The sequence below is a fragment of the Vespula vulgaris genome, chromosome 23 (assembly GCF_905475345.1).
Source record: "Vespula vulgaris chromosome 23, iyVesVulg1.1, whole genome shotgun sequence".
NCBI classification, from domain to species: domain Eukaryota; kingdom Metazoa; phylum Arthropoda; class Insecta; order Hymenoptera; family Vespidae; genus Vespula; species Vespula vulgaris.
The window spans coordinates 3,604,228-3,892,585 of NC_066608.1; the positions used below are offsets into that span (position 1 = coordinate 3,604,228).

General features: G+C 30.4%; 5 protein-coding genes and 4 long non-coding RNA genes across 22 annotated transcripts; 4 read left to right on the top strand and 5 right to left on the bottom strand.

Annotated features, from left to right (window-relative positions):
* Positions 1-16,782: 16,782 nt before the first annotated feature.
* LOC127071822 (bestrophin homolog 15) lies at positions 16,783-90,023 on the bottom strand. Of its 2 annotated transcripts, none has more exons than XM_051011543.1 (10): positions 89,379-90,023; positions 59,547-59,653; positions 55,876-56,047; positions 48,535-48,664; positions 26,749-26,987; positions 23,361-23,492; positions 22,184-22,291; positions 21,851-22,111; positions 21,457-21,715; positions 16,783-20,504 (listed from the first exon to the last, which is right to left on the bottom strand). In XM_051011543.1, exons 2-10 carry the CDS (start codon positions 59,651-59,653, stop codon positions 19,447-19,449), a joined length of 2,466 nt encoding a protein of 821 aa, XP_050867500.1. In that variant the 5' UTR covers positions 89,379-90,023; the 3' UTR covers positions 16,783-19,446. The 2 variants fall into 2 exon arrangements, with proteins under 2 accessions (XP_050867500.1, XP_050867499.1); XM_051011542.1 differs by having other exon boundaries at positions 59,543-59,653; positions 89,379-90,021.
* On the top strand, positions 74,106-75,535 carry LOC127071853 (uncharacterized). Of its 2 annotated transcripts, none has more exons than XR_007785256.1 (2): positions 74,106-74,173; positions 74,886-75,535. It is a non-coding gene; the product is annotated as an uncharacterized LOC127071853 (long non-coding RNA). The 2 variants fall into 2 exon arrangements; XR_007785257.1 differs by having other exon boundaries at positions 74,112-74,802.
* A 2,949-nt stretch (positions 90,024-92,972) lies between the features above and the next one.
* On the bottom strand, positions 92,973-96,289 carry LOC127071832 (L-lactate dehydrogenase B chain-like). The gene is made up of 8 exons (XM_051011571.1): positions 95,926-96,289; positions 95,677-95,803; positions 95,286-95,403; positions 94,137-94,310; positions 93,881-94,054; positions 93,554-93,671; positions 93,335-93,458; positions 92,973-93,256 (listed from the first exon to the last, which is right to left on the bottom strand). The coding sequence occupies exons 1-8, from the start codon at positions 96,150-96,152 to the stop codon at positions 93,092-93,094; spliced, it is 1,227 nt and encodes a 408-aa protein (XP_050867528.1). The 5' UTR covers positions 96,153-96,289; the 3' UTR covers positions 92,973-93,091.
* Positions 96,290-96,403: 114 nt separating this feature from the next.
* On the bottom strand, positions 96,404-101,019 carry LOC127071835 (L-lactate dehydrogenase-like). The gene is made up of 5 exons (XM_051011575.1): positions 100,864-101,019; positions 98,498-98,627; positions 97,812-98,277; positions 97,487-97,728; positions 96,404-97,304 (listed from the first exon to the last, which is right to left on the bottom strand). The coding sequence occupies exons 2-5, from the start codon at positions 98,621-98,623 to the stop codon at positions 97,140-97,142; spliced, it is 999 nt and encodes a 332-aa protein (XP_050867532.1). The 5' UTR covers positions 98,624-98,627; positions 100,864-101,019; the 3' UTR covers positions 96,404-97,139.
* A 7,674-nt stretch (positions 101,020-108,693) lies between these two features.
* Positions 108,694-111,725, top strand: LOC127071837 (uncharacterized). The gene is made up of 2 exons (XM_051011577.1): positions 108,694-109,421; positions 110,454-111,725. The coding sequence occupies exons 1-2, from the start codon at positions 109,059-109,061 to the stop codon at positions 110,979-110,981; spliced, it is 891 nt and encodes a 296-aa protein (XP_050867534.1). The 5' UTR covers positions 108,694-109,058; the 3' UTR covers positions 110,982-111,725.
* A 5,277-nt stretch (positions 111,726-117,002) lies between these two features.
* On the bottom strand, positions 117,003-120,116 carry LOC127071842 (pyridoxine/pyridoxamine 5'-phosphate oxidase-like). 2 transcript variants are annotated; one of them, XR_007785242.1, is made up of 7 exons: positions 119,503-120,116; positions 119,194-119,350; positions 119,025-119,124; positions 118,897-118,950; positions 118,621-118,820; positions 117,608-118,545; positions 117,003-117,474 (listed from the first exon to the last, which is right to left on the bottom strand). XR_007785242.1 is itself a non-coding variant. In XM_051011592.1 (6 exons), the coding sequence occupies exons 1-6, from the start codon at positions 119,546-119,548 to the stop codon at positions 118,380-118,382; spliced, it is 723 nt and encodes a 240-aa protein (XP_050867549.1). In that variant the 5' UTR covers positions 119,549-120,116; the 3' UTR covers positions 117,003-118,379. The 2 variants fall into 2 exon arrangements, 1 of the variants encoding a protein (XP_050867549.1); XM_051011592.1 differs by having other exon boundaries at positions 117,003-118,545.
* Positions 120,117-123,957: 3,841 nt separating this feature from the next.
* Positions 123,958-128,299, bottom strand: LOC127071852 (uncharacterized). The gene is made up of 3 exons (XR_007785255.1): positions 127,371-128,299; positions 124,780-124,846; positions 123,958-124,484 (listed from the first exon to the last, which is right to left on the bottom strand). It is a non-coding gene; the product is annotated as an uncharacterized LOC127071852 (long non-coding RNA).
* Positions 128,300-128,906: 607 nt separating this feature from the next.
* Positions 128,907-138,973, top strand: LOC127071850 (uncharacterized). Of its 6 annotated transcripts, none has more exons than XR_007785247.1 (7): positions 128,920-129,582; positions 130,256-130,316; positions 130,410-131,120; positions 135,944-136,036; positions 136,130-136,272; positions 136,616-137,006; positions 137,096-138,973. It is a non-coding gene; the product is annotated as an uncharacterized LOC127071850 (long non-coding RNA). The 6 variants fall into 6 exon arrangements; XR_007785248.1 differs by having other exon boundaries at positions 128,926-129,582; positions 130,410-130,708; positions 137,096-138,971; XR_007785243.1 differs by having other exon boundaries at positions 128,907-129,582; positions 130,410-136,036; positions 137,096-138,971.
* Positions 138,974-151,968: 12,995 nt separating this feature from the next.
* On the top strand, positions 151,969-286,300 carry LOC127071851 (uncharacterized). 6 transcript variants are annotated; one of them, XR_007785251.1, is made up of 9 exons: positions 151,969-152,201; positions 152,966-153,075; positions 153,910-154,038; positions 154,100-154,236; positions 154,577-154,964; positions 155,059-155,240; positions 271,718-273,574; positions 273,655-273,737; positions 273,799-274,232. It is a non-coding gene; the product is annotated as an uncharacterized LOC127071851 (long non-coding RNA). The 6 variants fall into 6 exon arrangements; XR_007785254.1 differs by having other exon boundaries at positions 154,577-154,646; positions 154,724-154,964; positions 271,718-273,737; XR_007785249.1 differs by having other exon boundaries at positions 271,718-273,737.
* Positions 286,301-288,358: the final 2,058 nt, after the last annotated feature.

The window sequence follows — 288,358 nt, forward strand, 5'->3', positions numbered from 1 at the left end:
ATATAAATAATATTAGATATTGCTTATATTTTGCAATGAGACAAAAATTAATAAAATACAATTTACTCGACCGATACATATTTAACAACTCTTCCTTGTTAGTAAATATGTTACATATCACAATATATTTCCTTACTCATGTTATTGGATCAAATACAATTTTACACGTGGCAAAGAGAGAAAGGAATATACAGACAGAGAGAGAGAGAGAGAGAGAGAGAGAGAGAGAGGGATAGAGAAAGAAATCTATAGACGAAATGGTATGCGCTATAAAGATTTCTATCGCCACAAACCGCAACGATCTCTTCGATCGACGTAGAGAGCAACGTTGAGACGATGGAAGGAGAGAACGATTTCAAAGGATTTAAAGACTCGTTACTCGGAGAGTAACGAACGACAAAGGGCCCTTACAACGTGGCAGGCATTCAGCAGGAATGTGATTTCGAAACGACCCGTCGACTTGGGTCACGATCGTTGGAATAACGATCCTCTAGTGGACAGCGACTACGAAGATGCCGTCCTCGTCGTAGTCCTCGTCCTCATCGTCCACATCGTCCTCGTCGTTGTCCTCGTTGCTGTCGTCGTCGTCGTCGTCGTCGTCGTCGTCGTTGTCGTTGTCGTCGACGTCGTCGTCGTCGTCGTCGTCGTCGTCGTCGTCGTCGTCGTCGTCGTCGTCGTCGTCGTCGCTATCCACATCGTCGTCGAGTCGAGTGCACGGCTGCATTCGCGTTCGACAAACTCGATCGGTACATATCTCTGTCTTTCTCCCTCCATCCACCAAGGGAATTTCTCGCGCGACGTGATGGATGGTACGAAGGCACGCACATGCGCTCGCCGTTATGCTAATTAGACGTCTAATCAAAGCCTCGTTTATTCATGCTTCCCAACTCGCACCCGTCTTCGAGAGGACCATGTTACGAGCGTAATTGTTTCGAACGTCGTTCGCTGGACGAAATTGAAATACGATCACGTACGTATTCGTTGCTCCTTGGTAGAAAGAAAAAAAGAAAAGGAAAGAAAAAGGAAGAACAAAGAAAAGAAAAAGAAAAAAGAACGTAAGATTCTAAAAGTATGTTGTACGTATATGGAAGACATATAAATTTACATTCACGTCGCGAAGTCGCTTCTCACCGAGTTGGCTCGGTAGATAAAGCTCGTTTGCAAAATATACGATTTCATTATACATCTTATTCTACATTTAAACGCAGCCAATTAGCTCGATAGTACCTAAGTTACATTATATGATACATCAATTAAATTGCAAGTAATATCTCGATTATTCGAGTCTCGCCACGTTGAGATTGATACATAGTGAGATTTACGTTTTAAAATTCTTACTTTTTATGACTAGCCTAAAATTTATATACGTTAAAATTGTTGCAGCAACTGAGATAAACGAGCGTTTATGAAAAAAAGTCGTTTTTAATAATCAACGTATGTGTAAATATGGTACATCATAGTTATATACGGTTACTTTTTAAAATTGAATAACTTTTTTGTATTCTCTACGAAAAAATTAGAAACTTTTTTAAATTATTGAAAAATTACTTCATATTTAAATTTAAAAGGACAAATTTTTCTATTATGGCAGCGATAAAAAAAATATTAAACTAGTTTTTCAAATGTTTTTCACATTCGTTTTTATAAAAAAAGTTTTTCTCCGAACTAAAATTTTTTAGATTTGGTTGTTAATATCATAAAAATCGACCAATATAAAAAAATTACATTTATTTAAAGATCCTTAAAATTATGATAAAAAAATTGATTTTATAAAATAATGACAATATAATAGATTTTTAAAATAAAGTGCAACTCATGTTGAAATATTGATTGATTTTGATGATATTTACAGGATACACAAAATATAATTATAAAATGTTAGTATATTTCCCTTTGTATAAAAGTACTTTAATCACATAATAACACATTATTCAATTTGGATTAATTATAAAATATTGTGCTAATTTATATGATTAATCAAAATTACTAATAAATTATTACAATTAATAATTTTAATTAATTTACTGTATTAATTTTAATTTTAATCATTAATAAATTAAATGTATATATGTTTGTATATATATATGCATATACATAGATATATATACATATATATATAGATACATGCATATATATACATATACATATTGTATATTGTACATAATCTTTCTTTTTTTTTCACATTCATGTATTTATACTCTCTCTTTTCTCTATAAATATATTTGTGTGTGTGTATTAAATATATAATATATTTTTTCTAAATAATTTCTATGAAAACAATAAATTCGGAGCACTAATAGTAGTCTAAAAATAGCTATTCTATTTAAAGAATTATCCTGTACGTTTCTTGTTACTCGATATTATACCTTGTATACGTATGTACATAAGAACTCAGGTATTCGGCTGAAAATGCAACATAAACGCAGCTTGCACTTAGCGCTCGGCACGCAGTACCGTGAAATGTCCGAGCGCGCTTCGCTACTTTATTTATGTAACCGGATTCGTCCTTTTCATCCTTTTTTCTACTTCTTCTTTTTTTACATCTCTACTCCCTCCACCGTTCTATCCTCCTTCATTGCACCTCTCTCTGGCATACGGGAGCGGTCCGGACAGACGACGATAACATCAGTCATTTATATCGACGATTATAATTTATAAGGAGGTATAACGTAATATAATACGCGGAGCGAGCATTAAAAAGATGGATGCAAGAGCCGGTCCTTCGCAACGGGTCTTCGCTTTGTCCGTACGCTGCGAAAGTCGTCGTTCAAAAGTGCGAGCTTTGCGTACTCTTACATACGTATGTAGGTATGTCGTACGTGTAATCGCAGAAGAAGAGAAAGAGGAGACTACGTCTCGCGAGAAATTCTTCACCCTTTCTCCAATAGGGGAGACTCGTCTTTGCCTTTCTCTCTCTCTCTCTCTCTCTCTCTCTCTCTTTCTTTCTTTCTCTCTGTTTCTGTTTTTCTCTTTCTAGCTCTTTCTCTTTGTTTGTCTCTCTCTCTCTCTCTCTCTCTCTCTCTCTCTCTCTCTCTCTCTCTCTCTCTTTTTCTTTCTATCCTTCTTCCGTCTTATTCGAACATATTCGTATATGCCCACAATTCATCGAGTTTGCCTTAATAAGTGTAATGCGATCCCTGTGTAACTACCCCCGAATGCTGCAACGATGAAAACCACGTATACAGGGTGTCTCGAAAATATTTTGTCTTTTAATATGTTATATAAGAATTTTTTCAAATGAAAATATAAAAAACGTTTAGATTTTTATCGAACAGAATTATATTATACGTGTAAACATTTTACTGATATTCAAATCATATACAAAAATGTTAATGTCTTCATTCTCTTGGAATTTTCTTTTGACGAGAAATAACGGAAAACTTCGATCTATCGTTTTTAAATATATTTATATATTTTATCCATTAAAAATAAAATAAAATAACGAATGAATAGATTTTCGTAAGTCATCAGTTTTCTTCCAATTCTGTTGTATACGTAAATAATTTTTTGTGTCTTCTGTATAATATTAATTTATTGAATTTTTATTGTTGTACTAACTAATTGGAATCTGTCTGCCGAGAGTCGTTGGAAAAAGGGAATACAAAAAATTTAGAGAAAGGGAAATCTGGCGAAGGAAAGGGCGTGGGTGTTAAGAAGTGAGGGACACACCTTTGAGTCCGTAGGAGTTACACAATTATATTTAACGATAACAACAACAACAACAACAACAACAACAACAGGCATAATAACAATAATAACGATATCGATGAAAATCATGAAGATGATAATAATGTTGATGCTGCTAATACAATAATAATGATTATTAAAATGATGATAGTAATAATAATAATAATGATAAAAATGATAAGAATAACAAAAGTGACAATTAAAATGATAACTGTAATAAAAATAATAATGATAATAATAATAATAAAGGTAATAACAGTAATAATTAAAGTAACAATAATAACAGCAATAATAATAATAACATTAACAATAAAAATAGTAAGAATGACAATAATAATAATAACAATAATAACAACAAGCATAATAACAACAATATTAATAATAACAACCATAATAACAAAACAACAACAACAACAAGAATAATAATAATGATAATGATAATAACCATAATTATGATTTTAGTGATAGTAGTAGCATGTATATATGTATGTGAGAGGATATGAAGTGGAACGTAATAATTACGTTAAAGTGATAGATATACGCGAAATTCTGCGAACGTCTTTCTCGATGATCCAATGACCCTTAAATCTCTTGTAAAGTTAAGCGAAACATTCACATTGAAGTCCTTTCGACCGCCCACTGAGCTAAACAGTTGCCAATTTCCTCTCTCTTTCTCTTTCTACTCGTTCTTATGAGAGAAATCGATCTATCGGAAATAATAAAATCCTAATGAAAGCTCAGCTAACGGTACGTCGGCTTAACGAGGAAACTCGGGAGGTGAGGCACGAATGAAAAGAATGATTTACGCACGCGATTCACGCGTAGGCGGACGAACACGCGCGATCGCTCAAACATCGAAAACTGTGCAAAATGCATTCGGTCCTTTTCTCGTCGGTACAATGTCGATGACTACCTACTGTGCATGATCCTGACGTAGGCGAGCTCTTAAAACGATTTCTCGGATTAACTTACGGAATATATATATTTGGCAAGGTGTTATCGACGTAAAAATAGAATCAGGATTTCGAATAAGGATTTTTTATTCATATTAAAAGAACTACCGACAATTATACCGATATTTTTATTTCTTTGATTGTTAGAAATTGTTGGCATTGTATTATCGATGAAAAAGGAAATGAAATACTTAGAATATTGAGTGAAATTCATTCAATTCATATTCATTCGTATTAATATTACAACTATCGACAATTGTTTTGATTCTTTTGAGTGATAGAGATTTTTAGCAAGATTTTATCGATGAAAAAAAAGAAAAGCTGAGAATTTCAAGTGAAGATATTTCATTTGCCTTAATTTTAGAACTATCGATAATTAATCCGATATTTTTATTCCTTTAATTGTTAGATATTTTTTCTGTACATATGCGAAACATTTCAGTGATTTTTATATATTTTTATAGTTGTACGGGAAATACTTTGTATCGAAGTCAATCGTTGTTTTTGTTACAATTTGACATTGTAAGAATTGTTACAATATGACTGTGCTAATGCATGAAATTAGTCCAATTTAGCAAGAATAACTTTGTTTTATATTTTGTTATTGTAATCAGATTATCGTAACTAATTTGAATGCTTTATGTGTATATCTGAGATATAAAAAGAAAGAAATTTCTGAAATTGATCCAACATCTAACTATATGATGTTAATTAGTTATAACAATTATTAAGAACACCAAGAAATTGTTTTTTTTTAATTATATCTAAGTACTTAAAGTATAAATTTGTAGATAATAAAAGAAAAGGAGATAACAATGTAATTTCTAACTCTTACTTTAACTTGACTTGAATATTCTTCCAAGAACGTCACTACATCTCAAATACAAATAATAATTTTGAAATTATTTTGGCCTCCTATTTATTACCATACTTTAGCAGTTCTTTCTTTCATTTCACTTGTAACCAGTATTTCGCCCACAATGAACAAAAATAAAAAATTTCAAGTGTAAAATCTAAAAAATTTTTAATTATGAAATATTAATAACTGATAGATCATCAATAATAATAATGCATTACGTGCATTATGTAATTGATTGATCGATTCGATCGATGATTAGACTGCATTAGTCGATGATCAGACTAACATGATATATCTCACATTCTTTTGGTTATTCTTCTTTTTCTTTTTTCAAGTTAGTCTTAGTGTTAATTTCTATTGTTCCTTTGTCGCATGAGTATCGAAGAGCTAATAGTATTCTGTCTATAAACGGAATATATAAACCATAGTTAACCTTCTTTATCATTATGTTTGTGTTGTAATAAATAAATAATTATTAAACCACTCTCTATTATCTAAATAGTAGATTATCGAAATAGAAAACCTAACAGTAACGAAATATAATTTGTAATATTATTTATAATTTTTATTGAATATATCAATTTATAGATAAATTTAAGCGTGAGATTTAATGCAAAAATCAATGCATTTTTTCAAACATATGCGAAAATATTTATTTCTGTAGCTTGAAAATATAGTTGAATTTAATACTGCGGTACCTTTAAGATTGTTAAGTAATTTTAATAGAATAATAACAAATTTTTGTAATTGTTTACATAGAATTTGAAAATCTTCAAAGTGATTTTCAAGAACAAAGAAATATATAAAAATATAAAAACTTATTTAATACTAGACCAATCAGCATATACTTCTGTAGAAGTCATAAATACAAACACATGTTTTGTATTTGATTCAAACTTAATATAACAATTACATAATATGTAATTAATTATTTAAAAAGAAATAAACAAAAAAGTTTCTATTAATCCTAAAATATATAAGTTATGATTTTTGTCACATTTTAATCGGTATAAATAATTAGAGTTGCGTCTAAGTTACAACAGATTATTATATTAACAAACATTTAAATTAAAATATTCGGCAATTTTTGTAACAACTCAAAATTACTTTTATTATTTTTAATAATTTTTAAAAATATTTTTTTATAAATTTATTCAAAACATTTATTAAAAATGTTTAAAATACTGATCCAAAGAATAACAAATAAAGAAGCAATTCCTTTCGCAATGAAATAGAAACAATTTACAGAACCGCAAAAGGATTTCTGAAAAAATCCTTCGATTTTAAACCGTAATATAATGTGATTACATTACATATTTTGTTAACTTCTATCTTCTTTATTACCACTCATTTGACTCAGTTCATTAAAAACTGTTTTTATAATAGAAGGTTTATTACAACGAAATTATGATATTTTTCATACAGCAAATGCATATGCATCGTATTTCTTTCTTTCTGGTTTTTATAACCTACGTTGGCTCTCAAGAAATGAGTCATCGCGTATGAATATGCGATAAGGTAATATTTGAGATACTTTATATTTACAAAATAAAAACTACCGTTTATTTATTTTACTGATAGTTTCAGTATTCTCTGTACACGTTTATATTATTGTTTTATAAAACAGATTTTTATTAAAATATAAAAAATTATTATTGCAAATAAGCTCCAACATATTTAAAACAATCATTCTAGTATCTGTATGTGGTACTATTATTGAAAATACAGGATGTTCCAAAAGTTCCTAAATTTTGTAGCTTTATAATTTGAAAAAAATTCGTCTAGGAAGTCTCGAGAAAGAATTGATTTTTAAAATCCTCTAAGAACTTTTATCTCTAGGTGATCCCTATTTTATATTTTATCCTATATTACATTGTAAAATGGCATTTTAATTCACCCGATATATATTTTATTAATACTTGATTAATACATTTGATTTATATAACAATTGTAGAATTTTTATTAATTAAATTAATTAAATTATTTTATGTTATTTAGCTTTCAAACATGTATAGATATATTTCAACAATCGAAAAATTTCATATAATAGTTTTCAGACGTAATGTTTCTTTGAAACATATCAATCTTCATTATAGAAACAAAAATATTAAATAACAATGTTTGATTTATAATCTATTATCATCATCAAGATTTGTGAATATGTTTCAGTATATGTTTTATAAAAATAATTATATCAAAGAAAGATCAGATCATGGTTTGATATTCTAGTAAGATCTATATAGTTTCATAAGACTAAACTTTAAACATTTTTATATTAAATCTCACTTATATAAATTTTTAGAAATAATAATAATAACGTTCGTTACAATTGTAAGTATAGTCGGAATTTTCGTAATAATTAATACTATATTTTAAAAATCATAAAAAAATAGATACTATACATGTATATTTGCATTATTAACAATATTATAATTTCGTTGTAGTGACAACGTAATGAACCTCCATTAAAAACAAAAAATTTAATTTAAATACTTAATTTTAAAAAATTAAATTTAAAAATAAAATTAAAAAAAATTTTAATTTGAATACTTTATTTTTAAAAAATTAAAATTAACATTAAAATTTAAATTAAAATTTAAACAAAACATTAAAATTAGGAATAGCTAAAAAATGTTAGTGCAGTTGTATTATTCTATTAATTCTATTTCCTCTTAAAATTAAACACAGTTTCGTATAAATATTTTCTTAATAGATCGAATTGTTTGTATTTCACTGAGAAAAGAGAAATTGAATTTATGAAGTATTAACCATTTATTTTAATCCATTTATTAACAAAAACAAAGAAACGCATATTTCATAATTTTTAACGCTTCACAAATTTATACCGGTTTAAAAGGAAAGAAAAAAAAACTTTTTCTCTGTGGATATACCCTTGTTAGTAATAACTACCTAGAATGATGAGCAAGGAAGGAGAAGAAGTCGAGCGAAAAGATCGAGGAAACGTTTTGCGCGAAACGAGCCGTGATCAAGCTTCGTGGGCGTCGATCACGAATAGAGGAAGAGAGAAAGAGAGAGGGAGGGATAAAGATAGAAAGAGAAAGAGAGAGAGAGAGAGAGAGATAAAGATAGAGAGAGAAAGAGGAAGAGAGAGAAAGAAGGATCGTCGATCTTATGGATCATGGTTTAAACGGGATCGGCTCGATCTATGACGGATACTTTTAGAGGGTGGGGGAGGTGGAAGAGTGTACCGACAGTTTCTATCATTCCCACGCCCACCATCTTGTCTCGGTAGTCACGAGACCACTCGAAGAGATCCCTCGGAAGAGGCTGCTCGTAGTCTCTAACCACCTTACATTACGATGGAAACGTTCCGATCATACATCGATCCTCCCGTTCTCTTCGATCCTCGGTTCTCCGTCCTCGAGAAATCTCGACAAAGGCAGATAAGCAAGCTGACTTGCTGGCAGGCAAGCAGGCAAACAAGCGAACGAACGAGCGAGCGAACGAGCGTTCGACAAACCTCTGACCTTTCGTTAAACAAATTTGAAAAACGACGTCTCCGTACGATAATTCCTTACCATTCCTCGACGACGTATAAAGATAGAGCTCTTAAATGCTCTACGAGTAGGAAATATCGCGGAATTACTTGCGTTATGTAAACGTAATATACGAATCAGAGAAATATATCGCAGACTGTTACAACAAAACAGCAGGACATTGTATCTTGGCTATCTCACGACTTCCATGGTTATAAGAGATCTACTGGAAGGAGGCCGAGCGTAAATGTCCTCCTAATAAAGGTAACGTCTGGATTTTATCTTTCGGTAATCTGCGCAGTAATGCCGAGTGTCCGCTTTGATCTCTTGGCGCTTTGATGAGAGTCCATCGTAGCAGTGAGAAAGAAAGAGAGAGAGGGAGTGTGTGTGTGTGTGTAAAGCTCTTTCTACGTTGCGTTTTTGCCTCTAACCATGCCGCAAAAGAACGCTTAAAATCTACCGATATTTCGCTTGCTATATTCTACGCCTACACTCTCCTTCCTCCAAGTAGTGACATCCGTAAAGTCGTCAACGACGAGCTGTCTTAAAGAGAAACAAGTCCCGAACGGACAACCAAATGCGATTCTACGAGTTTCGTATTCCGTGCTGGAAATCGTTTAGTTTGCCAGGACGATCGAGTAGGAATCCAACCTACGCGTGGATCACGCTCCTCCTCCTCCTACTCCTCCTCCTACTCCTCCTCTTCCTTTTCCTTTTCCTCCTCCTTCTTATTGGACCACCTCTTCGAGATCGACGAGCTTCCTTCTAAACGATATTCTGGTTATCTCCTTAAAACGAGACTCGATGAAATCCTGATTAGTGATTACCGACGTAGATACCTACGTACATACCGCCCTCGGCACGCCGACGTTCATGTTCTAATATTTCAACATTTTATGAGACTCTCCTATCTTTATGCACCATCTTGAGAATATGCTTATATTGTATTTGTATTCTTTTTAAAAACTTGTGGATCAACCGCATGCAATTGGAAAAATCGAAACTTTTCCAAAAAATTAACTTATCTAATTCCTTGAACGAAATATCTTATGTTTCTGTTTATTATTACATATTTATATACATTAATATTTACAATTCAATAGTATTTATGTCGCATCAAGCAAATCGTTGCGAATTATGTAGGTAAACAAGCTTGAACAAAATACTTTTATCGTTTTATTGTAAAGTAACAATACATATATATATATATATATATATATATATATATATATATATATATATATATTATATGAATATTATGTGTATTATGTAATATTATATGAAGTATAATTATTTATTTCGTTAAATTAATATAAAAGATAAGAAGAAAAATTAAATTTAAAGAAATGTTAGTTTATCATAAAAAAAAAACAATCAATAAAGAAAATTTGACGTAATTGACATATCAGATCGATATATAATTCTATTTTTTATTCTATAAGAAAATCTAGCTCGAATGACCCTTTTACGCGATATATTGATATTGGATAAATTTTTACACAAAATTGTTTTGAAGAAATGATCACAAAAAAACACAAAAATTAATAGATAAAATAAATAAAGTTATATGAATGTGAAAGCTTCCTGTAGGGTTATTGACTATAAATCTTAATTTTATTCGGTCGATTACTTAAAAACATCGTATTATCTCGATATAATAGCATTCTTGCAAATATCTCACATAAAAGCAAAATTAAGACAGTAAAAAAGTTAATCTACAAAATGTATACTATTATTCTTTTTTCTTCCATCGATAAAATGCAATTATATTTATTATTGTATCTGCTATCTATCATTATTATCCTACATAATATCCTATGTGTAGCATCGTTAAATAATATAATAAAAATAGTGAAATATTTCGTTAATGAATATCGTTAAATAATATAATAAAAATAGTGAGATATTTCGTTAATGAATATGAACAAAGAATTAATATTCCATTGTATTTAGAAATATAACGAATACAATGTAAGAAGATTATCGAGATGAAGGAGATATCGAGCATTCGCGTTTGATCTCATTGATATTAATATGTATCAGTGTATCTCCATTTTTTTTTCTCAACGGTGGACGCTTAATTGCCTACGTGTAATGTGCGGACGAACGGAATATATTGAACTCTTTTTTCTTTCTTCCTTTCTTTTCTTTTCATTTCTTTTTTTTTCCATTTGCTTCTTATTATTATACACATTTTCTTGCCTCGAAAAGCTTGTAACGTCTACGAAGCGATCGAATGTCCTCTTATGGGCCTGTCAAAAGTCAATCTTCATTAAAATTCCATACAATGTAAGCCTTCGTATATTAAACGATAAGGTTTCGCGTTTCTGCAAGAACCCCTTCCTCTTACCCCTTGCATTAAGTTCGTCGACAAACCGGATTTGGAGAAGAGATCGAAAATAGTCGTTCAGAGAGGAGTATTCTCTGCTCGTGCGAGGAGAAACGCGACTTGACGTATATTCGCATGATCGATCGTACAGGCAGCTAGATCGCGGACGGATCGCGAACGAGAGAAGTAAGATAAAGAAAGAAAGAGAGAGAGAGAGAGAGGATAAGGAAGAAAATAAAAAGAAAAATAATAAAAAAAGAAAAAGAAAAAAAATCCGTCGTGAAGACGAGGGATAGGAAGAAAGATACGAGTGGAACACGAAGGTGTCAAGGATATTCAACGCGAGAAGGGGGTGGAGAGAGGAGGAGGGGTGGTTGTGGGCTGAGGTTGGTCCATAAAGATGGAGAGACTACTCGATATAGCTGAGTGCAAACGCATACTCACTACGATAAGGAAACGTCCGGCGAGCATCGCGTAAGCGGCCACGCTCTGCCCGATAATCCGCGAGGCGCATGATTTATTATTACGCTGCAGCATTCTCAACGCCAAGACTTAGAGATCGTACTGCGATTCCGTTCTCTTTGCAAATACTCAAAAATCCAACGTGACTATTTTACCTCACCTTTCTTCTCTCTCTCCCTCTTTCTCTCTCTCTCTCCCTCTTTCTCTCTCTTTCTCTCTCTCTCTCATTCTATATTTGATCCTCCCTGTCTTTTTCGCTCTGTCTTTCCTCTCTCTCTCTCTTTCTCTTATTCTATATTTGATTCTTTTCACTCTTTCGCTCTGTGTCTCTCTCTCTCTCTCTCTCTCTCTCTCTCTCTCTTATTTCATCTTTTTTGCTAATTCTTTCATTCATCTCTTTCTCTCCCTCTCTTCCATTTTTTCCTCTCTCAAATCCTCTGCCTTTCCTTTTAATTTTCTCTTCTTTTTTCTAAACTGTAACATATTCTCGATAAATAGTAGCATTTTACATTCAAGCCAAGAAAATCCGAATATATTGCATGGAATTTTTAATCACCTAAGTAATTGAAACTATTGAAGAAAGTAAGACAATTCTCACATACGTATATTTTCTCTTTTTTCGTTTACAAAAATATTTTTGAAAATACGCTCATTATTAAAATCTTAAACTGTAATTTATCAAAATTATCCGCATAATAATCAACAATCTAATGAAAATCTACATGAATTCACATTTTGTTCCAATGTCTACATATACATATGCAGGAAATTAATCTTTCTAAATTGTAGAAACTTTAAACAAATTAAATGCCGATATAACTAAGGCATATCTATATAGATCTACTCATTCAGTAAAAAATAAAATTATATCAATTTTGTTTTACTGCAGAAAAGAAAAATGTAATATTGAGTTTATAATCGATTATAATTTATTATTCTCATCACTGTAAACTCTGTAACGCATCAAAATCAAATTTTGCAGTTGTTTAACTATGATTTACAAGATATTTCCAAAATCTACTTAAAATACTGTTATTTACATAAATACTGTTAAAATAATGTAAATACTATTATGTATATAAATACTGTTAAAATTTTGAGTTATTTAACAATAAATTTACATCCGATTTTAGTTTTATTAAAAAAGCATAAGAAAACTATTTTGTAGAAAAACTTTATCTGCAAACAGATTCAATTTGTGAAAAAGTAAATTTAATTTGAAAATACGAATTCTAAGTGTAAAATCTGTGTTACATATATACTGCCATACCAGTAGGAACAGAAAATATGATCACGTAATGAAAACAAAACACGAAACCAAAATAAATAAGAACTAAAAAGATCCTGATCAGCGATGTTTGAAAAACTTCCATAAAAACACGAAACGTCGCTGAATTCTCAAGGCAAAAAAACAATCGTTTAACGCAATAATTGGATTAAACTAAAAATAAAGAATTTTTTGACTCGGTATACTTCTGAATAAAAAAATTAGGAAAACTGGATATGATTTATAGAATCTAGAAGCAAAATTAGATAAAATAGGATGCCAATTTTAGGAAAAATGAAACACAATAATTAACTATTTAGCAAAAAAACTAAATCAATTATGAAGAAAGAAGAGAAACACAAGTATAAGTAATATTAAACAATAAAGTATCCAATAAATAATAATGTTGCATATGTCAGATGTAGCAACTGTATTTTTCTGTCTCTTTCTCTCTCTCTCTCTTTCACACATTCTCTCTTTCTCTCTCTCTCTCTCTCTCTCTCTCTCTCTTTCTCTCCCCCTTTGACACATTCTCTCTCTTTCATATTCTTTCTCTCTCTTTCTGTTCCTCTCTCACATTCTTTCATTCTCTCTCTCCCTCTCTCTCTTTCACATTCTCTCCTCTTTCTCTTTCTCTCTCACATTCTTTCATTCTCTCTCTTTTCCTCTCTCTCTATCTCTCTCTCTCTCTCTCTCTCTCTCTCTCTCACATTCTCTCTCTCTCTCTCTCTCTTTCTTTCTCTCTCTCTCTCTCTCTTTCTTTCTCTCTCACATTCTTTCATTCTCTCTCTCTCTCTTTCTTTCTCTCTCACATTCTTTCATTCTCTCTCTCTCTCTCTCTCTCTCTCTCTTTCTTTCTCTCTCACATTCTTTCATTCTCTCTCTCTTCCTCTCTTTCTCTCACATTCTTTCATTCTCTCTCTCTCTTTCACACTCTCTCTTTATCTCTCTCTCACACATTCTTTCACTTTCTCTCTCCCTCTCTCTCTCTCTTTTATATTCTCTATCTCTTTCACTTTCTCTCTCTCTCATTCTATCACTTTCTCTCTTTCACTCTCTTTCTCACTCTCTAAATTGGAAATAAATTATGTAATCTGGATATTATTTATATCGTTAATTATAAAATACGAAGCCGTAATAAAATCATTTTATTAAGATACTACGAAAAATAACGGAAAGAAATATCTATGGTTTCTTATTTTAATTTTTTTTTTTTGAATTTTTTTTTAATTTTTGTTCGGTAATATTACCCTTAATTTTATCGTCACTCTTAATTTTGTAGATTTTACTGAAAACATTTCTATAAATTGTTTTTTGCGATTTTAAAATAAGCTAAAAATATATATTCTAATAAAAGTATATATTCTATAAAGATATAAAAATAAAAAAAACGACATAAAAATAAAAGCTCTTTAATATTAAAATGATCATAGTAAGAATCATAGTAAGAATTGTACTTTTCCTTCTATCTAAGAAAATTATGAAAAATGTATTTTAAATAAATGTATAGAGTGTCCCATTTAAAACCCCGCATCAAAATATTTCCTTCGGATTGAGTTGAAAAAATATTATAATACACATCATAAAAATTAACATAATTTAATAAAAATACACATGGTATCAATATTTTTTTCTTACAAAGTTATTTTTTTGAAATATCATAGTTGTGGATGTTTTCTTAAATAAATCATTATATTTTTATTATCATGATATGATAGCTCATTAAAAAGAAATTCGTAGACTATTATTTCTTTGATCTTGAAATTACTTTAATGTGATAAAAATCACGTTTAAATAAGAAAAATGTACAAATTTTGAATTTAACTATGTCTATCTAAATGAATAATTTTTTAAATCATGGCTCTCATTATTTGTTCCACAAATATTTATGATTATTTGAAATATAATATCTTATCTATCAAAGATTTTTGAAAAATGGACAATTATATCGTATATTTTATATTTTAATTACAAGACGCTTTGTTTATCAAAATACGAATATAATTGTGGACATTGATGGAAGAAAGAGCATATAGACCAAAACATTATTTTGAGAATATCATCTTCAAAATTTTCGTTAAAGTATTATTTAATGAAAAGTAATGCAATTAAAATAAATATTTTTTGAAGATATATTTAATATTTAATATAACATGACTTTCAAATGTTTCGAATATAGAACTTATGATTCGAATATAATATCTATTTTTTTGTAATAAATTTAAAAACTTGATTCATGTTTTACTTTTCCAAAAATCTGATATAATCTTAAGAAAGTAACTGTTTTTATTGTTTATTTAATTAAATATAATTACTTATTAAGTTTACAAATTTTTGTATATATTGTTCAAATAAAACATATAAAATCAAATAGAAAAATAAACAAATCATTTCATTATTTTTAATAAGTCCTATAAGTTAAAATATATAATTTTATCATTTATAGTTTCTATAAGTTATATTCAATAAAGTATACATAATTTTTTTTACAAAAGAAACACAATATTGTACGAAAGCACAATCAATAAGCGAGTGACTGTCGGGCAAATCACTGCATACTACCGCGCAAATTTTCAAGACCGCAGGGCAATACAATACCGTCTACGTAATGTAAACATTAAAGAAACAGTATGTCCTTTATATGTTATATATGTATATAACACATGCCTGAATCGATTTAGACGATTTATGGAAAAAGAAAAGACACATAAGCCTATATGTGCCCTTTTTCCATCAATGGTCGTCAATTTTCTAAAAATATGACGGTCCGCGTAAATAAACTTTACAACTTGCACAATCTTCAAAGCCAGTTATGACAGTAAAACAGACTCATTGCTCGAATCGATATTACATTACCGTGCAATTTGAGTTGATTGCAACGACGACGAATAGATCGTTAGGGCGACGGGTGCACCTAATAAATATTTATAGTCTGATACATATTAGACAGTTCGGTGTGGATAATGACGATCGTGCGAGCCACTCCTATTTGTTCGAGAGACTTGAGACAACGAAGTCTCGTTGAAGCTGCAGACTTTGCTATCATATGTTCGGTCCTGTTATTTTAAAGTGTCATGTTGTGCCAGTTGAAAATTTCACATCGAGCAATTACCTGCCAGCGATTTGATAAATTGCCCGATCAATAATATCTGTCGCTATGAGGCTTTTCAAGACTTTCAATTAATAAATCCGTCAACTATGATTCTTTCTAATGTGTACAAGTGTCCTCATAAAATCCCTAAGTAGGTCAACAATTTTTAGATAATTTTACAAATCAATTACTCGTTTTCGAAACTTTCTCGACTAATTCTTTTTTCAAATTCTAAAACTACAATTTTAACTCGTTAAATTACCATAAAAAACCTAACTAAAAGGCTAAAAAGTCTTTAAAAAGAGCAATCAATTTTTAAAATCACGTAGAAACTTTTTGACTACTCTATAGTTTTTTTTATATGAAATGCAATTGTTTCGAAGAAAAGAAACGGAAATCCACTCCAAAATTTTGATAACGGAACGTATGATCTTGTAGTCAATCGCATATCCTATCTATTGGAACTACTATCAAGCTGAACGAGTTGTAAGATGTTATCGATTGTTGGTAAAACAGTTAAAATATCATTGTTATTATTATTACTCATTTTTTCTTTACATGATATAGGGAGTAATTTTTAATTAAAAAAAAAACAAAAAACAAAAAACAAAAAACAAAAATAAAAAGAAAACATGAATACTTTAAAAAAATTTATTTTATTCTTGATTACATATAATATAATAAGGAAAATATAATATGAAACATCTCTACTAACTCATTATATCGCACGAACATGATCGCGTACTAGCTGATATTTTCCGAAACAAACAACCGCACTTTCTTTCCTTCCTTGTTCTTTGAGACAATAATTAGGCATGTGCGATAATACAAAAAGGGTTTGTTTATACATATATATATGTGTGTATATATATATATGTGTGTGTATATATATATATATATAGACACACGCACACACACACACAAATATATATATATATATGTATAAATAAACCCTTTTTATATATACATATATATATGTACATATATATACACATATATATACATATATGTATATATATGTATATATACCTATATATAAAGAAATACTGCAAGATAAATATTTACAACGCGAAATATTCAATCTCGCCATCAGAGTCTTCGTACGTGTAAAACATTCGGCTTTGCGACGAATCGTTCGTGAAACACAGTAAAACATTGTCGCGTCGTTAAAAAAAAAACATTTATTTAATCGTCGATCGCATTGTTCGTTCGATATATGTAACGAAAATATCTTTTCTTCCTCTTCTGCTTTTACGGATTATCGAGCCAATCGACGAATTGGACGTAATATTTACAAAATTCTCAACGTTTGATCTTGCATGTATAAAAGCATGATCATGTAATTAATTTACCCCATTCGATTATCTTTAATTATCTAAATGTCTCACAAGTTGTACAGCAACAATAACAGCATCTACCATCGTTACTTGCAACAAATACACACACCCGAGCGCGCACGCACACACACACGCATATACAATAAAGTTTCTTACTTCGCTAATATCGAGAACATCGATCGACACGTAAAACGATATTAACTTAATCAGTTACCTATGTACACGTAAGTACGTTCGTCGTAGGACAAATTTATGCTCGTTTATCCGATTTCGTTATATTTCATTGTATCAGCGATCGAAGATTTTGTCCGTTTAGATTTTGACTCGCCGCTCTTTTCTAATACATTGTGAAACTAAAAGACAACTATTTAAGCTGTAAACAAGTGTGTTGTATATATATATTATGTTGGATCATTTGTCATCTTCTATATCTTATATTTCATTTTTGGAGTACTCGTAAAGATTTTGTAGATTTCGATCTTTCTATCTATCTATTAGTTGAAAAAACAAATTTGCCATTCAACAAACCATATACAGATTTCTAGAATGAATGAATCTAAAAAACATCGACAACTATGTAACAGCTTTATACAATATTTCGATATGGCAAAATCATTCGTGTATAATCATACGCGAAGAAGTGCATAGAAATTCATTGTTCTAGTATCACGTATACGAAACGTTCGAGCCGACCGTCATTGAATAAATATGGCAATTGTCTTCTTATCGTGAAAAAGACGTTTCTTCGGTTGGAAAAACGCATACCTATTTACAATGGCATACATAAAGTTTTGCATATGTTAATAGCCTGTAAACAGTAGAATATCGTTACATACTCTTAGATACAATCCCATCATAAATCGTATAATATAAATATGTATAAAACTTCATATCACACATGACGAAGTACGAAAATTTTATATATATATACACATACATATATATATGTATATATACTTATTTATTTATTTATTTATTTATTTATTTATTTATATACCATAGAAGATGATGACTTCTATACTGTAACGTACTGATATTCACACTTTTACGGTTCATTCCAATCGATGATTTAGCCTATAATTTAACTGATAAAAACTCATTAAAAATTAGAGTAAACACCCTTTCTTATCTATACTTCATTGTCTGCATTAATTATTTTAACAAAAAATTAAAATAATCCATTTCCAAACAACTACTGCGCGTTCGTTTTTTCGGTGATTTATACATCAGACGGCAAAGATAAGAATGCGTTCTATATTAACGCTACTGCAATATTGCACGTGTGATAAAAAAATATACACCATCGTACATTCCATCGAGTCCGAAGACGAAATTTATTTCGCTCTATTTTAAACACGATTATATTCATACGAGAGATTGCACTTTAGTAACGATTCAGCGATATACACATACACGCACGCACACACGTAACAACGTGTTTTTTCATTTTTATTTATATTATAAAAGTTCTCGTTCGATTTTAAACTATGCCGTTGAATGTTTCTAGAGTTTATATGCACAAATAGATAGTATTTACAGGATATCGACTTGATCTTCAAAGTCATTTTCAAAATCAAGGCGTCATCTGCGAGACCACGTGTGAATGAAAGTGAAATTTCTTAAAAAACCATATTTGATGACTAAGAAAAAAAAAAAGATTAAAAAGAAAACAAGAAAAAAAAGAGAAAAAAGTAATGATAATAAAAAAAGAATCCGTAAAAAGCAGTCTCGCGATCGACGCTTTTGTCCATGAAATAGTTTCGATGGTTTGACTCCTGCCACGTCATACTATGTACAAGAAAAAAAGCAAAAAAAAAGGCATCACAATAGTGGACGGATGGGAAAGAAGATCAAGATATAAAATATCTTGCATCTTCTCGTACGATCTCTAATTCGCGAAAGCGGGGTAGTCACGAGGACGCTAAAGAGGAAAGACGAAAGACCCTGATAACAAAAAATTTCGGTCAAACATAGACCTCGCCCCTTTTGCTAGGAGAACCTGTCGTCTGCGTTGGTACAATCGATGCCGTTGAAACCGCAGCGTTGTTACAAGAAGCGCTGCTTATCTTCCTCGAAGTCTCCTGATTACGCGGCTGATTGTTCCTCATGAGTTCATGACCAAAACTATTGGTCCTAGGTCGTAAATCATGATTTGGAGAAATTATAGCAAGTCTGTCTAAGTTAGGATTATCGTGTCTACTTGAAACGGAAGCTGCTCGGGTTTCTCTCGGTTGGAGACCGGGAGAATGAGGCAAGGACATGCTTCTATCTTCCTTTAACTGGATAACGGGTGGTCCAGGTAAAGAAGCTGATCTTCTGCCACGTGGTTCTATCGCGGTTTGCAGATGGCTCTCTTGTGTAGTTGGTAAAGCTACGACATATCCTAATTTCTCTGGGTTCATCAGAATCGGAGAACGATCGTTGTAACTATCGAAGGTAGGTGAACTTCCGTTGCTAATTACGGGACTAGTATTATCGCCGATTAATGGAGTACTTCTTTCTTCTTGACCAGTGATACTTTCGCTTCTACTACTGGAACTTCCGCTTCCTGAACCTTCCTCCTCGCTAGTGTTGACCTCTGTCAAGGTAGCCTGAATCGTGTTGTTGCTCTGTATGTTTGTAGGTCTGTACGAAGAAGCTGACGTAGTCGTGACCAGGCCTAACTGCGTCAGCTGGCTCATAGTTACTGGCGTTAGGGTAACAGGTGCTACCAAACCGGCGCTAGTCAATGTCGGTGACAATACCGCTTGTGCCAAAGCAGCTGCTCCCGATTTCGCGTTTGCTGGCGTTCCTTCGGTCTCCTGAATCGGCGAAAGGACCACCTGGACCACCGGTAAGTCAGTAGTATAATGACCGTTCGCCGGTATCACGCCAACAACGCCCGCACCGATGTTCGCCGTGTTGCTCGCCGACAACGCCAATCTCTGCTCACGATCAACCACCTCCTTTGTCACGTCCGGGGTCGGTATGCGTGGCCTATTCTTCAAGGATACTGGCACCGAGTTCAACTTCGTCATCGTACCTATGATTAGAAATGAGTTAGCTTTCTTCGTGTTCCGTATAGACCGAGGACACTTCCTCGAACAAAATTTCGATTAAACCGAGAATCTTAGGCATTTTCTAGGAAACGAGCAACATTCTATAAGGAAAGTTAATGACCACGAGTTTTATTTCGATGTTTATTGCTTTCGCGCGATGACCAAAGTAAAGAAACTTATAATCTTTCCGTGTTCCGTCTTGTCACGATTCAAGAGTAGAACGAACGAGGATGATTGTTTGATTATACCGGATCGCGCATTCTTATTTCTTCTTTATTTCTTTCTATTTTTTGCTTTTTTTTTTATCAAAGCAAGTGAGTGGAAAGAGAGGAGAAAGAAGCACAAGGCCTCGAGTTTTTTCTTTCGAAGCACGTGGCAAGTAATTGCGGAAATCGATGAGGTTATACAAGGTCGTATGGGTGTACGCATTGCGTAATTCGCGCGTTCACGGAACTAAGGAATCAAACATAAAGAAAATTCGCGAATTTTTGCTTTCCTCGATTATTTTCATGCTGCCTCTGCGATTAATCGTTCGATGTTTCTCTCGACGGTGTTGTTTAAAATGGTCTGGTTACAACAACATAATACTCGTTCCTCGCGTCGGAGCAATGCTAAGATATACACGAGACGAGTCTTAGAGCGATTACGCAAAGACGCGTTATTGTCCTTTGAGTGGTTTGAAAATTAACGCTGCGTTATGGTGAATGATTCGTAAAAACAAGAAGCTGCAATGTCATCAGCTAAGATGCTTCCAACTATGCTCGTTGCTGCGAAGTCAATGATAAAGTTCATCGACGTTATCTTTTTTCTTTTTTCTTTTGCACGTGTATATCCAATAAAGATTAATTAACGACACATTACATCACTCGACGATAAGATACGTAACAACGAAAATTTTGTCGTTACAGTGCGTCGTCTTTTACGTAAAATACACACCTTGCCTGCCCATTCGTTGACTACGGATACTTTTACGACCTACGAGACGGTCGTATAGTGACATTTTCAAATTCGGATTAGCTGTCGTTGGCAAGCCTCCTGTTTCAGGACTACTGTACACGCTGTTATGACGATTTCGTGCAAAGAAACCTCCTCCACTACTATACGTAGTCGATGAACTACGTACAGAACCCATTCGCGTGATTTGTCGTTGAAGCCAATTCTTTCTTCGCTCCACTAATGGTGTGTCTACGCTTTCCTACAAAATATATAATATTTATAATATAATATAAATATAAAATATGTAATCTTTAAGTTTAGTCTATAGGAAATAATGTACATTTAAAAAAAAATTTAGTTAATGAAAACATTTCGAATATTCAATTACACTCACATAATCTGCATACATGTCATCCTGATGGACCTTGCGATGCTGCACGTGACTATGGATTTGTGTTCCCATCATCACGTTAGCGTAGAGAGCATCGCTGCCCTTTACTTTATAATGTTCCGCTGAACCCTTTGGTTCTTCTCGTCGATATTGCTCGCTCGCTACTGTATATGGAAGATCTCGAGGAACCACTTCGTCCCAATATTGATCTTTTAATAGTTCAGGATGCTCTTCGTGCATCTCGTCGACGATCATGTAACCAGCCTAATCAAAGGATTTCTTTAGCTCGCATCGAATTAAATGAAATAAAATATATTCGAAATATTTTACACTTACTTTAATGTGTCTATCTATTAGCCAATTTAACTCGATGTCATCGTCGTCCTCGCCGAAAGGATTGATAAGAACTTCGGCTACTTTCAACCATCCAACATAAAAGCAGAACTAAAAACAAATCGCAAATTTATTTATTACACAAAAGAACATTCGCATATATTACACTGAGTGTCCCAAGTATTCGTATATTTAATATAATTTTTTTATAAACATAAACATACTGATAACTTCCCGAGCTTATAACTTTATGAATTACCAACGAATTTTAATTAGTTTGTCTTGTTATTAATTAATTTCTTTCTTATTAATTAATAACACAAATACAAAATTATATTTTATAACATATTCGAAATGATCACATTTACATTTAATACAAGCAACAAGATAAGTTTGAAAGTTTTTGACGATCTACGCACACTCTTTCACGATTATTTCACGTCAAGTCTTTTCCAAAGTATTTCTACTTTTTTCCCACTGTAATTTATTTTGAATAGATCTTTCGTAGGCGGATATTATGGAAATCGGCATTGGATCCTTCAGCATGATCGAACACCTGCACATGAAGCAAAATTATCGATTACGCTCTCCGAAGAATCGTTTCCAGAGATTTCCAGGCTAAAGATATTTCGCCTTCAAACTCCTCTGATTTAAATTCTATGAATTGTTCTGTGTGGTGCAAATTCTGGATGAACAAATTCCCCTATTCGAAATACATTATAGTGAAACAATTTAAAAAAGCTTTGGAATAATCATACAAGAGCATGCGAGCATCGTCAAAAATTTTAAAAAGTCTCTTAACGCTTCTATTAAACGTAAAAACGGTTATTTTTAAAGTCAAATAGTTTTCTATTTGTATGTTATTAACAAATAAAAGAAAAATAATTAAAATTCATTAATAATTCTTAAAGTTACAACTAGTTAATTTTTATTACCCAGTATATGCTCTATTCAATGTTTTTTGAATGCATTTGTGATAACGTTTATTTTGTTCACGGACATTAAAATTAAATTGTTCAAATTTGTTCCCATATCGTTAAAATAAACGATAATAGTTGTTAAACACAAATTTATATATTACGTATAGGAAATATATGTTTATAAATAATTATACCAGCATTACGGAATACTTTTTACACTCACTGTACACACTCTGATCTAATTATTATGTATTTTATACCTGCAGAGCCGTGAAAAAAGGAAAATACATGTCCGGTTCCTCGTATTTCCCACCACCCCCTTCAGTGCGTTCGATAAACTGTCTACCGAGTAGAGCCGAGAAGAAGTACGCGTAAAGCGACAGCGTAACTACCTGAAAGGCAAACACAGTCACGCATTAATAATCTCGAGACATCGTAAACGCAAACGACTGTACAAAGTTGTATGTTAAGCTACGAATTTTAATAGTCCTTCATTTATTTCTATGCTCGCTTTTGTATACTTATTCGTGGAATCTTTCAACAAATCACTTGCACCTTATTAACGTAAACAGATATTATCATTTGTGGATTACGAATACTTTGGACTTGCAATCAAACTATCTATCTACATTATGATGATTAAAAAGAAAAAAAAAGGGAAAAAAAGAAAAGATAAGGACAAGAAAAAAAAGAAAATATATTAATGCAATAATTTTGTTGACAACTGGAATGTATAAAAAAGGAATCGACCCGATATGAATGAATATCAAGGACAACACGCACGCCTTTCGCGACGAAGGCCATCGGGAAACGGTAGTTTATGCAAAAGCAACATATGCTTTCTACGTACATGAGAGACAAAGAGCGAAAAAAAAGGAAAGAAACGAGCCATTCGTTCGCTACCAATCAAAGTTCTTCGCGGTACACAACAACGGATTCAACCGATTCCTCTCGAATGCGCCGTGAAATGGTCCCCGCAGGCGTGACGTATCGCCGCAAAATTACTGGCCAACTCTCCCGTCGACCTTGACCATGCAACGTGCATCACCTTCATGCACATACTGTGGCAACTGTGCTTACCATCGCTTTTTACACTTTGTCATTTGCACAGCCTCAAAATCGATTTGTAAAATAAATCAACGACATGCAAATTCGTTCGTTTACTTTTATTTTCATCTCTCACATTTTCATTATTTTTCTTGATTATAGATAACGAACCGTACTAAATAATCGGCGCATTTCTTCTTCAATAAATCTATATAAATTAATTATATATTTATATATTTTCTCGATATTGATATCGGCCTTCGCCTCACAAGAAGACACGTAGAATCGTTGGAAAAACGAAAGAATCAAAGACACTTGTTGTGCAAATAGCGTACGGTGAATGGTGAACATGGAAAACAGGCATTAAACTGTTCTGTAAACGTATCATTAGACGGCACGCTGTTGCGGAGCCAAAGCTGTTACCGCGTAACCTTCTTGCAATTTCACCGGGAACGGTGAAAATATACCTATCTCGTCCAAAATGTAACTAAAACGAAACAATCGTAGATAATGATTCCAAAATTTATTGCATTTTCGAACATCGTCGAAAATATTCGATATAACGACGAAAAATATTAATTTAAATCGCAAACAAAATCAAAGTCCTGTAATAAGAAATAAATAAGTAAGAAAAACACGTAGTAGGAATAAGGAAAAAATATGCATATAAGGATATACAGAAGTAGAAACGCCAGTTTAAAAAGTAGATAATTGTAGATGGAATACTCTCAAACGTTGTTTTACAACGAGTTCGAGCTATGCTTGTATAAGTATTAACGACCACCGATGGTCGATTATACAGCGACGTAAATCACGAAATAAATGATTACATCGAAATGCGTCGTCTTGCTTATCTCACGGCAAAGCTTTATCGAGAAGTAAGAACGTTCGTACATCGATACGTAAAACCTTTTCTATCAGCAACAAACAAATGATCGGTTGCTTCGTATCGACCAAACATTAAACACTTGTTATTATCCTGCCACTATTGTATCGCTACTGTATAGTTAGAATCTTTGATTCAAACATGATATATGCGGTCGACATTATAAATGACATATATTATCGAGAATTTTGACGAACGAAAAGAAAAAAAGAAAGAAAAAAGGAAAATATTCTGAAGATTCACAGAAATGATTGTTCTCTGATGTAATAAAAAAATTTATCACACACAATTCTACTTGTATACCTCAAAAATTTGATATCCTGACACGACTCACGTAGCGTCGAAATTACGTAGCAACCTGTCTCTTTAATAGTGCGAAAATAATGACACTTGTGCTCGACAATTAGGAACGTTAGGTGATGAGCAATTATGTTTGCACAATTCGCGTACATCATCTAATTGCGAGTACGAAAGCGGTTTGTCTCTCCAGGAAGGGAATTCATCGTTTAAAGGGTCAGAAATACTCGCGGGATGCAAATACGAGTCTTTTAAAAAGGATAACGAACTTGAGTCAAGTTCGTAAAACGTTCGTTTCGAGATATGCGAGTTCTGAATAAACAAAACGTGCTCGTTTAATTCTGTATAGAGTTAATGAACGGTGAATGATTACAGAATAATTAGAAAGATGCATTTATTTTATTTACGCTACTCGCCGATCTGTTATGTCCGCGGTAAAACGCAAAACACAGGCGATTCGTTCGATGCAACAACGAAGAAGAATTATGTAATATAAATCGTCTGTTGACGACGTTGAAGCTATGGCTGTCGATAATAACGAATGTCAGAACTCGATGAAGATGTTCGCATCGAACATTCGACATCTGTCAATGACGGGAAACAACGACGTAATAAGTACGACAATGCCGCTACTTACACGAATTGTTAATAGTATAGAGAACAAGTACTGTCGCTTTATCTCAGAAAACATACATAAAATAAAAAGATACCAAGATTTTACTATTTTTTATCATTTTAAAGCATCTTAAATAAATCGGATTCATTGATTATATAAGCCGGTAAATCGATAATTACATTTTTGTTCAATAGTCAACGATTAACGATTTAAATCCGAGATTTATTCTCGTATAGAGTTTTTAACATATTCGCTTCCGAGAGACAAGATATTTCTTACTTTCATATTTAATTACAGCTATGCGTAACGCGATACGCCGTGTACATTTGTACCTCTAATCGTTCAAGAATATACAATATTTCTGAGTATTTTCAACGTGTTTTTCTATTACAGGAATTAATGCCGTCAAAATTTCATTATCGTCGAAAAGAAAGACGATAATTTTGTTCTTTCGTGTCATTTAGACACTTTGTAATTTTATTTAGAAACTGATTTTGCTTCCTGCGAACTGTATTATACTATATTTCTTAAAATCAAACAAAAATATATATGTATATAAAGTCTGCAGATCAACTTTTAGATATTTCTACGGCCTACGATCAGTTTTCAAATTCAGACGAAACTGAAATTAATGAGAAAATTGTTGATTTGATTTTTTACATTTACAGTGAAAATTACGGATATATAAAAAGAAACAAACAACGAAATCTGAAAAAGAAAGAATTTACGGAAGAAATCAATTTCTCGCAACATACGTGCCAGGAAGTTGGATCGTAGCTGGATTCAATTCGAGGCTACTCACCTGAGTGTAAACGAGAGGAACGCAAACAGTGTCGTAACCGATCAGTGCGCCAAGCCTCTTCCGGATGTCGCTGAGTTCGACAAGAAGGGTTTGCACTACTTGGTCACTGGTGATCAAAGCTTCTTTCCTTGCCCTATTGATGATGTTAGTTGCCCAGACGAGCGGCATCCAATACTTCGACATAGCCGCTTTTTTATTCATCATTTCAAAGATTTTTTTCTCCGACTCCATCATTAGACCTGAAAAGAAAAATATTTATTTTTTTAAGCACGTATTTAAAGACGACCCAAAGGAGCGTTTTATTTATTCTTTCATATCGCTTTCGAAGAAGTCACACGCATATATTCACTAAACCAATAATTTTATGTAGTCAAACACATAGCCCTTTGAACCGACTTTCGATCAAAGATGTTTCACTTTGTCGGAATATTTGTTTTTTTAACGCAAACGACGTAATTAAAATAGTGTTAATGACTAACACTATTTTAAATATTTCTACATCAACTTTATCACTTTAATTGCATATGCTACTTTTTATGAATTTTTAAAATTTTTCATAATATCACCAATTTCAAAGCGAATGTTGAATCAAACCGAAATAACTTGTAGATACATGTTATAAGTAATCACGTTTTATATATTCGTTTCAAGAAAATTTGTTCAGCCGTTTCAAGGGTAGAATGAATACATTCATACATACCAATATATACACACACGAATTCATTTACAATTATTATAGATTTGAATATAAAACGTAAAGATACGAAAAAGTTTCATAATAAATATCTCTTTTAAAGATAATAATCATTTGTTATGCCTTTCTTTGTATCGAGAACACAAGAAACAACTCCCTGTAACCTTTCGAATACGACGCAGCGCGATTGCGCTTTTCACATTTCATGTCGAAAAGTGCCAGAGCATCGGTCCGCATTGCGTAATCGACGATATGCTCGTTACTATCGACATATGTTGAAAACACGCGCTATCGCGCCATTTTAACGTTTTTCGACATGAAACAAACGTTATCGCGTCGTTTGTCACTTTTCGACAAAATTTTTTCGAAAATGCCTCATACTCAAACACTTAAAAAATTATTATTGAATTATTATAGATGAAAAATTGACGTTTTTTGAAAAGTTTTTTCAGAACGGAAATAAAACAAATTAAAAAAGCAATATTTACACATTGTTACTATATGTTTGATTCGTATAAAAAATTTTTTTCCACCCAATTTGGTTACACACAGGCTCTGTAATCTGCAGACTATTGCTCCATGAACAGAATCCTAATTTTCTGTAGAAACACAAAATTAGTCAAATTCCAGTATTGCCTTATGAAACGATAGTGTAGTTAAGGGGAATCTGTTGAAATTTTGGAATTTGTAAAAAACAAAAGAATTGACCATTTTTAAAAAAATGTTAATTTTTCGTCTAAAATGTAGATTTTTAAACTTATTTGAAAAATATTTTTAATTAAAATTAACAAGAATAAAATAAACCGATGGACTTTAAATACAACGCTATTTTAGAAGACGATACTGGAATTTTTATAATTTTGTGTTTCTACGGGAAATTAGGATGCTGCGCATGGAGTTTGGATTATCGTAAAAAAATTGATGCGAGTGCAGATTACAAAGCCTATATGTAACTACATGTAAATGAAACAAAAATTATATATATAAATATAAAAGTTCAAATAACAACGTAGAATTATTAATTTTTCAATTTATCTAACTCCCTTTCCAGAAAAAAGAATTCCGTTAAAAATATGTTAATCTTTCGGCATCGAAAAATCCCTTAATAAATGCACGTAATCCCTTAATAAACGCGAAAGGCCTAATGAAATATGTCGAAAATGATTTATCGATTGTTTCGTTAATTAATAAAGAATCCGCGTTGTTCGCAAAATCGAGCACAACGTGGAATGTTATCGATATCTAACAGCGACTTTCGCGCACGGTAATTTTAGCTTATGTTAGTACTTACAGATACAGAGACACGCACACCACGTTCTTGGACTTCCACACGCGCGATGCATACGATATACGTGAAAGAGTGAAATATATACGTATAGTATATGTGTCGGCCTAGAAACAATCGGAGCTCGAAAGACGTAAGTACGACTTTTCTGCGTTCGTGAGCAGTCTTAAGAAGCACAAAGACATCCATGACGCAGGAGGATTTTATTATTTCAACACTTGGAGTATCAGCGTCGTAAATTTCGTCATGGTGCTGATTGAACTGGTTCCATTAATATTTCCGTATTATTTTCGTCGTCAACAAATGCAAATTTATTGTAAGATCGTGAGTAATAAATCAAACACGTCCTTCGGGAATACGAGAATGGAGGTTCCACTCCACTTGTCTCATATTGCTACTTTCACCATAATCATAATTATCATTATTTTCTTATTATATATTTTTATTGTTGTTATTATTATAATTATCATTATCAGTGTAACTTCTCACGCATTGCGGTTTTGTGACAATGTGACGGATTTCGAGCAAATTACATATCATTTTATAATCGTTGTATTGTTTTCCTGATTATTGCTACTATTCTTAGTATAGAACAATTTTTTGATGTCTGTATCACTTACATTTTTTTATCGTGTTAATCGTAATGTTCTAAGATGATCCATGAAATTTTTCGTTGTTATACCTTTCATTGTATGAGTAATATTACTTGCAGTGTTTCTTTTGTCTTGATTATTACTGATTTTTTCCTGTTTTTGTTGTTTTCCTATCTCATTTGTGTCGTTTAATACGACAATATCTGTCAAATAGGATTTTTTGTCTTTTTTATTAATTAATGCGATGTCTGGTATAATATTTACGATCGTTCCGTCGGTGTAAATTGTCCTGTTATTCTATAATTTTTATTTTTTGCTCTCAAGTCGATATATTTTCAGGATTGTATTTGTAATATGGTGTGCCATTTTCCCAAGTTAATATTTTATTGCCAATATTTAATATATGATTTTTGCTGCAGTGTTGGGTCTATCAATATAGTTGTTGTTATTATTATTATTATTATTATTATTATTATTATTATTATTATTATTATTGTTGTTGTTGTTGTTGTTGTTGTTTTTGTCATTGCTGTAATTCGAACATACTTATCGAAAATCTACTTTTCAACATTTAGGATTTTTCCCTCGCCACAGTTCCCTTCCTTCGTACTTTTGCTATACGCCTTTTTCCAGTAATCCTAAACGCATCCCAATTATCGAACTTACAAAACATAAAATACAATAAATCAGCACATACAAAAACACAAGGAGCCACATTAAATTCTATTTTATTAAGAAAATTATGAAATTGATAAATAATTAAATTATTAAGCAATTACTTTTACTATTACTATTTAATTATTTAGTAAATAATTAAATCAATAATTAATTATATTATTAAATTGTAAATTTTAATTTATTTTAATTTAAATTGTAAATTTTATTAAGAAAATTATTAAAGAAATTATTAAGAAAATTTCAAGAAAAACTGTTATCTTTAAAGTGTTCAGTTAGGCATTTGTAAAAAGAAATACTTTATCATCCAATGATAATACATTCAATAATTCATCGTGACTCCGTAAATTTTGTTGTATTTTATAAAGACCGAGATCGACTCACAGTGTTTCACATATTTGGGCATTCGTATGTGTCATACAAAGTGTTTTGTTTAATTATTTTTTATAATTAATTATATAGTACGTAGTATATAAAAGTATAGAAGAAATTACATTTACTTATTATATTAAGTTTGAATCGGATTTAGGACATGTGTCTTATAATCCTACATAATGCAATTCCTCTAGTATTAAATAAATTTTTGTCTTTATAAATTTCTTTGTTCGTTACAACAACAATTCAAAGATCCATGGATATTTAAGAAACAATAAAAATTTGGTAGATATCGATACGAAAAAATTGAGTTTTTGTTAAAATATCAGTAAATTCAGTCCATTGTGCAGCGATTGTAGTTGCATCTAGTAAAGACCTGAGGATTGAACGTATTAATAACAAATAACGATTTCGATTATTTTTCTCATTTTGGTCAAATCTGAACAAATAAATTTGACGTTAATGTAAAGTTCAATGTGTCCAGAATTATTATACGAAAAATAATGAAAAATATTTTGTTGATTATGTGAAGATACTTCTTGATACTTTTCTTAAAAGTCCCTTCGAAGTTTATGAAAATTCTATATAAAAAATTAAGAAAATTTATTATTACTCCATTAAAATTATTCTTCAATTTTAAAAAAGTACTACATTATTAAACTAGATTTATAAAAATCAAACTAAAGCAATAATGAAAAAGCAGTGTTTGAAAAAATGGACTAATTTCTGCATAAAAAATTGACGCTTCAATTTTAACAATAAATTGAAGTAATATTTAGCAAACTACGTTTCGTTACTAATATTTCACGATTTAAAATTTAATATATCTTACACACGGAGTCTATGATTTCTGTCCATTGAGCGAAACACTGTGAGTCGTCGTGGAATTTACAAAGCAAGGTAGATTGGATTCTATCGGGAGACACATTAACGACCGTCCTCGGGCCAGCAAAAACGATCTTAAAAGTCATGTCGAGTACGGTAGAGCATCGTAGGTACGGTCGATCGATATCGGATAGGCTAACGGGAACTCGGTAATTTCTCTCGAGGGCATCTTTTTATTGTTAGATCAGAACGGCCGCGTTCTATGTCGGCTTACATAGCCATAACGAAGTCTGGATCGTTCCTCTTTGATACTCTTTCCTCCTGGTATATAAATAAAAAAGTTAGAAGAAACGAGAACTCTTCCTCGGGGCCTGTTATCAAATAACTCGAGGCATAGTTGTGCCATAGACGAGTTCGCTATTCCTTTGAAAAACGATCTGTTATAGGAGAAGAAAAAAAAGTTGAGACGCGTTGATATCGACGCTGACGCCACAGATCTTACTCCTTTCTCGTCAGAGAGGAGACAAGTAGTAACAGGTACAGGTAATGACCTTAATGTAAAAACTGACTCAACGCCGAAGAAACATCCTTGGAAATTCTATGTTCGTTCGATCAAACGATCTTCCACATAGTTCGAGTCGTTACGTGATACCAATTACGATAGAATTTTCATTATCCGAATTTTATATCATCAGAATGTTCTATTATCCCAAGATCCAACAGTATTTTCTTACAAAACTAGTAAGTTCGTAAGGTGCGTAACGTAATATTTTTCTCTATTATAACAGTGTTCATTGTAGAACAGATCATATGTATATGCGAAGGATTTCTATATTTTATTTGATTAGGATTAATCATTCCGTATCTCTGGATCGACTAAATTATTAATAAAATACTATATATACTCAATAATTTTTGACAAAACACTTTATGACAAGTTTCTCTAATATTATCATTAATATATTACTGTTTATTAATAAAGCATTACTTATTCTTACGTCAACGTACGCATCAGTGACTTAATCGGCAAATAACCATTATTTATTGATTTGACATTTTGTTATTTGGTAATTCCAGCATAGTTTTTTTTTTGATATATTTTTTATACCATAAATAATATACTATAGCCCGTTATGAGTATACATATCTGATAAATTTGCTTAATATACGCTATCAACAAGCTAAAAGAGATTAATTGTATGTGAGAATGTTATTTGTATGTTTAAAACATTAAATAATGACTTCAATTATTTACTATTGATAAGTAGTTTTTTAATCTTTACTTACGTACTTTTAATCTTTACCACAGAAGAAGTTGATACAAACAGTACGTCTTACGTAATTTTTCATAAAATTTCTTATTCTTATTGTTCTTTTTTCCTTTTTTTTTTTAAGAATTTCTACATTTTATGCAATAATCGATATAACTCCCTTTATTTCTTTTCTACTCCTTATACTACATTTTGTAAGAATCAAAATAAATTATATCGTACATATGTTTCAGCAATACTTTGAGAACTATCAATACCAATTTTATTTTCTCCTACATTTTACTCTATCATTATTTTAATTTCAATATCATATATTTGTATATTTCTTTATACTTTTTACTCTATCAGTTTTATTTTCTTCTACTTCTTACGCTATTATTATCTTTGAATGACTATCATCATTCAAGCACACTCTATACATATGCAAATATTTTATATTGTATATATGCGTAATGGCTACCGTCGTGAAACAAATAAATGAATATATATGTAAATAGATAAAAATAGTCTATGAAATCGACATTAAAATATTTCAGAAAATATCCAAGAAGCAAATGAATTCAACGGAAACGATTATGAAGACGTTTCCTCCGAGTTTCTAGAAAAATGTTGATTCATATTCTTTCAGATTTTGACAAAAGGAAATACAAATTCACAGAAAGATACATATAATAAATACTTGAAATAATTTAGATAATTATGCGGTCAGAAATAAATATCGTAAAATGACATATAAATTTGAATATAAATTATTCAAGTGTTTTGTTTGGTTCTCTTTAAAATTTATAAAATTCAATAGCAAACAGATAAATTATTGTTCTATTATCCGAAAATATATTCGAACACATAAATTTATCCGTTAGATCGTACATTTGACGGTCTAACGTATACCGATTAGATTGAATATTTTAATAATAAGTCGTTCAAATTTGAATAATAAATATTTAATAATAAAATTAAAATTTGTTAGTAGCAAATATTTCAATGTATAAACTTGACAAATATTATCCTTATTGAATTTATGAGTATAATTTTTAACATTATATCCATCCAATCAACGTAGAAAATACGTGCAACAGATAATTTACATTTACATTACACTTTGAAAGAATGACAAAAGTTTGCAATCATTCCGATCGAAGTAAGCTTCGTTCTCCGTTCGAGGCCGGCGACTTTCAAACGAAAAATCTTTTATTCCTGCTACCGCTCGATTCCGATTACTTCTTGTCTCACGGATTTATACTCTTACTTATTTAAACGAAAAGCGAATTTTAATCGGAACAATCGTTTCCATCCGTTTATATTCGATGGAGCTTTTATTCTCTCTTTTCTTTCTTTATCTTTTTGTTATCTTCTTTTTTTTTAATGAACCAAAGAACGTTTAGAGACGTGGTAGTAGTGATTATCGATAAAAGAATGAAAGAGAAGAGCCATCCCAGGAATCGCTCGCGTCCATCGTACGGGCCAATTACGAGGGAACGATCAGCCAGCGACTGGGATCGACGAAGAAATAAAATTGAAAACGGACGCTTGGCGCCAGCCGTGAAGATATCCAAGTCCCGGAAGTCGTCGAGAGATGTGAGACGCCTCGAAAGAAAGTCCAATGTGAAGAAAATTCTCGAAAGAGGCGTTCCTACGAATGAATTAAACAGGAGGAAACGAATAAAATGAACGTCGACAGATCGTAAACATAAATTCGTTTGTATCGATTATAATAATAACGATAATAATATCTCGAATAGGTATGATACCTATTTTAAAGTTTTGAAGAATTTCACGAAAGTAAATTACCATCGGGGACGAATTTATGTTTATTTTCGCGCCATTTTATGAGGCTACTGGTAACTTAACGAGATATTCCTGATAGGGTTGTTAATTTATGAGACGCCGTGAAAATTCATTTGGAGACGGTGCAATGTATAAAACGACGATGTGCTCTGCGACAAGCTGACGATACATTGACACTGGACTCCCAGTCAAGAGAGATATCGGTTACTTAATCCCACTAACACACGCTAAAGCAAGTAAATCGACGCTAATTGAGAAAGCGTCCGAGCACGTGCGCCCGTCTTACTCGACACTGTGCATAGCGATGGGATTGAACGATTCGAGACTCTCGACAAAACTCTACTCGATAGCTTATAATTCTGACCGCGTCCAACGTATCCTTGAAGAATTCGCGGAAACGAGAAATGTAACGTCGTAAAGCGTGGGGAGAGAAAAAAGAAAAAAAAGAAGGATGGACGGTGAAGGGTTCAAAGAATTTTTTAACGAATTGCCGAAGGAGACGAGGCTTTCCGGAATCGATTATCTCGACTGTTACGTTCTATTTCGCGATTCTAATCTCTATTTTTAATGTCGTCATATATTAATTCCATATAAAACTATGTTATACTGTAAACGATTTACTATTACCATTTTCACTGTAATTCTCATTATAATTATTATTAATAATGTAATTACTGTTATTATTAGTAATTATGTTGTTATTAATTTATATAATATTAAATATAATATTAATTATTAATAAAGTAATAACATTATTATTGTCATTCTTACTATAAATATTAACGTTATCATTGCAAATATTACAATCTCTACTATTATTATTATATCAAAATGTTATATCAAAATATCAACATTGTCAATACAGATATCGTAACCGCTTCTATTTCTGTAAAGTTATATCAAAATATTATATCGTAAAACGAGTTCCTTGCGGAAACATCGAACAACCCCAACCACCAAAAAGAAATAAATACGTGCTTAAGGTTTTTTCTTAAGTCCCTCGAACTTGCCAAGAAAACGAGACACTTCTCTTCTGTCCTGTTTTTCTCTCGTAGAAATTTGTCTTTTCCTTTCTCTCTTTCTCTTTCCTTCTTTTTAAGATTAAAATACTAATTCTACTTGTCCATTTAATCATACGAAGACACGTATACTCTTCGAAGACGAACTTAAGCTCGTGTCCTCATAAAACCAAATCCGACACGCAACATGACTTAGCTTAAGAAGAAAAAAGAAAAAAAAACGAAAAAGAAGGAAAGAGAAGAAGACGAAAGAAACAAGAAGAGAAAGCGAGTCGCGTTGAAGCGAGTCGCTCGCAGAAAAAGAAAAAAGAAAAAGAAGAGAAAAAGAAAGGAGACGTTCGTTTGCCGAGGGTGGTTAGCTCTCCACGAGATTGGTTAGCTCTGTCGTCTTGTGTCAGAACGAAAAGTCAAAGGGAGGATAGAAGAGACGAGGGGTTACGATGCTTGTATACTGATGCGACGTCGAGCCGTAGGATGAGCGATGCTCTTTGGGGTCAAGAAACGCGAAGGTCCTTGCACGGCTGGCAAGGTCGGAACGAAAGTAAAAAAAGAGATAAACGGAGCTCTCCTCCTCGTTTCTACGCACTCTACGTCCAACTTGGAAAGCATCCTTCGAAGAAAACCTGTCCTTCCGGATAGTCCGTAAGGGTCCTTAAGGGTCCTGCACAACGCAATCTCGCCCACCCCACTGGATATTACTAACCGGTGATTACGAAAATGATTTCCGTAAATCATTTGAAATATTAAAAGAACAAAAAGTTTTCAAATTACGTAAAAGAATTATTAATTATTTTTCAAGAATAATTACTTTTGCTACTTTTGTCATTACAGAAAAATAGTTTTTATACAATTCAAAAACAAATTTCAAAATATTTCAAAAAGAGAAATATACGACTTGGAACGTTTAAATCATTTCATTTAAATAACTATGACCTTAATCATTTAAATAACCTATGATCTTTCAATAGAATACTTTCAGGACCGGATATATGAATTTGTGTCTTCTTACAACTAATTTCCGTTCTTCCAGGAAAAGTACAGGAAATCGTATAACAGGAAGTATACATTCTACTTTACATGAATTACAGATTATACATATATGAATTATATATGCATTTGGAAATACATGTTTAGAAAAGAAGTAGAGATTCACCATAAAAAGTGTAAATTTTTTATCATTTCAAAATTTTTCTTTATTGCAGAAGCCATAAACAAACAAATGAATTTCTAAAGATCATTAAAATAATAAACAACTAAATTATCCGTATATTTTGTTAATTCCTTCAAAACATACTTGACTTTAACCTACACGATACAAGCGTTAACTTTAGTCGACAGCTACCGAATACATAACGTACGACTGGTATCACAACAACATGGAGAGAGTGGTCAAGTTATAATAGATGGGACACTAGTATACCGTGTTATACAAGCCATTTTTGTTACCCTACTGTACGAACACAAATTACAATCTTTCGACCATGTTATACGAACCTGCGTTACAATGGAACGTGCTATATTTCTAAATATTCTTTTTTTACAGAACACTACGGTATATCTTATAGAATACTATAGTTTTACAAAATACTAAGAACATTTTGTACAGTCCAGAAAAAATTAGTCTAAAAAATTTCCAAAAACGAATAACCAAAATCATTGGTTATTGGATTCAAAATCATCGAGGAACTTTTTACCGAATTTGTTCTTAACGAATATTAATCTTCGAATATGAACTAATTAAATAATTAATTATACTGTGAATAAAAACGTGAAAATAAAACTTAAAAAATACAAATATATGAGTGTATAAATTCAAATTTATCTAAATATTGTTAGAAAGAATTAATGATTCGGTTCAACCATTCCGATCTATCCTAATATCGATCGTATCGATTTAGTTAATGAACAAAAGAGATTCGATCGAACGATCATTTCCAGAATGTTCGAATGGTTCTAACAATACGCTCTTACTATCGAGAAAAGTTCTTTCGAAGTGGATTCCTCGCACGCTGGAAAATCGGTAAAGCGAATATCGACTGCAGAACGAGGCGTGGTGTGTACGTGTAGTGTACGTGGTTGGCGTGGCCAAAACGATGTCGACCGTGGCGGCCTGGCGCCGGTGAAACTGCACTGATTAGGAAATATTCCCGCGTAATTAGAAGCGAGGAACTTTAAATCGCTCCGCACGGTCTTTGCGTTCGTTCGTTGATGCGCGCACTGGATGTCAATAGACTCGACTATTGCCAAGGTGAAAATCAAAGTGATTATATTTTTACGAACGATCGTTGAATGACCTTCGAAAGGCCTTATATTAGCACGACTACCGAACGAATATTGTACGAATCAATTTCATTGATTAATAATCTTTTTGTAAATAAAAAAAACCAATTGTATTATCATAATATCATAATATTCATAAAATTCACTCAGACAGTTAACTCTTACCGTTGCGATAAATATACTTTTAATATTTTAAATGTGATAACAAAGAAATCTTGTAAAAACATTTTAACTGATAAGACTGTAAAATCGAAGGCCGATCATCGATAATTTCTATGGTATGCATCCGATATATTAAACAACTATGACGATGCTAATGAAATGAAAATCTGAATATCTATTTATCTCTATCTGTCGGCAGTCTTTTGTAGTTTCAATCGCGTAATCATCGGTGTCTTTGAACTATTACGAAGTTCGAAAGGGGAGGAATGAAAAATTTCAATCCAAACACGTACGCTTCCGAAACTCCGCCATTAAATGTGTCATTAAAGTGATTTCGCTATCGTTCGGGAAGACGAGAAAAGTATATGTCGAAGTATAAGTATAGTTATTTTTAAGCTCAACGAGAGACCTTCCAGGCTAACGCGCGCGCGCGCTCCGTAGAGAAACTTACGGGAATTTCCATGAGAACAGATCGGGAATCCAACCACGTGCTCCTGCTTGTGTTCGAAGCACGGAATCGATGTAGCGTTGACATACATATGCACGGGACACGCACACGCATATACACACATACACACACACACACTGTCCATGGAGACAGCCATACTTGCGGGGAGAACAAATTTTTCGGAGAGCGCGCGAGAGCCACGTGCTCAGCGAGAAATGAGTTTCGAGGTCTACGATTACTGACAAGAAAAAAAAAAGAGAAAGGAAGACCCTCTCATGTGCATAAATTAACCATCTCGTGTACATAATTTTTACAAATTTTATTTTTCTCTAAAAAAAATATATATTATCGTTAATAATATCTGCAAAATTAACATTAAGAAATTAAAATTAACATAATAGAAATATTGATTTTAATTTTATTAAAAATATTGACATTTTGTCGAAACGAAAACGTCCACAAATTAGCGTCTGGATTTTCGTTCATATATACGCATGCGTGTGATTTGCGTGCATCATGCGTGCAGCGTGCATATGTGTGTGTGTGTATGTGAACATGAAAGGATTAATTCATTTTTAATAAAATGATTCTTCCTTTCTAATACCTATATCAAATTACAAAGCGAAAGCGAAAATCATTGGACAAACAGGCCGAAACGATAGATCGATTACCTCGGAACTATATTTGAATATCTTTTCGCCGCGCATTTCGCCGAGCGCTTCGATGCGTTCACATTCTGTAAGCTAATCGATGCTATCGTGTCCGTTTCGCATTCGTAATCGTTCTGGTAAATTTCGAGCTGGCAGGCACGGCCTCTCCCGAACGAAATCGCGAACAAAGATCGACAGAATGTTTTGCGCAACGTTCAACATCACCCTATGAAAATTGGGCAACTATCATTGATACGTTCGAAATTAAAAAACAAAAAAAGAAAAGAAAAGAAAAGAAAAAAAGGAAATAATACACGTCTACGCCAGGTCTTGTAAATACCTTTTTATCACGTGATCTGCCATTAAATGTTAATGGACATTTCTTTAAAGAGCCCAGAGCTATTGAAGATAATTAACTATGAATCTATCGCAATCCTACGAGACGATAGTTATTTTTACCCACGACCTTAGATAGTTAGATAGTTTCTTATATTGTCGATATATCAAAAGGTGAAACAAACGATTATCTTCGAAACTGTTTGCAATATTAAAGAAACCTTTGGGATCTTTACATTCAATATTAAAATCTATTTATGTATAACCGTTCTACTGTCAAAACGACAAAACATATAGATCTGTGAAATTAATATAAAGAAATAAAGTTACTTTCAGTAAATAGGCTTCACAAGTAATCTCGATTCGATTTGACTTATGATTTTAAAATAAAGTAACTAACGAAAATTAAGAACATCATGAAAGATGTCATGCTCGAAATGATCAAAAAATGTCTACAAATATTTACAGTAGCGTTAGCCGTTAATATAAATTACATATGATACGTATAAAAACATAGACTGCGGTGGTCCCTGACCATACAGAATGTTAGTTTCTATAATACATCGAGAAATCGAGACTGTCACGATGAGAAAGCGCGCGTTTTTCGAGAGGAACTCTCGTCTCCTCTCGTTTACCTTATTTAGGCGAGCGCGGTCAAGGTCCGACCTTCCCCAAGGCCGATTCTCATCGAACGGTAGTACGAGCCAAAGACCACGAATTCTTCGGTCTTTTCGAGAGAGAGAGAGAGAGAGAGAGAGAGAGAGAGAGAGAGAGAGAGAGAGAGAGAGAGAGAGAGAGAGAGAGAGAGAGAGAGAGAGAGAACAGCACTAGCGCGAAGGCGTGATACCCGAGAACGGAAAAGCATTTCCGTGAGATCCAATTTCCAAGATCGATCGTACGGAATGTATTTCCGTAGATAAGAAAAACGGTTTGTTCTCTCGTAGAAAGGTATAACGGAATGCTTCGGAAGCATAAGACTCGGATTAAACCGAGCGTGTCTGCGAGGAGCGTGTTCGGTTAGGTCGATTTCCTTTAGGATCGATCTTCTTGATCGCTCGTTACGCATAATCACGGAGAAACTTTCCTCGGAACAATAATTTGAGCTAAATATAGACGAACGCATGCGTTCTCGTCTATATTATGCTTGAGATGGAGCTGTACGGAAAATAAAAGAAAACAAAAGAAAAAGAAAGAAAAATAAAAAGTATATTCGAGTTTCTTGCTCTGCTCTCGTCTACGTGCTCGGTGAGGACGCGAACCATAATGATGATGACGAGATCTTGACGATAATGATGATGATCCTGACGGTGGTCGGTTGGCACGGTTCCCGAAGCCTTCGTTCGAGTTCGCTCGAGAAGAAGAGGAATCAAAGACGCGTTTCACGGGAGACGCGTAAGAGCCTGTCGTTGGCCGTGATAGCCAAGAATCTAGTCAATTACCACCTATTGCCAGAGATAGATTATGGTTCTCATTACAGTAGCTATATTTAGAACATAGATTCTTCTTATGGATTCTTTGATAGATACAAACAGGTTAAATCCCGTGTATCCTTTTCCAGAATTATTCTTTTAAATACTTTGCTTTCAGCAATAGAGAAATAGTCAATGAAAACCACTTGTTTGCACGGTTCGTCGCCTAAGTTACACCACCTAGCCTCGAATTATATTGATTCGGTCGTGAGCAAAGATGTGTTTTTTATATATATATAAAAAAAAAAAACAAGAAAAAGAAAAGAAAACATCGAACAATGAATTTATCTAGAAACTTAACATTAAACGTACGATCCATCGAAAAAGATTACACGCCTAGGTAGATAGGTTTATACGTATATTGAAGATGTACGAATGAAGGAAAAAAAATTGTTTTCAATAAAAACATTCAAATTTCCTTAATAAATTTTGGTGATGGTATATAATAAAAAGGAAAAAAATTTTTCAATAAAAATATTCAAATTTTCTTAATCAATTTTGGTGATGGCATATAATAAAACATGCTTCTATCATTTCTTTACATACGAAAAGAGAATAAAAGAGATGAAAAAGATGTTACCGTTGGTACAGACGAGATCGACTTGCGAAGAAGAAGAAGAAGAGAAGAAAAAGAAGAAGAGGAAGAAGAGAAAGAAAAAGAAGAAGAAGGAGAAGAAGAAGGAGAAGAAGAAGAAGAAGAAACGAGTAGAAGAAGCCCGTTGTAAACGTCTACACGGCTGTTGGCTCCGGTAATAGAAGGCAGGTTGCATGCCGTGGCTCTGGTACACGCGGTTATCGAGTCGAGCCATTGCAAAAGGAGGATCGTGCCAAGAAGGAAAAGGAAAACGAAAATGAAGAAGACGAGCGAAGAATTGGCGCCGGCGCTCCGCGTTTCTAAGCGTTCTTGACGCGGCTCGCTTCGTTGAAAATTACCCGGACGCACGTGAAAATTGCTTCTTACCGTGGCATGTCGACACCACTCGTTCCTTTTCTTTCCTTATCGCAGAGATCCTCACCCCTCATCCCTCACCCTCCACCCAACCATACCATACCACACCACACCCCATCCTTTCAACCATCTTGCCGTACTTTCCTTTTTTTTTTTCTTTTCACGACTTTTATCATCAATACTTTCCACGAACCGCGTTGGCTAATCCAAACAGGTATTTTTCCTGTTTTTCTTTTTTTTCTTTCGTCGATTGAAATTTCTTTCGAATTTCTTCTATTTCCTTACTCTCTATGCACATCGACCTGTTTATCTCAACAATATCTTTCTCTTAAGAGTTATATGAATGAATCGTTTTAAGAGAAAAGAAACGACGGGCAGTAAGAGAAATCGTGGCGCATAATTTTCCCTTAACGGTGAATCTCGATGATTGCGTTATTACGGAGCCATCGGTCCGTGAACTTTTGTAACAGCCTCTAACTCAACGGAAACTCGATGAAACTTTATTCAGAAGGCAACGCACGATATACCGTTCCAAATGGTTCTTCTAGAATCCTTCGTTTCCGTACTTTTCGCAATATACATATGTATCTCTTGTTGAGAGCGATGATTATCCACTAAAAAAGAAAAGAAAAGAAAAGAGAAAAAAGAAAACGGAAAAGAAAGGATTACAAGAGTAAATTTTCGAAATCGTTCGTTAACCATCGTACAAGTTATTATTAGAGATTGAGTTTCTCTATCGTTCTATCTTTATTCCTTCATAATATTTTATATTATGCGGGTCGCGCCTAAAAACCGAAAACAATCTGCAATTCAGCGTAACGATAAACCTTTTCGCATAAGGTCGACACGAAATAGTTCCAAAAACATGTTTCCCACTTTATACCGCGTTGTTTGTTAGAAAACTATGCGAATGGTCTCTTACGTCAAAGAGTTCTTGCGTCAAAGATGAATAATAAATTTAACGAAAGCTAAAACGTTGCTCCTTTATTCTATCCTCTTTCGACGATAAACTTACTAAATAAACTACGTAGTATTCCATCCTTCTTACTTCGTTCATAGAAACTACTCGAGAAGTCATTTCGAGTAAGCCAAGATAGCCAAGAGATGGGATTGCAAAGAAAGGAAGGATTAGTTGCGTCGATGCAGGAGTACCTGTGGAGGGAGGAAAGATGCACGTGCTCAGAATATTACGATAGGATTCTCTTCCTGATTTCTCAAGAACCGACGGCGATGATTATGTTTTATGTATAAAACACTCAAACGGAAAGTTTAATTGTCCAACGAGCACCCGATAACCGGCTCGATCGACATAAGACTCGAATCTTTGGTGACGATTCTAAGAAGAGCTTCGCGTAGGTACTTGCATTTCTCTCTCTCTCTCTCTCCCTCTCTCATCGTCATCATTACCATCGTTGTTGTTGGTGCTGTTGTTGTTGCCTCAGTGAAGAGGATGAAAAATGACGTAGAAAAAAAGCACCATGTCTTTTTTACACGGAAGAATGCGCCGCATTTTCTCCGCGTTGCATTGCATTATTGATGGACGGACGCGCATCACGAGGCTCGGTACAATTTTATTCTCGTTTCTCGTTTCTACGAGAGTTACGAAGCCGATTTGGCTCGTCCTCCTTCTCGTTCCTCTCTCTCTCTCTCTCTCTCTCTCATCCTCAACGTGAATCACGCATGTTTCTTTCGCATTTATTGTGCGTGACGCGTTCACGTGCACGTCAAGGGTGGAACGGAAGAGTGGTATCGTACTGACTGAAGGGAGGATGGCTGGTTCTCTGCCACTAAAGAAATATCGTTTTTCTTCTATCGACTCGCTTACGCTTATTTCCCGATCGAGAGATCGCGATCGCGACGGCTCATGTTTCATGGAAGATTCTTAGAATCGAGCAGCGAAAAACACATGCTATTTCTAGTCTACGTGAGTCTTTCGCCATTGCATCCGTCGATCTCGATTATCTCCTTTCTAATAAATAGACGAAAAGAAAATATGTCATTGAACAAACTTATCCTCTCGCAAATTTTTATTTACCAGAAATGCTACTGTTAAGACGCGTCAAATAAATAACAACGTGACACTTGGATAAACCAAACTACAGTGCATCACGAGCTTGTATTTTCAAGATAATGAAGACAAAGCTAATCTCGATATTGATCTTCCTCAATATACTTCACAAAGTTCATTTTATGACGTATTTATCGCATTATTATATATCCTATAAATTATTAAATTCACTCAACAAATTATACGAGAAAATATACTGTTCTATTATTTCGTAATTAACGTTAAGGATATATTTATCTATTAAATTTTCTTTATATAAACTTTATGATATATTTTATAAAATAATATATACCTAGTGTTTTCATTTGTATATTCCTAAAAATCAACAATGTAAACAATTCGTAAAGTGAAATATGGGAAAGCTTCGTATTTTGTATTTCAAATTTCTCCCGATAAAAATAGACACTGGTTTAACGGTTCGTTTTAAAACGCGGAATTAAATAGATTAATGCGAAACAAAGATAGCCAATGCACCGTAAGGAGTCGGCACGGTTTCTTCTTTCACGTCGCTTACAAGAAAATCTTGTTTACGATGACCTACGGGGTTCTATTTTGATCGCGGAAACGTTTCTCTTGTGAAATAGAAGCGTGTTCGCGGCCATTGACGCGAAACGATAGGAAAACATCGGATCGCACGTCGATCGCTCTCGCGGTGTCCAGTGCCAAGGCCTACTTTACTATCTTTTTTCGCTCGTCGAGTTCTAATTCATCGTTGTTGTCGACGTCAAGTGAAATCCGTGATATCTCGAAAACTCGAAAATAAATGCTACTGAAATAAATTTTGTGGTTTAGAAATAAATTTTCCAAAAATCTCCCTTGTTTTTGAATTTTCATCCTTTACGGATACTACGAATATATGTATTGCACAACAACGTATGTACCTATAATACATACATACGGTGAATTCTCATATAACACAATAATAGTATTCTTGTAGTATTCGTATACCACGGTAAGAAGAATTCGTATAAAAGAATTCGTATATACATCAAAATTCACATTTTTCTAATTTTTTTTACAGTTTTCGTAATTAATATTTAATAATTTCTTTGTCGTGTTTATACTCAATTATATTATGTTTTAAATAAATTTAAAAGTATTTTAAATTATTTTTGAAACTGAAAGTACTTTTTAATCAAATTTGAAAAAGTAAATAAATTTAAAAGTCGGATATTTTAGATAAATTTGAAAACATTTGTTTTTCAAACCTAGGTTGGAGAAAAACTTTAAGAAAAAAACATTATTATTCACATAACACGTTTTCATATAACACGTATGTGCTGTCATTACAGATTTATGCGCAATTAGAAAGAAAATTCTAAACAGTAACGTGAATATTTCTCAAATAATCATCGTAAAACGGTGTTCTACATACACTGTAAGTACGTTGAAAGTTAATTGGATTGAAGTTGCGATAATAATTAATTTGTGAGAAAAATGTCAGTAAAAGAGAGAATGCGAGGTGAGCGAGATAAAAGTAGATACATACATATAGGATAAAATATATAATACTACGGGAGTATTTTGATGCTAACGAGTATTCCATGATCGTGAGCATTTTATAATAATATAAACCTTCTTTTATACGATCTAAAATTCCTGATAATCTTACGCTTAATTTGATCATAATGAAAAATTTTGCGATATTTAAAGTATTCTCTAAAAAATTCTCAATAATTCGCCATACGTATAAACACTTATGATAGCATCCGCTATATTTCTTAATTATTTATTTATCGATAAGACACTCCTGATGATCGTGCCAAAAAATGATTAGTATCGGCGAGAGAAAGAGAGAGAGAGAGAGAGAGAGAAAAGAGAAGGAAAAAAAACGCATACTACGTTTAAATCGCAGAGTGCATCGTTTCCAAGAAATTTGCGGCAAGTGGGAACAAAAGCAATGAAGAAAATGCTCCTCAATTGACCTTGAGGAATATCACTTTCTACCAGAGAATCCGTTTTACATGTATGTGTGTACTATTCTTGTTTTCGGATGACACGTTGGATATGTGCTTTCCTGAGGACACGACGAGCGGATGCTTTGTTTGGGTCCGCGATTGGCTGCACGACCGCGACGAAGGAACGGAAGACTCATAAAATAAAGAAAGCAAGCAAGCAAACAAGACAGCGACCTGACTAAACCTGAAAACGACGAATACTTGAAGGCCTCTTCAAGAACCTTATATATTATATATACGTATGTCCGTATAAATATTTATTTGCTTTGTCATTTTTTTTCCTTTTATTATCGTTAATATACGAGCCAATTCATTCCCAAGAGTATCTTTTAATTAATTTCGAAAAAATATTCTTTGAAGAACGATTCGTACGATCATTAATAATATGATCGTGCTAATGAAGATGTTTCAAAGGCCGATTATTGTTAGCAAGATAGAAGAATCCGTCGGGACTAACATATGTAAGAAGAAATGAAAGTATGACGCGAACGCGGACAATGCCATAACGGATTTACGTAATAGCCCATCGCAAACATGTGCGAACGATGTCGAGGCCGTGGATATAACGTGCGAGTTCCTCATTTAATTAATCGCCGAATGAGCTAAATGATGATCGAAAAGATTTGTTAAATGTTTGATACGATAAAATTCCTTGTGTGATTGGACGTCGATGAGATTTTTCGTTTCGTAGATCTATATTATGATCCACAAAAAAAGCATCATTCGTATTTGATATTTGAACTTATCGATTCGGAAGCAGCGCAACGAGTCCATCGTTGTAATGTCCTTGATACCACAAAAGGATGTTAAATTACGTAGGAAATACCAAGGCTATTAATTGCATCTCGGACCTTGAAATCATAATAATTATAGGGGAAGTGAAATTTAGCGATACGTGCTGTTATTTCTCTTTGAAAAAGTTCTCGTAGTTGATATTGTGGTAGCAATTATTGTATACTATTCGTATCTGTAGAAAAATAGAACGGTGAAAGCGATCGTACAAAAATATCACATCGATATATCGCTTCGAAGATAATAAAAAGAAAATATTAATTGGCTTCTGTTTGCAAATCTTCTTACAATAAGTTTCTATTTATTTAAGTTGAAACTACTATACGTTGAAACTATTAATTATCAGTAATTAATATTAAAAAGTCATGATAATTATACATCTCTTTTCTTTTTCGCTAATGGGTATTCTCTAATGAAAATGTTTGTTACCGAATATCGAATACCGAATTCGTAGGTTATATACAAATTTTTAAATAATTTAATTTTAAGATGAAATGAAACAGATTTTGAGTATCATTGGTAAACGAAATATATATGATGAATTTACAATATCTCGGAGAGTCAAATCTGTTCACATATTTTTCAGTATACATAGTTATATTTTAATGGGAATAATTTAATAAAAATATTTTTCAATGTGTATAATCGATTGCAAGATGTTATTAAACAAAACGAATAAGCTAGCAAATATTACAAAAATCTTTTTATTGTTAATAAATAATAAATGTATATTTATAATATTTTGGTAACATACGAATTCTATATTCATACCACTTATAAATATTATCAAAGATAGTATACATTTTTATTAAAAAGAGAAATATTATGGTTTTCTTATCTACACGTAATAAATTATCATAATAAAAAAGTATCTCACAATTTTTGACATTTTCTTTACAATCTGTTAGAATATAAGATAGATACTACTGTGCGGTCCGAATATTAAAGAGTTACTCACCATATATTCAATCACGATCTCAGCGTTTCGCGTCCGAAAGTTTGTTCTTGGGTAGAACGAGGTGCGGAGACGCGGTTGCTTTGACGTGCACTAAAAAAGATCTGTCTCGAATTTTATCTTTATTGATAAATTTTGTTTTTCTTTTTGGTGTGTCGTACTAAAAATGCTATTTGTTGAGTTACTCGGTTCTTACTTGTGGTTTATAAAAGTTTATAAACGTGTTTGAGAGTAACCAAGAATAACTGACGAATAATCCAGAGTAACTTAAAAGTAACTGAGAATAACTGACGAGTATGCCCTCAGCTGTGCAGTAAGTCATCTGGTCCTTACTTTTCTTAGAGACGCGAAGGTGGAACGTAATAAAACAGTGCAATCTAATTGGTTGCTGAATTCAAAAAAAAAACTCTGCCTTTATGATCATAAACAAAGACGTATTCCTGGGTAAACATACAAAGTGCAGATAACGTCATGACTAAACTGCGAATATTTATGCACTTAAAATATGTTGAAATATACAAATAACATAAGTGAAATATGAAAATATAATATATATGAACGTATGCAGTAATATAGAAACATATGCAAAAATATGTGAGATCTGTAATAAGTTTACTTTTTTAATATTGTCTCAGATATGATGCGCTGCTTTGCAAAATACTGCTGCATTCAACACGAAGAGGTGCTTTCACAAATATTATTTTTTTAACCGAAGATATAAAATTATTTACTAACATAAAAAGGAGACGCAACCCAAATGCAAATCCATTTAATCCTTGTGCTGCACATTTTACATGAATCAGATTTACTTTATCAAATAGAATATAATTTTTTATCAATTTTTATCATGAAAGCGATCTGACATTAGCAGTAATGACTCATAACTGCTCGAGTTTAGAACGAATATTTTTCATCCTGTCCTTGTTTGCTGTCCAAATATTTCATGGTGAATATCTCTCATTTCAAAAATTTTCAAAAAAGAAAACAAACTTTACTCGATAGCTCCTTTCCACTGGATATCTCTTAGATATTTTACGAATTTAAATCATTTTATTTCGAAACTACTTCTAGACATACGGTCAGCAAATATATTGTCGTCCTGATAACTCTTATGGCTAAATTAAATTGGTCTTAACTCGATGTTATCGTTAATAATTACACAATACACAATAAGTATAAATTTAACTCACTAACCAACATCGACGATGTGTTGAAGAGTTGGGAAACGTCTCTTAACCCTCAGCGAGATCCTCTGAAGGGTGATAACATAGGCCAAAACGGCATACCTCACGATATTCCGCCTCATCAGTCGTCCTCTCTCGTCCTAAAACACATAAATCGTTGACCTCGATCAAAATGATGATTCATATCTATATGTGCAATCGTTGTTTCGTACGAGCGACCCTCACATACTTATTTATCGGCAATGTATATACCTTGTCCGAAAATTGCACGTTGTTCTCAAGGTATAAATAGTTGATTGAACTATCACGATTCGCAAGAAAATTAATTATTGTGGGATATTGTATAGTAATTACAAGTAAAACAGCTGAGAAGATGTAATACTTGATTTCGAGGGTTTTGATGTTGGGTTGAATGTATCAGATAATTTGATTTCACAAGGTTGTGTTGTAACAAGTATTCAAGATTGAGTGAACTACTCACAGTTCCTAAGTTAGAGGGAAAGCTTGTTTTATTATTGAGAAAAATGAATTCTTTCTAATTGATCTCTGCGAGAATTTATGTTTTGTAATAAGATATGTTTTGACCAATAACATGAAATCGATTGCTTATCTAGATAATATTCGTAATAAACTATTTTATTACATTTATCAGTTAATATATTTAAAGCTACAACAATTATGAATAATAATCATACTTTTATAAAAATTAATCTCTTGTGATTAATTACATAAGATATTTTAAGCTGTTTATTAATTAACTAAATAAGTGTAAAATACAACTGAATATCTTATATACTTATATTCAATAATTTATTAAAACAAACGATAATTTCAATTATATAATTATTTATGAATTTATAATTTATTCACTTTCCAAAGTTTCCAAAAATTCATCTGTTTTTGAATCGATATTGGCTTTAGGATGCAGATTCTTCTAAAAGATACAATATGTTTGATGTGTACAACTCACTATATCTTAGTTACAAGTGACATAAGTGATTAAAGAAAAAAGGTATCAAGTAACGAACGTATCATTCATGCTTTCATGTTCTGTTCTGTAAGAATCAACTAAACGGCGCTCGATACAAATGGAAATATTTTGATTTACGACATCTGTCACTAACTACAATATGACACAATTTATAGGAAATGAATCGCTTGATACAATGCTATAAGAAAAGACACCATTGATCACTAATATCATTTTGTAATTCTACGTAAAAGTGAAATAAATCGGCACAATTCTTAAATTTAATTTAAACTAAATTATAAATTAAAAAACAATTATCTTATAAAATAATGCAATATAACTTTACTGCATCTTGAAGTACATATCTTACGAAAAAATATACAGCAGAAGCCAAAAAAATATGATACTAATTGACTGTGGAACACAAAATTATGTTTTCTTTGTGATTTTAGAATTTTTAAGAAATTAAAATTGTGTTAACCTATAAAACATATCTTACGATAAAACTTTGAATACGTACAAACGATACGTGGAACGATAAACTTTAAATACGTACAACAGTTATTAGACTTTATAAAATTAATCTACAGGTATGTTTTCGTTTTAAATAGATCTGCTACAGTAATTTGCAATAAAAATTAAAAAATTTTATGACGATCATCAAAATGATATTTGCCCAGTTAAATTAGCGATTCGTCAAATTGTCGATTGTATAATGACATATCGACGTGCACGAACTGGAAATTATTTAGGGATATTATCATAGTTTGCTTTTTAAAGAAAAAAAATGTAACGAATGTTTTAGATTAAGAGTCTTACAACCCGATCGTTTCGATAATTAGTCCAAGTCTCGGTATAAATAATCCATACTAAAAAACATAAGTTATACAATATGTTTCATTTAATTCGAACACTTGAAATATCTCTGCTGCATTCAATGACATAAAATGCTATTTCGGAAAGAAATAAATCAATTCAAAAAGAACGAAGTTTTAACAAACATATATTTTTTTCTTTTTAATTAATTTAATATATATTTATGACCACATAGATAATCTTGAAATCTCGACAAAGATAAATCCAAAAGAAATTTTGTGTCTTATCAAAATGTTGATTTATTCTCATTAAGAAATCGTTTTCTGTCGTCGAAAACAAAGGAGATATTTCATATGGCAGAATTACTTATGTGAGTTTTTGAAAATTTCAATGACATCGATGTAAATTTAAGCGCAAATTTGAAAGGAGGGGGAGGAAAAAGTGGTAAGAAAAAGTACCTTCCTTCGGGGCGCATCGAGAAGGCACGGATCTTGTTCGAAAAAAAACTCCGCTTCCTCGGTTGAACAAATGCAAGACACGTTTTCAGGACTCTCACGGCACTTTCCCCTCGTTCTCTCGTCGGGAACGACGCCCACGAATCTTCATCGTCGACGACGTACGATTTTCGATCGCGATTTCGATCGATCGAAGAAAAGTGTCCGATAAAACCGATCCTTTCATTTTTTCCTTTTCGATTTTTCCTTTCATTTTTCAAATAAATATCTTTTCTAACGTCGTTTAGTAATCCTATCTCACGTTTTGTAATAGGTCGATGGCACCGGCACGATGTGGAAGACTCGATCACCCAACGGAATAACAATCCAATCGGAAATCTCGAGGATTCGAGTCTTGAAATTGTTCTTCGTATGTATGAAGGCTCTTCTCGGCGAGTCACGCGCGCGATAGTTCGAATCGATTTCCGTGGAATGTATTGGCTCGATAGATCGCCGATCGATTTATCATCATCGATGAGAAACTTCTTATACGTCGTCTCTTATTTCCTTCCTACCTTCTGTTTGTTGCCTCTCCTTACGATTCAACGTCGCATAGCTATGAGATAAAGCGTTTTATACCTTCGACCACGTATTTTCGGTATAATGTATGTGCTAGACGCAGGAAGAAAGTTGTCGGAAGTCAAATTTTTGAGAGGCTCTCATAACACGTGCGCGGTAAACGTTACGCGAGCCACGTGCTGATCTAGAACGATCTGCTCATACGATGAACGAGGAAGAAAGTTGCTCACTTTCGTACGACGATATCATCGAAAGTTGGTACAGTCTTGGAAATACAGACGATCGATAGATCCTTCGTTCGATATTTTCGTTACAATTATCATTATCGAACAGAAAAGAAAAGAAAAACCTTTCTGGTAGAAATATATATAATTTTTTATAATTACATTTATAGTTCCTTCTAATTACTATTACGTCTTATTTATCTATCATTATCTGTACACCTGTAAAATCATTATCTATCATTATTCTTAAATTCTATTATGTTTGTTGAAATATATCTTTCGAATATATATAGTACATCAAAACTATTAATAAATTATTCTTATTATTGGAATAAAAGACAACTATTCTTAGAAGATATATTATGTATTTCTTGAATTATCATAGTAGCCTTTTGATATTATATATACATACATACACATATATATATATATATATACACAAAAGTAATCGATAGTATTTGTAAGGAAAAAAAAAGATTGAAAAATATTGTCACGTGGTCGATAAGAGAAATTGATTCACACATCGTCGCGCGTCGTCCTACTTTCATATTTAATTTCACTGCACTTATGTCTCCTCTTTTTCACGCATCCTTGAGGTCAATCCTTATATCCTCCTCTTTTTATCTTTCTCTTTCTTTTTGGTTATTCTTGATCTATAAAGAAGTACGTTGCGGAGCGACATATGCCTCCTTATCCTCGGAATTCTGCGACTTATCGTCGTGCGTGTAAAAATGCCCGGCTTGGCAGCTTGGAAACGATCCTCCGACTATGTAAAGGTGGGAGTCGTACCATCCTCCTGGCCTCGGGTCTTGCATTCCAATTAGATTTCAATGAAAGGAACGTTCTAAGCTATGCTCGACCGCTGCTACCCACGAGACGTGGCTCATTCACAAATCGAGTACTTTGTATTACGCGATTACTCGCGAGCGCGCGTTCGTAATCGTGTCGCTAAATCCTCTTTCTTTAGACCAATTGGTAGGACCCGCTCTCCTTTCTCTCGGAATTAATAATGAAATTATTTTATTTTTTATCAGCCTGTATTATATACCTCATATATTTTCCTTTTCTGTATGAATAATGTAAAGAAGTATTATCGAGTTATCAAGATTGTATTACCTTTAAAATAGTTCCTATTACAATTTCTAATTTTTTTATAAATTTTTAAGCAAACTGATATTACCTTTATCTTATATTACTAATATAATGACTTTTTTTTTAATCTATACGTATACTCCATTTTCTTTTCCTTTTCTTTATGAATAATATAAAGAATTAAGTTATCAAGATCGTTTCACTTTTAAAATAGTTTCTATTATAATTTCTTATTTTTTTATCAATTTTTAAACGAACCAATATCGTATACTATAACTTAATGTTTGAAACATTTGCTATTACTTCTTCAATTAATTTGTCATTAACCTTTTTATAACATCGTATAAAAGATTAAAGAAAGTATTTATGTATTATTACATTTTTTGTTAATAAAAAAAACTAAATTATTCAATTTAATTAAATAATGATTTCTGGTAAACTTATTATATATTTCATAAACCTTAAAAATATACAAATATTCAATATACATTAATTGATAAATTAATATGAAACAATTTACGGTAAATCTACTTGTATAAAAATGAAAATATAAAATAAAACACTGTATATTTGAATTATCATCGACTAGGATAAATTTATCAATAAATTACATCAATCGTATAGAATTCTTTCAAATGCTTACAGCACGCACAAAGATGTAATTTTACACGTCTACACACACACATATATATATATGTATGTATGTATGTATGTATGCATGTATATAATCTTCCTTGTTTATTTAATACATTTATTATTAGACATCATTTACAGTAAATAATTAAAAAGAAAAGAACTTGTGATGCGACATAGAATTGAAGCAACACAGTACGTATTTGGCAATGCTCATCTATTCATCAATATTTATTACTCTACCTATTATAGATGTCAGGATCAATCTAAGAAGCAGAATATTTTGTAATTATAATAATTAGAAAATTTATCGTCAACGAAGAAAAATCATCAGACACATCTAGGATAGTCGAATAAAGTGTTTTATTAAATTCCACGGTAATTAACTTCTTCATAACGATCATAAATCACATTTTCTACATCCTCGGCTGGCAAAATACGCTATCGTCGTGGTACGATCGCGAGCAGACGGCGCGGGCTGGTTTCACCGGTGGCGTTCCGCTTGGAAATCGTAGCATTCCAACGTTTTGCGGCAACGAAACGAAAGTAACGCGGCCGAAAGTGGAGAAGCGAAGGTAAGGAAAGAAGAGGAATGAAGAGAAAGAGAGAGAGAGAGAGAGAGAGAGAGAGAGAGAGAGAGTGAGTTAAGAGGGGTAGACGGAGGGGGGTGTTGCATAAGAAAACGTTTAAAAAGTTTAGAGGCGACCGGTCTGCTGTTCTTGCTCCGTTAACACAACATCCGCACTAGCGATGGGATCGAGCACATCGCGACCAGTAGATATCATTTCTTGCCTGTTCAACTTCGATACTTGATAAATATTTACTAAGCGGAATGACTCTTGCTTTTTTTGCATACAAATAGTAATTTAATCATGTAAAATTGCCTATGGCTATATTCACACCGTATCGCAATTCGAAGAAAAATATCTTTCTTATCTCAACTACACGAAGTTATTCAAATCTCTAACATAAATATATATACATTCATGGTTCCTCGTATGATAATTCGATACCCAAACGTCAGTTTAGTTTTTTACTCTTTTTTATTTTCTTTTCTTTTATCCTAAACGTTTATCTCTTTAGTCGGAAACCATCTACAATTCTAATAGAAAATATAGAGTACACATATACATATTTTTCTCTTTTATCTTATAATTCTAACCCCTTAAGTTTTTTAGATAACTGGGACTAGCGAAACTATACGAAATGTGAAAGTTAATGGTTTCATAGAAACACTGAATAAAGTCGATGAGATGAGTATATAAAAACGTTGAAGATATTTCGAATAATCAAGAATTTCTTTGTCGCAAATTTATCTAAGGAGAAATGATCGAAACTGAACGTAGATAAAATTTCAAATGCATTTCGGTCCCATCGCTGGATCCATTGTAAGGCAGCACTCAGCGTGCGTTTACCAGACGTTAGATAGATTATACGCGGAGGTGGTAGCGTCGGTGGTGCAACGGAGACCCGGTTTGGTCCGAAGGTTTGAGGAAGAAAGATGTACATACCTATATCGCAGAGTTGGCGGTTCTCGAACGACGCGTAGGTTCGTCCTTCTTCTTTGATCACGATACATTGCACTTTCTCTCGGCCATTGTGTCATTGACCAGAGCTGAAAGCTCGCTCTCGATCAAGCATAAAGTTCAAAGTAGCGTGCTTCCCCGTTCATCCGATCAGCTGATAAACCCGATAGACTTCCAACTTGTCTATATTTTCTTCTTCTTATTTATATCGTCTGTTAAACTCGTTAACCATGGCAAAGGTTACGTATCAAACGTAGTAGTTTCGTTTCCTATTTTATATCTGATGGAATTCGTTCGATCGCAGTACTCGTTACTGTTGATTATTAGGATTTTCAGTAACTTATAAAGAACATGGATTGTTTTATGTGTGCCAAGGTTCATTCGAGATACGGGTGAATGGAATTCGTCTATTGACTGTTATAAAGAGTTGAACGATAGAAACGATACAAAAGTTACGGAGGAAGACAAACTCTTCTGCCGTTTCGTAGGATGCGTGTTAGTTCGGCGTAACCTTTTTTTTCACTTCTGGGCGTGGCCTGGCACGGCTGTTACCTACTTAGGTTAACGACACCGAAACGTGTCACGGCAATTCATTAGCGTAATGAGACACAAGCGCAACATAGGCTCCCGACAGCTTGACTGCAAGGCTGCATCGATTATCGCGCGAACGACTTTACTCATGGAAAAGGATGCGTTTCTATTTTCAAAGTGTTTTTCATTTTACTTTTTTTTCTTCTTTTTTTTCCTTTTCTCGAGCGTACCAGCATCGACTTCTTAGTTGCTCGAGGGCAACAATCCATTGGATTTAGACGATACGTCCAGCTCGGAGTGGCACTCCGAATACGGTCGGATGGACGTTTCTATTCATCGATTCGATTTATGTCGAAAGAGAGAGAGAGAGAGAGAGAGAGAGAGAGAGAGACAGAGAGAGAAGGGCGGAGTTGTACATCCTTCGGTCCTTCTGAGAATTTAACCTTAACTCTTTGAAAGACCTTTAGATCTTTCTTTTTCGATTCGATTCCTACGAGAGTGAGAACGAAAGATCGAGATATACAATAGCTGGTAGTTTCTACTTACGTTTCCAGGAATGGCGGCGCTGATGAAGAGGGCCAGATTGTCCGGCCACGGTAAAAGCTTGTACTGCTCCCACCATCTCTTCACTACGAGACTCACGTAGAATCCCAGGACGAACGACATCGGAATCGACTCGCTCGAGTTCCCGAAATAATAGCGTATCTTTTCGAAGATTCTGTAAAATTATGAATAAATAATCGTATGTGTTGTTAAAATGTTTCTAGGTTCTTTAAATTTACATAATTAAAATTATCTTCGTTTTTTTATATGCGAGAATTATTATTATTAACTAAATGCATTAACTAAACTACAGGCAAGGGTGAGATCATATAACTTAACGAATAGAGAGGAATATTATAATTTAACGAATTCGAACTACTTAACGATATGGAACTATTATAAATTATAGAAGATCGATAAGGATAAAAATATTTATTTCTTTTCGTTCCACTTGCCAAAAGGCAATAAAGGAAATTCATCAAAATCATACCTTCTCGATCTTATCATTTTTTTTATTATAATTACACGAATAGTTATGAATCATCGTTGATAGTTATGATCAATGTGAGGTCACAATTGACGCTTCGTATTAAAGAAAATTCTCACGTTATCACTAAACGATTCTTACTCGATTCTTCAATATATTTTAACGAACGTAACCAGTTCTTGATGGAATTCCCGACGATAATGAAGTTCAATTCGCGCAGCTGAAGTATTATTGACATAACGCTACCCATATCTCATTAGTCACCGAAAAAACATACGATGCTTCATGGTAGCTTCAAAATGACGAACGTCCAGAAAGTCATTATTCATCGATTATCATTCGAGACATGCATTGAGAAGAAAGAAAAAAAAAGGAAAAAAGAAATGACAAAAAAGGAAACAAAAAGAAAAAGAAAAAAAAAGAAAAAGAGAGTGAACTCGACGTTCCGTGGATGCAACAATACGCGATCTTTTCGATGCATCACACCACGAGTAACCTGTCTTGCTCGTTTCGCTCCTTTTGTGCGCGTCCTTTATCGTTTCTTTTACCTTCTTTTAGTGAGGCCCTAAAAACCAGAACTTAAACCAGCCCTACGCTTTCTAAATTTAGAAGCGACGAATCGAAGCGATTTTAACCGGCCGATCTTTTTGCATCCTCCTCTCCTTCTTCTCTCCTCTCTTCTCCTCGCCACTTTTAGCCCGGCATAAATAACAGGTTACGTTTTATGCGTTTTTTAATGCCAAGCACGTTTAACTCCTCGGCACGTATGAAATATCATACGTTAAGCCTTTCGCGCTCGCGCAAGCGCGCGCGCACGGCTTACGTCTTATATAGGGCGTGCGTGAAGTAAATTGGATTTTTCTCTTTTAAGTAAATAACTTTCTTTCTTTATATTTAAATCCATTCGGTTTGAATTATTTTGAAACTATTTCAAAGATGATTTACGAGTTCACGTCACCACGAAACCTGTCATTTTACCCGTGTTTTCTACATGCACAGATCCGATTTGTAAGGATTAGAAGAAATTATTTTCCAATTTGCACGATAATCAAATGACGAGTCGTTTGATATTCGATCAAATAAAAGAAGCTAATTATTTTTGTCACGATATAAGAAGAAAGATACATTCGATCGTCAACAATATTATAGGCAATCTTACGACATAATTCCGCGAATTGGAAACCAAGTGAACCGTTAGGAAACAGTTTCCTATGTATCAGATTTGCGAGAGACTGCAGAAGCATATACGTAAGCACTTGTTCGTGTCCGTAAAAGCGTGTCACGTTCATAACTACCGTTTAATGTACTTGTATTTGCATAAACTTCGCCCACGAAGGGTAAGTGATCCTAAGTTTGATTATCTATGAGCTATCGTCTTCCGATGGTAATGAACGTGCGTCTAGCCGTCCGTATGTGTATATGTGTGTGTAGATATGTATAAAAATAAGAAATAATAAGTTTCCAAAGAGCTTCCGTTTATCTAATATCCACTTTTGTGAAGTTCGTTCTATGAAAAATCGTGAGTGTTAAAACTACGGAATCGAAAAAAGTAATGATACCAGTAGAAATATGCTAAATCGTCTAGATAGAAAAGATATTGGAATTCAAAGATAAATGAAACGCTTGCACTTCTCCACGCGCGCACGTACTCGATCTAAAGCGTGTCTAACGTGCTTGCAAGGCTACGCTTTCGAACTACGCCGTTCATTTTTATTCGACGCCTCTCGCAAAGAGAGAAATATCTACCTAAGTCTTCTTCCTTTCGCTCTTTGAAAGTTTTATTTGTTTTTTCACTTCATCCTCTTCTTGGCAGACATAACGCGATACTGCGAAATTCTTAGTGAAATTTACTCGCCCGTGTAATTGGCTAGAACTCACGCAAAAGCCACGCTTCACGCCAAAGAGAAGCGGAAACGTGAAGTCAAATAAAACTAAAAGAGAGAAAAGAAAAAAAAGAAAAAGAAACAAGAAAAAAGAGAATCGATGAAAGAACGAGCTCGAGCTCGGTGAAATTGGGAGTTGGAGTGTTGTAACAAAAAAAAAAGAAAAAAGAAAAGAAGAGAAAAGAAAAAAGAAAAAAAGATTGGCTCGTAAATATCAAAACGAGAACCCTGCCGAGAATCAAGCGTGATCCAGGTGCTCGTACAGCCTTCGGATTTTGTTGCCGATACAAGGCTGATCGAGAGTCGCTTTATTTGCGTCCATAAAAAGTACGTTTATGGCGGACACACGTAAAGAAATGCGCACGCGCACGAATCATTGCCGATCCTCGTCGAATCATTCCTTTTCCTTCGTAACGAGCGCCAAAATGATTAACGATTACACTCATGCGTAATGTTTAATCGAACGTTTATGGAAAAATGCCACTACGACGGTTTCAAACGATCCCAACTTGTTTTTGCCTTTTCTTCATACTCAAAATCTCAAAAATAAATAAATAAAATAAATTTATATTATTATATCTAGTTGGCTGGGGTCGTTCACAAGTTTGAAGCATTAAACACTTGCAAACATTTTTTTAATCGCACGCACATATATCACAAAAAATTCTTATCCCATTAAATTAAAATTTTCTTTTTGAGATTGTAAAGATGTTTAAAAGATTTTATATAGAGTTTCTTCAATTAAAATATTAGTTTTTTTCAAGAAGTTGAACAAATTAATCATTTTTTCAATAATTTTCATCGATCTATCTTCAAAACTTTGCCACTTTGTGAACAAAACGAAACTTCTTAACAATTTCTACCTGCAACTAAAATTACATTTATTTATATAACTTAAGATGATATAAAAATTTTTGCTTTAAAAGATTACATTCTATTACAAATTAGCAGTAATGTTATCCAAGCGAAAGTTAATGACAAAGCTCCCTTTAGCTGATAAAATTAATACTTTATCATATGTTTTGAAGTGTTTGAGAAGACATATTGTATATTGATTTGTCACAAAAATATAGATAAAATTATGATTTTTGGACATTATTAATATTTTTCCTGTTAAATAATAACAGACAGAAATAGCGGCTCGTTCTTTCTTTTATATCAAAATTTCGACCACGGCGATTTCAAAAAAAATCATGTATTTATATATACATATATATATATGTATGTATATATATATATATATATATATATATATTCATATATATGTATATTCAATTCGATAAATAACTTGTATACTCACGCACGTTGCTGCTCGTTGAGCGCATATCGATATGTAAAATTGATGAGGTAGTAAACGAAGAGGTAGGCCAGTAATTCCCGCCAGATTAGTTTGTAAACCGAACCCCGCCATCTAGAAACAAAGAAAAAGAAATAAATTTTATCGTTAAAGGAGATTACGTCTAAGAAGAAAATTGTATTTGTACGAGTCGTTTTTTATTTCCGACGATATGAAGTTATGTGAGGTAGTGTGATAGAATAATAGAAACACGATGAGCAAACTCGTCGTCGCTCTTTTCGTCGAAACTTCCTGATTTCGTGTGAACGAACTTCACGGCTGCGACTACGAATGTCCATAGTCATCATCTATCTTTTTTTATCTTATACGAAAAGATTCGCACTTTTACTAGGTCTCTTTTGAAGTGTCATCGTCACTTTTCTATATATGTAAACGCATACACAAAGAGACAGAAATTATATGTATATAACAAACTTCCGCGACTCTCTACTCAACGCAATTATTCTTTCTCCGCCATCTCGAATCTATGTTGTAGTTTGTCTCGACTGTGCGAAACGTCCGTCCGGCTGTTCCGTTATTTCTGAGGTTTGCTTCGTGTCGACTCACGTATCTTTGCTCCGAACTACGCTGAAACTTCGATTATCCGTTACATTTACCGAATTACACCATTTTCTGTGTCACCGAGACGCAGTTTAATCCACTTCGGCGAATATTTCTTGCTAAGCAACAAGATCGGTATCTCTCTCGTTCCACGTTACTAAGCCTTTTTTAAAAAAACGAAACGGTATTTTTTCCTTTTGTTTCAAAGAATTACACAACTGTGCAATATGTTTGTTTATATCAAAAGACGTATCGCAAATTTACTTTTATTTAAATTTCAACGTTGGCCCTGGACTAATTCCAATTTTAAACGTATTCATATATAAATATTCACAGACGAAGAGTGAAGTAAATACATCGCGAATCAAATGTGTGTCAGGGATGGTTAGTTCTCCCGAAAGAAGGAGAATAGATGTCAACGGTATTTTACGACATTTAAACGCGATTCTTTATTATGAATATTTCAAATGGTTGAATACTCAACTTCGTATGCAGCATAGTGGTCAGAATAGAAATGCGAATAAAATTGACATCTTTGTGGTATTTCAGAAAGAGTCATGGTTCAATACCATTATTATGGCTACTTGATTTTCCAACATTTAAGACATTCGCTTCGAGTGATTTTTACTTAAAAAATACTAAAATTTTCTCATATTTCTTTTTTCAAGACTCGTATAATATATCAAAGAATAATTAAAATTAATAGAAAATCTAAAACTCATAATGTTATTGTACTCATATTGTTATTTGAATTTGTTTCCATATGCATAATTGTATAATTCAGACAATGATAATCCGTTTTGAACGTGGAAATTGGTACTTTTATATAATCATTACAAATATTAGAAATCATTCTCAGTTAAGATAACGATTCTTCATTTTTCACTTTTAGTTAAAAAAAAACGTAACACGTTTAATCTCGCAAAGAAATAAAATCAATGTTACATAAAAATAAAATTGTAAATTTTTATTTTTACGTACTATTACCACAAGAAGACGAGAAGAAGGCAATACGGCAATCGAGAGATATGTTAAAAATACTTCGAAATATTTAATATTCTCGTATGATTTGTGATACAAGTACACATGATATATTTCGTTATCCAAAGCGAACGCTGAATGTAAAAGAAAAAAGAAAAGAAAGATATGTCTCATCTTCTGAAGCGAATGTGTTCAACTGATATTACAAATGTAATAACTTAACCCCTTATCACTCTAAGTGTACCTGTCAAGCACAGTTGATATCAAGCGTTCTACTTTAAGTGCACCTGTCAGCCACTAGGCTGACTAGCTTATTCCTTATTATTTTTCAGTCATTGGATTCCATTTTCGAATTTCAAATGCTTATTACTCGCATTTTAAATAACTTTCTACATCATTTTGTTTCACACCCATCCATTTCATAATAATGACGAAAAGAAAAAAAATGTAGCAATACGACGTTCTAATTATTTACTATCAATTTGGAAAATTAAAGGTATTATCGCGGTACTTAGCACATATATTTTAGAAACAAAACATGAATAAATTTTCACGAGATGGTATCATGAAAGAAATTTCAATAGAAAATAAATAAATGATATAATCGATTATTATTGAAATAAATAAAGATTGCTTCTGAAACGAATAAAAATTATTTTTAAACGATTTGAAGATTATTATTTGTATGTTATTGTTGTTTTTAAACTATAACATTTCGAATCTCGCGAGCAAGCAGATCAGGATAAATTGAAATTGTATATCGACAATCGCACTAAACAATTGAAGTGGTAAAATTAATTAAGTATATTTTGATAATTTAACCAACGATTTAATATAACTTGGTTCGATATTTCAACGTAACAAAAATATTATCGACCGATGTAGGGATACATTAAAAGGAAAGAAAGGATAGGATGTCTGGTACAATGAGAACATTCCAAACGATGAGTCCAACTACCGTGACGATATCGCGTGGTGTTTTGTTCTCCATATAAGTATTATAGTGAGCTGTGAATGAACAGAATCACAAATGATCGATCGAGAAAATTTATATCGTATGTACATAAAATTATATTTTTTAAATAAATTTCTTTAGATACATTAAATCAATCAAAAATCATATGTACGTACGTATTATATAATTTAGGTTTTTTTAATAATTCATATGATTCACGAGTAATATCTGTTGTATCGTTGACGTTAACTTTTCTATCACATTTCAGCAATTTCTAGCTATCATCATCAAGTATACGCCTGAAGCGCAATTTTATAGAAGTAATTATAAAATGACATAGGTAATGCTAATTTCTATTAAAGATCAATTAAATTGTTATTTCTTTGGGCTTGATAATCTCCAATGAATTGATTAATTAGTCGAACTATTAGCGCCAACGAGAATTTGTACATTTGTAGAAATTTGTTGTTCGCTTTATCGATTCTAATTCAAATATTATCCTTTCGATTTAGTAACGTTCCGTTAAATACTTCGTAATTTAATCCTAAAGTATATTAATCGATCGATAATTCGCATTATTTTCTTTTGTAATTACGTAGAAACGCTCCGCTTCTGTCGCTTGGTAGCAATGCGATTAGAACTATACGATGACTGGAAGCTTAATTAAAATCGGCTCATATGCATTCCTTTCACTTTTACAGAATTCTTGTGAGAATACCAACAACGTTAGAAATCAAGAACCATTAGAAAGCGACATTGAACGAAACAAAGATAATTTTCCTCGTAAAAGTTCTTCTTATCTGAAACGAGTCATCTGAAAATGGATAGCGGCGAAGTCGTCGAGACATGTGGTGTCGATGGCGCCGTTCATTATTGTTGCTGGTGAATAAAATCACCAATGGCGAAATCGAGAGACGAAATAAAGAAGGTATAAAAACGAGTATCGCGTGAATAAAACGAAATGAGAGTAAAAATAAAGAGGAATATCTTCAACAAGATTCTACGTATATAAATCATCATAATTTATATCCTTACGTGAACAAACAACGACTTCTTCGAAGAAACTTTATTTAACGATGAAATCCTCTCGTGGAAATGATTGTAAATACTTATCTTTATCGAACGAAAAGCTTCTCGAAATCAGTGAAAGTATAGAACGATCCTTCCTCGAACGATGAAGTCGTTGAATTTCGATACTCGTGAAGTACCTTACGAAATAACATCGTTAACAAAACTTGGACATCGATATCCTCGTTTCTTCTCGTTTCTTTTCTCAAAGATATCTCTTTTCTCATTGATATATTTACGATCAATTCGGATCTATCTCATCGTTTAAATGTTTAACATACTTTACGATCATTCTTCCTCCTCTTCTTCTTTTTTTCACATTTCCTCTGAAAGATATTCTCTCGGAAACGCATTTAATTTTGGTGAAATCGTACGGATTGAAAGTATAATGATTATTTTTCGCTTTTAATGGCACGAACATGTCGATTACGACGATTCGAAGTATTGCTCTCACAAGTTACGAGTTATTTTCATTGTTTTTGTGTCAGTGGGTCATGGTAGGAGGCATTGCCCCATTGCTTTCGTGCAGTGACATTCGATGACACGACGCCACCGTGAATTCATCCATGTTACACACAGCCGCAACACCTACCGTACCACGCATAATCGACGTTTATTCTATCCTGCCTCGGCCTTCGTCGACTTTACGATTCTCCGCCGAAATGGCGTGGGAATATTAAAAAAGAACGTAGCTAAACGTTATACAAAATGCGTGTTATAACAACAACTGAAATCGATTAGAATTAAATCATATATATTCTTGGCTGTTATTTATTAGATTACCATTTTCAAACGTTTTTATTCACTATTTCAAACAACCGATCAATATTTATGATAAGATGTCAGATGACGTAATATAAGTGGTCAGTATTACATCGATTAATGCAAAAACTATCAGTATTTTAATCAAAATATTTATAGATATAATAATTTGTCAATGTTTCGAATAAATGTTCAATATTTATAATAAAACCGGACGTAAATAAAATCTGACACTTATTAATTATACTGATAATTATTTAAATTATTAATATTTTTTTACTGATCACTTATATTACTGATGATTTTATTATTTATACTTATCAAAATTTCCATTATTTTACAAAATACTTATCTATTAATTGATGAAAATACTGATGAAATAAATAAAAGTAATATTTAATTCTCATAGATTATTTCGATTAATGATGATTAATAATAATAAATTATTACGGCTTCGTAATAAATCCACTAACGAGCAAGATTATTATTACTATCTATTGCTCTTAGAAGGAAAAACCTCATGTAAAAAAACGTTGATATCAACGGTGTATCAGCGAGAAACAGAAAACTCGTTTTCTGTTTCGAGATCATTTGCATTCGATTGACCCATCGGTCATCTCCGCCCCAACAACGAATGAATATCTCTTCTCGCTTTGATCTAACAATAAGCTTCCGACGATATCTTGATCGACCAATTGATTTATCGATCGTCGGACGATGACGTATGCACAAAGATGATCGCATCCAAGTGCACGACCCGTTGTCGTATCTTTAAACGCGTTATGTAGAAAATTGTACTGCAAAAGAGAATGTCTTTAGAATTACCTCATTGCTTTATCAGCTTCTTACATATCGTAAGAAATTCGAAAAACTGTAACTATCTGTGTATCGATTATCGCATATTTCTTTCTCATAAGACTAACCTACTTCTTGCAAAAAATGCATCGAGATCTTTTATCGAGCAAAATGAGAAAAACGATATAAACTCGACATTTAACTCGATAGATCAATATCTTTGTGTTTTCTTAAGTCTTCTTTAAATCTTATGTGTAATTAAAAATAATCTTGCTTTAATCGTCCTGTAATAATTTCAAATTAATATATCACTATAGAGAATACTTGCCTTTGAAAATTCGTTTGACATTCTCTACGAAAATGTGTAGATAAAAAATACATAACCATCGTTGTCCATGTCATAAGCATTTTTTAGTCAAACACGTACTCTTCTAGAATATGCTGAGCCAGACAATAAATAAACATAAAAAGTAGACTCCTAGACAAAACGAACTATGGATTTATCGTTGATATCAATTTGTCACTCATGAGTCAATAGAATCAATAGACAAAGAAATGCACATGAGGTTGTTTAAACATTCCAAACGAATTATCCTGACACACTCACGACCAATAAGCTTCATTCTTTTTTTTTCATGCACTGTTTTATTTTAACTTCTCCTTTTCCTATTCCTTTTCTTAATTTTCTAATTTGATTGTTGCTAATACTTCAAAAAAAGTCATTGAATAGTCGAACGATACATTTTTAAACTCGAACAGTATGACAGTCAAGATTTATTAACAACACTGATTATCTTAATTGGAGGCAGTCAACACAATTAATAATACATAATTTACAAAACACACTATCGCGAATATCACTCAACAATTGCATCTCGATACGTCAAATATATTGTTATAAGTTTCAAATTCACAAAGTATCTTTTATCGCGTGATTGTCTCACAATACTCTAGGATTCATAACAAAGAAATTGCGTTCTCCCAATAACTCGCGGGAACTTGGCTAACGATATTTTACGAAGAACAAATTACATATTCGAGTTTGTTTTACAGCCTTTTTTCATTACGACCATTAAGTCTAAGCTGCAGCCTATCCTTGAAAAGAGGGAAGTATCCTTCATGAAAATCAACTAGTTACGGTACGACAAGCGCCATGTAACATGTCTCATAATTTGCAATTTTTTTTTAATTTTTGCAAAATATATACAAAACTCTGCGAAATTCAAGGATGACGTTTATGTCTTTAGCTTCGTTTTTTAATCTACGTATATGTTATAGCATGGATTTATAAACGAAGCAAAAAAGTGTATATATACAGTTAAGAGCAAAATTGAACACTCAATCTTTACCACGAATTAGTAGGAATATAGTTAATACGAATAAATTTTGAAAAATCCGACCACATGACTTAATTTTTATTTTTCTTTTTTTGAAAAGTCAGAAAAATTAAAAAGAAGTTTATTGAATGATGAGTAAAAAAAATTTTTTTTTAATTGCAATTGTTTGGAATCACAAAGAAAAAGGCAAAAGTTGCTTTTTACAATCTTTTTATCTCAACCTATTGTGAAAATTTAAATAACATATTTGAATGCTATTTGTATGTATATGTTGAAAATTTTATCGAAATCAATTGTGGAAACGAGCGATATGCGTCGAAAGAAATAAAAATTTGCATATTTTAGATTAAACATCGCGATTTTCATCGTTTTAAATCGTTTATAGCTCGTTAGCAACGTTAATCGATTTGCATGAATTTTTTAACATGTATATAATAGAAATAAATCTTTAAAATGTATTGTTTAAATTTTCATAAATAGATAAAAAAGATTGTAAAAGGCGATCTTTACCTTTTTCTTCGTAATACCAACCCATTAGAATTTTTTAAATAAAAACTTTTTTTACGCACTATCTAATCAACTAATCCTTCTAACTTTTAAAAGAAAAAATCAATTCGTTTAATCAAATCGTAAAATAGTTACTGTTGTAAGAATCGTGTATTTAGTTTTTCTGTTTACTGTAAATCATAGTTGTTGTTTCCGTTAAAAAACTGGATAGAATAAACTGGTATCTATATATAATTCTAGCAAAACATGTATTGAAGACGTCTTCTGACAATACATGATTTATTGAACTAAAAAGGAGACCAATAAATGTCGTTTGGCTCGTAGATCAATATGATTGACCCTTTCGTTCAGACGAGTTCGTAAAATAACATATTTCCCGTGAACGAAACGCATCCCTGACAACTTGACGCTGACGTACGGAATGTTTACGATATTCGATACGTTATTCATATCTGAGCGTCAATTTTTTGATAGAATATGTGTGTGTACATGTGTATGTGTGTGCTCTATCGAAATGTGTATATATATATATATATATATATATATATATATATATGTATATTTGTGTGTATGTATGTGTGTATATATATATAAATCGTATATAAGTGTATATTTATGTACAGATATGTTTATGTATATATATGTGTATGTATTATATGTATATGTACATACTTTTCGTATCAACATTAATTTTTTGATAACATATATACAGGGTGTAATTGAATGATCTGTACAAATTTGGAAAATAAGTTTCAAGGTCCTAAGCAAGCATAAATATCCTATATCCCATGCATATTTTTAATCGCTTAGTTATGCTTTCTTTGAATCTCTCGTGATTTCCTTAATCTTCTTTCAACCTACATTCCTTACGCAAAAAGAACATACAATTTATTAATCTTATATGATTTGATGTAATAATTTCTCCAGATATTGCAGAAAAATTTCGAATCATCGTAAATCCAAAAGCGTTTAAACATTTTAATGTTTATAAGACATGTTCTGCTTGTTTAAATCTCCGGAACTTATTCTCAAAGTTTGTATATACCATTCAGTCACACCTTGTATACATTCTTTGTACATGAGAATTCATTATTCGAGAACATATATATAGAATGTTCCTCTATGAAACTTCACCAATATGTTCATCGAAGAGAAAAAATGTTATATAAACCTAGGTTTGCCGCATACTTTATAAAAAAAGTTAGAACAAAAATATAAAACCAAAGGCCAATAAGTTCATTGTTGATACATTGCAATGTAATAATAAACCGACGGTGTTAAAGATTAATTGAAAGGATTAAAGATTGTATATTCACCGAGCTGAAGCTAAAATTCGAAAAGTAATAAACTCAATCTTCGTACGATGTCAAGTTTTCATTCGAAACAGGGGAGGACATTTTGAAATAAGAACATAAATCAAATCTGTTTTTTCAAGATAACACAACATGATAATAAAATTTTTACGATTTTATGTTTATATAACATTTTTTCTAATTTCTATTCAAAGAACATATTGGTAAAGAGTTTAATCATGTAAACCTGGGACACCTTCTATACGTCGTTCGAAGCAAAACAACTAATTACATAATCGATGTCTTTGCTAAATTCGTTATGACGTTAATGTTTGAAACTTCATTTTCCTATCGATAAGGCGAGTTTAAAGAAGAAATGAAAGAAATATATGTGCGTATAAATTATCCTTTCATTGTTACTTTAATGAACCAGTATTCAATAAACCAGTCCAAGTTTTGCGAGAGATGCATTCTCTTTTCTTATTCACACGATTGTTATCGATAATATCATTTGACTGCTTATCGATAATCAATTAATCGTTGGCAATATCACAAAATTCCATGACCATGAAAACTAACGAGTATCATAAATCGATTTCAATAAATCGATTCGAACGATGTCCTGTACAAGATCGCGGTATTGAACTGACCACTGAACCACAAGAGCGTTGAAAAAAAAATAAAAGAATAAAAAAAGAAACAAAAACAATTTCGTGACTCATATGGATTGTATAATAAACTGCAAATAAATTGTGCACTAGTGATAATTAAAATTCACATTGGCTTCCAAGAAAAATCCTGCATTTATAGCGGGACTCCGAAGCTCTTGTGATTCATGGCTCACGGCGAATAAGTTCGCTGAATGAATCATAACGCGCAAGATTGGTTTCCGTTGCATACGGAGGAGGAGATCCGTGATTATCCTTTGATTTTCATAAACGGCAAACAGGATATCCGTGAAAGCAAACGTCGATCGATCTTTCGAAGGTACTGATAAAAAAAAAAGAAAAAAAATAATTTTCTATCTTGCGAATAAATGTAAATAGGAATAGGAGGAACGAGAATGAAAGAGAATAAAAGAAGAAAGATAAGATAGAAGAAAGAGTGTTAAATTGGTTAGTGTTTAGTATGTTTAAGATTATCTGCTTTATCTGCGTGACGTGTTTAGAAGACGAAATGTGAATTCACGTATAACGATACCTCGTTGTTTGTCACTCTGTCACTAGTTGAATTATAGCATCCAACGTGTATGTATCGTTCTCTTTGTGTTTTTTGTTTTCGTTGTCTATCCTTATGGTATATGCAAATATATTCTTTAACTAATACGAGTCACTATTAATAAAGATAATACTTTGATAAAAATTTCGTGTTCTGTCATCAAAGAAAAAACAAAAAATAGAAAACGTAAAAACGTAAGCCATTGTGTTAACGACGAAAAAGGATATATTTTTTGACAGATCTAATTTTTTTGAAAATCTGTACAGAATGTTACAATTTATAAAACATACTCGAATAATATCTTCGATCCTATTGGTTTTATAAACAATGTTTCAAATAAAAATTGCTACGTTTTAAAAGGTAAATGTAATATATATATTAAAACTTTATAGAGGCCACTGATTGCCAAGATACAGAAATAATAAAAATCTTCTTTATTAGAGATATATAATCTCTTGAATAATTAATTCCTATGCAATTTTAAACTATTATAAAACTATATTAAAGCATAATTTTAGTTGCACGTAGGAATCCTTTCTTGGCATAGTTTTGATAGAAAAATTACAAAAATTAGTTTATTAAAATTTGATAAAAACAGTTTTTTGGCAAAAAGAATTTTTTTCATGGAAAAAATCTGATGTGCAACTAAAAATCATCTTGCTTTAACCATCCTGTAAATATTTCAAATTCATGAGACAAAAGTTCATTGATATATAATGGATAATTCATTGATATTCATTCTAGTGGACGATTAAAAGTGTATAAGTCTAATTTTTATAAAAACAGGATAAATATATACCGTTAATATATCCAACATTAAGATCTTTTGCTTATGGTTCTAATAAAACAAATCAATTTCATTTTTTTCCCGCTCCTTTACCTAACATTTTAATAGCATATATATATATATACATATGTGTGTGTGTGTGTGTACACTCATTAAAAATACAATATAATAGTGGGAAGAACAATATAAATTGAGTTAACTAATAATTCTGACTTATACTTCTTTGCCCGTCTACCAGAAATTTATATGTGTGCTCAGTTAAAAATAAAATATGTAGTTTCAAGAAAAACATTTAAAATTTAACAGAAATTTAGGTACACAAGCGATCGCACTACAATTTCATCGATAATTCGAATTTGAATGTAATAATTTGAGAATCTGAGATATTAAGAAAATGCAAAAAAAGTTAAAATTTTAAAAACCATCACAATAGCTTTCTATTATAAGGCAAAGCCGAAATTGATCGAAAATGTTTAATAAAAAAATCTAATCTAAGAATCTGTCTGTTTAAGTATTACATAACACGAAAACAACTAAATATTAATAAAAACAAAATAATGGTTGACAAATGTTTGACAAACATATAACAAAAAAGATTAACTAAATAAATAACGAAACAGATTTTAGTAGAACAAAAATTTGAACACAAAACGAAACGTCAAAAAGTTTAGAATCCGATCTACGCGTCTACGTTACGAAACATCGCGTGTTATCTCAAAAAAAAAGAAAAAACATTTTTTTAAGAATTAATATAATTATGAGTTTTATGCGATAGACGATACTCGACTGTCTTTCGTCATGTTCGAGCATTAGCTTAGATATCACATTACAAATGTACTTCGATAATAAGAGTAAAGTAATATCTGTAAATCCCAAGAACGAGTAGATTTCGATCATAGTACCTCGCAGACACAATCGCAGATAAACTTACCATCTTCGTTACGTTCTATATAAGAGGATCCTTGCGTCATTGATTACATCGAATTTTACATGTACGTACGTATGTACCTATGTACGTATATTCATCTTCTCGCTCAAATTGTTATGAGAGTTAAGATAAGATCCTAAATTATACTAACGATGAAATAGAGGTAACGTTAAAAACGAGAACATAACGATAACACTACCCGATCTTAAATTTGATCTTGAAATTAAGACATTTTTTTTCTTCTTTTTTTATTTCTTTTTCTTTTTTCTTTCCTTTTTGGCATCGAAAGATGAGTTCGAGTACTTCAGCGAGGCGACAGAGACTTGTGTAACTAAGGAAGAAATGTTGACGCAGGTCGTAAAGGTTGACGTACACATAAGTGAACGTCGATGACGCGTTGAAAGAGAGAAAAGGAAAGATGGAGAGCTTGCACACGCATTCTACGCATTCTCTCTCTCTCTCTCTCTCTCCTCTTTCTTCCTCTCTCATATTCGTTCGCTCACTCGGTCCTCCCAAGTGAATGGACCAAGTGAGGGCCTACGTACATACGCACATATAACATATACGCATACATACATACATTCAACACATACATACATTTATACATACATACATACATACATTCATCATACATACATACAACATACATATAAGCAATCAGATATCAGCCGACGTTTATGCAAGATCGTTATAACATAATACTATAGCGGCAATTTAGCTCGCCTGGAAACGCGTTTCCTTTTTAGTCCTTTCTCTCCTTGCTTCGTGGTTTCAATGCGAACAGTTGCGCACCGGCTGCAAACTTATACGGGACGAATTCTCTTCTTCTGTATAGACCGGTTTTATCCATCGATCGGAATCCAAACTGAATCGCTTTGTAATTTACTAATTTTTCGAGAGCATTCGAATTTATTTAACCGATAAATTCCACCGACGTTTTTATCATTTTATGACTTTTTTTCTTTTTCTACGAGCGATTTCACGTCGGTCAACATCTAATAACTATGGGACAATGATTAAAGGAAAATTTACGAGATTCGATAAAAGTTCGTCATTATTTTATTACGTAAACGTTCGGTTGCGAACATGTTAAGAAAATGCAAAGATAGATTCGTCAATATTTATATATATACATATATATATATATATATATGTTCATGTCAATATTATATTAATAACCCATGACATAATCTCACTTTTAAAGCGTGACACGAGAGCGCAAAGATTTATTTTCAGAGTGGCTTTCTTTCTATTCTCCTCCTCGAAAGAATGATTATATTAGTCGACGACAAACCATTAAGAGAACTATAAACGCGAAGAAGCGTGAGCGTTTATGGACAATGAAAAATTATATAATCCTTTCTTAGGTAGGACACTCTAGTTCAAAGGTTTGATCGTTATCTTCCAACGCCTTTCTTCCTCATTCTTTCATGTATTTCTTATTAACGTCTTCAAAGACCGTACGCGCGTACCTGAAAAACGAGGATCCATGTAAATTATCGAATTTATTCAATAGGAAATCACGAGTTCGATTCGATATGCCGCAAAAAATTACATAGGAAGTGACTAGTACGCCATCGGTACGTTCGTATCAGTACGCGGAATGCTAAATATTACTTAAATATGACTCATCGTCGCAGTGCTTTGCAAACTAGCTACATGTAACAATAACGTATAGTCATATACATTGCTCAAACTTCATTCGCTTTTATCGTCTTACTTTTAAAGCTTAGCTCGTATCGTTCCCAACATTCGATGCAATTTATGTAAAATATTTGTTATATAAATATTTTATATAAATATTTATATAAAATATAAAGTGAAACTTTTTAAAACAAATTTTCCATCGAATATCGTTGAATCCGTTCGAAATTGTAATTGCAGTCGATCAGCGTTGATCGTGAATTCATCAAGGACGTACCGTGACATTGTACGATCCATCAAGCAAAAGATAAAAAAGGGACGAACGAAATGACGTTCGGCTCTTAAATCGATACGATTAATTACGTAATCGATTTTTCTGCAAAATTCGAAAATCAATACGAAGCTTTGATCGCCGATCAACCGTAAAGATTAGAATTTTTAAGAATCGAGGCGATCGAAAGAGAAAAAAACACCACAAAGAAAAGAAGGAGCAAGAAAAGAGATTCGACTGTTTTCTATCAAAGCTGAATAAGCACCTATAGAGACAAGAGTTGGCTCGTCTCGCGTCTAGTAAGAGGAAAATAGGGAGTCTGGCTCCGTGTTAGATGGCGTAAAGTAACGGTCCACCGGTCAAGGCTCGCCAAGGCCTTTTATCGCTCTTGTCGACCAGACGGATGCCGTTCTGCCTGAGCCACGTTGCACAATTTCGTTTCTTCTCCTCTTTTACCCTAGCTGCAGTACCAATCGTGGCATCTCGTCCTTTTTCTTGTTCTTTTTTTCCTTCCTTCCTTTCTTTGCAAAGTACCAATGCCTATATGCCGAGTATATCTTCTTATATTTGCGCATACACATAGAACGTATCCCAACACGATTCATTCATAATGTTTGCGCATTATACGATCCACGCAAAATGCAAACGGAAATGCGATTGCGATCGCTTACGTAGGATAAATGGAAAATTTTGTTCCTAATCTGTAATTTGCCGAGATAAAAGGAAAAAAGAAAGAGAGAAAAAGAAAAATACCGTCGGTGAATAATGTATGAAGCGATAGAGCAGTACCAATCGTATATATCAGTCTCGTCCTAGTATCTCGAAAGTTTGGAAGCAAAGTCTTCGGAACACCCAACGGTGAACTGACATTTGAGAACAATAAGATGACCCGAGTGAAAGGCGACCGCAAAAAATACTTTCGAAAATCTCACGATATAAAATACGCTAGTTGGTGAGAGAGAGAGAGAGAAAGAGAGAGAGAGAGAGACGAGCCAAGGATGTAAGGATGCACGGTGATCGAAAAATGAAACCATATATCGATCAAAATGCTCTAAATTTGTATATCTAAATAAAAAAAAAAGTCGTTTCTGCAGCAAAATTTATATTGTTAAATACATATATGTATACGTTAAAACTACTATACTTTGAAATTCTCGAAAGTTTCTCTCGCATGTTTCTCTCCTTCGAGTCTCCATCACTCATCGAATCCAATCGGTATTTGTCAGAGATCGTAAGTACTTCGTAATTGATAGAATCATTGCCAAGATATTAAATCGCGTATCACGGTCACGGCCACAGAATCCAAACGCATCCGATGCAGCTTCAATGGCCTAGATTAGAATGTTTATCGGTGATTATTCAAAATCGAATTGGTATGATATATAAGCGACTCTCGTCACGATATTACAAATCGCATTATACTTCGTTGAAATTCAATGGGAACGTTACTAGCACTTGTTACTTCGTACATAAGAAAAATCGGATATAAGTAAGACTTTAATACGAATAATGTTTTTATATTAGTATCACGAATCAATTATGTTAATAGCGTAAGATAAAGAATAGAAGTTGTGTAAGACAGTGGAAACAATGTAGTTTAAGTAACTAACAATGCTTGGGTGTTGCTTCTAAAGATATCGAATAGAATGAGTGATAGAATACGTTGTGCGTGAATGAGTTAGGGAGTGTGTATATTTTAAGTACGTTTTTAGGTCATTCAGAGTATTAGTATGTGTGTAAACACGTGTAGGGGTACGCCTCTGTGAGTGACTGATTGTTAAAAAGCGTCGGAGTATCAGAACGGTTTACCTATGTCATAGAATTATATGAACTAACACACTGTTATAGAATTGCATAATGTTAAATAATATTCTGTTGTACAATTTCAATATAGTATTATATAGCAGCATAGCGTTGTACCGAATCGTATATAAAATTGTAGATTGTGTTCTAACGAATACCTATATATACATATTTTTCAATATTACTTGACAATATCGCGCAGCGATCTCTCGTCTTTTATAATTAAGAAAAAAATATTATTATATTGTTGATAAAATGTCTACTCATAATCGAAAATGACAATGTTTTCTTAACTCTATGGCGACACGAAGACATGTATGTCAGGTGCAAATTTGAATAAAAAAGGAAATTTAATTAACATTTCGAATTTCGTTTGAAATATACATTTTCTATTCCAGAGTCGTATCGCTAATGATGAATGTGGATAACATGTGTTTGTAGCAACATGCAAGTAAAAGACGTAGAATGCGAAAACATTTTCAAAGGAAGTTTCATAAGGAAGGTCCAACAGACAAGGTTATTCGTGAATTATTAACAAAATTTCATAGAACCGGATCTGTGCACGATGACAGCAGAAATGATTAATGTGGGTACGTGATTATCTAGATAGACGGTTTCCAGGTCGCTAGATTGGTAGTCGTGAAACACAGTCATGGGCAACACGTTCAACCGATTTAACACCATTAGATATATTTTTGCCTGGAATTTCATTAATTCGAAGGTGTATACTGGTAGAAGAATTATTTATATGACCGAACTTCGAAATCGTATTATCCATGCTACTCAGAAAATAACACTTCGAATGTTAGAAAGTTTGTTCCGGGAAACAATTTATAGCTTTGATTTTTGAAAAGATACTGATCGTCACTATGTGAAAACAAATACATATATGGCATTAATTCTTCGTAGAATTTCGTTTGAAATAAATATATTTTTTATCTCTCAAATCTATTTTTTTAATTTTTATTATTTTATAAAATAGACAGTAACTTTCGAGACAAAAAAATTGTTTTTATCTGAAAATAAAATTAATTTAGAAAAAACCATACTTTATAAACCTTATTTCATATAACCATACCTATGTCTTGGAAATAAATCATTTTTTATCGTATCAAGTCGCACATAAACTTGTAAATAAAATCTATTCCATTAAATGAATAAATAAATATATATATATATATTTATGTATAATATTACAATAGATATTATAAATAATATGTATATATGTGTGTTAAATAGATATATTATTTTTGCATATTATGTAATTATACCATCTACCGATCTTCCGTCTTCGATAATTTAACGTAAAATCGTCTTAAAAAATAGAAAAAAAATTTCTAAAAGAAGAATCTTATGCCAGTCATTATTCTAATTTCAGATCGTCAATACTTTTTCGAACACCTGTTTCAAATCGATTCTTTTGTAACAATGTTTATCGAGATTCGTGGGCTCTCTTTGCATGACCCTATACCTACGTGTCGCGCTCTTCGTGGGCGGACAATGAGAAATGTTCTCTTCCTGGATCGAGATCGCTATGTGAAAAGGAGAGACTCGAAATGTCGGTGATAGGGAAATAATGTAAATCTTTCACGCATATTTCACATCCTCTTCGTATATTAATCATCATTCTGATACATCTCATTTATTTTAGTATCAGATCGAAAAATAAGCGACGTTTGGATGAATAATAAACTAAATTAGAAACTAAAACTGTTATCTCTCGAATGACACTTCTGACGTCACTAGAATGAACGCTACAGAAAAAGAATGGAAAAAGAAAAAAAGAAAGATATGGAGACAAGCGTATAAAACGAAACGCGTAGTAAGATCATGGACCGTAAAATCCTCAATCTGTTTTTGGGCGATCACATTACACGAACGCTTATAGGAATAACTTGACTTAGAATCGACGTATCGTGTCGTTAATTAGCATACGTATTGATCGAGGTCTTTGATAATCTCGAGATACATATACATATACATACGTCCGTACTACGTAAGTGGACGATTATTCGATTACGCAATCCCGATTGTGGATTCGTATTACGAATTTTTTTGCAAAGGTGACCGTCATCCGGTTGATATGAGACACGGTCATAGGTGAGAACGCTTATTCGTGCTCGTTAAAATATATTTTACAATATAATGTCTCAATATTACTCCTTACGTCACGATAGATCATTATTTTTATTGTAAAAAAAAAAGTGTCGGAGTAAGGTATCGGACTCGTTCGCATCGAAGAAGATAAAAAGTAACACTCTTGTCAGTGTTCTTGTCGGATTAGATAAAGAAATAAACGTTTGAAATCTGTGATCTAAATTATAATTGTAATTCAGGATATTATTCAAAGTTAATATTGGATTTGCATCATTATTTTGTTTATACCATCTGTATTATTCCTTAGGTTTCACGAACTGCGACAAAGATTATTGCTATTTGTTAAAAATATTTTTTCTATAGACCAAAAAACGAAAATGCTAATCGATTTACCAAAAATTCTCTGATACGCAATACGATTACGGAAGCGACCGAACGTACAAACGATGTATAAACACACGTGCCGCGTTGGGCTTCCTTTATATACGACTGTTTACATAATTCTCGTACATAAGATTAACCTCGGTAAAGAATTAATAATGGTAAAGTGTTAATAATGGCGTCCGATCGGAGGTAGTAAACTTAAAGGTTGATTCACACTATTTAAGTTCAATCATTTCAAAGGACTTGGGAAATTTGAATTTATTCTACTCGTTTAATTGTTCGCAACAAAGTCCTCGAATGAATATAAAACTTTTTACTTTTTAAGGATATTAATTGTAAAATAAGAAAATCCAACGAGAATCATTTGCAAATTAATAATATCGACGTTACAACGTAATCAAGCAAACTACGTAAAATCTTGTTTTATCACGATTCCAAACGAAGCTTTTGGGAAATCCCAAGGAAATCTCTTTTTCTCAGCTTTTCCTCTATTAATTATATCTGAGAAAATTGAAAATAGAAATAAAATTATGGAAATGATGTCCCGATAACAAAAAAGTTTGAAAAATTCGAATTATTTGTTATTATAAAATTGTAACGATATATTTTTTAATCTGATATCAAATATAATTAACGCACTATAATGTTCTACAACTTCTGTATAAATTTTAGGTTAATATCTCCAGAATGTAATAAAATCATCAAGAAATGTAGTTTCGAGAAAAATTGCATTCAAAGCTTCAATATAATATTCATTTTAGAATAGTTATTTATATGATTCAAAACTTTATTGTTGATTATTATTATTATTATTTACGAAGTTCTTTGCTAAATGTATTTCATTATTCTCTCGTATGATTTACGAGTAAGAAAACATGGCAGATTCATTAAACCGCAATACCTTACAAAACCGATACAAACAAGACCTTATTTATGCCCGTTTAGTTGGCCGCATGTCACACTAAGTTTTACAGTATTCTAACCGCAATTTTGCCAATTTTTCAAAAAGTTAAACAGAAAAATATTTCTAAACGATCACTCTATCGGAAAAAAGCAAACATCGTTATTTTCGAAATTTCAAATCTTAATCCCTTCAGTCGCAATTCAGTTTCAATTATTTATATTCGCACGTATCATTTCAGTGTATTATCAGATATATGTAAGTCTGATTGTATCGTGTATATAAACGAATAATGATTAGTATTCATTTTTATGTAAGAATAACTATCAAAAAATATCGTTTATGTGGACTAATAATCAAACCGGAGACTAGAACTTAGATTGAACTGAAATGTGTGAATCGACTTTAAGTCGGGTGAAAATTGATAATATACTCGTAAGTAGTCATCGTAAAAAAAAAAATCGGTCAACTGTTTGAACTGCTAATGAGTCGATATGAGACAATAATTGTCTGCCAATTTGTCAAAGGGAGATGAATCGACCATATTATAGAGAAAAAATAGAACAAAGAAGTGGATTTGAAGTTATCTTTTCTGAAGAAAAATGAATAAACGTACGAAAAAAGAATAAATTAAAGAAGAAGAAAAAAACAAAAACGATATCTGCATAATAAAATTTATGAAAAATTATGTATCCCTTTAACCTTTAATCTTCGTCAAAAGAATTTTACGTAATCGTGATATATTCATAGAAAAAGAAAAAGAAGAAAAATCTACGTCATTTCTTCGTAAATATTCTTTTTTAATCCGATGATAATCCGACTGGTTATTGATTTTTCTCGGGAGCCATTCCAAGTATTAAGATCCAATAGCCTTCTACGATTCTCTTTCTTTCATTATGTCAAGAGCATAGAAAAACTCCTTTATAGCTCTCTCCTCACCTACCTCACGAACCATGGAAATAATTAAAGTGTCCTGGCATTACGATCGGTGTTTAGGCAAGCATTATACATACCGATGAGCCTGATTGACAGTGACACATTTACAGGCAGCCTTGTATATCTCGAATCGAGATGCGAAGAGTACGTCGATTAAGCGTCGAAGGTATGTATTCACGCGTTTATTGCGTATCACATATGTACATATATCCCACGTTTAATTCGAGACGAAGAGCAATTATTTCCGTGCCAAAACTTATTGTTACTCGAATCGTAAGAATGATGATTAATTTATTTTTCATGTTACGAGAGCGATACGAATTAACCGAGCGATTCGTCGATCGAGCGTATCAGACGAACCAAGGAATAATTTAACGAGTGGTAAATTTCATATGACCTTGGGGGATAACGAGCAATGGCCTCTTGGAGAATTGTCGCTTCGCTTCCTGTTTATATTCGTCACTAAAACTCACGATAAACGCCAGACGCAAGGACGAACATATAGAAGGGGCCTATGTCTCGCGAATTTGAATCGAATTCGTTCGTTCGTCCTTCGTCTGATCTTACGATCGATCTTGATCGAATTAAATCGCAAAACTTTTTATTCTGATTTTTTGTCATACTCGTATATTTGTTTCGATAACGTTCTTCGTAATCCCATTACGTAATTAATGTATTAGAATTCGCGGTAATCGCTTTTAACCGAATATCGCGTTTATTCGAGCGATTCTATGTCTAATCTATGTATTTCTTCGTGCGAAATAAAACATAAAGATTTCGAAAAGAGCAAAAAAGAGAAAAAGGAAAAAAGAAATTATAATAGCCGCTATTGCATATCTTCATCTTTATCTCAATTAAGACAAAAGTTTGCTGAAATAATTACTCGTTAATTGAACGTGACTATTTCGCAAGGATGAAGATAATTTTTCGAAAGAAAATACTCGAGAGTTATCCGACGATTTCTTCTCTCCTTTAAAAATTTTCCAAACGATCTCTCTCGTCCTCCGTTTGTCAATCAAATCGAAAACTAATACCCCTCGTTACGAAAAGCATCGATGGCATATTGATATGGGCGTGTGCGCAAAGAGACGCAAAGAGGTCTCCTTCACCTTTCATCGAAGATACGATCATCAAGGCAACAAATTGTAATTGATTCCTCGCTCTAAGCAAGATAATACCAATGCGGGAAACAAGGCCACGAAGCAACAAAACGTTGCATAACTAACGCCGGTCACGCTTCGCGGAGTGATGCTCAGCGTTTGCCCTTACCAATTCTCTCGGATGTTTCTGCACTTCCGTGGATCTTCGATCGATCTTCTAAGATATTCAAAGATATTTACATTTTTTTCCCGCCCAAAACGATTACGTAATTATTCAAACTGAAGCTAAAATCCGGAAGTGATTCAAGTATTCGACATTTTATGATACTCGACCAACGTTTACTCGTCATAGACGAGTTCTTTCGAAACTTTATTCTTTGAAATGAGTTGAAGAAAAAACAAAAAAAGAAAAAAGAAAAATAAAAATCCACCGAACAAGTATTTGCCTTTGCGATCCGTCGAAATACTACGGTTAATGCTCGACCATAAAATAGTGTGTATGTATGCGGGTCAACGTGCCGCACACATCGATACGAATGACCGAGAAACGGGTGAATATTTCACAAAGCACGATACAAGATTTCTTACGTGCATTAGGTACCTGTAATCTCCGATGGAATACTAACCAACGCATTTTATCTCGAAATTTATTAGATCTCATTGGAGAAGATTTTTCTTAAGAGTCGAAAAGATTGAAACAGTTGTAAGCGAAACAACATTTAATGTTCTCGTCATCAGTTTTTTTTATTCTTTTTCTTAGAAAAAAGAAAAAAAAACAACTATCATAGCTCTTCATTTCGGAAATATCATTTGTTGTCACAGAGAAACAAAGTAAACGATGCATGACTTTTATTCATCTTCTCATTCGATTTTTTTATGATAGTAACGAGTTTCCCATGAATTATCAAATATTTGAAACAAAAAATATGACTTTTTATCCTCTTTTTTATATTCTTTTAACGTTTTGAACTCGATAATTGTGATGCATCTGTCAAAAGTTTCTTGCAATAAGGTGACAAAAAAATTTGAAAGAAGGAAATAGACATGACTCTTGAAGAGCGAGATTGAGTTCTTGGGCAAATAATAATGATGATGATGATGGTGATGATGATAATGATAATAATAATAATAATAATAATATAGTAATGATGATTATGATAATGATAGTGACGGTAATAGTAGTAGTCTATATGCAGGGAGAGATGGAGTGAAACGCTAGATTCATTCACGCGTTTGCTCCATTTACTATACAGCGTGAATTACAGCAAAACATAACTGTGCAATCATTTAAAATATACATATATCTGTCAATACAATAAATTAGAATATCAAAAATGTAGGCTTCTCGGTTTAAAACATTTATTTTAATTCGAAAGAATTCGAAACGTTTAAATTTTCGATTCTTTTATTTCTTTTTAATCGCACTTTTGTATCTTATTCAAGAGTATGCAAAAGTCAACAAAGTCGCCTAATTAAAAAACATCAAATTTAATTTATTCTAAATTTAATGGTTATTCACGTGTCGTAATGAAAAAATGCCAATCCATTTAAAAATAAATCGATAACTTCGAAAAAGATGATTTAAAAAAAAATATTGTCGATCATCAATCTGAAAAAAACGATTTAAAAAAAAAATGTTATTGATCAAAATATTGCCTACTTTGGATCAAAGAATTTCTTTCTTTAAGATTTTTTCGTATCATCAGAAACAACGAAGATAGTTCAAATGTTCGAGTTAAGTGAAACACCCTGTATATCGGAACAAAAAATAATCTTATGGAAACGCACATAGAGTATCCAATGATACTGACGATCTCTTTAAACAAGTTTTACTTGGAATTAAGATCGCTCGAAAAACTAGATCGTTTTTCGTCTCGGATTAAGAACGAAGAGGAAACGTAGATCGGTACAGGAGGCGAGGAAAAAAAAGCGTTCTCGGCTTCGCGGATTACGAAGACGGATGCTGAGATTTTCTCAATGTCGAAAGGCAAAAAGGTGTGCACGATCGATTTCACATTTTACTCGGCGAATTATCGGAACTCGAATGTCCGTCACACATCACGCGATCATTTAATAAAACTTTGCCGTCTTTCGCGAATATATAGTACTTCCATGAGAATTCACGACCCTGTGATTGTGTCCTTTAATCCGACTACGTGATATTTTTTCAATTTCGATCAAGGATCAAAGGAAAGTTCCGAATCCATATCACGAAGGTAAGACGATCACGCACTTTTTCTTCGTCTCGATCGTTTCGATATTTGTGAAATTTTTGAATGAAGGACGAATTATAAGAACGTATTCATATTATTGACGTTTTTAGAAAGCGAACTCATTTTCAGCCTAATAAATTTCTAGGACTTTATATATTCACCAGATTTCTATTTAATATAAAAATGATATCTATTATACCACATATATGTACAAGGCAAAACATATAAAAAAAGAGCTCCAGTTATTTCAGTATTGTACAAATTCATAATTACATTAAATATGTGTTCGGAAAAAGAAAAAGAAAAAAAATATATCTACAATCCATCAGCAGAGAAAATTTCGAAGCAACGTATTTTCATTGTTACACGGTTAACTCTGTTATACTCGTACTTAAACTTAACTATTTATAATAATACGTAGAAAAAGATCGTCGTATCTTGGAAACTTCCGATCTAAAGTCTATTTAGTAGCGTCTGATATCTAAGAGCCTGTTTTCAAGCTGGAACTCGATCCTAAGCTCAATGTCTGAACTATGATCAATATGGACTGTGATTCAATATGAAATAAAAAGTAAATATATGAAAAGAGAGAAAGAGAGACAAAACCAGAAAGAGAGAGAGAGAGATAAACGGATAGACAAACGAACAGATGGAGTATGCGAATTGACAAGAGTCACGAGAGCCCCTGAGATCGCACAGAGACACTGGCCGGGTCAGTTGAGAGTTTCTAGGCGATTCGATAGGAACGTAGCGGCACTTGTTAAAAAAATGCATTCGCACGCACGCACATGCGCTCAGAAGACGAGCGCGAGCTAAACGACGAAATGTATGCCACGCTATCGAAGCGCATCGCGGTGCAACCAGTATCCATTGAGTCTCATTGTAATTCGTTGTGCCGCGAAAACGACACTGGCCGGCTACGTTTCGTGGACACGAGTGGAGCTCATAAAAGAGGCGAGGCTACTGGCAAACTAAATTCGCTATACTGATCGTTCCTTCGTTTTTTCGTGGTAAAAAAGGTAATGGGATCGAATTCTTCGTGATCGATCGATACCATGTGACCCTCTTCGAATAATTTAAATAACGATAAGATATCATGTGTGCATGCACTTTAAATAAACTTCGCGATAATGCTACGTACTATTCAACCTCCCCACCCGCACATGCACACGCGCACACCCACACTACTATCGCTAAAATAATAATTATTATTTTTATCGCTATGTTGGTACTATTATTAGCGTTTCTATTATTGTTGTTATTATTTGTATTCCTTTTTTTTATATTTACTAAGTTTTTCCACGTGTCTACCGGTTATACAATCCGGGACAAAAAGGTAGGTCATCCATCATTTCTATTCAATTCTGCATATACAAAGAAAATAATTTATGTTTTGTACACTAATTATATATTACACATTTAATTATACGTAAACGCACGAAAAATCAGTTTGATGGAATTTACTATATCATACACCTAAGTTAAATATCATGTTATATAACTATTTTCGCCACATATACTGTTTTCTATAATACAATTTTTCGCATTGATCACTATATTATTTTCTTCGAGTATTTATTGAATATTATATGTTGTACTCTTAAGTATTAAATCAATTGCCACAATTATCTTATTATTATCATTATTACTATTATTTTATTATTATTATTGTTATTAACGCGTACCAATTTAACATAAATTGCCTTTAACGATGATACCGGAATGAATTATTTCGTTACGGAATATATATTATGATAAAATATTATATAAAACGGTTAAGTTAAACTGTATCATAATGCTTTATGCATTTATCTTAATGGCAATCACTGGTAACCCCTACGGCATTCATTCAACATACTCGTACTTTGACTCAATGACCACGCCCTTTTTCTCTCCAAATCTCTCCTTGTTCAAACTTTTCCTATATCCCTTTTTCTTTAAAATCTTTGCAGACGCATATCAACCACTGGAGCTTATAACATCAAAAATATAAAATAAATCATATGCAACAAGTATAGAAAATCCAACTAATCATATTTATTTCTTCAACAGTATTAAAAAAAAGTTTTTGTTTTCTAAAATTAATCTGCCCGTTTATAATAATAGTTTGTACATTAAATAAAAGCGTCAGGATTAAAATGAAAATTAATAATACATTATATATACATAAATTAATATAATATAATATATATATAAAATAAATTATATATTATTATCAAATTAATAATACCTAGGGTTAAAATGAATAAATTAAAAGTAATTAAAATAAAAAAGAAAAAGAAAAAAGAAATTCATCCAAAAGAAAAATGAATGTACATGAAACGAAGACAACATTCCAGACGTTTGATCAACTACAAATTTTTAACTAGATAGTATAAATTTCCTCAAACGATTTTCCGTTGGTACAACTTGAAATCATATTAGCTTTCACGCGTGCTTCTCCGCCTATATCTACTACGGTTCTTCCGTACACGTGCCAAGAGTACTTTGCGCACGTGATCGCGCCAACTTTTACACAACTAGGCTTCGTATTGTTATAATGATCACTCTAAAGTATTGGAAGCAATAAACGCAAATGCGACGCTCTTACTTATAGATCATGCGAAAGTAATGTCGGATTGAAAGTAAAAAATAATAATTCCATCGACGATTGAAAAATATATTCTAAAGATCGACAGACATAAGTAACAGCAATATTATAAAGCGCAGAGGTAACTGGACGACTTCTAGTTCTTACGTAAAATCATCCACGTTAAAGTTGCTTCCTTTCCAAGAAAATTACGAATCGTTTTCTCTCATTAAATCATAACAGTGCGTTATACAGATTGGTTAATCCCTATTTCTCACGCATTATTAAAAATAGTATGAGATATCCGGTTTAAATATCGAGTGGATAGAAAGAAATGAAAAAAGTAATTGATTGAAATCCTTTGATCTCTTATCGTAAATATTCCCCGAGTCTAATTTTTCGCGACTTATTTCCGATAAATAAATAAGTAAATTATTTATCCGTAAATCGTATCGGCGAATCTGAAAATTATCTCGATCGTTAGCAGTATTAGAACCATAATGAATCTAACAGCGATGTGCCGCTTGAGAATCTGCTTTCCTCCATTACCATGGCACAACGTGAAACTTTAAGCAAGATTATTTTCTATTTCTGGATGGACGTATCGTATTTATAGATCGTTCTGGATTCTCTCTATGTATTTATAGAAGCGTTTATCGTAATCCTTCCTTTTTTCAAGCAGTCTCTCCCGACTAGAAGCGGATAGGAAAGCTGTTCGTTCCAGCTGGTATGCTTCGATATTACTGAAGAACTACAAAAGAAGAAAATGGATAAGCTTGCGTGCCGGCTTCATCTTCTGTGTCGTTAGAAAAGAGCAAAAAGATTTTCCTCTGGCATTAATGAGAACTATCGGAGGCAAACACGTACATTCTACACTTTTTGATATTACCGATAACGTTTACGTATTATCTTCGATTTCTTTCCTTCGATCTGAAGATGTGACGAACGAGCACGAACATACGTACAGTATAAATAATCGCTAATAGGAGGCAAGATACGATAAGAGAACACGTCAAAGTTTCTTTTCGATAATACTTGGATATTTCATCGGCGCTCCCGGCTAAATGGGCAAATAAACAAGGATCGTGGAACGCATATTTCCAACGTTTCCGTATTCGAACAACCGTATAGATTTCGTATCTCGTATCGTGCGTAGGTCGAAACATACCGTGAAGCAATTGAGGAAAATCGAGCCACGGAAAAACCTAGATATGTCACCGTGTTAAAAAAAAAAAGGAAAAAAAAAATCGTCTTTAAAATCTTTAATACAGTATTCGATAGCGGTACCGATCTTTAGAACTATGATCGTTCGTTAAATTATACTGTGACTTAGATTTTAACAAATATTTATTGCAACTTAAAACAATTTTTTATTTGTTTCTTTTTTTTCGTAAATCGATGTGAACGGATAAAATGTGATCAGATAAAAAAGAAATTGAGAACTACCTACTTCGATTTTGAGTAGATATTGCAAGCCATCAAGATCTTCATCTTGTAGGAATTTGTGATTCGATACAAGAGATATTTTCTATTTCTGGACATTCTGTGGTATATTTATAGAGCAAGTCGATAGTGGTCACAGGCTCTCGTTTTGCCAGAGTACATTGCCTGTGGTATAACGCACATAGGAAAGCGAGATCTTACGTGAAAGCAGTTAAGGCCGTTTCGAAGGAGCAGTTTCTAGACTCGCCAGAGAGAAACCGAGAATCGGAGAGGATCTCGGCGCTGCCACTACCGCGACAACCGTCGACGCCGTTTAAAGGTCGTGGAAATGTCAACAAACGAGCTCCGACAAGGACGTTTGAATCGGTTGCAATCGGTCATGCAAGAGCAAGATGCGTTTTTCACGCTTTTCTCGGCATCTTAATAAAGAAAAAAATATTAAATGCTGATTTTAATAAGCTCTCCTCTCTCAGATATCTTTATGGATTCCCTTTACATTACGTTTATTGATCATATTAACAAGGTTATCATATATGTCCAATATTAACTACTATTGACAGATATTGGAAAACGTCTTTGAAGTAACTTAACACTTAAGGAAAATGCTTTTTAAATGATGTCATAAATATTACAAAATACGTCTTTTTCTTAACATCCAATGTCAACGAGTGTTATATATAAATGTCATATTTATTTTAATTTTATGTTTATGTTTCATATAGAAATTTGTTCGACGTTTTCTGATAGGAACACGGAATAAGATTCGACGGACTAATTCGAAATTGTCTATCTACGCTAACGAATAGCATTTTAACGAGCAATAAAAGTACGTTTTTCGAAAGGAAGGAGCAAATATTATGGCGTGATTTGACTTTTTTTCGAATAATATTATGCTATAATCCTTTTTTTCTCTATACAAAGATCTTATTCAGACGTTGTCCGATGACGTTCGACGATGATGTCAACTGAAATCGATAATGTTAAAGAAGAGTTACCATCGTTCTTCTCTCTTTGTCTTTCTCTTTCTCTCCTCTCCCTCTCTCTCTTTTTCTCTCTGCCTTTCCCTCTCTTTATTTCCTCATAATTCGCGCGATATTTTTCAAAGAAATGAGTGTACCATAATCATCATGAAATCATTTATCTATATTTGAATTTTGTTTAATCAAATACTTTCGAATAAAAGATCGTTGTCGTTTCTTAGAATACCTGAATAGGGAACAAATCGATCTTTACGTCGTAGTCGTAGTATGTGTTTCTTTCGACGTTACAAATTTAATCTCGACGTCATTATACCGATGCGAAACGTCTTCCCAGAAACTATTGTATAATATTTTATTTTTCACATAATTTCAAAAGTCGTGTTCGGTGGATGTTCTCGAGACGAGCATCGATGTCTCCGATTCTTGAAAACGATTATGTAATAAGAGGACAGTACCTTTTTGCAGTAGTAGAACGATATTGTACGAGCAATTGATATATATATATATATATATATATATATATATATATATATATATATATCGACTCGCGAATGTATACTTTGAGTTTTTTTTTAATTTCTCATCATTAACAAAATCTTGTAAGATGTAAATCTTGTAAATTTGCATACGTGTTCTATATCGTAACGTCGTCGTTTAAATAACGCTAATGTTATTGTCGAAACATTTTCGGTAAAGGCTAGACGCTTAAATTACGGTTGGGAAATACTCGAGACGTAATTTTGCGGAACGGCAATACGACGAACGAAGCGTGTGTGCTCGGTTACAGTTAAAATCGATTTATCCACGACCTTATTTCCTCAAAAACGTTCCTCTGTACGACGAACATGCGTTGGCCAAGCACCATTTTTGTGCTGACGGATTTTACATGTCCCTCATTTGCCGTAGCTTGCGTACAACTTTACATTCGAATAGGTAGACGAAATTGATATTCGTAAAAGTCTTCAATTTTTCATGAAATCGAATGATTCGAATAATCCATTCGCTTTAACGCAATTCCTCTCCAGCATTCTTTATTATTTTTATTATATTTTTTTTTCCATAAGAGCAAACTCTTGAACGATTTTACAAAGTCGTAGATCGAGTCGAAAGTCAAACGTTGCACAATGATCCGCAGCTCGGAATATCGCAATGTCTTCGTCTTATATAGCACGTCGACTATGCGTACCGTCTGTTGGGAGTTGGTGCTCCAATTTCCTGGACCAGCTCCGTACCAAACTTCTCGATAATCCGGTTACGAAGCACCCTTTTCTAGTATCGCATAGATACAGAGAAAAAAAGAGCATGTGGTAACGATTCGAAGCGTAGTTCATTGAAATACATGTATCGTTCGATTTTTATCATCACAATTTTAATCTTTAGAGCGGATTAGAAAATAATATAACAGAATCGTCCGAACTTACGTATGATCTGGTTCGATCTGATTTCGATCAATTTTAACAAGAAATATCGCAATTTTAACAATGAATCGCGCGAACGAAAGATCCTCACGCGTTATCGAAGCTTTCTTTCTGTCACATATTCGTGTTTTATCTCTTTTTTTTCCAATTCGTAACAGACTGATGTAAACTCGATTAAACATATTCCACGAAAGGAAGCTCGTCATTCGTAATTTTTTTCATTCTAATGATTTACATACAATATTACGCGAATAAAATTTTCGACTTTGATCTGATTATAAGAATAACTCCGAACATTAACAAAGGGAATTCGACGAACGACGATCTCGTCGGATATATAAGCAATCCCAACGTTTTCTAAACAGGCGGTGTCGACGTTCGTCGGAAACTAACATTACATTTCTAGATCAAGGACTACGATTGCTGCGCCTCGCCGATATGGAAGAATCGCGAAACTCGCTAACAAAAAAAAAATAACTTGGAAGGTGACTTAGGCTTATCACATTATCATGTTGTTTTTTCTTCTTTTCTTTCTTCTTTTTTCTTGTTCTCTTCTTTTTTTTATATATATATAAACGAAATGAAAATAGAATTGACGAAGAGAGGAAAGAAGGAATGAAAAAAAAAAATAAGAAGCAAGGAAGAAAGGAAGGAAGGAAGGAAGGAAGGAAGGAAGGAAAAATCAAAGATGCGCTCAGCTCGTCCAACTGTTGCTAAGGCGCCGAACTTAAGTTATTTCTTCTGCATATAACAGAAATCGACGAGGGAATATAGCGAGACGAAGGAATATTGTAGAAAGCTTAAGGGGAGCAAAAAAAATCGTCGAAGAAAATAAATGAAAGTGACTCACTTGACCAGGATCCTCCAGAAACAGCCAAAGCTGGAGCCGTTTGGCACTTCGCTCGCGTACGATATAGTCATTTCCTGCCTGACCGGTCGAACTCTTCTCTTCCTTCCTTCCTTCCTTCCTTCTTTCTTTCCTTTCTTTCTTTCTTCCTTCCTTTCTTCCTTCCTTCCTTCCTTCCTTGTTTCTTTTCTTCCTTCCTTCCTTCCTTCCTTCCTTCCGTCCTTTCTTTCGCTTCTCTTATTTTTTTCTCCCTTTTATTTCTTATTTCTATTTACGAAAGCGAGACTCTTTTTCTTTTTCGTTCACTTCCTTCTCCTCCTCCTCCTCCTTCTGCCTCTCCTTCGTTTTCGTTTTCCTCGCGTACACCGATCCCTCGCACCGTGTCGTTGGTGTTTCCGGTGGAGAAGCTGCACACTCGCGCACATGCGGCGCGCGGGCCGCCTTACTAACTTTGCCCTTTCTCTTTTTTTATACCTACTCGATCCCTTATAAACTACGATCGAGGGCTCTCCGATTGACCGACTGTTTATGGTGTCTGCCGCGCTCGGTTTACCATCCGGCAGCTACGTTAACGCGCGATTGGACAAGACCAGCTGACAGGGCGGACCGACTGTCTACTGACTGAGCTCCACTGACGGACGACAGGAGTCATCGGGAGAACGGGGCCCGATTCTGCCACCTCTACCTGGCCCGAACAGTAACGGCTCTTTTTAACCGCGGGACCCCTACCTTTTATTCCTTTTTATAGACATATATATATATATATCTATCTATTTTTTTTTCTTTATATAATCAAATTCATCTCTTTATTTTCTAATCTTTTACCATTTTCTTTATTCTCTTTTCTTTTCTTTTTTCTTTTTTCTTTTTTTTTCTTTTCTTTCTTCTTAACGAAAGCTCCAACTTCTCTTCGAAGAAATTTCTATTTCGATTAATCGAAATCGAGTGAAAATCGTTAACGGGCTGGTTTTTAAAAATCGAACGATAGAGAAACCAAGATATTTTATTAAAAATCTACGATAATTGTTTATTCGAAACGATGACCATGCATTTTCCATCGTCGAGAGAGAAAGCCAGAGTCGTTGTCCGCCGAGAGAGATTCCTCCGATTGAAGAAAGATATGATGGAAAAATATCTCGTAGACACGCTTGTCCTTTCGCATAGTCTCGCAGCAAAAAAGTGTTTTGCGTTACGTCATGCTTACCGTGCGTAAATACATACATACAAACACGCTCGTTTGCAAAAACGTATAAGTTTTAAGTGTAACACTTTAATCAGTACAAATTTAATGAACCATCGGAAATTCTTTTTCGTATCGTTTCTTTATATTATCATTACGGATTAAACAAAGATTTTCGATGATTTCGCTTGCACGTCGCGACGGTTACTTGAATTATTATTCATGAGAAAATAAAAAGAATTTAAAAAACAATCGAGACCGATCGAGTCGCATGAATTATTTGTCGCGATCGAATGGGCTTATCTTTCGGTAAAAAGAAATATTATCGAGGAGAATCTTAGTTTGCGAAAGTATTAACCGCGGAACATGAGGACGTGTGTCGTGTAATATAGAATATAGAAATACACACACATACGATACACTTATTTAAATACATATACATAATATATATATACACACACACACACACAATACAATATATACAATATAAGTATAAGCGCCATTGAGGCAGATGCGAATTGATGTGCTCTGACGCGAAAGTGCTTTTGACGTATGATTTACGAGCTAAATACTTTTCGGATCGCTAACGCACGTCTGGCGTTCCAAGTGGACCTTCTTTAGGTAAAAGTAGAACACTCGACACTCGCATCATACCCAAGGAAAATACATCGCACGTCTATCTAAAGTATTATTATTGTTTATAAGCACGTTCGTCATCATCCATATGATGATAAAAGGATAAGATTTATAAAATGGATGTATTTGAGGGAAAAAAAAAGACATTTAAAATTCTTATCGATTCCGTAGTTTTAATTTTCTGTCACATACATATTGACCGACTGTCGACTACGGCCCTGTTTTTCGCCTTCGAGCAACTTATGTACGTATATACGCGACGTTGCTTGCTACCGCGGTGGTAAAATTTTCGAAGCGACATCTGACGAACAGTCTCCATAGCTTCCTCTCACCTTGCAGTGGCCTAGCCTGCGGCACACGGTCCTTAGTGTCGCGGTACGACCTTCCAATACCATCCAACGGTCACCTTTCACCTTCTTCCATGTATTCTCTTCTTTACTTTATAGAATTTAAGGGAGAAGAAGCTTATACGTGATTGTTGCTTAAGGTTGACGTAATTTCCTTTCGATGAAAAAGAATGACTATCATCGATCTTTTACTTAACACTCTCATAATACTTCGAATATAATAATATAATAATGCCTTCAGAACATATTGATTAGAAATATATAAATAGAAATTTTGAAAAGACATACCGATGATGACGTCAGCTAATTCGTTAATAATTAAGATAAGTTTCCGATAACGCGAGAACGTCTATCATGTTTTTTAGGTACGATCCTATAAAACCGTTAACAAAAATTAAGATGTAATTTCAAAAATAATTTTTTATTTAAATTAGTTTCGTGGAAGAATACTTCTTTATAAATCTTGCTTTATACGTAAGTACGTATTCAGAAATAAGAAAGTATCATGCTTTGAGTTCCACGAATTACGAGAAATGAATAAATAATTTAAATATCTTTATTAAATACATAATTAATAATACTGTATAAAGTATGCCGTAATTGTATAAAAATATATACGTACACCTCATCGATTTTAATGATTTCTGAATATGTTATCGGAACCATGATTCTGAACAACTTTTTTTCTATAAATATAACCATTGCTCAGTCTTAGTTTTCGAGATATTCGTGAAAATAATTTAAACACTTACTTTGATGTACGTTCGATGCACAATCAGACGCAACTCAAAATCTAAAGAAAACCTAACTCAAACCTAATATCACAATTAGATAAGTTCTGATTTCAGTATCAATTTGTTTATATTAATTTTGAGATTGATTTCAATTAATTTGAATTACGTCAGAATTGCGTCAGAGTTGCGTCAGACTAGTAATTGACTGCGGTAATAAATATTAATTAAAAGCCAAACCAAAAGCAATTTTTTAATGACGATATGTGTATTTGTTACATTTTTAACCATTCGGAGATGATTAAGTTGCTCTCCTTTCTCATCTCTTTGTGTTTACTAATTGAAACGTGAGACAAACACATCGCAGCACGAGCATATAATATAATCATCCCCGTAGATAAACCTAATCCGAATTTAAGTAATATCCAACACATCATATCAAATTAAAAATGTCAAATACATTTTCATCTCAGAATTAAGGGCCAACTGCGGTTATATCTATAGGAATAAATTGTTTAAAATGTTAATTTTTACAACGTATTTAAAAAATCATCGAAATCGGTAATATGGACGAAATTCTATAATAATTACGGGGAATGTTAAAAGTGAATATTATATGGGACGAAAACCGAACGTTTCTCAGATATATCTGAAAGAATAAAATGTTTTGAATTTCATTTCATTATGGAGATAAGTCACGCGCTAAAAGGATCAAAAGACGACACATGATTTATTGAAAGCGACAGTAATACTTTTTACACGTTAAGTTAAACGTGGCACAAAATATGGAATGTAGTTCTTATACGATCAATATGGAGTCAACTAAATCTTCATATCCTTTTGAACATTGTACACAATACTCGCAGATGTTTGAAATGACTTCTTCTCGAATTCAGTCATACGTAGTCTCACTATCTTTGTGATGCCGTTTTCACCAATCGCGCAAGGTAATGATAGAAATAATTCGTTACATACATCGAAATGTCCCTAGGATATAAAACAAAAGTCACAAAATATATAAAATTCATTGAAATTATAATACTAGAGTTTGATATATGTATCTACTTGTATCATAGTCGATACGTTCAATACGCGTTGTGTATTCCCCAATATTGCATTTACGATGTCAGCCACGCAAAGTCCTATCGCGACATTCGTATATCCTTTCAAACATCTGACCACGGAACCTCTAAAATAAGAAAAAAAATTGTTGCAATTAATTAACTTCTCTCTTTTCTTCTTTTTTTACAACAAAATTTTTTCATAAAATAAGATGTAACTTACAATCTAACTACCTCCCTGGAAATTTCGTACCATTTTTCTTCGTCAGTTTCCAAACCAATATTCGGTATGATATCGCGAAATTGCACTCCTGCGACGTTCACTCCAGACCAAAGTGGAACTACAGTATAAAATAATCCATAGAACATATAATAAAAATCGTTGGAAAATGTAAAGGAAATTAGATAATATAAAGTTAATAAATAAAAATTTTAATTAACTATTACATAAAAATAAAAATACAAAAGTATATATAAGTAATATATATATTATAATATATATATATATATATATATATATATATGTGTGTGTAATATTATATATATTTACCTTGAGAATCTCCGTGCTCGCCTATTATTATACCATTAACAGAACTTGGAGCGATACCTAAACGATCTGAGATTAAGTATCGAAATCTGCAGGTATCTATATAAGTTCCACTACCGATAATACGATAGTAGGGCAAACCGCTTACTTTCCATGTTACATATGAAAGAATATCAACTGTAACGCAAGAAAGAAAATTTTGTCTTTTCCTTTTCTTTTGCTTACATTTGAATTCACGATCAATCAAATTCGTAATAACCTGGATTACTAGCGATAACGAAAACCGCATTAGGGCTAAAACTTAATAAAGGAGGTATTATAGTTTTGAAGATGTCAGCATTGCGTTTTGTTAAATCCAAACGGGATTCGTGTTCTTGCTGTCTTACTCCTGCACAAAGGACCACCACTCTGGAATTGCTCGTGATGCAAAAATCTACAAAGAAGTATTCACAAATTAGTATAGATGTAATATCTACTTCAATATATGTGTGTGTATGTACATACTTTTATATAACTTTTATATAAAGGTAAATTATAAATTTAAAAGGCAATTGATTTCATGTATCAAATATTTTAAGAATACGAAATAAAATACCCAACTTTCGATTAAATTGGAAATATAATGATATTTAGTTTTTCTTATGAAACACATAGTATTTTTTAATTAAGTAGATATTCTAATCAATTATCTTTAAACAATTATTAAGTGTATAGTTATATAACCAAGAATAAATACTTTCAAAAATGAACAATCTTAAGATGTAATGAAAAAATGAAATCATACAAAACAATTTAAAATTAAGTTTATTTATTACCATGTTAAGGCTGTTAATTAAACATAAAAGTTATATAATTAATTTATAATAATAAAAAAAATAATAGTTTACTTAATTCAATAAATATTCAATATCCATTACTTTCTTATACACACAATCGACATCTTGTAATTATTTTCCAGATGTTATTCGATTAATTACGTTTACAATTTTCACGGCGTTTATATTTTTGTAGGTCTTCTAAACTTCAGTTTCACTAAAATTTATTTCTATCTAGATAGCATAGTTCACGCGTTAAAATCTCGTTAATCATTAACTCTGTCTGTACTTGTTTAATAATTTTTTAACGATAATACATTAAAATATGCAATTAGTTGATAAAATACAAAAAAAAAACTAGAAATCAAATTTTCGATCCAACCAAAAGTTAAATGTTATCTTAAAGTATTTCATACATGAAATCATGAAATTTTTCTTAATATATTTCTTATCTATTATTTGTAACAAAAAAAGTATTCAACTGACCCTTAATTTATAATCAAACTGTATATTTATGTTTTTAATTTATTAAAATTAATAAATAAATCAAACGATATTATTTATTAAAAATTCATAAAAAAAGATCGTACTACCTGTATCATACTCGATATGTGGATCTCCTATAAGAAGTGAAGCATGAGAAAAGTCCATCCCCTCTCCTTCCAACTTTTTCGGAAATGCATCAACGATGGCAACATGCGAGGCGATTTTCTAATATTGGAATAATTAATAAATAAGTTTCTGTGGTACGATGAATTTCTAGCACATTCCAAGATTATTGATTATAAGATCTCATATATATAACCATACGATTTCCTCATACGGCATACAAACTTTCACTTTGCTTCAAAGTAGATTGTGAATGGAGAAGAAAGGAGGAAAAGAGAGAGAGGAAGAAAGAGAGAGAGAGAGAGAGAGAGAGAGAGAGAGAGAGAGAAACAGAAAAACAGAGAAAGAAAGAGAGAGAAAGGTTCCACTATATACCTGATATAGAAGCGCGCTAGCAACGCCAATACCGACCATGCCAGCACCGATGACGGATACTTTATGACAACAATCTCTTACGGGATCAGACACCTTGCACAAGAGTTCTTCACGTAGACATACCGGTCTGAACAGTGAGAACAAAGAACGTCAAACGAAAAATCTCGATATATTAGATAACGGAGAATCACATTGAAACATTTGATTTTGAAAAATATATTTTAACGCGAAATGTATAACGATGCTTACTGTAAATCTGTTCGTTGCTTCTCAGATCCACAAGAAGCATCTCCCGTAAATGATGCCGATTCGATTATCTTTCCGTCATTTTTACCGTTTAGGATGTCCTTCAATATAGTCGGTGGTAAATCTCGAATACGTCGATTCATACCAATACTCCTTCTCGATGTGACATATTCCCAGTTTTTTAAACAGATACGTAAAAAGGGAGACGACAAATGGAGGGTTAGTACCATTGTTTTAATCACACGGTTCCCGTCGATTTTTCATGTGTTTCGCGACAGTCCTTTCCCCTCGCTCGATTCATTTAGGATCAGACATTTTCGAGCGACATTCGCGGAAACTTCGATATACTGTCACTGCCGCAGTTTGTCAATTATTATACGAATCCATGGTTACACCGCGCTTGTAACTAATTTAATACTAATTTAACAGTGACGGACAAATGGAAAAGATTGATAGGTTATCATTGATTATCATATAGATATTTGAAGTAAAATATTTGTTTAATTCTTATATATTAAATAATTAGGAAACATTTATTACAATTATGTTATATTAGATTTATAAAAAAAAGATCCATGAAAGCGCAAGGAGCGGAAGTATCATGATAATTCATAGTTTAGTTGTAAAATACGTGATACGTTTACGTTCCCAGGTCAATATACTTCGCATCATTTCATGTGCGCAATTATTTTTATGTCATGATTTATGTCATAATAATAAATTTAGGTTTAGCTATATTTCACTGAGAAAAGTAATATGATAATACTCATATCACGACATCAATGCTAATTAAACTACAATATTAATACTGAAACTCGTATTCGAATTTTCTAACATCTTCAAAAAAATAAGTAAATTGCCACGTCTGTATATGCTTGTCATGAAATTAAAAAAATTTTCTTGAACACAATTTTAAGTAGATATAAAATAAATAATACAATTAGTATCCTTAGCATTCATCGAAAATAAAATCCACTAAGTAATTAATTATTGTAAAATAACTATAATTTCCGTCCGAATTAAGTTAATAATAATAATAATAATAATTTCGTCGAAATAAATGCAACTATATGATATAAGTAAAAAACTGGAAGCAATCACCGATATCACTGTTGCTTAAGAATAATTAAAGTTTAAACAAAATAAATATACATTGAACACACACACGACATATAAGAGGCAAACAAAAATGCAAAGTAGAACGCATTACTGTCATTTTAAAGCTTCAGATTTTTTTGGATGTCATGTATTGTATTGGCTGATTTTTGAAGTAGCTCCCGTTCTTCATTCGTCAATATTTGATTAACAATTGACGTGACACCGTTTTCACCCAATATAGATGGTAGAGATAAGAAAACGTCCTCGGTAATACCATGATGACCCTGGAATATTATAAATTTAATATTAATTGTTAATAATAATTATTAATAAGTAAATACGTAAATATTCGATACCAACGTGGATGCTCGAAAATATATTTAAATATATAAATAATGAATTTCATTAACACGATATTAATGAAATCATCTTATGTGATACAAATTTTTCTACTTTATCGACTTACGGTAAGTTTGACGGTAACGGCATGAACTTGATAAGTGTTTCGCAGTATCGTTGCTGCGAGACTCGATACGTTAAGTCCAATTGCCCAGGAAGTATAACCTTTGAGCTTGATAACCTCATATGCACTTTCGACGACTTGTTTATGCAATTCACCCCAATGTTCTTCGTCTTTGCTTGTACCGATGTCAGGTTTAAGATCGCGAAAACGTACACCCGCGACGTTCACGCTAGACCAAAGCGGTACTAAAAAAAAATCGAAATTATAACAATTGCTTGGAATAAAATAAAGTTTTCAAAATTATTAAAGTTCCAATCATTCGACTTACCGCTACTGTCGCCATGTTCTCCTATTACCCAAGCATGACAAGAGGTCGGCGCTACATTGAGTTTTTGAGAAAGTAGGAAGCGAAAACGCGTGGAATCCAAATTGGTGCCGCTACCAATAACGCGATTCTGCGGCAAACCGGATAGTTTCCATGCAACGTAAGTCAATATGTCAACGGGATTAGATACAATCAATAAGATCGTATTTGGACTATATTTGACCAGCTGAGGAATGATCCCTTTAAAGATATCGGTATTCCTTTGAACCAGATCGAGCCTGCTCTCGCCTTCGCGTTGACGAGCACCTGCAGTCACGATACATAGAGTTGAATTCGCTGTAGCCGCGTAATCCGTACTGGCGTTGATCCTTGCGTTCTTCAAAAACGCACTACCGTGTTGCAGATCCATCATTTCTCCTTTTAGCTTGTCCGCCATCACATCGACGAGTACAAGATCGTTTGACACGTTCTATAAACGAAAAAACAGTAGTATCGTGCTTTCTTTCTCAACGAATATTTTTACAAAGCATAAACCGACTTCTCATGCAAAACGTTAAATATTTATTTATCCAACATATAAAGTACAAATTTATACATATATCTTTCTCCGTCTCTCTTTGTGATTTCATGTCCAATTTGCAAGTAATTTTATCATATATTAAAAAGGAAACAATAAATAATTCACTTACATTTGTCAAAATACTGAAGGCACATGCCATTCCGACCTGGCCAACACCCACAACAGTAACTTTGTTTTTTCCATTCGAAGTGGGCTCCACGACAGTGCTTAATAATTTTTCATTTAACGAAGTCATTTTCCTGAAAAAAGTTCAATGCTGCATCAGAGCAAGATTTCGCTTTGGAATATTTTCTGCTATCTAACGATCATTATTTCGATACGTCATTTTTTTATTGAATTTCCAGTATTCTTTATTAAAAATTATTTATACATAAATATATACTAAATATATAAATATTTTAATTATGCACATGTTTAATATATATATATATATATATATATATATATATATACACACACACACAAAATGTTCTACTGTAAATTAACATCTATCAAAAAGTCGAATATTACGCAAATCCAAATATTAGAAGGGGAAGACAACTAACAGGAAAGATCCATGTTTCCTACCACACAGATTGTACCTTTATATTCTTCTCTTCCGAAAATAACTTTCCTCACGAAGGGGAAGCAATTTTTAAACGAGAAAGGATAAAGATTTCAGATGGTTGTCAAGCCTGCTACGGTAGCCGGGAGCGGTTTCCCCTTCCATTATTCCGAAAAGGACCGCATTTGGTTCGTTCATTTTCAAACAGAATAAATAAATTGAAACTTTAACGTATTATACATACGAGGTTCTTTCAGATATATGAATAAAAATATTAATTAAGAAATTAATTAAGAAATTAAAAAAAAATATAATTTTGAAAGACTACAAATTGTTTTATATTTACGTAATTATTAATATCACGAACGTTAATATATTGTCTAGTTGTAAATAGATTCTGCCAATAAAAATAAGTAGGAAAAATAAATTTCAATAAAGGCCTATAAACCTCTCGCAATCAATATTTCAAGTTTAAATACAATTTACGAAGTTTATTTTGGCGCCCTCCCATTAACAATAAATTATTAATAATCCCATTGATAATCGTTGAACGTCTAATGAATGTCATCTTCGAATCAGTCGATTAATATTTTTGATTATTACTATACGCGTTATTATTAATTATAATTCTATTTGGAAATATAACAAAGATCTTCTTAAATCAAAATATGATTTACGATGCATAAAAAGTACGAGAAAATATTTCGGGATAATACCCTTCCCGCATAAATTTTTGCTGAAGGTCATCGTACCCGGAAGGTCAAAGAGGTCAGATAACATCACGTCTACACGTTTATATTTCCTGCGTTCAAAATGACTGGCTATTTTTATCAAATTTTTTGATGCTTCCATATTTCAGAAGCGAACGAGACAAAAATAGCGATTGTTCGATGAGTAGCGAATATTTGAGAAGAAATATTCAGAAAAGCAATAAAACGAGAACTTATTTGTTGAAACGAGAAATGATATTCTAAAAAAGCATCGATTAACAATGTGAAGTAAAAGACGATTAATTAAAGCGAACCATGCAATATGTGAACCATAAATACATTCACATACATAAAGAGATATATACCCAACTCGTAAACAGTATCTTACTTTATTTTATTAGAAAAATAATCGTTCGTCTCGAAATCTATATGAAGGAATTTTTTTTACAAGATAAATGCATACATAAAATTTTTACGATATACACGTATTTCGAATTACATGTATCAGTACTAATTCTCAGTAATTGATATCAAAACCACAATTGGAGAGTTATCACTGTTTCTTTTTTGAATCGAATCGTACACAGTTAAATTTAAAATTCCAAATGGGGAAAGAATTCCTGTTAACAGAATTCACTTTATCCACTATAGATATTTCGTAAGAGAGCAAATGATATTGTTAGAGAACGTAGCCGTAAGATGGCACCACGATAGTTATTAAAGTTTCTAAAAGAAGAACAAGCTTGCCCGGCGTTTTTGCCGGTATTCTATATCGTAATGTATAAAACCGACATGTGTATGATGCATCTCTGGAATTTAATTACAAATTCAATATGTTCTATTAGAATCGATTATAAATTTAATCGAACGAATGTCGCGATAAAAAAAAGATTACTAAAGTATCCATCCGTCGATAATCATGGCATTCCATTGTATTACATTTCTTAGAAAAGAAACGGAGATCCATAGCGATAAATAAATTCCGCACGTGCGCCTCTCGAAAAATTTCTTTTTCTTTCCTTTTTTTTTTCTTTGCGAAGAAATATCAATGATATCGTATAAGCGGTAAAAAAAAAAAAAACGAAAATTACACGTTTATATTACGTACAATCGTCTCTCTTATTACTATTTCCCATCGTTCATATTAAATAAATCGATAAAAAATAATAATATACAATTTTTCTACGTTAATTCGTTAGGAGAAAAACATGTTTCACCAACCTTCTAAATATATATTTCTCGTAATCTCAACGAAGATAGACCCTCAAAGCTGTTGCAGAAATTCAAGCTGTTGCAGTTCGATAACAAACTTGCAGCCGGCACGTCGGTTTACTACTGACTGAACTGACAGAACTCAGTCGCGTTTCTTAAGGTGACCTTCATTCCCCCACTTTTTATACTTACACACCGACTCGTACAGATGGGTGCGTGCGATTGACGAAAAAAACCATGGTAATATTGATCGCTTCGAAAAATCGTACCAAAATCGTATTATTGATTTTTTTAAATGAATTCCAATTTTTTACGATTATCTCATTTCAATCATTAACATATTTTTTCGTTTTGTTATCTCATAAGAGACACTTCGACTCCCGTAGTAATCCGGCGCGTATGCTTGAAAGCACGTAACACCCAAAGAAATTTCTTGGAAGTATGCGCCGTCGATGATAGGCGCCGCCGTTTCTGCCTGATGCAACTTTCTTTTTCTTTAGAAACACGAGCACGCATTCGTTAATAATTTATTAATGAATTCATCCGTTATTTTCAATTCTACCGTAGAACGTTCCTTCAAAATCATATTTCATAAGATATCATGATTATTATAAATATGCTATTTATTCGTTTTTAATTAATTCTCACGTTCAAACTCTGAAATAATTATTTCAATTACATGGATTTATTAATGATGAAAACAATTTAAATAACGTGGATAATGTGTATGTAGGAGTGTATTATTGAACATAAAAATCGCATATACTTTTCAGAAATTAATATTCATTCAAAAAAAAACGTTAGAAAAACGAAAAAAAAAACAATATTACAACATTAATTCAGACGCTTTAGAAAATGACACAAAGTCTATATATTGGAAAAGAACTGTAAATAAAAAATATGATAACGAGAGAAATCATCGAGTGTGTGACTTAATTTTATCTGATATAATCCGTGTAATATTCGAGATATCCCAGATTGCCATATATATATATATACATAGATGTTTCGAACACGTTTCCCATATCAATAGAATTATGCACGTGGACAATGTCTAACGCATGCTCGAATGAAAAGGATGAATCATATTAGGCAACCGTCTGTTCCTCAAACTGAAATGATGCAACAACCGCGTGTGAACGGTGAAACTCCAATAATCGCAATAAAACGCAACAGATTATGTTATACGTGAAAGCATACGGAGCAGTGTTTCCTTAAACATAATCTTTATAAATTTTTACGATATTAAGAATCAGATTATATATCGATTTATAGATTGAAGAATCGAAAAAAGTTACACGCAAATCAGTTATGAAGTATATCAATTTGAAAATAGATCTACAAATTTATGTAAATGTAATAAAACATTTTATGATTCGCTCGACGCGCCAATACTATTAAAATTTATATGTATTAGTCAACATTACCAAATAATAATGTACAGAGGATAAATATATATTAGTTACTTAAATATTTTACATATATTTTTTTTCATTGTCGTGGATTATTTCCAAAATTAATAAAAGTTAGATATAAATAATATATCATTTATTTATAACTATATATACATTTTTATTTCATATATATAAATGTATTATATATATATATATATATATATATATATATATATATGTATATATGTATATATGTATATATATATATATATATATATATATGTATATATATCAGATTCTCAGATTATAACATACATACGATAAATACAAGTAAGCATAATGTTTATAATTCTATTACATATACTTCGACGTCGTTAAACTTTCTTTTAACTAACATATTATTTTACTTATATAAATAAATGAAATTTGTACTTAGCTATTTTATATATTATATTTATGACGTGTAGTACCTGCATATAGCGTGATTACGTGAAACTTAAATTCTCCGAAGCGAAGATTAGATATATATATACACAAGAATGGTCATTGATCGATTTTCTTAAGATGAGACGTTCCGGTCCAATATTTACTTTCCTCAGCAAATAACTCTCTACTTCTCCTAACCTTTCGTACGTCATTTCGTCCATCAAGCGAAGTGATACGTGAGCATGAGCACGTGTATATCGTTTCAGAAGGAAAGGAGTAATGTCGATTACGTGAATCATATTTTAAACATTTTCCGCAAGTAGACACATTCTCGAGAGACTAAGTATTATTATTCACCATATTTTTTCTCTCCAAAAATACAATATTATTTTTTTCATATAAACATATAATTTTTATATTATTTTTTAAACCTTTCAATGTAATTCTTATTTGAAAAATATCGTAATAAATTATCGAATTATACTATATAATGTTTACATAGGAATTTGAGAGTTCAATTGTTCTGTCCAATGTTCTTAAACTCGCATTTATTCAATTAACTATTTAAAGATCAGACGCAATTCAGAACAAAGCATCATAATATTATAAATAGTGGCAATAGGTCAAACGTTTTATTACCGTCGTTTTCGACGTTCATTAAAATAATAAAACAATCAAAAAACGTGATATTATATGGATCTTTTTACGTTCGTACATTATCGTTATGATGACATTACAATTGTAATGATTCACAGGATCCTCTACTGTGAAATTTATTACGTTTTCGAAACAATCAAATAGTTAGAAGAAACAAATTAGAAAAGGCAAGAATATAGTATCATATATCTAAATTAGCTCAAATAAAACTTAACAAATACTTATCGAGTTATAAATGTTGACCACCACGATAGTTAACTATGGGTCACAACTACAAAATTTATGTATCGAAATATGACAATTTTGAAATCACACGCTTGTATACCTCATCTCATTTTACATATATTATCTATTACATATTGTACATATTATGTATTTTATGCATATAAGTATAAAATGTATGTACATATGTATATATACATATTTGTATTCTTTAAGTTTTATTTTATTTTGACGCTACAAAATTATTTCTTATTTCATATAGAAAGTTTGTAATAATTTTTATAAATTGTATAAATATAAATTATATTTACTATTAGTATAGTACATCTATACTAGTAAAAATAATACTATAACTTTCACATTATATATCTATATATATCATTTTTCTTCTTTAATACATGAAAAATGCCAAAGAGCGTCATTTTATTGTAGTCTTATATGATTTTACCATTAATTTTAATCAATTAATTTTTATCATTAGTTTATCTTATATTTTAGTTTACTGTTAGGTTTCATTCCATCTACTTAACATATTATCACCATAATAACACGTATCATTATCATTAGATCAATACGATCTAATGTTATTATTGTTGTATTATGAAGTATCATTTTTTGAAGCTTAAACAGATCTACGGGTCTATTTTTATTTTAATACGGCCACGTTCTTTCAAATTTCCATTCCATAAACGTTTCTAATTCACTTTTTCGTAAAACTCTTCGTAGATATAAACTATTCAATCTCTTAATTATTCAACCACTCAAAAAATACAATAAATTAAGACGTACAAGAAACATCGTGAGTTATAGTTAATTATTTAAGGGGTTACATACACGTAGACGGTGAAAGAAAAAGATAATTTTTATGATTCTTTTTCTGCATAAAATGTATTTTATATAATAAAAAATTATTCAATATATCTGGTAGCATCTACTTCAGGAAATATTTTCCAACAAAAAAATTAAAACAATCCGTTATCTTTTTGAAGTTATCTCACTTGGAAGTATATCGAACCAAGCAGAGTCGTTTTATACGCCGATATTGCGGTGCTAATAACATCTTCTCAGGATATTATACAGAATGAAAAAAAAAAAAACAAGAAGTTAAAGTACATTGAAAAATTTGATTTTAAATAATTTCATTTAATAAAAACTTAACACGTTATTTCCAATAAAAATTTTAATAATTTTTCAAGGATTAAAAAGAATATTGCTCTTAAAAATATTTCCGTATGATAAAAACAAAATAAAGATATGAGAAATAATCTTGTCAAATTTCATTCAAATTGGCTCAATTGCTTTCAAAATGTCATTGGCACCGATTTGAAAAATATAATTTTGGGGAAACAGTTTAAAATTCAAAATATATATAACGTCAAATGTGGCAAATAATATTATAAATTTTTATAATTTTTGAAATGTAATTTTATTAATTTTTGAAATTTTCCGATGAAATTTTTGGAAAATATTTTTAAAGAATAATATTATAATAGAGAATAAATATTCTTAAAAGATCGATTTTTCTTAACTTCTCAGATTTATGTAATTTTTAAATCTAAGAAACTTATTACTTTCAGAAATGAACTTGTTCGTTCGTAACATAAATTGTTGGCAACAATATTAGAAACTCTTATAAAGAAAAAAATATATATAGGTAATATCGAGTATCACTTGAACATTGAACTGAAGGATCCAGATATTTTATAGCCAAGTGAATCAACGAGTATGATTGTTATCCAAGCACGTAATGCATATCATCATTACATATATTCTACAAGTGAAAACATTCACTATAACAATATATCCGAAAATGTACTTTGTATTGACGTAAAAAAAAAAGAACAGAAAAATAAATTCGAATGATGCATAATGTCACAATCAGACCTAATTAACCAGAAAAACTCATAACTTAATTTTTTAAATAAATAAATAAGATAATGCCCAGACCAACATTTCCCAAATTTTTTTAAAAAATGTGTTAGTTGTGCTGTGAAGCAATAAAATGTGTTCCAATTAAAACAATGTATTATATTTATATCTATGCATGTGAATTAGTCGTGCGGTGATTAGTCATTCCAAATACCATAATTTTCTTAAGTCACGTTATATAATCAAAAAATCTAAGCACTATACTCAATAAGCACTATATCAACTTAAATAAAAGTATTAAAGAAATTAAGCATATCTACGTACCAAAAACAATACTTGTATAGGCTAATTCGAGGAACAATGATCCATTTTTTTTAAAAGCTTCAGTACATTGTAAATCTAATACATATCTAAAAAAAAAAAGTATTTGTAAATGTAGATATATGTAAATATATAAATGGAGATATATGAGATATTATAATATTAAAATAAAACTAAAGAATAATCCTAGATTCTTATAAAAAAAAAAGATGAAAGTATTTCCTATAAAAAAGGCTATTTCACTAGAATTGACTGATTAAGACGACTCATGATTTCAAGTCATGTTCCAAATAAAAATAAAAAGTTTTTAACATGACAGGAAGAAAAATTTATTCTTTTTGCTCGAATAAAACATCTCTAAAAAGATCACGTAAATCCAAATATGTTGAACATCCTTCGTGAAATCACTTATCACATCTCTTACATCGAATATAGTCGTCTTATTTCGATGTACAGCTGCTACGTCATTTCTGCGCAACTACGAGAGCGTTTCGTTAGGTTACGTTATGCTTTTCGCACCGGACCAGAGATGATAGACAGTTTTCACGAAGGATCTACCTACCTAAGGATCATCGCTACCTAACTGTCAGAGTTATATACCATTGTCGCGATGAAAAAGTATTGCCACACAATACTCGGAATATGTCGATTATGTTCTGCAAAATATTTCAGATTCGAAAAAACGTGATTTTAGCTTGTAACAATATATTTGACGATATACAACGATATATTTAGATACAAATTGTGATGTTTGTGTTTAGTTATTATGTGTCTTAATGCTGGCTACTTCTGATTTAAAAATGACCAGTAATGCTAATAAGACTCGGTTGTCTTACTGTTTTTAGCTCGAAATGTATCGGTCAAATGTATAATGGTTTTTCTTGAACTATCTGCGAAGATGTTATTAAAATCAGGCAAGGGAAAGGGAAAAAAAGTCTAAATAAAAACGTGTGTGAAAAGAGAAGTAATAATGCCTTTTGATTTGCGAGCATATCAGGATAATTCATTTGAAATTTATATATATACGTTATTTTTTTCCGATCATTATCAATTATCTGTAATGTCTTAGATTCTCTTGTTAATCAATTTCTCACCTTTGATTTCTTTTTCTTTTGTTATTTCTAAGAAAAATTTGTTACTCCCATTTCTTACCAAAACCAATCATTTGACCAGTGTACAAATTTTTTATCATTTTCTAAATTTTTCTAATTGGGATCTTATCTTTGAACTTAAGTACCACAATTATAGATAGTTGCATACATCTTAACATGATTTTGCTCTAATTTTACACGTAATGAACAGATTTATTGAGAATAATCAAAATAGTTACAAGCCCGATATGAATCTGACTGTTGATGAGCTATTATTCCCTACAAAAGTAAAATGTAAATTTACACACTACATAATATATTTAAGCCTGATAAATTTGGCATCAAGTTTTGATTAGTATCGGATACCAATAGTAAATACATTATAAAGAATTTTCCATATTTGAGAAAAGAAAAATCCCGATCGTCGTCAATACCACCCGGTGAATTCGTTGTCCTCAAAATAGTTGAACTATTTACTGGATGTTGGAGAAATATTACGACGGACAATTTTTTCACGAGCGCATCACTGGCGACAAAATTATTGGCAAAACGAACAATATTATTTGGGACTATTCGGAATAATAAAAGAGAATTGTTCGGAATAATAAAGAGCAAAATCAGCAAAAGATGAACGTTTCTCAACAGTACTTTATAAACCAAATAATTGTATTCTAACAATTTATAAATCTAAACTAGTAAAAAAAACCTGTTGGTCAAAAAGGTGTATTGAGAAATGTAATGTTAGTAATTACCTATTCAAAAAACTATTATATTTTTAGCAAAAATTTACTTCATAATCAACACAGACAAAGAGATTCCAACAATTCCGTTATAATCACAAAAATGAAAAAAAAAACAAATTCGAATTTTTCATTGACTCTCAGCAGATATTAACACTAAACCTATCGACAATTTATGTAGGTAAGTATATTTATTTATTTATATCGTAACCGGTCAAATGACCGATCTTAAACAAAAGTAATATTTGTTTACGATTGAATGCAGATAATAGCCAATTTGATACTAGCTCAAATAATAACTAAAACAATTTTTAGATATTAATAAAACAAATTTATTTTGTTCATTTTATTTATAAACATCATCAAAAAATGAAAAATGAGAACTGTTATACAACTTCTTACAATTAAAAATAAAGATGCATTGTAGTTTACTGCATTTTTTATAAATTATAGATTTCTCGAACATATATTTTCCAAATTTCCCGTACTTATAAGAGTGTACTTATATTTGTTAATGTTTCCTATATATTTTATTTTTATAGCTTCTGCAATTCTTGATATTTAGCGGCAAGTTCTTCTTTGACTAAAATAATGTTTCCTACTTTAATATTTTCTCTCTATTCTATTTTTTTTTTTTTTAACCCATGCATTTATTCTTGCTAAATAAAGAATGTTGAAGACAAGATATTTTACTTTATATTTTCTTCTCATTTAATCAGTCATTAATGCTATTATAAAATCTAATTGCGTCATATGTACGCTTATTGCTTTGTTTAAATTGTTATAAATGTATGTATTAAACTTAGCACAACTTTTCATTGAATTTACTTTTTGTTAAAATTGTTAAAGTACGATTATCCGATTTATAGAATTTCGTTGAAGAACATATCACATTACCTTTCGTTTTACAATTTTTGATAATTTCTGTGAAATCGCATAAGTTTCATATTCATAAATGAAACAATATCATAAACTGATCCAAAAAAATCTTCAAAACGATCCGATCCGTCCAACGGAACGTTTATTTTGTCCCCACCATGCCGACAAACAATGACAGACAGTCAGCAGAGGGAACCCGCGTGCATAAATTCACTTGCTCCATTTACAGAGAGTAGTAGTGCACGGGGACCCAAGAGTAGACAATGACATATGTATACGGTACTGAGTAGCGCGGTCGACTCCACCCATTTAATCCCCACTTTATCAAAATCTTGACGAAAGCGCGATCATTTTCTCTATGGATGTAATATAGGTTAGAATGTTTAAAACGTTAAATGCCGTGTGGGCTATCGGTGGTCCATGACTATACTTTATGCCGCGTTCCCACGAGACGTGAACCACGAACGTGAATTACGCTTTCGTGAACTACGATTCGTGTAAACATGCTATTGTGAAGATTGTCTGTGACGTAAAGACTTCCACGACTCAGTCGTGACGGGAACCGGTTTGATTTTCAGTCGTGGCAGTAGCACGCGTGAAACAAGATGTCCACGCAGCGTGTATTAAAATTAAACGATAATGATACTCTTCAGTTTTTAGATTTATATCAGACGGAACCTATACTTTATAATCCGACATTGGATGAGTATAGGGATCGTGATATGCGGGCAGCAGCGGCCCAACGAATTTCGGAAGCTTTAAATATAGATGGTTTTGGACCAAAAGAAGTAATCTTAAAATTTAAAAACTTGAGAAGTTCGTATTGTCAAGAATTAAAAAAGATCGCGGATAGTCAAAGATCGGGAAAATCTACAGATGAGATCTATAAACCAAAAGTAGTGTGGTTTACAAAGATGAACTCCTTTATTCGTCCTTTTGTACAACAAAGAGAAACTCAATCAAATGTCGTAAGTAAATTGAAATAATTATTATTAGAACGCAATATTTAATAATAGCGAGTACTTTTTTTTAAGAAAAAGTAAGTACGCATATATTAATATTAATAATCATTCTTTAGTAAAATAAATAATCTTTAATATTGGATTAATATTTGATATTTGCATGGTGTACTCCGCTATTGAAAATTTTGCTTATCATTATTTCTAAATTGACGACATAAATGACAATGGTTTTTGTAATCGAGATCATTAATTTCTCAGCTAAGAACATAACAAGCACAAACCATTTTGTCTATTGTCTCTAATTTTAAGAAAATTAAAAATCTTTACATTTACTATCAAGGATTCCAAAAATGTTCTCCATAACTTTGTGTTCTGAATTGTAAATCCTCTCTTTTCCTAATAAATTACTCCAGCTAAAAGGTTTCATAAAATATTTTTTTTTGGCAGAAATGTGTCCTCTTCAACAATGGTAACATTAGAAAGTATAGTAAGAGCATCGATTTTTAAAACAATATATAAACCGTTCACAAGCAAAAGCGATTAATTCCATTTTTAGAATTTAAAAAAATGTTAATAACGGCACTTTAGTGTTTAATTTTTTATATCAAAATAAATTTTCTTAATAATCAAGCTTAATATCACTAAATGACAAAAATTTTATGACCGTTGAATAATAAATAATATACACTGTACATAACTTTATTAATTTTCTCTATTTCTCGTTTTATGGAGTTAATCGATTTGGCAAATGAGCGGCTCGTTTTTTTAATAAAATAATGAACTATTTTGAAATGTCTCCATTTGATCTCCTTTCATTAACTCCAAAATCAATAGAATGAAAACAATAATTACTATCAATTAAAGTGAATTAGAACTATTCTTAAAATTATAATAACTTGTATCATTTCTTAGAGGAAATTTTTATCGAAAGCTCCTATCCATTTTGGAAAATTACAGAAAATGCTTTCTGTATACATATTCAAAATTTTTTCAATTTTCTTGTATCATTGATACTTAAAATAAATCGTTTGTTTTCAGATGTTCCAAAGAAATAATATTGAAACTGAAATTAATCAAGAAATAAATGCAGAACAAGTAATAACGGAGGATATTGCTAACGATAAAATTTTTTTTCACACATCGCAACTTTCGAAAACATTACCTGTATGTAACAAACCTGTAGAAAAAAGAAAAATGTTTTTCAACAAAACAGAATCAGAAAATAAACTTCCGAAAAAGAAAAAAAATATGAATGTGTGCGAAGATTCAGCCTTTATATCTCATGTTTTAAATAAACTCCAAGATATATCAACACGAGCGGAACAAATTGCAGAGAAAAAAGATAGCTACGATCATTTCGGAAAATATATAGGGTCGTTATTGCGAACTATTGGATTTCCAGATGCTATGAAATTGCAACAACAGATTATAACTCTGATTATGAATAGAATGTGTGCACCAACTATTCAAAATCAATATAGTAACACAGTACCAAGTACATCTTGCAGTGAGGAAGGAGCTTCCGAACATATATATTCACCTTCTAATGAAGATATTCCTGGTTAACTAATCTATAAATTCTAAAAAAAATAAATTTATTTCTTTATTCGTAATTTTAATATTATTGATACATATATAATATTATTTAATATATAACACAATATAATTTTCTTAATTACATAATTTATAAGTTAAATTATAATAAAAATAATAACAATAATAATAATTACTAATAGAAGAATATACAGATATACATGACATAACTCCAAAAATTATCAATGCGATTATCAATGAATACAACATGGGGCCAAAAAATACACCATACTACGAATACATGTCGACAAATATCTTTGAAAATGAAAAATTCAAACTTTATTGGGATATATCAAGACATATACAAAAACACAGTAAATTTAATACACCAGACATCATAAATAAAAAAAATAAAACTATATACCTAATCGATATCGCGATAAATACAACGATGCAAATGTATAATAAAAATATAATGATAAACTTAAAAAATTGCACGAAAAATAATAATGATTAATTGAAATCATTATAATAATAATTATTAATTTAATCATTATGATAATGAAAATCATTTACTTCGATAAACTTTTTTAAGCAAGTATAAACGATATCCTAAGTATATGAGATAAATTTACTTAATTATTGTTTTTTGAAACACGGAAAAAATTCTAAACTTCTAAAAGAATCTGCCATTATAATGAATCTAATATTTGTTAAAGAACGCAAGATTATAATTAATTTTGCCACTAACACATTTTGTTTTGACATATCTGATGTTAGTATCACATTTTCTTATAAGAAGTTCAATACGTTTTAACAAATATGCAAATTGTATTTCTATCGTTCGTAATAAATTTTGAAAATCATGGAAATAATGATTTTTAAGTTCTTTTTATATAAATGTAAAACATCCCAAAATTGGACGTTATAATATCCATTTTGTAACCCATTGTCGCTTTTTCCTACTTGTCTTCTATTCAATTCCAAATAAGCGAATAATTTGATGAGCTAAAATAGAACACATAACGTAACAATACACAATAACTATTCTGTTCGTCGCTGCAATTCGATTTAAAAATTCCATGTCAACAGTTCATGCTTTCTACTCAGAGTGAAAAAATATTAAAGTAAGCACGACAGCGTGATTCACGTTCGTGGTTCACGCCTCGTGAGAACATGGCATAACACTCGGGTGTTGGTTATTTCGTAAAAAAAAACAAAAAAGAACAAAAACATTATGAAATATTTCATAATCAGCTGAGATACGTAATAATCATCTATAATGCAATTATCATACCGTAATCCATCAATGACCCATGCGACGTATCGATATGTTTCCAATTCAGAAAATAAATGTATACTATTATTGTACGTATACGTAATTTGAATATATGAAATATTCAAATTGTGTTCTGCACCAAGATATAATATTTTTTGAATATATTGTGGCAAAAGATCAAATGCATAAAAGAGAAATCCTACGAATATTGCCATTCCATTTTATAAAAATATATGCGTACCATGCAGAAAAAATTTGAGCACACTATTAGAATAAAATAGGATAACTTGTATATCATACAAATGCAAGAAGGAAAAGAAAAGTAGGCAAAGCATTATCTGTAACGCAACGTTGTTGTTTATGTTACATGAAAAATGTTCTAAAATTGGATAGCCAACAAACACGAAGTCGTACTCTAAAAGTTCAGAGTGGCCTAGAAATTTCTAAATGATTTCAAAAATCAATTACTCTTTTCGAAACTTTTTAGACTAACTTGTCTTTTTCGGATGTTAAAACTACAAATCTAAAAAGAGTTTTATAATCGGACAAAAATTAATCTAAAAATCTCGAAGAAGAGTAATTAATTTTTATAATCACTTTGTAGTAACGTTTTTTGTGATAATTGTATAGATATAAACCACATTTTTGTTTACATTGTTTTATTATTAAATATCGTTTAATGCTTCTTTAATAATTACTCCAAGAAATCACTATTCCCATATAACACGAAATTCCTATGATAAAATTTCGCTCTGGTTCGTGAAACGTGGTTCGAGAATTGAAAAATCTTTGGACAACACGGTTTCGCTCTATCACAGTTCGAGAATTAGGGGAAATATTTTCTAAATGCATATCCTTCCATTAAAAGAAAATTTACAAGAGAAACATAAAAATTTACACAAATGCAACAAAATTTATAAAGATCTCTTAAGTAAAAATAAACTGTGAATAATAGATTTTTTTACTGAAAGTTGAACACAGAAATCAAGATGCTATCTCAGAAAATGAGGATATTTTGCCGGTAAAAAAACGCCCTAATTTAATGATATTTAGCAATAACGAAAAAGAAAACATTATATAATATTAATATGTTGATCAAGTATTGATTGTTTTAATAAACATTTTTTTAATTATAAATGAAATTAATAAAAATTTTGTTGATTATAAAAAGAAAATAATACATGTAGTCTTGTTAATTTTTTGAATCAAACTCTATTTTTTGTACTAGTTTTTTTTCGTGTAACATGAATTCGCATAACACGGCATTTTTTAGATTTGTAACGACCATGTTACAAGGGAGTTATTTATATATATTTCGTCTTTATAGCAAATACACATATTACCCCTTCCTCTTTCTACTAATTATTTTTGTATATAATTACTTATAAAATATATAATACCATAACTATAAATCTTATAAACCTTTACAACAAATACAATAACGTGAGCCAACCGTGATCCACGCGGTAAAAAGTCGTATGAAAATGTCGTAATTTTCAACGTGTTAGATAAAAAATAACATCACGTCTTTGAAACAACTATCTTTTCTATTTATCGAAAAACAAACTTCGAGTGCTTCAGTTATTATTAGGTCCAATGTACAACATCAGGTAACATAAGATCCAATACACACTCATGAACGCACAAAAACACGCACGTTACGCACGTTACGCACGCAATCGCACAATTCCGGCGTATACAGAAGACATTTTTACAAAATTTTAATGACACAAGAAAATAAATTTAACTAAATTTAAATTTAGCTAAATTTAGATATTAAACCTAACATAAACACTGGAGAACGATTTTATGACAAGCAACTCCAAAAACGCAGTACATTAAAACATATTATTACCACTGATGTTTATAGAATAGATGCGTTATAGAACCAGCTCTCTTGCACTCAAAGAGTTAAATCTTATACAAAGTATTAATATAAATGACAAGGAATCAAAGCATAATCTGACAAAGAAAATAATAATATAGATTAATAAAACCTGACATAATCCTGATGTAACACATTAAAATATTATCATTAGTCTGGTTATACAGTGTATCTTATGCAAGCATACACTTTTAAATAATTACTTGTATTATATCATTTAATTCTATTATATATATATATATATATATATATATATATATATATATATATATAATATAAATTAATTATTTGTTCATCTTCAAAATATAGAGTATATATAAAGTCTAGTAACACTTTAAATACCATTTAAATTCTTTAGGCCCATTGCACAAAGATTGCATACTATTTCACTCTCACATGCATATCCTTTTGAAGAGAAACTTCCAAAATTTATTGCATATCACATGAGATTTGATCTAAGAACCATATATGACTGAGTAATGTACACACCCTAATCCAACTCTTGCTATGTTCTTCCCAATATATCTTCTGTGATCATAGCAATTGCTTTAATTCTGTACCTAAATTCTTCTACAACACTTGATAAAAACAATAAATACGCACGATCTTTTATATATGCTCATAGGAAGAAGTCATACAATCAAATTGGATGACTATAGTAATCATATCAAAAAACAATTTTAATCGGAAAATCTGTCCCTTCTTCAATGCATCAAATTCAGTGCTTAATTATCTCTGTCTTCAAAATTACACAAACTATGGAAATAAAATGGTAAATATGGCAAAAACTTTCAATTTCCCTTTAAAGTGATATATTTTTGGGATAATGTTATGTCCAGTTTTGGTGCAACGAGCCATTTGGAGTGTTACTAGATTTTGTATAAATCCTGTATTAAAAAAATTTCCAGTCAATAACAATCATACTTTATTATTAATTATTAGAAAATAATATGACATTCTCTACAGCAATGAATATAAAGAAAATAGCAAAGAGATTTCTTAATAATAAAAACCAATAATATGCTGCTAATTATCCATATACTGTGAATAATTATTGTTACATTATATATACAATTTTCAAATAGAGGATTATTATAATCATTTCAAAGATTTATTTTAAATTTAATAATAAATATTTTGTAAAATTGAATATATAACATTCAGAATTTTTCAAATATATATAAGAATACGTTTTTTTCAAGATTTATGAATAAATCATAATAATAAAAATAAGATGTACAAATTTGTTTTTGTTTGATGTTATACTATCATAAATGTCATGATGAATAATGTTTTAATTATCATTGCCATTTTTATTGGTACTATAATTAAAATTTGTAAGACATATTATATTTTGTAAAAAACAAAATGTAAATGCTAATCAAGATAAATCTGTTTTTAATTAGATGAACAGAAGTAAAATAAAAATAGTATTTATTATGGAATTTAATCGGAATTATAAATCCAAAGAACATTTAGTCTTCGATGAAATTAAATTTAAATTAACCTGTTCTGATAAAGTACTATGCAACTTAATAAGAAATAATTCTGTAAATACAATTGAGACAAAATCACAATATTCTGATCTTATACATGCAAAAATGTATATAATAAAAGCATATAATATAATTATGATTTTAAAAAATTATATAATTCTTATAACAAATAATTATTGCAAATTATCATTTGAAGATATAGGAACGTACTTACGATTTGGCTGAATATATAATCCAAAAGAATATAGAATTTGAAACTAATCTGGTACTTGATTTAGAATACTTGATTTAGCAGCACAGGAATTACTGAATTAATAGCACTCTTAAAAGATTTCACTACACTTCTTCTTTTATTATGATATGAGATATTTAAAATGATGTATGTAATATAAAAAGATTTTTATAGAACGTAGAAGTAATTACACTGTTTTTTTAAATTTCAAAAACAAGTAAAAGATGTTGTCAAAGTATGAACTTTATTGTAGAAATTGAGCATCATTTATGATGTTTTTTGAAAAAAATATAAAAGATAGAGATCAATTTCATTTTTACTAGTGAGATCATACAAAACTATAAAAATCATAGAAAATTATACAAAGTATTTAAGAAAAAATTGAAACTAAATAACATTATGTAAAAATATCTCATAATTTTCATAAATTTTGGATAATCAATTTCAATGAAATGATTCTTTTAAATTCACAATTAAAAGACATATTACTTTGTCAATTTGTGATAATTGAAAAAACATATTACTTATGATAAGATGTTCCACATTGAACTTGAGTCTGGAAACATTCAAAAGGTTTATGATAATCACTAAAAATTTATTTTCTACTAATGGTTATAAATACTCTTTCTTCTTTTATAAATAATATAATTGCTTTAGGTCTACAAAAAGAAATATTGAAGTAATCTTACCAATAAAAGAAAGGTTAACACAAGCTAATTAGAATACAAAGCATTGGAAGAAAATTTAAGAACAAATTACATATATGTTCTAATTATTAAAACTATTCATTGCCTTTCTATTGAAGCGTGTGCGACTTCAGCGACAAGTATGGACAAAATATGAATTACAAGTGCAAATGAGAACAATCCTTACCATACCTCTCTCGTATTGTTGTATAAGCTTGATAGGTTGTATTCTTCCACTCAACATAATAATAAGATTCGTACGGATTACAGCGGGAAATTAGTAAGCTGTTAATTCTGATTTTTTATTCTTTCATATTTATATCTTTTTTTTAATGAGGACATACATTTAGTAGTAATTCATACTAGATACGACATCGATACGCAATTTATGATAAATACATAAAAAATAATAATTATAATTTGCATATATAATAATTAGTATATAAATTTGTAACAAAAAACAAGATTTCATTAAATATTTCATCGAAAATGATTAATGAAGACATATATTATATTATTTTAATATAAATTAAAACATAAGACGTATCAAACAATGAGTGGTATGTATCGAAATTATTAAGAAGACAATTTGTTGAGAGTCGCATAAAAAACAATCACATGAGATGACACATTCTTTCTTCTTTTGTTATAAATTAGCGTCATCATATACATACATGATATATACAAGTATATTCTTATCATTATTATATTATTATTATTATAGTAATAGTAGTAGTATAATATAATAGTAATCATGTAGAGTGAACTGAGAGAATTATAAAAAAAATAGCGCTAGAAGAAAAACCTTATAGACAATATGGAAACAAACTCATAATTTGATTTTTATAAAAATAATATATAATATATAATTCATTATTATTTTTGATAAAATAATCAATAAATGTATTGATATCCATTTGTCAAAATTGTGCTGCTGCTGTATCCCATCTGGCACAGATCATTGTGAAAAGAATGTCAATTATTCATAGAAATAAATATAAGAGATTGGATAGTAGGAAGAGTGGATAGCTTACTAAACTATCAAATAAAGAAAAAAGAATAAATTATTGAATGTACTTACATCTGTATAATAAAGAACTGACATCATTCAGTCTTGAACTTACAATTCCTGAACTACAAATCTAATTCTGCTAAATTTTCCTTTTAAAATTTCTGTATCTCTAGAATATAAAATATAAAATATAAAAAATAAAATATACATTTTTTTAAAACTTAATATTCTATAAACTTATACCCACTAACATAAATGACAAAATATATACTTCCTTAGTTTTATCACAAAATTATCTATCCAAAACTCATTGAAATATCTGAATGAGTTAACATAGTTTCTCCTTGTAAGCATCATGAAACTCATTTCTTTGTATTTGAAATGGATAAAAATCTAAGTTTACGCACATAATAAGTAGACAATCATCTACTTCATGAAAACAAACTATACATATTCAAATATGATTTGAAAATCAGTACTATGAATATGAGTTTCTTCTCTTTTAATAAAGATTTTGAAGGTCGCAACTGTACGCAATATGTCGAAAACACCACTCAGGCCAACAATGAGGCAATCCTTGACTAATTTTGATGAACAAGGTCTCATCTTGAAGATAAAGGTTTATCTTAGGACTTCGCTTTTTCGAATTTTTAAGTTTTTTTTATATATAAATTATTCTTGAAAAAAGATTAATTTTTGATAGAATTTTTTTCAAAGAAAATAAAGCTTTTTCAAAAATTCGAGAAAACGAGTTTTTAACTTAAACCTTCATTTTTAAAATGAGACCCTGGGAATAATACCAAGATTAGAAATACATAACATGTTCTTCCAGCGCAAGTGGTTAAGGTGATAATCTTTCATATACCCATCCATTTTCTCCTGTATGGACAAAAATATTATCAATGCTTTCACCAGGCATTGGTCGCCTGAAAAGAATTCTATCGTGCAAACGATTGCTTTGTCCTTGCCAAAATTCAACTGATTTTGGTTTAATTATATAACCACCCCTACAAAAAATTGATCAATTAATTATATATCGAATATACAAGAGAATTAATTGAGGAAATTTGTTAATACATTACCACCAATCTGGTCTTTTAATGTTTTCTTCTGTATATTGATCAAGTAACTCCTTTTCTTTTGCTAGAAGAATTTCCCTATTAGCAATAGTAGTACTTTGGTTACTGATCATAGATCCTATTTGATTTTTGAATGGTCGACTATTAAAATATTCATCAGAATCTTCAGCTGAAGTTTTCTCAACAGTTCCCTCTATTCGTATCTGTAATATTCAACATATAGATTAATAATGTTGAATTAAAATTTTTGCTGAAAAATGAATAGGCTATATATCATACAACTCGGTGTAATGGTCCCCAGTAGAACGTCATTCCAGCATTTGGATTTTCTTCCTAAAAATCAATCCAACAACATTTTTATTTTCTATTTTCTAATAATAAAAATTGATTGTAGCATCTAAACTCACTAATTCTTTACTCTTCCTACTGCCATAATTTGTATAAAATTTGAAACCTTCCATACTATAGCCTCTTAACAATACTGGTCTTACAGATGGAAGACCATCTCTGAAATAATGATTAGTTTATTATATGCTATCTATTATTAGAGTTTTATATATCTAAGAGTTAAATTACTTCGTTGCAGTTCCAAGAAGTACCGCATTTGGTTCAAATATTTCTGGTGTTTTACAAGCTTCCTCAAACCATGCTTTAAATTGTCCTATTGGTTCTTTGCTTACCAAATCTTCTTCTGTAAAGGTTTCATTTCTATTTTTGTATTTTACTCGCATATCTAAAACACATTTATTAGAAGAATGAATAATCTTTATCACATTATAAGATTAACTAAAAAAATATGATAAAATTATTGTATGATTTAATAGGAAATGTCTTGATTAGAGATTATAACGCTTTTAAATAATTAATATATATTAATAAATATACCTCTTATATCAACATCATATGAATTCGTAGATTCTTTTGACATCATTGTACTGTTGTATCTATTAACGTTTCAACAATAATATACAATAATACATAAATGCATATATGCATTCTCTTAGCTTATTTTAATTAATATTCTGCCCCTTCCATATTACATATATCATTTTTAATAATATCACGAAAATATAGATTAAAAGTTCTATACTGCTGATCGAATTGTTGATCAAAACGAGACGAAATTGACTGACGTGGCATTTAGAGTCATATGGATGAAATTCCATAACGACGTAAGACGTAAGAACTTAGGAAATCAACCAGTTGAGCTTTCCGTAACACCACTTTTGTTTGTAAAACACTCGAAAATAAGAGCGAAATTTTGACGCTATACGATTTCTAAACAACCAATCACAAGTCATCACGTAGTACGCGCTTTAGCTTGAAATTTAAAATCACAAATTAGTGAGATTTATGTATGTTTTCACGGTATTTGTTTTAATAAAAAAAAAGAATTATAAAAACAACACTTTAGTTAAATGTGATAAATTTTATAGCAAGGGATACTTCATTTTGTTAAATATAAATAATTATAATATTCATATATCCAAATAGATTTCATATTTGTATAAAATCCATAATTCAATGCCAGATTCTTATTAAATTATAAAAGAGAAATTTTTTGTGCTTGCTATTGGTTGAACTTTACATTTTAGATCAATTGTGTATCATGGATTATACGTTTTAAATTTATAGTTTATGTTCTTACAGAATTTTGTATGCGATAGTGTTAGGTATGTAATAGATGCGAGAGACTGTTACCCGCTATTAGCTGGTAAATGATAATCAATTATTGAATTATTAATTTTTGAATTTAATAGAGACGAATTTATATGCGGCAATTGAAAAATCTCTTCTGAAAAGCGTTACAATATTTGAAGGTTATAAATATGCTCTTGTTCCAATCACGTGTTTTATTTACTTCTAGTGATTCGATTCGTTGGACGAAGTATAATTCACCGTTTTGGCGCTGATAGTAAGTTTTAAGGCCTTCAAGTATGCCTTAATGTAAAATTTAAAACGGAAATCCTAAAATAGTAGTATGTAGGTGCTATCATATTAAACCATAAGATTAGGGTTATCACAGTCATCATCGAAAACATTGCGTGAAAATATAATTATTCAATTAGTTTGTTTTTTTATCATTTCAATTATATTGATTTATAATAAAATATGTAATGCATAACTTTGTACTTGTCAAAAAATAATATAATAAAAAATTTATTCCAATGCAATTGATGAATTTACTCTTAAAATTTACAAAATATTTCTCAAATATTTCGAATAATTCATTATATAACTTATATCGCAACAAATAAAATTAAACCTGCCGTGTAGTAACATGGTAACGCTATGTTACGGATTCTTAAAATGGACATAACTGCTGCATGTACATTCTCCATTAAATATCGTTCACTAATCGATAGCTGGAGTGCTTATCAAATATTTAAACCCATCGCACACAAAATTCTATAAGGACGTAACTTATAAATTAAAAATGTAAAACGTATAGTTCATGACACATAGTTAACCTAAAATATAAATAATAATTAATAGCAAAATAAATAATAAAAAAATAACAAACAAAAAAGTTTCCTCTTATTTATAAAGACTTAAAACATTAACGCAGTTTGCTATTTCACCAAACAATAAATAAGCTTCTTTATTATAATTTACTAATAATTTGGTATTAAATTGTGAATTTTATACTAATATAAAATTTATTTAGATATATATTGTAATTATTTACATTTAACAAAAAGAAGTATCTCATGTTATAAAACTTATCATGTTTAACTAAGACATTATATTTATATATATATATATATATTTTTTCTTGGTTAAACTTCATTTCCAAGATTATAAAACATTATAATATTGACTATGACCACTCATTTCTTGAAGACAAATATCATGAACGCATAATCTTACTAGCTTTTAGTGTCAAATTTCAAACTAAAGCGCATACTATATGATGATTTGTGAACGGTTGTTTAGACATTATTTTGTAAAAATTTATGGAGTTTTTCAACGTTACGTTTTAAGTTTTATAGATAAAAATGATGGTATTATCGAGAGCTTGATATTTGACTGAAATTAGTCGATTTTTTTACTCTTACGCGCATATGATTTTAATCCTTTTACTTCAAACGAGTATATATTATATATGTACATATGTGATATATATAGCTTTGAAGAATGAACTCTCAAATTCATTATTATTAGATAAAAAAAAGCATATTCAGGATCGTCGAGTTGTTAGCAATTCGTTCTGTTTAAGAAAAACACATTCTTTATAAGCGCATTGAAGCAAAATGGATAAACATTGTCTTGAAACGGAATGAATCTAACGAAAGAAAAAATCAAAACTCTTAATAACATTGGAATTAAATATTTTTAAAAAATGCAATAGAGAATTTAAAAATTAAATATTTTTGAAAATATTTTACGGATCATTTTAAAATTCCATTCCGCATCTTCTTCTAAAAAAATAAAATGTTATTCGTTCATTGTTTCGATCTAAATAGATTCGGATAGGGACTATTATATTGCTTTCATTTTTGTTTCGCTCTAATTTTCCTCCAAAATGTCATATAACGCACCAAATGACATTACTGCATACACTGTATCACACTAAGGACTGGAAGGCGTTGTATACAATATACTGATACAATAACAAAGTAAATAATAGCTTCAGCTTAATTTACAATTTCTTGTAGAAAAAAAAAAATACAGATATTCTAATAAATCAATTCTAGTAAATCGACAAATATTAACCAATTATTACAGGAATGTTCTTACTATGTACTATATTAATTCTTTCATAAAAATTTAAATTGATCTAAACCGATGGTACCGCGTATGATCAAATTGAATAAAGATATCAAATATTAAGATATCACGTATACTCTCATGCGAAGCATTTTTAACGAAGAACAATTTTAGAGGTGATTTTGATTTAAAATTATACCAAGAGGCTACACTTTTCGCCGAGTAAACATTGTACGATTATAATAATTTGAAACATCTTGCAAAGAATTTCCAAACGGACGATGGATGAGTCTTATCAGAAAAGACTGGAGTAAAGAGAGTAAAATTAGAAACAAAGCAATTTGATCTATATAAAGACTACAAATATAAATTAACTTTTGTTCTTATCTTAAATATTATAAAGCTAAATATTATTCATTTTATATTTATCTTAAATATTAATAAATGTACTTATACTTCTACTTTCATAAATTTTTTTATCTTTCGAGATACCAGGGTTAAAATACTTACACCCTGTTTTTAAATACGTGATACATGAAAACTATTTTCATGTATCACATGTATTTTCATTCACACGTATTTATTATACACACACATGCAATATTTTTATAATTAAAAAAAATTGATTATTATAGACAGAATACAATATTATTTGTTTTTAAAATTATAAATTCACTGAATATACTTTTTCTAATATAAAAAAATGATAAAACAATTAAAAAGTAAACTAAATTTTCATATATTAAAAGATGATTATGATGAAGAAGATGATCTTTCCCAAGTATTTATTTTTTTTTATTTATGAAAATGTAATTTCTTTTTTCCTTTTTATTATTTATCCAATTATTTAATAAATATATAGGTTAAAAAATACAATTATTTTATAATAAAAATGTATAACATTTCAAAAATTTAATAAATTCAGTATTAATTAATTTTTGAAATTATATGGAAAATGCATTGTAAAATATAAATTTGCTAAAGCTAATTTTTTTCAAACTCGAATCAATCAAGAAATAAAAAAGAAGACAAAAATGAAAAACAATAAATTACTAACTATTGCTAATGAAATACAGTTAAAGTTTACTAATTTAAATGAAGATATAGTGTATTGAGAAATGTCTCAAATATTTTAATAAAAGTTTTATGTGCAATATAAATAAAATCATATTGCAATTTTAATATCATATTATTGTACACTAATATTTTCAGAATATATTTTAAATAAATTTTTCTATAAATTTGTGGTCGAACTTGAGATGTATATGAAATTTTATCTATGGACCACAAACAATAATGGTTAAAATACTTTTTGAATTCATAAAACTGGGAGAAGAACAATTTGTTGAAAATAATATCATTGAATTTGCAAGATACTAGATTTGCCTAAAAATATTTATAAATAGAATTGTGTAATATATTATGCAAAAATACATTTCTTGTATTGAATCTAGTCATTTCAACATATATCAATTTGTACATTAAAAATTTTTAGTCATACAAGTGATCTGAAAAGTGAGCTTCCCAAATTAACAGAATCATTCAATTATATAATAGTCGAATGAAAAAATATCAACAAAACTTACATATTATAATAAAGAAACAATTAGATAGTAAAATTTCCACTTGTAATTGCGGGTATTATACTGAACTTAATAAATCTATAAAATCTTACGACAGCTTAATATCAAAATTTAGTAGTAGAACATATATGACTTTATTTTTTACATGTTTCTTAATTAAAACAAATGTTTTAATTTATTCATTTCGTAATATTTTTATAAGTTGTATTTATTCTATAGGAAAAATAATTATATGAAAGAAATACAGAAAATACACTAAGAAATAGATGGTTTAATACATAGATAATAAAATGAGAAATAAATTAGAGAGTTACATATGATATCAACAAAATATAAATACATCAAATAATTCATATACAATTTTTCAATTAAGAATATATATTCTTGGGCTCTTATTCTACATTGTATTTCTATCAAAAATTGTTCAGTTAACTTTTATTTCACTTATTCTGGGAATATAATGTCGGACACCCCATTTAATATTCGCTTCTTTGTCAGTTTTAACAAATGTATACACAGGTCTTTTCAATTTATTCATGTGTTCTAACCTTGATTGAAGATTAGTTGATATTGCTAAAACAGGAAAGATATCTGTATATAATATATATATATATGTATGTGTGTGTGTATATATATATTATGATATTGTATGTTACACGTATGTTCATGATATAATATTTACACACACACATGCACACGCATATCTGATTATTATAAATTATGTATATTTTCACATATACTTATAATTATATAATTTTAATAATAAAATTATTGTTGATTGATAAACACAATAAATTATGTTTTATGCAATTGTCTCAATTACTAAAAGCAAACACATTCTAACAAAATATAAATATATTGAACTTACATTTGTTACAAGTAATAATACATATTATATGTAAAAGTAAGTATACAAGGATGTATTTCTTGTAACTCTGGAAAAAACAAAAGTATAAATTAAATATTACATATGTATACATAACACAAAATTGACTTTTGTACAGATTTATATTCACAAATAAATTTTATATCATGCATTTAATATAAACTTACTACACAAAATATTTGCATTGTAAAGTTCTTTTAATGTAGATTAAGATAAAATAATGTTATAAAGTCTAAGCTATAACTTTCACAAAGCGATTGGTATTTATAAGTGATTGGTATTTATATACTTTTCTAGCTATACATACAGAAGTTTTTTTATTAAACTTTCTCTTGGTCCAGATTTGACCATCTATTACTTTCAATAATGTATAGTTATAGTAATTGTAAATATGATTTCTCTTTTACCATATACAATATATAAATACACAATACATTGAACTAAAATATATTCTTGTACTTTATATGTTATTATTATTATTAATATATTAGTTTTTTGAAATATAATTACCAAATCATGAAAATTTGAATAATATAAACACATCAAAATGAGAAATTATTGACATACTATAAAATAAAAAGTATTATTCTATGCTCTATATGCTTAGTTGTGAATTTAAAGATTATAGAAACATTTTTTTAAATTAATATCATATAGTACTTTATATACCATTATTTTCTTATTATATTGAGAAATGTTATATATCATATTATTTTCTTTATTTCATATTATTGCCTACTTATATAAAAAATTATGTAATTTCATAGGAAAAGAAAAATACGTATTTACCTAATCGAAAATTTTTAGAATGTCTACTGTTATACCGATCATGTAAGATAAACCAATATTAGTCATTACCATTGTTGAAGATATTAATATCATCAATATTAAATTTAGAATGTTCAGTAATTGCATCTATATGCATAATATATCATTGAGGGTATCTTGTTGTTATCTTGAAAACTTTTACATCCAACAATCTATTATATCAGTCTTAATATAATTTGGAATTTATTAGTAATAAAAATCAATTCTTCCAATAAAGTATTATCTCAACTACTTGTGTTTGATCAAAAACAAGATATGAATTTATGCATATTGTAAATATATATAGTTCTGGTTAATGTAATACTATAAGATATAATTGTACCTTTTCCAATTGCACTAAAAATGTAATATATTTTATAGTAATATGTAAAATTGTTATTTAATAGTAATATGTAAAATTGCTAAACATACATGTAACAAATTTATTCTATCTTTCAAAACTCTTACTTTTTGAAATAAAGCTTATAAATAAATAAAAATATGAGAAACATTTCTTCTTTTTAATTTGCATATGCAAGCAAAAATAATTATAAATAAGGATTAGAATGTTTTGAATGTAAATTCATTTACTATAAATTATTACCTTTCCCATTATATCATTGTCATTAATACTACTCAGTTTCATTTTAACCAATATCAGATTTTACTTTAGAAGACTCATCTATTTTATATTTAGTATTTTGTTTTGTTTTTTATTTGTTTCTTTTTTATATTTAGTATATTGTTTTGCTAAATATTATAATTTTGTTGCATTATTTATCCTTGCGTCTATATATTTTTTATAAGAACTATTATTTCATTGGAATCTTTTTCATGAACTTTCTTTAACATTTCTTCTATAAGCAATTAACAAACTTGTTAATTTATAAACTGATTTTATTCCTTTGAATCTTAGTTATTAACATCTTACTTTGATAAATTCTATTATAATTTGTTCTTCAATAATATCATAAATTAATACAATATTAATTAATTGAATCGAACAATATTATTGTATGATACACAAGAATATTCTTATCTTCAGATCTTAAGTTAAATTTTACATATGGCATATTTCAAAGAACTTTATAACATTTTTATGTTAACTGTCAGTAAAATTTCTAAGAATTAATCTTCTTTAAACTTCTTTTGACTATACAAATTATTGAGGCTATAATCAGGTACTAGACAAAATTTATTATCTTTTATCATATGTTAACAAAATTAACATTAAAATAATATCAGTAATTACCTTTTAAATTAGAAAGTATATTTTAAATTATTTTCAAAAATATGTGGAATTTAGAGATTTTTTAAATTCTCAAAATGCTTTTTCTCTGAATAATTACTGAATATAGTTTCATACAATTTTCGATAGTTTTTACACTGGATACACACCAAATTGAAGAAAAATTTATTCATGTTAATAAAAGTAACATCAAAACGTATGATTTAAACATATTATGGACATATCTAGTTTTATATACATTTATAAAAAAATTAAAATCAGTTCTCTTATAATATAAATATTACAATAAGATATAGTTGAGTTAGTTATAAAAACCTAAAGCTAGATATCACACATACAACATTAAGAAAATGTTACGTCCTACACCAACTGAAATTATAAATAACCTGAACTCATAATTATTTGCTCAGACATCTTTATTCACTAATCACACTTTAATATACGTATATACATATATATTACTGATCATTTCAGTAATACGAACATTATAATATCTTGTAGAAGTTTAAATGCTTACATTATAAAACACGAACGCTAAATTAACCTATATACTAAAAAGCTAACAAGTTTTCCCAAGCTTGATATATGAGGAATGGAGAAACGGTAGAAATCACACATGCACGTAATGAACATGACGAATCTACGAAATTTCACCCCTACCACCAACAAGCAACGCTCTACGTATTTATCTCAGCCGGTAACACAATTCCGCATCGAACGAGATCCTATTGGTCGTCTCTGCTGTAAGCAGGGATAGAATCACGATGGACCAATGACAACTTAGCCGCAAGCCACCTTTCGCTGATTAGTTACACGCTCTCTATATATTTGGCTACACAGGCCGTCGCTTTAATTATTATTTTCTTAAGTTATTTTTTTAGATTATTTCTTAGATTATTATTCGATTATTATTATCAGTCCACTATTCGATTATTATTTGCCGGATCATTGCTTATTGTTGTCTTCGATTATTACTAGTTTATTATCAGAATACTATTCTCGATTATTGGACCATTTTTCTAAACCTTTTGTACTAAAATTGCTATTTTAAAATAAATTAAGTGTTGTTAAATCACCTTAAGTTAATAATCTTTGCTGTGTAACGAAAACGATTGAATTCCTCCAGCATATTCCAAAACGAATCCTAAATCACGATCTAATTCGTTCGCTTATTTGCTATTTATACGATCAAGAGTATCGTTCTCTGCAGCATGGTCAACAAACTGCTACGTATAATTTCACTTTCTAATTACCACGACGCTTTGGAAATTGATACAACAGAAGCTAAAGATTAAAAAACACTATCGTAACAAAAATAATAAACCAAAACCATTACTATCAATATCTAATACATCTTGTATAAATGTCTTACGCCTCACAAAGCACGGGCCACGGAGAAATAAATTCCCCTAAAAATTATCAGAAAGGTACATGAGATTATGTGCCTTTTTGACCCTCACTTGTTGTGTGCAGTTCTATGGCACGGAACTCGCACCTAACGGTATTCCAGATGACGTACGCAAGCCAATCAAATGACATCTATCGTTACTTTCGACGAATGGGAACGCTGCGGTTTACCTCTGTTTCGGTAATGAGGATTGGTTGACGGGACTCAACGTTAGAATCCACTTCTTTTATTGGTGGATTGAATATATTTACTGTCGGATAGGCCGATTCACTTGTCCTGGCCTTGATTGGCTCGGTTCCATAGAGAGTAAAACTGATTGGCGGGGAAATTGCACAAAATAACTTGTTGATTGTGCCGCGAAGAACGAATTTCTCGATCGCGTTTAAGCGATTTGTAAATAAAAGTGAAAGTGAATCGGCCGGTTAAATAAGAAGCATTGACCAATCAGCGAGGCGTAATTTATCGCGGTGTTGTCATTGGTTCGTCGTAATTCTACCCTTACTGGCCGCGGAGATGTCCAATGGCGACTGGAATACTGCGTGCTGGTGGGAATGAGGCTCTGTGACTCACGCACGTGTCTCACACCTGTGTAGTGTTCGTGTTCTCCTGCTTTCCATTGTTCAGGCACGTCTTTCATTGTACAATGATAGGAAACTATGTACATAACTATGTTACATATGTCTAATCCTTATGTCGGTAAGGTAGATTTCCATATCCCTTATTCATAATTACATAGTTTCTTTTATTTTAAGTCTTGGGTCAGCATAGAACGTAACGATATAGTAGTAAGGAAAAAAGCAAAATGCATAATATAAATCACTAAAGATTTTTTTTACTATAATTGTCGTTTTTATTATCATATTTTATAGTAATAAAGTTTATGTAAAGGTAAAAAACAAATAATCTTGAATCAGCAAACATTCAAAATTATTAATCAAGAAGCAAGAACAAGTGATATTTCCATATTGTGACTTGTAATTAAATTGTTAAAATAAATGTGGAAGAAAATAAAGGAGAAAACGAGAAATATGGAGCAAACAAAAGAAGAAAAAGTGCGAAAGAAAAAAAGATTTAAAAAAAAGAGAAAAGGAACTAATTTTATAGGAATATGCAGCGAAGATTATTTAGTTACATAAATAGTGTTTCGAAGCAGTTATCCGGAATTTATTTGAAATTAAATACTGTGGAGAATTTAAAAAGAATTGAAATTCAGTCAAAAGAAAATCAACTAATAAATTAAAGTAAAATGGAAAACGTTGTATTGTAAATATCTATCGATAATATCGTGAGAATATAATAAAATTATTGATAGAATGAAAAGGTAAGTTAAAATTATTTATATTAGATAACTTTTTGCGAATATAATTTGTTAAAATTTGAGAAAAATCCATAAATTTTTAATATCCACTAATAATAAAATATAATATATTAAATTGATGGAAAAATGATTGTGATTTTCATTATTTTACTCACTACATAAAAATTATAATTATTTTTACATGGATTAAATAAATATATGCTAAGTCTACAAGTATATATAACTTATTATATCACAAGCTTTAATTCTTAAAAATTTCAATACTATAATCATGTATATAAGGTTCTTCTGTTAAGATTATTTCAACTAAATATATAATTGATGATGTAGACTATTAATCAAAGAATACAGTGATTGATGCAATAAGAAGACACTTATATTAGATGGATTATTTTGATATCTTTTACTAATTTTTTAATATATAGAAATAATATTATCGATTTCTTTGATTTTTATTGAAATACATTTTATGATTTATCAATGTTTGTATATATCTATCATGGAAATAGAAAATTATTTTAGTTTTAGAATTGATTAGTGTTTTCTGTACAAATAATGATGATGACAATTTTAAAGATGAAAATAAGATAATTAGAAAATTAGAATGATACATGCAAGGATATTTTTAAATATTTTTGTAAAATAATTTTTTGATATACTTTCATTTTATTTCCAGGATAATATAATAAATATTATTATTGAAACTTATTTATTTGTTGAATATATTAATGCCATAAGTGAGTATAATCTTTACAATTATGGGATTGAAACATATAATAAATATGTTATAATAGAATTGTAATTAATAATATTTTTTTTTATTATGATAGTTCGGCAACGTATCAAAGCAAATAATTCAAATGTACTTAAGAGCACATAAGGACTGAAAATGTAATTAAATGAAATTTTGAATAAATAAGGACTAAAACAGTTTTTAATAAGACAAGATGGAAAGTTCTGTTAGATCACTCACATAGCTTTCAAAGTTCTTAGAACATAATATTTGGCATTTCTTGGTGATAAAAAATAATAAAAAACAAGTAAACAACAAATAAACACTTACAGTTGTAATAAATACTATTGAAGAAAAATCTATTTTGTGTTATTATAATATATTTTTAACAATAAGGTAATGTAGTAGTAATGCATATAAAATTAAGTAATATATTTTATAGAAACGGACAAAAATTTTTAAATAAATTTTGAATTAACTATTAAAAGAATTGTCTACTTTGATACTAAAGACTCTTTATTAAAAGATTTTACACTTTATGTTCATAACAAAACAATTCTGATCATAATATTTTAAAAATTTATGTAGTAATTTTATTTTTGTTTTATTAGATCCTAAATAAATATTCTTGATTTTATTTTTCTGCATCTACAAAATATAGATTGAATAAAACAGCCAAAATATCTAAATAAACATTACTAGTGGATTACATTATGTAAAATTATTTGCATGTTGTTATGCAAACTGTTTCTCATCATCGTTACTGGAAGATAAGCTAAACTGATTAATACATCGAATTAAAAATATGGTAATTGGCTTTTGTCAAAAAAGAGATTTAAAGCTTTTTTAAAGTAAAAAAAACATTTTTGTATTAAAAATGCTTTTTTTTATGAAAAAAGAAATGTTTCTATAAAAAGTATTTGTTAATGATCATAGATTGTCAAAACTTGTAAGTCAAATTCAGGCAAGTAACAATAAATACAGATCACTTTGATGCATTTGGTAAATGAAAATAGGCATTGTTACTTATAGCATATGTAAAATTACACTAGAGAAGATGATGAACAATTTTTTTCATTTTCTCATTTATGAAAACAGGAGACTCTATTATATGTAAAGATATTATTTAAAAGACCAACATTTAAATGATACAAAATTTTGAAATATCCAAAGCAATACGCAATACTTTTATCTATTGATTTACATTTCTTTACTTTGAAAATCTTTTTGCAGATGTTTCAATAATCATAGGATAACTCTAACGATTTGTTGCATCAAATAAATTGTGTTTTTTAATAGGGAAAAAATATATAAGAAAATAATCTTATAAAAATACAATATTTGCTTTAACAATATCTGTATGTGCAAATTGCAGAATTTCTGAAGATATGTATATATTAAGTGCTTAATGGTTAAAAACTTCACAAATCGACAATAAAAGTGTCTCATTTATGAAATCATATAAGCAAACATTAAATAATAAGAGTACTTTAAATAACATGAAAAATAATTAATATAATAAATATAATAATATATAAATATAATAAAGAATAATAAATATAAAATATTTAAAGAATGTTGATATGTTAATTATTAACATATTATGGATAGATGAGAATATATTTTGTATTTTCTAAATATAAATTGAGAATAGTACTATTCAGTAACAAGTGTTAATAGTTACAGATTTTACCTGATTAACACTCATTTTTTTAATGTATATAGAATATATCAAATACTCGATCCTCAAAGTAAAATAAGATATAAAGATTTTCCTTTCGAAGTGGGAAGAAATTGGCTTATTTCTAAAAAAATAGACAAATCAACAGATTTAGGAAAAATTGCATCAGGTCATTAAAATATTATTAATTACTCCATGTATAGATCATAGATTAACAATATCGTTAATTATTCCGCAACAGATTCACAGGAAAATAAATGAAACACTCTATTTGCAAGCATTGAGGTGTTTTGCTTGACTCACTTGAATAATAGTTTACTAAATATCATATTTTAAAAAAAATTTTGGTATGTAAAATTTATATTGAAAACACATATTTAACAACCGAAAACAAATATTTAACATGATGATGATTTTTAACTACTAATAAATCATAAGAATTTTTAAAATATTTGATGTAAAAAAAAAAGATGTTTTCAATTTTTGATAATTTCTGATAAACAAATTATGATAGAAAGTATAATTGGAATTATTTTAAATATTTTGCTGTTAAAAATCACTCTATAGTATTATTTAGAATAAAATAAAATAATTAGAAAGAGTATAATTAAATAATAATATTAACTCTTTATTTATTTATATAGTAATGTCTTTGTATGATAGACTTTTGTACATTTGTATTAGTAGATATAATAACACTGTGTAACTTATATAGGACTAATATGTAATATTCTCCTTCGGTTGCTGATAAGTCATCCTTTACCACTTCTAATAAGAAGGGTCACCTTCTACATTACTAAGGATTGTAATTAAACACCATGTTCACATTAATGTTCCTATATGATTTTTAATTGCCATTGAATCATTTCTCGCTAACAAGATGAGATTCTTTTTTTCTTCCTCATAAATATCAGCCTACGTATCATGTATACCGCACGCATTATTATATATATGTATAGATGCTAGTTTGATCAATCGAGTCAGATTTTTTTCAAAATTTTTTAAAGTAAATATTTTCGAAAAGTATATAGTTTAAGTTACAATTTGATATAAAATATACTTTTGTTAAAGTTGTTCATCATCTCTAGCTTTATAAGCCGTCAGCGGTTTACGTCAACAATGAGAACAGGTGTAATTCTTGATCGATTTTGATGAAGATCTCATTTTAAAGACAAAGGTTAAATCTAGGAATCTACTTGAATTTTTGAAAAAGCTTTATTTTTTTTGAAAAAAAATCGTGTTGAAAAATGGTATTTTTTCGAGAATAGTTTATTCACAAATATAAAGCATCTTCAAAAATTCAAAAAGTAGGATTGATAGATTAAATTTTCGTCTTTAAAAGGAGATTTTGTTTATCAAAATCGATTAAGAATTATGCCTATTCTCATCGCTAGCGTAAATGCTATTTTCGACATTTTTCGCGGAAAAAAAAGGTATAGTACTGTGGTATCCCTCGAAATTTGCGGCAAAAAAGCAGCTTATATCCTAACTACTGATTTTCATATCGCGCTTGAATGGTGTATTTTGTTCTGTGAAGTAGTGATTGTTTATTTGTTTGTGTTTGTAAATAATTGATGCTCAGATTTTCTGAACATTTCTAAACGCAAAGAAATTTCGTAAAGAGTTTTCGCAAAGAGTTTTATAATGCTCGAATGGAAACTATATTAACTTATTTGATCATTTTAATGAGCTTTGGGCAGAAATACGTGTACAATCATTCATGTTAATGGATCTGAATTTTTTAAATATTGTTAAATTTTGGAAAAATTTGTAGTTCTTTTTAGATTTTATAGATTAAAAAGATAAAGATTCTAACATAAAGTATATACATTTGTCGATAATTTTTTCAAAATTAATAATTAGTGAACATATATATTATTTCTAATAAAGATCAAAACACGATTTCGTTTTCACATTATCTACAAGATTTTTCTTCCAGCGTTACTTTAACGTTATAGTTTTCTCTCTAGGAGTTTAGTTCATATTATTACTATTACCATTACTATTACTATAATGATAATATGTAATATAATAATATAATAATATAATAATGAAAACAGTAATAAGAAAAATATATTTATATTATGTACATTATGCCACATATGATGATGGTAATTTATGATAATAAAAGAAGAAAAAATGCGTCATTTTATGTTATGTCATTATCGCATGAGCTTTCAACAAATCGTATCCTTGATAATTTCGACATATGATCGCCCTTCGATAGATACGTCCTATACAAACGATCTATGGTGAGTACGAAACGTTTCTTTTGTTTCATCTGTTATTGTTTCTCTTTGTCTTACTATCTTAGAATCGTAATGTATTTATTTTCATACTGTTTAATATGTATAAATTATATTTAAATACATTTTTATTATTATATTGTTATATTATTATTATTATTATTATTATTATTGTTGTTGTTGTTGTTGTTGTTGTTATTGTTATTATTATTGTTATTGTTATATAAGTATTCATTAATTGTTTTTAAGAAAACAATTTGTTTTCGACAAAATCTTACTTTTTATCGCAAATTTATATATTACTTCTTATATATTCAATTATTTTAATTTTTTTCTTTCCATTTATCATGAAATAAATGCGTCGTATCACTACGCTGGATCACTGCGAGATGCAATCACTATTAAAAAAAAATATACATACGAGAGACAGAAAAGTTCACAAAATTTTCCAAAATTAACAATATGTAAGAAATTCAGATCCATTGACACGAATGATTGCACTCGTATTTCCTATTTTTACCATTTTTTATTTTTGTTCAAAGCTCATTAAAATGATCAAGAGAGTTATCGTAGTTTCCATTCGAGCATCGTAAAACACATTTCTTTGCGTTTGGAAATGTTCAGAAAATCCGAACATCAGTTATTTACGCATACAAACAAGCAGGCAATCGCTACTTCACTGAACAAAATACACGCCATTACCATTCAAGCGTGATATGAAAATCAGTAGTTGGGATACAAGATTCTTTTTCTTCGCTGTAAGTTTTGAAGGACGTCACAATCCAAAACTTTTTCTTCGATGAGAACAGAAGTAATTTTTGAAAAGTAATACTCTCACTCAATTTTAATAAACAAGGTTTTCGTTTCATTTTAAAAACGAAGGTTTAATCTAGGACTCTACTTTTTGGAACTTCTAAAACAGTTTTTTATTTGTACATTAATTATTATCGACTAAATACTATTTTTTAATACTTAACATTTTTTTTCAAGAAAATAAAACTTTCAAAAATTTAGAAAGTAGATTCCTATTAACGTTTGTCTTTAAAATGAGAGCTTGTAAATTAAAATTAGTCAAGAATTACGTCTATTCTCATTAATAGCGTAAATCGTTATAAAACTAGGGGCAATGAATAGCTTTAATCGTAGTTGGTCGTATCATGTTATATTCGATTTATGTATAAATGATATATATGCGGTTATGCATGTATAGATAATACACACATACATCGTACAGCATATATTTGAGTGTCATAAACATAAATATATATGTGTATATACGTGATAAATATGGTACTAATATGTAATATACATACGTATATATCTAACACTCATTATAAATAAATATATATACATACATACATGTACATATGTATACAATATATTTAAGATTTTTAATCTCAATTCATCTCTTTTTCTCACTTTGACGAGCGTCTATTTTTTGTTTGGGATTGTTATTGCCTAGCGCGTTGTACAATATACGTAAATAATTGAGATATGGATTAATATGAATCAGTGGTTCGAAAGAAAACTCTAGGATTTGAAAGATAAGAAAGGACGTTCTATAAGTACTTGTTGTTGATAAGATATTAGTAGTCTGCTTATATTATCGTTTAAAATTATTTTAAAAACTTTCAGTAAATTTCTAAACCTCGATTTTAGATATACAATCTTATTTTATATTAATAAAGCTTTCACGTTTTACAGGTTATAGTATATAAAATGCTACGAATCGACCAAGTTCGCAATACAGAGCACAGTAAAAATCGTGTGTTATGTTTCTTTTTGTATGTATCCCAGGTAAGTTAAGTGTGTCTCTTAAAAAGTATCAAGTAAATTCTGATATACGAACGTACGTAAAATACGGATTAACTTTCTATTATTATATCCTAGGAAATGATATGTTCTTGAAAATTTGTTTTTGTGTATACGAATTCACGAAATTGTAGCAGAGATGGATATAGGTGACCTCTCCTTCTCAAAATAATACGATACCTATAAACGATAAACACACTCGGCTATTCTCCTGTGTGGAGGTAAGTAATATTATTTTCGTGTTAATTATTCCAATGAAAATTTAACTATATTTTATTTTAGAATTATGAATAATTATCATAATTATTAATAATTGTGCTATGTATTTTTACTATAAAATAATTAGTGTCGTGAATATTATTAATATTTTATAGATAATACTGTTATTCGTTGTATATTGTTTATTAATTCTTTTTATTACAATTATGTTTTTGTTTATTTCATTGTTACTTTTTATTAGTAAGAACCCGAGTAACCTTTGTTTATTTTTTTATCTATATACTTTTTAACGATTTTTTTGTATTGTGTAATCATACTCATAGTGTGTTTCTATTCTTTTTTCAGATTATGATTGCAGTTGTTCTTACAACCATAGATATATCGATCTTTATGTCGATAAAATAAAAGAAGATTTGTAAAGTAGATTTGTTGTTAATATTGTTCCGATTAATTTAAATTTGTTTGTGTTTTATGATTTTAAATATCTTTTAGGAGTATGTGCATATGAATAATCTGCGTGCAAAGCAATCATAGAATCAATGTTTATTGGTATAAAATTTTATTTATTCTTTTTTCTTATAGTTAGGTTATAGATACTTATATATAGAACAAAAAATAGATACTCGCGAATTAATTGCATTGTTTGCTTCATAATTATTAAATAATTATCGTATTAATGCATCATGGAAGATAATGAAGAATCTAGTACACTTATTTTATCAAACAATAGTAATAAGTAAATCTTTAAATTTGATAATTAATATAATTTCACAATTTTTTTTATTACAATAAATTTAATAAAAATATTTTTCAACTCTTTTTCAGATCATCATTGTATTATCGTTAAGTCAATATCAATATTATGAATTCAATCTAATAAATTTTCAATCTATATCATAAAATAAAATAAATTTGGAACCTATCATGGATCAGTTTATATAAATTTCGATTTACAACATGAGCGAGTTTTGGAATCATAGTAGATCAGTAGTGAATGAACATATTTAAGTCCCTCCAGTACTTATCACGTCGAGGATAAAAGATTCGACTTAACGCGAGTTATTGGTTGTAATCTTTTCAATAAATTATTGATGAATATAATTATTAGTCATTGCTTTTTTGGATATTATCCAATTATTATTAGAGCAATACACTTTTAATAGTGTTTTCATATTTTTTTTTATTATGTATATTTATTTTTTTTAACTCAGTATGGAGTCTTTTTTGTTTTATCGATTCAGATCCTTTAATTAATAGTACATTTAATTAATATATTTATTCGCATTTGCCCACGATATTAGTAGTGAAATTTGCCATTTATTTATGCGATATCATTAAAAAAGTACGCTATATTTATTGTTTCCTACTTATAATTATCAACTTAATCGCTGTTTTCACATTTTCAATGTTTTCTGCAGCTCGTACTATAGGAGCAACATCAATTGATTTTTTCTTTATTGCAAAAGCACTCCGTCAAAAATATCGAATCCATATGTTTTACGGCGAAGAACCATGATGCGGAATTTGAAAATGTATTCGTAATAATTGCTGTGTTTTAATAACCAATTTACTATTCTTAAGAAACATTTTTATTATCACTGTACAATGTTGTTCGTTTTATTGTCTCATGCTTATTGAAATGACATCAAAGAAGTTATCTCCTCTTTTAAACTTTATAATATTGATTGACACAATTGACGGTATTCGACAATAAAAAGTCATGTGATTCCTATATCCCACTCTGTAATACTATCTACTAATATTTATATTAAAAGTAGTTACTTATATTGAAGAAAAATATTGAATAATTTTTAATATTTAATTATTATAATGATAATGGATAGAATAATACTCGTATCTTATTATAATATTTGCTTTTATACTGGTGCATACTAATATTTATTTATATATATTTAAAGTAGAACTTTCCGCAATGATCGTTAACATCAACAGTCAATTTTAGCAAATTCATACGTAACTTTAATTAGTTACGAATTATTACTGCAAGCTAAGATATCGAAGCATATTCTCTAATATAGAAAGTTTTTGTATTCTGACGATGCTTTAAAAATTGTGGAATATACGTTTATATGTTGAAATTAATATTTTGCTATTTTTTAAATATAAGAATAGGTAGACAGATATCATACTTTTCTATGTGATTGTAATACTAATTTAATTTTAATTCTAAACAGATATGGCCGGTAAGACGCAGGTTGTAATTACACATTCCTATCTTCAGGAATATGCAATTTCAGTAAATTTTAGAATTTTTCAGTATGCTCGTTTTTTTTTCATATTTTGCTAATATGTAATATTAAACAGTTTAAAAGCTCTTGAATTTGTTAAAAAATTTATTTCTATAAATCTGAACAAATTTGTAAATGTATCCCATCCTTATTGTTAAATATATTAACATTTCGCACTATTGTCTTGTTTAGAATATGTAACTATTTATATATGTATAATAATGTAAAAATAATAGAAGTATTAAAGTAAAATAGTATAGTCATGAGATGCGAAGAGTTAATAATAAATTTTTCGATTGGATTGAATATCATCTGAGGAATTCGAGTAAATCAGTATATATAAATGGGTATAATGGATTTTTTCGTTTTATTTATCGTTGAGAAACTAGGATAGTTTATTGAATATATAATAGCTTTTTATTTTTAGTTTCTTGTTCTTTTTTTTTTTTTTTATTAATATAAAAGAAAATTAAGGATTCCGTATTAGTATATGCCTCTTTTTCATATTGTTTTTTTTTATTTTTATTTTCGTTTCACTTTTTTCTGTTTCATATTGTCACTGCCGATTTACCTCTGCTAATAAAGTTTCATTTTTTAAATAATTCATTTTTATTAAGAATTCCAATAAAATTGTACATTTTCGTTAATAATTTTTCTTACTTTATATTTATATTTTGAGTTTTATTTAATATTTAGCATCTTAAAGTATTTATGATGAATAGCAAATATAGTGTATATAAAGAAGCAATAAGAATAAAATATATATATTAAGAGGAAATTAAAATATATATATTAAGAATAATTTCATAATTTCATATGTCAAATATTTTAAGAGTACGAAATAAAATAACCAATTTTTGATTAAATTCGAAATTTAATAATGTTTAATTCTTCTTATAGAACCCTTTGTATTTTTTAATTAATTAAATATTCTAATCAATTATCTTTAAAAAATATTGAATAGGATAAAGAAGTAATTGGATGTATTAGAAATGTTTGAAATATAAAAGAAATATATATATTTTACATATTTATTAGTAAAATAAACATTTTATGATAATCCAACTGTTCGAGAAAAATAGAAAATAATAGAAAATATTATTTTTAAAAAGTGTTAATCGGTTTTGTGATTAAATAAATTTTACATATTGATCAAATTGGTATTCGATACAAACATTATTATGATCTAATAAATCGTATACAAGCGATTTCCAGTAATAATAAATATCTCAAAAATATTAATTTATTGATAGTATAGTTCGTTGTAGTGTTGAAATGCATGGTTTAAAATAGAAAGTTAGTTGGGGATAAAATCAGCAGCATGCATTGGAAGCTTATTATGATCCGTAATTATCAGTTAAAAAAATAAATAAAATATTGCGTAAATATTGCGTAACTGTTTTCAGGATCTCTGTTTAAATAAAAATGATACCACTATTATATAATAGCAAAATTCTCAAATTGCTGTTACTGCAACAATTAAATATCGTAATATATTGTATCGATTGTATCAATAAAACGATTTACTTCTGTACATTAACGTGGAAGAATTACAAAAAAATATTCACAAAGAGCCATATCATATCTTTGGTCATCATGGAAAAAATCATTATGTAAAAATCGCGTATATTATCGTAGTGGTGAAAAAAAACCGTGTACAGGAAATATAAACAACTAGTATTTTTCCTAAAATAGAATTGGAAATGCATCCTGTTGAAATCAATCGTATCAATTTGATATGGGACATAAATAAAGCTGTGGCTCAATACAATTTGTATATAACCAAAATTATAAGTGACAAGAATGAACCTACAGTTCATATTAAATAGCAAAGATGTTATTATTAATATGAATTCTGGTAGTACATATTATCCTAAAATTAGTAAAAAATTATCAAGTAAAGAAATAATTAAATGTGCACGTTTAATTTTAATTGTATTAATTAATACTCTGATAGATATATGTATCAAGTAAAAAGTTTTTTACACGTCACCAAGACAGTAGTATTATTTTATTGTTTGGACATTAAAAGGAATGGTAAGATCGAAAGAAATTACCGCTTTTGATCAGGAAGAATAGAAAAAAGCTTACGATTTTTTATCGCAAGTGTCTTTTGCCCGAAATCGTTCATTTCTATAAATCTCGTAATCTTCTAAAGTGTATTTTATAAAAACGACGTATTTATGAAAATCAATTCTTGATATCCAGATAATAACATGCCATCATTAACTTCTCTATTATTGTAGAAGGTAGAAAGTACATAATGTACATAATAATTAAGTATGCTTCGGATGAACTCATGTTTTGATTTCTGAAATAATATTTAATATTTAAATATTCACTAATTATTAACAAAATATTGGACAAAATCTTGTTTTATATCCCAAATTTATATAATAGTTATTGTATTATATGTATTATTCTAATTATATTTATTATTTTTTAAGTATTTATCGTAAAATGGATATGCGTCGTATATAGTACGTATAAGTGTAAGACACACGACTCAATCAAAAAAGGATATAAATATAAGAAATTAAGAAGTGTGATTTCACGTCATACTAACATTAATTATTCTAACTCACATTAATAATAATCCAATTATTATCTTACGCATGTTATGCATGATATGCACTATTTTATATACTAATAAAATAGCACAACTTATATTACTTTTTTATATACTATTTTATATACTAATAAGTGCACAATTTTATATACTAATAAAATAGGCGTATAGTGGGCAATATTCCCTGTTTTAATTCATATTTTATCCATACCCATCACCGAAGTGATATATCTATTTCAAATACCTATTTCAAACGAAAGATGATAAATAGCCTTAAGAAAGTTCTCTTCTTATGCGTTTGCAAGAATTTGCGCTATGAATTGTCAAGGTGACAATTGTTGTTCAATTTTTTGTGAACAAGGGCTCATTCAAAAGATAAAGTTTTTTTATATGAGACTCGAAAAATTTCATTTTTTTGCAAAAATAATCGAAAAAAAAATAACTTTCAAGAGTAATTTTCACGCAAATAAAAGTGTTTTAAAAATGGGAAACGATAATCTCGTGTAGATTTTTATCTTTCGAATGAGTCATTATCGTCAAAATTTGACCTAAATTACTATCAGGAGAACTTATGGTGTAAAATTTTGCAACGAGATACATGGATTGCATGCGAGTACGATTGTTTCATCACCCTATATCGAGAAAATGACGTATATGAGTCGTATTTAATTTTAACTCATGTTATTTTAAAAAAACAAGCAATAGATTTTTGAACAATTATTCTTTTAAACAAATATATGATATATTATTGATTATAATTAATCAGTGAATTAATCAGTTATTATTCTGTATAATGAAATGTCTATCTAACTTTGATGAGTGATTTGTTTTCTTCTTCCATTAAAGTTAATGAATTTCTGCAGTCCTTTAAAACAAGCATGTTGCATTTTTTAGGCCATTTTGGGTACAGTTGCCTTTCTGTTATTTTTGACTTGATGTTTATACGTATTCCGCTGTTTATTATTATTCCGCAGTTATTTCCAAATAACTTATTATAAAATATGTTATTTGATTATTTATATATATATATAAATATATTTATATATATACATATATACATATTCATACATACATATATATATATACATATATACATATATACATACATACATACATATACATATATATATATATATATGTGTGTGTTTAGAAATTCATTATTATTTCGATCGAACTCTATAATAATGTTTGTGATGGAAGCTATGGTCTGATATATGACGAAGACATGATCCTAAACAAGTATCAATTATGACCTTGGAGCATAAGAACAATATGGCAAAATAAATGAAGGACAAAGAACTACAATACCTATTGTAACGAGATGTAAATATATCTTAGTTTCTTCTAAATAGTATTATCAGTTTATTGTTATAACGCATTGTTTTAGATAGCAAGAGTAATATGATCAGATAAACGAAGGACAGTGATTTACAATATTTTTGGGTGATGTAAATATATCTATTGTTTTCTTCTAAATAATATTATCACCGGTTTATTATTATAATTAATTATTTTAGGCAGATGCAAAAGAATAATACGTGTAACGTTAATCGAGGATGAAAAAAGCGCCAATGTCTATCTATAAATCGTATGTTTCGTTTCTTTTACGTAATACTGATTTCGTAATCCTTTGTACTAACTGTAAAATCCAAGAACATATATTGTTTGATGTCTTCTTGTTAGTTCATCGCGTTGCATTTATCAAGCATACATATCAATTCGATGATTCGAGAAAAAGGACAGTTTTCTTAATGAGCATTTAGTTTTTTTTTTGCATTTATTGCTGAAGTCATGATCTCGAGCGATATTGGACGAGCGACTTTGTGTTCGATCGTTTCTTCTTCTTGTCTGGTAATTTTCAAGGATAATTTTCACACCAGTACATAAAAAATGTTTTGAAAATCGGAAATAATTTGTATGTATCCAGTTTCAAAATTTTCCAAAGCTTTTATTAATCTAATAGAATTAAAATGTCGTATATGCAGTCTGATAAAAAAAAATTGAAATTGTTGATATATCAATTAACACGTTGACCGTCACGCCGAAATCACTTGTTCTACTCAGAATACCATGAAAGTATTTTTATTATCCTAAGCATATTTACGGGTGACTCCCATGACGCTACAGGAGAAACAGTCTATCTCATATGACCACCGTGACGGTCGATGAGTTAATAAAACAGACATCACATGTTCGCTACAAGCATCACATACGTATGACGCATCAATTTCATTGTAAAAATTAAAAATTAAATTTTTGTTTCCATGGCATGTTAGCGAAGAAGTATTAACACTTTGTACTATTTGATATAATGCCAACTAGTAGGAGGCATTCACGATTAAACGATATGCCGGTTATGCCACAATAGACTTGCTCTTTTTATCAAATAATTTATCGGTGAAATATCATAATAACATCTCATAGATATTTCGCAATTAAACAAACTTTGCGCCGCGATAGACATGCTTTGATATAATATTCTATCTTTGATAATAATGTACTATAATTCTATCAAACAATTCATCGATGAAATATCACGAATAATCGTTTCTCACATATTTCGCGATACAGCATATAAATTGTTTGTAAAAGCTGTTAAGGAGAAAGAAGAATTGCTTGCTGCATATAGATCACGATGATATAGGTATACAAAATTGTGGTTCTATATCATCGTGTGGAAAAATTGTGAAAAAAAATTGTCAACGGACCGTATCATATTTTTAACCATCACGATACTTGCGTTATTAGAGAATATTTTTGCAACGGAAATTAATTTACGCTACATGACTCATATCACATTAGTAGTATAAATTTGGATGGAGCATACAAATGATCAAATAAAGATTTGGACGAATGTTAGCGCATGTTAGAGACTTATCTATTCTTATTACGTAAATTGAACATCTACATAGATTTGATTGTATAGTCTTCAAATTAATGGAAAAATCATCACTTCGGCACGAAAATTTATATTTTATAATATAACATAGATATATCTATTAATTTCTTCTGAATAATGTATTGCAATAACTTATTTATTATTATAACGTATTGTTTTAAATATGTGACGTACTGTATTAAATAGCAGAAGCAATATGACGAAAAACAAAGAATTGCAACACTTTTTGCAAGTATATATAAATATATTTATTAGCTTCTTCTAAATAATGTTATTTAATTTATTATTACAACGCATTGATTTTGACAGGAAGAATAATATGATAAGATTAACGATAGATGAATCATTTATTATCATTCGAATTAATATTGATTGATATAGAAATAATATTGAAAAAGAAACAGATTTAAATCTGTTTCTTTTTCAATAAAACAAATAATTTTGAGTATATTTGCACTGCTATCTATTTGTATTACTTATTGTATATATATATATATATATATATATATATATATATATATATATATATTATGTAAATTACGTTCATACTATCAATGTATTATAATAAGATTATTTTAAATTGATCCTGTACTTTGATCCTGCATGCCTTTTTTTTTAAGTAATATTAATAAACTCTTAACTTGTCGATCGTTTGCAATTTGTTGGCATAGGCCAGAGATATTAACATAGTTCCATAAAAAATAGTCTAAAAACGTCAGATCAGATCTTACTTACCAAATAATGTGATCACTTCGCGAAATAACTAATCGTTAAAATTTTGTTACCAATAAATTCACTTGACGATTGATGAAAGGTCAACATCGCTCGTGTTATTGATGAAATTAAGTTCCTTTTTTGTGGGAATGTAATCGAAAATTGAACCGAGAGGATACACACGACTATACAGACTCGTGGCGGCCACTTGACCGATATTATTTTTCATACGTAATGATATTTACTATATCTATTATTGTAAAATAAAATGAAAAATATTACAATATCACCAATATAATTTGTTTTATTCCAGTTCAACCCTTATCATTCCAAGTGTGTCTGTTAGGCACTACATTAATTAGCTTATTCCCTATTATTCCTTATTATTTTTCTTATCTTTATTAGTATTTTTTTTATTCCTTATTATTATTAATATTTTTTTTATCTTTATTAGTATTTTTCGATCACCTTACTGTAAAAATACAGTTTTTATGCTTTTTATTCGCATCTTATTCGCATCTTAGTTAATATTTTTTGTTTTATTTTGTTCTAAACGCATTCATTTCACAATTATGGCGAGAAGGAAAAGAAACGTTGCGATGCGACATTCTAATTATTTTCTGCTAATTTGGAAAGATAAGCGAATTATAATCATAGAAGAAGTTTCAAAACCAAATATGATTGCTGATTATTATCGAAATTATATTTCTTTGGAAATGATTGATGAAATGATGAATTATATTTGTTTTGAAATGATTTGAAGATTATTACCTACATGTTATTGTCACATTTAAAGTATGATATTTTAAATTTCATGAACAAGCATATACCAAAAATAAGTTGAAGTTATCGATCGATAATCGCATTAAATAATTGAAGTGATAAGAATTAAAGTTTGTGCGTTCTTAGTGAAAAATCCTATATAAATTATTACCTCTCTAATAGTCTTTAAATACTTAGCATAGAATAATGCTACTTCCAATTAAATTTCCTATTTTATAATAACTGACTGTGATGAAAATCAAACATTTCGAACTTTTCACTTCTTATGTGAAACGAACATTCTTATGTGATTGTGAACTTTTAGAAACACTTGCTTTACTGTAGTTATTAATGTATTAACTATAGAAAAATGGAGTCGTACTTCTTCTATTCTATTTATTTCACATAACAAACCTATTATACGTAGCATTTTCGAATAGAATATTTTTAAATATCTACCAGTTTTTAATATAGTTTTTAATATACGAGGTGTTGAAAAAAAATCCATATTTCCATCAGAAATATGGCGAGAAATAGCAAAAAAAAGAAATTTTCTCTTCGCTATCAGAATGGAGGAATCTACAGAGTTCATTAAACGACGCATAGAAGCGGTCACACACGTGGATGGATTATGTAAGTGTCTTCACACTCTTAGCTACAAATTCGTATTTTATATATATGTACTTTCTCTTTCTTTTCTTTTCTATTTTCCTTTTCTTTCTCTCCTCAGTTATTAGTACCATTAGATTCTGATTGCATTTATATTATTACTATATGACCGGTTTATTTCTTCCAAATGGATAACATGTTAATCACGATATTCGTAAGAAAGAACAACTACGATAGTAATTGTTTTTCTTGAGGAAGATGTGAGTTACCAATAAAAATCTTAGGTCTTAGAATCTTAGATCTAAAGATTTACTATTCAAATAATTATAATATATACGTGACAAAAATTATTTGTATATATAATATATGTGTGTCATGACATTGTATTAATGAAGTTGGACAAGAATATATACATATGTATATATATTTATATTATATTATATATTATAAATTACATATATTTTTACATAAATTTATAAGTTTTATATTATTTTTTTTTATTTTATCTCCTTTTTGATACTGGAAAATATGTAATTTTAATATGAAAAAATTTGTGAATAAAATTACTAGTGGATAAAATGATCATGAATAAAATTATTTTTTATAAATAAACACAAAAATAAATTATGTTTTATGCAATTGTGTTAGTTGCTTAAATTAAATACATTGTAACAAAATATAAATATATTGAATTTATATTTATTACAAGTAATAATATATATTGTATGTAATAGTAAATATATAAGGATGTATATAATTCCCTTTTTTAGATACTGTATTTACTTTTATTTTTACATTTATTGTATTACTTTTTTACATACTGTATGTTGTGAGATTAAGAATTGTACAAACAACATTCTTAAAATTAATATCTTAATAATTAGTATTTTATTGTTATTACTTTCTCATTATGTTGAGAAATGTTATGCACTGTATTATTTTCTAAATTGTCTATATGTATTAAAAATTATGTGATCCCACATAAAAAGAAAAATATATGATAATCTAATCAACAAGAAAAGAATAGATGAGGATTTTAAAAATATCTATTTATCTGATCGCATAAGATAAACGAATATTAGTCATTATCACTGATATCTTCATCAATAGTAAATTTGGCATATTCATTAGTTGCACCGAAATATAATGTTGGGAGTATCTTGTTGATATCTTAGGTGTGACTATAACATCCAATGAATACGGTACGTTTTCAGACATAGATTATTTTCAAAACTAAAAAATTCATAATAGGAATTTTAGAATACTATGTAAATACTAATAATTTGTTGATCGAATGTACTCATGTTTCTATCTCCGACGTTACTGATCAGTCACAAATTAACTCATGTTTGCACTTATAGTTTATGTAATTGTTAATCCTGAAAGCAATATAGGTCTTTTTAAAAACGATTTAGATATTTTTAGTTATCTTAGTTTAAATTGTGTTATTCAAATTTAAAATTCTAACATAAGCGCATTTATTCTTTTTCTCTTTTGTATGGATTTTTTTTTAGTGATCTTTTCAATTAGTATTCTTAGAGATGTGATGTGTAATACTTCTTATTTCTTCTATTTATATTTTACTATGAAGAAAATTTCAGAAACGACACATTACGACAATAAAAAATTTTTAAACAAATTATGTATAAACACTTTGTTCGAGTGACTTTGTATTGACATACGTAGTAATCACTTTAAGTGATCAAAAGATAGTAACAAGTTTGACACTGGACTACTATGGAAGCGAAAAATAAATGTGATGGTGTCTGACAATGAAAATAATTTTAAAGAAGAATGGATGAAAAATAATATTTTACCAACACTGCTGGTATTACATTTCCGAAATAACTGTTCAACTTGGAGATCAACAAAGTATAAGTAAAGTAATACATTTACTCTTTAATAATGATTTCTTTGATCTAATTACTTTTAAAAAAATCAACTTATACCAATACCAAATATATATAATAAAAATTATACCAAATATAAATAAAAAAAATTGTATAAAATCTCTTATTGGAACTTTATCATGGGTGGAAACTATTAATAGAAATATAAAGAATTTTCTCGGTTTATTAATATTGATGAGGCAAATAAAAAAGTTAGAATGAAAAGATTATTAGTCACCTGATTCTTTGCTTGAAACACCCATGTTTTCAGAAACTATATAGAATGAGGTTCAAATAAATCCTTATATTCTTTCATCTTAGTAATAAATCACAATCTGAATCTAATGAAGAGAGATTTTATAAATCAGACCTATTTTGGGTCATTTAATTACAAAATTTCAGTTATATAAATCAAATCAGCAGTTACCACTTGATGAGTCAAAGATATTACAGAGAGAATATATAAACTTCAGAATGTATAATTGCAAAAATAATAAAATGTGGAACTTTAATAAGGATATTTTGTCAAAGTGAGACTGATCATATTTGCAACTTCGAGATTTATTGAGTGAAAGCAAATAGTTGCAAGATAATATATTACCTGTTTTGCGAATTTTTTAGTTGGCATCATGTTTACTGAGATAATTATTACAACAGCATGTCTGTTGTTAAGACATTATTGAAGAACAAAACACACGATTATGGCACTATAATGGAGAACTGTGATTTGCCTAAATTATTACAAAAAAAATTAAAAAACTTTTAAAGAGGAGAAATGACATTTTTATATTTGTTCTTGTCATATAGAAAAAGAAAAAGTTAGTGCTTATGATCTCCATTATTCACGATGCTTTTATGAAGTTTATGCGTAATATAATAAAATCTATGTGCATAGTGGATCATGATAGAAATGTGAAAGGAATTGATTGACCAGAAATTTTGGTAAACAACAATATCTTGCACAAAAGTATAAAATGGTATAAAAAAGTAATCTTCCTTTTGATAAATTGTGTCTTATTTAATGCATTCAAAATTTACTGCTATTATAATTTATAACAAAATAATGTAAAATAGAAATATTTCCTATTAGAAGTAGTTAGAGTAACTAATCAAAAATAATTGACAAAATCTGGCAATACTTCCAGTATCTCTAGAGAAACTGCAAATAAAGATTTATTTTTCAAACTGTCCGTGAAAATATAAAATCATATTAAAAAAAAAACAGTTACTAATAAAAAAAAGAATCCCATTGAGATATGTACGATATGGTCTTTTAAAGAGAAATGCAACGTAATTTGATATATTTGTAAAACTTGTTGTGTATCGTTGCATGTAGATCAATCTTATGTGGCATACAACAAAAACATTATTAAATACATGTAATAATTTTACTTTTTTTTTGCATGATACGTAAATAAAGTATATTTAAGTTTATTTAGATATTTTAATTTTATATTCAATTGTAGGAAAATAATTGGATACATGGAATGATTTCAGCTTGAAATAATTGGTTAGTTAAGTGCTAAGTAGTCTATTAGCATGTACAACATATTATATAACAAGGTTTAATTCTTGGAAATTTTAATGTTGTGGTCATATACAAGATTATTCTATAAGTATTAATTCAACTAAGAAAGTAATGGATCTGAAAACTATTGCTCAAAAATTATAATGATCCTATATAATAGGAGTAAAGATAGTAGTGTTACTGCTTTTATATTTTCTAAATTTTCTAAAATGCAATAATTTTATTGTAAATTACTTTGATTTTGATTGAAATGCATCTTATAATATTATTCTACATTTATCAATCTATTTATATATCTGCATAAATTTATCATCAAAATAGAAAATGATATTAGTTTTGGAATTAATTAGTATTTCTGTATAAATAATAATAACAGCAATTTTAAAGATGAATATTTTCTTAACCCATATTTTTCCTTTTCTAAAAATATTTTCTAAAATCCTACATCAGATTCATACATTAGTGAACAACAAATTCTTATTTGGTTATATTCTTATATTTTAAAGACTTAATTAATATCTTTGCAGATGGTTTAGTATAATATATAATTATAGGATAAGTCTTTAACAATTTGTTACATAAAATGAGAAATTAACCATGTTCTTTAATGAATATATATATATATATATATATATATATATATATATATATATATATAATCTTATGAAAACACAGTATCTGCTTTAATAATATCTGTATGTATTTATTTTGTGCAAATTGCAGAATTTCTGAAGATGTATATATATCCAGTGCTTGATAAATAAAAACTCCATAATTCGACAATAAAAGTATTTCATCTATGAAACATAGAAAAACTATAAAATAATAAGAATACTTGAAATAATACGAAAAATAGGTATAAAATATTGAAATGTTTTCGATATGGATGACGAAATATCTCACATTTTCTATGTATTAACCAAGAGTGATATGATGCATTAATAAGAGTTAACAGTTATAAGTTAAAAGTTCTATCTGATTAAATATGACTTCTTTAATTTATATAAAATATATCAAATGTACAATCCTTAAGGTAAAATAAGATATAATCGAAGCAGAAAAAATTTGCTTACTCCTGAAGAAATAGATGAGCCATTAGATTTCGAAGTACACTAGGCTTTTCAAATTTTCTAACGGAACTCTATATATAGATCATATACATTACAAGTAGGAGAAGTGAAACATGTTATGTTAGCAAGCTATGCGGCATTTCACTTTATTTACTAAATATTATACTTTAAGAAGATTGTAGTAGATAGTAAAATTTATATTGAAAGCACATATAATTTTAAAATATTTATTAAGAATAAATATTTAACGTGATGATGTTTTTAACTACTAACAAACCATAAGAGATTTAAAAATATTTGATGCAAAAAATGGCTAGCTAAATATATGGTTAGCAATAAATTAAATATATGATCTGCAATGTGTTAAAATAATTTAATATTATGATATGGATTTTTTGAATTTCTGATAAATAGATTATGGTCGAAAGTATAATTGAAAATATTTTAAACATTTTATCGTTAAAAATAATTTTATAGTACTATTTAGAATGAAATAAAATAATTAGAAAGTGTATAATTAAATAATAATATTAATTTTTTATTCATTAATATAGTTAATGTTTCTCTGTATGTAAACTTCTATATTCTTATATTATTAGATAGCATTACGTAATGCTTATATGGGATTATATATCTAATATTCTTCGATTGCTGATGAATGATGCTTTATTGTTTCCACATAGAAAGACTTATCTTTCTCCTTCGCCGAAGATGGTAAATACAATCTCAATTCACACGTACAAAACAATTGTCCTATTTGTTCTTGAGTTGCCTATTGTTTCTTGTTGACATGACGAGATTTTTCTCACACTACGGCGCACTCATATGTGTGTGTGTGTGTGTGTGTGTGTATGTATGTATGTATGATGTGTGTCGCATGTATTATTGAGTGTTATGTTGCATGCATTATAATGTAAATTCGATAGTCCGAGTTTAATTCTTTTTAACTAAGTTTTACATTCTTTTCAAAATTTTTTATTATAACAATCACTTTTTATTTTTCAACCATTTCTATTTTCTTTTTTTTAGGCATGACTGTACGAGTGTCTTATATGATCAATACTGTAAGGTTATTTTTTGTATTGTAAACACAAATTTGTATATCTTGTTTGTAAGATTTTTTTTTATGTATCCAATGTATTGTATATATTTAGTAGATGATGAAGGATGGATTCTTCAAATTAGAGACTAATAGCATGACAATACGAATGTTTTTTGTAATACATTATAGATTAATGTAAAAGTATTCAGAAATGAATCATATATATATATATAAACATATATATAAATATATATATAAACATAATATATATATATATATATATATATATATATATATATATACATATAATAAAAACTACCAATCGAATACACCAGTCCGCGCATTGCGTGGTGCGTGTATACGTGTGTCCTATGTGTCAGCCGTTAATTATATTCTTTGTTTCTTTTCATGCTCTGTTCATGTTTATTTCAGTTCCGAATATTTACGTCGGCAGTGTGACAGTCAGTTGCTATCAGTTGAAAGGACAAAGAAGATAGACAGTAGAAGAAAGAAGAAATAATTTGTTGATTTAACCTTAAATAAAGGATAGTAAAAAATATGTCTTATTTTTTTGCTTTTCTTCAAACATAGCAAAAACAAGTAAGTATATATGTATAAAAATTCTGATGTAAGAACATAGATTTAGTTATTTTTTTGGGTAGAAAATATCAATTTGTTAAAACTTTTTTTTTATATGTCTATTATCATTAATTCTCTGTAACGTTATATAACTTTAAAATTATATTTAACGCGGATTTGTATTTTGAAAATTTCATTTTATTTTATTAGCAAAAAAGTAATTTTTACTTTATATGTATAGCTTTGTATGTTTTATAAGATAATATATATATATATACATAGAATAGTAATTGTTTATATATGATAGTATAATTACAAAAGTAATATTATAACTTTCACATTATATAATTTTGTTTGTAGACACAAAAAAATTGATTTGTAGAAGGTTAAAGTAAAAGCTTTACACTAAAAGAATTAAATGTCGAACTGTATATTATATATAATGAAAGTGTGTAAAAGTTTTTATTCTTTTGGATTATTCTTTCAGACATCATTATTTATTCAAAATTATTAATTCTGAACGAAATTGTCATATAATTCTTTTTTAGAAATCGATTAAACATTTCTGATACTCGACTACCGAATTCTAATATTTCATTTTAATTATAAGTTTTATATTATTAAACCCTTATAGATAAAAATAAATAAATAGAAATAGAGATAAATATTGTTTCTTCGAAATATTTACAAGAGAGATACAAATTTATTACACGGATAATTTGATATATTATTCAATCTATTATTCGTTCGTATTTATATATCTATTGGTACGAAATGTCCACAAGGTGGCGCTGCATAGGTGGGTGATCTTGGTCGTCTTGTGCCGGTATTCCCGAGGCCAGTCGCAATCCACATGTGGTGACGGAGTTTTGTCTTCTCCTAATTACGGTTATAGGTAATTAAGAATCTCGTTTCTACGTTACATATTCGTCCAAAATATATTAATTGATAACCAAATATGAGATTTCTAAGATGTAGTGTTCGCAAGAAAATGTTGCGTTTTAGAGATATTCGTGAAAATAAAATCATCATCTACATATTACATCATATTTTTTCTCGAATTTTCGGCCCTTATTTTCACGATATGCTTCTCGTGTTTTAATATAGCGTAGTCTAACAATTTATCGTTTATTAATCGTGGCTGATCGCATTATATATTATATTCGATTTTTATTTAAATCGTATGTTTTGGATCATACATTTATGCTCTTCATAATCGTACACACACACATACACACACACAAAAGAATATACAAATGTATATATCCCTGAGGGATATTAATTTATTGGTACTAACACTATATATATATATATAATACTATATACTACATATAGTATTTTATATATATATATATCTCACATACACGTTGTACATGTGAACTCGCGAATAAACATGTATATGTACATACATTTGTCGTACATATCATATTCTCAAAATTAAAGCATTTTTTGTCACATTGGCGAATAGTATCCTGTTTCGTCCGGGACTGTTTTTGTCAAGTGGTATATAATACGTAAATAAAGCAGCGAATGCGTAAGATGAGTGTGTAAGTGCGTGGGAAAAAAATAGTAAGATTTAAAAACAAGAAAGGGCATTTTGTAGAGCTTGTGTTATCGTTGAAAGAGTATTATATTACCGTTTATAAGTTATAACACATATCACATTTACGTGACATATATTATATGTAATATGTATTTACATTTTACAGTTATTTTTATTATATTACAGAATTTTATAATATACAAAATGTTATGAATCGACGAAGATGGAACACAGAGTACAGTGAAATCGTATTATATTTTGCTGTTTTTCATATATAGTCAAGGGAAGTTGTGTATCTAGTAAAAAAAAAATCAAGTAAGTTCTGGCTTATGAGGGTACGTTAAATATGGATAAACATCCTATTATTATATTCTAGGAAATGGTATGTTCTTGAAAATTTTTTTTGTATACGAAGTTACGAAATTAAAGCGAAGATGGATATATAGGTGACCTCTCCTTTTCAGAATAATATGATACCTACAAGTGATAACACACTTGGCAGTTCTCCTGTGTGTAAGTAATATTATTTTCGTATTAAATATTCCAGTGAAAATTAAACTGTATTTTATTTTAGAATTATTAATAATTACCATAAATATTAATAATTGCGCTATGAATTTTTACTATAAAATTAGTGTCGTGAATATTATTAATATTTTATAGATAATACTGTTATTCGTTGTATATTGTTCATTAATTTTTTTTATTACAGTTATGTTTTTGTATATTTCATTGTTACTTTTTATTAGTAATAACTCGAGTAACCTTTGTTTATTTTTTTAACTATATACTTTTTAACGATTTTTTTGTATTGTGTAATCATACTGATGGTGTGTTTCTATTCTTTTTTCAGATTATGATTGCAGTTGTTCTTACAACCATAGATATATCGATCTTTATTTCGATAAAATAAAAGAAGATTTGTAAAGTAGATTTGTTGTTAATATTGTTCCGATTAATTTAAATTTGTTTGTGTTTTATGATTTTAAATATCTTTTAGGAGTATGTGCATATGAATAATCTGCGTGCAAAGCAATCATAGAATCAATGTTTATTCGTGTAAAATTTTATTTATTCTTTTTTTCTTATAGTTAGGCTATAGATACTTATATATAGAACAAACAATAGATACTCGCGAATTAATTGCATTGTTTGCTTCTTAATTATTAAATAATTATCGTATTACTGCATCATGGAAGATAATCAAAAATGTAGTACACTTCATCTATAAAATAATAGTGGTAAGTAAATCTTTAAATTTGATAACTAATATAATTTTACAATTTTTTTTTATTACGATAAATTTAATAAAAATATTTTCCAACTCTTTTTCAGATCATCATTGCATTGTCGTTAAGTCAATATCATTATTACAAATTCAATCTAATGAATTTTCAACCTACGTTGTAAAATGAAATAAATTTTGGACCTATTACGGATCAGTTTATTATCGATCCTATTACGGATCGATTTACAACGTGGGCGGGTTTTGGAGCCTTTGGGGATCTTCTTAAGTAGTGAGTGAACACATTTAAGTCCCTCCAGTACTTATCATGTCGAGGATGAAAGATTCTACTTGACACGAGTTACTGGTTGTAATTTTTTCAGTAAATTATCGATGAACATGATCATTAATCATTCTTCTTTTAGATTTACTCATGAATAATACAGTTTTTATTGTTTTTTTATTGTGCATGTTTAGTTTCATTAGTTTGGGATAGTATCTTCTTATATTAGAGTTATTTAATTAGTCATGCAATTAAATAACTTCTTGCAGTGTAATTTAAGTGTGATTGGTTCTGTCACAATTGGTGACGAAATCGCTCATGCATTGGCGTTTGCAGTATTGCGACTATGCGCACTAGAACGTGTGTCGATTATATGGATATAGTCTGACATTCATTATTATAAAAACCATAAAATCTAATTAATTTTAATAAACATTTTTGCATGCATTTAAATGTTATAATCAGTTATAACAAATCAGATAATTTCAAGATCTTTAGATGTAACAATCAACAACAATTCTTATAGTGAAATGAAATAATTTTTTAGCCTAGAAATAAGAAACATGCATATTAATAACATTTTATTTCAATTTGTGAAGAGATGTTTATTTTACATTACTAACGTTTAGAAAAAAACGTAGAGAATTAATCTTTACATTGTGTGATATCTTTCGATGCAGTATAGTGCATCTAATATATCTTTTGTATTCCCATGTTGTTTCATTGCATTTCTTATGTTTTTTACAAACTATAAGTTCTTAATGGTTTTTTGTTATTGTCGAGTTTATATGCTTTGAAAAGTGAGCCTAATATTGCATCTATTTTTTTTTTATTTCAAAGCTATATTCTCCCCTTTTTAATTTTGTTTCAATAAAATCTTTCGGTATATTGCTTTTATTAGAACGCATAGTTCCAATGATATGTGTCTTATTTTTAATTAATGTTAGAAACAGTTCAGGCAACACATACTAATTTTCAATATATAAAATAATTTATTCAAAATTGACTTATGATAATTCCATATTTTCAAGAATACTACTATTAGAATTTAATTTGTCATTATCTGTATATATCTTAAAATGATAACAATAATCTGACGCTGATTCTCATCATTTATAAATTATTATGCCAAATCTCTTCAGGTTGGATTAAATTGTTTATATGGAATGTCTCTTAAATTGCATTAATTGGCGATTTTGTAATGTTTTGTTTTTTTTCCGAGTTATTATTATGCCTAATATAATTTTTTTCATAACAATTTACAGGAATTTAAATCGCGTCACGATTTTTCTTATTTTATTTTCATTATTTTACTTACATTTATATTATATGTTTAGCAAAATGATTCGTTTTCGATACAATAATTTTTTGAAATATATTAAATGTCGTATTAAAAAGATATAATCTACTCTAGTTTTTATTTAACTAGCCTAAACTAGTTAATCTAATGCCAGAAATCTCTCGGTATTATAGTATTTTTTTTATAACCCTACCTGGAAGATAAGGTTAGCTAAACTCGAATAATGTACTCTTGTGGTTAATAAGGATATAATTAACTCCTGCTTTATGATTTACTTTCAAAAAAACGTAGATGTGCAGACAGGAATTTAAGGCAGAATTTAATTTAGGGCAACTCTTTGTTTGGAATTATCACAAAATAAAATAAAAATATTTCAATTTTTATTGAATATATATACTTACTGACTAAAATTAAGAAACAAAGTAATTGTTCAATTTTATACAATATTCTTTATCTTGCGAAATAGCTTAATATTAAAAATAGCATAATGAAGTAGCATGATGTGTGAAATATTATCTTGTTATTTTTAGTTTCAATTTATGTATTTCGGAAAATAAAGAATATATAAAAATGGGCGAAGAATTACTTTGTTTCTTAATTTTGTCAGTAAATCTATATATAAATGTGGACACTATTTTATTTGTGATAGAATAGATTAATAAAGTAATAATAATAATAATAAATAAACATTGAAAAATATTCTCTTTAACTAACAATGAAGTTAAGAAAAAAAAACAAATTTTTTGATTTAATAGAAATTATTACGAATAAAATTAACTATTTAAATTTCTTTTTAATATTGCTCATTTTTTTATAATAATTATCAGTAATTAATATTCTTGAAGTGTGTGTGATAGTTCTCGACATACTCATGCAAATCTTTGTCATACTTTTCGGCATACTTTATAAAATTATATTCTATATTGAGCTCTTTTAGATGGATAAAACTCGAACGTTCTTTATATTGTATAAATAATTCATCAATAGTCATATCACATTTTAATGTATAACATTACCGGAATCGATTATTCAGTAAGTTACTACTATCGTACGTGCGTGCATGCGTGCGCGCACGTGTGTATGTTGTTACGTGCAACTACACATTAAAAGAAAAAGAACTTTAATTTCAAAACAAAAACAACTTATTTACAATTAATAGCTTTACAATCTTTTTTAAGGAAATAAAGAGATAATTTGGAACGTTCGCAAGTTACTTTTTAGACAGAATTCCCTTAGAAGACAACCGATAACCTACTGTCAAAATTTTCTGGGTACCTAGAAACGGTTTTTTAATTTCGAATTCACTCTAAACTCCTCTAGGTCGTCTTGTAAATATATATATATATATATAATTTTTTTTTACAAGTCAGAACAAATTTATATGATCTTTAAACTATATAATATAAAACTTAAAACATTTAAATATATGGCGGTCGTCGCCCGTCAAAGTCGAATTCGGCAGAAAATATGCGTGGATGAGATTCGTCATTTCCATTTAAGGGGTTAAGATAAACTTTTTCATCTTTATTTTTTACTCTCAGGTCTATCCAAGACCGTCTTTTGTTCTTTTTTCTCTTTGCTCGATCTGCTCAATATTGTCTTCTATCGTCTTTATTCTTTGATCTATTGGCCTATTCGAGGCTACCCTCGTCCTCTTTTTTTCCACGTCTTCTCCGTCGTACCTATTCTCACTCATTTTGTGTACACGCAATCGGAAATTCCGATCGCTCTTTGTCCTATTCGTTATTTATCTCGCTGCACTTCCATCTCATTCTCATTCCCAGTATCTCAACTTTTCTCTTCGTTTGATAAACAAACGCACCTCGCAAAGAATAGATAATATTCTCGTTCAACTGTCAATTGACTTATCACACACGCTCACGCACACGTACGTACACATGCACACGCATGCAGCATACACTAACGCTAAAATCTTCCATATTTTTGTTCAATTGTATAATTCTAGATCTTTGGTTTATTATTTTTTACTTGATCTAAATTCATTGATCTGATGATTGGAAGCTACTATCTTTTTCATTATCGGTATCGATATATCCTCACTAATTACTAATTGTTTTGCACAATTTCTTGTTATGCCGCTATAATCAAATATGTCACTATACTTATTATTGTCGGTACTAATCGTACCGAGATTTTCTTTTTATTTCTTGAACTGGTCAAATGATCGGTTTTGAAATAAAAATTATATTTTATCAAACTGTATGTATGTAATAGTAAATTTAATATAGGAAATAATAAATAAAACAATTTGTAGATAATGGTAAAAGAAATTATCTATTTTTCATCATAATTTTCAAGAAGAATAAAGAACAAATATTAATACATGTTTTCCTTTAGTTAGAACTAAATGGTAGATGTTTCAATGTGATCAGCTTATTTTTTACAGACTATAGGTTTTTTACTCTGCATTTTTCATAAACATATTTTCTAAGCTCATTGCAGATTTTAGATACTTTAATATCCTTATAATATCTTAGTTGGTACGTTTTCCGTACATATGTATTATTACTTGTATTTGTTGTATGTTTATGTATATGTTTTATTACTTGTATTTGTTGGATGTTTTCTGTATGTTTTGTTATTCTTGTTTTCGTAATTCTTAGTATATCATGGTAAGTTTTTCTGTTAGTCGGAACAAGAATTCATGTCTTCTATTGTTCTTTTGTACCGATTTCATGCAGTTGCACCAGCTAATCAAGTATATTAAAAAATATTTGGAGGTGATGTCTGTAAGATTTAGATTTCACATTATATTTTCTCGATATTTGATCAGTTATGTCTACATTGAATTTAGTACTATTATAGTAAGTAATGTTTCAGATATACGCTGAGGAATATGTGTAGTGTAATTTAGTACATATACTCTCTTGTTTCGTTTTATATATTGTCAGACTACAATTAGCTGATTTATAAAGTTTTGTTGAAAAAAGTGCCATATTATCTTCTTTTTGTTTTACAAATTTTGGCAATTCTTTTCTGTTTTGCCAAATAGTTCCAACTAATGTTATATTTTTTTTCTAGAAGTTTTGTCATTAATAATATATTCGTAAAAGAATCAACCATCGCAATATTTTCTCCACATCCTGAGTACCCGGATTGATCAATTTTTCAAATTCATTAAGCGATCGATAATTTTCTCTAAAAAAAAAAAGAAATATATTTTCTACTACTATCTTTATTTACTATTAACATTCGCTAATGCTGATGTTACTTAATCTTAACTAACGCTAGTGTAACGCTAGCTTAATCAAAATTTTATTCCAAATTTATCAGGTTTATCTGGCATATGTTGTATGAATCTGCACTTAACTTTAGTCGGAAACAGTTGTTCATTAACGATAAGATTCATAGCCGGCTTTTGTAACAATTTTAGCTATTTTCAATAAATTTATTCTAAATTTCAGAAATTAATGCAAATTCAGTTTCTAACCGTGGGCTTCGAGTACTTTTTTCATTAAATCAAATAAATTTTAAAATTTTTATAAAATGGTTCTTGGTCATTGTGTTTGGAAAAATGCTTTTCTTATTCCACAAATATAAAATGTTTACATTTTTTTCCTCATATGCACTACGTACGTACAAAATAACAAGAAATGTTGGGGAAAGATGTTCATGTAATAGATTTTACGTAATGTCTAATATTCAATTTAGTTTCGAATTTTGTGCATTGTCGTATGAATTCAATAATAATATTGAACGCAAATGCAGTTCTTACTTGAGATTTTGTTTCGAATATATTGTTATATTCGTTAGATTTGATACTTATCTGAAAGTAGTGATGTAATGGCCTTTCAAATCTTGAATCCTCTTGTATTTCTTCTCGAACGGCTCCATCAATAGCAACTTTACTGTCTTGGTCATTTTCTTCATTCTCATTTTCAAAACTTGACGGAAATCTTTTCTTTTATCTCCTATGTCTGTTTAAAATGTTCCTTTTTTCATCCTTCTTATTTAAGGATTCATTCATAAGTGTTGAATAAATTATATCTAATTTGAATTTGGTCATTTTCAATTTAAAAAGATTCTTTTTCATCGTCTCTTAAACTCTTCGTCTATATTGTTTGTCTTTTCCAATACCTTTTTTATTGAACGTCTTGACATGTTTAGGGGTAAATATTAAAAATATTAATAAATATTAGAATAATATAGTAAAATAAAATATAAGTATTAGAAGTTTTGTTCACTTTCTTTTGCTGTATTATCTTCACGCTGCGATTTTGTTTGGAACTTTCAAAATTATACTGCCTTTCTATGTAGCAGTATGTACGATAATAATATTCGAGAATAGTTTGAATGATTTTCCTCAGATTAAGCCTCAAATGCACAGTTTGGTGTCGGTTTTTCAAACAGTCACTTGACCGATTGCAGTAAATAAGACAAGGTATATATTTTTCTCAGAATAAACAAAACAAAAGCAAGCATAAATATTGAAAAGATTAGTAAATGGATATTATAGCAATTGTTGTAAAGTGAAATTGAGAAAAATAGTAACAGTGAATGTAGAATTTTTATTTAAAATCCAAAATCGATCATTGAACAACCGTGGTATGATTAATGTTAAAAACATTTAGACGATCATTATCTGCAATATTAACTTTTACTATTTTACTATTTGCGATTGTCACTTGAGAAGCACACTCTTCCTTCCTCTTATTTCTTTTTAAAAAGATGATATGAGGTTTCTTTTAAATATATTTAAAAAAATATAGTAGAGAATAATAATATGATTAATATTTTACAATACAATACAATTATTATGTTAGAAGATGATATGGTATCGCATCTGTGAAAATTAAACCACGGTTCTCATTCGTAATTTCATGTTTGACTCCTGAAGATCGATTCACATATTTCAGTTCAATCTTAGTACCATTTGCGTTTCATCGCCGTAACGTTACTACAGTTTAATTTCAGTAACATGTATACACATATCAATAATATATTATATAATATACTATCAGTTAGATTTTACTCTATGGACACCAACAACATAAAAAGTAGGAATGAGCGGAACAATCGAAAATTTCCTTTGTAATATTGAAAGAAAGATTGTTGATAACTTGTCCATGATATGATACAAAGACGAGAGAGAGGGGGTGGGAGGGAGAGAAAGACAGGAAGCAAATTTTTTATGACTCTCCCATAAAATTTTTAACATTAGGTTTACGGACGTTTTTTGTATATCTATTTCTACGGATGTCTGTCAGATTGACTGGTAAGGAAACCACGTATTGTGTATGTATGTGTGTGTAAATGATTAATTTAATTAAAAAAAAGTAGAATATTAACAGACTTTATTTATACAATATTAACAGATTTAATTAACTTATATAAACTTATAGAAACTTTTACTATACGAACTGCTAATTGATTCATTCTCTTATTCGCTGATAATTTCTTCGGCTAATTAAAATATGAAATTTTTTGAATATTTTAGAATCTATGCATTTTTTGTACAATATCCAGACATTTTTGACTATCAAATCCAAAATATCGTAAAAAACTTGAAAAAGCCATCGAAAAGACCCTGCTTCATCCTGTATTTATGCGCCATTTGGTCCACTACATTTACTCCAAATTTGATCTTATTGTAACATCTAATTGTTTTTGGACATTTTGTAATTATGATTAACTTTCAAAAATGTATGTTTTGTGTTTAGTACCGATATTTTTATTTTTGATTTACTCTGATAAATGGTGAGAATGCAGTTGTCTGATTTATAATAGTAGTAAGAAAAACAGAGTTATTTTATTTTTGCATGCTTTTACTGAATTTAATAATTTTCTCTTGTACATCTAGATGGTTCCAACCAAAGTTGTTTTTTGTGCATGTAATTATTTTGTTGCAAAAAATAATTTATAATTATATTTTTTCCTCGGCGTTAACGTCTTTTACATTATTCAGTTGTAACATACAATATTCATTCTGTTGTTCCCATTGTTTGATGGAAAATAATTTTTAAAACTATTATAGATTTCACAAACGTAAATATTATTTTTCAGTTAATAAAAGTGCCATTTCTGGCATCATTTTAATAAGATTTTGCTGATGATCAGTTACTCATAGTATTTTTTATGGAATATTAAACATGTCAAAAAATAAAAAACCTTTTCATCGGATTTACTTTTTTTTTATTATTAGAAAGGTAAAAACCCATCGCAAAATCGTGAAAAAATTTGTCCTTTATATGGGGTCATAGAATGTTGTAGAAGATTAAACATGCAGAAAGTGATTTTAGAGAGGAAAATTTTGATGTTAAAAAGTATTTTATAAAATAGGTTAGGACTAACATTTAGCAAGAAAATTTTATTAAAAAGACAGCTGAAATGTCATTTTTAAATGAAAAATAATATTTGTGCGTATGAAGTTGATAACGGTACAAAACGGATATGTTCTAAGATACTACTTTGTGGACTTCGAGAGCGTTAAAAGTGGGATACGCGGAATAATCAAAAATTAGACAAAAGACATCATTAGAATTTAGTCCAAAAACATCGTTGATAACGATGGACATAGAGTAAATATGACGGATTGGTAGTTGAATTAAGACTACACGGAAATGCGTGAATTTGTATATTTAAATTACTTACAATAATGTCAAAATCATTTTGAATTATTGGAGCGGAAACGAAGCAGAGACAGAACGAGACGGAGTGAAATGGAGTAGAGACAAAATGGAAACGGAACGGAAACTGAATTTAAATGAGTGAAACGATCGTATGACGAGCCTGACTCGTCCTTTTTACGCTTGGCTCGATATACGTACCATGAATCTGATTCATACTTTTTATTAAGATGCATTTCGTCGAGATTGATTTAATTCGTCGAGATTAAGTTGACAAAATACGAGGTGTCACTTAAGATTTGCTATTAATGATTGCAGCGACATGTAAACCAGTTTATTAAGAAGCAATAAAGTTTTACGTGAGCGACAGAACGAGTCTGAGGGATAAAATAGCAGCTGGAGCGTTTTTAGGATTTCTAAGACGAGATAAGAAAGAGAAAAGAAGTGGACTTCGGATTACGGATAGTTCGTTAGTAGTTTGACTGTTCGGAAATAATAAACTATTACCGTGTACACAAGAATTTTAAGATAAAGAATGGATAGGGTATGGTATTACGTTTGGTTCAATATTTGTAGTATGAATTTCACTCACATTTCTTATGTTTGATCCATAAAGAAGTATATCACGAGTCTCGTATGATATTATAGGGCAAGGGGTTATAACACGTCTGTTATTTGTGTTTGATTGCGGTATTAGTGGTAAAATCGTGTGGTCCTTTACTCGATATCTTAAAGAAAGCAAGTTATGTGGTCTAAATTGAAAAACAGATCCCGAGGTTAATTCGTATTTTGAGGCAATTATATAATATGCGCTTCGTTTCATATTTTAGCAATTTTTACGCATCATTCGTCGAACCACGATTTATTTTTATGTCTTGTACAAAAACGGAGCGTAACTATCGCCCATTTTCGCTTACGTTTTTCTATTGTTTGATAATGTGTGTTATCATTCCATTCATTTTTCTCCTTCAAAGCTGCAAATCTGTCCGTTATTTCAACCGCGTACTTTACCGCGTTCGTTATACGATCCATCTTTTCCCTCGACAAGAGTGTACATTTAGCCGTTTACTTTCAATCAACTTACTATTAGTTCTGTTAGTGTTCAGACATAAAAACAAATTTTGGCGATTAAAATAATGAAATCTTTCCTGTTAATATACATTCTTATATAAGAATTTATTTGAAATTTTCAAGTAAATAGACTGAACCTATTGTGGGCTAAATCTTTTTTTTACGTATAAAAAGATTTATGCAACCATGGTATCATTCGATTTATCTATGTCCTCGAAGGCTATGTATTTAATCGTTATTCCGACAGCTTATTTTATCCTGTTTTCTCCCTTACTAAGACTGTACATTTAGTCCTTCACTTTCAATCGCGTGTCTGTTTGTTATCGTCTACGTATGAAGACAAATTTTTGCAATTAAAATAATAAAAACTTCCCTTCTAGTATACATTCTTATATTAGAATTTATTTGAAATTTTCAAGTAAATCGACTCTACTTTGTATGAGCCAAACTTTTTTCTTACGTATAAAAAGATTTATGCTACCGTGTTATCATTCGAAGCATCTATGCCCTTTAAGGGGACGTATTTATTCGTTATTTCGACCGCTTATTTAATTCAGTTTTTCCCGTTGTAAAACTGTACATTTAGTCTTTTACTTTCAATCTCCTGTCTTTTTTGTTATCGTCTACGTATGAAAACAAATTTTTGCAATTAAAATAATAAAAACTTCCCTTCTATTATACATTCTCATATAAGAATTTATTTGAAATTTTCAAATAAATCAACTCAACTTTGTATGGGGCAAATTTTTTTGTTACGTACAAAAAGATTTATGCAACCATGTTATCATTCGATTTATCTATGTCCTCGAAGGCTATGTATTTATTTGTTATTCCGACAGCTTATTTTGTCCTGTTTTCTCACTTTTTAAGACTGTACATTTAGTCCTTCACTTTCACTCGCCTGTCCTTTCTGTTATCGTCTACGTATGAAGACAAATTTTTGCAATTAAAATAATAAAAACTTCCCTTCTAGTATACATTCTTATATAAGAATTTATTTGAAATTTTCAAGTAAATCGACTGAACCTATTGTGGGCTAAATTTTTTTTTACGTATAAAAAGATTTATGCAACCATGTTATCATTCCATTTATCTATGTCCTCCAAGGCTATGTATTTAATCGTTATTCCGACAGCTTATTTTATCCTGTTTTCTCCCTTACTAAGACTGTACATTTAGTCCTTCACTTTCAATCGCCTGTCTGTTTGTTATCGTCTACGTATGAAGACAAATTTTTGCAATTAAAATAATAAAAACTTCCCTTCTAGTATACATTCTTATATTAGAATTTACTTGAAATTTTCAAGTAAATCGACTCTACTTTGTATGAGCCAAACTTTTTTCTTACGTATAAAAAGATTTATGCAATCATGTTATCATTCGATTTATCTATGTCCTGCAAGGCTATGTATTTAATCGTTATTCCGACAGCTTATTTTATCCTGTTTTCTCCCTTACTAAGACTGTACATTTAGTCCTTCACTTTCAATCGCCTGTCTGTTTGTTATCGTCTACGTATGAAGACAAATTTTTGCAATTAAAATAATAAAAACTTCCCTTCTAGTATACATTCTTATATTAGAATTTATTTGAAATTTTCAAGTAAATCGACTCTACTTTGTATGAGCCAAACTTTTTTCTTACGTATAAAAAGATTTATGCAACCATGTTATCATTCGATTTATCTATGTCCTGCAAGGCTATGTATTTAATCGTTATTCCGACAGCTTATTTTATCCTGTTTTCACTATTACTAAGACTGTACATTTAGTCCTTCACGTTCAATCGCCTGTCCGTTTTGTTATCGTCTACGTATGAAAACAAATTTTGCCAATTAAGATAATGAAAACTTCCCTTCTAGTATACATTCTTATATAAGAATTTATTTGAAATTTTCAAGTAAACCGACTGAACCTATTGTGGGCTAAATTTTTTTTTTACGTATAAAAAGATTTATGCAACCATGGTATCATTCGATTTATCTATGTCCTCGAAGGCTATGTATTTAATCGTTATTCCGACAGCTTATTTTATCCTGTTTTCTCCCTTACTAAGACTGTACATTTAGTCCTTCACTTTCAATCGCGTGTCTGTTTGTTATCGTCTACGTATGAAGACAAATTTTTGCAATTAAAATAATAAAAACTTCCCTTCTAGTATACATTCTTATATAAGAATTTATTTGAAATTTTCAAGTAAATGGACTGAACTATGTATGGGCCAAATACTTTTCTTACATATAAAAAGATTTATGCAACCGTGCTATTATTCGAAGCATCTACCCCCTTCAAGGGGACGTATTTATTCGTTATTTCGACCGCTTATTTAATTCAGTTTTTCCCGTTGTAAAACTGTACATTTAGTCTTTTACTTTCAATCTCCTGTCTTTTTTGTTATCGTCTACGTATGAAAACAAATTTTGGCAATTAAAATAATAAAAACTTCTCTTCTAGTATACATTTTTATATTAGAATTTATTTGAAATTTTCAAGTAAATCGACTCTACTTTGTATGAGCCAAACTTTTTTCTTACGTATAAAAAGATTTATGCAACCATGTTATCATTCGATTTATCTATGTCCTCGAAGGCTATGTATTTAATCGTTATTCCGACAGCTTATTTTATCCTGTTTTCTCCCTTACTAAGACTGTACATTTAGTCCTTCACTTTCACTCGCCTGTCCTTTCTGTTATCGTCTACGTATGAAGACAAATTTTTGCAATTAAAATAATAAAAACTTCCCTTCTAGTATACATTCTCATATAAGAATTTATTTGAAATTTTCAAGTAAATCGACTCTACTTTGTATGAGCCAAACTTTTTTCTTACGTATAAAAAGATTTATGCAACCATGTTATCATTCGATTTATCTATGTCCTGCAAGGCTATGTATTTAATCGTTATTCCGACAGCTTATTTTATCCTGTTTTCTCCCTTACTAAGACTGTACATTTAGTCCTTCACTTTCAATCGCCTGTCTGTTTGTTATCGTCTACGTATGAAGACAAATTTTTGCAATTAAAATAATAAAAACTTCCCTTCTAGTATACATTCTTATATTAGAATTTATTTGAAATTTTCAAGTAAATCGACTCTACTTTGTATGAGCCAAACTTTTTTCTTACGTATAAAAAGATTTATGCAACCATGTTATCATTCGATTTATCTATGTCCTGCAAGGCTATGTATTTAATCGTTATTCCGACAGCTTATTTTATCCTGTTTTCTCCCTTACTAAGACTGTACATTTAGTCCTTCACTTTCAATCGCGTGTCTGTTTGTTATCGTCTACGTATGAAGACAAATTTTTGCAATTAAAATAATAAAAACTTCCCTTCTAGTATACATTCTTATATAAGAATTTATTTGAAATTTTCAAGTAAATGGACTGAACTATGTATGGGCCAAATACTTTTCTTACATATAAAAAGATTTATGCAACCGTGCTATTATTCGAAGCATCTACCCCCTTCAAGGGGACGTATTTATTCGTTATTTCGACCGCTTATTTAATTCAGTTTTTCCCGTTGTAAAACTGTACATTTAGTCTTTTACTTTCAATCTCCTGTCTTTTTTGTTATCGTCTACGTATGAAAACAAATTTTGGCAATTAAAATAATAAAAACTTCTCTTCTAGTATACATTTTTATATTAGAATTTATTTGAAATTTTCAAGTAAATCGACTCTACTTTGTATGAGCCAAACTTTTTTCTTACGTATAAAAAGATTTATGCAACCATGTTATTCGATTTATCTATGTCCTCGAAGGCTATGTATTTAATCGTTATTCCGACAGCTTATTTTATCCTGTTTTCTCCCTTGCTAAGACTGTACATTTAGTCCTTCACTTTCAATCGCCTGTCTTTTTGTTATCGTCTACGTATGAAAACAAATTTTGCCAATTAAGATAATGAAAACTTCCCTTCTAGTATACATTCTTATATAAGAATTTATTTGAAATTTTCAAGTAAATCGACTCTACTTTGTATGAGCCAAATCTTTTTCTTACGTATAAAAAGATTTATGCTACCGTGATATCATTCGAAGCATCTATGCCCTTTAAGGGGACGTATTTATTCGTTATTTCGACCGCTTATTTAATTCAGTTTTTCCCGTTGTAAAACTGTACATTTAGTCTTTTACTTTCAATCTCCTGTCTTTTTTGTTATCGTCTACGTATGAAAACAAATTTTTGCAATTAAAATAATAAAAACTTCCCTTCTAGTATACATTCTTATATAAGAATTTATTTGAAATTTTCAAGTAAATCGACTGAACCTATTGTGGGCTAAATTTTTTCTTACGTACAAAAAGATTTATGCAACCATGTTATCATTCGATTTATCTATGTCCTCGAAGGCTATGTATTTAATCGTTATTCCGACAGCTTATTTTATCCTGTTTTCTCCCTTGCTAAGACTGTACATTTAGTCCTTCACTTTCAATCGCCTGTCTTTTTGTTATCGTCTACGTATGAAAACAAATTTTGCCAATTAAGATAATGAAAACTTCCCTTCTAGTATACATTCTTATATAAGAATTTATTTGAAATTTTCAAGTAAATCGACTCTACTTTGTATGAGCCAAATCTTTTTCTTACGTATAAAAAGATTTATGCTACCGTGTTATCATTCGAAGCATCTATGCCCTTTAAGGGGACGTATTTATTCGTTATTTCGACCGCTTATTTAATTCAGTTTTTCCCGTTGTAAAACTGTACATTTAGTCTTTTACTTTCAATCTCCTGTCTTTTTTGTTATCGTCTACGTATGAAAACAAATTTTTGCAATTAAAATAATAAAAACTTCCCTTCTAGTATACATTCTTATATAAGAATTTATTTGAAATTTTCAAATAAATCAACTCAACTTTGTATGGGGCAAATTTTTTTCTTACGTACAAAAAGATTTATGCAACCATGTTATCATTCGATTTATCTATGTCCTCGAAGGCTATGTATTTATTTGTTATTCCGACAGCTTATTTTGTCCTGTTTTCTCACTTTTTAAGACTGTACATTTAGTCCTTCACTTTCACTCGCCTGTCCTTTCTGTTATCGTCTACGTATGAAGACAAATTTTTGCAATTAAAATAATAAAAACTTCCCTTCTAGTATACATTCTTATATAAGAATTTATTTGAAATTTTCAAGTAAATCGACTGAACCTATTGTGGGCTAAATTTTTTTTTACGTATAAAAAGATTTATGCAACCATGTTATCATTCGATTTATCTATGTCCTCCAAGGCTATGTATTTAATCGTTATTCCGACAGCTTATTTTATCCTGTTTTCTCCCTTACTAAGACTGTACATTTAGTCCTTCACTTTCACTCGCCTGTCCTTTCTGTTATCGTCTACGTATGAAGACAAATTTTTGCAATTAAAATAATAAAAACTTCCCTTCTAGTATACATTCTCATATAAGAATTTATTTGAAATTTTCAAGTAAATCGACTGAACCTATTGTGGGCTAAATTTTTTTTTACGTATAAAAAGATTTATGCAACCATGTTATCATTCGATTTATCTATGTCCTCCAAGGCTATGTATTTAATCGTTATTCCGACAGCTTATTTTATCCTGTTTTCTCCCTTACTAAGACTGTACATTTAGTCCTTCACTTTCAATCGCCTGTCTGTTTGTTATCGTCTACGTATGAAGACAAATTTTTGCAATTAAAATAATAAAAACTTCCCTTCTAGTATACATTCTTATATTAGAATTTATTTGAAATTTTCAAGTAAATCGACTCTACTTTGTATGAGCCAAACTTTTTTCTTACGTATAAAAAGATTTATGCAACCATGTTATCATTCGATTTATCTATGTCCTGCAAGGCTATGTATTTAATCGTTATTCCGACAGCTTATTTTATCCTGTTTTCTCCCTTACTAAGACTGTACATTTAGTCCTTCACTTTCAATCGCCTGTCTGTTTGTTATCGTCTACGTATGAAGACAAATTTTTGCAATTAAAATAATAAAAACTTCTCTTCTAGTATACATTCTTATATTAGAATTTATTTGAAATTTTCAAGTAAATCGATTCAACTTTATATGGGCCGAATTTTTTTTCTTAGATATAAAACGATTAATGCTGTGGAAAATCAACAATTGTAAACCTTTATATGCAGGTGAAAAATAATTTACCGGTTTTTTTTTCACCTTGTCTATTGTCTTCCCTTCGTGAAATGTGGTCACTATATCAACGGCTTTGTTATCATACCACCTAATCGCATTTATAATGAACTTGTCAATTGATGTAGAGAGATCTTCGTAATTTCCTATGCCCTTAATTTTTATTATTTTAGCTGAGGAAAACTCACAGTTTTTTAGTGTGTCTGTTGGCACAGTTGCAATACTCTTAATTTTCAACTTTTTTAAAGGAACGTTTGAAAACCAATTCTCGAAACAAAGTTTATGAAGCAAGTGGTTGTGTATAATTTTTGATTTAACGTAACATTGTCACTACTTCGAATATTAGGTAATTGGTGATCAGGTGTTTGGTGTTTGCTGGTGTAAATTCTAAAATCGTAAATGATTCCAGATGAATTGCACAATAAAAAAGTTTTTTAGTCACATTTTTTAGATTTTTTTCGGCATATACTCTTTTAATCTGTTTCTTCCTTTAAATGATATTATCTGCTCGTCAACACAAAGGTGTTCAGCCATCGGAATGCGATTGAAATTTTTAACCAATTTGTTGAGTACAGGTCTTGTATTTTGGAAACAATGCATAACCTTTGAATTGCTTGTGTTAGCTTCTAAATTCCCACTAGAATGTATTTTGGATTTTTTTTTTTTCCATTGCTTTCGCTTTAGGTATGCTTTTTTGTTTAGTGAACACTGACAGAAGTACAAATAATTTCAATTGTACAAGATGATTCCTATCTTTAGACAGATTGCAAGGCATTTATTTTGATATTTCAGGTTGATGGTGCTGCCAACCCTTATTAATATCGGTATTGGTTATCTCGTATAATTAAGGCATATAATGAAGACGTACGCGTGATTTTGTGAAAAAATTAAAATTATTTTATAAAATGTTGATATATTACCATATGACCTGAAAGTTATACGGTTAAATTAGTGAAACCATCTTAAAATGTATGATGAGCGTGATTCGGTCTTTTTACGCTTGGCTTGATATACGTTCCATGAATCTGATTTATACTTTTTATTATCATGCATTTCGTTGAGATTGATTTAATTCGTCGAGATTAAGTTGACAAAATTCGAGGTGTCACTTAAGATTTGCATTTAATGATTGCAGAGTCATGTAAACCAGTTTATTAAGAAGTAATAAAGTTTGATGTGAATGACAGAACGAGTCTGAGCGATAAAATAGCGGGTGGAGCGTTTTTAGGATTTCTAAGACGAGATGAGAAAGAGAAAAGAAGTGGACTTCGGATTACGGATAATTCGTTAGTAGTTTGACTGTTTGGAAATAATGAACTATTTTCGTTTACACAAGAATTTTAAGATAAGGAATGGATAGGGTATGGTATTACATTTGGTCCAATATTTGTAGTATAAATTTCACTTACATTTCTTATGTTTGATCCATAAAGAAGTATACCACAAGTCTCATATGATATTATACGGCAAGGTGTTAACACGTTCGTTATTTGTGTTTGATCGTGATATTAGTAGTAAAATCGTGTGTTCATTTACCTGATAGCTTAAAGTTATGTTGTTTACGTTATATATTAGGTAGACCGGAAAGCAATATCGTTTTTTTACATTAAGTTTGAAGGAAGAACTTTTTAACTTGTTTTTATTTTTACTTAATGATATAATCATCCTCGTTATCAACAATCTTTTGCCATCTAGTGTATAAATTTTCAATGCCGAATCGATAAAAATTAATAGGTTTTTGGGAAAAATATCTGGAGATGGCATTTTGGACATCATTCAAATTTTTAAATTTTCTGCCACGTAGAAAATGTAGCGATTTAAATAAATGATAATTTAATGATGCACCGTCAGCCGAGTATTATGGGTGAGACAGTACCTCCCATCCTAATTCATTAATTTTTTCCATGGTTCGTCTTGCGCAGTCTTGCATTATTGCGTTGCAGAATAACGTCTTTTCTCTTGACAATTACTGGATACTTTTCAACTAAAGATTTTTTCACTCCATCCGATTGTTCACAGTAAAAGTTTTCATTCACTATTTGTCTAGGTTTCAACATTTCAAAATGGACAATTTCGTGTATACTTTACCAAACACACAAAAATGTCTTTTTTGCACATATAAACTTGGCTTAGCCGTACTTCGTGGCAATTCATTCGAAGAGAGCCACTGCCTTTTGCATTTTGTATTATCATAGAGGACCCACTTTTCATCTCTAGTGATCAAGCGATCAAAACACGCTTCTGTATTATGCTTTTGAAGTAATAAGTTGCAGGTGGTGGATCGATTCGCTTTATTTTCTTTCGATAGATTATGCAGGACTCGAACTCCTACTGTGTATTTTATCAATCTGCTGTAAATGTTTTTAGATGATTGACCAAAGTTCGTTAAGATTTTTTGATAGTTCTATTGTTTGACGCGAATTTGCTTCCACTTTCGCCCTTAACACGTCATTATCTAATGTTGTTGGTTTTACTGTTCGATACGAGTCAGAAAGATCAAAATTACTGGCTCTGAACTTAGAAAACCATCTTTTGCATTTATGAAGGTCTAATGCATTTGGATAAATAATCGCAAATATTTTTGGTAGCAACTGTTGCGTTACTCCTTTTGTGAAATTCAAAAAGCATACAATGCCGAATATGTATCTCTTTTGGTATTTGGCTGGTTATTTCACTCAAAATTGCAAAAAAGAATTCTGATTAAATTATTCACAAGTAAACAAGTCACTCTAATCTTAAAATGTCTTTGGCACGGCTTTGGAGTGCATAATGAGCTGACAAATGATAAACAAATATTGAAATGACATTACTTTCCGGTTCACCTAATATATTTATAACAAAAGAGTTTATACAATTGATATTCCAGTCTATCCGATCTTCGCTAGTATATCGTGAGTCGAATTGAAATCTCTATGAATGGCATTTGTCATAAGTTCAGTTTTTCTATCTGCGCTTTGTCTTTTTGTATAGTTCGTTTCTAACGTTCGTCGGCTTTTTTAAAGATTTATTCGGAATTTTGTTTACGTCCTTGTAGATCTTGGTTGTTACATAGTTGTACAATAAACATAATGTAATCAAACAATCACACAATAGATATTCAAATAAATAATAATATTTTATTATTGGTTGTCTTAAATAAATTATTATTATTATATGGCCTTAGGAACTCAAAATTTTATTGCCACAAATATCAAATTTCATCAATGTCCCCGTTACTGGGCAAGATTCCTCCATTCGCGACTCGCGTATCCCATTTATTTAAGATCTATTCTAATATTTTCTTCCCATCTATATCTTGATCTACTTAATGGTTGTTACGTCCCAAGCAGTATGGGCTTCTTGATGTGTGATTTTTGTTGAGGAGATTTTACTTTACAGGATTTATATCTACGTCGGCCTTTATCTGCTATATGCAGTTATGGCTCGGATTTAGTACCGGTTTAATGTCAAACAAGTCGAATATTTCTCTTTCAAACCAGTACGATGATTTCTGATCCCTTGGATATCGGTGCGTTCTGGTACATGTAAAATAGTCCTTCTTTAATTCGATTTATGACTTAGAATATATTATGAGACTAAGTGTGACTTGCTCGAAAAATAATAAATTGTAACTATTATAACGACTATAGCGTAGACCCGTATGCTCTGCGGAGCGTATGCTCAACTACTCTGCAACTGAACTATAACTGTGACTGTAAGTATAGTGAAACCTTCTACGTTCTTCTGTAACTAACTAGAGGAACGTTGTGCTTTGTATCCGGCTGTTTCCTCTCTGATTCATTGGACGGAGGGAAATCCTTTGTTTCGATGCATAGTTAGAGGATGAGGGTTGATTCCGCTCAAAATTTTTTGAACCAAATAGTTTATTAACCGAATAAAAACATTCATTTTCCAAGTTAAATCTATTCTTAAGCTCTTCTCTAATTTCATTAAAGCATTTTCTTGATTCGTTCCTAAATACTTAAAATTACTGAATCGTTGAAAAATTTTATCATGAACAACCAAGTTTTCGTAATTTTGAATATTCTGCATTCTACCAGTGACCGTACATTTAGTTCTTTCTGTCTGAGTTCTTTCATTTTATCGTATAAAGTTTTAGTTTTAATAATTAGTATTTCTTTATTATCCCATAGCAAAGTAATATTGTCCGCATATATTAAGAGTTGTATTATACCATTCAACTGCAGATCATTTTAAGTATCACCAGTCGAATCGAAATTTCAAACTTTTTTTCCGTATTATCGAATCATATGCTTTTTTGAAGTCATGGTTTATTTTTTTATGCCTTGCACAAAAACAAAAGGTTTTCCGACATTCCTTTACGTTTCCATACTGTTTGTCAACCGTGTTATCATTCGGCTCATTTATTTCCTCCAAGGTCTCAAATCTGTTCATTATTTCGTTTTGTTAGCGTTCAGGTACAAAAACAAATTTTGACCATTAAAATAATAAAAACTTTCTTTCTAATATACTAATATGTTATATATATATATATATATATATATATATATATATATATATAACATGGTTGCATATAAAAATTTTATGCAACCGTGTTATCATTCGATTCATCTATTCCCTGAAAGGCCGCGAGTCTGTTATTTCCACGTATTTTATCCTGTTTTTTCCCTTGATAAGACTGTACATTTAACCGTTTACTTTCAATCGACTGTTCGCTAATTTTTTTAGCGTTCAGGTATAAAAGCAAATTTTTGTCGATTAAAATAAAACAATAGAAACTTTCTCCTTAATTTACATTCTTATACTAGAATTTATTTGAAATTTTCAAACAAGTATACTTAAGTTGCTTTTAGTTATATATGAATAGCGATAAAAAATGGAACACGATTTTCAGTGACTGTACTGAGCTTCATCGATTCATATATTTTACAAAGTAACTTTAAACGCTAAAATATAATTGCAATCCGCTTCCCTATAAGATCTAACATGGAGTATTTCGTGTGGCGCCGTTGATTTGTTTACGCGTTTCCCATCCGGAAAAATTTAAGCTTCTTTGTAGATATTTTATGTGTAAGCTTTGTGCTTTTGATGACAAGATTTTTATCAAGTTAGTTACTCTTACTCCATTGTCGTTACTTTTCTCGTGCAAACTTCCGAGCCCGACTGTTGATTTAAAAATATTCTCTTTACCGATTATTGCGTTAAAATTCCACAAGATTATTTTCATGTAATCGTTTAGCAATTGATACACAAGATGTTCGAATTCCTCATAGAAACTTGTCTTTAATTTCGACATCTTCATCTTTCATCAACGCTTGTATATTGATTATCGCAATCTTCTACCATCGATCCTGCACATCTAGTAACCCTATTTTTTCGTTTATAAATTCAATATTTTTTATCACGGATTTTTTTATTGATTATAAAACAGGCAATAACTGTGGATCTCCGATTCTGCATATTGAAATGAAGAAACTGTATTGTTTTCCTTATTTTCACTCGATTTTTATTTATTGATGGCTCTACCAACTTACTTGATTTTTGCATTGTCTTACTCTTTTCTATATTATTGTTTCCTTTTAGTAGTAGCTGTTTGAATTTGGGAATTTTTAAGAAAGCTCTCGCATCAACACTTATCCCGTTTGATACATTTTACAAGAAAATGTTTCTGGTATTTATTGTGTACTAAAAAAAAATCAGCCGTTATATGTATAATTTTGATTATTATGATAAATCTCTAGTATATTATCTTTTAGATCGTCTATAACCGTACGATTTTCTTCTATTTTATAATTAAGAATAGTTTCGAAAAAAGATCAAATATTTAATGTAATTTTGTAGAAAAAATTATGTTACCTTCAACCGCATCATCATAATATTCTTATTCTAATCCTGTTAATTGTGTACTTAGATATCACATATCTTTATAAGTAGTTGTAAGATTAACACGTTGACTGCTAACTACAAGTTATCTCGTAGTTTACTTGTTATATTTGTGCATTTACGATGAAATTCGTAGTATCTTGGTGAATATATAAATAGATATCCTCAGGGAGGAGAACAAAAAATTAAGGTTGGCTTCCATGAACAGAAAATATAATCATACAAAGTTTATTCAAAATTAACAAGCAAAAGAATATTTTTATTGTTTGTGATAATTTTTAAAGCAATCTTCCATGCAAAGGGATGCCTTTTATTCATAAATTGGACAGAAATAACTCGTTTCTCGGGGTTTTCTAGCTTTAGTACAAATTCGACATTGCTTTGTGGATTGTTGTTTTTTATCGATAGATGGGATATTCTGTAAATAATGCAACTCTTGAAATAATTTTTTTTTAAACCGGTTGAATCTTGCTTCTCTAAACTTTATAAGTTTTCTTTCACAGAAGATACGTTTTGAAAAAATTTGTGCGCATTATGTATATATATTTTTATAATATTTAATGCATTTTTGCGTTATTTAATAGTTTTTTTTGGGTTATCTAATAATTTTTCTTAGAGCTGTGTAGTACGATAGCATTTGATCTGATCGATCAATACCAGACATTCCTTAATTGTAATCTCGAATTATATTCAGTTTCGAAAGTTTTCCATTGCTTTCCATTGATTGAACACCTTTACTATTTCAACACATGCATGTTTGAAATGGTAAGGACTTCTCGTTTGTTATCATTCCATTTACATATAGTACCATTTTACTGCCAAATAAACCCCCCCTTTTTTCACCCATTTCTCTGGGATTCTCCTTTTTGTTATTTCGTAGAGTTCCACACTCAAAAATTTTTCATGTGTAGCCAATAATTTTGTAAAAGCAACAGAATTATAAAAATTATCCATGTATACTGTATATTATCGAGATAGTTTTTAAATAAGTGTAAAACAACATCAGTAGTGTGACCTAAATTATTGTTAATCCCCTCAAATTTTCCGCTGTAAATGTTTATTTTCATAACAACACAGTCGGATTTACATAGTTCATACAGTTTGACATCGTATTTGTGTTTTTTATTTTTTATATATTAGCAGAAATGCAATCTTCCAGACCACATCATTGATTCGTCGATACAAATATTTTGATGTGGCACATAGTTTTGACGCATAAAATTATTAAGATGATATAGTATAGGTCGCACCTTGTATAATCTGTCGGAAGGTGATATTGAATTATCAACTAAGTGAAAGTAATGCAGTAACAATTGGAATTTATTTCGACTCATATGTAATCGCCAAAACATTACATTATATAGTTTCTTTGTATTCCAGCAATGTTCTGTTGAAGAAAAGAACAAGGGCCCATTTGTAGTAGAAGCCCGATAAAAACTTTCATTTTTGCAGTGCTGATGTCTTTCCACTGTGATGAATATCCATGTGACTCTTAGATTTTTTTATTTCTTTATGTTTTGCAATTTCTTGCACAGTATATAAATTCGTTTATTCGGCCGGTAATGTAAGAAATTCTTCCGAAAAAAATAAGTTCACCAGTGTTTGCACTGTAAGATTTGTCATCCAATTTCAAATCAATATTTTCTTGGAAAATAAATAGTTCAGGATTTCGTTGATTTTCTGTCCACAAATTATGGTTCGTATTTGATGTGGTTGCATGAGAAGCATCGTGATTGCCTTCAGGTTTGTGAATGATCTCATCTTCAGGTTTGGAGACGATTTCGTCATCATTGTCCTCACTTGAATCTTCAAAAGCTGCATAATCGCTACTGTCATTACCATCCTCGCCAAAAATCTCGTCAGATTCTGAATCATTTAGATTAGTGTAATAGTCAAGTTTTTTTTTCAGTTAGTAATCTTTTTTTATTCATATTGGGGTATTTATAATTTGATTATAAAAATAATTATAAAACAACACACTCAAGAAAGACAAATGTAATGCGCCCGATTCTATATCTGATTTATTATTAACGAATTTAGACGCATATCTCCGACTCAGCTGTAGCAAAGCGACAGCTCAAAGTGTGTCTATGCACGAATTAACTCGTAGTTGGCTTCCGTGAAAAGCTTTTTGTTACATAAATCAACCACGAGATAATTCGCAAGATCTAAAAAAAAAAACATTCTATATCCTTTTTGATGATTACTATGTACTGTAATTAAAGTTTTTAATAACATAATATGATAAAATTAAATTGGCTTTTTACATAGGACTTTTTACATCGAAAAGTATCATGGCAGTCACGTGTTAATATCTTTAGCTGGTTCAACTCCTGTATCTTCACATATAATTTATATTCTCTAAATTTCTGCTTCGTTCTTTTTTTACGTATTTTCATATTTATTTCTTTATATTTTAAGATTTGTAGATTCTTCAACGATTATGCCGAAATCTTTGGTAAGTTTTATCTATGCATCAGTTTTTACACGTTTTCATCTGTTGCAACGACGTAAAGTATGTTGTGCTTTTTGCAACGAATACTAGGACGTTTCAGTAGTCCGTCGCGGAAAGTAGCGTGTTTCGTTTCTAACTATAGAAACTATCTCGTTAAATATATTAGTATTCTATTATTAAATAAATTAGTATTCTATTGCAAAAATGAAAAGGTAAATGTTTCTTTTCTAATTGAAATAAATGTATTTAATGAAATAAGTAGAACTTAATCAAATAAAATCGTCGTGTTTAGAATATCAATATACGAAGCTACGAGGAGTAGAAGTTACGGAACATCGTTAAGAGTAGCAAGTGGCTATTTTTTATCTCTAAATATTTATCATATTATAATTATATATCGTTTATTATTTTTTTAAATAAATAATTATTACAATGATAGATGGTGTTTGTTGTCGATCACTGATCATAGATATAAATATCATTGGTGATAAATTTTTTGTTTTTAACCCTTTTGCTACGGCGGTTCGGTCCGCTGTAGCGCTACCACTGAACTGGACCCCGTAGCGAAAGTGTACACATTGCGCGTGGACAGTTTATCTTGAAAGAAAAGTGGCTTTTCTTTAAAACAATATACTCATAATTTCTATATAAAAGATATAAACTTATTTAATGGGTATGAAGAGTCTGATTAACAATTGAAAATAATGAAAGAATAATATATAGTGATTAATAATTTAATACAGTATGATATGTTTCGCTTTATTCTCGTTAATTGTCTAATCTTTTATAGCACCTAATAGTAATGAAAAAAATAGAGGTAGAACAAATATGATTCGAATTGTGATTTATTCCTTGTATCAAATAATTTGCGCGCCGGTCATAAGAGACATTGCTATTCAAAAACTAAGTTGTAATGGTTTCTTTGCAATAATAAGGAAATCAGGAATATTCCCTTAAAGTATGTAATGGGTTGACGAGAAGATAGTATCAAGTTTGTTTGGTTTTTTATTAATTTCTTTTGTGACAAATATTCTTTTTGTCCACAATATACAAGATGTTTTATTTTAATCGATCCAAACAAATTTCAAATCAATATGTAGCAGATTCAAAAAATAAAAATTTATTCCATTTTGATAACAAATCGATGAAAAAATACAGTGAAACATAAGAGAAAAAAATCACTTATATGCCTACTTCTATAGATTGATTAAAATTAACTATTCTGAGAATTTCCTTGATAAAAACTGAAAATTCTGATAAGACATATGTCATCGAATTAGTTCTAGAAAAATCAGTAAATTGAGTAAAACTAAATTACGATTCGGTTGGTTATTACATTGTTAATTACACAAAGGATATTTGAACAACATTAACTAACTTGCTATTGGCTAATATCCAAGTAAAGATACACATGCGCGTGTGCGCACGTATCTATTGATTTATATGTACAAGATATATTTTAATCTTTTAGGTACGATGCGCCACTATAGTGGCTTTCGCGGATGTCATCTTATATTAGAACGCGCTACTATAATGGATTAAAGAAATTTTTAGAAAAATCTAAATATTATTTTACTTAAAAAATTTTTGAAAAATTCGGTGATATGAGTAATAACATTAGTTCTAACAAATTTATCATTGATCACACCTTCCGTCACACATTGCAGTATTATATCGTTTACGCGTAATTCGCGTCAAATTCTGTCTCAGAGAGAAATAGCCCCGCGCAAAATTCAGCCGTATCTAAGAGGGTTAATAATTGTAATTTGATGAATAGTTTCTAGATCCAGTATATCGCACAGATTTGTTGCATGATGCATTTATTTTAAGTGATAGTGGATTATAACAAAATCGATATATTCAGTTTTGGAATATACAAAATTATTTATACACTTCTATTGTTTGTTTCAGTCGTCAAGTTGTTAGAATTTGGAAAAAGCTTATTTTCTAGCATTAAGACTTCTTTTTTAGGGAAAACGACAGTTATCATTTCATTTATCTTTTTGTTTTGTATACGAGATAATTCTTGTTCTCTTATATCTTTCACGATCTTTATTGTGTGCTTTTTTATCTTTATATCAATCCGTAAATCCTTATTGCAAGTTTTTTTTTTCATGATAATTTTTTGTTGATTGTGTCATACGTATTTGGGAGATACAACTATTCATTATTCTCTTAATACAATTTGTCATAATTAATCCTTGCACTCTGAATAGCGCGCGCGCGTGTACACACACACACACACACACACACACACACACACACACACACACACACACACACACACACACTTGAAGAGACACTCAGATACGAAGAGCGTATATATAGGAGAGAATTATGCAGTATAGTTCCTCGATTTTTTTATATTTCGGTAAAAATAAGAAAAAATTAAAATTTCAAACACGTATTTGTGGTATATATGGAAATTAATAAAAAGAGAGATTTTTTTTTGGTATATTTATTAATTATTCTAAAATAAAATTTATAATTCGCAAACGTTGAAAGTTCTTTTTTTCTTTCTTAGGTTTGCCCTTCAAAATATATCACAAGTTTTACACGAATAAATGAGATTATGTGTAATTTGTTAGTAGTTTGGCCATTTGAAAATTAACTAACTATTGACGTTTACATAAGTACCTTAATATATACAGTGGCGGCCATATACTTACGGATACTTGAAAAATTAATATTTTTATTACCAAATTGCAAAACTAAATACAACTATACGATAGTCATTCGCATATATAGTATCCAAAAAACTTTTACTTCTAATGTTAATAAGAAAAAAATTGATTAAGTTTAGGCGTAATATTTTAAGTGGACACATACTTAAGGACACAAATATTTTGCATATTTTGCATTTTTATTTAATGTTTAAGTTTTTATACATTAATATCTAGTTACTAAACCTTTTTGTTTTATAATTTCGTTACATTTTTGTGACATGGATTGTATTAATCGAATGTTTTTCTCTATTGGTATCGATTTCCAATCGTCTTGAATAACAGTGTTTAATTCTTCTAAGTTGTTTGGTTTTTGATACTTTATAAATTTGTCGACACCAATTCATAACATTTTGATCGGATTTAAATCCGGAGACTGTGATGACCACTTCATTATCTTACTATTTTGTTCATTTAGAAATTTTTTTATTTTGCAAACCATGTGTGCTTTGGATCGTAATTAGCCTTATAGATCCAATGCTTCGATATTTCATTACTCACATATGAGAATAACATATCTTTAATTAAATATGTCCAAATATTTAAAACTGTTCATGATTCTTTATGTGGTGTATGAGATCGGTTTTATTAATACTTACTGTGGAGTTTGTAAAAATCTTAAAAAAAATTTTTTTTTTTTTATGTCTCACATATGTTTTCCCGTCAGAATTAAATCGATTAAACTTCAACTGATTCGTAAAAATTACTTTAGATCATTGTTCTGACGTACAATGGAAATGTTCTTTGATAAATGCAATTCTCTGTTCCGCCTCTTGACCTATTAAACCAAACTCATTTAAACAATGACGTATTGTTCGAATACTTACTTTTTTATCCAAATCAGGTTTAATTTCTGAATGAATAGCTACTGCAGTTTTAAATCTGTCTGCCTCAGAGAAACTGTGGATTCTTCGATTTGTTCTCTGACATCAGTTTTCCGTTGCTGAATTTTACGAGGAATATTATTTGTGGTTCCAAAAGTTCGATATATTTCATGGTTTGAGAACAGACGAGTCTGGATATTTCAAGTTCCGAAAAATTTGGCGATAAGATTTCCCATTTTTCGCAAAAATTGCATTTGTTTTCTCTGTTCCCGTGTAATGTTTCTTCCTTTATTCACATTAATGTTGTTCATAATACATTTAACCACACGAACTATTCGATCGAGACTGATAAGGACGATTTATTTTTCTGCGCAGTACGATAGGCATCCTTAAGTATTTGACCACTGCAGAAATTGACGCTTCAAATAAAGCATATGTTACTCTTTATTTCTTAGAATACGAAAAAAACATTTGCTCCAATATTTACATTATGAATACAAAATTTAAAGATTACAATTGTTTTATTTTTACTCCATTTCTTTACAGATATATTATACTTCAAAATGTATTTCTATCTTGTCTTAAGTATATGACTGCCACTGTAGATGAGTTATGGAATGACATTATGTTTGGTTTAATATACGTAATATAGATCGTAACGATGCTTCTTATGTTTGATTCGCAAAGTTTCATATGAATAAACGAGATTACCTGTACTTTGTTAATAGTTTGGAAATTGATTAAACATTAACTTTTACACGGAGATCTCAACCCTTTGCACTCGGAGCCATTCTGGATGTTACCTACCAGCAACTTGGCAGCACTTCATTGTAAAAACGTGAAGGTACTACTCGCGTCATATTATAGCTTTGGAATGAAATAATGTATTTTAATAATATTTGATTTATGTGAATTCGTGGAGATTGAGGAACATTATTTCCATAAAAAGACTTTCTTTTAAAATTTGTAATGGAAATTTATAATTTTTTATACTCTGATATATTTTGAAGTAATCTCTAATATACATTATAGGCTGATTTATATACGTTTTACAATGATAAGTTGTATGACGACTTCCACTTCTAATGTTTTCTTATCAGAACTTTCCTATCCAATATAGTCCCATTTTTTTCTCCTACATTGGGAATCTGTAGTTCATTGTCTGTTTTATTGTTCGACAAAGATTTGGTTGAACATGTTCTTCATAGTGTCATTCTTTCTGTATGTAACTTCTTTTTTTTTTGTTAAATACTGGTTTTCGTATTTGTATCGGTATACCTTTCCCTTTAACTTTTATTATGTTATATTAAATTTTATATTAAATGCCAGTGAGATGTCATTTCATCTTTAACAATTCTTCTGCTAAAATAATGCTGGGTATTCTTCTGCATCAGGAATCTCGTCTAACAATTTTTTATATAAATGTAATGAAATTCTGATGCTTATTGGAACATTAGACCGAGAAATATTTTTGGATGTTCTTCTGCCAAAATATGGAAGTATTGAAAATAGGTATCTGGTTTTTGAATCAGTAAGTGCACATATGCGTTTATCCCATTTAGTTGGCTCATTTGAATTGTACATGATAAATGATATTCTGTCTTTAATTTTATTCACAGAGAATTGCCTCATCTGGTATGAAATATTGTCTACATTAAGAATCTATATATTCCAAATAATTGTTAGCCTTTTGAATACGAGTTCTAATTATGCCATCGCTTCGTGCAGGTTTCTTCAAATGAAGGATTTAAAAGATTTGCACAAATCTGTCCCTATTGAATGTTTCGAAAAAGAAAGGAATTTTACTATTAGAAGTAGTAGACCAATATTCTTGCACGTTTGGTACTTGAATCAATCCCATATTTAGTATAATGGCAATGAAAGCTAGAAATTCTTATTTGGTAACGTCGTGTTACTTCTTCCAAGTTGATTTATGTGAAAGTTGTTTGTTTATTATTTTTTCATCGGCATAATAAATAGTTCGTTTCCTTTATTATATTGTCTCATATGGACTTGTAAAATATAAAGTAAAATAGTTTGAGTTCTTTTATATTATTCGATATTTGTTGTTCGGTTATTTGGTGATGTATGCCAAAATTTATTGTTGTTGAAGAAATGTCTGATTCAGTAACATCTTCCCATTCTTCACTTGACGATATGTTATTTTCTATTGATATGTTTTTTTTCTATACCATTTTCATCGCTATCACTATCTATGAGATTTTTTGTTTTCTTATTAATTGAATTGTATTACTATCACTACTATCGTTTTTTTCCGGATTAATATTTATTTTTTCTAACATGTCTAACTAAAATAATGTCTACCGGAAATTACTTATTTTAAATCCTTCACTTTGCAGTTATGATTTGGTGATACATGCCGTATGTTTGGGATTTTTATCATGTTGAAGATTTACATTATACATTTACTCCCATTTTTTCAATATTTTCTAATTTTAATATTTAATAGCATTTTGCTAATTTTAATTTTTTAATAAATATTTAAAATATTTACATAGGCCTTTGCCATCATCCTTGCATCTATACGATGAATAAGACCATACTTGGCGTCCATACCATAATATTTCCTCCTCCGAATTTTACTGTAAGACAAATGAATCGTCGGTTTAATTTTTCATTTTGTCTTTTCCAGATCACTCTTTTCCAATAGACCCAAACCTATATATTCCAGTTTCGTTTGACCAAATTACTTTCTTCCAATCTTATACTGGCTCGCAAATTTTAAACGTAATATCACATGCTACTTTGTTAAAAGTGGCCTTTTAATTTTAACTCTTTCTTTTATGCCGGCTCATCGTAAAACTCTATATACTCTTGCACTGATATCAATATTATTTAATGCTTTTAGCCTATTTTTTACTTGGATGGCAATATTGACCTCTCTTGATCGTATAGAGAGGATTACACCACGCTTTATCGTGTTAGAGAATTTCGACTTTCGACCAACTTTATTTTTCACGATATCATCTGCGTGCTTTTTTTTTTTTTTTAATATTAATTACTCCTAATAAACATTGGTATTCATTTGCTAATGATCTATTCGAAACGCTTTGCTGAAGTTCTTCAACTATTTCCTTAATAATATTTTGGGCGATTTGCTTCACTAAAATTTGTTCAAATTTTATAGTATATTAATAAAGAAATAATTATGTATTATATGTAATACTAAACAATACATGATTTCAAACTATTAAAATTTGAATTCATAAAATTGATCAAGTGCACTACGCAACAGGTTAAGCACTACTAATTACATAGATTCCAATGACAAAATCAACTATCTGCGTAATTCAGCATTAAGGGGAGATGTAAACAAAGAACTAATATTATTTTGCTTGATTGTTAATTGTTGTAAGGAAGCTATATACCATCAAGATTAGAAATAATGCTATCATATGATCAATTTTATCATAGAGCTTATACGAATAAACGAGATTATATGTAGTTTGTTAATTGTTTGGCTACTTGGAAACTGACTAAATATTAACGTTTATATAATGGCCTTAATACAAAGAAGGGTTCGGAAATGGCATTACGTTTGGTTTGATATGCTATAGAAGAAAAAAAAACCATGAATTCATTTAAAAAATGAAGGTAACCTTGAAAACATCCATGTCTCCACCCACGTAAAAATATTTATATTATCTTATGTCCCCCTTCATGTCTTACAAGTTTTGTATGTAACAGTTTTTTATATTATAACAAATAACGAAGATATTTAAAATGCTAATAGTTGTTAGAGTACCCTGTATATTGCATAAAACGACATTGAAATTTCGACAAGGAAAATACAACAAGGAAACAGTTGTTCATGAATTGAAATAGTTTCATGTGGTTTATAACACACGTTTTTGTCTATAAATTTACTCTATGTTTCGAATATTAGGATAAACCTATCTATATGTAAGTGTTCAGATCTTTGTGTTTTTTTGTAAAGACGTATGAATATAAAAATGCTCAAAAATTTATTTCTGGGCATTGTGTCTGAAAAGAAAGGTGGATTTCTTTTCTTTGACCATAAATATGAAGCTTTTAATGATTTTGTTTGATATGTTCCACGAGTATATAAGATTGTTATAAAATCATAAAATTGACCGGTTGAAATTATCGTTTTCGAGACTCGACGTGCTTCCGTTTCAATACAATTTTTTATATGTTGAATCATGTTTCTCTCGATTATCAATCGAATGTGCTATTTACATGATTTAACATAATATTTTTTTCGCATAATCAGTCTTGCGATATTGCTGAATATGGTGCAGGCAAATCTGCCTGTTTACAATTTTTTTCATAATATATCAGATGCAGCTTTTTACATGCTGGGATATGCCAGAAATATGTATCCTTTTCTTGCCATTTGGAAATTTCCTTCTTCATTATCTAAAGATTTCTCAATCTCTTCATTTTCATATTTGTGAACATCAATTTCCTCCTCGCTTTAACACAATTATATTTCATTCTGTTCGATGTTTGTACTGGAACAATTTTCACTAATACTGTCTATTCTTTCTGGCATTTCATGGTCTCTTCAATCACTCATGATGACTAAAGAAGGATGATTCGTCAGAATGAAGTAAAAGTAGTACTTCTAACTCTATTGGGTCGACAACTAAGTGATTACGTATTTTAAATAAGAAGGAAAATTCAAAATTTTTGCTTAAAAATATATCTTTATTCAATTAGGTATTATCTATTTTTGTCCTTCTTTCAGATAGTGTCATAATTCCATGTTCATAAAACTTCTGATTTTTGCTAATAAAAAAACTGAATTAAATCTGATTTTACATTATCAACGTACTAAGTGAAACTTTTTTTTAAAACGTCTTTACACTTCGACTGAGACTCAATGATTGCAGTTCATTCTTTATTCTTGGAACTATCGCTTTTCGTTCATACTTCAAATACGTACGATGGATAAATATATGTGGCAAATCTATTTGTTTTCTTTATTCCGACGAACCGCGGCTTGATACCGAGTTCGACGCCATTGAAAGATATCTCAGTTGAATTTGATTTTTGTTTAGTATTTACTTCTTAATTACTTTTACTTTTTTCTGTTATCGGAGAAATAATTTCATGAATAAAGTCAGTTTATTACGATTAACTATGAAATTATCCGATTCGTCAATTTGATGGGTATTCGGAGAGATAATATACATCATATACAATTTTCAAATTACAGACTTGAGAGGAAAATAGATTTGAGTATATAACTTTATTATGCCATTAATAAAAGTTAGCAAGAATTGCAAGAAAATAATAGTATTAGTTTTTGTAATTTTGTTTATGCAGTTCGAAATCCGTCAAATTGACGAGTTCTGTAAAACTAATGGTAAGATAAAGAAGGATATGATATCCTCTCAGTTAGGTCGAAGATATTGTTTACAATTGTTGAATAATGTCTTCTCGCTGTTTAGACTTCAAATGGCTTCTAGATCGATTTGTGTTTAGTAACGTTTGCCTTATTACTGACAGCTTTATTTCCGAATCATTGAGGAACATCGATATTCGTAACAGGTTAATTGTGATGGCTACCTCTTAGAGGGATGAGGCCAGTTGCTAGTAAGATTTGTCTATCTAATTGAATTGTTCGAGATAAGAAATGTATCCTTGGATTATCTGATGATTTCTCTCGACCTATTTGCGAAAAAGATAATGATATTAGGAAAAGGGAAAGGGAGAACTTTCAGCAAAAAAAGTGATTTTGAAGAGAACTAAGTAGAAGGAAAAAAAGAGGAAAGAACTCGTGCGTTGACTTGTTTGTTGAGAAATTGTTGAGAATTGCCCCAATTTGCGTGGTTGCATACAGTTGATACCACTGACCAACTCTTTCGCGATCTAAGAACTTGATCGCTTCTTATATTCTAATCAGATGTGGGGGTAGGACACTATTACTGCTGATAAATATGTGGACACTTTCCTTATTCTTATAACTGTCTGAAAAAGTTATGAAATCTTTGACAAATTTGATTTACTTTTGTGTATACTATTTTTCACAATATTACAGAACATATTATAATGATAATGCAGTAAATATCTCACCAATATTGTTAAAAAATAATTATATTTTTCCTTCGTCTATATATGTGTGTTTTTATGATCGCGTTTAGAAGTTGTGATATCTTGGCTATTACATTTTCCAATATTTCATTTTTAATATTAATTCATTGAGTTTGCAAAATTTCCCAAAGATATTTCTCGGACGTTGGGTCGTTTTGTAATTTGTCTGTCCAAAGTTTTTTCATAGTTTCCAATAGTTTTTCATAGTTACATAGTTTTTTCATAGTTTTTCAATGGGATTCAAATTGGAAGATTGGAGCTCATAGTAATAGCCAGTCTGTTACTGTTACTATTATTTATATTCCATTTTTGTTATAACTTTTTAATAAAGTTCTATGTGGTCTATATTTACATAACATTTTTTCTTATTTAGTGCCATAGAGTATACTGATAAAGTTTGAACATTAAAACTTGGGATACCTTGTATTTTAACTTTACGTTTTGGATTGTTCTCCATCATAAATATAAAATTATTGCCAATTAGGCGTTGTTCAGATTATTATGAAATTTTTAAAAATCTTTAAATAAATTTTTTTCTTTAAAATACTATTGATTTTGATAATATATCCCGCCTTATCATTACCAAGCCATCCCCATATCATAACAAAATGAGCCCACGTTTAAAGTGGGTACTGCACAATCTGAGTTTAATTTTTAATTAATTTGCTGACGAACGAAAACAAGTTGATTGGACCCAAACGTTTTGACCTACGATACCTTTTGTCACTCTTCCAATGTCTAATTTTTATCGCATATAGTCCACTGAAGTCTTTTTATTTTGTTTCCTCCATAATGGTTTTTTTTTACAATAAAAGATCGTCCTTTTTAAGACGCTTTGTTACCGTTGATACCGAAATCGCCGTATCCTTGAACTATTAATTTCCACAGTTATCTCAGAGGCTGTGCTTCTATTTCTCTTACTGATAGATACAATGTATCGATCTTCTGCCTGGGTCGTTTTTCCAAATCTTTTTGGGTCAACAAGCTTCTGTAGCAACGTATTTTTGAATATAGCTTACGCAAAACTTTAGAATTCCTACTTTTTCCGCAATTTTTCTTATGGAATATTCTTCTTTAAATAATACTACATATGATTTGTGACCGCATTTCTATACTTGACTTTTTTTTTGTACCTATCGTACTCTCCCAAGTATTCGAATCGAACGATAGATATTCAATTGATTGAAATACAAAGCAGACGCTACGATTTTATTTAAGGTCCCTGCACGCTGGATTAGTGGAACTATGTTTTAAAGTGATAGATCATATCAAGAAACATAATTAATTAAGAGGAAAATGATCACAAAGATCAAAGAAAATGGAATAACAAGGCCTTGTAATTTTCCATACGCAACAGAATATAATGCGGTATTAAACTATTGGAAAAACTTTTATTCATTTAAACAAAGGAATAATTAAGTTCTGTAATTTAATACTATTATAACATATTAAATATATGTTTATAATAAGATTTATTACAAAATATCGATAAATAATAATAATAAGCATTATATTTTACAAATTTCCTAAAAGTGTTCACATACTTTTGAGCGGTAGTGTACGTCAATGCTTGTAACCAATCGATGTGTATTTGTTGCTCCTTGAATTTCCGCATTCGTAAGATCTCTTACATAAGTTGATGTTCGAGAGGTGCTTTCTAGTTAAATTTTGTCTTCGAAGCTGTAAGTGCATACATATATACTTTTTTTTTCTTATTACTATTATTGTAACTTATATTAAATTACTGGAATAGAAATTTGTTAGAAAATATAGAGTTAGTTTATTGAGTAATTATTTATTATCACTGTGTTACTATATTGCCTTTATGTTTCCTTTCTTTGTACACTAACAGTGACTTACAAACAGTGACTTCGGCTGCAGAGAGTGCGCTGAAGAAGTTGTATTGGTTCGCATATTCTCGTTCTTTCTTCTATTTATTTAATCTCGCAATTGCTTGTGCGTTTATTTCCATAGACTTTCTAGAGGAATAACTGCGTTATTAACTCATACAAGGCTGCTGTCTATTTAGAAAATTAAGGAAATGTATTCTCATCGATTACTGGGTTCTCGATTTTTCCAAGGTCTTATAAACACCCTGGATTTTCTGTTTGGTTACTTAATTTAACAAAAATATAACTTATAAGGAGAAATGTGTCAATTCTAGCGTTCAGTTATCACAGAATTATGGTTTTTTGCTTTCGCTTTTGCTTACGATTAATATTAAATCGACTTACTTGATATCAAATTTTTGTTCGACTATTTCTTCTCTGTTATTTCTCTGTTTTGACAGCTGTTATTTTTTTTTATTAAATTTTAAGTTGATTTAAACAAGATTAATTCGTTAGAAAGAATGTAAGCCATCCAAAATAAAAAAAGATAAAGAACAAGAAGTAAGATCAATAACTATGTACAATGAAAAGATAAATCTATGGAATGACTAATCTAAATATATGTATCAAATTTAAATTATTGAACATTTAAAGAAAATATAAAACGAATAAAAGAAATAATATTGACCTTATATTTCAAATAAAATTACGTTCTTCTAAACATTAAAATCATTTATGATATCATACGATTTTATATGTATTGTTCAATTGATTTTGACTACATACTAATAGTTACGAAAATTTGTTTGAAGATTGTGAGCGAAGCTGAATAATGGAACGAGTCACATGTTGTTGCAAATAATGTTAGAATCTTTCTATTGTTGGATAAATTCTGAAAAATAACTTTTGAAAATAAATAACGATCAAAATAATCGTCAAATTATAGTTGTAGTTTAATGCGATTATAGTAATAGTTTTAAGATTTTAGCGATTCTAAGATGCAAAATATTAAAACTGAAAAGTAAATTCGAATAAAACACTAGTGCTAAATTCACTATATTAGTTGTATATTTAAGAAGAGTGTATATTGAAACGCATCATACAAGTTGTATGATATATTTATATCTTTTATGACATTTCATTCTGTTATAATAATTCATCTATTTGGATTAAATGGGATTAGCAAATTAAATGCAATCAATGTTATTGTTATCAAAACCATCAACAGATAAAATGTTTCGTTACATAGAAGATAAATATACAAATTTCTTGCTAATATATAATAAATTTTACATATAACAAAAAAATTACCTATTAATAATAGGTTTTATGATTATTTTCTGAATGGACAGTTATTTGCTTATAAGCATAGAAAACATTACAAGCTAAACAAGACATTAAAAATAAAAATTGTAGTCTTTTATTGTGTATAATTATTGAAGAGCTTGCAGTGCAATCCACAAAGAAAAGTAAAGATATTATTTGCATAAAATACAATCTCGCGGATATGATTAATAGAAGAATTTTTTCAAAAAATTCTTACGTTAATGGCGTTGCGTTTGCAGCAACAGATAGCTATATCTTAGTGATACCAACTATGTAATTCTAACGAAATTGTATTCATTATAAGATACAGGTAATCCTCTTATAAGGGGATACTTATACAATGCGGTTCGGATGTAACGCGGTTTTGAAATTAAAAAATTTTTATTTTTTCATTTTATATATTTTTTTAAGATACATATGTGCGTTAGTTTTAAATCTTTCGTAAACTGGCGTAACAAAAATCAATGAAATATTATTTTTTAAAATAACAGTAATAGTAATAGTAAGATAAGTATTTTTTAAAGATAAAGTATGCATTTTATTTTATTTTTCTCAAAATATTTATGTGTTACGTGCAATGAAATTTATGTTATGCTTATAATTTTTATAATTTTATATATGTGATATCATTTATCTCATGGTTTGCATGTTAACTTAGGTATATGAATTACTTTAATTAAATGAAAATATGTTTCTCTTTATCACATCTACATTGTTTATATAATTTAAAAACAATATAATTAAAACAATTTAACTTAATTAAAATAACTAATTAAAAAGGATTTGCAGTAGCTTTTCTTTTATTATATCCGAGTCTGGTATAATATGATTTGTTATATAACGTGACATTTACGTGAAACAGAACATCCGTGTTATACAAGGATTACTTATAATCGAAGATAAAACTGATTGAAGATTCGAATTTATGAAAATGCATATTTAGATGACATTATCATTGAATGTGGCATCGTATGCATTAAAAACTTCATACGAATAAATAATAAAAATATTTGGCCAACAAATATATTACAAGTCAATGTCAACAACAACATAGTCGATCGTTATTTTACAAGATTTTCATTTTGTGATGATATAAGATTCTCATCTTCAGTCATAAAGGAAATTAAACATACAAATGTTTGTCATAAAGATTGAATGTAATTTATATATTGTAATGACGACTTTGCTTTTCCATATTTATTTATATCCATAGAAAAGTTCAATTTCGAAAGGAATAATAAATTTAAAAGTTTAATTTAGAAAAGGAATAATAAATGGCAAATAGTTGTATATTTGTTGTTTATTTGTACGAGTTGATGTATCAACACAAAATGTTTTTCCCATCTTTGCAAACTGAGCAGTCAATTATATTTGATGGAGAATTCTTTAATTTCCTATATGTAAATTCTAAAGAATCTTACATAATTAGAATTATTCATAATTAGAACAGTTTCTATAATTTTGATAGAAGGATGATATGCATTTTGAAAAAAATAGTAGGAATGTAAAAAAACGGATCTGTGAAGATATATCAACGATCTTATGTATCTGTGTAATAGATTCTTTGACACTTCATTATAGTAAATTGTTTAGCAAAAGTTTTAATGCAATGTTAATAATGGCAATATAAATATGAGTAGCATTATTTTATTGGAAGCCTGTATAAATAAATAGGGATAAACGAAAGTTGATTGGTTTTGCAATAATATAATTTATTAATGATTTTGGGAACAATACGACTTTATCCACGATAATTGAGAAAAATGAAGATTATACTCGTGTGTTCTTATTTTGACAAAAACTAATCGATTTGAGTACATTTATTTGTTTCTATTTCTTAAAGGTTTAAGAAGTTTACTCAAAGATCTGCTGAATTTTTAAATTATCGTTGATAAAACAAATGCATTTTATTGCTATTTTTTTTTACAGCTTTTCAATAATTTTAAGAATTAGGTTGGTATTTTATAGCAGGAAATGCAAGTAGTAAATTCGAAAAAAGTTATTTACTTATTTATATTTTATACTATTTTTGCAATTTGCAATTTGTAGTAACTAGTTTAGATTATAATTTCTTTGCCATCATTTTTACGTTTCCAATGTATTACTACGAATAAAATACATTTATTGATGATACTTAATATACTTGGTTGTGTGAAGATTATTTATATAAAAGGATTTCAAATACTTATATTTTGAAAGGGCAAAAGTTGTTTCATTCAAATGTCAGAAATGGAAGAAGAAAATAAAAGAAAAAAAATATAAGTAGTACTATCGATGTATCGATATAACCAATCACGGTGGTGTGTGTGATATATGTGACGTTAATAAAATGGAGAGATCAAGATGGTTGGCGAACTGACTTATCAGAAATTTCGAATTAGCTGAAACGAATTCGCAACAAGATTCGTTGCTACGAGGTTTTGGCGATATCGTATGCGACGCGTGGACGATTATGCAAACTTAAAAAAGTAAACAAAAAACTCAAGCACAAGTGGCTATAGTCGATATAATGTTAGATTTTTATCGAAGTGCGATCGATAGTTAAAGTTTGACAGAACGTAGAAAACTGAGTATCTCATACGATCGCTCATATAACCTCGAAAGGAGTTACCTGCTCATATAACCAACTGGTTACCTACGATCATTGGGTGAACGTAACATCCAGCAGAGGTATTATCTATAATGAAACGAAGATACCATATACCATGAAGCATCATAACATATCATTTATTATGATTGAAACCAGATTAATAGACAGATGATGATTACTGAAACAGCAACGGGTATAACTCGCAGAACGGACGCTAAAAGATTCCAACAGATGCGCACACATTGGCGACGGAGTTGACATTCTCGTGCCTCAGGAAGATCTGCATCCAACGTTCTACTTCATAAGAATGCGCCTTTATCAGTATGGTAGCTGAGTGCAACTAGGAGCTGTGTGTAGTAGCATATAGATATAATACTCGCTGCTTCAGTGTTTCCAGAAGTCTCGTTAGATGCGATCGCATCCGCGCGTTTGTTCGTCGAAATTTGTTACAAGATCTTTAAATTGATGATTACGCCTTCATCCTTGGTATGAGAGCGAGATGAGCGGGCGTGAGTGAAGATGAGAGAAGTCAGCTTTCGTTCGCCGATAGTTTTCCTAAGATTGTGTTTCGTTGACTTGATGATTGTCTCCCACAATTTACCGAAGTGCAGATTGACGCGAGGAATGAATCGTCAATCAGTGTCAGTGATGGATGCGGTGTCGCACAGAAACTGCTAATGGGTGGTCAAATTGAACAGCCGATCTAGTTCGCGCAATTCGTGATACGCCCCAAGAAAGTTAGTGCCATTATTGTTGGAGATGATGACGGAATTTATCGATGCACGTCAAGGTGGCGATGAATAAATGAAATTGTTGGATCGGAAAATGGCAAGAAAGGAGTTTCTGATCCTTCAAGAAGTGTTGAGATGGCCGGAGTGTTATAAATGAAATTTTTGTGTAGAAATCTCTGAGTAGGGGAAGACTCATGCCTCGTCTCTCTCCTTCTATAAACTACTTTTATAAATGAATACTTACTTACCGGGAGTGATGAATTAATATGGTATTGCACATTTAAGATTATTTTTTATACAAATTCTTTATTAGAGGCGAAAAAAGTCCAGAAAAACTAAGTCTGAAAAAAAAAAGCTTAATTAGTGCGTGGACGAAGCCCTCTGTCTGTCATATAAAAGATGTATAAAGATGAAAAAATCCAGAAGAAAGGCCTAATTAGTGAAGCATATTGTCTGTCACATAGAAGATCTATAAAGAAATTTATACGAAGCATGTGAATACATAAGTAATCTGACAATTTATGATAATACGAAGAATAGAATGACATAGAAGAATAAAATAATATAGAAAATTAGGATAACATAACAGAATAGGAAACTAGAAGATATCTAAAAATAAGAAACTAAGGATTACAGTATCATCAATGAATGCCGATTAAACAACTCGTTCCAGATTATTCGGAATTTTGCGAAGTCTGTACGGCAGAAACGAAGCTTTTGCACAAGTGAATTAATTACAGTAACCATTTTACTCATGTCCATTGGCAAGTTGAACTCCCTTTATTGTATTTTCTGGTAAAAATCCCTGCTCTTGCTGCATCAGTATTCAAAAAGTTCAAAGGTGGAATAGAGGAGGGATTGAGACCGGAATTTCGTTGCTGTTTTGAAATAATTTTTGGTTGATGGAGTAGCATAGATATGTGATCTTTACTTTACAAAACTAACTTATCGAGATTAATGCATGAATGGTTTTCTCTTAGGATATTGAAAATTGTCCTAATGTGTTATAAATGTTCTTCTCGAGTGGCTGAAACTATTAAATCGTCGATATAGCAGAAAGTAAAGTTTAGCTCACGTAGAAGATCCATGTGATGCTGGAAAATTTGTAGCGAAGTTCTGAAACATTTCAATAAATTCGTATAAGTCAAAGTAACAATTCATTTGGGAATGCCGGTAGCTATAAGCATGTGGTTTTTATTTACATATATTTTTGATATATAATTTCTTATTTTCCATTGACTTATTCGATGCTTCTGTTTGAATTGTTTAACCCACAAATAAAAAACTTGGAAATCAAAATTTTGGAATTGACTTACTACAGACCAAGTTTATTGTTGTAAATTTCGTATTGCGATTTGTTGACAACTCTTCTGATTATTATTTTATAATTATTTCTGTAATAAGTTAACAATAAGTTTTTCAAACGTTTCATACTTATTCTTTTTCAGCATTTCAAGAGTACGCTCGAAAATTACTGCTTCAGTGATTATCAGAACAGATTTTACAGATCTATTAGATCATTCTGATCAAGGAGTTGATGATAACAAAGTTATCTTTCAACTATATTTTCGCAATTTCATTTTACAAAGATCTATATTCTTTTTCGATGTGTCTTGCACATCAACAAATTTCCAAATTTCCAACAAAATGCCATCATTATAATTTTCTTGCGCACTATAAATGAAATTTTGTAATCCCTTCGAAATATACACCTTATTACTGCGACATGTAAAAATGCTTTTTTTATAACGACACATCTGCGTAGTTTATTTTTTTCTGTAAATGAATATCTCAGTGGAAGATACCTTTCGATGAGTATTTAAAAGAAATTATCCCCATATTTATTTGAATGAGAGATCATTGCTTTCTGATATTTTTATATTATTTGGTTTACTAATTTTGATTTTATAATTTTGCCGGCTTATACATATCTTATAATTTGCCAATTTATACATAGCAATAAGATTTCATAAGCATGTATTTACTATGTTAGAAATATTTTCTATATCATTTCATGATTTTTTTTATTAATCCTCTGTGAGCCGAATTTTTTTCTTGAATATAAGAAACTTTATGCAACGGAAAATCAACAATTATAAACCTATATATGCGGATTAAAAAAAATTTACCAGTTTAAACAATTTTATTATAATTAATTCACATTGTGACTTCGAAGTAACAACGGTTTATAATGTTTGTACTTCTGTGCATAGAAGCTTAAGCATGAAATTCCCTAAAATAGTTTGTATTTGGGGTATGACATAAATGTACTTTTTGCAGCGTTTTCTGTTGTCCGAAAAAATTGGCCAATTTGGCTACTTCATCTTTTCGCACGTTTTGTACTAGAAGTATTGTATTTGGTTTCCTTTCCCTTTTTTCTTCTAATGAAAATTGAAACAGGACGCCCTTTTTTCTTACTGATTTTTTTGTGCTCCTGATATAAACAAGATGCAATGTCAGTTTTAAATTCCAATAAAGTATATTGACGCTTGAGGCTTCTAGAATGCTCTGCTTCTAGAATGAACAATCTCTTTTATATAAGATCCAAGCATTCACCATCGTTAAATCTAATAAATGAAACATTATACGATAGTATACATTTTCCTGATTTTTGTTTAATAAACACCGGCAGAAGCACAAATAATTTTAATTGCACAAGAGCAAAGGTCCCATTGCCTTCGGCCTTTCGGTTCCCTATCTTCGAATAACTTGCAAGGCATATACTTTGATATCTCAGGTTGATGGTGCTGTCAACCGTCATCAATATTGCTGGTTATCTCATAGAATTATTGCTGGTTATCTCATAGAATTATTGCTGGTTATCTCATAGAATTAAGACATGTTATTAAGACGTATACGTCATTTTTTGTGAAAAAACTAAAATTATTTGATAAAATGTCGATATATTAGCATGTGACCCGAAAGTTACACACGCCCATAAACGATTAATTTTTTTCTTAAATTCTTCTCTAATTTCATTAAAGCGCTTCCCTGGTTCTTTTCTGAATACTTAAAATTATTGATCCGCTCAAAAATTTTATCACGAATAACCAAGTTTTCGTTATTTTGAATATTCTGGATTCTATCAGTGATCATATATTCAGTTTTTTTCAACGCTTATTTGCAACCTGAGTTCTTTCGTTTTATCTAACAGACTTTTAGTGTTAATAATTTATGTATCTTTATTATTCCATAGTAAAGCTATATCGTCCGCATATGTTAACAGCTATTTTATACCGTTCAACTGCAGACCATTTTCATTCGTCTGCATTTCTTTAGCGGAGCATTCTAATACTAAATTGAACAAAAAAGGTGATAATTCATCCCCCTTCTTTAACTCTTTATAAATATTAAAAGTTTTCGACATTTGATCACCTATCGTATCTCCAGTATCTTTTAAATAGACTTGAACTAAGTTAACCAATTTTTCAAGTATACCTAACCGAATCAATACTTCACGCATTTTTTCCCGTTTTATCGAATCATATGCTTTGATATTATGGTTTATTTTTATGCCTTCTATAAAAACGAAGTGTGATTCTCTGATTTTCGTTTACGTTTTCCCACTGTTTGTCAACCGTATTATCATTCGATTCATTTATTTTCTTCAAGGCCGCAAATCAAAACTGTTTCTTGTTTTCCTCTCGTATCCATTCCCGTTTCTTCCCTTGGTAGGACTGTACATTTAACTGTTTATTTTGAATCGACTGTCCGTTTCGTTAACATCCAGGTATGGAAACAAATTTTGGCAATTAAAATAATAAAAACCTCCTTTCTAATCTACATTCTTATATTAGAATTTGTTTGAAATTTTCAAGCAAATGTACTTAATCCTCTATGGGCGGAATTTTTTTCTTACATACAATAAGATTTATGCAACAGAAAATCAACAATTTTATATGCAAATCTTTATATACAGATTAAAAAAAAATTTACCGGGGATTTTTTTTTTCACTACGTCTATTGGCTATGCTTCGCGAAATGTGCTCATTAAATAAATGACCTTGTTATCGTACCACTTAATCGCATTTATAGGGATCTTGTTAATACATATAGAAAGTGCTTCGCAATTTCATCTGCCCGTAATTTTCATTACTTTATCTGACGAAAACCCACAGTTTTGTAATCTGTTTGACCGCACAATTGCAATAATCTGCATTCTTAATTTTTTTAATTCCTTTACTAAAGAAACGTTAGAAAACTAATTGTCGAAATAAATTTGATGAAACGATTGGTTGGGTACAATTTTTGATTTAACATAACAATTTTAAACATCACACTACATTCTCATTACTTCCAACAGCAGGTAATTGATGATTAGATATCATTTTGCCGGTGTAAATTTTAAAATTGTAAATGAGTCCAAATGAATCATACAATAAAAAAGCTTTGTATTCTCATTTTTTAGGTTTTTTAGTATCACGAATATCTCATACTTTTTATTATGATGCCTTTTGTCGAGATTAAGTTGACAAAATTCGAGGTATTACTTAAGATTTGCAATTAAAGATTGCAGCGTCATAAAAATCACTTTATTCAGAAGCAATTCGAAAGTTTGATGTGAGCGGTAGAACAATATTGAGAGATAAGATAACCGAAGGATTTTTAAGAAGAGATGAGAAAGAAAAAGAAGTGGATTTCGAATTATGCATAGTTCGTTATTAGTTTGACTATTTGGAAATTAATGATCTACTATCGTTTACACAAGGATTGTACAATAAGGAATAGATAGGATATGGTATTACGCTTGGTCTAATAGTTGTACTATGAATTTCATTCACATTTCTTATATTTGATCCATAAAGGAGTACACTACGAGTTATAGGATATTATAGGACAAGGAATTAACACGTCTTTTATTTGTCGCGTGGTCATTTACACGATACTTTAAAAAAATCAAGTTATGTGGTTTATGTTATGTATATTTATAACAAAAAAGTTCATGCAATTGATATTACAGTTTATTCATTCTCTATTTAATCGCGAGGCGAATTGAAGTCTATGAGTGGTATATATCAGGAGTTCAGTTTTTTATCTACGCTTTATCTTTTTCTATAGTTCGTCTCTAACGTTCATCAGCTTTTTTAAAATTTATTTGGAATTTTGTTTGCGTCCTTGTAGATCTTGGCTGTTACATAGTTGTACAGTAAACATAATGGAATCAAACAGTCACATAATAAATATTCAAATAAATAATATTTTATTATCGGTTGTCTTAAATAAATTATTGTTATTATTATATGATTTTAGGAACTCGAAAGTTTATACAAATACCAAAACTCGTCAATGTTCTGTATCCTAGGCAAGATCCCTCCATTCGCGACTCTTATACCCTATTTATTCAAGATCTATTCTAATATTCTCTCCCCACCTATATCTTGGACTATCTAATGATTGTTACGTCACAGGCAGTACGAACTTCTTGATGTCTGATTCTTATTGAGGACATTGTACTTTACTGGATTTATATCTGTTTCGGCCTTTACCTACTATATACAGTTATGACACGGATTTAATATCGGTCTAATGTCAAACAAGTTTGACGATCGAGTCTTTCTCTTTCAATCCAGTACGATGATTTCTTATTCCTTCATCCTTGGGATCGGTTCGATCTGATACATGTGAAGTAACCCGTTTTTAATTTTCTGGTAACGAGGCATTCTTGGATTGGATGGGAAGGTGAAAGTAGGTATCCACTTTTTGAATGGTAGAATAGGAGTTATTTGATAAGGGATCGGTTCTTCCTTTCGTTTAGATGCGTATTTGTTAAGGCGAGGATTGAACGGTAAAATGGAAAAAAAAAACGGTACAACTCTTTTATAGAGAATTATTAGAATGAGCCGATAAGGTTTGTTGATATATTCTTCATGTCATTCTTTCGTTGTTATTTTGACTGAAAAAATTTTGATTTGAATGATTTTCGTCATCTAGCGAATATTCACTGTAGCTGATTTTCTTTTATCAGCGCGTTCGGGGACCGAAATTGTAGATGATTTGAATATATACAGGCTTGGGTCTACGTTGCTTGTGCGGTTGTTCCTGCAATTTGTAGCGATTTAAGGAAAGATAGGATTATCATCAATGCGGCTATTCCTGTACTTCGTATTAAGGCGAGGCGGGTTTGATATGTAGAAAATTAATTGGTAGATATTGAATGTAGGTAAAATATGGATACTCTGAATATAATGAATTATAGGAAAAGTTTTACACGAAGTTGTAATTTGCAAACAATTGCTTTGAAAGAACGCAGTGGTTTTCGATTTACGACTTAGAATATTTTATAAGACTGAATGTAACTTGCTCGAGAAATAGTAACTTGTAATTATTATAACGACTATAGTGCAGGTCCATATGTTCTGCTGTAACTACTCTGTAACTAAATTATAACTGTAACTGTAAGATTAAATATAGTGAAAGCCCCTTTACGTTCTTCTGTTACTAATTAGAAGAGCGTTGTGCCTTATATGCAACTATTCCCCCTTTGATTCATTGGATGGAGGGAAGTCCTTAGTTTCGATGCATGGTCTCGAGGATGAGGGTTAATTCCGATGAAAAAATTTTGAACCAAGTAGTTTATTAACCGAATAAAAGCACATTTCTCAAGTTAAATCTATTCTTAAGCTCTTCTCTAATTTTATTAAAGCGTTTTCCTGGTTCGTTTCTAAATACTTAAAATTATTGATCCGCTCAAAAATTTTATCACGAATAACCAAGTTTTCGTTATTTTGAATATTCTGGATTCTATCAGTGATCATATATTCAGTTTTTTTCAACGCTTATTTGCAACCTGAGTTCTTTCGTTTTATCTAAAAGACTTTTAGTGTTAATAATTTATGTATCTTTATTATTCCATAGTAAAGCTATATCGTCCGCATATGTTAACAGCTGTTTTATACCCCTCAACTGCAGACCATTTTCATTCGTCTGCATTTCTTTAGCGGAGCATTCTAATACTAAATTGAACAAAAAAGGTGATAATTCATCCCCCTTCTTTAACTCTTTATAAATATTAAAAGTTTTTGACATTTGATCACCTATCGTATCTCCAGTATCTTTTAAATAGACTTGAACTAATTTAACCAATTTTCAAGTATACTTAACCGAATCAATATTTCACGCATTTTTGCCCGTTTTATCGAATCATATGCTTTGATATTATGGTTTATTTTTATGCCTTCTATAAAAACGAAGTGTGATTCTCTGATTTTCGTTTACGTTTCCCCACTGTTTGTCAACCGTATTATCATTCGATTCATTTATTTTCTTCAAGGCCGCAAATCAAAACTGTTTCTTGTTTTCCTCTCGTATCCATTCCCGTTTCTTCCCTTGGTAGGACTGTACATTTAACTGTTTATTTTGAATCGACTGTCCGTTTCGTTAACATCCAGGTATGGAAACAAATTTTAGCAATTAAAATAATAAAAACCTCCTTTCTAATCTACATTCTTATATTAGAATTTGTTTGAAATTTTCAAGCAAATGTACTTAATCCTCTATGGGCGGAATTTTTTTCTTACATACAATAAGATTTATGCAACAGAAAATCAACAATTTTATATGCAAATCTTTATATACAGATTAAAAAAAAATTTACCGGGGATTTTTTTTTCACTACGTCTATTGGCTATGCTTCGCGAAATGTGCTCATTAAATAAATGACCTTGTTATCGTACCACTTAATCGCATTTATAGGGATCTTGTTAATACATATAGAGAGTGCTTCGTAATTTCCTCTGTCCGTAATTTTCATTACTTTCTCTGACGAAAATTCACAGTTTTGTAATCTGTTTGACCGCACAATTGCAATAATCTGAATTATTAATTTTTCTAACTCTGTTACTAAAGAAACGTTTGAAAACTAATTGTCAAAATAAATTTGATGAAACGATTGGTTGGATACAATTTTTGATAAATGTAATGCTACATTGTCACTACTTCAAATATCTGGTAATTCCTGTACTTTGCCTGTCCATATTTCAAAATAATAAATGAGTCCAAATGAGTCGCACAATAAAAAAGGTTTGTAGCTCCATTTTATTTTTAGGTCTTTTTTAAGCATGTGCCGTTTTAGTCTGTGTCTTCCTTTAAATGATATTATCTGCTCGTCAATACAAAGGTGTTTAACCATCGGAATGCGATTGAAGTTTTTAACCATTTTATTGAGAATAAGTTTTATTTTGTGGCAATTATGTATAACTTTTGAATTGTTTGTGTTGGCCTCTAAATTCCTACTAAAATATATTTTGAATTTTATTTCTTTCCATCACGTTCGCTTTATGTACGTTTTTTCTTGTCTAGTAAACACTGACAAAAGCACAATCAAAAAAGAAAATTACACTGTCAATTGTAAAAGATAGTTCCTATCTTTAGGCAGCTTGCAAGGCATTTACTTTGATCAGGATGATGGTGCTGTAAACCATCATCAATATTGTTATTGGTTATTTCATAGAATTAAAACATATAATTGAGACGTATACGTTATTTGTGAAAAAACTAAAATTATTTGATAAAATGTCGATATATTAGCATGTAACTTAAAAGTTACACGAACTCATAGAAGGTTAACTGGTTCATACTTATTAACATATCGTGTTTGTCTTCTGTTCACATTAAATTATTATAATCGTATACGTAAGTTGTTTTGCTTATTTACTTAATTGTCTTATACCGCATGACAGATTCGATTGGTCCCTATTAAATTATTTTCTTTAATAGTAATTGATTTTTGTTTGCATTCCGAATAGAATTGTACAATTGTATGTGTTAGTTATATTTGAATTGTGTGTTGTGATAACAAGCGATTAAGAAGTGTTTCGCGTTATATGGTCATTGTCTGAATGACATTCCAACTGCGAATATTCTTTATAGTGAAATATGGTTTTTCAGTGAAAATCAGTGAATCGCCGTGAGTACATATGAGTGCGTCAATATATCATCTCATTGAACGGTCGTCTTCGATCAAACATAAAAGAAAAGATATAAGCGATAGGTACTGCGTGATGAATTCACTCATCACCAAATGTTTCGTTTAAAAATTCTCTAGCTTTTAGACTAAAATGAGATTGTGCACCGTCATGCATAAAATACATTTATACCGTTTATCCAAAATGTTTCGAGACTGCTTATATAAAAAATAGAGAAAAGTTAAGATGGCGGTTCTAATGCTTCAGGTGTTTACACAGTCTCCCCCCATTTTGAGTATGACGCACGGAACGCTCATACCACCATGAGAAACTGTCAAAAAAGTTCTTCTTTGGGATATTTAACTCGCTTGTCACATTTGCTTGAATATCGGTTATGTCGTCAAAGCGTTGATCCTTCATATGAATTTTTATTTTGGGGAATAAAAAAGTCAGTTGACGCCAAACTGAGTGATTTTGGAGGGTGGTTGAGAACTGGCATTTGTTTCTTCGCTAAAAATTACGCTACAACTGCAGCCGTGTGAGTGGGTATATTGTTGCACAGCAAAAAGAAATTCCTCCACTTCCACTATTCTGGATAAGCCCTCTGAATCCTCTTGCACAATCGATCTATGATATCCAAATAATACTGGGGATTTACAATGGTGCTGGTGGTACTGCTCGTTGCTCCATTGCGATTTGTGACACACTATGGCCGCACGTCCATTACTTAACACTGCCTGCTCACAACTGACTGGTCGAGTGCACATCTGTTGTTTACAATTGTTAATTCAAACTGTCATCGTTGTTACTGCGCTGAGGTCTCTTATATGTCAGGAATAAAATCAGTCTTGGAACTTTTAGGACGGACGGGGTATGTTATATAACATCAAGTAAGACTTTCATTGATTCATTCAATTGATTTCGTAAGAAATTTACATGAGATTGATCTGTTAATCTTGCTTATCAAGTAATATAAGTTCGATTAAATTATTGCCGAGTATTCCTGCCCATAGATTAACACTAAATTGTAATTGATATCCTAAATGTGAAATAGTATGTGGATTTTCTTCAGTGATGAGTATTATGATTCCATGATGTGTATTGTGAAAATTTATTATTCTATCCACGGAGAATTCAGTTTCATCCGTGAATAAAATTGTGGATAGGAAATGTTGATTTGTAATCTACAGAAGTCACGTACAAAACAGTTGTTTTAGCGGAAAATCATTGTGGAGATCTGTTAATTTCTATTTGCTGGAAATTTGTTAAAACGCGGTATTTAGCGTGAAGTTGTCGTTAGGGTTATGTCCGTATTAACTAGCGTTATGTATATTTCAATTTGCTTTGTTTGCTGATTTTTGTATACTAGATATAGATGTTCTATGCAATCTAACTTATAAATTACATTAATTGAGTTTTCGTTGCGTTTGGATTGCATCTAGTTTATCTCGGTTGGCAGTGAAGGAAGACTTTGGGTTCTTTTTTTTTTTTAAGTACATGTCATTCATTATAAGGTTGTATCAATGATATGTCTTATGTTAGAGTAGAATTGTTTGATTGATATAATCTTGTTGAGAAGCATGTAGCTCTCTTTTATTTCTGCGAATGGTTTTAACAAGCGTTGTTTTTTTTTTGCTAGAAGTTTATTCTCTAATGACGCATTTGTCCAAAAATTGTCCGTAGTTATATTTCTTCCATGGTTTTGATAATTTCAAAGTTATAAATTCCCCAAACGAGAACAAAGATTCTCTCCTTTCATCTATTTCCAAATATGGAAAGCCATTTACTATATACTTACTACTTACATTGGAAGCTAATCAGAAATTTATGCCAAATTTGTCCGGTTTATTGAGCATGTATTGAGTAAATCTACATCTTGCTTTCAATTTATACGAAGTATTCATCATTGGAGGATATAATCTTGGTTTATAACAGTTTTGACTGTTCTCAGTAAACTTGTACCAAACTTCAGAAATCAAAGCGAACTGATCGATTTGTAAGCGCTGGTTTCGTTGATTTTTGTTACCAAACAGAATAAACCTTATAATTTCTATAGAGTTATTTTGGCTTGTAGTTGTAGAGAAAAATGTTAGACTTCAGTTCTTATTCCATAGATATGATATATCCATATTTTAGCCTCACATGCACCGTGTGCATATAGAAGTCCAATAAATGCATATAATTTTGCAATGGATAAATGCCGTTTTCAACACTCGAAATGCTTCTAATTCCGTATATTTTCTTACATGTTCATGTTTTATCGTGTTATGATCAATAATCAAGGAAAATGCTGACTCAACTCTGTCCTTTACAATTTTTCGTTTAGCGTATCATTTCAATAGTATCATCACTGAATCCTTTTCAATATCAGAAATTTCTTGGTTGTGTCCCGAACAATCTTCATCGATATAATTTATTTTATCTAATAAATTGACATACTTTGAATGTCTTGACATTTTTTGGATGAATATAAAAATGTTAAAGTAAAAACTAAAATACAAAATTGTAATCAAACGGGGCAAAAAAATGTTACATAAATAGAAAAAAATTCAAATGTAAATTTTACTATAAAATATTGTTGGTTTTATTTACTTTGTTGAAATTAATTTCTCGTTCCCGTTTGATGAAATAAATAAAAATTTGAACACGTGCGCCATAATTTTGTACTTGTTTTTAAAAATACACATCACACGACTAGAACAAAGGAGTGCATTTTGGATTTATAACTTTAATAGCGTACGCTGGCATCTTCTTATAATCCTGGAATGTCTAGTCGTATAATGCCCGATTAGTTTATCTTCTTCAATAATCGATGAGTAGAAGAAATCTTTTTTTCCTCACTTATGATTATAAGATATTATTCAAACGTTTTTATATAAATTCGTTGTTAATTTTTCAAACTTGGAAGTTGAGTTAATGACGTTTTGGTTTTTCTTAGTATATTCGTTTACCGACTTCTTAAACGTTGGTTCAAACGTGTTCATGTTTTTTTACAATTATACGAAAAACAACAGTTCGTATTAATGACTTAATTCATGATTAGGAAGCTTGGAAATAAAAATTTTGAAATTAACTTACTACAGATCTAAATTATTGTGAATTTCGTATTGCGACATATTGGCAACTTTTTCGACCTTTATGATCCAGTGGAATGTAGTTATATTTCTTTTTCCCTTCTGGCTCTTATGTAGAATATGTCATGTCGAACTTTCTAACTATTTTAATACTGTTCGTCGTTTTCGTGCTTATTAATAAGGTCTTCAAACGTTTCAAGCTTATACTTCTTCAACATTTCAAGAATAAGCTCAAAAATGTACTCTTCCAGTTTCATAGCTACTTTAATGATTATCACAACAGATTTTTATGCTATCAGACATTCTAATCAAAGAGTTAACGATAACAAAGTTATCTTTCAACTGTATTTTTGCAATTTTCAGAATGTTCTTCGTCTATATTATTATATTTCATTAATTTTTATATGAGGAATTTGAAAAACCGTAACAACATAATATGAATAGACATACTTTAATAATTAATTGTGTATGATTCGCTTTGGAATAGAATGTAACATATAATCTCATATCACGATCTCGACATTCGTGACATTTGTTCCATTTTTGCGAAGAAAAGTGGAATAAAGCTGGAATGGTATCATTAACAAAGTGTGTTCTTTTCCTACTTATGATCATAATAATGTAATCACATTTTCGCTTGATTTTTCGAGAGATTTTTCATTTGCTTTTATTACCTTCGAATTGCTCCCTGTATAAACAAAAAAGTTCAGTACATACGTATCTTCAAAATCGTTTTTGCATAATATGAAATAATGTTTCAAAAGATTGCATAGTACTATTCATTTTATATTGACTTGTATTTTTCATAATAAATATCACTGATTTCCAAAAAAGAAATAATTGATAATAATTGAAATAATATAAATAACATAAACGCAGTAATAGATCGATTAAGTTGTAATTTAATTGCAAAATCGTTCAAATGAAATTTATGTATCTGGAGCTCAAAATTTTAATGTGCGCCGACTATCTTCTCATATGGATTCTCTACGTGACCATTAAAGGCGCAAGGTGAAATTTGTATTTCTACTGAAGGTTCATTCTAAAGAATGATAGGTAATAAGATATGCTCACGAATAAGAATCTGCCATATATATTCTATTGCCCTTGAACGGCATTTGGACGATGTATCTACTTGTTCTCATATCTCGAATTGCGTTTTCTTTGAAGTACTTTTCACATGCGTTTTTTTCTTACGCGAAAACCTTTTAGAAATCAAGATCTATTTTCTTCTTGCTACGTATTAATTGTTGCATTTCATGAAATACCTAGCTTCGGATAATGTCACGTACTTCCCTGGTTACAATTTCCCTGAACCTTGTTTTTAATGCCTCAACCGAGTCTCCAAGGAAATTGTCTTTTTCTCCAGATTCCGAGATATCTAATTTGTTCAATCGTTTTTCTTTGCAGTGATACGTTTATAGAGGATTCGTTTTTAATGCAGCTCTCCGAATCAGTTCTTGAATTATTTATTAGTTCTCGTTTTCTTAGATTTTCATGATCTATTTTGAAATGAGCATAACATTTTAGCCATAGATTCTATGGCTTGGTACTATGGGATTCGATCGTTAGATAATTCTTATCCTAGTTACTTATTTTTTCCCGAGAGAGAAGAAATACATAGGTAGCACTTGAAAACTTATTTGACACTATTGTACCGTTTATTATAATAATCCTGTTATATATAGTGTCGAGCATGTAAATAACGAAATATTTGCTTTAAAACTAAATTGCTGATATAATCATGCATTATTTACCTTTTTGTATTAATATTATATGTCACTAAAAAGTGCATTTTATAGATATTAAGTAATTATAACTGTTAAAACAATTTTACTATTATATTAAACATAAAATTAAATACAATTAAATACAAAATATTATAGCATTAAAATTTGTCGTTTTTAACTGATACAAAATAGTGATTTTCGTAATATAACTAAAATTATTTAATATTTTATAGATCCACCTTTTTCTGACCACTTCCGCACATCTAAATAGAATTAATCAGACATATACAACGATCAACATGAATCTTACTTTATGCTGATTCGATAACATCATATAATTGGTTAATATTAGATGATATCTTTTGTTTAACTACAGTTTTTACGACGTTCCAAAGAGCCTCGATTGGATTTCAATCAGGAGATTGAGCGTGCCATGTTATAACATTACCATGGTGATTACTTAGAAACTGCTTTATCTTACGAAAGTGTGCTCAGGATGGTTTTTGCTTGATCCAGTCTTTTGGCAAATTGTTCGTAGCAAAAAGAAGTAAATGGCGATCTAAGATATCAACATAAACATATACTGATTCATAATCGTTTCTATTGGATCAAGACCATTTATAGTCATCCCGGCGCAGATTAGATTCCATTATCGTCTCCTTTAACAGTTGGTTTTAGGCATTTTTCTTCGAATTTTTCAGTTATTCTTCGTCGAATATATTTTTTCCCATCCGAGCCGAACCGATTAAATTTTGATTCATTAGTGAAGATGACTTTGGCCTATTGTTCTGTTTTCTAGTCAATATGCTCTTTAGCGAAGCGTAACTTTGCTTTTCGATTTTTTAAACTTATGAATGATTTCCCCATCTGAAACGAACCGATTAAATTTTGATTTATCAGTAAAGATGACATTGGTTCATGGCTCTAGTATCTAGTCAATGTGCTCTTTAGCGAAGCGTAACTTTGCTTTTCGATTTTTCAAACTTATAAATGATTTTCCACGGACAATATGTCCTTTTAACTTGAACTCATTCAAAACTCTCTACACAGTAAATTCTACTTCACACTAATTTCTAATGCAATATGTGTTAAAATTTCAGAATAAATTTCGATTGCGGTTTTGAAACGATCCTTTTCTAAGAGCCAATGAATTAAACGATCAATGCGAGACGTTGTTTTTCGAGACGTTGTGGTCTAGGAGATTGCACCATGTTAAAATAATTGCCATTCTCATCTACGGTAGGCGTAGAAAGTATTCCTACATTGATTAATTTGAAATAAAACTTCGTGAAATTGTTGTTTATTAACTGATTTTTAATGTACGAGTACTTTTTAAATCCATTGTATATACTTCGAAGCTTACTTACAAGCAGTGATAGAAATATTTAAACAATTTGCAATTTTACAAAGTTTTAAATTTTGTTTACGCAATTGCAGAATTTCTTGATGAATATTCGTCATAACGTGCTTGCCTCGACTCATAATTACAAAGTAGCAAATGAAAAATAAGCAAATATATTTTATATAGTTTATCGAACTGCAGACATTTACAATACGAAGAATTTCGAACAACCGATAGTAATAAGACATTTTCTTATTTACGTGCTTGCTTCAAATGTTCTGTTATCCATTGTTTACTGCCATAAAGGTCAAACAAAAACTTTAGCAAAGATGCATCCTATATCAAATTGTAGCGTAAAGTTAATAACAAAGTTATTTCATATGTATTATCATTTTCTATACAAAAACAGATTAAATTTAAATTTGTAGAAATATTTTTCTTGATTATATGCTCAACATTGTACATATATATAATTCGAATAACAAATGCGGATAAGACTATAAATGCATTAATCTATATTTACAAGGAATGTGAAATATATAAACTAAATAAATACTAACATAGATTTTGTAACAACGTGCGTGAGGAAGTTAAATATAAACCGTAAGTAGTTATTAATAATTGAATGAGATATAAAGTATAATATGAATATGACTATCAGTTATAATGCAAGATGCTTAATGGATAGAAACTGTAAAGTATCTGTTAGGTACGGCTGAATTTTGCACGGGACTGTTTCTCTATACGGCCGAGTTTTACGCGAATTACGCGTAAACGATACAGCACTACAATATGTGACGGATAATGCTGTTTTCTATTGACGAGCACATTGGAACGAAGTTTTTGACACTTAAATTATAATTTTTTGTAGAGATATGATGCATGTACTTTAACTTTAATAATTTACTATAATAATTAATAACACTGTTGAGTGTGATATATTTTAAAGCAAGGTACGACACGTAAGACCCACGTCACAATCTTCACATATTTTCATAGCACGATCTTCGTCTTATATCGTTCTTTGAATTTCGTAACGCATTTTCAGATTTTGTGAACTTCCAGTACGACGGAAAATGTTTCCTGTTTAGTCTGAAGGAGTGATCAACAATAGATTTGTTACAGCTAACATCATTATTCATATCAAAAATTTCTTTGAGTAATCTAAGGTGAACGCTCGCATTGTTATTTTTTTGAAATTTATCTATACAAGACGCATTCCGGATAGCTATGTCAAGCAGATGAAACAAATTTTTATACCTTTTCGGATTGATTGTACACTCGATTTTATTTTGTCCCTATTGTCGACTGCATCCATGTTGGCAGTGTAATCAACAATACAAAACGGTTTTTAAATAATTTTTTCGTTAAAATAGTTTATTTTTTTAGTATTAATATAATTCGTGGAGTGGCAAGTTGACAATATATATATCTTCCGTTTGTCTTGTTAATTGAGAGCGAGTATATTGGACGATAATCGGAAGCATATTTCACTCTTGTCTAGTTTTTCCTTTATTACAAGCATTACTCTTCTTCGCGATTTTACATTACCGCACGCGTTAGTTTTATTACCATGTAATAATAGTATACCAGTTGTCAACAAACAATGTGTGCTCCTTTCCTAAATATGAATTCAAAAAGTATGAATACAATCTCAGCCTATTTTCCTAGATATTTCTCGTTCACTTTTGTTATATCGGAATCGCTGTTACTATACAACAAAATTTAGTACGAATTCCGTTTTGCAGTCGCACAATACAAAAGATACCAAACCTATTATGTTTGGACGGGATGTACTGCTTGAATGATAACCCCCCTTTATATACAGTGCCTGGCATAATAAAGTGACCATCCCACATGCATGTAGAAATTTCTTAAAACTAACGTTTTTAATGGAAAAATATTCTATTATCGAGCTTTTTTGAAAAATTTATTACACTGAAGGTAGAATTGGTAGAAGAATTGAAAGATATATTTGCTATAACAAGAACTTATATTCTCAAAGAATACGAATTTTCATGTAGGATAAAAAAGTGACCACTTTATAAATCTTAATTTATATTTTGAAAAAATCAAACTTTGTCTTTAATATGGCCTCTTTTGGTTTTAATGACTGCCGCTAATTATCTTTCGGACATGCTTTCGATCATATTATGCAGATGATTGATGTAGAGGTTTTCCCAAACGCATCGAAGTAATTATTTTTGTTCGTGACTACGGTTTGTCTACATTTCCGTCCAAAATCGACCATAAATTTTGGATGGGACTTAAGTCTGTAGATTGCGGAAACAAATCAAACAGTTTTTGTGGTGGAAGGTGAAGACCTTTTTTTGTTTTTTTTCGGTGGTATGCTTAGAATCATTATTTTGTTCTAAAATAAAGTTCTTCTCGAAGTCTAATTGGATTAGCAAAATTTTCAAATTCTTACATAAAATATCGATGTATATGTCAGCAGTCATGATACTATCGATTTTCACCAATTGATCCACTCCTTCCCAAGAGAAACAGTCCCAGATTATGACGTTATCTCTGCCGTGTCTCACCGTCTTTTTCACGATCTTCAAGTTCCTCCTTAGTTTTCTGCTATACATTAAATTGTTTACGTCCAAGAAGTTTAAAGGTACTCTTGTCCATCTACAGAACTCGTTTCCAGAACTTCACGGGTCGATTTACATACTTTATTGCAAATTCGAGTCGCTTTTTTTTTTTTTTAATTTTTTTATTATTATTAATCAACGGATGCTTACGTGCGAAACGACTATAGATCTGCTTCCCGCAGTCGGATCTTTCTCCATCATTCGTATGATGTTTTCATCACGCCAAGTTGTGCTTCACGTTAAATCCTTGATCGATCGATCAAGTTTCGATATCTAAACATTTTTTTATAAAGCTTCTGGACAGAGTTTTTGTTAACTTCATATTTCTGACCGATTTTTCTCTACGAAACACCGCGTTTACAATCTTTGATAATAAGGTTTCGAACTCGATAAGAAATTTGTCAACCAATCATGTTCATCGTCTTTCTGTATACTGCATTGTTATTCATTCGTTTTTTCCACAATAAATGACACAAATCTTTCCCAGGGAAATAATTGAAAATAATCGATCGGAGCTGCAGATCGATTAAGCCGGATTGTCATGTCAGAATTGCGCGAATCAAATTTATGCACTTGCGGTTTCAAATTTTCATACGATCAGATCATTTCCCCACATGTCGTCTCTTCGTGAACATCGGAATCTTTTGATTCGAATTTAGTATTCTCAATTTTTTTTATGTTCTTCCTACCATGCATGTTTTTGTTTATGTCATTTTCAATTTCCGAGTTTGTTTTTGAATTCCTCTTCGTTTTCTATTTTGAAGCGATATTTTGAGGTTCTAAAAAGATTCTAAAAAATTATAAGAATACAAATTGGCATGTTAAAAGAGCATCCAATAATGGTATATTTATTTTAACATTAAACTTATCGGCATTTCATATAATCCTACCATAAGCGATTCAAAAAAAATATGTATCTTAATATAGCAAGAGATTTTAGCCAATTGGATAGTAAGCAAAATATTTTTTTCTACTTAAAAAAGTTTTACTTACATTTATGCATTTTCAGCATATTTTTTACAAATTATAATATTTTGTATTGTACATTTTCCATATTAGTATTTTTTTACATTTTATACAAATTTTGTTGACTTTACAATATCTTATTTGACAAGCTTTCCGTCCAGATGAATCTATAGCTGTATTTATTATTGTTTTTGATGAACATTCTTTGCTTAGCTGGCTCTCCTTCTGTTATTCGATCCCAAGCTCTTCGATCGAAATAAAAATTCTTGCCTCGATATTTCTTCACCCGTCGTTTCTTTGTATAAAATCCAAGCACTTATCCCGACTAAATCCAAGATATTGGAAAATATCTCTAAAGGCCATCTTTGATATTTAGATTTTACACTATATTTTCTGGTCATGTGATCGTTTACATCTACACTAAATTTTGTGCTATTGTAAAATCTAATTGTCTTTGGTATACGGGTGTCACTTTTTTCAATTTTAACGGATGAATGCATTGAAGTAAGTATCAATACTTTTTTATTGGTTTTAGCTTTGTAAATTGTAAGAATAAAATCATTCGATTTGTATAATATTGCTGAGAAGTGTGTCATTCTATCCTTTGCCTATCTTGCTAATTTTGGTAGCTCCCTTTTATTTCTACGAATAGTTCTAACGAGCGTAATTTTTCTTTGCTTGAAGTTTACTCGCTAATGACACACTTGTAAAAAAATTGTCAGTTATTATATTTCTCCCATGGCCCGTATATGGGTCTGCTAATTTCAAAGTTATTCAAGTCATTTTAAACTCCCCAAATGGGACCGATGATTCTCTCCCTTCATCTTTTCTCAAATACGGAAAGCTGTTTACTATATACTTAGTACTTACATCGGAAGCCAACCAAAATTTTATGCCAAATTTATCCAGTTTATTGGGCATGTATTGAGTAAATTTACAGCATGCTATTGTTGGAAGCAATTGTTCATCTATAGAAAGATATGCTGTTGGTTTATAACAGTTTTGACTATTTTTGATAAATTTGTACCAAACTTCAGAGATCAAAGCGAACTTATCGTTTTGTAAGCGTTGGCTTCGTTGATTTCCGTTGTCCAAACCGAATAAATCTTATCATTTCTGTAAAGACATTTCGGCTCATAGTTGTCGAGAAAAATGACGGACTCCATTTCTTGTTCCATAAATATAATAGATTCCATAAATAGAATAGATTGAAATAGATAAATTCCATTTAGTTTTCAACATTCGAAATGCCTCTAATTTCATATATTTTCTTACATGTTCAATTATGTTATGATCAATAATCAAGGAAAATGCTGACTCAACTCTGCCCTTTATAATTTTTCGTTTAGCGTATCCTGTCGGTTCCAATATTTCCTTGAAAATATTATAAATCGGTGCTCTTTCGCGATCAGACCCTTCTTTTATTTTTTGCCAAACAGTTCCGTCCGTAGTAATTTCAATCTTTTCCTCATTTTCACTTTCGGTACTAATTATAAATCTCTTTCTTTTTTGTCCTCTTCGTATATTCAAAATACGCTCTTCGTCCGTATCGCTGTCAAATAAGTCACATTTTTTTCCGCTGTATCATTATCAATATCGGAAACTTCTTGGTCATCTTCCAAACAACCCTCGTCGATATTATTTATTTTGTCTAATAAATTGATATTCCTCGAATGTCTTGACATTTTTGAAGATGAATATACAAATGATAAAGTAAAAACTAAAATATAAAAATATAAATCAAACGGGATAAAAACGTTGAGAACATAAATAAAAAAATTCAAACCTAAATCACACCACAAAATATTGTTGCAATCACTTTGTTGAAACTACTACTTATAACACGTAATAATCTTTATCATACACTTTATGAAATTTCGATGCTCTCTGTTCGGATCGCGTACAAGAAAGAAAGCTAGACATTTGTTCCAATCGCGCGTTTTTTTTTCCACTGTAGATTCACAATTACATTGTGGACACGTAAAATAATTTCAGAAGTGTGCTTTCTGAAGAATATAGTCGTAAATAACATGAATTATTCAAATGGTCAAATGATCGCTCGTAGTAGACTAAACATGCTATAAATGTTTTTCGGAAAGTAAACAATAAAGAAAGTTGTGAATATTGAAAAATAGGTTGTATGTACATTATAGGAAAAGTCAATAAGTTATACGGCGATACAGTAACGTTGTATACAAGAAATTCTAAACGAAATTCCAAAAACTATCATTTGACCGCGCGTGGTAGGTTTAGTGTTAACGAAAAGTGACATTGGCGTATCAAAAATAAAGTCTATAAATTCTGCCTATATTGTTAACACTATTATAAAACGTTGTGAAGGTATAAAAAGTGTGAAGCAAGACAAATGAAAAAGATCATTTAGTTCAAACGGTGAACGAATAAGTCAGTAGAGTGAATCACTATAGTGGCGCATCGTAATATTAGATGACATCCGCGAAAGCCACTATAGTTCCGCATCGTACCTAAGGGGTTAATAAATATGATTTACGAATAATAAATGAGAAACACGTATGAACAAAACTATTGAATGTGAGATTTTTAAGTATCATTACTTATCTTATGGTAGTAGTTTGAAACATCTTAATTATAAGAGTGAGTAAAAATGTTAATCTTTTAGTGAATCCAAATAGACAACTTTCGTTTGAAGTATGACTACACGTGTCGAGATGGTATCTGTTGAAAATACTCATTGACGTATAGTTTTATAAGTAACACACGATCGAAACCGTTCAGCTTCCAAGTGTTTCATCTATGAAAGCACAATCAATTATCCAATCAGTAATAAGAACATTCGTTTTGCCTGACGTAGACCCCGCGCTTTTTTTTGTAGTAGAAGTCTATTTATCAATGATATTACCATCTTAAAATAAAAAATTATATAACAGTTATCTTTAAAATATTATCCATCAAGTGGAATAAAAATATATTGACATTTAACTTTTAATAATTAATAACTAATGTGGAACAGCTGAAACAAGCATTCAGGATGGGAAAACGAGAATGGACAAGTTATATGTAGACGTTAAGCAGCGACAGAGAACTATACATAAACTATAGCAATGCATTGAAATAAATTTAGTATGAGCTAGGGCAAGAACTCGAGACGAAACGAAGAAAGCAAACGACATGTTTGCGGCTATCACTATAGAATCAACCTATTCGAAAACATTCAAGTTCTCGGAGAGAGTTTCAAATACTGCCGTTCTGGTGATGTCGTTGTGGAAGACCATGTCTTCATCATGGAAAACTGTTCGTTCATCTGTGGAAGCAAGGGATGTTTATGAGAGGCATGATAAAGTCAAATTCTGCCAATGAGCTAGAAGCAGCACAGACTTTTAAAACTGACGATGTTGTTGATGGATCAGTAATATTGGCGAAAGGATTTGTGGATTTATGAAGAATAAGATAGATGACAAAAGGGGGAGAGCGGTAGGTTGTTTTTAAAAAGATAAATATAATCGATTGCTCTCGATTTGTAACGACAGATTATATCACGTGTGAAGTTTCCTAGCGACGCGAGTAATGCGTAAGACGTTAGTGTAGTGAAAATGCTTCTATATAAATCACACATGTACGTTTAGAAATGATTGGCTCAATAATTTCGCGACTCATTCTACTTCAGTGTTCAACTACTGAGCAATACTTCTTTTCTAATAAGGAGTGAGTATTATTCGAGAAATTGATTGAGTACCGGCACGTTATATAATTTGTAAATACGTCTTAGCTGCGAATCAATTTTGTCGAAACAAGATAGTGATTTAACATCATAGTTATATTGAATATTTCGTTTATAATTATATATAATTATATATGTATATAATTACATATAATAAACATATATTTTGGGCTACGCAATAAATGAATAATAGCCGAACGGAATTTCAAACAAGCCACAGAAAAATGAATTTATGCTTAAACACGAAGATCCTGTATGAAGCATGAATGACATTAAAGTATAAAATAAAAGAAAAATATATAAAATACAACATACATAAAACTTGATTTTCGTTAATAAAGATAATTTTTCAAGTATTTTGTTTCGTAATTTTCAAATACTGTTTATCATCAGCATATACTTATCGTGCTAGAATTCCCCAAAGATTCTCTATGAGATTAAGATTGGAACTTCTTGATTGCTAGGGCAAGTTTTTAATACTCGCTGCTTAAAACTATACCTTTACAGTTTTCGCACGATGAATTGCGACACTGTCGTGTTGAGATAAAATAAAATTTTGTCTATACGTACTTGGACGTCTTCTATTTCCTTTATGTGATTTTATACTTTCTCTAAATCGTTTAACTGCGCTTATAATTCATTGCATGAGGCGAATTACTTCACAAGAAGCTGGTTCGTAGCCTTAGGCATTTTAGGTCATTATCTGTTTTGTTGTTTCTATGTTTTTCTTGAATCTTATGAGTTTAGTTTCAAACACTTGCCTTCAATCTTTTAAGAAGGTTTGTTATTGATTTTATCTATTATGATTCGTGCGAAAGAAGGAAGATGAGGGTAATGTTAATAAGGATGCGCAATGATATCAGTTTATCTGAGATCGAATTTATCCGTGAAATTGTACCTAATAACTCGACAGATAAATATTTTATATTATGTTGTAAGATGTGGTGGTAAGTTCTGTTATGATGTTTTGTACTTGATCTCCGATTAAGTGTATTTCGTGCTTGAACTCTGATACAAAATAACCACCTATGTACAGTAGGGGACAAAAGTATTCGTACAGTAAGTATTCATACAGTAAGTGAAAAGAAAAAGATTTGTATTTCATACATTATTGATTAGATTGATTAAATTAAAATCAGATTGATTAAATTCGTTCGTATGTTATTTGCTAACATTAGTAGTATATAATACAAATAAACAAAAGTTAATTATAATACTTGGTCACTTGTAAAACTTGAGTTTTTGTCAAGTGGTGAAATTTCACCGGGACATAAGTATTCGTATATTGTTAGTAATTAATATAAATGTAATTGTTAATATTTCGTAGGATTCTCCTTTTGGCGAATAACTGCACTTAATATGTTCGACATGGACAATACTAAGTTTTTAATAAAATCCGATGTTATATTATCTCGCTCTTTTTTCTTAAATTTCTTTTAAATGTTCTTTTGATGTTATATTATATTTTTTTACTCTTTTTTCGAGTTTCCACCATACATGTTCAATGGGATTTTTATTAGGTGATTGCGGGGGAGTTACTAACATGTGCGGAGTGTTGTATAACGACCACTGGCGCATTATGTTTGCCATATGTTTTGGGTCGCAATCTTGTTGAAAATAAAATTTACTCCCAATACCTAATTTGTCCGCACTTTTTTGTAAATTTTCCTTTAAAATATTTAAACACAGATGTTTATCTATTATTTTACTTATTATAACTAATTCTCCAATCCCAGTTGCAGCAATGTACTCCCATACCATGATACCTCCTCTCCCATGTTTCACAGTTGGTTGAATATTTTTTTGGATCCAGTTCAGTATTTGCTTTTCGCCATATCTTTTTGCAACTATCTGACTCAAAAATATTAAATTTAGATTCGTCTGAGAATATAACGTTATACCAAAAGTCATTGTTTACACTTATATATTTTTCTGCAAATTCCAATCTCTCTTTTTTTTTAATAACTTTATTGATGAATACTTTCCGTCATGCGACTCTACTTTTTATATTTTGCTTTATGCAATATTCTTCGAATTGTTTTTGGATGTACTTCATTGTGCATATGTTCCCGAACTTCTGATGCAATTTCAGATGCACTAGTATCTGAATAATAGTAATAGTTTTTTTTTTTTTTTAAATCCTTACAAATTTCCGTTCTTCTCTTAAAGTCAATTTTCGAGGTTCTACTACTTCTTTTTAGGTTATGCAATATTCCTTCTTTTTCAAATTTATTTATTACACTTTGAATCGTCGAACGATTTTTTTTTTTAATATTCCAGCTATTTTTGCATAAGATTTACCTTTCTTGAATCAATTTATAATAATTTTTCGCTCTTCTAATGTTGTTTCCTTGCACTTTCTTTCCATATTTCAAATTATTAACAATAACGTATTGTCATACTCTTAAGCAAACTACTTGAATACTACTGGTACAATATTTATTTTGATTCAAACGTTCAAGATCAAATATATCTTTTGTATTTATTAATATAAATAATACTGTACGAATACTTATGTTCTAGTGAAATTTCACCATTCGAACAAATCAAGTTTTACAAGTGACCAAGTATTAGAATTAACTTTTGTTTATTTATATTACTTACTATCAATGTTAGCGAATAACATGTGAACTAATTTATGTCAGTCTGATCAACAATGTATAAAATACAAATCTTTGTCTTTTTGCATATTTACTGTACAAATACTTTTGCCCCCCATTGTAATCATGTGTAACCAGATGAGTGATATACATCGAAACAGTTACCCGAGATAATCTTCCAATTCGAATAATTAATCGTATTTGAGGAAACGATTCACTAACTTTATAAATTTACTTCTCAAAATTTCAGAGAATATTTTTGAAATATGTATTTTTCGAAATAAGTAATAATTGAAAATTCGAATTTTTAAATATTTTACCATGGTTTCCCCCTTAATGACAATATTTTATAATTGAGATGAAACCTATCTAAGTCATGAACTTTTTTTTATGATAATTGTAGGGCCTACATTGGAGAATTTTTAAATTGCTTCAAGATGTGCAAAATGGCCCATCAATACAGTTGCGTCGCAATTCATATTTCATCAATGCTGAACTGTCCCAGTGAAATTTCACCATTTGACGAAAAATCAAGTTTTACAAGTGACCAAGTATTATAATTAACTTTTGTTTATTTACATTACTTACTATCAATGTTAGCGAATGACATGCGAGCTAATTTATGTCAATCTGATCAACAATGGAAGTAATAGCAATCCATTTGTTTTCACATACTGTACAAATACTTTTGCCCCCCATTGTATGTGTAACCAGATGAGTGATATACATCGAAACAGTTACCCAAGATAATCTTCCAATTCGAATAATTAATCGTATTTGAGGAAACGATTCACTAACTTTATAAATTTTCTTCTCAAAATTTCAGAGAATATTTTTGAAATATGTATTTTTCGAAATAAGTAATAATTGAAAATTCGAATTTTTAAATATTTTACCATGGTTTCCCCCTTAATGACAATATTTTATAATTGAGATAAAACCTATCTAAGTCTTGAACTTTTTTTTATGATAATTGTAGGGCCTACATTGGAGAATTTTTAAATTGTTTCAAGATGTGCAAAATGGCCCATCAATATAGTTGCGTCGCAATTCATATTTCATCAATGCTGAACTGTCCCAGTGAAATTTCACCATTTGACGAAAAATCAAGTTTTACAAGTGACCAAGTATTATAATTAACTTTTGTTTATTTACATTACTTACTATCAATGTTAGCGAATGACATGCGAGCTAATTTATGTCAATCTGATCAACAATGGAAGTAATAGCAATCCATTTGTTTTCACATACTGTACAAATACTTTTGCCCCCCATTGTATGTGTAACCAGATGAGTGATATACATCGAAACAGTTACCCAAGATAATCTTCCAATTCGAATAATTAATCGTATTTGAGGAAACGATTCACTAACTTTATAAATTTTCTTCTCAAAATTTCAGAGAATATTTTTGAAATATGTATTTTTCGAAATAAGTAATAATTGAAAATTCGAATTTTTAAATATTTTACCATGGTTTCCCCCTTAATGACAATATTTTATAATTGAGATAAAACCTATCTAAGTCTTGAACTTTTTTTTATGATAATTGTAGGGCCTACATTGGAGAATTTTTAAATTGCTTCAAGATGTGCAAAATGGCCCATCAATACAGTTGCGTCGCAATTCATATTTCATCAATGCTGAACTGTCCCAGTGAAATTTCACCATTTGACGAAAAATCAAGTTTTACAAGTGACCAAGTATTATAATTAACTTTTGTTTATTTACATTACTTACTATCAATGTTAGCGAATGACATGCGAGCTAATTTATGTCAATCTGATCAACAATGGAAGTAATAGCAATCCATTTGTTTTCACATAATCTTTGTTTTAATATATTTTAATTAATAATTAGTTTTTTTTTAAGTAATCTTCTGAGGTTTTGTTGTATGTGTCATTATCTTGGTTTGGAAAATAAAATTGAATTTGTATTTGTGATGATAATGATTGGTGTGTAACTTTTTAGATGTATTGATTTTTTAGTGTGTACCGCTATTGTTATGATGACAGGTCTAATTTTTTAGAGAGATTTTTGGATCATTAACTACGATTCTTTACCTAAGAACGGGATACAATTTTTGCTGAAATTGTTTCTTTATAATACATCCTTCATACAACTTTATAGTTTTTGTTTTTTTCCTTTTTTTTTAGCTGATAAGTGCGAAACTTAGTGTTTTTTTTTTTCCTTTAGAGCCGACACTATTTTACTGTAAATGTTCGTTGTATCGACTTGGATTTTGACTTGTTTATTTTTCAGTTGTTTCAATGTGTAATTATCGCCAACTGTTTACAATAGAAATACAAATAATGGCTCAATAATGAACTATTATATAATGAATTGGAGGCGGTTTTGGTTAGCAAGTATTTTTAATAGTTGGCTTCAGAGACAAGTGGCTTCAGATAACAAGCTAAATGAATATGTAATTGATATATTATCCGAAAATTCTTTGTCTTACTGTTGCAGGCAGTTGTCTATTATGCATAGACTATCAGATCTCTCGACTTTACTGTTTTCGTTATTAATAGAGCAGAATACACTGCTTGATTGCCTATTCATTTCCATTTCGCAATCGATATTTGCATAATTTACATTATTAATCCTGTTTCTCAACAGATGTTTATTACCAAATTTAATAATTTTTAGTTTTATTAATGAACGATCGATTAGGATTTTATACAATCTTCTCAGAAATTAATTTCTCATTTTTATTCGATTAAGCAAGCATAATTTTACATACATTTGGTGAAATAGTTTATATATCTATAAAAATACACTTTAGACTCTTCTATCAGAAGAGTTTCTTTATGAGGTACTATTTTCATAGTCCATGTTGACATTCTGAAACACCTTGTTATATAATAGTTATTAGTTATTAGTTATTAGTTATTAGTTATTAGTTATTAGTTTGTCCTCTCCAAGAGGAGGATCTATATGTAAAACAGACCTTAAAAAAAACATCTTTGTATAGATTTATCTTGTGGTTTTTGAAGATCTGACTGTGACTGATATTTCATAATATATCCGTCAGTCAGCTTTTAACAATAGTATAATTCCTACTAATGGACATTTTTTCAAGGATTGGTAACTCATAAAAACTTGGTTTAATCAGTTTGCAAGAAGTGTTTGAGATAGAACGTATAAGAACAGCTCGTACAGTTGCACCGACGTATTGATCAATAACTAAATTTAAACCTTCAATCCGGGTGAACCTTGTGCCTCTTGAAAGCACAAGAAAACGAGGTGTTACGATTACCTCAATCTTTTCTGTACGATATACTGTTCCTTTCAGAAAGACCCAAACAAGGAGATGTCTATCTAATATATCTAATATATCTGAATATAGACACCAAAAATTTTGATTCCGGAAAAATACTTTCATTATATGAATACGTTTCTTTAACGCTAAATCCGAATTTTATATTGTTACAGCTTGTTTCTAATGGAAGTGCAATTTTAATTAATTCGGAAATGTTATAAATAGTTGTTTTAGGATGAAGGTAGCCAATTATCAGAGTCTATCTTGAATTATATTTTTAGAGCCATAAATTGTTTTATGGAAGGGTGGAAGCTTGTTGCTATAGTGAGGAGGAAAGATTGCCATTGCTTATAAAATAATTAAAGACTTTAATAAGCAAATGCGAATCATAGTTGTCTATAAACAGAAAGATGGATTTCTCGTTAGATAGCTTCACGTATTGAACGAACTGTTTGATGAATGTAATAAAATTTTCTATTTTCATCCAACCTGCTTTAACGACATCCCAAGATGATCTAGATGGTCCACGTTTAACAAATTCATCTTTATAATTTTTAACAAAGAAACCGAAAAAATATTGGAACTCTTTTCCTTAATCAATTTGTTTACGTGTTCAATATTTCATCAATGTTGAACTGTCCCAGTGAAATTTCACCATTTGACGAAAAATCAAGCTTTACAAGTGACCAAGTATTGTAATTAACTTTTGTTTATTTATATTACTTACTACCAATGTTAGCGAATGACATGCGAGCTAATTTATGTCAATCTGATCAACAATGGAAGTAATAGCAATCCATTTGTTTTCACATACTGTACAAATAGTTTTATCATCCACTGTATCTTCATTATATTTTTTTTTCACATCGACATTTAAAAATTCAAAAATTGTGATAAATATTCGCTTAAACTCTTATTTCTGTGTATCGTTGATTGAGTTCAAGATAAATATTAACCCTTTGCACTCCGAATTATATTTCAATTTTGTTATCAGCAGCTCCCAACGCTTTTAAGTGTTTTATTTGAAATTTACTGCAACTAAAAAATAGGGCAATTTAAGTAAATAAAAAGAGAAACAAACTCAATTAAATGTCAGTTTTTTTGTACTATTGTTGCATTTTGTAATTTTCAAGTGTATGATATCTCTTGAAACAATTTCCAGGGTGCAATCTTGCTTTTTTTGGCCCGTTTCATAAATAAAATTAGTTCCTCTTTTTCGTCCAGGTATTTTTCTATTTGAGCAAACCTTGTGCACAATTCTTGTGTTTTCCATCTAAACGATCTTGTTTATCACTAGTTCCAAGCCTTTCGAATTTCATATTTGAAACACGAGAATCGCGAGTAAGCATCAATAAAATCATTTCTCGGAATCTTCTTAGGTTTTTTCCCTTCGTTTTTAGTCTTTTCTTTGTATAAAATATATGTATTCACTAAGGAGATTGCTAATCCCCAAGAGAAATATTTTCTCCACCACTTGAGCGTGGACTATGTCACCTCTTCGTTAGAGATTCCCAGTAAAATGGTTTGTGCTACACTGAGAGTGTATTATTCCTTAAGGTACATAATTCGGATTTTTTTTTATTTGTTTCACACAAACCTACAATACTAAATAACAATTTTTGTATTCGTACAATCTAGTTTTAACTCTTTGCACTCGAGGCATATTTAGTGAATTGCTTACCTTTAACTTAGAATACAAATTATATTTTTATACAAATTAATGTATAAAACTTTTATATTTTAATATTTAATATATCTTTATATCTCAAAGAAGAACATTTCTTAAATATTAGTCGTTGTATTGTTGTTTATATGATATTTTATAGAGTAATTTTATATAGCAACAATCTCCAACTTCTCGGGGAACGTATTGCAGTAATATCTTATCTGGTGTCTTTTGCTAAATTCATTTGATTGAAAAGCAGATCCTGCAATCCTTCCTATTTTCTGCTAGAATGACATATAGTTTTCCATTTATTTTGATATCTTCAAAACGAAAGATTGAAACGGAAATCGATCACTAGTCTGCCGAAACTCTCCACTCAATTGCTTAACTAAGGTTTTTATATATCGTAGATGACTAAGCAGCAGTCGTTCATTTCTCTATCTTTTCCATTGTTTTATATAGAGTATATGAATTGATTACAGACCTCAAAAAAATAGTTTTCGCCACCATCTCAAGGATTTCCTTAAAAAATTGTATACTGAAGTACATTGATCGGCACGATCAATGTCATATATATATATGTTGTATATATATATGTTGTATATATATATATGTATGTATATATATTTATTGTGTAGTTTATTAAAACATTGGATTTTTTCACATTAACTTCAACACTACCTCGTGAAATTCTCTTTACAGAAGTCAATTCTTCATTATAATAGTTGGTTAGACATGTCACGATCCCCTTATCTTTTTTTGCTAAAACTAAGGTGTTACCTTTTCGGTATGCTATTACAGATTTATTACAAAATTTTGTTTTGTTTTGTTTTTTTTTTTTTTTTTTTTTTTTTTATAAAATTAAGCACATTCCTCCTATTTGTTAGGATCCTATTGTTAGGTAGAAATGGCAGAAGAATTACAGGAGTATTTGTTAAAATAAAAACTTATATTCCAAAAGAATACGAATTTTCATGTAGGACAAAAAGGTGACTACTTTATAAATCTTAATCTATATGTCGAAGAAATCAAAATTGGTATTTAGTATGGCCTCCTTTGGTCTTAATAGCTGCTGCTAATAGTCCGAGAATACTTTTAACCAGATTATGTAGATGATTGAGGTAGAGGTTTTCCCAAGCTTGTTGCAACGCATCGAAGTAATTATTTTTGTTCGTGACTACAGTTTTGTCCACATTTCCATCCAAAATCGACCATAAATTTTCGATTGAACTTAAGTCTGAAGACTGCGAAGGCTCATTAAGCAATTTTACGTGTCGGGAGATGAAGACCTTCCTTTTTTTGGTGGTATGCTTGGGATCATTATTTTGTATTAAAATAAAGTTGTTCTCCAAGCCTAATTGAATTAGCAAAACTTCCAAATTTTTACATAAAATATTGATGTAAATCTCAGCAATCATAATACTATCGATTTTCACCAATTGATCTACTCCCTCCAAAAAAAAAAAAAAAAAAAAAAAAAGAACAGCTCCAGATCACGATGTTATTTCTGCCGTATTTCACCGTCTTTTTCACAATCTTCAAGCTCCTCTTTAGTTATCCGCCATACACGAAATCGTTACTTACGTCTAAGAAGTTTAAATGTACTCTCGTCCTTCTACAGAATTCGTTTCCATGGGTTGATTTGCATACTTTATTGCAAATTCGAGTCGCTTTTTTTTCTTTTTTTTTTATTAATTAATGAATGCTTACGTGCGAAATGACTGTAGATCTACTTCCCGCAGTCTCCTGCGCACTGTTCGGTCGAAAGTGGTAAGACGGAGCGATTCACGAAGATTCCTAACAGTTGTTTACGGATCTTTTTCTGTTATTCATATGTTTCCATAATCCCAAGTTCACCGTTAGACCTTTTCCGGACCGATCGACCATCGTTCCGGTGTTCAAAAATTTGTTGTAAAACTTCTAAACAGCGTTTTTGCTAACTTCATATTTCTGTTTATCTTCCGCTACGAAATACCGCGTTTACAATGTTTGATAATCAGGTTTCGAACTCGATAAGAAATTTGTCCACCAATCATATTCATTGTCTTTCTATATACTGCATTGTTGTTTAATATGTGAACAAGGAACTGTTAGTCACAGTAAAAAGTTCTTTGTTTACATTTGATGCCTTTTACACAAGGCGATTAAATGAAAACACTACAAATTCTAAGGCGATTACTTTCTTTGTGATACATGAAAATGCTCGTTTTATTAGAATAAACTTATAAGTTCTTGTTATAGCAAAGACTCTTTTAATTATTTTAACATATCTTTAATGTGATAGTAAAGCTTCCAAAAAAGCCGATGATAGAATGTTTTTCTATTAAAAACATTACTTTAAAAAAATTTCTATACACATATAAAATGGTAATTTTATTATGCCGTGCATTGTACTCCAGAAAGCAAATTAGAAGCCGCAAACGTGTTCTTGAATGTGTATATTGCGCTGAAAGTATTTTTAAATGAATCATTCAGAAAATCTAAATGAATCTGTCTCTCGCGAACGCGTTTGGATAGAACGGAATCTTACTGACATTATTTTTTATCAACACTCATATATTTGCCAACGTCATTGTCCCCATATGTATTGTCCAATAAATATGTCCCCATATTTATTATCCCAATAAATGATTTATCTTCATTAGTGATACTACGTCAAATTCGTCACATCGAGTGCGATAATAATATCTTTCCTTGTAAATTTTTTCGGCGTAATTATTGGTTTCAGTAATTATTTCATTCACTAGTTCATTTATAAAATACAACTTGAAAAAAATGTATTGGTTCTTTTATATTTGAAGATACTTGTGGTATTGCACATTTTTTGCCAGGTATAAATTATGTTTCTTTGAATTCTGTGCAACTTATCCGTTAGGAATTGTCTGATCGTGTGTTTTCTGCAGTAGCACTATCGTTTTCGCTTAAAGACCAGGATAATAGATAACGATTTTTCGCCTTTGTAGAATTCTTACTTCATCACTATCGTTATCTGCTTTTGTTTTTTGTATTCTTTACTTAAACTGATTTCTTTATCGTATCCCACGCTGACGATGCTTAAAAAATTTATGAATAACATTCTTATTTGCACGATAGGCAAACTCAAGCTGATGCAGAAAGATGCAATTCGATTTCCATGATTTAAGGAATGAAGAACGATATTTAATTTTCTTTTCTTAGATCGTGGAAGTAGTAATAATTCCAGCCATCAGGATCGTCTAAATTAAATTTCTATTTGTCACTAAATTTCTCACTTGTCCACTTCTTTTTCCATAGAACATGATCGAGTGCAAACTTTAAACGAGCTTCCTTATATTGCTCACTTAAAGGAGGTATTCCTTTCAGTTTTTTTTTCGTTTAATTTGTTTATTGCTTTAGAGAATGCATTGTACAGTTTTTACGTTAGCTAAAACATCTGCTTCTTCAGCGATTTTTCTTGCAATTGGAAAGCTACGAATAATATAGGTTGCCTATTGCGTTTTATTATAGCATGTGGTCTGCCAGTACTTTTCTTTTTTCCGTAGATTTTCGGATTTTTAAAAAAGTTACACACAACGTGATGACTTCTATTTAATAATATCGCAATTTTTATAATAATTTGATTTTGATAATAAGGTTTGGTTGATTTCACTCTTATCTAATTGTTTTCCTCGACCCATTTCAACATTAATGGTACAAATGCTATAGATAAATAAAAGATTTACACGTTTATATGTCGCGTCCAAATTAGAAATAGGGATAACACTTCGCGACAGTAAGACATCATTTCAAATCATACAAGCCTGTATTATAAGAAAGAATTTGTTCCTCTCAGATATAGTATATAGAGTGTTATTGTTTACATCAGGAGATGTTCTTCAATGCAGAGTTTTTATTGATATTTCTAAGAATTACAGAGTTACATCAAAGTACATCCTATGAACCATAATAAAGCTATAAGATAGTTTTCATTGAGTATTCAAACAGGAACATTGTGCAAATAAAATTTTTCTTCTAAAATTGTTAATATTAAACGTGCAACATTAAAAATAATATTTAGTGTGTCAAATTTGTTGTTTTATAAAATGTGCGTAAAAAAAGTTGAATGTAAATGAAATTAAAGTGATTAATAATTTTAGACTAAAAATTATTCGTTGACTGAAATTTCGAAAATATTAGGACGAAGTTATCGTATAATATATAACTATTTAAAAATAATGTAAATTATATTAAAAAACATTCAGGTGGTTCCAAAGCGACAACTTCTTCAGACAGAGGAGCAATATTGACATATGCTTCCAATTCTACGTTAACAGAACAGCAAATAGCAGTAGAAGCGGACAGAAAAATAAGTGTTCGAATTGTACAACGTATAATTAAGAGTTCCAAAAATTTAAAAAGGCGTAAAATGTTAAAAAAAAACCATCTCTAACTAAGAAACAAAAAAAAGTTAGATTAGAGTTCGCAGAACAACGAGCACACTGACGTAATAGATGGAAAAGAGTTACCTTTTCTGGCGAAGAACGTTTTAATTTGGATGGACCAGATGGTCTAAATTATTATTTTCACAATTTAACGAAGGAGGAAGTTTTATTACAAAGACGACGAATGTGTGGTGGTAGCGTAATGATATGAGCGGCCATAGGCTACCATGGAAAAACAAATATTGAAATTATTTTCGCAAAAATGAGTAATAAATCATATATGCACATTGTTAATGAGCAATTATCAAAACATGCATCGAAGATAACGAAACAGAAGTTCATTTTTCATCAAGTTAATGCAGCTGTGTATACTGCGAAGGTAATGCAAGTAAAGAAATAGACATTTTACCACGGTCCGCCAGATCGCCTGATTTAAATATCATTGAAAATTGTTGGGGAATATTAACTAAGGCAGTATACTCTAGAGGAGAGCAGTTTATTCCGTAATAATACGGAAGAATTAAAAATGTGTATTGATGTTAGAGGTAATAAAAAATAAAAGGTTGCAATACAAATTATTAATAATTAATAAGAATAAACTATGTGGTATTTTTTTCTCACACTAAACGGCACTTATATAGTTTTATCGCGACTGATAAGAAGTATATGTTTTTTCTTTCTTGGAAAAAAACTTTTTATTTCTTGGAAATATTAATAATAAGTTTACGTTAAAGAACATCTCCTGATGTAAATGATAACACTTTATACGTAAGAAGGGGAAATTTTATCTTATAATATGGTCTTGTATGATTTTATACTACGTCTTATAGTATTGTTGCAGTGTATATTGTGTACAAAAACCCTTCATCCATGCCTTGACGAGATCAATGCGAGCCGGCTTGAAAATCGGTATATTGATTTTTTTCTGGGCGACTTTGGGACTTTTATATATGCCGGAAATTACGATGATAAAAAAATGCGGCCATTCTCTTCTCATTTTAATCCCTCTTATTTCCTGAATTCTTTCTATAAATCAGCCATAAGATATTAAAATGTAGCGAGCTCATACCAGTTTATTGCTCCTCTTGGTCATTTGACAGGTTATGAAACGAATGTTATTTTTTCGGAAGGAATTGTCTATTTTTTGTAAGAAATAATGCATAACATAACTTTTAAATAAAAAAAGAATATAAACAGGACATAAATATAACATAAAAAGGAGATCATAGGTGTATCTTTTACTTTATTTAGAAATAAATGAAGGATGTTCTTATTTTCTCAATTGCTATTGTTTGCAAATAATAGGTTTTTTTCTTTATATATTTACCGTAGACAAATTTTTTTACAAATTTTTTTGCAGAAATTATTATTTTCTGCAGAATTAATTTTAATTATTATTATTTCTTCTTTTGCAAAATTTAGTTGTTTTAGTATCTTTGCACAATCGTGTCTGGTATGTTTTCCGCGAATACGAAATATTACATTGATCACTAAATGTTCTTTATTTTTGTTTGTGGAGTAATTCGTGGTAATCTTCGGCAAGCTCTTGTACTAATTGTAGTAGAAATTGTTGTACTTTGTCCACTTATTTTCTTATGAAGGATCCATGCATTAATATTGATCAAAACAAGGATGTTGAGAAAACTTGTACAAGCCATCTATAGGATTTGGATTTAACACTGTACTTTCTTGACATTTGATAGGCAACTTCGACATTGATTTTGATTTTGTTATAATACTCAACTATCTCAGATATTTACTTCTTATCATTATTAATTTTTAAAAATTTATGTTTCGAATTTAATATTACTACTTTTCTCTTTGATTTAGATTTATAAATTGTTAGAGTAGAATTATTTAATTTATAAATAATTGTCGACAAATGTTTCATTTTGTCTTTGGTTGATTTTTCTAAGATTGAGTAATTCTCTTCTGTTACTCCGCATAGTCCCAACTAATGTTGTTTGTTTTTCCAACAATTTTGTCGCCAGTGATGTACTCATGAAAAAGTTATCTATCGTAACGTGTCTCTAATATCATGTAAATAGTTCGACCAGTTTGAGGGTTACAGATTCACCGAATGCTATCGACGTTTCTTTTCTTCCTAAATATAGAAATCCGTTTAGATTGTACTTCCTGTTTATATTTGATGCTAAATATCAGATTTACTTGGTATGTACTGCGTAAACTTCTATCTTACTTTTGCAGAGAATAGTTGTTCATCAACAGTCAGATTCATATCGGACTTGTAGTTATTTTGACTATTTTTAATAAACCTGTTCCATACATTTGAAATAAGAGCAAATTTATCGGTTTTTAAACGTTGAATTCCCTAGGTTTTTTTTTTATCAAATCAGAGATATTTTAAAATTTTCGCGAAACTACGTTAGAAAAATATAAGTTTAGAAAAAAAAAACAGATCTCCATTTCGAATTTCATAGATAGGAAATAGTTGAATTTCTTGTTTGATAAGCACAACGTACGTATAGCGTATAGGCCGATATTTTTGATATTGACAGATTTCACTTAGTCCCTAGAACCCATAACACTTTGTTCCCGTACATTTTTTGTATATGAAATAATATTATTGTCAATTATTACAGAAAATGCTGTTTTAGTTTTACCAGATATAATATTTCGTTTGGCATATGTCGTTGGACCTGATACTTGTTTGAAATTATGTGATGGTCGTCCAGTTGTTAAACTTTCTACTATTTTTTTTGCCAAACAGTTTCATCAAAAGCCACTTCGGTATTCTGAATTGTAATTCAATTCATGTTCCTTCGGAAAACTCTGGAAAACTTCGGAAAACTGATAAAACTCTTCGGCGCTTTTGTCCTTTGCGGGCATTCAAAAAGTTTTCTCCTTTGTCGTTGATGTTGTACGGATAATAACTTTCAACTTCAATGTCGAACAAATTATCCTCACTTTCAATTTGTTTATTTTCAGACTCAGACTTTTATTACTTTCAACTTCTTCAATGTCGAACAAATCATCCTCACTTTCAATTTGTTTATTTTCAGACTCAAAGTTTCATTACTTTCAACTTCTTCAATGTCGAACAAATCATCCTCACTTTCAATTTGTTTATTTTCAGACTCAAAGTTTCGCCTTTCGGAACACTCTTCACTAATATTTTGTATGTCTTCCAATATCTTTCTAACTGAACATATTTGGTTGGACATATTTAGGAATAAAACAAAAACCAATCTACTGAATATTATGAAATTTATGTACTTCTTGTCATTTTTGACTGCTCTTAAAGTACAATCTATACTCTATGGCTCTCAAAAGAATATTGCGTTAGACAGAAGGAACCGATTAGACTTTCTTGTGTTTAGACGATATCTGAAATCGGCCCTGCCAGATTATCTCTGTCAGATCATTTGGTTGTTTGTGATAAAGCCGAATACATATCGTATTCAGATATATGCATACTTGAATTATCTGAGTTCAGAGTTAAGTTCTTAGACAGAAGAATCTAGAAAAATATATAAATTTGTCCATCGGTGAAAATGACAAGTCATGGTAAACGAGTCAAGCGATAAATTTTGCCAGTGAAAAAAAGAGCAAAGAAACAAAAATTGAGAAATTGATTAATCAGATAATCTAAGACTTTATATAAAGTCAGATGGACAAAACATAACAATAAATGTATAATTTATAATTAAATTTTGAAAGCGATCATTTGACTGGGCCTAGTACGGTCAGTGCCAAATCAACAATTTTCAGACATAATATTATTAACATGTTTTGTAAAAGACAAAAAATTATATCGATTAATGTATTCAAAATTAGTTTTATTTAAAAAAAAAATAACGCAATTATACCTTTCAAGGCATCAATGCACAAAATTCAATCTTTTCAAAAATATAGCTCGGCCCAGTTCCGTGGATATTCTGTATATCGTTATGAAAAATAGAAGTCTCTTATATTCTCTTTTATATCATATAATAAAAATTGTACAATCTTTTACACATCAGCTGGGGAATCAAATGAGTCAAGTAGGGGAAACAATAAATTTCACAGCCCCTTATAAACCTTACAAACGCAGGTTTGTTACTTGAGCAAGCTTCTTTGTATGATTTTTTATCAACGTCTACCATATTTTATTAACATCCATGAAATATCTATCATCACACAGTTTTTATACAAACCTCACATATTGTAGCATGTTAAAGATGATGGTGGACAATCGATTGTATTTTTATACAATCTTTTCAGGAATTGATTTCGCATTTTTATTCGATCAAGAAAATATAATTCTGCAGACGTTTGATGGAATTGTTTTTTTTTTTAACCTAAAAGTATAAACTATTTATAATATAAAAGTACGTGTAAGATGCTTGTTCCAGAAAAGTTCATTTTACAGGTGTTATTTTTATGGTACATGTTGACATCTTGAAAAATCTCGTTATATAATAATTATTAGTTTTTTGTCTTAGAGAAGAATTTATGTGTAAAAGAGACCTTTGTTTTCTAAAAAAAATCCACAAAAATCTTTATATAGATTTGTCTTGTGGTTTTCAAACTTCGAAGATGTGTCTGTGACGGTTTGATATTTCATAGCATATTCATCTGCTAGCTTTTAAACCTTCGATTCAGATGAACTTTGTGCCACTTGAAAGCACAGGGAAACGACGGATACACAATTTTTAGAACAACGTGAAGCATATTGAATTATACAGGAGTGAGTGATCTTGTTAATATACTTTATTTTAACAAGAATTATTTTTGACCCCCTTGATGAATGATATTTCTGTCTATAGCTTATCGATGGTACCTTGAAATATATTATATTGATAATATACAATTCCATTTTGATAAATCATAAGGAAAAGAGACTATTGAGAACTTATTTAGCTCCTATTAATGACGAATCTGGATGAGAAAATTTCCCGTAAAAATCAAGTTTTAAATTGAAAGAGGTGGTTCACTTAACACTAACCGTACCAAGCCTGGTCAAATAATCGGTTCAAAATTTAATTATGAATTTATACATTTGTATTATTTTTTCCGTTCATCATCAACTATCTGTAAATTCTTAGATTTTCTGATTAATCAATTTCTCACCTTTGGTTTTTTTTCTTTTGTTTATATTGAGAAAACTTCATCACCTAGCTTATTTACAAGTACTGTTTATCTGTAAATTATAGTTAATCGGTGTACAAATTTTTTATCATTTTCTAAAATTTTCTACCTGGGACCTTATCTCTGGATTTAAATATCACAATTATAGATAGTTGTATACATCTTAACACGATTTTGCTCTAATTTCACATGTATGGAATAGATTTATTAAGAATAGTCAAAATAGTTACAATCCCGATATGAATCTGACTGTTGATGAGATATTATTCTCTACAAAAGTAAGGTGTAAATTTATACAGTACACGCCAAGTAAGCCTGATAAATTTGGCATCAAATTTTGATTAGCATCGAATGCCAACAGTAAATACATTATAGACGGTTTTCCATATTTGGGAAAAGAAGACCCACATCGTGGGTACCACTCGGTGAATTTGTTGTCCTCAAACTAGTTGAACCATTTATTCGATGTTAGAAACATGTTACGACGAACAACTTTTTCAGGAGCGTCTCACTGGTAACAAAATTATTGACAAAATGAACAATATTACTTGGTACTATTCGGAGTAACAGAAGATAATTGCCCAAACTGGCGAAATCAGCAAAATACAAAAGGAACGTTTTTCAACAGTATAAACTAAATAATTGTGCTCTAACGATTTATAAATCCAAACCAGCCAAAAAGTTACAATGCTAAGTTCAAAGCATAAAAGTATAAAAATCAATAACACAGAAACCAAATACCTGAGGCAGTTGCGTATTATAACAAAACCAAATTTGGCGTCGATGTTACCGATCAAATGGCAAGAAAGTACAGCGTTAAATCAAAATCCTATAGATGGCCTATGCATGTTTTTTTTCAACATCCTTGATGTGGCCGGTATCAACGTATGGATCCTTTATAAAGAAACAAATGGACAAAATATATCCAGACAACAATTTCTATTACAAATAGTAGAAGAGCTTGCCGAAGAATATCATGAATTTCCCCAAGAAGAAAGGGAAGACGTACAATATTAGATGGCAAATGTAATATTTCACATTCGCGATAAACATGCCAGATACGAAAGAAAACAAAACTAAATCTTGTATGATCTATAAAAAATATATTTGCGGTAAATGTATGAAGTAGAGTCCTATCATCTGCAAAAAATGTAATTAAAAAATTAAAACTATCCTTCATTTATTTCTAAGTAAAGTAAACACTGTCTCTATGATCTCCTATTTATGTTATTTATGATACATATAAAAATGAAAATATATGAGTGGTTATTTTATTATTACTTAAAAGTTACGTTATGAGCATTACTTCTTATAATAAATTGACAATTCCAATCGAAAGAAACAATTTTTATTCCGTAAAACTTTTACACTAGTGAAATGACCGATTACGGTAAGAATAGGTATACATGAAATGCTGGTAGGATTAGTGTTAACACAACGAATCAATATCTGCGTTATTTCAAATGCATCTCAAATGTTATGAAACCGTTCCGTTTTGGAAACGGATTATAACTAGTGATGAGAAATGGATTGTCTGCAATAACATCGATTGAAAACGATTATGATCCAAACGTAAATCACCACGAAAGCTGAGTCAGTAAAAAAAGAAACACATTGAAAGATGAATTGCAGTAAAAAAGATCATGCTGTCAATTTGGTAGTTAATTTTGTGATTATAAAGGTATTGTGTTTTCAGCTGCTTCCACTGCTTCCAAGGAACCAAACTATCAATTCAGATGTTTACTGTCGAGAATTAATGAAACATGAGGAAACAATCCAAGAAAAACGACCAGAATTGACAAATCGCAATGGGATCTTGTTCCACTAAGCAATGCAAGGCGTAACACATCTTTGGTAATTTCTGGAAAATTATTGGAGTTTGGTTGGAAAGTGATATCGTATCCCCCATATGGTCTTGACATTGCATCATCAAATTAGCATTTATTTCGAAGTTCGGAAAACTCTTTGAAAGGTAAAACTTTTACTAATGGTGATAACTTTAAATCGCACTTGGTTCAATTTTTTGCTAATAAGGATCAGAATTTCTATGAAAGCGGAATCACGAAGTTATTAGAAAATTGGAAAAGGGTCATTGTACAAAGTGGAAAATATATAATAGATTAAAGTTCATTATTTGTATAAAAGAAATTGACTTTTATTTTACACTACAAAACCGAAATTACTTTCTTGCTGACCCATTATATTTCTTGTTGGTACGAAAGCTATCGATGAAATGTGATCTCGAACAGCCTTTCGTTTCATTAGCTAATATCTACTTCCTAAATTTTGTTTATATACGATGTGCTCTTCCTAGCGAAAACCCGAAGACCCAAACAACAACCTCAATTTTTTCTGTACGATATGCTGTTCCTTCCAATGCTGTTTTTTCCAAATATTTTCATTATATGAATACGTTTCTTTAAAACTGAATCCGGATTTTATATTTTCACAGCTTGTTTCTAATGGAAGTGCAATTTTAATTAATTCGGGAATGTTATAAATAGTCGTTTCAGAATGAACATAGCCAATTATTGGAGTCTACGTTGAATTATATTTTCAGAGCCATATACTGTTTTATGGAAAGGTGGAAGCTTGTTGCTATAGTAAGGAGGAAAGATTGCCATTGCTCGTAAAATAATTAAAGACTTCAATAGGCAAATGCGAATCATAGTTGTCTATCAACAGGGAGATGGATTTCTCGTTAGATAGCTTCACATATCGAACGAACTATTTGATGAATTTAACAAAATTTTCTTCTTTCATTCAATGTGTATCATTAAATTACTCTCTTTCGCTATTAAAATTAATCAGATATGTTACGATATGGTTAGAGACTTTTACACGCTGATATGAAATACACGTTTTTGCCCACTCAGCTCAATTTTTTCTAACCGCTATCTAAGCACATGTCTCGGTAATTATTTTTAGAATTGCTCGTAACACTACATGCTTCACAGAGGCTACCAAAGTCCTATGTCTTAATTTACTAAGAATATATGGTCTAATTGTTTTCATTGAAACATTGCAGTAAATTTTGTCATTTTTATCGGACTACGTTGATTTTTAAAGCTATAGAGCTTTGCGCATTAGAATTATAAAAAGCTCTTTCTATTCTCAATCATCTCTTTGCTCCGCAATGACTGTAAATTAAACGTATCCGCCGTAATATTTTCCTTACCACTAATATGCCTAATGTCGATCGTAAATTGTCCAATATAGTCTACATAGCGAAATTGATAAACACTTTTCAGATTTCTGACGAAGCCTGAATATTAATAGTTTATAATCCGTAAAAATCACAAATGTTCACCAAGAAGTATCTAAATCGTTTTACTACAATGTAAGCATAGCATATAATTCCCTATCGTAAATACTGTACTTGTACTGGGCAATTATTAAAGTTTTTGTAAAAAAAAACCGAGTGGTTATCATTAATCATTTATGTGGTGTTGCAAGATAGCACTAATCGGGACATCCGAGGCACCTATCGTAATAGACAATAACATATTATCTTCTAAATGCACAAGTAATACAGTATTCGCGAGCTTAGTTTTCATGGCAGCAAATATCGTTTCACTCAACTGGAGAATTTCCTTTCTTTTAGACCCTTCCAGGAGTTTATAATTTTTGTAACGCAGCTGCAAGAGGAATGAAGTTGCGATAAAAGCTTCTTATTGCCAAAAAGCGTCTAAATTTTTTAGTCATACGCTGTTTTGGAAACTTCATTATAGCTTCCATTTTATTCCTAATCTATTGAATCCCGTGTTTATTTATTGTATAATCGAGAAATTCGTTATTGTTTTGAAAACGAATTCGTTTTCACTAAACAAATTTCATCGGGATAAACTACGATCCCATAGTCATTCATTCTTTCCGAGAAGTGCAGCAAGTGTACTTTTTCATTACTTGAAGCAATTATTAAATCGTCTAAATATAATTACATAAAATTTAAACCTCATGACGCATTGTCCGTAAAATACTAAAAAATTTGTGCTGCGTTTCATAAACTGAACGGTATCCACGGGAATTCGAGAAGGCCGAATAATGTTATTACTGCGATTTTCGCGATATCAACACCATACCATGATTATGTGCTTAAATCTGTGGTGAAAAATATGTTTTTACTTGTCAACTAATATCTGCAAGAAACCCTTGATTTGTGGTATCAAATATTTATTGGACACTATGCGTATGTAGCGCAGGATAATTACCATATGATCGAAAACTTGCATTTTTCTTTGGCACGACATGTAAAGTCGATGATTAGAAGCTTTTCGATAGTCGAATGATGCCATGTTATTGAAATTATGTTTGCCGATCTGACGACAGGCATCGTATATGGAAAAATGCATTCGGAACCGGCTTCGTCTTAATGTAGTATCGAATCGCGTTTTTTTTTTTTTTTTTGATAATTCAATCCCATAAGACGACACAAAATAATTTGGGAATATCCCAAAGTAAGAAGCAATATAAAATATACAGCCATTCGCTCGGTATTGCATCCTATAAGATTTCGATATATCGTAAGTATTTCCGACCCAGGTCCTACCACGGTTTACTGCATCTGGAAACCTATGGGTTAACTGTGTCTAAAAGCCACGTTCCAAGATGCCTTTCCACTTTGGGAGCTTCATGCTTCTCAGCAATTCTGTTTGCTGGTGGGACTCTATCGTTTACGGAAAACTCCATCGTCCGATAGCGTCAGTTTCAGACATCTCGGGACACGACCGCTTGTGTCTATATATCGATATTTCAAAGATCAAAACTTCAAAGTTTTCTCTATCATTCGTGTACAGAAGAGAAACATACCCCTTGTATATAATAAAAATTATATGCAGAGGGGTTCTATTAACTTCCGTGTAAAAATCCCACGATGATATTTCGATATTACAAATAGTCCGTGTTGTATCTTTAATTTTATCGACTTTATATCCGAATAATGTTAACGACATTACACTGTCTACTTAAACACGATTTCGCACAATTAATAAGTTGTAATGTGATAAAAATTTTGATCTGATAATTGCATTGTCTACGTTGACGACGATGAAATGCTATGCAAAATTATCACGTAGTCGCAGACCTAGCAATAATAATAATATTCCGTCCGTTGCGATAAGTGAATGATCGGCTGCGTATAGTTCATATGTACATTTTGTTTACTCATCCACGAATGCGAGAAGACACACAAATTTGCAGTTGTCTCTATCAAGTATGTACATCATTTTTCCGTTTGCATCGATGACAATCGATGTGCACTGTATTTGATGGACTTCTGTTTGAACCGATATCAGCATGTATCACAAGCTATGTAGATCATACCGTCGTCTATCGATCCGCTCCGTGGAATGTACGCGATATTTTTCGTGAAGGTGTTTAACTTAACTGTTGCTGTATCTCTAACAGCTTTTTTCGTACTATATTTGTAACTCGCAGAATTATTGTCGCCTCATGAGCACGATCTGTAAGGCCATTTTGTCGATCGGAGTATCAATGCGGCGAAAATAAGATGCTTACCTGATGAAAAACGTTCCATTCATAGCGCAAGATCGCGTAAATGATGTAGAAAGTACGATGGAGGAAGGTGTCTTTTGATTTGGAAAGAAGAAAGAAAGCACTCACCCACTCGTGATTTTGGTTGATGTGTCTTAAGATTACGAGTGTTTGCTTACTTTTTCGCGATGGGTAATCATTTTTTAGTATTCCATTGCCGCACTTTTCACTTTTCGCCAAATAGATCGGCATTACCAAAGTAGTATTAGATGTGTGATTATGAAGTCTATTAATTCTATATAAAATCTCTAACTTTATGAATTATCTTGCATGAGGTATTTTGTCGAACTGTTAACCATTTATACATGGTTAATTTTGTGAACTTTGGAAAACGTCTCGTTTGAAATTTCATCGCCATACCTTTCAACGCCATTATTTTTGCTAAATTTTCATTGATAGTACGTGCTGGTTTCAAAGGTTTAATTGGATCGCTTAGTGGTTTCTCATTAATAAACATTTCAAGTATTTTGTTCGCATATTTGAAGATCTCAAAACATTCTTCGTATGTAAGTTGCAAGGATTTTTCAAGAGCGTTTTTTAACAGCGAAAGAAAACATATGAACTCATGGCTAATTTTTAAAAAATGAATAGATTATCTGTGTCATGCCGCATTGCTGGAACTGGTTGTTTCATCCGTTCTTAAGCTACATTATGAAACTGAATGTATCTAATAACTGTGGTCGGTTGATATTCCTAGCGTAAAGTAGAATTGAATTCCAAAGATAGTCGTACAACAGCGTTCACTATACCCAAGGGCGTTACGACTTCAACAGAATGTTGTTTAGTCCTTAATAGATGGAGTCGCTCGATGAGCGAGTGTGTTGTAATCGCTGTGATCGCTATTGGTGCGCGCAATTAAGAAAATATACACGTTGAAAGTTTGCGTTATAAAAACTAAAACTTTATTTAAGTACAACTCAATTTGACAAACAACAGGTTAATATAATATATTGTATAATATACTATTGCAGGAGTTTCCTTTTCGTAGGAATCGTATTTCAATCCACTATTCGTTAAAGTTCTGAAGGCGTAAGATTAATTGATCATGGTTTAATTTTCCTTCAGATAGTATTTTTCTTATGACATATACTGATGTGTCTGTTGTAAGTATAAAAGGCTTATTGAAATCAGGGTATTATGTACGAGTTCCTTGAGAATATTAAAGTGACTATTGTTCATCAGTACAGTCGAAAGTTTCTTTAATTTTAAAAGTTTAGTGGAAACTGTGGAATAAATCATCTGTAATAGTCTGCTAGTCTAAGGTTTCTTAACCTTATATATTGGCATTTCTCGAACTGCTTCTAATTTTCTTGGATCAGATATTATATTCTTTGAAGAATTCGCAATTTTCAGGTTGAAATTATAAATTAGCCTTACGGAGTCTTTTCATGAGCAACTCGAATGTCCTTTGATGTTCAGATAAAATAAAAGCGTAAATTACGATATCATCCATGTATGCGAATAATTTCTTCATTCGTAAACCTCATAAAGTTATGTCTATCAGTTTTATAAAAGTAGTGAGATACTTTTTAATCTGATCTTTTACGGACGCGTGTCGGTAAATAGCCGCCCAAGTCTCTTCACCCAAGTTGTAGAGCAGAGCTCGCCTTCGTCTATCATTCTGAGCGATAAGATAGGCAGCGATATAATAGACTAAAGAGTATCACGTTTGTTTTTTAAAAGAAATTAGCAATCTTTAGGGGTGAAGCTTTATCTTCCGTTTAGACTCGCTATGAGAGATAAGAGCTGAGTGAGAACGAATTTCAATCTCCCGAATCAGTCTTCTGATGGTTTCGTCTTTACGACGAACCAGGAAGCCTTTTATATATTTTATACGATATAACATTCCATGTAGGATGTCTAAAGAGGATATGTTCGATAGTGATAATAGTGATAACAAATATTATCTTATAACTGAAAAGATGCAAGATGATAATGGTACTTCAGGCAGTGGAAGTGAAATTTGTACAACAAGGAATCGGTCCAAACGTTTCAATATTTCCAACAAATACATAGACAGTGATGATGAATTAAATATTGATGAAATAATACAAGCCCCAATAGTCAATGGAAGAATGTTACAAATCAAGATATCATTCCACAAAAAATATAATTTACATTGAGATCATGAAACTCTGGTCCACAGATAAGCTCAAATTATAAGCAACCTATAGATGTTTTTAAATCATTTTTTATCGATGAAATTATCAAGAAGTTAGTTGACGAGATTAATCGCTATGCGAATAATAAAATAAAAATAAAACATTTGTCAAACATTTGGTCCGTGTGGCATGCGTAGACTAATATTACACCAAAGGAAATGCAAGTATAATTACTAAGTATAATTCTAGACATATAAAAACAATACCACTTCCGAATTTAAAGAACTATTGGGCAATAGATAATAAATATCGGATCCTTTACTTTGCCGAAATATTTAAGAGACCGATTTTTACAAATATTTTGAATGCTTCATACAAATGAAAATTCAGAAGGTGCGTAAAACATCAAAACGCGGATTCAAAAAATTAACAATTTTCTGGAATATATCGACAACAAATGTAGGGGAAAAATGAAGGAATTGTTTTTTCACTACATTTCCGAGACGGAATTATCGATGGATAAATTGATTGGAAATTTCAAAGAAAGAATAAGCTTTATTATCTACAAAACTAACGAAGTGGGGTATTCGTATATATATTCTGACAATATTGGTTACATACAAACCATTTTGTCATATTGTGGCAGTTTCACTATTGAGAAATTAATTGAATCTTATCTCTCAATAAGGGCAAGAATAGTTTTACATCTATATCAAAACTTATTAAAATCAAACTCTGGAGCTGCAGGATATCATATTTTCACTGAGCATTATTTTACAAGTATACCCTTGACTGATGCATTGCTAAACATGAAATGCCACATAATTGGAATTATTCAAACTAATAGGAAATTTATTCTAAACGAAATGTAAACTCCAAAAGTTGCGAAAATTGAAACCGTTGCCTATAGATGCAAAGACACGTTACTATTAACTTGGAGAGATAAACGAATTATAACAATTAGCATTTGTTCTGACTCTTTTACGAAAATTCTCAGTAAAATACGCGAAGAAGGAAGAATTAATATAATGAAGCCAAATACTGTGATAAAGTACAATAATATATGGGTGGTGTCGACAAAGCAGACCAGTAGGAGGAAATTTATGTCAATAACTGATCATAAACTTTTAATGTAGTTTAAAAACGTCAAGGATGCAAATATATGAATATTACATTTGTGATTAAAATCAGTGAAATGTGTATAACAGCAGGCTAAATTAATTCGAATGCACCATCTAGGAATCCAATTGATTTTCATGAAACAACTTATAATGCCGTCAATACAAAAGGTAATTTAATTAATAAAATCTTGGAATTATTAGACGAATCGGTTGAGAATATAGAAGATGAGACCTACGACGATTTCCAACAATGTACGCCAGATTAAAATGAATTAAAAGATAGGGATTCGATTATAACTGAAAAGGCATAAAAACTCTTACTACAAAAAAAGAATAACCAAGAACCGAACAGCCAAGGAAAAACTTGATAAGGCGAATGAACTAAACATTGATATGGAAAATTCAAGATATTCTGATACATATTAACTATCTAAGTCAAACGGAAGGAAAAGTTCGTATAAATTTAGAAAGAAAAAGACTCGGTTATAAACTAGGAAACCAGATGGATTTGAAAATCGAAGAAGATGAGCGCGGTCTAATCAATAAAGCATATATAATAGAAAACAAAAAAAATCTAACCTAATAGAGGCATCTTTTACGGACGAAATACCCGTGGATGATGAATCAAAACGACTATTTAACTTTTTGGCTACCCATCTGTGCGATATATGCAAAGACTTTCAGAATTGATTTGATATGCACACTTCTATGAATTACTTTATAAAAGAGAAAATGTCAATTTTTCTAGAAGAAAAGTTTATTCTTTTCAAATTTAGAAAATACATAAGAGAATATATAAAATATATATAGAAGCGATAATTTAAATGTAAACGCACAGAACCAATGTATCGGCCTGTGGCAATTTTCATAGAATTACCGAATGCCGACAGATCAGCTTGCTGGCAATCAAAGGATTAATAAACATCTTTTACCATAATTTAAGGATTTGCTCGTTAAATTAATAAAAAAAATTACATTAATATCAGTTTTTATTGTTTTAGAGTTTAGAGTTTTTTTAGTTTTCTTTTTTAATTAATTTTAGAGGGAAGGAAAGAGAGATTTATTCTTATGTTGCAAACTGTGTGTAAAATTTTGCCAAAACTACGTGAAATATCTGCCAATTTAAAGTTTGAAAGCGTTACTATATTTGCAAGTTAAAATATTTGTGATGTACCTTAGAAGGATGTACACACATCTTGATAATTAAAGATTTCCTGAACTCTCTCACCAAAATAATATTCATATGAAATATAAAAAAAAAAGATGTGGAGAATTATAACACCGATAAGACCAAATATCATCGATAACGTCGATAATCGTGATATTTATAATAAGTTGAGTAAATAGGACAGAGAATTTCTTTTTCTATCTCTTAATCCATTCATGTTCATCATTAATCAGACGACAAAAAATTTGGCTAAAAAAAATTATCTTTATTTCTAGGGTTCAGAACATGTCATATCGCGTATACAATCATGGAACGCTTTGATCTTTAACATTATGTCGCATTAAAATCCGATTAGTCTACAAAGCTAAGATATATTGCTCTTAAGTCGGTAGGAGGAGGCACTGTTTAGTACAGCCTAAACCTATATCTATCTCTCTAGCCTACGTTGTTTTGCGGCTAAATTGTCATTCTTTTATTAAGCGCCTAGAACACAGCTAGTCTTACTAGAATTCGGGTTGATATGAGTTTAACGTCCGTTTTCTTTAGGACTCCATTATTCGCCAGTTCCGTTATTGATGCTGCGCTTTATACACCTTGGACTGAGATAGTGGCCAAGGCGAAATGACTGTAAATACTCCGTGTTTTTTCTTCAGATGTGATGCTACTCTTTCGTTGTTCCAGTAATAGTTAATTTTACTCAAGTGTCATCTATTCAGATCTACCTGCTTTACGACGACTTATACATCCACAATCACTCCTATCAAGTTCGGTTTTCTCACACCGTGATTGTTATTTTGAACTCTGCTATTGTCATATAACTGCATCTCGCGACGAATGAATTTGCCTGACATTATTGCTTAAGAGTAATACTTATTAATTTTTAGCATATAAATGCAATTCTTTAAATTAAATTTCCTATAAAACTGTAAAATTGCGTCATTATCATCAATAAACATCGCAATAAATTTTTGCAGTAATGTCTTTTGAAAATTTCAATAACTGATTAGACTAAGAAAAGAATCTTTTTGAAATCGCATGTGCATTTTTACTTTACAGGAAGATATGCTTGTGCGTTTCTAATAATAAAAGAATTGAACTTACACAGTCGTTTTCTTCCTGGTAAGTTTTAATGGAAGGCAAAAATATATTTTCAGATCAATTTTTAAATCTAATAGCGCTCATCCATGAATTTTGTTTTTTAATGACAATGGAAGGAATTTTTCCACAGAAGCTTTTCCACAGACCATAGTCGATATTTATATCCTGGTACTACAGATTCAGTTCCATTGAAGTGTTTTACGGGGCAATGTTTTCCAAAACATCATTATCATTATAATTATACAGGGTGTTTCTGAAAGTGTGAGCATAACTTCAGGGATACGTATATACCCTAAGATAGGAAAAAAGTTCGTATGAACATATGCCCGATTTGTTTCGAATTATAGCTGTTTTTTTTTGTGTGTAATCTGTTATTTAATAATTTTTATGGAAATTATTCAAAGTGATCACCTTTGGTTTCTAAACGTCGTATCATAGATCTTCTAACTCGTTCAAAAGTACCAGGTGATATTTGAGTTCTCTGACAATTTTTTTAAAAACGATATCGCAGTTCTTCAATATCGTTCTTCAATATCATTGTAAACCAAAGACTTTAAGTACGCTCATAAATAAAAATCCAATGGATTTAGATCAGATGATCATGCTGATCAATTAATTGGCCTTGCAATTCATTTATTAGGGAATCTCTCATTTAAAAACTGTCTCGCTAATTAATTAAAATATCGGGGTGCACCATGATGCATAAACCATATACGATTGATGACATCAAGTCATACATCTTTCAATAGTTCATGTAATTTTTCCCATAAAAATGAATTGTATGATTCGTCAGTCAATATCCCATTCAGAAAAACTGATCCGATCAAATGATCAGCAATTATTCCTGACAATAAAGTCATAGGTTTTCGCCAAGCGGACTTTTCCCGATGTTACCATATTCACAAATGTCCAGGGCTCTAGGGTACTCATCGACAGCATTTCTTTCGCTTTTCTATAAGATCCCTCGTGCTTCGAAGTTTTTGTGCCCAATCACTCTATGGATGAAAGTTGGACTTTCCCTTCAGAAAAAAATCCTCCTTTTGGGCGCTTTCTTGTCGTAGGCTGTAGCATTATAGTCATGTGGAGGTGATAGACTATCATGGGTCTATCCCATTCGATGACCGACTTAACATTTATCCGGAGCACAAACTCGCTCCACCCAAAGGAAAAACTATGGTCTAAAAACCTCCGAGAAATCGACGATACTCAGCGTAGTTCTCTCTCTTCTTTTCCTTGCTCTTTTATCCTCAGATTGGATTATACTTCTCCTTTCTTTGCATTTTCCTTCCACTCGGTCCAGAATTCATATCTCTTTCGAAACATTTACTAGAACGAAAATTTTATCCAAAAGAATTTTTTAAAAATATATTTTCCTTTAACTTATAAATTTTCTAATTTTTTATTAATTTTCTCTAAATTGATCTATTGCTAATTATCCCCAAATCGCATCTATAGTTGCGTTTTTAATTTTGCAAATGTTAGTTTGGGCGGATTTCTTACTAATTCCGAAACAGAAGTACGACGCAAGACTCATCGTATTCGCTGACTCATTCCAATAATTTGCCTTAGCGATAAACTCAAAGTGTGCTAAAGACTCCTAAACAGTTCCTTTCCATCATAATTATTGGGTTTTATTAGATGACCTAATTCAATCGCTGAATTTCCCTTATTATTTACCGCATCCTCATTTCAACCTGCATTCATCCTAGCACTTAACATACAATTAAATTGCACTAAATTTCCTATATATATTTCTCTGCGCTAAATTCAATTCATTTGCCCCAATCGAGAAATTCCCTTTAGTCGGATCATTAATACTTATTTGGTTTGGTTCTTTTTGTGAAATACTGGGTTGATAACCTCGATAAACAAAACGCTTGTTGTTCAGCTGTAGCTTGATCCAATAATGCTGGTATAATCATCACAAAATGTATAGTTATTGGATTTTCATCTTTTAATATCGCTGATCTTAACAATCCCTTAAAATTTGTCTAGAAGAAGATATTCCATGACCTATTTCTGTTCAAAAGCAAATAATATATAGTCGTGGACAAGATTAAGTAGATAGGTTTAATAATTAATAGTAAATCAATATATTAGCAAAGAATAATTTAATGAAATAAACAGGAATATCAATGAAAATAACTAATATATTAGAACATATTAATGTTATGAGAATAATAATATTAGAATAATAATGTTAGAATATAATAATGTTATGTTGATGAAAATAACACAACATTTTAGGTGAACAAAATTAAATGGATTATATACATATGTACTCACAGAATGAACAAGTATTTAGTATTGTAGCCTCTTGCTTTAATTATCGTTTATAATTTTCGTGGTATGCTTTCCACAAGTTTCTAAAGATAATTTGGATTAATTTGTTGAAATTTTAATTGCAATTCATTTAAAAACAGTTTTATTATGGCTTTATTGGTTATGGCTTTTATTATAGTTTTATTTTTCCAATGACATTTCTAATTCCAATAAATTCCATAAATTTTCTATAGGATTATGGTCTGCACTTTGTGGTAACCATTCGAGAACTTCTATCTCACAGTCTTGTAAAAATTCTTTGATATTATTTGCAATTTTTAGAATCATTGTCCTGTTGTAGCATTTATCTTTCATCATGGATTTTCCTCTATATTTGACAATAGATAATACATATTGCTTTTTTTAGAGCTTCATTCGATTTTATTCACACTCGTGTCCTTTTTTTCATTTAATAACTCAAATTTACTCTCATCACTCCATATCATTTTTTTCTAAAATGATAATGGCTTAACATACTTTTTCGCAAACGCTAAACATTTTTTTTTAATGCACTTTATTAATGTATGGTTTGCGCTAGCTAAACAACTTTTTAAATTTACATCTTTTAATCTTCGTCTCATAATTCTAAAAGAAATATTTAATATTAATATTTTAATAATATTTCGTGATTTTATCGATGGATTTCGTTGAATTTTTCTCACGAATTTTTCGAACGTCTATCAGTGGAACATTCCTGACCTTTATTAATTAAATTTTCGACAATATTATGTTCTAAATAGGTTTTGTAAATTTTATGCACCGTACTTTTAGAAATGTTATATATTTTTTGGCTATTTTGTGATAATTTAGTCTGTTTTATACTCCGAGACAACTAGGTTTTGGCAGTTGAATATAAAAATCTTTTCGTTTCTTCGACATTTTAAATTCACTTAATCTGACTTATTCGAAAGTTTAATATCCAATAAAGACTTAGTAATATCGCACATTGTGAAAGCTCAACGCTTTACCCTGAGAAAAATCACTAGCAACACCTGAGAAAAATTACTTAGCTTTGGAAACATCAGTGCTGGACTTTTAGGACTTTCTATTATAATCTGAGGCATTAAACTGATCATTAATACGATTATTCATAGCTATGCTTTACACAGTGTCTATGGATGATCATTGTATTTAATGGGAGCAATCTGGAATGCCTTAACGCATTTACTATTGTATTAAGTGTATAGACAACCAATCAACCAAAACGTTAATTAAAAGAACAACAATTCGACAATAAAAATTTATTGAAGATAAAACGGGAAAGAATTTTATATACCCATCTTAGTTGCACTTTTCTATAAATTTTTCTTCAAAAGGTCTAAATATTTGTTCTTAGTTAAAGTATTGTCAATGAATATCAATTCATCAACTCCAGCACTCGAAATTCCCATACAATTACAAAATCATCTCTGTGTTTAAAAATAGGTTTTAAATTTGTTAGTTTCAAAGATTCACTTACTCTTCGCCACACTATACTTTTTCCGTCTGAACCAAAAATACAATATTTACTTTTATCGGCAAAAATAACATCTTTCTATTAATCTTACGGTTTCTGAACGAATTAGTTGGAATAAACCAATCTTCTTTTTCTATTTATTTCATTGATCTACGGTTTTCTTTTTGCTATTTGACCATTATATCCATTATTCTCATTAGTCTACGCACTGTTTTAGCATTGATTATCTTTCTACTTTCATTATAAACTTGTGAAGCTAATTGTGGAGCATATTATAATGCGGATTTTTTTTTTAATTTTTTGTACCATCTTTCTTTTTTCATTTTCATTCAAAATTCGAGGTTGCCCTTTTTGTTTTTTAATATGCGGTCATTTTCTTTACATCTTTTAATGTAATCAGGCACAAGAAGATAGAACAACCTATTTGTCAATTTTTATGTAATATCTAATATAAATGAAGTTTATTATATATATATATATATATATATATATATATATATATCGTTTTATATTGTTTTTATTCATATAATTCAATTAGTTAAACTAAAATGATGATATTGAATACAAGTTTATTTGAAAAAATTTAAATATTCAAGAAAATTATTAGGATAAAATAATAGGACGTATGTTTAAAAAATGGAATATACAAAAAGAATTTATCAGTTTTATTTAATGCTTTGCACTTGGTGCCCTCTCGAATGTTAGCTAGCAATAACTTGACGGTATTGCAGAGTTCTATCTATACCGTTCGTCGTGCAAACGTGGAGCTACGAGTCGCGCCATATTATATAGTTTAGCTTTGGACCAAGTAAAGTATTATAATTATATTTGATTTATATGAATTTGTAAACATTGAGGAATATATTTTTTGCAAAAAAATATTTTATTCCTTATAATTTTTTACAATACGATAACTTTTGAAGAAATTTTTTTTATATCATTTTCATTGTTATTATCTATGAGATTTTTTCGTTTTCTTGTTGGATGATATTACTATCACTACCATCGTTTTCTTTCGGTTTATTATTTATCTTTTCTAACATGTCTATATAAATGTCTATTGAAATTCTTCATTACTATTTATATCATGATACTCGTTTTTGGACATTTTGCAATTGTTCTAATAAAATAATGGGTAAATAAATGGATTGATAATCACTAATTGTAAATTATGAAATTACAAAACGATATACACCAAATGAATATTACTTTTCTGTTTTTTTTGTTATTTGTTAGTGCAGGGATCTATCTATACTTGATGCTTCAATACAAACTGAATTCAGCTTTAATCTCTTTCTCCAGCTATAGAATTGCTTGTTTATTTTATCAAATTTCACTATACAAGACATACTCGCATACCATTGCTATACAAATCTTTCTTATCATTCTCTTTAAGCGGATTAGAGAAACGTTCAGACCGTCGCGAAAGCACTTCGCACGTTCTCTTCCGTAAAACAAGCTGATATTTTTTTCATATATCTTCTTGGTAACTGGTCCATTTTTTAATTTGCTTTCTTGTACCATTTCAATAGAGAACTTCAGAGAAGTATGCATTTCTCAAAAAGTTTTGGTGGAATCCTCCATAATTAACTCTGATATCCCTTCAGAGGAAACATCCAAGTGTAAATTTAATATTCACTACTTTGTAAAACCTTCTTTATATTTTATTACAGAAATCATTCGTTGTGATAGAAATTTATATAATATTTTAATCCCTTTTTGCCTTAATTGGTCCCATTCTTGTGTAATGAATTGTTTAATTCGTTAATGGTCTCAAATTGTCGAACATTGGCATATACCGTTCTCTCAAGTTTTCCACAAATATTTTCAATAATGTTAAAATCCAGAGATTAAATTGCTGACTAGTCTAAAATTTGAAGTTTTACACTGTCGTAAAATACTTTACTATTTTGGCCGTGTAAACGGAAGCATTATCATGTTGAAATACGAAATTATTTTCAGCAATTCTTTTTACATGTTTATTTATTTGTTCTTACACATCTACATATTTTTTACTATTCATTTTGCCATTAATAAATTTAACATCCATTTTTCCCTAATAACCTATACCAGCCTAAATCATAACTCTGCCACTACATATTTAACGACATTTACTTTTCTTAAATCATGGTAATAATAATTAAAACCATCAAGTCCATCCATATTAAATTTTTTTTCATTGGTAAATATTAGTTTTCGCCACTTTTTCTTTCATTGAATGTATTTTTTCGCAAATATCAAATGGACACTTTTGTGGTAACCTGTTAACGCAGAATTTTTTTTACAATTTTCTTCTTTTTAAGTGTGTGTACTGTCGTAATACTCGACGTACATTTTTTATACGTGTTGTAAACACTAGCATTTTCTACAATTTGCCTAACGTTCATTTTCGAATTACGTATAATTCTTAAAATTGCACGCTTTTGAGGTGATGTTCGTACGTCTAGAAGGACATTTAGAACTCTTTTTTGTACCGTAACTGTCTGGATTTTTAATTAATTTACTTATTACATTTCTATTTCTGCTTAATATTTTTGTAATTTTTTGGTATAGAAAACTTTTCTTGAAATAACTTTAAAACTATTAAAGGCACTTCATACGCTTTCAATATTTTTCTACAACCTATTTCTTTATCATTGCGTTGCAACTGCAGAAATTGAACTATTTATATCAAATAATATTCAAAAGAAACTTCATACGACATTCAATGTTAACGCTTACTCTGTAGATTTACAACTGAGAGAAGAAAACGCGTCGCTTGTCTTATCATTTTGTCCTACCTGAGGACAGCAACATGTTTACATTTACTTTCATATATCCTAGAAGCGGCTACGATCTTTAGTATGTTTATTGTTATCGGTATATAGTATGTAGCTGATTTATTAAAATGTATGTTTTCCTCAACTATTGGTTGACAACTAAGTTTGCGACTTTCGAATTTTTTCAAAATTCATTAAAATTTAACATATTGCAATTTTTGATCAAGATATGCACCACTCGATTCTATAATCTTTTGCCATTTTTTTGGCAGTTTTTCGATGCCTCTACGATAAAATTTTTTGGCAGTTTTGAAGTAAAACAAGTAGTTTGAAGTAAAACAAGATGCATTTTCACTTCTTCCATTTTTGTAAATCGTTTTCCGGCCAAGGAATGTTGCAGCGACCAGAAAAGGTGTTAATCGCTTGTAGCAATGTCTAGTTCGTGCATGAATTAGAGAGCCCAATTTCGTGATTTTTTCCGATGTTCGACGTGTGACGTGTGGACGGGCATTGTCTTGCTGCAAAATATCGCGATTTCATAAGAGATGACGAAACGAATTTTTTCGTAGTTGAACCTGGACACGATCAAGTTGAGACGAGTAGAGCTTCGCGTCAACACTTCGATCATTTTCGATTAGCTTCCAGTAAATGATACTCTCCGACAACCATCATGACCTTTATTTGATGGAAACTACGCTTCTGAATTGTTTGCTTAGGTCGTAGTGATTTGTTTTAACGACGATGATTATCCAGCATAATCCGCTTGTTGAGATCTCGTTAAATCATGAGGTACCTGTTTACCGAATTTCATGCCAAAAACAGCAGTGTGTAAAATTTTTTCGACTGCCATATGGGAACATTCGTTGTTCATAGCCAACATACGTGTGGTTAAAAATGAATTTTTATTAATCGCTTCCAAAATGACGTCATTATTCATCTCTTTAGATCGAGCGGAGCTCTTTATCTTTAATCTTAGTTTCGCCTTCACGGAATTTTTTAAACTATTTTTTTTGCACATGTGGATCTTTATGCCTCGTTATCCAAAGGCTTAGCAAATATTGTGTCTCGCTTCGGTAACGAAGTGATCCAGTTGGAATTCATGAAATAAACGTTCGCTAATCTTCAACTTATTAGTATCCATTTTTTAAAGAAATAAATACAACAGAATGACCGAAAATAACAAATTTTTATGTGAAAATAATTGTAAATTTATAGGCTTTCGAAAGATGTATCGACAAACAAGTCTAATTAACCAATAAATTTATCACGATTAAAAAAAGAAAGTATAACGAAAGAAGTTGCGAACTTAGTTGCTAACTTAATATTATGTATATCAAATCATAAAGAAGTATAGGGTGACCTATCTTTTAGTGTCCCTGACTGTAATATCAATAACTGTTCTTCATTCGTAATAATTCTGTAATTTCACAAGACGTTTTGTCTTTTTTTCTATGATAAATTACAAGTTGTCTTTTATCAAAACTCGAATCTTTCCCTTTCGTGACATGATAAGCTTCAGTTGTTTATACATCAAAAGACAACTTTATATCGAGATAGAATTACATTCTAATAATTTGTATATAAAACAAATCTACTTCGCAGCTCGAACGGTTTGAAAATGCTAGATTGCAAAATTTACACTGACAAATCCGAATATTAATATGACGTGAAAATGTAACTACTTTGTTTAAAATTTATTTTACAATTAAATATAATTGTTAGAAAGAAAATATAGGTATAAATAAATAAAATGTAGGTGAAAATATATGTATTTTTAATCTATAGTAAATGGTTTATATTTTTGTAAAATAAGCAATGTGATATTTCAATTATCCTTTCTTGTACACAGCAATAAATGTAAAGATAGTGCAGTGTTTGAATATCAATGTAACTGGATCTGTAAGTACGCATAATTATCAATCAAAAGAAGGAAAGGGGAGAAGAAAGGGAAAGGAAAAGAAAAACAAAATAAGAATTCGTAGGATTCCTTTGGGATTCGTATAGGATGCATTTTGTTAATGAATTTTTATTAAATAAAATACAGATAAAAATAATGGTATAAGTCGCAATATTCAAATCGCCTTAATTTGGTCCAGACATGTTCTCTAGATGGTTGTGTACTATGAATTGATTTCGCTCGCCCATCGTTACTTCTATCGAAGCTGTGAATACGCACGAAACTTAAACAAAGGAAATTCATAATCAGCATAGTATTCTCTGGCGGACCATTATAAAGATTCGGCCATCTCTCATCTATTAAGCGAACGCAAAGCAACAAGAAGAATCTAAACATCTTGAGTATATGTATATGTATCTGTATATCGTTAGATCAACTCTCAATAATAATTATAACGATAATCGTTTTCCTTTGCAAAATGATTTAAATCCATCATTACTCTTTCCATTCTAACGCTTCTTTAATTCAATTACATAATCTAATCTCTAAAATTAGAGATATCTTACGAAATATGCATTCTCAAATATACATTTTCATTCTCGACTTATTTATAATTTTCATTTCTCGACTTATTTACAATACTCATTAAATGCAATAGACAATCATTTTAGTATATAACGTAGAAATTATTATTGATATGTACAGTGGCTCAAAGTAAAACTCGGATAATAAAAAATTCTTATGTATATATGTATATTTTACGTTACTTTTATTCTACCCTAATATTTAGTTAGTAGTCCTTTGTTCGTCTTGACACCTTTCAATCAATTCGGCATTGATCGAACTAACTTTTCACATAAAATCAATTTTTACCCATTCCTCTTTCAACGCCTTCTTCAAGTCTTTGGCATTAGAGATGTGGCTTTTCAGTCGTGGACTGTACAGCGGCTTCGTTTCACTATTTTTTCAATCTTTCGAACAGAGAAACGATCTTTAAAATAACTTATAATGAACTCTCGAAGTTCTAACGACGTTTGTTCAGATTGTCTATCGATATTAAAGCGAAATTTCACAAGAAAGAACAAAAATTTTATGACTTGTATTAGAATAATAATGCTACTGAACAAAAAAAAATGATTAATATTTTATTTGTTTTCGTTTTGTTTATATGAATGTATATTTACAGCGATGTCACATGTTCGAATTTTACTTTTAACCATTCTATATATTTTAGACAATTTTTCAATTAGAAATTTATGTTGAAAAAAGACAACCAATGAGCATAACGCAAGAACTCCTAAATCATTGAAATTGACTTTAACAAGAGCTATTGTAGTCAAAAACATCACTACAGTGACAATATAGAAACCCATCCCTATTATCAATTATTCGTCTATCGTCCACTTAACGTAAGAATTTATTAACTTTTATGCACATGCACTCTATCATTCATTTTGCTGCAATCCATAATACTTACTATATTACCTACACCTCGTATCATTTTTTACGCAATGTCCTTGATCACAAAAATTCATAAAATTTTTTTATATTCTCTGAAGCTTTTATGTTACTTATAGAAAAGATTTAAATATTGCGACACCAGTACTGGGAAGTAAATACAAAATTCTTACAAATTATGATACGTTTTTGCATTTAGAGATAAAATCCACATACTTATTATTATTATTATTATTATTATTATTATTATTATTATTATTATTATTATTATTATTATTATTATTATTATTTTATTATTCATGTATTTTAATTTTAGGCTCAAGATATTTTTGTAACTTAGATTAATCAACAATAGATTAATGACCAAAAACTAATTATGTTAAATTACGTCACAGAACATAATATCGTCATACTCTCATCATTCTTAAATATTTCGTCGTATAATATCGAATTAGTCCAGCATCCCTAAGAATCTATGAGTAAAAAAAACTTTTTCTTTCTCATGTAAGACTAAAATATTATTTTATAAATCGTATAGATTCTTTGTGCACTTTGACAATAATGTTTTAATATTTCATAACATATTCTTTTGCCGACTTTTGAACCTTTGGTCCAAAAAAACCTTGCGTCTCTTGCAAGTTTATAGAAACGTGAAATAATGTGACGAAGGTGTTCATCTTTCTCAGAAGAGGATTGTATTATGTATTCTTCCAATAGCTTTGTGTGGTTTATCATTTGGTGGTCATGTATTTTCACATATATGCGTTATCGTAATAAGAGACTAGGAGAATACTTGGTCAGGTTTGTGATACCTTTTCGACTGCTTGCTTCACGCGTTCTTAATTATAATTTCTTAGTTCTAAGTTAATGAGTCTACGAATAAATCGATAAACAAAAATTGCGGTGTAGTGTCTGTATTATCATTCATATGTTACAATACTTCTACAATTTTCTGAACACAGTAGAGCGTATTCAGCTTATCTATGTTCTTTATTTCGATAAGAGCTATTTTTGAAGCTTGATGAATAAGAGTTCTGTCCACGATTAAGTGATATTGGTAACTTGAAATATATTTAAAAAATATATCATATTGATTATATATAATTCATTCTAATAAATTATAAAGAATAACAAAATTGTGATATAAGAGTACAAATCTAGATGCGGAAATTTCCCGTAAAAGCCAAAATTTTTTCCATCATTTACATATTCTTTTTGACATACAGTACATACAGTTCTTTTTCTTTTCATTGGCCTATTCGATGTTTTTACTTGAATTGCGTAATCCACGAATTGAAAGTTTTAGAGTAACAGATAAAGTAAAATTGTTGCAATTTTTCTGTTGTAACCTTCTGATAGCTATCCCGAATTCCTCCAAGTGATCATACGTTCAGCATTAATCGATAATTAATCGATGATCTGTAAGGAATCCACTTATTTTTAATATGTGCTATCCTTATTGATAAATCTTCTATATGTTTTGAATGGAAGTTCCATCCTTTTTAAAGAGTCTTCAAGTTCCAACTTGTATGTGTTTTAGCTATATCAATAACTTATTTTATAATGTAGAGGATATAATCATCTTTCCTCTTTTACTCGTAAACTTTTTCAATAGTACCATCCAATTTCTTCGAACATATTTTCTATATCGGTCATTATGTGTAATAAGTTTTACAAAAATTTCGAGACTTCTTTTTGTTCAGTTTTTTGAGTGTTATTTTAAATTTTTTCTTTTAGTAAACTAAACTTTTTCAGTAATTATTACGGAAGATTTTCGTGCGATCACATTATCTTAATTAAGGAGCTGCTTATAAAATACAACAGAATTCTTGAATTATACTTCCGAAATTTCATTGTACAGGTTTTCTTGATAAATTTCTTTTTCTTCTGTCATTGAAAATCTATAAGACACCAACAAACTCCACGGAACGAACCGCCGTAGCGCCACTATTGAACTGAACTACTCGTCGAAAGTGTACACATTGCGCGTAGATAGTTTATCTTAGAAAAGAAAGGACTTTTCTTTGAAACAATATACTCATAATTTCTACATAAAAGATATAAACTTATTATTAATGGGTGTAAAGGATCTGATCAACAATTGAAAATAGTAAAAGAATAATATATTATTATCATAAATTATCCTCAATTTCTTCCGACTCTGAGATACTTAGCACATTTGCTCGTCTTTTTTTGCGATGTACTATGCTCGTACTCGATCCGCTTTTATTGCAGCTATACGAAACAATTTCTAATTTATCGGATATGTTCACCATTTGCAACTCTGTTGAAACCATTTTGAGAAGGGCAAAATCTGAACTCTTTATTGAAATTTGCTCTATTCCCGTTAATTGTCTATTCCTGTATGACATCTAATAGTAATGAAAAAATTGAGGTAGAACAAATATGATTCGTATCGTGTGATTTATTCCTATTGTTAAATAATTTGCGCGGCGATTAGAAAACCTAAAAACTAGATCGCGAATGTTGCCGGCTCTAACTGGTGCACGTCACTATGGGTCACATCGTAAATGCCGGATATATCCGGCGTTAGGAGTTAAAGGATTAAGGAATATAAATATTAATATAGGAATTAATTTAGGAATATAAAAAATACAGAGTATAAAATTGTTTCTTTTTTCTCACGTAAATGAAGATCTTATCCGAAATTTTTATTAAATGATCAATCAATAGTTATATAATTTTAAAAATACTGTTTCCATAGATCGTCTAATAAAAACCGTATTATGACACGAAATAAAAATAGAATTGTATTACGGATGACATACTTCACTTGTACCCAAAGTTTCAGAAATCTTTGAATTTTGACTTGTCTACTCTTCCTTGTCAGTTGGGCGCGGATTTTTTGCCATTACCGGCTCAATTTTGCTATTATCAGAAAATATATGTTGATTTTTAAAATTCTATAACTTTAAAATTAAAATGAGAAGAAATACTCATTATATCGTTCTGATTTCTTTTCTTTCAAAGCAGGGTAATTTTACTGTCATTTAAAATAATCATAATACGATTATTATATTTATTTTATTTAATACAATGCTTACATAAACTAACTTGTAATTAATATTACATTTAAAGCAAAATATTGTTCTTTTACGAAATACATTTTGATTACTTAGACATAACTTCTTTGTAGAATATGATCAATTGCTGATGTGTTATTCCTCTTGATAATTATGTTTGCTTTGTTGTAATGATTTTCCTTACAAGTTCCGCCAAAAGCAGCGTTTCATAATGCTTTTTTCCGCATCGTTGAAAGTATTTCTTTTTGTAGCAGTTACCTCTTTATAATTTGCTCGATTGTTATCATTATAGTTTATTCATTTGACATTGTTTATCTTATTCTGTTCAGAAGAAAGTGTCATTAGATATTTTCATGCACATTTAACAAAAACTGAATTTTGATTGCACTATTTTTTCATATAAACCAAAATTCATAAGATTAGCTCCGCGTGCATTGTGATATTTCTCTTTTTGGCCTGGCTGATCCAACATTAAATCTTTCAATACAATAATTGCGATCGTGAATATAATTACCCCACTGTACAGACGACCTAGCCCCAAACAAACACTTTATATAAATAGAATGAAAAGTGAAGAAATAGAGCCATGTTGATCAAATCGTCATTTTTTTTTACGAATTCTTACAATATTTTAACAATGATCTTATAATACTTACTTATTTTAACGGAATAATTATTTTACAAATATCTAACTTTAAAGCGCAGAAAAAAGCGCACAAATATCTAGCTTTATAGCACAGAAATTTGAACTAATGGTTTAAATTTGACTATGTATTTTTAATAAGCGATTTGGATCAATAAAATTAAGAGGTCACAGTAATCCTCGTTACCTACAGTCCCCATGTAGTTGTACGTACAGCCGCAAATAGATGCTTTACATAAATCAAGTGAAACGTGAAGAAATAGTATCATGTATATAAAATTATTGACTTCCTGAGACTCGTTGTTATACTTTATATTTTGATTATTTCTTTATTTTAATTGAAAGCTTAGTCTATAAATTCTTCATTATAATATCTAACTGTAAAGCGTAAAAAATATAGAACTTCGACCTGATGGCTTAGATTAAAGTTGAATTTGGATTCTTGGTAAATATCCGATATGGATAGATAGAATCAATTGAGTCATTGTTAATGCAGTAGAAATCATTGTTACCTACGTGCAGTATTTTGTCGTATGCAGGAGTCTTCGCGTGGTTGCTGAATATATCTGTTATATATCATTGTTATTTTATTGTCGTGTCAATAAAAAACGTTTATTAGTGGTTTTTTTATTTCGTATTTTATTTTATAATTTATTAATTTCTCTTTGCGATCCAATTTTGTGTAGTTCATCTATTATGTTAACTTGTTTTGAAATGCTTTCCTGGAATGACAATTTTGTGGTTTTTTCAATTTTTTCTTGATTCGTATGGTATCCTGCATTTTTAATTTTTAGTGCATATATTATCTTAATTAATGTTTCTGGAGAGTTAGTCCGTAATGTGATGTGATTTTTAATTATTTTTCTTTAATGTTATTGTATTGTATAATTGGTTTGTCTGTCTGTTTCATCTAATTATTCAAGTATGGGATCGATGATTTGTGCATTAATGTGTATTGATGATGTAACTTTTCTTTTCTTTTTTTTTTTTTTAGAACTTATGGTTCGCTGTATCAACGAAGATACAATAAGAATTGCTTGGAGCCATTTTTATAGATGTTACTCCATGATGTTGTTATAGTTTTTTTTTTTTATTTCTTTTTTTTGTTCCATTTCTTGGACTTCTATGTTTTAATAGGTTTGACATAATTCCAGTCATATGAGGTTTGCGAATCAACTTCTACGAGTTTTTCAAAACGAATTTAATTTTCTCTTGTGAACATTCAATTTTAAAAAATTGTTGTGGTTGTGTAAATTGAATTGTTTCAGTGTTTTCCTTTATACAATAATGATCAGTATTAGTGATTAAGTTATACAATAATGCCAGTATTAGTGATTTTAATAGGTGTGGTATCGTTTGATGTCATGGTTAGTTTATTGTGCAATTAGGAGGTCGATGCGATAAAAGAAATGTTTATAAGATAGCAAAAAAATGTATTTTTTACTATATAGAAACTACATAGAGGAATAAGACATTCAAAGTTATAATTGATTCCAATTGTGGAACTATATTTCGAGAGGAGGCTTAAGTATTAGTGAAGCAAAAAAAAATATTTGATCCCACGACAATCATATGCTTGCAGTTCATTGATGAAGCATCCATTTATTGAACTCCCTACGATCAGAATTCTTTACAATCGATAGATCTGCTTATATACTAATACAGAGATGTTGACTTAAAAAAAAAACTTGAACAATGATTCGAACTTCGAAACATGCGTCGGGTCGATTCATATATTTCAGATTGTTTAATCCCAGTAATTTTAATATTATAATATATATATATTAAATTTTATATACCCATTCACACATTTCCATTCAGTCTCAGTTCAGTTATCAATCCATTAGATTTTATCTGCTCAATAAAACAATGTTTTTTTCGAAATGATTGACGGAATTTTGTTAATTTTGTTTGTCTATGGTGCCGGCCAGGAACAGGAAAGATTTTCTATCGCTCCACTTATACTCATCTTTAAAGCAATCGAATTCTAATAACTTATGGTCTTTTATTTATGAATAAAAGAGGATTTTTTATCGCACTACACGTTCTCGCCTTTTACGCCCTCAAAGTCCACAAAGTAGGACCTTCACACATCAGTTAAGTTTATTAGCACACGTGGATCAGTTGCATTGCTAATATTAATCACTAAATTAAAAATTTAAATAATAAATAAGTTTACATTAGAGGAATTGTTTATGATTGCATTTCTGTTGAATGAAGGGAATATGTGTAAATATAAAAACAAAAGATTATGTATTTATAAACCTTGGAAAAAATGAGAAATAGAAGAATTTGTCACGTTGTATTATAAAGAAAACAAAATTTTTCATATATTTTAGAATGTTAAAATATTCCTTTAATTTACTTTTAAAGAAAGTTAAATGTAATCTACAAAAAAAAGCCATCTACTAGAGAAAATCAATTATACTAAAAAAAAACAATTGATTATTTCTTTAAGATAAATAATAATAAATAATAATAAAAGTAATATTTACTATTGATATATCCCCTTTATTTTTCTTAATATTGTGAAGTACTCAGAAATGTGTTTTCTTGGAATCTGCTGGTGCATTAGTAGTATCGTTGTCATTTCATTCTAACAAACAAGAGTTGACTTTAATAAAAGCGATGGTGCATTTTGATGGTGTATTTTCATTATCATCTTTAATTCATATTTTTATACTATTGGACATATTTGTGATTTTGAGAATATTGTGTTTAAAAATGTTGTGTATTTGTAATTCAAATAATATAACCCTTTGCACTCGAGGACATTTTCACTCAGGCGAACTAACAACTCGAGATGATTTTGGTTATATTGGGCAAGTGTTTTATATTTACTTTAAAATGATTTATACTCAAGCAAATGTATTCATTTATTTCTACGTTTTACAAAACAAAATCTGTTAAATATTACACTTTATAATAGTTTTTTGTATGATATTTTACAAAACAATCCCCGAAATGCATCCTCAAAACACGTATCACATTAATTTGAGGTTTTATGTCTACAGCCAGGCTTATTTTGCTCAGAGTGACCTTGCAATCCCTCTTTACCCCTTTCAGAATAACATGTAGCTTTCCATTTAGTCGGGATGCATTGATGCTTGACATTGACGCTCGATCACGGAACTGGCGATGGGTTTCTCTTAATTGCTGAACAAGCGCTTTTAGATAGCGCAAATAAGTAAGTGGTCTTTCCTTTCCTTTCTTTTTCCCGAGTTTATAGAGTATGTATGAATTAAACAAACAAATTTTCAAATCTCGAAAAAATGTTTATGCTATAATTTCAAGGACTTTCGGAGAAAACAATACGTCGAAGCATATTCGAAGCGTTTCGAAAAAATCCTTCTTACGGAAGTCATTCCGTAAAAGATTATCCTCGTGGTTAAGTCAGTGACGGTCCTTTTATCTTTCCACGCTAAAAGAAGAGTTTTACCTCTTCGATAAGCTACCGTGAATGTTGTTAAGAATTTTGTCTTTTTTTATTTCGTTTGGCAATTCCTTTCTATTTGTTAAGATCGTTTTGGTCAAATAGCATATGAGTTTGACTAATTCTTGATCCAAGATGTAACTTGTCTAATGTCGATCTGTAAACATATCATGTACCTGAGCACCAGGAATTTTGTCTAACATCATTTCATAAAGGTGTATCGGAATTCTCATAGAAACTGGTAGATCAGGTCTCCTGATTTATCAATTGCTTTGTTGTGAGAGATCCATAATAAGGTATAATACTAAAATGTATCAGCATTCAAATCAACTAGAGTACAAATTCTGATACCTCATTTGATTGGTTCTTTTGAATTATATGTAATAAATGAAATTCGACCTTTGAATTTGATAGTGGACTCATCCACACAAATGTTTTTTCCGTTATAAAGTAATCCCAGAATTAAGAATTGATGTAATCTAGAAATCAACTTACTTGTTGCAAACTCTTACTCGTGTTCCCGGAATAATATTACCTGGTGAAATAGTTTTTAAGTGAAGCATCCAGAGTATCTGACTAAATTTCTCTCTCTCCTAAATGTTTCTGAATAAAAAGGAATGTAACTGACATTATTCCTCGACCAATATTTTTGCAAATTGGCCAACTGCATAGTCCTCATATTTATTATAACAACAATAAATACCTAGAATTCTTCAGGGAAGACGATAGCGTTTTCCCTTTTGAATTCCTTTTTGCATAATTATTCGTCTCAGAAACTATTTTTTTAACGAGTCTGTCGGTAAAAAACACCTTAAAGAATCCACTTGTTCTTTTATATTTGAAGTTATTTGCAGTCCTACGCGTTTTTGGCCGGATACAAATTGTACTCCTGGTGGTACTTTTTTGAAATCTTCGTATCGTACCCATTGTGAACCAACTCCATCTTCTGCAGTTTCACTATCGATTATTAGACTGTCTATAATTTTAATTTTTCACCTCCTCACAGCTCTTACTTCGTCACTTGACCATTGGATTCGTTTGTTTCATTGACAATTGCTTCGTATATGGAGGTAATTTGGTCGTTCAACAACGAAAAATCGAATTCGCCTTCACTTGAATTGAGTTGATCGCTATCCAGATTTATTGGGTTCAACAACTTTGAAAATAATTTTCTCATTGCTATGACTGTAAAGTTCAGATTAACGCTAAGAACCTAGGCCAGACTGATTCCACGACAAAAATGGAGATAAAAATATTTTATCGCCATTGTAAGAAGTACAATACTCTGAAAAAAAGACATAAAGCTCAAGAACTTATCTACAAACGGGTACTGTTTTTATTTCTTGGGCGCGCACAAAAAGTGCCGCTGCTTAGTCATCTTCAAAATTCCTGCATAAAACGTCAGAGCGCTGTAAAAGCGCATCTCGAGTTGTCGGATGAAACGCCGAGACGCCGTAGCGGCGCCTCTCGAGTACAAACAGATGATGATAGAATTTTTAATGCTAGCATTAACAATAATTTTCAATTTATTGTGATACTCTTTATTCATATTTTTCTAAAATGTATTTCATCAAAATTGATAATGGTGGTTCTGATTGTTTCATTTTTTTATTTCTTAAAAGACATACAAATTTTTCTTTTTAAATTACGTTGCTCTTGCGACTTTGATACTTCCTTTCTTTTAGAAAATATATTACTTCTTGTTTCTTCTGGAACCATGTCATCATTCACTGCATCATTTTCTTTATTAACAAATCTTTTTTCCGAATTATCCTTTTCTTCACGAGTTAAAACTTTTAATTTAATGAATGAACATAAATATAAATAAATGATATAAGAATATACAGAATAAATAAACATAGAGATAAAGAAACATTTATCACAGAAATGCAATTAATATTCTTAATAGTTTCTCTTTCTTGGAAATAATTTTGTAAAAAATGACAATTGATCAACATAATTACATTTTCTTTGTGAAACATTTTCTTTGCTTTTCAAGATTCACTTTCTGTAAGTATCATGGATGTTGTTTCATTGTATCTTACATTTTTGAACTGTAAATGAATGTGAATATATATGGATGTGTATAAAATTATTTTATTCATATAAACCACATCACAGAGGGGCCTGGACTTGTATAAACTTGTCTGAACGTGTCTCATCCGTGCATGATACAATTAATTTTTAGGAGCTTCAGATCCTATAACTTTTCGAGCGGAACTTCCGAAATATATCGAATTTTGGTAATTATAGCATGTAACTAATGTCCTGATTTCAATAATTGACCATCGTTGCTAAATACACGAATGGATGATAATCGAATGTATACATCTTATTGATGAAAAATGTCAAATAATGTATCTGTATATTTCAAATTGTTACATTATAAGCTTCGGCGAGTAATAGAAAATAATTTTTAAATATCTCTCTTATATTAAAAGCGTCACATGTTGCATCTTTTTCTTGAAAATTTATATTTTTCTGATTCAGAAGATAATTTGTCAATAGAAATTATAAAACCATTGTATTTTTGAATAAAATTTTGAAGTACACAGATTATTTTTCGCATTCAGTTCGTATCTTTTTGTTGTCTCTTTTAAAATTTTATAACAATATTAAATGTGTTTTCTACGAATTGTCAAGCTAGATATAAGCGAAAATTTAAATTTCCATTTATTGGATTATATGCTTGATTTCTAGGATAAGGCCTTATCAAGGTGTTTTTAACAGAGATGCCTTCGTCACTTATACCAACACACGATGCTAGTTTTGTTGAACTGTATAATAACTGATCCGGAAGCAACTGAAACATTTCGCTTGTTAGGACTTTTTTAAAATTTAAATATGATAGAATACCGCCATTATTACTTTTTCTATAATTTGTCGATACAATAAAGTTATAATTAACATCAATTAAATATAAAAATATTGACGTAAACTGACATTGTGTATGTATCTGTGTTTGTTGAGTGACTGGTATCAGTGATTTTAATAAAAAAAAAGATTTATTGAAGGAAATAAAATTAGCACAAACAATATAGAAAAGTAGCATCTTAATTACTACGTGTCTTTCCCGAATTCTCTGGCGATCGTCATACTTGTCTCTCTCTCTGCATCTATCACCAGACAGCTTCTTCCGATCACCCATTCAAGCGACATGGACTCAGAGCGGTACATACAGACGCGCACACACATTCACATAATAATATGGAATAAAGTCTCGAAGAATTCCCAAGAAGTGGACCGATACAAGGAGCTTATATATATGTTGACTTGTTCACGCTTCACTTACAAAGCACCAATGAAAACTTTCGATATCACACTCGGTCATTCTGATACACAGCATCTGCCCTCAAATGTCATTTTCTTCGTCATGGTCGGATGATAATTCTTCTATAGAGCGATTCCATGGTTTGATAAAATCCGTTGCAGTGAAGATCACGTAGGGTCTTCTCGACTATAGTTCGATTCGTATCTATTGTTTCGCAACACTGTCTTTATCCTATATGGCCTTCGATGAAAATTTTCCAATCTAGTGCAAATTGAGTACGTTTAATAGTGATCATATTTCTTACATGGTATTGTTGTGTTCTGATTTCATTTGTTGAAATTCCTTTGTTTGTTTTTTGGACCTTAGAAATTTCAGCTTTGCTCATTTTCTTACATCGTCTCGGTCTTCACAAAATATACAAATCCATTCATTTTCCACCATTTTTTTTATCGATTTGTCGACTGGTCGTTACTTTATATGGATACCAAACAATAGATAAAAATGTAAGGTGCCAATGCTTCTGTTTGGGATAGCATTTAGATGTTTTTGTACGAAATGCAAATATCGGTGCCATTCTTCGGGACATGGCACTGCCATTCTACCAAAAAGGAATAAATCCGTTCTTCCTGTCCGTTCGCTTGTGATATTCCTGTCGTCGTTTTCATATGTTATATTTTTTGTTTTTGCAATATTTTGCAAAACGTCGCAGATTATCGAAGATCGTTGCTTGTTTCCTAAGATGATTTAATACTTCTTCAGTATACGTATTCTTGCATACAATTAAATTTCATGAATGTATCAACTATCGCGACGACACGTTTGTAATTTTATTTTGTGCTAGGATGGAGCCTAGATAGTCAATGTGGTATATATCTAGCGGTACTTTTTTCTTTTCTATCGGATACAAAAATCTTTCCGGCTCTCCTTGTTTGCATTCGGCCAATATGCAATTAATACAATTTTGTACGACTTTTACCTTTTATTTTAATATCTCATCTCCTTCTAACCAGTTACTCAATCTTGTTTATTGCAAAGTAGCCGCGTTTGTACGCTTCTCTGATTATTTGAAGTTACAACGTCTTAGGAATTACAAGCACGTCATCATCGACTCGTCTATACAATAATCGTTTTTTAAAAATAAAATTTTCTACACCTTTCTCTTTAATGATTGCTCGTACCCATGTGTCTTCGTACTGGTTTTTCTTTAATCTGGCTAAAAGTCGTCATCTTCAACGAACATTATCATTGATAGGATTTCTAATTAAGATTTCTCATCTATATGTAGTATGCTCTTACTCGGCTGATGCTCGATCGTATGAGAACTCTCCGAGAAGAAGTGTCCATCTCGCAACATGCACTCATAAACTTTTTTGTCATCGCAAACGCTTTACAATCAGTAATGCTTTAAAAAAAAATACCCAGCAAATGCACCCTAAATTTACATGGTGCTTTGATAATCGCTAACATTTCTACTTCGTAACTGTAGTATTTCTGTTCGGCTTGTGACATCTTGCTATTTGCAGAATATATAGGATGCATCTTTCTATCTATATTATCGCACTACATTAGTATTTCATCGCATCCGAAACTAACTACGTTCGCGTGTGTAGCTCTGTTTCGGCGTTCGTCTTATATTGGCGTAAAATCGGCTTATTGCTTAAGATAAACTTTAGTCTTTCGAATGCGTCCTTTTCTTCACGACCAAACATAAAAGTGATATTCTTCTTTAATTGATTAGACAACGGGCGTGCGATGATGGAATAGAAAGCAATAATTTTCGAAAGTAGTTTGTACGAGCATGAAAACTTTGGATGGCTTAAGAGTTTACAAGCTTTGGAAACTTAGTGCAATTTTATTTTTTAATAGTCGCACCTTTCCTTCTTTAATAATAAAACTGAGATACTCTATTGTTGTTTCTAAGAACTTACTCTTCTTTCGATTAATACGTAGTACGTATTGACTGATATTATATTTAAAATCAAATAAAGATTATTAATGATATCATTTATATTACCTGCCGGTTTAATTACGTCGTTCATGTAAACTAGAACTATTTTCAAAACTATTAACTCTGGAAATACTGCGGTAATGAACTTATAAAAAAATGGATAGCGAATTGCATAGACTGAGGACATTTGGCAGAATTCATATCATCAAAAACTACAAAGGTAATTTGTAAATTAAAAATAAACAAACAAAAGAACTGCAGAAAATGAAGATTCTGAAACTCAAAGATGAACTGAAACGACGAAAACTGAAGGCAGGAAGAAAAGACGAGACGATTTATAAAGGGTAACTTGTAATTGGTAAATTAAACTTTCTACTTGCTTCATTAACGGCATCGTGAAAAAATCCATTCTTTAAATTCAAAGTGCTGAAAATTCTCACGCCTTGTAGGACATCTCTCTACTAGTTCTCTACCAAAGCAAGTGGGTAACGTTTCTTCACAATTTTCTTAGTTAATTCTCTGTAGTCTACATATAATCTTTATTAAAATTAAAACCATTCTTCTTTTTTACCAATACTATTGGACTAGCATAGTCTGAATACGATGTCTGTATTATATCCTTATCTAGTCATTCCTTAATATATAGATATCCATTTACGGTGATTGTTGTTTTAAATTCACCTAACTTACAATTTATTCCGAACCTACGCCATTAAAACGATTAACTTTATCTAGCTTAGGTATATCAATTTTAATATAGTAATCCGCATGTATTGAATTCATGTCGCTGCACCTGTATAAATCAGCGCGGTAACTTTAATGTCCATTATCCCTATTTTTTTACATGATTTTATTTATTGTTTCTACAACGCTCCAGTTTTCTTTTGATGCATCTGATTTTTGTCGTCGGATTTTTACTCGCTATATGTTCAAGCTCTGTTACAATTAAAAACACTTCGTGCCCTTGGTCTTTGACAAGCCACAGAATTATATACAGGGAAGCCTCAATTAAAACATACCTCAATTTGTTTTAATCCTAAGGCATGTGTAAATTATTTCTATCTCCATCGTGTTGTCTTACTTTTTCTCGCATTACTTTCTTTACGTACTTTACGAATCTTTGTTTGACTTCTTGAATCATTGTAAAGCCATAAAGAATAGTTTTATTTACCAGCTTTTCATCTATATTCTCGATGATATATTTTATAATTGAATTTTTACTCATTCAACTAGCGATTTCGCACATTCTGTAAATGTGTTCGTAGTTTGTCTCGTTTGTAAACGTCTATATCCGATGCAAATTTTTTTTCAAGATTATTTTTAAGTTCTCTTCATGATATACTGCATCATCCAAATCGCACAAATATCTTGGCTATCTATACCCTTAATAATTTTTTACATCAAATTATCTTCTGAAAATCTATCGAATTACAAAGAGTCGCCATTTCTACTTTCCATTTTGTCTAGCCAATTGTAAACGTTTATAGTATCATCGCTGCTTAACGTTTGTATTGATTATTCTACGTCTTTAATAGTTAAAATTTCTATCGACATATGTCTTCGGTCTTTTGCGTCTTTCTCTGCATTGTCATCATTATATTTAACTGTTTCCATCACTAAGCAGTTTTCAGGCGTTCCATCGACTCGTCTTTCCTTTCTGCCTTCAATTTTTGTTGTATCAGTTCATCTTTGAATTCCAGAATCTCCATTTTCTGCAGTTCTTTTGTTTGTTTATTTTTTAAAATAGTGTGAAAATTTTCGATGATGATCTTCCTGAGAACTCTTGTGCACTTATCGTAATGAAATCTTTATCGGTCACGTTTACACTTTATTCGTAAATAACTATCATAATCACAATCACAAGATCGACTTTAATCTCAATCCCGAATGAACCTCTAAAAATTTTTGTGGTATTGATGATTTTAATAAAAGAAAAAATTTATTGAAGGAAATAGAATTGACAGAAACAATATAGAAAATGAAGAATATTATAACTCGTATTGTGATTATTACGTTTCTTTTTCGGAACTCTTCGACGATTGTCCTTCCCTGTATGTCTCCCGTAAGAAAGACTTTGGAAATGAAAAACATGCAGGAAAATAATGTTCTTTATCTCTCATAAAATCAAGCCGAGCCTATCAAGAGTGAACAATTAAAGCAGTTTCCAAGATGGGGTAGGATGAGTCAACAAACAATAGGCAATTTTAGGAAAAAATGTATGAATGGATTAAATATAGCACAAAGGCAAGATGAATGAATGTGGGTTTGCCATTTTTATTATCCAGCATAGTAAATCACGTTCCGTACCAATCGGGATTTTGCTTTCTCGATAGGAGTATTTATTTCAAATCTATGAATCTAAATGGCAAAAAAAGTACTCATCGGGGACGAAAACTTGTTCTTATTAGGAAGAGAAGTGCAGAGATTGCAGATTTATGGGGCAGTCGAAACCAAAAGGGCTACATGGCTGGGCTGATATCTGCTAAATTCCGTCTAAATTGTTCGTAATGGACGAGATAAAATATCCCAACTACGGATTCGGCTGTGGATTGTGAACTTACTATTTTTTTATAGAATAGAACAAAGCGGGAAAATAGGTTTTTTTTTTTTTTTTTTAGGAAAAAAAAATATTGTCGGTAGAAAATTTCCCGTTCTCAACGAGAATATTCTGGAGGAAAGAAACTGTGAAGTCTTGGCCGCTTTAAGTAGATTCTTTGAAAAAGAAACTTGGTTCACAGATATCTGGGGTCAGCGGGTAATTTGGAGAAACCCGTTGGGCAAAGTCTTCAGTTCTCGAAATGACAATTATCAAGAGGGATGGCAACAATATATGAGCAGATCTAGAGATGTTCCAAGTGAACTCGGAGTGGATAAATCATTTGTAAACACCAGAAGATTTTTGATAGATAACATTGAACATTTGTCTATCTTCAACGAAAATTCAATCTGAGAGAACGTGGCTGACAAATATTCCGAAGAATTAAGATATTTTTTAAAAGAAAGAGTGAATTATTTGTATATAATTCTTAAATGTAAATTTTTATATAATTCTTTAATATTGTAATAGAGTTCAGTTTTCGTTGAAACGCTTTATAATATTGTATTGCTATTGTGTCTGTCTCTATATTCTGTTCTGACGAATAGTTCGTTATATGTTCGATAATTCGTTTACTAGCGACATTTTCTGCATGAATCTGTACCTATGAATTCTTTAATTATATATTTCCTTTAATTTTTTATGTCTATGATATTATCTTATACTATATAGGAAACTTGCAGTTTCTGGGAAGAGTTGTCTCGTTGTGAGTTTCGAGTAATTCCTAAAAATGTTGGGAGATTAGAATGTACATAACTTGATAAATTGATACTACAGTTCTTTATAAAGTAATAACCTAAATTTTTTTTTTAATTATAGATCATTTATTAATATTATTAAAAATATATAATTTACTTAAAAAATTTACATACATTATATAATAAAAATTACCGAAGGAAATGCTATATCTTCAGCTCACAAAAATTTCACATATATTATATTTCTTTACTAATCTTCTTCGGGTAACCCAATATTCCAGAAAAACAAAAACGTGTATTTTCAAATATCATTTAAAGATGCTGTAGATATCATGTCTTCTTACTACTCTTCAAGGCGAATGTGATCGTACGAAATTGCAAAAGAAAAAATACAATGTTTAATATGTGCCAACTTATATTTTTCGACTGGGAAAAGGGAAAAATCTATCATGAAATTGGTATAAATAAAAGTACTGTTTGTAAATTGAATGTGAATATCATTTGACGATGTCATATCGAGAATTGTATTGAATCTATTCAATGAATTGAAAGATCATGATTTTTAAATAGTAGGGAGAAAAACAAATTCCGATGCACGTCCAGCGTGAAAATACAAAATAATTATCTCCTAACAAGTGGACTTAATAATTTTTTCCAATTAAGCGGACTTAATAATTTTCTACAGTGGCTATGATATTGTTAATTTCTGTCCAAACTCCACCTTCAAGTCAGAAAATCGCGTTTTAATATAACTCCGTACAATAGGGTTAAGCACTGAAGGGAATTGTCGAAGATGATTTCAAACAGGAAGTATATTTTTACTGTTACATTAGCACAATCGAAAACCTTCAGGAGGAAAGTTTACGTTTCTATATGAGTAACTCTCGGATGTCACTTTGGATGAGTAATTGTTAACAGGTTTTTAACTTACTATTCATATTAACTAAAGTTTATAAAATATTCATTTTCATGTTGTTCAATGTGATAATCTTCTCACCAAATATCGCCATATTTTCTTTTCTCTTTGCGTTTTTGCTTTCTTCCACCAATAACGCTACTTCCACTTTACGTGCCTATATTTTCACTTAGGAATATTGGTGAATATTGGACATGTGGGAAGAAGGACATTACCGAACGAATAGCGCAAGAACATTCCAGAAGGGAAATTAAAAATGGTTGAATTGGGAAGGTTGAGTTCGATTACAAATAGGGAACGCCAATTTCGCTATCAGGAAGTAAAAATAGGATAGTTTCAAGGAGGAAATAGTTTTATAAATTTTCACGGTAGGATTAATGAAAAAACGTGCACTTTTTTTGTAGATTCAGGATTGAATTCTCTTGTGAGTTCGAAATTTATAGATGGATTGTAATTGTAAAGGAGTATGTTGACTGGAGTGACATTGCGCTATCTTATCGAGGAAATTTTGTTAATCGAGGAAAAAGTGGAATCTTCAGTGGAAATAAGAGAATTTTCCGAAAAATTATTTTTAATACTCACGAATATTTCGGATAACTGTATTATGAGACGAGATTTCTTGTCACAGATGGGATTGGATAAGCAATTTCGAAAAATTGTCCTGGGATATTCAAGTTCGATAGCAAGAATTTCAGAAGAGCTATCAAGTAAATTAGGAAAGAATCAGGAAAATTCTGAAAACCTCTTAACAGAGCAGAAAGCGGATTTTTCTGACTTCCTTAAGGAATTTTCAGGGAGTTTGTAGAAGAAATTGTCGCGCGAAATTGTGAAATCGTGAAGCATGTTATCGAGCTGACAGATTCTCGCCTGATAATACAATTTCCTCGGAGAATACAGAATCATTTACAAGGAGAAGTGGATCAAATTGTGGAGGATATGAAGAAATAGAGAGTGATTGAAGTATCCTCTAATCCTTGAACTTCTTCGACGAAGGATTCTTATCCATTGCTGGGAATAGACGATCCCCTCGATCGATTGTTGGGGAATGTTTGGTTCACAATCTTAGATCTTAAGAGTGGATATTGGCAGATGAAAATTTGCCAAAAAAACAGGAAGAAAATGACCTTCTCAATAAGGAAAGGAATGTGACAATTTGGGTTTTGTTATGTTCTAGCCACATTCAAGCGATTAATGAAACATGTCTTGGAGAGACTACAAAATCGGTCTAGTATATCTTGATGATATAATAATTTACAGCCGCATCTTTGGAGGTATACTTAAAAATTTGCAGAAAGTCTTCTCAATGCTACATGCAACAAGGTTAATCATAAGAAATACAAGTTTTCGGAGAAGGAAGTCAGATATTTGGAACATATTATCTTGAAAGAAGGATTGTCGAATCCGAAAAAACTAGTATCGTAGCGAATTGACTTGTACCAAAGAAATAAGAGGCAAATCAATAGTTTTCTGGGATTCTATTCTTACCAATAATTTGTGAAGGACTTCTCAGTAATTGCAAAACCGCTGTACAAAACGGGTATCAAATGGAAAATACAACGGTATTCGAGTGGAATATGGAATTCCAAAAATTATTTGAGAAATTGCAACGAGGTCTTACGTCAAAAGTTGTTGTCTATCCACTCTCTTCTTATCCGGAAGTACCTAGAGAGTCGGAATCTGCCCCTGGAACTATTGGAGAAGAGAGTGGTAACGCTTGCATCCTCATGGGACAGTCGAATCCAGATAGGTTTCGTGACTAGGCTAATGCTCTGTTTGTTGACTATCTCGTGGAAAAGCGAAATAAAATATTCCAAGGATGTAGGCATTTATGAGCTAAATGTTTTTAAAAAAATGCTAGGAAAGGGAGAATTCGTAGGGCAAAGACATAAATTTTTATAAAAAAAGCATTCTGCCGATGATAATTTCTTTCGTAGAAGCGGATTCCGGGAAAGGAAGACGAATGGAAAATGTGAAGAGAAAGGAAGTCTCCACAGTCAATGTGAAGACAGAAGAGAAGGAAAGGAAGAAAGGTAGGCTAAGTTCCGGGGATTTCCCGATTTTTGCCGATTTCTCAAGACCTTTTAATCCATGGCTTTCCTTCCGGATGGAGCGAGTTTGTGCTTTGAGCGAATGCCAGATTAGTTAACGGATCGGATAGGCCCATGGAAGTCTATCGTCTCCCCAATGCCTAAGGTATTGCAGCCTGCGTTGTAAAAAAGAATCTAATAAAAACTTTCTTCCTTGCTTTTTGAAGGAAACAAGTCGTGAAATGAATCCTGCTTTCATCCATGGAGGTCTCGCGATTGGGTCTGAGACTTCGAAGCATGGAGGTTCTTGCGAGGAAACAGAGGAAATGCTGTCAAAAGGAATCCTGGGAACCGGAGATTTTGAACAGGGAAAAGTCGGGAGAAACCTGCTGAGGTTTTCGCCTCAGTTGTCGGAACGACAATTACAGAGAAGGAGGATAATATTATGAGCCGGAGAAGTACGATGTGAACTCCGATCTAATAAGCCGTATTTAAGCAGCAAAGGATTGATACATAAAAACAATGGGAATGCGGCTATCTTCAAAAGGAGTTCATCTTCCAAAGAAGACATGTAGAACGGACGTCTATTATTATCGTGCCGAAATCTCTTATGTCTATACATAGTTGTTCTAGTTTTGTTAATAAAGTTTTGTTCGTTAAACAGTCGCGTTCATTAAACAAATATATATATATATATATATATATATATATATATATATATAGGTGGATCGGAAAGTAATGTTGTTTTTTTTATGTTAGATTTAAACGAATAAATTTGTAACTTGTTTTTATTTGTAATCAGTGATGTAATTACCGTCATTATCAGCAATTTTTGTCATCTAGTGTGCAAATTTTTAATGCCGGATCGATAAAAATCAATTAGTTTTTGAGCAAAATATCTAAAGATGATATTTTGGATATCATCTACATTTTCAAATTTTTTTCACATAGAAAGTATTATAGCGATTGAAATAAATGGAAATCTGATAGTGCAATGTCAGGCAAGTATGGTATGAGTATTGATGAAATGCTATTGGTGAGGGCGCAATTACGAGAGCGCGCTTAACCCGTCTCTTCTTAATAGTTAGAGTGATAAACCTACTGATCGCGGTAAATAGAGGTGGTAGCACAAGGTTCGGAAGCTATTGAAGATCCTCGCCAATATACCTATCGCCGTGTTCCCACAAATTAATGGAAGAACGGAATTTATTTAAAGAATCCTGTGGAGCTCATGAGGTAAATGCGCGATAAAGAATATTTCGCAAATTAAAATTATAAAAATATATCTCTAAGTAAGAGATATAGTTGTTGTGAGTTTCGTATTTCTCTGTATATTGTTACTTGTTACTTAGCGATCTCTAAAAACGGGATGGTCAATAATGTTTAACAGGACTCGATAATCTTGGTGAGTTGAATCGGAAAGTTATAGGTTGATTGACTTTTTGGTATATCTTGAACTATCTGCGAAGACAATAACGAGATTAGGAAAGAGAAAGGGAAAGGAACGAATTTGAGCGAAAACGGAATATGGAAAGGAAGGAACGATGCCTGATGATCGGGGATGGATCAGAATAGTTCGTTAGGAATATTTAAACAATTCCATGTTTTGTTTTGATGTTAGTGTCGATTAGTGGGTATCAAATGAATACTTTAAGAATAAGCGCCAGATAACACTTCGCTCGTTTCGGCTAGAAATTGACTTTCATCATTTATTTATTTATTGCCCAACTCGACACATTATTGAAAACTATGTACTTGACTAAAATTTGTAATCTCGAACAAAGATAGCAATATGCTCTTTGTCCGTACGCTTTCTTAGCGAATATCCACAAGTTCCCAAGATAATGATATATGTCCGTTAAGAGAAAGTACTGGAAATTACCGAGGGTACGCACGTGTGTGTCAACAAATGCATTTAACTGGCTAACTATGAAAGTTGCCGAGGATAAAGATTTGCTTCCTATTGGATAATCATTTTATCATTAGAATTCTGATCGGTCCATATTTTAACGAAAAGTCTATTGCATCAAGAAGCAAGGTCTGATTGGCCTCAAGATTTCTGGAAGTTGTTAAAGTCCATGTTTAGAAGGAAAGAAATGGAGATCTAAATTGTTTATGTCTTTGGAGCTGATGAGTGAGCGCGTGTGTGGTCTAAGAGTTTAAGAATTAGGGAGAGTTAACAATACCTCGATAGAATACCTCAAGTTTGTTTCGAGAATGATAAAAGTCATATGTCCACTTCTTATTTAAGTGGATCCTTAGGTTACGTATCCATAAACTTCAATACGGAAAATGTTGAATTTGACTAAGAATATCGTACGCAAGTCGTAACATTTCTTAATTTCACGAATTATAATCCTCTCTTCGTTAACTTTTTTCGTCACTCGTAAAATGATATGTTCGGAATATTTTTTTCATTGGTAAATTTTATTATGATAAAATAAATTGTAGACTTGCTCTTGTCTATATATTTTGCAAGTTTACTTACGGATTTTCTTTTTTTATATCATTTTATTACCAATTCTCTCTCTGAATTATTCGTTTCCGAACTTTTCCTATCCATTTTGGAAAAGATTGATTTTAGATAAATTTCGACGCGAATTTCGAACAATACTTTTTTCAAACTAGGTATATATTAACTGAACAATCTTTGTATACATTCTACTCTCTTTAGAAATATAATTAATAAGGAGATTCCGTTTACAATTCACTTTTGTGATCTACGATTTGCCATTGATTCTAATAGTCTTCCTAATTCACATGTGTTATTTAATTTTAACAAAATTTATAGATACTATTCTCACACATTTCTCATAGGCATACATCAATTTGAAATTATTTACTATACTATACAATCTTTGTCCATTTCAATCATGAATATGTATATCGTCGTTCAAATACTTTCAAATACCTATATATCTATATTATTCCAAAATAACAAATTGAATAGAAAAATAATACGTAGATTGTGTATATATAATCGAAATTAAAAATCGTCGTTTGAAATCTATGACTGTTACTGTATATCGATATTCGATATTGTTTAATATTGAATTTTTTTCTAATCTTTTCATCAAGTTTTCATAATGTTTATATTTTTAATGACTAATCTGGATTTATAATCAAATATTCGAGAAATGCATCGACTATTGCAACTGAATTTGCTTCTTTCAATGGTATTGCAATATTAAACTTCGTTTGTAGGTTTTGTAAATCTACAAACGTATGCTACACTTTCTGGTTCCTGGTAAAGGATTCATTACATTTATTGATACTTTCTCCAAAAAGTAACCAAGAATGTTTTTTAGAATCATTGGCATACGTTTTATCCGTGTGAGTTTCTTTAAGTTTTTCGTTACCGAGGACAAGATATCTCGTTACCATTAAGTCGCTTGTATGACTCTATGGATACAATATGACATATTTCATAATGTTAGTTAGTCGGTATCATAAACGAAATACCTTGGTCGCAATGTCTATTTTATTTTGCGTCACAAAAATCTTACGTAGAACATCTTATATTGGAGAATGTCGTAGATTTTATATTACGGATATTATCTGAAAATTTAATATAAAGAATCTATTTATAAGACATTTTATTGTTAATAGAAAAAAGTTCTAGATGCCACGCTTTATTTTAATAAATTAATTTTTACTTTTATTTTGTATGAAATGCTTGAAAACCTGTTGCAATAATGCAATATTACAGTTTTTGCAAAAATATCGCGCATTAGTTCCATTTTTATGTAATGTTTGAAATAAATAGAATACTAATTAGAGACGAATACTAATTATTAGGAAATATAGTTCATGAAGAGATGTTTCGATTCGTCACACATTTCTGTTTTCCATTGTATAGCTTTAGATTATACATTACCAAAATGAAAGTTTTAATGCTAAATTTTACATGTTTTTTCAGAATATACTATTTGAATGACAGTTCTTCGTTCTGTATCATTAGACTTTCATCCACTACGATATATCATTCTAGTCTATACAACACAGTTTGAAATCACTGCAATCACTAGAATCTTAATGCTAGATTGCACATTATGAGCTAATATAATTGTTATATTTCCGTCATAATTATCATTATTAACAAAGTATTCTGCATATAAACTCTAAATTATATATTGGATTTGTGCTGGAATATAACGATAATGTTGGAGAAAAGACGGAGTATGTCCATATAAAGACGAGAAACGATAAAGTGATATGTATATACCTATGTATATCGTTATGCGTTAAGAGGGTCAGAAAAATCTTGTTGACATCCATATTTTTGTTACTTTTGGTAATAATTAAATTCACAAATTTGTGATCAAACAAAAAATTTGAAAAATAAAATAAGGACTACTATTGCTCGATAAATTCTATTCTTTGTGCACTCTGGTTGATTCAACAATCAATTTCCATTCCAAATTACAATAAGTGATAGAAAATTTTCGAATACTAATATATCGTTTTTCGTGGTTTGGAATAATATACTGCTATCTGATTGCACCAATCAACTCCAGATATAGTTTCATTATAATCGAACACAGTACAGGGTTTTACTCCTTTTCTTTTTGTAGATAGTATTTCAATTAGATCTATGCTTCGTGGATATTCTCAATACTCGTTTATCTTTCTATTTTTGAATGAAGATGTTACGTTTTCTCATGAAAATACATTCTTTAATTTTTAATTTCTGCTAAATTACTATTGGAATTACCTTTATGATCTTTTTTTTAGGGTTCCAACCATACAAGTTCTATTTTTGTACAAAGAAGTGGCTACAATATTAATGTAATCATTGTTCTTGCAGTATTTATTTAATTATTAATAATTATTTAATAATTTATAAACAGAGAAAGCATGTCCGTCTTCATTGCTTACTGTATTTTTCCCAAAATAAAAAAGAATACTTAACATAAATCCATCAGGTATGCACAGCTCGTACAATTTTATTCCATGTTTTGCCTTTTTCTGCGGGATATATGGTTTTAATGATAACCGTTCCCTCCATCATAGCATTGATTCGTCTATCGATAAATTTTTACCAGGACAATAACATTTTTTATATTTTTTATCAAATACTGCAATACTTGGTTAATTTAATAAGGGCGGTATGATTTTACTAGTAAATGTGTTTTGCTGAAATCATTATCATCTGACAAAGTACTGATATCAAATGAATCAAGTGAATCCCTATCATATTTCGTGCTTTCATCTCTCGAACTATCATATAATATTTATGTGTTTTTCATGAAAGATCTTTTGGATGAAACAATTTACTTACTAATTTATGAGGGTTATGTATTATATTACAATAACATATATTCTAGGCTACTCACATATTTATCTATTTTAGTAATTGTAAAACTGAGTAGTAGTACAGAATATACCCAGTTTTACAATTGCTAATACTTTATTTTGTAATCTATTTTAGCAATTGTAAATTTAATACTTTGTTTTAATACATTTTTTAACGAAATAATATAATATCAGACGACGCGGTCGTTTGATATTACACATTTTCAGCCAGATTTGCCATGTTCAGGGCAAACTTCACTTGTTAGGTAGAGGTAACATGAAGATTGACTGTCGTCACATATCCGAGACGTTGGGCTCTCAACAGAAATCGGTGCGTCACAGTTATGTGACGTTAGTAGCAAACATGTTATGCTCTTTGTACTCTTTGTATTCTTTCAGGAAGTGTAAAATGACACATCTCGAAAAGACAATAAGATTATTCGATTATTTGAAAGAATTCTGATTCTCACAAGGTTCTTACAATGTCGAAAGCAGTAATGAAGATAGCAGTGAAGTGCAAATTGTAAGAAGGCGGAAAATTAGAATAATAAACAGTGAAAGCGATAGTGATACCTATCAAAGAAGATCAATTCACTATCAAAGAAATTCGTTCTCTCATTAATTTGCGGGAATGTAGAGAGCGGTATTTTGCGGAAAACAATCCACAGATTCCGAGCCTTGTATCTCTACTTTCTTTCGTTGCCACCATTGAATTTACAATTTTGAGCGAAATTGTTTTCCATAATATGAAGTTCAAACATATCGAAGATAAAGATTTTACATTACTTTATTCCTTTAGTTTTTCTGAGATAATTTTTCGCGCATCATTAGTCTTTTTCTATTTTCTATTTCTTTCCTTTCTCAATCGTATACATTCGGATTAATATCTTATATTTAGGAATCATATTCGAAGAGAATTAGTAAGTAAAAAATAAAATAAAGTTAAATCGAAGATAGAAAATATAAAAAAAGTATCATAGATTTTCGGAAAAATTTCAAAACTACAACAAAGAACTTTCTCTCTCTCTCTCTCTCTCTCTCTCTCTCTCTCTCTCTCTCTCTCTCTCTCTCTCTCTCTCTCTCTCTCTCTCTCTCTCTCTCTCTCTCTCTCTCTCTCTCTCTCTCCTCTTTTTCAGAGTAATTGAAGACTCTGGAATGATTACTATGCATCATACATTTTTGTCACATTGATGTTGAACATTTTTTGTCGTTGCAGTGGCACTGCACAAAGACGTACTATCTTTATATTCGCATGAGGCATAAAATTTCGCACACGAAGTTTTATAAGTATTACAACATGAAAGAATATTGAAAAATTTTCTTTTACGTGTTTGATATTGAACTATTTAACTCTTACATTTTTTTCAACAAAATAAATAACAGAAAAAAAACACTGTTACACTGAAAAATATAATGTTGCTAAAATATAAAGGATGAGGACGATTATCGATGGGAGATTTACCACAGGGACTACACGCATAATATTGGAATTATTTTCCCAAGCATATTGATCCAATATCATCGAAATCAAAGCTATTAAGAACCTGTATATAAAAGATGTAAAGTTGCATTATATATACCAATATGCTTCGAAAAATATACAATTGAAGATTATTAATTTTCTGTAAGTTTGTTCTAAATGTTAATAATTTAAAATAAGGTTTTATTCAAAAATTGTAATAAAATTTTACTGATTTGTTATTTACTTCAAAATAATAAATCTTGTTCGCAGATGAATCGTTCGTAATTATGTATCTAACATTTTGCAAAATTAAACCAGTTATACCTTACACATGGCTTAAGGGAACCGTGAAAAAATCCTTGACGTGTGATCGATCTTGTTTATAGTATACACTATCGGAACGAAATAGAACAAAGGGTTATTAGCCGAGTTCACCGAATACAAAATATAGGAACTCATCACACACTTCAAGATAATTAGTGACCGGTTTTATGTATTTTTACAAAAAAATAATAACTGATTTTACAGTTTTTCTTTGACTAATTCCTTTTAATTTCCTCCTCTTCAAATGCATTTAGCTGACTATCTACGAAATTTGCCGAACTTGCCATACTGGCAAAGATCTATCTCAAGTAGACAGCAGAATCAAATCAGTAAGGTTCTCTGTATCCTCAGTAGAGTCCTCTGCTGCCACCTTACTGATGGCCTTGGGTACGTCCATGCTATTAAAGTGGGCCTAAAATTTAAGGGTTTTTGCTTTATACCTATTAGCTAATTGCTGAATTCCAAAATAAATTTTTGATCGAAAAAAGTCCAAATTATGTGTTAGTTTTCCTATACCAAATTCTAGAGTGATTGTCCATTTAATAAATATTGTAGTGTAACTTGCAAAATCGGTAATTATAATACCAAAATGTGAACGCATGAGTGTTTCTCGTGAAATGTTGAAATCTCATACGACTTTTTTGAAATCGGTTTCCACGAACATAATTTAACAATAGTAACAAGGATATTTGCAAGCACATTGAATTGCAACTGAGAAATGACAGCTTTTCGTAAAAAAGTGGATAATCGATTATCCCGTTATAAATTGCTATAACTCCAACAGAAGTTACATCACAGTCCTGGAAATGTTACCAATTGATACGTTGAACTGAAATATATAAGAAATAAATCTGGGTTCATACGAATTCGATGTTTTGAAAATTCTTTTGTTTTCCCTTTCGTTGATTTTCGCGCGCGCACCCTTCGGTCAAAACGTAAAAAGCCGTAAGTTCCAATTCTTTCCAAACCGATTTCTGTCGACGCATCACTTAATGAGTATAACAAGAATATTATTACATCCCACGAAGGGATTTCAAAGGCGCAAAATTCACATATGTGCCATTTTCAGATTGTTAAAATTCTAACAATGTGCATAAAAATAGTATTAAGGTATGGTTTTACTTCGTGCCTGTCATATAGAGAATTGTTTCTTTATTAATATAATATATTATATTATACGTAATCTCCTGCCCGTCATGTAGGGAGTCATTTCTTTATTAACATTGTATATATTGTCACGTCCCCATATACTACTTGTGTGTATTCGAATTCTTATAAAAAGTGGGTTATTAGCGAATTTAGCAGATAGACTGCGTACTAAGGTCATCAGAAAACACGTGAAGCGTAAGACTATGCTGTGCTCAAGGTAAACGGACACGCCTGCAGGGGTGACATGCAAATTTACACTTTTGAGCATTAATTTACATTGCACCCAAAGCCAACAAGCATGCACGTAGAGCGATACATAGAGTTTCAGACTAAACTGCGTCCGAAATCAGCTGATGTATATACAAAAAGACAATAGGACATAAGATTATACTGTGCTCAAGGCCAATAAATGCGTGTGTAGAGCAGCACCTAGAGTATAATCCACCCCGATCCATGGTCAGTAATACATGAAATAAACAATGTAGGGCGTCAGTAAGACGTAGCGGCTGATTTTGTTCGTTAGTTTAGTCTGTTAATCGACTTGCGAGAAGTAAAATCCGTATTCAAATTTTGTTAAAATCTCAGTCTCAATCATCGTATCCGAATTCTGTTAGAAAGAAGTAACAATTGTGTTGATTAATTATATTCATACAATTATTTTTATCCGAGTGTGGTGATTTTATCGAACATCTTTATCTCTAACAAGCATCTTCTTTTTCTTGAACATCCATCTCAACAGTCGACCGAGTAGAACGAAGGGCTTATTGGTACTCAGGCCAAGATACAATATCTCCAGGAAAGAAAAATTGTGCAAGGAAGCTATCTTCTGAAGATTATTCTTGTGTCTAAATTAATCAATTACCTTCATTCCTGAATAAAGTTTCGCACTGAACAAAAGGAGACTAGATTGTAGTAAACGCATCGAAATAGAGTAATTCTTTTTATTGCGTGACACAATTCACGACATCCCAATAAAAATACTGAGCAGATTGTAGTAAACTCAACGAAAAGTATTTGTTTGTCACGTGACACAATCCGGGACGTAACAATATTATTCATATCCAGTCGTTTCTTTATTAAAATACCATTTATTATTTCGCGTCTGTCATATAAGGAGTAATGTATTGAGTAAAATCATATTTGCATATTATTATCACGTGCTCATTTATACATAGAAAGTCATTCTTTTATTTAATCGTATTAAATCTAATAGGAAGAACTACACTTATTATTTTGTCGTTTGACTTATCTATGCATCATTCAGGCGGTGAAATTGTCGAATGAATCTTCATGTCGCAATTATGAAAGCACCTTTATTTCACAATTATGAAAGAATCTTTATATCGCAATTATGAAAACCGTTCCGTCGCAATGCCGTAATTATAAAAGAAGTTTTATGTTATAATTACAAAAGAACCTCTTCGTTAACACATTTCTTCCATGATTTATCTAAATACACATACGCATACTGTATAATATTAAAACTAAAATTACTACTACACGCTTTGAGACACACATAAAACACCAAAATCTCATTGCGCTTCACAAAAATCCACTACTACAATTTTATTTTCACTCATAAAGTATCGCCGAAACAATGTATTAAATAACTAAATTAATCTAATATAAATTATAATATTATATACGAATCTTAGAAACACCATGTATGGTACGATTAATTGTATTTTAAGAACACCAAGTAGAATAAAAACATCATACCTTCACGCAGCAAATAACAGGCGAAATGAACGTACAACTATATCCAGTGTGCCTTTTCTCAATGTTTCACTCTTAGAAGCCTCTGCAACCGTAGACATGGCGTTCCAAGTATCAAATCCTATCACGATGAAATTTCGATTCTTGGAAGCTTCAGCAGAAGTATAATATGTCATTCTAAATTTCAGACGATAATACATCACGACCTGCGGCAAATCACGTAGGCCTACATCCCCTGGACCATGCATCAAGACCAAGGGAGCCCCTCTACTCATGGAATCAGAGTGGGGACAATTATAAAAAGATGCCGATGCTCCTTTAGTCAGTTACAGAAGAATATCTTATAAATACGGAGTTTCACTGCAATTACGGAACAATTACAGTATAGTCGTTATAATAATTACAAGTCACTATTTCTCGAGCAAGTTACGCTCAGTTTCATAAATTATTCTAAGTCATAAATCGAAAATCGCCGCGTCTTTTCAAAACAATCGTTTGCAAATCACAATTTCGTGTAAAGCTCTTCCTGTAATTCATTACATCCAGATTATATACATTTTATCTATATTCGACCTCTGCTAACCAATCTTCTACAAATCAAACCCACCTTTTCAAAAATCATTTCAGAGTGCAGAACATTCGCATGGATGATAATCCTATCCTTCTTAAATCATTTCACATTGGAACGCGCCAACATCTCAATAGATGAAGGAACTAGAAATTATCAAACTGGATTAAAGGAGAAAGACTGAATCACCATTTCTGTTCGACATTACGCCGATACCAATCCCTAGCCATAATTGTGCATAACAGGTAAACGCCGAAATAGGTACAAATAAGTAGGAGCTCCTTGAGAATAATCATACATCAAAGAGCCTTGTACCACCGGGAAGTAACATATAAAAATTGATGAAAACGATGGGATAGAACAAAATGTCAACAAATAAAAACGTCCAGTCCAAAACAGAATAAAAAATAGAAACATGCAGCAGTGGTAGTGGATCGAAGGACTAGAGAAGTTACGTTATTAATAGGTCAGAAATTGAGAATCAGGGGAAGGAAAATGGAAGAAGAAACATTGAGACTCTAGGAACGATACAAGAACGCGAAAAAACAAAAGAATCACCGAGGAAACATCGCAATCACACAAACCCGAAATAGCTATATTATCAATTTTAGTCAGAGCTATCGTAAGACAATGTCCGAAATTCCGCGCATCCGTGAGGAATCACATACCTTTTCGATTAGAGAACCAATAAATATAGTACTCCAATTTAATGGATATAATATATCAGTTAGCACATTTACACGCGTGTGTAGACATGCCAGTGAATTTATACCGTTAAATTCAGAAGCGATAGTGATCGGACTGACTATTAATAAATAACGAGATAAAGCACATTCGGCAGTAAAGGATTATAACTTTACATTGGTAAAGAGATCGTGTAACATTATACGCGAGACATTCGGACCGCATAGAACGATGGAACAATACAGGGTAGAACTCAATAATATTTTTATAAAGAAAAATTAACATACACTAGATTACATAGACAGAGTAAAAAATTTGCACCAGGCTATTACGAACGAGGAAAGGTATAGAGCGAATGAATTAATGGAAAATCAAAGATTCGAGATAGACGAATTTCCCTTAAAGAGTTTCTGTGAAATATAAATCCCTTAAATAGTTCCGCTGAAATATAACATCGAAATAATGCCAAGCACGTGCGATGATCTTGCTAACGTTTTGGCTAAAGCGCATTTACTTTTTAAGAAAATAAAACATGCCAATTACGCAGATACGAACACCAACGAGAACCTTCACAATCGTATACACCATTTCAATCGAATTATCACAACAGATGAATAGCAACAAATTATTACAACGAACCATGGTTAAATTATAGAGACAAAACAACTAGAGTAATTCAGTCAGAATCGCAGCCGAAAATTTATATGTATTACAATAAAATAAGTCACACTCAAGAAGAATACTGTAGATTAAAACGAGATCAAAGGGCACAGAATGGAGAACATGCATAAAGAAACCACTCTCCCCTCTTTCTCTCCGCTCTTTTCCTCCCTCCACATCCTATTCACAATGAAACTCAAACCCTTTAAAGAATGTCAATACTGCAAGATCACACGATAGAAGAATGTAGGGAAAAAATGTAGCAAGATATAACATCGGGAAACGCAACATTTATTCTATATATATGTTACGTAAGTAACTGTAAATCAGTTCACAGATAAGAATGAATGAATGAATTTATTGGATATATACAAAAAACATATAAAACGAGTACTTACGGTATTTGTACTGAGAGGTCTTATGCTATATTGCTATAATATTGTACTGATAATATAATATAATATTGCACTAATTGAGTAAGTTCTCTCAAGTAAGATAAAACGGCCATCAAATTTAACTGGAGGAAGTTCAAATGTGAGGATCTTGCGTCGATAACGTGTGCGCGACATTTATTGGTTTGAACTTGAAAAAATGTTGAGTGAGACTAGACAAAGGAGCTTCTGAGATAAAAATTAATGTTGAGTCATACTCGACATAGGAGTGCAAAGAGTTCAAATGCGTCATTTTCACTCATCATGATTTGGTGAAAATCGAATGCAAAATCGAAAGTGCTAAAATATTTCGCGCTTCCTAATTGATCTAGTATTTCAGTAATGTTCACTAATGTTCGGTAATATCCTTTATTTTTTCTTTTATTAAGCATTCTATAATCTATAAAAAGTCTCCATCTTTCATTGTCGTCTGCGTCCGCTTTCTTTGAAACGATCCATAACGGTGAATTATAAAGTGATACGGTTCATTAATGGTCATTTTTTAAAAAGATCATCAATTTGCTTATTGATTTTTTTTTATATATCGATGGAAGTCGATATTGTCGCACGACCAGGAGTATCGAGTGGACGGATCCAATGGTATGATGGACTAATGATACCGATATGAGTGTAATTATCTCCCAGCAAATAAAATGAATCAAACGAGGTTTTTATCATATCTTTTCTTTCTTCTTCGTTTAACGAGTCTAACTTTATAAATTGTAATGTTTATTGAAGCGCTTATCACGCTTTAGAGATCGTCATATAGGAACGATTGATTTTAGATGGAGAATTAGCATTTATGACATTAATTTTTATAGATTTAAGATCCACGAATTGGAGCGAAGTTAATCTGTACTGATTCGATCACGTCGTTACTTTTTCCTAACAAAAACTTCGAATGCATGTTAGATTTCCAAATTTCTCTCTCTGGTGCACTCTTTGGAATGTGTGCTTTGCGATTCTTTTCCGTTTCGACTAAGAGAAATTTGCTACGATTCAGTCGCGTTTTTATCATAGCCTAAAGTTGATTTAAAACGCTTATCAGCTGTTTCAAATTCCTCTATCTTGATCGAAGAAAATATGTTTTGCGATTCTTTTTTCTTTAGCCCATTAGATCGACTAGAAGCAATTCGTTGCGATTCGGTCGCGTCTTCATGCCCTAAGGTTGATTCGGTACCCGTATCGACTGCTTTTAATTCCTTGAATTTTTTGAATTCCGTATCCTGTTTTGAACATGATTAAAGAAACGGTTATTTTAGCTTCCTCTTTGTTTATATTGAAAACTCGTAATATGCTTTTCCATTTATATTCAATATTACTGCTTTCCCGGCAAAAATTCCGTTGCCGAGATTCAATGGCCGTACGTAACTCGTTTTTGCTTTATCATTAGTAATACGACGTCGCTCGTTCAAGACATCGCTTCCAGAAACAACTATTTCCTTCGAATTTACAAGAGGCTTTAGCATGTCATGTCAATCTACGTTTTCCTTTATAAAATTGATTTTATAAAACGAGAAAGATTGTTCGATTGAAAACAAATTAACCAATGATTTTTACCGACACATTGGCAAAAGTATTTGATAAAATTTCTATGGATATAGTAGGACCATTGCTTATAGTAGATCATGCGAGAAATAATTATATTTTAATAGCGCAAGATTTATTAAACAAGTATTCGATAGTCATACCATTCCAATAGCTTCTTCGGAAGAAATTGCGGACGCGTTTATAAAGAATATTATTTATAAATTCGGATCACCGAAAGGAATGTTAACCGATCAAGATGCAAATGTTTTGTCTGAATTGATGAAAACAGTAACACAGAAATTTAGAATGTGCTAATATCAGACGAACGCGTATTATCCACAGTCAAACGAATTTATAGAACGATCACATCATGTGTTAGCAGAATTTCTATATATGCTGTCCCCGCTATTTAGGTCGTACTCACCATCGACGAATGTACAGGGTTGCTCCTCGCCACACGTCTCGTGTATCAGGTTCGTCAATGCCGTTATATAATTTTTTGCCAATGTTAAAGTTTCTGTTTTGCTTAACTTCCTCTTCCTTTTGACGTGTGCTATTACTTCGCGTAATAGTTCGAACGCGTCATTAAGCTAATGCATCCTCATTCTTTCTTTATCGTGAACCTTCTAAACTTTCTGAGCTTGCGCGGAGAAATTCTGTTCTACCGCTTCAGTAACATCGACAGTTCACCGCGATTTCTTTTTTCGCTTGCTTCGCTCCTCTTCTCGCTCCTCTTTTCGCCCATAATGGCGACTGTATTTGCCAGATAGTCTTTCCAGGCTTCACATTATTTTGACAAAAATCATAACACAAGCCATTTGCCTTAACGGCTGACTTTTTTTGCAATGTCAGTTGCTATCACTTTTTCGTCACGTCTAAAAGATAAATTGTGGATACGTTTAATGAAATACCCGTACAATTGTATATCATTAATGCGAATGCTACTTTCATTATTGTCAATAACACTA

Excerpts from the sequence above, each read along its gene's own strand:
- LOC127071832 (XM_051011571.1), bottom strand. The coding sequence starts at position 96,152 with ATGGTACTAACCCTCCATTTGTCGTCTCCCTTTTTACGTATCTGTTTA. Across the intron at positions 94,311-95,285 it reads ACATATCGAGTATGATACAG|ATTTTTGCATCACGAGCAAT; the intron begins GTAGTACGATCT and ends ACTTCTTTGTAG. Across the intron at positions 93,672-93,880 it reads CGAGCACGGAGATTCTCAAG|TTCCACTTTGGTCTGGAGTG; the intron begins GTAAATATATAT and ends TTTATACTGTAG.
- LOC127071822 (XM_051011542.1), bottom strand. The coding sequence starts at position 89,449 with ATGACTATATCGTACGCGAGCGAAGTGCCAAACGGCTCCAGCTTTGGC. Across the intron at positions 26,988-48,534 it reads TCAACACATCGTCGATGTTG|GTCTAATGATGGAGTCGGAG; the intron begins GTTAGTGAGTTA and ends TTTTCTTTTCAG. Across the intron at positions 22,112-22,183 it reads TAATAGATAGACACATTAAA|GCTGGTTACATGATCGTCGA; the intron begins GTAAGTGTAAAA and ends TCCTTTGATTAG.
- LOC127071835 (XM_051011575.1), bottom strand. The coding sequence starts at position 98,623 with ATGACTTCGTTAAATGAAAAATTATTAAGCACTGTCGTGGAGCCCACT. Across the intron at positions 97,729-97,811 it reads AGAACATGGCGACAGTAGCG|TACCGCTTTGGTCTAGCGTG; the intron begins GTAAGTCGAATG and ends ATTTTTTTTTAG. Across the intron at positions 97,305-97,486 it reads CCGTTACCGTCAAACTTACC|GGTCATCATGGTATTACCGA; the intron begins GTAAGTCGATAA and ends ATAATATTCCAG.
- LOC127071842 (XM_051011592.1), bottom strand. The coding sequence starts at position 119,548 with ATGATGTCAAAAGAATCTACGAATTCATATGATGTTGATATAAGAG. Across the intron at positions 119,351-119,502 it reads ATATGATGTTGATATAAGAG|ATATGCGAGTAAAATACAAA; the intron begins GTATATTTATTA and ends AATGTGTTTTAG. Across the intron at positions 118,821-118,896 it reads GGGGACCATTACACCGAGTT|ATACGAATAGAGGGAACTGT; the intron begins GTATGATATATA and ends TGAATATTACAG.
- LOC127071837 (XM_051011577.1), top strand. The coding sequence starts at position 109,059 with ATGTCCACGCAGCGTGTATTAAAATTAAACGATAATGATACTCTTCAG. Across the intron at positions 109,422-110,453 it reads GAGAAACTCAATCAAATGTC|ATGTTCCAAAGAAATAATAT; the intron begins GTAAGTAAATTG and ends GTTTGTTTTCAG.